The sequence below is a fragment of the Eulemur rufifrons genome, chromosome 1 (genome assembly GCF_041146395.1).
Source record: "Eulemur rufifrons isolate Redbay chromosome 1, OSU_ERuf_1, whole genome shotgun sequence".
NCBI classification, from domain to species: Eukaryota; Metazoa; Chordata; class Mammalia; order Primates; family Lemuridae; genus Eulemur; species Eulemur rufifrons.
Window position 1 is genome coordinate 39,856,555 of NC_090983.1, and position 276,469 is coordinate 40,133,023.

General features: G+C 38.9%; 3 protein-coding genes across 6 annotated transcripts; 1 reads left to right on the forward strand and 2 right to left on the reverse strand.

Annotated features, from left to right (window-relative positions):
- Nucleotides 1-13,881: 13,881 nt before the first annotated feature.
- On the reverse strand, nt 13,882-130,627 carry NAB1 (NGFI-A binding protein 1). Of its 4 annotated transcripts, XM_069469249.1 has the most exons (9): nt 55,604-55,864; nt 54,959-55,093; nt 44,040-44,877; nt 33,689-33,822; nt 30,832-30,883; nt 21,448-21,537; nt 19,593-19,755; nt 17,841-17,957; nt 13,882-16,429 (listed from the first exon to the last, which is right to left on the reverse strand). In XM_069469249.1, exons 2-9 carry the CDS (start codon nt 54,964-54,966, stop codon nt 16,329-16,331), a joined length of 1,503 nt encoding a protein of 500 aa, XP_069325350.1. In that variant the 5' UTR covers nt 54,967-55,093; nt 55,604-55,864; the 3' UTR covers nt 13,882-16,328. The 4 variants fall into 4 exon arrangements, with proteins under 4 accessions (XP_069325350.1, XP_069325344.1, XP_069325369.1 ...); XM_069469243.1 differs by lacking the exons at nt 54,959-55,093; nt 55,604-55,864 and adding an exon at nt 130,605-130,627 and having other exon boundaries at nt 13,882-16,404; XM_069469268.1 differs by lacking the exon at nt 54,959-55,093 and having other exon boundaries at nt 13,882-16,404; nt 55,604-55,876.
- Nucleotides 130,628-144,805: 14,178 nt separating this feature from the next.
- On the forward strand, nt 144,806-168,003 carry NEMP2 (nuclear envelope integral membrane protein 2). Its single transcript, XM_069469281.1, has 9 exons — nt 144,806-144,911; nt 152,851-152,966; nt 158,796-159,027; nt 159,159-159,231; nt 160,351-160,444; nt 160,936-161,050; nt 162,668-162,893; nt 166,060-166,236; nt 166,986-168,003. Exons 1-9 carry the CDS (start codon nt 144,806-144,808, stop codon nt 167,122-167,124), a joined length of 1,278 nt encoding a protein of 425 aa, XP_069325382.1. The 3' UTR covers nt 167,125-168,003.
- Nucleotides 168,004-176,234: 8,231 nt separating this feature from the next.
- MFSD6 (major facilitator superfamily domain containing 6) lies at nt 176,235-224,791 on the reverse strand. The gene is made up of 6 exons (XM_069469293.1): nt 223,236-224,791; nt 196,047-196,144; nt 182,794-182,955; nt 181,787-181,885; nt 179,099-179,379; nt 176,235-176,435 (listed from the first exon to the last, which is right to left on the reverse strand). The coding sequence occupies exons 1-6, from the start codon at nt 224,789-224,791 to the stop codon at nt 176,235-176,237; spliced, it is 2,397 nt and encodes a 798-aa protein (XP_069325394.1).
- Nucleotides 224,792-276,469: the final 51,678 nt, after the last annotated feature.

A 276,469-nucleotide genomic window follows, 5' to 3' on the forward strand; every position in this document is an offset into this window, starting at 1 on the left:
CACAATATTCCCAATTTGTTCCAGTGTGTCCATGAATTCTTACAGACTGGAGGCACAAGAGAGTCAAGGAGTTATTTACCTTTTAAACCAGCTCTGAGTTTAAAATAATTTCTTTTGTGGGACATGCTATAGGATTCAAAAGTTAAACAGTTGGTTCATTTCAGAGAACTTTGCGGCCACTGCACTATCTGTGAGGCCATTGGTCACCAGCTGGGCTGAAGGTGTAGCTTTCTCTTCTGTTCTGTAGCTTTGCGTGGATAATATCAATGTCTTCTCTCTGTTCCTACAAAACTAAGATTGTATCTCAGTGACTTTTAGTCCCTGATATTAGGAAAGCCATACAATGCAGAGGTCAAGAAAGTTCCTTGAGAAAACAATGTTCTGGTGTATTAGTTTGCTACGACTGCTATAACAAAGAACCACAGGCTGGGTGAGTTAGGCAACAGAAATTTATTCTCTCACAGTTCTAGAGGCTAGAAGCCTGAGATCAAGGTGTCAGCGAGGCTGGTTCCTCCCGAGAGCTGTGAGGGAAGGCTCTGGTCCAGGCCTCTTTCCTTGGCTTGTAGATGGGCATTTTCTCCCTGCGTCTTCACATCGTCTCTCTGCATGTGTCTGTGTCCAAATTGCCTCTTCTTATAAGGACACCCGTCATTGGATTAGGGCCCATCCTAATGATCTCATTTTAAATTGATCACCCCTTTAAAGGCCCTATCTCCAAATACAGTTGCAGTCTGAGGCACTAGGGGTTAGTACTTCAGTATATGAATTTGGAATGGGGGCACAATTCAGTCTATAACATCTGAAGACAAAGTTTGGTGGATCTTAAAGATCAACTAACTTTTAGCCCTTATTTGAGTTACTGTAGACCTTGGCCTGTAGGGCAAAGTGAATCCCTAATGTGTCCCCAGACCACACTAGCACTGCCCAAGCAGAACCCTGGCCTTTCTTTCGCCTACCTGTGTCACTGCAACTCCAGCTCTGCCCCATCTGCTCCTCACAAGGCTGCTGGGAGAAGGCTCACCACAGCCCTCTGCCTCCCAGGCCTCCAGGGTGTGGGTCCTTGTCCAGGGTGTGGGGTCTGCTCCCATGGCTGCCGGTGCTGGGGGTGTCACCACCATGCTCCCAACCACACTTGGCACCTGGGCGCCTGAAGCAGCTCTGCCTAGCCTCAAACCTCACAAAGTTCAACTCATCCAGCCCCAGCTTCCAACCCCTCGCTGCATAGGGAACCCCAAATCTGCCTGAGAGATTTGGAGCAGAGACTTCCTTCTGCCTTGTCCGGCCTCCTCCTTCCATCATAGCCTGTCCATCCTACAGAACATTCTCTCTCCTCTCAAGTTCCAGACAGGGACTTTAATCCTGAACAGTGGAAAAAAGCAACCCCTGGCGTGTGAATGTTTCTGGGGTCGGGAGGTGGGCAGTGTGGGTGGGTGGGGCACGCTGTTGCATAGGGAGGAAGCATGGGTGTGTTTGTGTGTACAGAAGATATTGGTTCTTTTAGAACAGAATTTGATTTTTCAATACCAACTCTGTGGACGATCAGCATAGAGCCATGGTAGGGGAGGGAGGCTCTTCTTCAGGGTTGCTTTGTGGCTGGGCCTGAGAATTACATTGACATAAGACAGATCAATTGGAGAAAAGCATGCAATTGTATTTAATACAAGATTTATGTGGCGTGGGGGCCTTTATAAAGAAGACCCAAGGAAACAGAGTCAATCACTTATATACTGAATTGAACGAAGAATAGCAAGTTGTGAAGAAGCAACTAGTTTTGTGGGGAGGCTTAAAAAATAAGAGTTATTCCAACAAATTCTGTGCAGAGTTCCCTCAGTCTCAGCTTCTCATCCTTGATGCTAAGAATGCTGCTTTTCCTTCTCGTACAGGGAGGGTGTCTTTCACAGGGGAATTTCATCCCTTGCTTTTAAAAAACAGAAGTCGGAATGATCTTCTTGCACCTGCTGATTTTTAAGTGCCTTTAATTTAAAATAGCCAATGTGCCAGAGTGGTATATTTTTAACTCCTTCACCATCTACAGATATGCTAAGATAAAGAGAATCATAGAATTTCAGAGTTACAAGAAATCTTAGAGATACTTTTCCCAGTATCTTTACAGTTTAAGTACAGAAACTGGGGCACAGAAATAGTGTGTCCAGGTTTACATAATAGCTCATAAAAGATTAAATTTTATAAATTTAAAAGCTACGACGTGCAATGATCTGATACTATGAATCAGAAGAGCTCCATATGAAACCGCGTGGGGTGTCTGCCCAGTTCACAGCACCCTTCTTAAAATCTCTCCCCTCCCCACACCTCAAGTGGATGAATCTCCACCTGGATTTCCACAGTTGGTTGGACTGGAGTGGACACCTGACCCAGGCTCAGCCAATCAGAGTCTCCTCCTTGGGAATTTGGAATCGGACTTGGAGATAGCAGCAATCTGTGCAGCTAGACCCCGGGACGAGGTCAGGCTCCCCACTGTCCAGCAGCGCCAAGTATGGGGCAGTGGCATCCTTTCCCCACTGTTGGTACCACTTCCTTGGTCTGGGATCAGGGGCCACCCTTTGTGGTGGAAGCTTAGGACGTGCTGCTCTGTTGAAAAGGCTGATTGTCCTCGAGGGCCGATCAGAGAGAGATCCTCAAGTTCCTGAGCCCAGGAAGCCCCCTTGTGATGAATGGACCAAGGGGATGTGCTGGCTGTTGTCAGTGAAAGGGCTTCTGTGGGTCACAGAGCAACAAGATTCAGCTAATTGTGGCTCCTCGGCACAAAGGACCAGAGGATCCAATGGTGATCCTTGATCTGCGGGCTGGCCGGGGCTCCCCATGTGGCCTCCAGCCTTGGCGGCACGGTACTCACAGTCTCTCGGCGCCAACTCTGCCTCCGTCCATACATCTCCCCCAGCCTCCTGTTCCCTCACCCCCGGGCTCCACTGACCTCGCTTCCCCTACCTCAGCATCCTCTTCCAACCTCTTCCCAACATAATGTTGTTAAGATACAAATTGCATGCCCTGTTTCCTTCTAGGCCTTTCCTTTCAACTCTCACCATGCTTTTTTTCCTTTTGACAAAACCTACCTCATTCTTCAAATCAAAAGCTTTGGCTTTCAGAACTATTGTTTCTGATAGGCTCTCACAAAAGAGCCTTTCTATTTTGTAAATCCAAAAAAGAAAAAGCATTGACTGATGGATTCTTTATCTTTGTATACCAGCTGGAACCATCCCAATTCTCTTTAAGTCAATGTGGATGGCTCTGGGTGAGCAAAAGGAAATACAAAACAGAAACACACACACAAATTAATATTTCAAGGAATCACCTCGGTGAGGGGGGAAACTCACACTATTGTCAGCAGTCAGGTTCCCCTTGTCAATCAGGGAGCAGATAAAAGGCAGTTTGCCGGATGATAATGGAGCTGACTCACAAAGACACGCAGAGGAGACAATGGAAAAGGACTGTCTGGTTTCCTGATACTTTTCAGGTTCCCAGTTTTAGTCCAGCTAGAGCTGCCCTTTATCCTCATATCCTTAAACACCACTGTATTCTTAAAATAAATTTAAAATTTTTCTTAAGCTAACTCAAGTGAGCTTATACTTTTAGCAACCAGAACAGTGCTTATTAATAATACAGTTTTACAGTTGCTAAGCGAGGCTACGTTTTCCCAAAAGTTTTTAAAAAACGCTACCCAGATTAATATTCATAGGCAGTTAAATGGTCCTACAACTTTTGTTATGAAAGTCTGTATTATTTATTGCAACTCTGTAGTTAACATTACCTGATGAAGACTTCAGAAGGTGGTTGCAACTTAGTCTTAAGTGTTGGTATCCATCTGGGAAGAGATATGACCAAGATCTTGGACTAGCTCCACTGTCCATGTTAAATGGTAGCTGTTAGGCTATGGACGTCTTCTCCAGATAACAGCTTCCTTTCTCTGTGTGCTGAGGAACAGCAAGAAGAGACTGGATGGTGGGAGTCTCAGAGCTCCATGCTTGGCCGGCCACCACCACACTCCTGGTGCTGTTGGGTCCCTTGCCTTGAATCGAGGTCTGCCACATGCCAAAGAGGAAAGTAATTTCCTTCCCTATTATTTTCACTCCGCATGACACTCTTTTTCTTTGGGAACGAGTGCAAGCCCCCTGCTTGGGAATTTTGCTCCCATGGCTCCTACTAAGCAGGCATTGATGTGATCTAATGTCTCCTGGGTCACTGGAACATGTTCTTGCCTTAACCTGGAGCGAGCAGATTTTCCCCAAGGGGAATTTGGAATTGGGTTTTGGAGACCCTGTTCAGTCTTGGTTGGGGTCTGGACAGAAAGTCGTTGTCAGACTGAGCTGAGCAGCCGCGAGCATCTAGCAGCAGACAGTGCTGGTCTGAGAAAGACAAAGCAGAGGCACAGAGCCTCTCCGAGAGACAAGGAGAGAACAACCTTTGCTCCTGAATTCCCCAGCCTCTTGGGCTCCAGTTCCTCCTGAGGCTGGGCTGTGCTTCCTGCCCCTGGGGTTGCTTGAGATATCCTTGTACTCTTCTGGAAAACCTCCCTTTGTGCTTAAACTAATTGAATAGGGTCTACTCTAGTCAACCACACAGTCTGGCCTATGGGTCAATCATTACATAGTTGACAGAGGATATAGCCTGTCACCCATTCACCTGATTCTCAAGACAGGTAATGTCACAGAAAATCTAAGTTTATGTCTTCCCTTTCCGTGTATCTTATGTATCTTGTATCTTTTCAGAGCACAAAGGGGAATTTCAATTTCTTGAATTTGTTTTTTTGGGTATTTGGGTTTTTTTTTTTTGAGATGGGGTTTCTCTCTGTTGCCCAGGCTGGTTGTGAACTCCTGGGCTTAAGTGATCCTCCTGCCTCAGCCTCCCAAGTAGCTGAGACTACAGGCTTAACTTTGCTTTTTAATATGAACAGAGATTTTAGAATATGTTTTACAAAGTAGCATTATATTTCAGTTATAAGGCCTAAGTGAGAGAATCAAAAAATTGCCAATGCTTAAGATATGAGATGACAAATTCAGCAGTTCCCATTTTAAATAATATTGAGGACATCAGATCATTTTTCTCACAAATTTCAACTATTTGTGGAGTGACTTTGTGCTTAGACAGTGCCAGAAAGCTCTTGACATCTGTAGAATTTGGGTTGAACTTTAATGAATAAAAAAGCTAACTGAAAATGGAATGCCATCTTTGGCATAGACATAGACAGCTTGGTTGTAGCTTTCCTAGAGGATTAAAGCTGGAAGAGATCAAATAGGTTTAGGGCTTCTTAAACTGTAGTCTATCATAATTTGGGTAAGGCTGTGAACCCATTGAAATTTATGTAAAAGTTGAGGCCTATATGCATTGTTATAAGGAGATGATTGTTATAATCTGCTTCATCAGATTAACAATAGGGCACATGACAACAAAGAGTTAACAACCAGTGGAAGCCCAACCCTCTTTTAACATATGAGAAACTGAGGCACAACAAAGATATGACTTGATAAGTGACACATATAAACAATGGCAGAGCCAAGGACTCTGTGTCAGGAACCTTACCCAATGTTCTTTCCCTGCATGATAGCGCCTCCTTGGAGCTCAAATAAAAGCCCCTTTAAAGTGGGATTGTAAACAAATAAGCAATTGTTCTTTAATGGCAAGAGAAAGGTTGCAGACTCCAAGAGTTTTTTTCTTCAGTAAATATTAGCAATAACTTAAACATTTCTTAGACTAGCCTGATGGGATTCATGGGGCTATGCATGGAATCAGGTCAAAAAGTATCTGCACCCGCTAAAAGACTGTGACAATTTTAGAGCATCTTTACATCTTTTAGATGCCATGATGCCACCACAATCCCAGGACTCAGAGAGCATCTTTTATGATTCACATCTCACAAATGAGGAAACCGAAGGTCAAAAAGCTTTAATGACTAGCTTACAGGTCTTATCACTTGAAGATGGGACTAGCTGTAAAACAGAGGTTCTTTGGTCCCTGGTCCTTTGATCTGTAGCTCATGGCTTTGAACTTTCAAAGTGCACCTCTTTGAATAAGGAAAAACAGCTATAGACACAGAGATATAAAATGACTCGATGGCAACCAAATAAATGAGCCAGGACTCAACTCCAAGTTTCCTAACCACTAATAGGAAAAAGTCTGAGGTTTTGTTGTGGTTGTTATTTGTTTTTTGTTGAGTAATGAAAATCTCAGCTAGCAGAAAGAAAGGGTGTTGCAGGAGAACAAGCATTAGACTAGGGAGACAGGGACCTGGGGGCTTTGGCTCTGTCACTTGTTGGCTGTAAGACCTTTAACGAGTCACTGCACAACAAGGCCTGGCTTCCTTTTGGGAACTGGGCAGGTGATGGCTCTTTCAGTAGGAAAGGCTCCTTAGGTTCCTCCGTGTGTGCGTGTGTGTGTGTGTGTGTGTGTGTGTGTGTGTCATAGCCCATGTGATAACATCTACCTCATTAGAATTCTGGTGCCGTATCTGCAGTCAAACAAACAAAACGGACATGTTGTGAGAGATTTTGAGAGAATGAAATGAATTTTAAAAGCCATTTTTCTTAAGTAAAAAACAGCAATCTACAAAGGATGAAAACAATGAATCTAATTTCCTTAACTCAGAAGTCTTTATAAGGGTTAATTACCTGGTACTTTAGCTCAAGAATAGTGGATTGTAGACTACTAAAATTTTAAAATTCAATAGCCCTTTACTACAATTCCGAGGTTCTTTGAGTTTGTGCAGGTCTTAACTTCCCTGAATATGTGGTGGGACACATACTCCTTTTTAAGCGTGGTCTTGTATACATTAACTCTCTTCGGTGGCAGAAGCTAGGAGCAGATGTAGTAAGTTTACTTTCATAGAATTAAAGTCATCAAAATTCATCATTTATTTCTGTGAGATCAGGAAGAATATATTTAGGTTGAACTACAGCTATTAGAGTGTTCTGGTCATAAGTCAAACCTGCCCTTACCACGAGAAAAACAAGTACACTTGAGAGGTTTAAACATAGTTCAAGTCTTTAAAAAAAAATTCATTGGCAAATTGTTAGTGTTGTCTTCTAAAAATTCTCTTCATGCTTTGATTTTTCTTCCTATTTTTGAAGCCATAACAACTGCAGATAATCAGTGATAAAAAAATAATATGCTTTAAGCAAAAGAAACAGGGGATTATTATAAATAGCCAGATGTCTATGAGGGTGGCCTGATATCATGGGTCAAGAATTATTAGTATTTTGCAGTTAAAAGGTCATTTTACTGAAATGTATGGGAAAAACACAGAAAACAAAAAACAAAATTTTTTTTTTTTTTTTTTACATCAATTTGCTCTCCTATAAAGTTTAGGTGTTCCCTAATCAGTTCTTTTTTAACCTTTTTAGATACAGACTGTGACAGGGACGGGGAGGAGGAACTCAAGGGTTCTAGGTTCACTGAATTCTGGCTTGCATGGTGAGCCTGGATGTGTCAAATCACTCAAAGAAAATATTTCTAACCATCTGTGAATGAAGGAGAGATGTGGTGTTTATCAAGGAGGATTTGAATAAACCCTCAGATTTGAATAAAAGACACCTTATATCAAGTCCGTTGCTAATTTTCATACTCTTTCTGTTTACTTTGATCACTATGTTAAATTTTACTTTAGCAGATTACACTAAATAATTGCATCAACGATTTTCCCCAATTACCCTGTTTCGTAGCACGCTTTTAAAGTTGAAAATGACCTCCTTTTAAATCCACTCCAACAGCCTGTTCCCATCCCACCTGACTCTTACCTAATTTGACCTTCCTGACGACCTCTTCCAGGATGTTACTCTCTCTCACTGTCCTCCCATTTCTCAGACTGCTCTTTCTTAGTATCCTTGGGGGCTCTTATTCCTCTTCCTACTCCATTTAACATTTCCCAGGGTTCTATCCTTAACCACCTTCTCTTTTATTTCTGTGCTCTCTCATTCACTCCCATGGTTTCAAATGCCATTTATGAGACTCCAATGACCCCCAAATCTAAGATTCCGGTTTTAACTTGAGCTCCAGCTTTCCTGATTTCTAGACTTTTGTTTCCAAGTAAATTCTAAATTGCTCCAGTTAGGTAAACTGAAAGCCACTCAAACTCATCATGTTCCAAACAGAGCTCACCCACACTGTGGAAGGCAGTCTCCAAGATGGCCCCCAATGGTAGCCATCTTCTGGGGCGTATTCATGAAGGCAGAGAATGGGTCTGGGTAGTGGACACAGTTTCTAATTCTGTCTCTTAATTTTGCATTTGTTCAGAATAATGCTTTTTAGGTTATAAATGTTTCAAGAATCACATCTTTATTTGTTCTTAGGGTCACCTTGTCCTTAGGTGTGCCTAAAAAATGTTGATAATTTTTTGTAATGTTTAAGAAACCCTTGAGTTTTCACAAATATTTTCATAAAATAATACAGTATTTCTGCATCTTTAAAAAAGGCCTTCAATCTAAGAAATAGGTAAAACACAATATTTATAATTGATTTTGAATTTATCTGAAGTCATCAGTATTTATGCTGCTTCTTCCTCAACCCTCGCATAATTATCTCATTGGAGCTCTCACATTGGCCCACAGGAAGGAGCTGGATGCAACCTATATTTTTTAAATGTACAGTCTGATTTCCCCTCTACATTACAGACAGACACCAGAGCGAAAATAATATTTATCACCTGGAAACTAATTCCTTCACTAGGTAACAATGAGATCCTAAATCTCTCTGTGTACTTTTTCCTTTTAAAAAATGAACGTAATAGTGCCAAATTTGCTGTTTTTGAAAAAGGATCAATTAGGCCACAATTGTAATGATAAAGATAGCCTTGCAAGCTTTAAGTAAAAGTGTTGTTTCTAGAATTTTCTCAGTGTAGGAAAGGAGAATAGAGTTCACAATTGCAAAATTGACTTTTCCCATTTGTAATTAATAATTTATGGGTGAAATTTGGAGATGCAAATGAAGTTAAATAAACCACAGTTTGAAACCTAGCTAAGAGCAAGGATGATGTCTCATGATCTCTGTATCCCCAGTCCCTACCACTGTGCACCTGGATATTTTTAAGCAGGTGGCACAACAAATGTTTACTGTATGAATGAGTAATTGAATAATTGCATATCCCTCACGCTTGTTCCCCTTGGTCCTTATTCTCACTGCTCAGCTCGAATTCCTTTTTGCCACCTGAAGGCTGGACAACTGCAACAGCATCCTAGTTACTGCCTCCACACATCGGAGCCAGAATCAAGCCCTTTGGAGGCTTCCTGGAACGCTGAATATTAAGGATCCAATTCGTATTGCTTTGTCATTAGGTTCCAAACATTTTTAGGCCGTTTTACTCCCCTCTTCAAAAACTTCTAATTGGTTACCCCCAAAATGAGAACTTTCTAGAGGTTCAGAGGATTTCATTTGGTAGGCACTCTTCTAGACGTTTCATCTCTAATTAAATTTTTATTTGAACCCTCTGCTCTAGCCCATTACATTTTTCCGGTAGTATCTGAATGTGACTTTTCTGCTCCCCTACCTGGGCCTTTCAGACAGGCCAGTTCCAAAGCAGGGCAATGCCCTTTCACTTTTCTGCTTCAATACCTGCCTTTAGAATGGCTTGATGTTTACTTCCTTTAGGGAGCCTCTGCTGAAATCTAGACACCACTAACAGTTAACCAGCTGATCAAACAATACTCGTATATGGCCTAGTTGTTTCCATGTGTGCATATTTAAACTTCATCTGTATTTTAAAGTGCATCTTGTGTAAAATGTTCAAACACAGTGCAGGCCATGTGGTTCAAAGGATATTTGACAGGATAGGGTGCACGTGGACTTTGGTATCAGACAAGTGGACTGGCCCAAGCTCCTCCTTACTAGCTGTGTAATAACTAATTATCTAATCTCTTGAGACATCTATTTTTCTCATCTGCAAAATGGGGGTGATAATAACCACCTCCAGGAGTTGCAGAGATTAAATGTGAAGCAGTGGGCCCAGTGCTAGTAAATGGTGGATTTGTTGTATTGCAATATACAACTACTACTAGATTAAGAATATAAGCCTGTTTTAGATCATTTTCTTTACAAGGCAGAACTAGTTCCTGTCTTTGTAATAAGAGACCTTAGAAAAAAGTGACTATTTTTCATGTAAGCCAACTATTATATACATGCTTAAAGTCTTGGGAAATGATCTCTACTCACTTTAAATACTACAATATATTAAAATTGTTCTTCTCTTCAAATTAGGTAAACTATTTCACCTTCAATGTTAATTTTTTTAAAAGTGGAACTAGCCTTTTATTACCTTAAGAATTGGAGTTAGTTAACTGGCTATATCTGTTATATCATTATCTATTTCGTTAAACAAGCTTATTGCCTTCTCATCAATAAAATTCAGAAAGATGTGCTCCAATTTGAGAATTAGCCAACATATGCAAAAGAAATCCACACAATCAATATATGGGCATGTTCTGATGATAGAAACATTGGTTGAATTCGGAAAGGAAAAGAATGACCCTGTCCATTTTAACTGTTGATGAAAAGATCCTTACATTTTGTTATCAGGGTCCTGAGGGTGGAAAGTATGTATTTCTTGAGGAAACATAACTAAAATGATGAGACTCTGCAGAGCCCACAGTGTGACAACATGCTACCAAAGAGATCACTTTTGTCTTCTGGGAAGGATAATAGCAGGGTATGGTGCTAGACCACAGATGTTTGGTTTAACAGTTCACAGTTGAAGACAGTAGGTAGCCTCAGAAAATTACAAAATGCCTCTGCTGAGCCAGTTACCAGTAAGATTCCACCTACGTATGCACTACTTAAGTATCTTCCTACATACTTGAGCCTAAGTGACCTACCAGTATAGGGTGTCTGTGACAGTTATAAGAGAATGGCCTGCTTGCTTAGGATCATGTGTGGGTGTTGAACATGGCACTTTAAATTTATGAGGTGCAAATTTTTAATGCAAAGATGACTCATAAGGTTTCAGAATGTGTAAATATGAAGCACATTCTAATTTGTATCACCCCTGGTGCTCACCCACAGAAAAGCTAGGCTGGGTTGATTACCAAATTGTTTGGACTACCAGGAAATTCACAAAATGTGCCAGTCTTAATAAGTTAATGAGAAAAAAATCTTGGGCTCATGATTTTAACATTTGCATCACTACCCTTGAACCAACATTTTGTACTCAATCTGTGTTTCACAACATTATGTTTTGATGGCAACATTCAACTATGACTACTTCTCTGAGATTGTGAAGCAGCAAGCCAGTTCTTTTGAGAAGTTACAATGGAAAATGTAAATAGAGGGCAATTGTATAATAAAGTAGAAAGATTAAAAAGAAAATTCTGGAACTTACAACTGTAGGTCTTTAGGTAGGTTTTTTTCATTTTATATCAATGTAGAATAATGCTCTGTGCAGAAATATTTTAAAACATATTATACTGAAAAGACATTTAATGATAGTAAACTAACGTGCATTAAATGTAAAGTCATCAAAAATTAGGAGAAGCAATTTCTCACCGAAGTGTCATAATTTGACCATGGTAATCAGTATATGACGTATATGTTTATCAAACCATCACGTTGTACACTTTAATAATATATACAATTTTTGTCAATTAAGTATCTTAAAAAGACAATAAAATGGAAAAATCATGGTAACTATGCATTTCATATGGATGCTGAACTAAAAACTAAGATTAGTACTTTATGTGATTCATTTCTGAAATTCCTTGTTTGAGGGTTTTATACAATTGCTACAAAAAGGTCATAAAAATTCCCTTTAAGATGAACTGGTAGAAATTAGACCTTTAATATTACTGGAGCAATACTTGGGAAATAAATCACTTAGCTGTCAGAGGAATAACTTTGGAAATGGTATTGAAATAGTCAGACACAGCCAGGAGACCTAGAATTCAACAAGATATTGTTTTAATACTTAAGAATTGTGCGGCCCTAGGAGATGGGAAGAATATGAAAAGAACAAAGGAACTTAACCAATTTTGTAAATGGAACCAATCATTATTCATAGTTTCCTTACAAGTGATTAAAATTTGCTAAACTTATAGATAGAAAAGATTTGTAAGATGAACCTAAAACAAGCACAGTAAGTTTTTGGATTCTAACTTGAATGATTATGAACTTAAAAAATAAATTTCTGGTTAGTCTTTTCTGCACAAAACCTAAAAACACCGTTGAGGTGATCTTTAAAAAAATAATTTTCATAGGTCAGTAGAAACAGATGCCAAAGAAGTTTTAAAGGTTTAGCTGTTGCATATTCAGAAAGTAAGAAAAATCCTAGCTCCAGCATTTAGCTTTTGATCACTTCTATGTGAAATAAAAATCATTTTACAGGGTCACCAAGGAAATAGTTAACAGCAAGGTTTTTGAGATCAAATTGTATTTACAATAAAAATAAATGTCAGGACATTGTATCATTCTTTTATTAATGTTGGAGGCCCACTTGAGAATCGCATTTATGAAGACACCCACAGATAATAACAAATAAATAAGCTTAGATTCACTGAAACGCCACCCATGCACAGCTGGACCATAAGGTAGTTTTTTAGTTAAATAGCAACAATCGTATTTGGTCACATTCTTCAAGCTGTTACAAATGTAAGATGTTTGCTCATTCCTAACTTCAGCTATTTGCTAATTGAATTTATTTTCTAAAAGAGACAGAGCTCTTGGTTTCATTAGGTTAATATCTTGGTTTTCTTTTGAAGACTTAATGTAGTATATTAAGTGAAGTTACAAACAAAATGGGTATTGTGTTAATAATACTTAACCATTTGAATAGCCAAGTGAGCAGACCATATGCTAGGAAATTCCCCGCACATTTACTTAGGTTTTCAGCTTTAAATACTGTTAACTGTAATTACTACACTAGGTGCTAGTAACCTCATAATTACCAAATCCTAAATGTTTACCCAAGTGGTTTTATTAATTAAGGACAGATGAAAAAGCACCCTTTCCCCCTGCCTTTTGACAGGTTCAATGGGATTGTCGAAAGAATTATTATCCTGCCAAGGAGATCTAACTGGCATTCAGCTTCAAAATAAAATTGCAATAATTTTACCAAAAAAAAAAAAAAAAAGTGGCCTCAAAGTGAAACGTACTACCTTTCTTTTTATCAAATCTCACCTCTTAAATGTTAACTATTTTAGTCCTGGCTGATCTTTTCTGATTTTCACTCATTAAATGTGCTTGCTTTCACCTGTAAAGTGTCTACTACCCCCACCACCATAACATCTACGTAATGTAGAATGCACTTAAATGTCAGCTCCTAATTCATCCCACATATATAACGCACTAAAATTTGTATTTTGTATGAGGATTAGTTCCCATACAGCTAGGTTCCCAAAGAACAAGAATCTTATATTTCATCTGCAGCCTTCACCCCCATGCTGGCACCTAGCATAGTACTTGACACATTGAAGCTCTTTATTAAAGATTAATCTGTAGAACTCAACAATTAAAACTTTGTTGCAAGGCTTTGTCCCAGTTCTTCACTATAGGTTAACTCAATTTCATATAATTAGCCTGTAATACTGAGGCTAAGTCACATTAACGTGTTACAAATATGTAATATATTATAAATGTTAAATCCTAACGTTCTTCCTTTTATTAATTTAGTTGGTTAGAAGTAGGGGTTTTTTTAAAATGTTTTTATAAACTTCTATTTAATGAGAACAACATAAATTAACCTCTCTCTCTCCAACAGAACAGAGTCAACTGGGAACCTGTTTACCAAATAACTTTTTCGAAACCAAGGTGGCTGACAGTAACATTTAGCAAAAGCTCCTGTCTCCTGATATCCAAGCCCAGCCCAAACAATCCAATGGCGGGGGAGGAGGACAGAGTGGGTTAACATGACCCACTGTGGAAAGTGTTATGCAGAAAGTGCTATAAACATAAACATGTGAGGCACAGAAAATCTTTATTGCCACAGGAAGCAAGTGCACTCATCCCACCTCACCAACAACTTCAAGAGTCACAAAAACGTAGACTTAGCACAGTAAAGTGTAACACAGACTTGGGCAGAAATGGTCCCTTGGACTAGATTGGCTGTAATACTGAGGTAACCAATTGATTTTGTTCAGTGAAAATACCTCTAACAAAATGAAAAAAATCTACTAGTTATAACATCCAATTCATATATACAATTCAAATAAAAATATATATTATTTGCTTTAATGTATAGCAAGTTTAATACATTAGTGTTTACAAAATAAAAACTGTATTCTGCTGAAGTTTTTCTTGTGCTTCCCCCTTATCACTAAGCTTGAAAGACTGGAACAGTATGATATGATACTTAAGGAAACTTATTTATGGATTTAAGGATGTAATTTGTGGGTCCATGAAAGATGGATAAATATTAGCTGGAAGATTACTGTGTTGTTAAAAATTGTCACTTATTAAAATCTACAAACTTGAACTGTCAGACACAATTTAAAAAAAAAAAAACCACGAAATTTCTCAAAATAGATTAGAATACAGGAAACGTTTCATGAAACTACTGAGATACTAACCAGTGCTATGGCTAATATTAAAAACTGAACAGTCTATTTAAATTGTACTCACACTATTTCTACACACAGTGAACAATACACAACCACGATAATCAACCTCAAGGTAGCAACAAAGTTGCAAGGTCCATAAGAAGCTTCTTCAGTGAGCAAAACACTATGTTACAATTAAAACATTTAGGAAGGGAAAAAAGCCTTTTAATAGTATAAAAGTTGTTTACTGGTGTTTCTACTGTAAAACTCTTCTACAAACCAAAACAAAAAAGCAGTTATATGTGTGACAGTGATCTGAGACTACAGTGCAGACATTTCATCTAACATTTGGCTGACAAATTTTAGTATAACAGATTATGACTTAATATTTTTTACACAGTTATGATCTAGAGCTGAACTGAAAACAAAAAACACATACTCCATGTCAATACACTCTTCTTGGCAATGTCTGGGTTTAGATGATTCTGTAGGATGTAGGTAAAGTTGTCAAATGTCTTCTCTTAAACCAACAGAAAAAACGTATATCGGCAGATGTTGTATTTTTTTTTTTTTTTTTTTTTTACCATTGTGGAGTTCAATGTGAAATTCTTGTAAGTACGCAAGTGTATTGTTAACATTTAAACACACCCCCACACATATATATGCACACAGTCCATTAATTAAATAGAGGGAATTAAAAACATACTGTCAAGATGAATTTTAACAAAAAACTACATTCACAAATCTGAAAGGTGTACAAAAATGAAATTATAAAGTAAATAATCAATATAGGTGTCAACTGAACTTCCACAGAAATATGCTTGCAAATGTGGATGTAGCGATTGCCCACATCGTGGTGGCTGGGTGGGAAGACATTCCCCAGTGTAAGCATCTAGTCTCTCTGACTCCTGTATATAGAGAAGAATCTCTGGATATAAAATGGTACTTAATCTATTACAGCCTTAGTTAACAGGCACCATCTTTATCACATGTAAGGTTAATTTACCATGTCTTAATCTATTAAACACATTCTGACATATCAATATTTAAGTCAAGGCTCTTACACATTGGTCCACTTGTTTTAAGCTGTCTGTCCAAGAAATAGCTTCCTATCTTTGATACCATCTTAAGTAGCTATTACTATAATTTATGTCAACCAGTTAAATTTTCTACTCTATTGCTCATCTTTTTAACTTTCCTCCAGTATTTATTGTGTAAATGTACACTAATAACCAGATATTACATGAATAAATGCTATACATTTCCTGTTAAACAAAAATCAGTTTTATCAAATATTAAATCCACAATATTTTCCTTGGTTTAAACTGAGTATTTGCTTTCCATTTTTCCACAGTCATTGCAACCTTGCCAATAACTACATCACTTAAGCTTTCTTTTTTCATAGTTGCAAAGATTCTAAACTCTGACGTATAATATTTATGCTAAATACACAAAGTAGACAAAATTTCAAGTAAAATAAACTGTATCCATGTCTATTGGACCACACAGGTCTCAACACCTAGATTTTACTTCTATAAATTACACAAATACATTGTACATTCTTAAATAATGAATGCTTACAATATTAATTTGTAAGCCTTTCACATAAACAACTTACACAGGAATGTGAACGCATCAGCATTTCTGTTACAGATTGCCACACTCTCGATTTTCTTCTGTGGCTGTTGTTTTTTCCTCCTGGTTTCCACAGACTACTACATCAGTCCTTATGCTTTGGCTATGAAATCTGTTTGAGCTGAATGAGGCAACACTGGTTATTAAGGCTTATTTCTATGATGGAGTATTATCCTTAAATCTGATGCCATTTTCAGAGAACAGTGAGAGAATCACAGCTATCTTGAATCTTCAGGCTCTGTTTTGATGACTTTCTTTTCTAAGGTAAAAGCTGAGTGAGGATAGTCTTTTAAAATCCCAAGGCTCTCTGTATAAAAATGGAAACACAAAGTCTGTTGATTTTTTTTTAAATCAATGGACTACAAAAATAAACAAAGTTATAAAATAACCCCCCAAACTCCATAGCAAATACTATCAATTATTCATGATTCTTCAATTCCATATACAATTTTTGTTTACAGAATTGCAAGTAACAGCCCAGATTCTGGATTTAAATTCCAACTCTGCCAATTACTAGCTGTATACATATCTGGGCAAGTTGCACACCTCTTTAACCCTCAGCTATAAAATGGGGATGATACCTACAATAAAGTGGCATGAAAGTTGAATAATGAAATGTACTAAAACACTTAGCATATAGAGCATATCAATTTTTATTTAATGCTTGGTCCAACATGATAAATATATAAAATAGAGTTTGGAGCGGTGGCTCATGCCTGTAATCCCAGCAATTCGGAGGCTGAGGCAGGAGGATAGCTTGAGGCCAGGAGTTTGAGGCCAGCCTGGGAAACATAGTGAGACCCCCATCTCTAAAAAAAAAATTAGCTGAGTGTGGTAGCTACTTGGGAAGCTGAGATGGGAGGATCCCTTGAGGCCAGGAGTTCAAGACCAGCCTGAGCAACATAGTGAGAAAAACGCCTCTAAAAAAAAATAATAATAATAACAATTTTTTTTTTTTCAAATTAACTGAGTACAGTGGCATGTGTCTGCAAACCCAGCTACTCCAGAGGCTGAGGCAAAAATATTTCAACATGTAACTATAATGAGGAACTGCTTATCCTGTTATAGAATTCAGTTTACTTCTGAAATATAATTATCACCCCCAAAGTGCATGAAAAGTTTAGATTTTGGTGCAGAAGGTTTTCTTAGTATGAGAGCAAACAGGGAGTCCATCATTTTCATATTATGTTATTGCCAGAAAAACACAATAACATAACTCAAACCAGCCATCTACTATTCAGTTTGAATTTTTGTATAAAAGTCACCACTCATGTAATAGCTAATAAAAATAATCTCAACCTTCATGAGTTTTCCCTGACATTCTTTGGAATATTAAGTTCTCAAAGAAGACTAGCTAGTGTTATGGCAATCTTATCATTTCCAAGGGGATAAAAACTGATGGTTGAGCACCCCTTATGCAAAATGCTTGGGACCAGAAGTGCTTTGATTTTGGATTTTTCAAATTTTGGAATATTTGCACTATACTTACTGGTTCAGCATTTCAAATCTGAAAATCTGAAATCCAAAACATTCCAATGAGCATTTCCTTTAAGTGTCATTTCAGTGCTCAAAAAGTTTTGGATTTTGAAGCATTTTGGATTTCAGATTTTCTGATTAGGGATACTCAACCTGTAGTAACATTGTTAGTAATGACATTTTCTGCTAGGGGAAGGGACAGTGGGAGTAGAATTTAAAGATGCTTCTATTCAAGTTTTACTCTCTAATCCCATACCACATTCTCACCTGATGAGTGGGATTTTGTCTCACTGGAGTAAAGTCTACTCAGCTCCCCATCTACCACAAAATGATGGGGTTGTCTGTTCTGTAAATTAGGCATTCGGAGATTCAAAGGTCTTTCTCCTAATGAAAAGAAAAAAAAAAAAAAAGAAATAGGGATAATATTAAAAACACACCATGCTTTTTCTTAAAAATAAATTTTCACAAACTGCCTGAACATTCCTTAGGAAAGGAGTGAGGAAAGTCAGCAGGCACTGAAGGATTTAAATAATAGTTGGAAAAAAACATTTTAAATAATTATTCAGGGGGAAAAAATGGCCAATTATTTCATACTGGTCCCAAGGTTTACAATTCTGCCAGGACATCTTTAAGAGCTAAACATGAACTAAACAAAAGGCTGAGAATTCCAGTAAGCATTCCAATTTTGGCATATAATACATCTTCTTTGTAAGGCATTTTCTTACTAGTGCAACCATTTTACCAATGCATATCATTAATCACATAATAACAAATACTAGAGAAACAGAGATGACTTTAGGCCAATTGCCGATTATTAAAAAAAACTACAGCAAAAAAACAGAATTAGCACAGATATGGTTAATAATTCTTTATATACCAAGTCATATTCTACCATAAACTGAAATCTATCACATTAGCAAATTGTCACCCCACACTGAATTATCCTGGTGTCACAAATTAGAATCATAAAATCTTTCATAATTGCCTTTGCTTCTTAACTGTTCAGGATAATTGGGGAAGTTAAATGAGACCTCAACTAAAAAGTTTCTGTCATATTTTTAAAAAGGAAGAACTATCTTCTCCTCCAGTACTCTGATCTCCTGACACATGTAATATTTTATTCCATGGTTGGAGAATGCCTGTTAAGATGATATTCTTACTTAGAAATCTTATTTTTTTGACAACAGTAACCACTCTTTAGAAGTGTTTTTTTATATATATACAAGTATATATATAAAAAGCCATAACATATAAAAGGAAGGTACTAAAAAATTATTTTTCTTCTAACACTTATTATTAGTTGAAACTAAAGGATATATTTAGATACTGTACATCTCCCTCCACTAGAGTATAAGCTCCGAGGGAACAGGGTCTTGTCTTGTTCACTGTTGCATCTTCAGTGCCTATGGGCGTGCCTGGCACATAGAAAACACTAAAAAAAATAAAAATCTGTTGAATGAGTAAATAACAATGACTTGGGATTTTCTTCATGTGAGGACATGAAATAAAATAATTTTTTGAATGGTAAAAATACTCATGAATCACACAGCTTTCTAAAGCTAAGAGTTATACTCTGTCATAATACTTTCAAAGCAGTTACCATATTCTCCCGAACAACCAAATGTTATAAATTTCACAAATCTGTTTTTGAAGTCTAAAAAAAATGAAGTTTTGATCATTTTAAAAAGGATAAACATCTCCCATGGAATCTGCTTGTTTGGGAAAAATGATCAGTACTGTTTACATCTCCCAATCTCACCCACCCTTTACAAAATAATACATCAATCACATGGGCAACTATTGTTTAGAAATAATGAAGTTTAAAAAAACAAATTAAAATTTGCAGGATAAATTCTTCCTTTTTAGAAAAAGAGACAATTTAAAAATTAATTTTGACGAAGAATTTATAAAATAACCTTAACAAAATATCATAATTTAAAACTCAGCCATTATTTTCAGTCTCATTTTGAAGTATACATAGCAGTGGCTCTAAAAGCACAGGACACTCTAAAGATGTACCTTGTCCATCTGAGTTATCAGAAGTCAAGCCATTAGGACTGTGCTCTTCTGAGCTCTGCCTATAAAGTCCTGCAGACAATCTTCTCTCAGCATGCTGTAGTCTCTCATAGCCAGCTTGGGTGCAGAGGAACTCCATCTGCTTTGCCATCACCTTTTCAGGCTGCTAGTAAGTAAAGCAAAAATAAAATCAGTAACTAAAACATTCTAGATTTTTTAATGGTTTAAAGATGCCAATTTCAGACTCCAGCAAATATATTTAGTATTCATTAAAATTAGTTCACACTTCATGTGGTATACACGTTCCATAAATATGCATAGATGTCTGTATCATCATGTTAAAACATAAAATGCTGGATTTTGTACAAAAGAGAAAAGGTTTCTTCTCAATTCCATAAAGAGAATTTCATTTTAGCTTAAAAGCAACATAACCTTAGCTTTGTTTTCCAAGGTACTGAGTCCTTTAAAAGATTTTTAAAAAAAGAAACCTAAGAGCAACAGCAACATCTGCTATAAACTGCTTCTAACACATAGGGTGAAATCCTGGCATTTTTATTTTAGGATTTGGCACTACACAGACTCTGATATGATGACAGTATGTTTGGGGGAGAAAAGGTGTAAAACGGCTGTCTAGAAGAACAAGACAAACACACCTCCCACTAAAATTAAACAATGCAAATTATGCAGAAAAACATCAGTGCCAACCTTCATCATGGAATGAAACTGCAGTATTTCCCAACCAATCATAAAAAGGGGTGTTTTAAGATGTACAATTAGTGAGCTGACATATAAATTTATCTCCACATGTGTTTCATAAGTTACTTGTCTATGCACTGCTCTAAATTATTTACATGTGATTTTCAAAGCAGTACACTTGTGATATTTTGCCAAGGAGGTAATAGTCAAAATGTACAGATATGAATCACTACCATGCCATATAAAATAGTACAAGAAATCTTCTATATGAAACTGGTTATAAAAAGTCCTGATTCACAGTATTATTAAAAAAATCAATAGGTGGATTCTTACCATTAAGTATCCCACCTACTACTTTTTTCAATGTTTTTTGAAAATAAATAAATGTAAATAAATAGGTGGAATATCTAATTTATACTTATACTATTTATACTATTTTTCTGAATGCACGTAAACAAGATCAAAATTAACCAAAACTTCATTTCATCTAAACTTGTTACTAATTAACTGAAAAAGCTTCAATAAGCATTTCTGAGGGGAAAAACGTATTTTTCATCCTATCATGAAAAAACAAAACTTGGCAGTACTAAATGTGACCAAAAGCAAGTTACTAGGAAGAAGCTCAAAAGGAATAAAAACTTATAGTGCTTTCTAAAAGGTGATGTTTACAGAAAGAACTTTTTAAAATATTAATTTTAGTGTACATACACAAATAACTTAATGGCAAAAGCACCTAACGCCACATACTAATTTAACAATATTTCAATATCTATGAATATTAATAATTTAATGATTACAACATTGACTATTAATATTTTATTGAAAACTAGTACTATTTTTCTGAGTTGTACTGCACACAGCCATAGCCAACATGACTGGTTTTCCTGATATCATATTGCTTCTTTTAAGTTTTCTTGACAATCTGTCTCAGTTCCTACAAAACTACAAAGAATAAATAAGCAGCACTATATCAGATTCTGTTCATAAACCAAATCAAATCAAGTTGTTATTGCTATCTTGTTGATACAGCTGTGGATCAGATGATGTCATAAAAAGAACCACAAATAAATTCAGTTCTCAGACATTTAAAACCGAAGCTAGCTGGAGCAATCATTTATTTTTTAACCTACAGACACTATTATGAAATAATAACTGTAGTTACCTGTGAAGTAAGAGCTGCGAGTTCTTCACTCTTAGCTCTAGCCTGCTGGAAGAGAGTTTGTACGGAGTCCTGGAAATCTGGAAACCCATCCTGTGGGTAAAAGAATAAGTCCTATATATTTAAAGTTTATAAAAGTAATAAAATAACCATATTATCAAAAATTCAGAAAATAAGGCAAAAAACCCACACCTTAATCCCATTACCTGAATAATAATGATTAAGATTTTAATCCAGAAAATGAGGATAACAGAACCTATCTATTAATATAAAGGCTGGTTGCAATGATTAAATGAGAGAAAGCAAATGAAATAATGCCTTTACCATGTAATAACTACTAAATAAGTATAGCAATGTATACTAAATTCTTTATTAAATAGGGTCTATTTGGGGGCACCATATTCATGGACAATACCTCAACTTCAATTATTTCCATTTTATACTTTAAATATATGTATCCCACCTACTACTTTTTTCAATGTTTTTTGCTTTGCTTATTGCTCCACATGAACGTTATCACTATAAAACATCCTTATAGCATGGTTTTAGTAATCTCAGGGAAAGCTACTAAAAGACTCCTCACAGAAATTATCATTAACAATTAAACTCCTAAACATGTATTTCCTTCCTTGTCTGATAAACTCTATATTTGTAGCAGAGGGTGAATCATTAAAAACCAAAGTTCTTAAAATACACAATAAAAAAGATGTAATAATGACAAAATGTTTTACCTTGTTTGAGATAAAAAATAGTTCAATGGTTCAAAAACTTTTCCCGGAAAAATTTATTTCTCCACTGCAGCTATGTTTTCAAGTATTTTATCTACCAAAATTCATTTCCTAAGTATAATTAATTTGCTATTTTTAAAATTCAAAGTCATGAAATAATAGGAGTCAAGAGCAAATAAGCTTCACATCTCGAGATAGTCTTATATAGTTTTATGATAGGTCAATATACAAAAAGCAGCACTTTTAAAGTATTGAAAAAGCTGCCCTTCTAGGTCTCTACATTGGCTTACAGGAATAATCATTAAGTGAGCTAGAATAAGATAAATGAAAAGAGTACTTTTTCTTAGCCATTCCATTTCTCTTCTAAGAATTTATTTAGACCTAAAAATCCAACTTTCTCTTTAGCATAGCCTCCTGTAAGTTCTAAAGTGCAATGAGGTATGCCAGTAGAAGACTTAGAGCAACGACGACAGTAAGAGCAGCCTACAGTGTGCGAGTCCCTAGGTTCTACATTTTATGCCCATTATCTCATTTAATCTTCACCACAAACAACACTAGATTTCCCTCATTTTATGGCTACAGACACTGGCTTCAAAGCCTATGCTCAATCCATAAATTCCTAGGGTTAACACCTTTGTGAAACTCACAATAAATATAGGCATTTCTCCTACAGCTGTTTTTCATAAGCTGAAATGGCTTTAGCTCTGTGACTTGCACTGAGTTCAAAACCCAATTCTACTTATTTGCTGTGATACTGGGCAGATTATTTCATCTCTCTGTGTCTGCTTCCTCATCTATAAAATGAGGATAACAAGTGTGCCTGGCTAACTTATAGAATCATTTTAAGAAAGCAAAAATTTCCTGAAAAATACTTAGCACAGTGCATCACACAAAGGAATTAATAAATGTTTGTAACTGGTATTTATTAAGTTCATCCAAAAAGCCACCAGATTTAATCAGAGTAGAGCAGATCACATGCTGTAAGAAGTGACTGACTGTATCTCTATGATACAGGGAGAAAAGGATAAATTTTATAGATATTTACATAGTATGGACATCTTAGAAAATGAGGAACTAGACATAACCAGCCATGTAATATTGATTATATTGATACAGAACTGTCTACTGAAAAGAACATTGGAAATCTAGAAACACATATTTCAATGTTCAACAAAAATGTCTTGTTCACCTAGCTGGCTCCTATACTGTATTCAATATGGGGATACAGAGGCAAACAAGACAGGCATGCCTCCCGCCCGCCTTATAAGTACAGCCTAGAGAGGGAAATGGACGGAGGTACAGAGCACAGCAGAGGGCCCTGTGGCACAGAAGGCTTCCCAGAGGGCTGTCTAGGCTAAGGCTTGAAGGAAAAGATTCTCTAGGAAGAGAGAGCTCCTTGTATAAAGGCCTGAAGGCAAAAGAAGAGGATACACTGTAGAAGCTGAAAGTACCTAATATAGCTGAAATAGGGAATATATTGAGAAAGAGTGGTGAGAGAAGTTGGAACGCAAGACCAGATAATGTGAGGCCTTGTAAATTATGTTAAGAATTTTAGATTTTATCTTAAAACGCAGAGAAACCACTGAAGGTCTTAGAGAAGAGACTGCTCAGATCTTCAATTTAGAAAGCCCAGTCTGAATGCCACGGGGTGCATGTAGGGGGGTTCAGGATGGTGGCAGGGAGGCTGGTTAGAGGACTGTGAAGACAGAACAATGGCCCAGCCCAGGGCAGTGGTAGATGTGACACAGAAATAAGGCAACTGGGAGTCTGGCGGTGACATTCACTAGAATAAGGAACTTGTGACCAGAAGGTTTGGGAGGGGCCAGAAAGTCGACGAATTTAGTTGGGGACATGTTGAGCTCATCCGCCAGTGAACCTCCCTGAAGAGAAACCAGGTAAACAGGGGCCCTGAGTTTGGATTTGGGGTGAAATCAGGGCTGGAGATTAGAGAGTCATCAGCACCCAATCAGGATCCCCAGGAGCCGTACTATCTCAATACTGCTTCTGAAGGAGCTTGCAGAAGGAGAAAGGAACGGTCTAGTCTTTTCATATTAGGAACCAGATGAGTAACCTCAGGCAAGAAAGTTAACCTCACTGTTTACAGAGTTCCAAATGTTTGAATGGGGATTACATCACCTGCTTTGTCTGCCCAGTGGCGATTTCTGGGGATTAAATGAAGTAACACAAATTGGTAAATCTTGGGAAAGTACACATTGCCATACAAATACATGGTGACACTACTGTCAGGACTATTCCACCAGGCGGATATTGAAAAGCTGGAAGGGGGAACTTCTAACTCTGCATGTATGAGTTTATGAAAAATGGACACTGTTCTATCATTAATAAAGAGAAATAAAAGCCTATAAGTAATAAATAACAATATCCAAAAAAATCAGTGATCTCTCTGCAACTGAGTACATCAGTCATTTTTTCCTGCAGTCTTGACAGTTCATTGTGGATGGGAAAACTACAGTAGCTATTACTGCATGTCACACAAAGTAGGTTTAAGGTACCCAAAATATACAACTTAGAAATAAAAGGGAGAATATTCCCAAGAAAGTTGTCTCTTTCACAGTATGTTTGGTACAGAACTTTTGCTTCCCAGGCTCCAGCTGCACCGTGCTGTGAGCTATCTATCTCCACATCATACTTTTGGTGGCTGCCATTAATCACAGTGTTCCCGTGCTGATGAGACTCTGGGTCTGAGCACTGAGAAAATAAAATATAGAAGGCGGGATGCTGTTCATGACCTAAATTACTCTCATCCCATTGGTCTCCACCCCCATTCCTCCTCATCCTTCCTGCCAAACACTAGCAAGCTGCTTTAAGCTGCTTAACTGTCTCTAAATGACTTGCTACAGCAGATGTTCTCAGCCCCACATGTGCATTTTCCTTTTTTCTACTCACACTTTCTGTATGAATAGCATATTGTAATGCTTCTGTTTTTCTGATCCAGAGGGGAAGAGTCTACACCAAATTAGACCAGCCTTCTTTTCAACAAGCTTAGGAACAGCGTAGGTGGATATTCTGATACCCGCCCCCCCCCACCCCCAACTGCTAGCAGATGTTTCCTCCAGGTCTTTCTCTTCAAGCCCAATTCTCCGACTTCCTGGGCTCTATTAACAACCTCAATTCTTTTATCCAGTTATCTCAGACTGCTTTGCACCCTGACACCCACAGGGTCAAGAATGCTGTCACCTCCCATTTCTGCCTAGTCTCCACTAATTTCAGTGAAGGAAGAAAACACAGATGAGATATGAGCACTCATAGTGCCTTTAGTCAGCTGCCACCACCGGCCCTGAGACCGGCAGCTTTACATACCCTTCCTCCCTTCTGAGATGTTACTTGTAACACTGGAGTTAATGACAGAGTTTCTTCCTCGAAATCAATGTGTTCTTAATGAAAAAGAAAAGATATCAACTGAATCCACTTTTAACTGACACTTTAAAAATTTAGAGGACAAGAGAGCAGGGACTTTGGTCTTGATTTTTCATCTCCCTGAACGAGCTGTCAAGCCATCTTAAATACATCTGTCATAGGCAGGGCACAGGAAATCAATTAATTTTTCTTGATTTACTGTTTATTTTTCCAACACACTGTTTTTACTCATTCTAAAGCATCAGCATATCAAATGGTAATCTCTTATAAATATTTTGCTGCTAAATGCCATATTTTCCTGAGCTGTGCATGAAGGTTTGGGCAGAATGAAGTTTTAAAATATTTGTCCAATGTTTTCTATCTGCAAAGCTCTTATTATATAGTAGTTCCCTCTTAAAGGATAGTTAATTGCTTGATTTTTTTAAAAAAAAATACCAGTATACCCATTGCATAGAAGTACTTAACATAATCTGTTGTCCTTAAATAATGTTTCTTCTTACAGGGTATGCTAAACATTAAAAAACATAGAAATTTTGAACTTTATTTCTTTAATTCCTAGAATATATGAGATAGACACAGAGAAAAAGACTGCTAGCTTGGGTCAGTTAACATTTACATTGTTAAATTTTCTACTCAAAAATTATTGTTTACTAGAATAAACTTCCTTGGATTAGAACATAATAACTGCTGCTATTCGCCCTTTTCAAAGACTACCAGTCTTGTGCACATTTTGCCCTTCAAACCATCCTAGCAGGAGGACAGGTATAACACCAATCGTGTTTTTCACACTCAAGGTGCTTTGGGAATGTTCATTACCACCTGGGGAGGTGGTATCGCTTTGGTGTTTAGGAGTCAGATACAGATTGGAAGCTGCGCCTCTCCCACTGGACCCTTTGTAGGGTCTCTCCTTGGCTGTGAAGTGGAAATCATAAAGTCTCCATATAGGCCACACAAGACCATCTGTGATAATGAATTCCAAATGCCTAGCAGGGGCGGATGCATAACAGAGTCAATAAAAAGTAGTTAGTTTCACAACTGCCCGGGCCTAGAAGATTTGAGATTTCTGATGAAAATGAACAGTAAGAATAAATATAATCCATTTTCATTTCAGCTGAGTGGATTCAGATGAATCCACTCAGATGGTTGTATTCCAGGTAGACAAGCTATTCATCCAGTCTGGGCAAAAGAAATACTCCCAAACCTCACTTACTAACACATGGAGTTGAAGAGGTGCTTTCCCTAGAGGTTTCATTCCAAATGGTGGGTTCCCTAAGGCCAACCTAAGCTGGCAGTCTTTTTCTCTGTGTCTATCTCATATATTCTAGGAATTAAAGAAATAAAGTTCAAAATTTCTATGTTTTTTAATGTTTAGCATACCCTGGAAGAAGGAACATTATTTAAGGACAATAGATTATCTTAAGTACTTCTACACAATGGATATACTGGTATTTTTTTAAAAAAATCAAATGAGTAATTAACTATCCTTTAAGAGAGAACTATTATATAATAAGAGCTTTGCAGGTAGAAAAAAATTAGACAAATATTTTAAAACTTCATTCTGCCCAAACCTTCATGTACAACTCAGGAAAATAATGGCATTTAGCAGCAAAGAAAAGATCTTCCTGAGCTTGAAGAAAGCACTACTTTTATTAGTGCACACTAATGCACTGATAATAGCAGGCAAGAAAATGTTTCCCTTTCCCTTCAATGTCAATGTCACTTTTATTTTATCTGTTGGACATTGCATTTCTTTCTGTTCATTATAAAAATTATCTTTTCAAGATGGAAAAAAGTCAGCAACTTGGCATGTATGCTTATTGGTTATCGTAAAGGATTTTGGAAAACTAAAGATAAAAAGAAAAAGAAAATACTGTCTCATTAATTTGAGCCTTGTAATCAGGAATCTGTCATACTTTACAATAGGCTAAACTTAAGCCTATCTCTGTATTATTTTCTTTAAGTAGAGAATAATAAGCTGAGAATCACAAGAGAAACATTCAAATGAAATAAGAGAAAAATTATGTTCAAAGAATTCTAAAAATCTTACTAGTTTTATTTATGAAGTCCTTCGTGTCAGTCACACTCTAGACAAACTGGTCTACTTATCGTTCTCTAAACATGCCTAGTATTTTCTTACCTCCGTGTCTTTGTCCATGCTAGTCTATTTTTATAATGCCACACACAGCCCTCACCCGCATCCCTATCTTCTGAAATTCTACCCTTCTTTTAAAAACCCATCTTAAATGATATCTCCACAATATAGCCTCCCCTAATTTCTTCTCATGCCAGAAATTCTCTCTCTCCCCAGTAGCCACATACAAGATAGTTATGAACAAAGCATTAATACCTGGTGAAGAGTTTTAAGGGAGTAGTAACCCTATGCAGCCAATACTAACCACCTCAGTATCAGCTTTAAAACAGCTCCAGTATCTCAAATCTGACTTGAAGTACAACAAACAGGATTCAGACAAAGATTTATACCAATACTATATATTTTACAAAGGATTACACTATCTACATGCCTAGGTATGCACACACACACAATTTGAAGAGGCCTGCAATATACAAGTGCTTAAGAAAAAAAAAAAAAACTAAGCAAAAACAGAACAAAATTAAAAACATACAAACCAAGAACAACAACAACAAAAATGAACCAGTATCCTAAATTCAAAGCTATAGTTTCTACTTATTTCTAGAAAACAAAATCAAGAGTTTAGTGTCCCTAAAAGCATTTAAGAAAATTTGGTACTGATTAGGTCACTTGTCTTATTTGGGAAGGATCAGAATAGTTATTCACAGGAAAAAGAAACACTGATTATCTTAATCCTGAATCCAGAACTGTTCCAAGTGGCTTTGTGAACTCTAGTAAATCAACAAAATAACCATGTAGAATTATACTTTAATTATCTCTAGTGGGATATATTTAAAGGAACAGAAGAGTCACATCTAATGCTATAACCCTACACTATGGGCTTCAAATAAGAAACTCAAACATTGTAACTGAATACAAGAAACAGTTTGCTTAAATTTCAGATCAGGGTCATTGAGAGGGTCAGAAAGACTTACCAAGACAGCCTAATGAGAAACAACTACAGCTCAAACAGTCTACGAGATTCACGATCACAAATTTCAATGCTCAGTATCTCTCAAGCTATACAAAACAGACAAGTGGAGATTAAATGTGAGAGCAGCCTGAATCATGATCACACTGAGGGCCAATGGTGAAACAGAGATGTGGAATTATTACTAGCCTAGTAGCTGGCTTCTTTTCCTGGTCACTGGGTAGGTTTTGTACCTTCTTTCCTTTAAATCCTCCAATGGCACATGCCTTCTTAACTAACAGTTTCTATGTTTACTTGCCTTCCCTTTCAGTGGCAGTGAGTCACTGACTGTGGATTTAGTCAGTCAGTAACTACATCCATAAGGATCCTCTGTTACCTGGGGGTGCAATGGGATAAAACCATCTCATTAGTTAGACCTCCATAGAAAAATTATCTTCCATGAAACTTAGGAAGTGAGCGAAGGAAGCTTCATCTGTATTTACAGCCGCTCCCCATTGCTCACATCACTGCCTGAGCTCCAATTACCCTCCCACCCCCAACCCCGTGGAAAATTGTCTTCCATGAAACTGCTCCCTAACGCCAAAAAGGTTGAGGACTGCTAAGTTAGACCACCTTTCACTGTAGCCTTTTATATAATTTTAACAAATTTTCTAACTGGTACCTGAGGCTAACTATCTTAAACGTTACTCAGAGCTAACAGTGAGGTAGATTACAAATATAAGCACAATTTTTTAAAGACACACCCTTTCTTAGATAAAATACTTTTGAGAACCACTGCTTTAGGATAAAGCATTTAGAAGTTAAAGATGCTTATTCACAGCCATTCATTATTTCATCTAACACATTTTATTAAGTGCCTATTAAGTAGAAGGCACTGTTATAAACCCTGAGTATATAGTAGTAGATACACAGATAAGAGCTCTATTCTTAACTAATGGGGTACACTGATAATAAATTTAAAACAAACATACAATAGTTTCAGGTAGCAGCAAGTGCTATGAAAACAGAGCAAACCAGGAGAACGAGCCTGAGTGTGAGCGTAGGGTGAGGGTACCCTTCTAAAGAAAGGGAGGCAGGGAAGTGGGGAAACTCAGCTGTGACCTGAAGCCATCTAGAAACGTATAAGTCTAGGTAGAGGGGACAGTGAGTGCCGAGGCGCAAGTGAGTGTGGCGTGTTCCAGGGACAGCAAGTTGGCCAGTGTAGGTGGAACACTGTAAAAATGGAGAGTGTGGCAGCAGACGAAGCAGGAGATGCAAGCTGGAGTCAGGTCACGTAGGGTCAGGAAAAGGCTTACAGTTTATTCTAGGTACAGTAGAAAGCCACTGGAAATATTTCAGTAAGAAAGGGATTTAGGTTTTTACAGGATAACTCTGGCTTTGGTATGAGTAAAGGATTATTGCCATACAAATTTTAGATACTTAGTAAGTATAATTTGATGATGAAAATGTAGGGTAGTCAAGCATAAGTTATTTGCTTTAACTTGAAATTAAATAATGGGATAGCTAAGAGAACACTGACCCCCCATCCCCTGCCCAAGGGAAAAAGGAAGAAAGGAAGGAGCTGCCTGACTTCAGATTTCCACTCTGCTGCACACTGGACTTTTAAAAAAATATTAAATCCAAATTAAGGAACCATTCAGAAGTAGTTCTGAAACCATTCTATGGTTCTGAACGCCCTAAGACAAGTACATTTTTCTTGTTCAACTCCCACCTTACCACTTCCAAGTCTAAAATCAGAAGAACAGTCTCAATCATGATCCTCTAAAGGAGGTTTTAGTTATAGTAAAGTCTCTAATTTACAGCTACTAAATCATCATTTCCTTCATACAGTTAATATAAAGAAACTAAAAGTTCTCTGCATGTATACAAGATGACTAACGATGTAAATAAGATTATAAAAGGAATAGTTTATCCAGCAAAGAGTTTTAAATCTGTAAGAAACACCAATCTGCAAATCAACCTTTGATAAACTGGACATCAATCTACCCACCACAGGTTCCTTTTAAGAATTTCTTTGCTCAGCTAACCCAAATTTTCACAGATATTGTACTTCAAAGTAACAAAATTCTATATTGTTTTTAAGATTCTGTAATTCGTATTTTACTAGTTTATGGGACTATCTTTTTTTGTCTGAACTAGTAATATTTCACTTTATTTTTAATGATCTTCAAACAGAAGTAGACATTCTTAGCATAAGAAAATGTAATACATAACCATACCTCCACTTTAATTCTCTTTGGGGATAATTCATCTCTTTCTCCACACTTTGACCTAAAGAGAAGGGGAGAAAGAGAAAAACTTGAGAAAGGAACAAATTTTATTCCAAAGGCATCTCAATCAATAACCTTCCACCAAAAACATATAGCCCTGAAACCAACACCAGAAATGACATATTCATAATGAACATTAAATAGTGAAAGAGATTTTTCATCATTTCCAAATTAATATTAGGGCAATATGTAGATACAATTACACATTTTAAAAGGCTACTACCTACGAACTCCCCACACAGACAGCACTCAATAAGTATTTAATAATTATCACATAACGAAAATGAAAAAAAATCAGGGAGGGTATCCCTTTATGGTTCAGTAGGAACAACTGATAAAATGACTAAAATGATCTTTTTTTTGTTGTTGTTGTTGAGACAGAGTCTCGCTCTGTTGCCCGGGCGAGTGCGGTGGCATCAGCCCAGCTCACAGCAACCTCAAACTCCTGGGCTCAAGCGATCCTCCTGCCTCAGCCTCCTAAGTAGCTGGGACTACAGGCACGCGCCATCATGCCCAGCTAATTTTTCATATATATTTTTAGTTGTCCAGCTAATTTCTTTATATTTTTAGTTGAGATGGGGTCTCGCTCTTGCTCAGGCTGGTCTCGAACTCCTGAGCTCAAAGGATCCACCCGCCTCGGCCTCCCAGAGTGCTAGGATTACAGGTGTGAGCCACTGTGCCCGGCCTAAAATGATCACTTAAGATGAACGCTTAAGGCTACATGAGATTAAAATGCATTTTGTCTATCTATCAAAACTACAGATGTATTTACCCTTAACCCAGAAATCTCTCTGCTGGGAATCTATCCCAGAGGTATCTACACATATATAAAATGGCACTCCATCAATTCTAAGGCACATAATTATTTCATGTACCACTATGAAATATTATTGCCAACTATGACAAGCCGTCAACTATAAGTTATACACATCAATATAAAAGATGTTAAAATGTGAAAAAAGTACCTCTCAGAATCAACAAAATATGGTATGTATGATGTTATTTATTGTGGTATTATTTACAATGACAAAAGACTAGAAACAATTCAAGTATCCATTTACAGGAGACTGAACCAAATGCATCAGGTATATTCACACAAATCAATACCATGCAGCTACAAAAAAATGACAAGGAAGATGTGTATGTACTAATATACAAAGCTCTCCAAAATATGTTAAGTAAAATAAAAGCAAAATATAGAAAAATGTCAATGTATGCTACCTTTTGTTTTTTGAAACAAAGGTGAAAATGAAAGTATATATTTGTATTTGTTTGCATAAGCATAAACAAACACACAGGAAGGATAAAAAAGAAACTATTAAAGCTACCTATAATGGGGAGGGGAACAGGGTAAAAGAGGCAGAAATGGGAGTATAACTTTTCTGTATTACCTTTTTACTTAGTTTTAGCTTCTAAATTGTATAAAAGTGTCAACATATTTTTAAATATATTTAACTTAAAAAATATATAAATGTAAATACTATAAGAAACAGCTAAATTTGTTGAAGGCAGATGCCTCTGGGGCATGGAACTGAGAAGGGGGAATGGAGAAATAGGAAGGGGGCAGAGCGTAGGAACTGCTGAGTTTTATTATGAGCCTCATGTACTATATGACTTCTTAAATCATGGACATGTACTATTTTGATTAAAGAAAATTATTTCAACAAAATACTCAAAAAATGTTGTATGATACAATGAAGAAAATGAAAAACCACTGAATCAGCTCGATTACCTAGCTCAAAAAAAAAAAACAAAAAAAAAAACCTTGTAAACAATCCTATAAGGTTGCTGTATATCCTTGTGCTGTTCATTTAGTCTACATACTTTTACTTATTGTCAGTTTGTGAATATGTAGGCATGAGGTAGGGCAGAAAATGAAACTGCTATGATTTAGGAAAAATAATGGTGATGACAACAAATACCTGCAGCAGCGATTTTCAAACTGCAGTACTCACAAGAATCTTCTGGGATGCTTGTGAAAGTTCAGATTCCAAGGTTCCATCCCCAAAGATTGTGATTTATTAGGGCTGGGGAGGATGCTTAGAATGCGAATTTTCAACAAAAACTCAAGAGTCACTCTAATGCAAGTGATCATCTGCATCCACTCAGAGAAACAGTGGCTTGCGCAACAGACGGAAGGCTGGAAATCAGGCTCCATGTGGAACCGAGTGAACAAAATCAAAATGGTCCTGTACCTGCAGACAATGCCTAAGGTTCAAGTAAGAGTACGATGAAGAAGGATAAGGTGTGTTTACATTAAATTCTGAAACTACTATTGCTTTTCAACATTACATTTTTTTTATTTCAAACTCATGTTCTATAATCCATTTGCTAGAAGTATCTTCCAACTTTCCCTTAAACACTGGTCAATATAGTCTTTTTACATATTCAGCAATCTTGCAAACATCTTGCAAAAGGAACTACTCTTTTTCCTCAGAGAGTTCAACAGTTCATGTAGCTAGGAGGTGTACAAATAAGACTATAAATGCTGTCTGACTAAATCCCATCATCACACTCAAAACCAAAGTGTGTGAGAGAAGAATGTCTAAAACCACTACCAGAACAATGCTATAGTACTAGGGAACTATGTCTTTCAAAAGTAAGAAAGACAGAGGAGAATTAAACAAAACAACAAACATCACTTTAGTAATAATGTTTTAAAAAGGCACTGCACTGTTTAATTTTACAGAACTATAATTATGCTTCTACATTTTCAGAAATGTTTATATTCTATTCAACGGATGGTGTTTCAAACTCTATTTTCATCAAGCAAAACAAAAAAATATTGCCAATTAGTTATACTTACTTGGTGGTTCTATAAGTATATTTATAGGTGACTTCTCGAGAAATTTGCCTAGCCAGAGCAAAAAGTTCATCTCTTCTCGTCAGCAGAGCATTATCCTTCACACAGAGTTGAGCAGCTGCTTCATTAACAGTGAGCTAGATACCCAAAACAACGTTTTAAAAATTAAAAACATTTCTATTTTATCAAAATGTAAAAGGTTTCACTTAAGAAGATAACAATGTCATACCATTACATAATGAAATCGTAATTCATAAAAAGCAGGATGGTGTTTATTCCCAATTATTCTTAAGGCCAAATTTCAGAAGAAAATCAACTCATTTACCATCTCACAGAGCCCAAACTAATCAAAATAGTCATCTTGGTTTTACTTATTTATATGCTTTCTTTACTTTTGGTTAAGTAAGAGCATTTACAGACCTCAAGAAAAATAAAAAGTAAAAAATATTCTACATCTCACTTTTCTTATAAAAAACCCAAAAAATTTGACTATGTGACATGAGAAAAATATTTCCCTAGCTGAAAGTCAATATACATGGTCGATGGATTTTTTTAATGTGAACTGATATGAAAATTCTTAAGGAATCAAAATTAAGTGATTTTAGTTAAACATTTATCAAATCACTTAGTAAAAAATAGTTCTCTTGGCCGGGCGCGGTGGCTCACGCCTGTAATCCTAGCACTCTGGGAGGCCGAGGTGGGCGGATCGTTTGAGCTCAGGAGTTCGAGACCAGCCTGAGCAAGAGCGAGACCCCACCTCTACTAAAAATAGAAAGAAATTATATGGACAGCTAAAAATATATATAGAAAAAATTAGCCGGGCATGGTGGCGCATGCCTGTAGTCCCAGCTACTCGGGAGGCTGAGGCAGTAGGATCGCTTGAGCCCAGGAGTTTGAGGTTGCTGTGAGCTAGGCTGACGCCACAGCACTCACTCTAGCCTGGGCAACAGAGTGAGACTCTGTCTCAAAAAAAAAAAAAAAAAAAAAAAAAAAAAAATAGTTCTCAGATATTAGGGCTATACTGGAAAATTAAGGTCTTGGAGACCAATCTCTAAGATCTAATTCTACCCTTTCATGATTCAACATTTGCTAAATATTTCCAATACAGAGTTGGCAATTGTCCAAACACCTTGAACTAAAATTTAAAATAGTAAATGGTATCCTAAACTCAAAACCTGTAACTGTTTAATAAACTGGCAAATATATTTTTTCATGTAATTTTATCAAAGTAAATAGATGGAATTGTTAAGAGGTAAATCAGACTTTTTTTAAAAAGTAAAAAACGTACTCAATCAATAGCAAAAAGAAAAACGGATGTGATGGCCAACAGATCAGAGATAAGTTCTGCTCTACCATTTACCAGCTGTGACTTTGGATATGCAAAAATTTCTCCAAAACTTGGTTTTCTGAAGGCAAAATAGGATAATATCACTATCCCAGGGGCTCTAACAAGAAATAAATGAGGAGATACACTGGCACACAGCTCTTGCTGGTGTTAGTTTCTTGTTTTCTTTCCCTAAAAAATCAGGTACAGTTGCCCTCCTTATCTGTAGTTTCATTTTCCACAATTTCAGTTACCTGTGGTCAACCACAGTCTGAAAATATTCAATGGAAAGTTCCAGAAATAAAAACAATTCATACGTATTAAATTGTGTGCCATCCTGCTCCATTCTGCCCAGGACGCGGATTATTCCATTGTTTAGTGTATCCACACTGTCTACGCTCCCATCAGTCACTTAGGAGCCACCTTGGTTATCGGATGGACCGTGGCAGGATCACAGTGCCTGTGTTCCAGTAAGCCACATTTGACTCAATGATGGCCCCAAACTGCAAGAGTAGTGATGCTGGCATATTGTTATAATTGTCCTATTTTATTATTATTGTTGTTAATCTCTTACTGTGCCTAATTTATAAGTTAAACTTTACCATAGGTATGCATGTATGGGAACAAACAGCAAATACAGGGTTAGGTACCATCCGCAGTTTCAGGCATTCAACCGGGGCTCTCGCAATGCATCCCCTGCAGAGAAGGGGGGGCCACTGTATTCACCCTTTCTCTCTACCCAGGTATCCCACCTTTATTTATAATAATTTTTCTTTTTCTTTTTTTTTTTTAATTTTTTCGTGTCCCTCAGCAGTTCTAATAATAATTTTTCTTATTTAAATTTTTTGAAAACACAGAGACAAATGAAAATAAATGCAGTGTACAATCCTTCCATCCAAAATGACAATGTTTTAACATACATTATTCCAGTATTTCTCTGTGTACATATAAATGTAAGTATATATGTACAGATTTATAATCTACTTTTTTAAACTTATGCATGCTATGTTGTTTATTTTTGCCATGTATCAAGGCAGAGACTTGGCTTGTTTACATCAGCATCTGGCATGGGTTGTATGCACAAATAAATCTGTTAACTGACGAAATAATTTAAATATCCTTTATAATATTATTTTTACTACCTACGCATATAATACTCCACTGTAGAAAGAGCAATACATTATTTAAAGCAACCTCACTCTGGGTGTTAAAGTACCTCTAGTTTTCCATGAACTATTAATATAAATAAAGCTGCAAAAACCATTCTTAAATGTGCATCTTTGCACATATATCCAATTATTTCTTTGGAATAAATTCCACAAATAGATTTGTTAGGTCACAGAATATACTACATTTTAAGACACTTATACATTCCACCAAATTACCATTGAGAAAAGTTGATCCAACTCATAATGCTACCAACAATTATATGAAGAGTCATTTTCTAGAATCGTGACCAACACTGGTCATTATCTTTTAAAAACTTTACCAATAATATATATTTTAAATAGCATTTGGTTATAATTTGCACTTTTTGACAATGAAATTGAACCTTTTTCTTATGTTTTATTTTAAAATCTGCTTGTGGCATTTGCTTATTACAATGCTTCATTTTCTTATGGATTTCAGGAATTCTTTATATATTAAGAGCATTAACTCTTCATCATATGTAGTGGGGTTTTTTTTTTAAGTTCGGAATTAGTCTCATAGCTTTTGCCTTGGGTGCCTTGCATAATAATAACCTTCTCACCCTAATAATATATAACTGTTCTCCTATAATTTAATCTAATAGTTTTACTTTTTCCACTTAAGTATTTAATCCATCTAGAGTGTGTTATGGTTTACTGCAAAGTCAATTAGCAAAAAACAAAAAGAATGTATTATGGAATATGGTGTGATATAGATATCAAAGCACTACACATCCAATGTGAGGTTACATTAGAAATATACCTGTATCCCCAGGAGAATGCAAGGAAAACTACCTGTCTTGAATCTTGGTACTGACTAGGAGAGAATGGAAGATACTTTCTTGAGATTTATTAACCCCAAATCGGCCTCACATAGATCGTCAGCCCTAATTCACACTAAGTGGGCTGAGAATTTATTTTCACAGGGTCCCAGACTGTAGTATCCCCAGATGCCTGGCAGAAGCAAAAGCAAAAAACCTCTTCCCAAGCCTCTAAAAATTCCCATAAATTTCCAAAAAATATGAATTCAGAGAGAGAAGTCATAAAACATCCAAAGAAACAAGATATCAAAAGTGAAAATTAGAGGCCGGGCGTGGTGGCTCACGCCTGTAATCCTAGCACTCTGGGAGGCCGAGGTGGGCGGATCGTTTGAGCTCAGGAGTTCGAGACCAGCCTGAGCAAGAGCGAGACCCCATCTCTACTAAAAATAGAAAGAAATTATATGGACAGCTAAAAAAATATATATAGAAAAAATTAGCCGGGCATGGTGGTGTATGCCTGTAGTCCCAACTACTCGGGAGGCTGAGACAGGAGGATCGCTTGAGCTCAGGAGTTTGAGGTTGCTGTGAGCTAGGCTGACACCACGGCACTCACTCTAGCCTGGGCAACAAAGTGAGACTCTGTCTCAAAAAAAAAAAAAAAAAAAAAAAGTCAAAAAAAAAAGAAACAAAAGTGAAAATTAGTAGGAACAACAGACAACAGAATCAGATCCTCAAAGACTTTATTTAAATAAATAAAAGAAGTTGAACATATGATTAAAAATCAATACAGTAAAAATGGCCAAGAAAAATCGAGAACAGGAGAAGAGAAAGAAACTGGGGCAGAAACAAACAGAAGTTTTAAAAGCACATAATAAATAACAGAATAACCACTAATTTCTAAACATAAAAATGAAAGCCAAAAAAATGGCATTTTCAACTACTCCGGGAAAACCACTAACAATATAGAATTTAATACCCAAAAATAATTAAGAATAAGAACAAAATAAAGACATTTTCTTGTAGTATGGGGAAGGACAGAAAGTTTGCCACCAGTAGGCCTTCATTAACAAAATTCTAAATGATGCGTTTCAGATAGAAGGAAACTAATCCCAGATAATAAATCTGCAATACAAAGTATGGAGGGGATACAAACAAAATAATGGAAAAATCCAAAATATTAGCCATTACAATATATGTAAATGGACCAAATGTTCCAGTTAAAGACAAAGAATATCAGACTGGGTTCTTTAAAATCCAACAATTGGTATTTACAAGAGATATATATAAAAACATGGATTTAGAAAGGCTGAAAATAAAAAGATGATAAAAAGATGTAACAGGCAATTACTAATAAAAAGAGAGCTCATGTATTAATACCAAACAAAATAAGTTTTTAAAGCAGAATGTATTATTGTTAAAGATTAATAAGATTATTGCAAAAAGAAATAGACAACTCTACAATTAGAGTACGAGATTTTAGCATACAACTGTTTTTTACTGATACAGCAAGCAGACCAAAAAAAGAGAAAGAAAACCCAAAACAGTAAGAATATGAGATTTGAATAACAGCTAATAAGCTTGTTAAAACAGACACAGAACAGCCCACCACCAACTGCCCAAGATACTGTTTCTAAGCACATAAAAAAAACACTGACCACAAACTAGACCCTAACTAAAATCTCAACAAATTTTAAAGGACTGGTATCACGCAAACCATATCCTCTGGACCAAAATGTAATTCAGTTAGAAATCATTAGGAAAAATAACTAAGGAAAAAAATCACTCATATTTGGAAATGAAGAAATACCTCTAAATAATTCATGGGTCAGAAATCATAAACCAAAAAAAATCAGAATTGGAAAAAAAAACCTCCCACCAAAATTTTGGGAATAACACTAAATCAATAACATAGTGAGAATTCATTGCTTTAATTGCTTATATTAGAAAAAGAATGAACATTAATGAACTAAGAACCCAAATTAAGTTAGAACAATAAACTGTAAGAAAGGAAAGAAACATCAACACACACATACACAGCACAAGCAAGAATATCAACTAAGGCAAAAGTTATTTCTTTAAAAAGATCAGGGGTTGGCAAGCTTTCATTATAAAATAAGGCCAGAGAGTAAATAAATATTTTAGGCTTCACAGGCCAAACAGTCTATGTCACAACTAGTCAACTCTGCCACTGTGGCTCAAAAGCAGCCAAAGACAACAGATAAACAACTAGGCATGGCTGTCTTCCAATAGAAGTTTATTTACAAAAACAAGAGGTGGGCCACATTGGGCCCATGGACCCTAGCTTGCATATCTCTGAAAAAGTAAAACAGACAAACCTCTGGCAAGGTTGATCAGTGAATAAAAAAGAGAAAAATGTACAAACATTAGGTCTTAAAAACTATAAACTGTATGTTAGTAAGTTTGAAAACTTAGATGAAATAGGCATATTCTTAGATAAATGTAACTTGTCTAAAGTGACTTAAGAAGAAGCAGACTACTTTAATAGACATATAATCCATTTTTTAAAATCATCAGAAGAAAATGTCCCATATTTCTTCTCAAGTGTAAAATGCTGAAATCAAGCTGAGAGTTAAGAATAAAGTAACATAATCTATTAACAATGTGCCCAAGTTTATGGCATTTCAATATTCAGCATTTCTCCTCTCTCAAAGCTGAAACTGTGGGACTCCTCTGAAACACTCAGCCCTGACTTTGCTACACTACAATAGCAATCGATCTAAGCTTGGTTTCATTGTTTATTCTGCAGGCCTGGTTCCTTGTCTTGGTAACCTGCTCAGCACCCCAGTCCCTGTAAAATTTCCACTCTGTCTACAGTTACCCGTTGACTATGTTCCCCTCTTCCCCTTCCTATCTTTCTAGAGGTCATTGGCAGGAAGTCGCCATCTGCTGACAGATATTCTGTAATGCCAAATTGTCTACCTGCACATATTTCTGAGTAAGTTCCTACATTCTCTACTTCCTAGTTATTCCCAACTCTTATCTTAGTTTATCTCTCCTCACCCATTTATTGATTTAAGAACCGAGGTACACTACTGTCTGCTAACACCCCTTTGGATAGATGGAACATTCTGCCTGTCTGTGCTTGTTTCTAGTATTGCTTCGGGTTTATCCTTTAGCACCTGCCCCACCCCAACAACTTGAATGGTTCTAAGCCTCAGTCCCTCATACTATCTTTATGGTCTGACTCCTACAAACCAGACCACACCTAGCCAGGTCCTAAAACTATGATCGATTCTTTACCTTACAAAAAGTGGGCTAACAATGATTCATTCCTAATTCTTATAAACATATAAAAATGCTTAAAAGAAAAAGAATCTTATGTGCTTGTGAGAGCAGAAAAACTTTCAGGTATAGAAAAACTTCCTGATTTTCAGCCACTAGTGACCTATATGCAGCTCTAGGTCTTAAAAGATTAGAAGACCAGTATCCACAGGGTTTATATGAAGAAACTCTCAGAACAGCTAGATTAAGCCAAATGAATTACAAATAAGTCATATATTTTCTTATTTAGAAACTGAGAACAAACTAGAAACGTTTTTCAATCTCAGGAAATCAGAAAAACTAAAAAAAAATTTTTTTCTCTCATTTTAAAAAAATCAAGGAAAAAAATGCAAAATTCTCATAATTACCTAAAAGGTACACTTAATAGTATTTTCTTTCTTTTAATTACCTCAAGATTTCATAATTTCCTCCAAGGTCTTGGATGGTTAGTGGTTTGAAGAAAGCTTCCTGATGCATAAACTTTTATCCTAAACTATATTATTGGACCAGATTCACATACTTGAGTTATAAGTAACAAGTGGCCTAAGTTAAGTTTCCAAAACACCAGCCACATCTTCCAAAGCCCCCACCCCCACATCTCAGCCTACTGGCATAAGTATCTTTCATTTTGAGTATTTCCTTATTTTGGGAAACCCACCATTATTTAAATACCATCTGTACCTACCTACCTAGAGAACCAAAGAGCCCCTTAGCAAAAGCGAAGTATAAAATAATTCTCTTTGGATTTTTATTAAATAGGGTAGAATTTGTTTTAAAAAGAAAAAAAAAAGGTTGACTGGGTTTATTAAAATAATCTTTTAAAAAACTTTTACTTTGATAAAAATACAGGTCCTTTAACACAACTTTGCGTTTCATCTGTATTTTGAAAATTATATGAAAACTAAATTAAAACATGAAACTAAAATTGCTAACACGCTTTGCCTTCTATTTTTCTGTTAATGACAGCCATATAGACTTTTAAGTGGATTCCTCTATTGGTTCATAGGTAAAAAAAAAAAGTATCAAAGTGTAACTGAATTATAATTGCTAAGTGTGGCTTTCTAGATTTACTCACAGGTTCTTGTGAGGCAGTTATTGTAGGGCAATAATAATACTTAAGAATTACAAAAGGATACTCCCCAAATAGATCAAGTCACAGATTTACTGTGACTTAAACTGTTCTGTTAACCAATGCTCTGACCTAAAGCTCCAGTATTCACATCTAAAATCATTTATTTAAAAAGATCAAATGATGAAATTGCTGAAAACAAGATTAATATACAAAAATCAGCCAGTGGTGGCCATTATATAGTGAGGGAAAAAAACTCATTTACAATTATATCCCTTTTATATCTCATATATTTGTATATCTTATTTAAATCAAATAAATTTAAATATATAGGTAATATAGACATTTAACATACATAGTATTTGACATAACAGGAATAAAAGCTATGTGAACAAAAGAACTGTAAAATTACTGAGGAATATAAAAGATCTAAATAAATAAATACAGACATTACATTCCTGTATAAAAGGTCTCATTATTATAACTATGTCAATTTTTTCCAAATTAACCTATACATTTATGGCGTTTCTAATCAAAATAACAATAGAAATTTTGGGGAAACTTGACAAATACATTTAAAATTTCATTTGGGAGGAAAAATACATAAGATTAGCTAAAAAAATGGAAAAGCTGCAAAACAAGACTAATGAAGGAGTACTTGCCTTTCCAGACAAAGAGTTAATACCCTTAACACGGTAACTGCCATGTAAGCTTATTTAACTCATGCTAATTTTCAGCTTGGGGCCTCGTGAAACATATGCAAGTTACATGTCTCTTTACCTTGGGAACCAGAAGAACTATTTTCAAGTTGTATATAACTCACATACAGAAAACAATAAAAAATAACAAAATTTTCATTAAATTAGAAAGGATCATTTTGTGTTCAAAGTTTTTATTTTTATTTTTTTGTAATAAAACACCGTGGCCCCAAGGAAATAATTTTTTTCCTAGTGTGGTAGTCAATGTGTTAAAATATAGTAAGTCCTTACCAATCAATTTTTTAAAAAACAAACACTACCACCATTAAAACAAAGGACATGAACATAAAACAAGATGTCTGCTAAACATATGAAAAGATACTCAGCCTCACTTAGGAAAACAAATTTAAGCAATGAAATTTTTTCATCTATTAGACTGGATTAAAATAAATGTAAAATGCACTATTAACAAGAGTGTAGAGAAATGCCCATGTGCATAATAATGACAGAAGTGTAAATTGCTTTTTTAGAAAGCAATTTAGCAGTATCTATTGATATAGTAAATCCACATATTTCTTGAACTCATAATTTTACACATTGGAATCCATTCGATAGAAAAACATGCAAAAGTCTATAAAGGTGTATATGTATGATAATGTTCATGTACTACTGTATGTAATACTAAAAACCTGCAAAAAATCTATATATCAAAAAGTGAATGGCTAAGATAAATAATGGCACATTCACATGGAATACAATGCAACCCAGAAACGAAGAAGGCAGTGCTATGTGTACTGTACTGACTTGAAAAGATACTTAACAGAACACTGCGCTGTGAGTGTACTATTCCATTTTTAAAAAAAAGAAAAAAAAGGAATTTGGAGAACAGTGTGCAAAATATGATCCCATATTTGTATAGGTAAAGAAAAGTATTTAGTTTACAGACTCAATTACTTTGCATCCTTTTATAATGATTGAATACTTTCACAATGAGTATATATTCTTTTTCATGTTAAAGTACAATTCTGGGGAAAAAGATGTGATGCTGAACATGAAATACTGCGGTCAACCTGAACTTTTTTCAGAGGATTTATTTCTTTCTTCTAAAGGGCACACAGCTTATAAAAGTTTAAAAAGACACATGAAATACTCTTTTTAACTTTCAAAAATGAATTTATTTTCCAAGCATTTATTGGGTGTATTAGACTCTGGGGATATAAAGATGAATGTGATATTATCATCTCTGCCTTAAAGAAACTCAAAGTACACCGCGAGGGACAGACCAGTATACAAATAAGCACAATAAAGTGTTGGAGTTACTGTGACAGAAGTGTATGTAGGAATAAAAATGAAAAGGAAAGGATAGATTTACTATACTTGAAGGAAAAGATAATAGAAAAGACTTAAGCTTATGCTGAGCTAAATTTTAAAGGTGATGTGTTGGCCAGACAGACAAGAGGAGAAAGGGAGTCAATATAAAAGTTTACACACACACACACACACACACACACACACACGTACTTCAGCAAAATATTTCTGGATAGAGTGCCATAAGGATAAAATGAGAATTTTTAATGCTAAACATCAAACCAAAACAATGTCCAAAGCTATAATAATTCTTCCAACATTCACCTAATATAATTTTGTTTTCTGTGCTACCTGAACATTGCTTTAAATTTTGGCTATTTTTACAAAACGTTTCTTCCTTAAAAAAGTCTACAAAAAATTTTTAAATGAAGGGTTACATTTAAAATCCTATTTTATTTCTTAAAAAGCAAACTGCTTTACAAAGACTTTATACTCTCACTGCTTAAATTCTGACATTTTTCTAAAAGTCACCAGACACTGTAGTTCCAAAGTTCGAACACGTTATGAGTTCAAAACAAATAATTCCCCTAACAGAATAGTCTATTTTCATAAGTTTTTAATACCGCTATTAGAGAGTGTTATCTCCTTTGCTGCAACTATTACCAAACTTATCTCTAAAGATCAGCAACAAGCCACATACAGACAGGAAAACATGCGCTTTTTACCTCATGAAGCGTGAGATGTTTCCCATCCTTTCTCTTCGAGTCAAATCTGCCATATATTGCACTGTATTTCCGAATTTCCTCCTCTTTGTGTGGATCATCATCACTCATCTCAAAGATGTGACCAATCATTTTGGCCAACTTCTTGTTGGTTTTTAGCAGCTCTTTCACTTCATTCAAGTCACTTTTGGGTAGTGTGGGGGCCATTCGTTCCACACACTCAGCCACAGAGAGCGCGGCAGCAGCATCCAGCGCCTCGCTGCTTTCCTTTGGGGAGGCTGGGGAGCCCAGGTCTGCTGGGGAGAGGCTGTGCTCGCTCTCAGTGGCATGGGGGCCTTGCCAGAGTCTGGACTCACCAACGCCCGGCAGCGCCAAGCTCCCCATCACATCTGATTTCCCCTGTCCCAAGCTCTGCACACAGGTGGTGGCAGCACATTTGGGGATTTTTAAATGAGGTTCCCGGGCATTGCTACTCCTTTCATAACTACTGCAGGATATTCCCAGCCACGTTGGTGATCCCTCTGGTAATTTATAGATGGGTATGCTACTGACAGGAAGGGAAGTCAGAGGCTGATTGAAAAGGCCGGGGTTTGTAACCCAGTCTCTCAAAGCCTTTTGTAGCCTTCTAACATGAAGGGGCTTGCTAGCCATGCCCACGAGTGCCATGATTTCCAAAAATTCCTCTTCTCCAGCTTCACAGAGTTGCTGGACATCATCACCACCTTGTTGGATAAAGGCATCAAAATAAGAAAGTAGATTGGCTTTTTGTAATATTCTATACAGCTGCAACTCCCCCAAGGTCCTGGGCAAGGCCGCAGCCATCACTATGGATGGGTTTAACCTGCAAAAAAAAAAAAAAGAGGAAAAACTCATCATACTTGCTTCAAACTTCTTAAACCAAATAGGTTAGACATTACAGGATTTAAGAATGCCACATAGGAAAAAACAAAAACAAGGAGCATTTGCATAGCAGCTGATGTTAAGGAAGTATTCTCTCTCTATACTTTCTCATTTTGCACTCCTAACAACCCTAAAGGTCAAGAACTAAACTGATCTATTCCCTTAAAAGAGAATTACTCATAAGCAGGAGTCTAGGGACTCAAACTAAGGCTCATCACAGGACTCTATATCCCATCCTTTTGGCCATCCACTTTGTTGCTCCCATGGTGTGGACACAAGAGGTGGAGGGAAGGACAATCAGATTTAGCAGGAGGTAGAAGTAGAGTATGCTACCATTTGCTGAATACTTACTTTGTGCCAGGCAATATGATAAACACTTCACATTACATATGTCTAATCCTCACAACAGCCCTGTGAGATAGGTATAGTTATTCCCATTTTACAAGGAAAAATGAGCAAGATTAGTCTGGCAGGCAAAGGAAGATAGATTTCAGTATGAATTGGAGATGAGAAAATAAAAAGTGGTATATTTAGGAACAAAGAAAAAAGAGGCAACAAAAATTCAAACAGGTAAGTGATAAAACTTGGTGATCACGTGGAGTAAGTGATGAAGAAAAGGAAACAGTTACCATTTATTGACACTTTCTATGGTTTGAGGAGGAGAAGAGTTATAGGTGACTGTGATTACATATCTGACAGTCCAGAATTTTGACAGACATTGAGGATACAGAAAAATCAGGATGGGATTCCCTTTCAAACGCATGGCACTTGAACATGGCACAGGGCAGAAGGCTTGTGCAGAACTGCCTTGCATGGAAAATAACAGACCAGAGTCTAAGTATGTATCAGGGATAGAGAAGTACGATGAAAGGAGGAGGGTGGGTAAGCCCTCCAAAGCAGCAGCAGAAACCCTAAGACAGAGTCAAGGAAGAAACATACTTGTAGAGTCCAAGCAAGCCAGAGAAGCTTCTTCTTAAAGAGACAGAACAAGATCCAGCAAAGTACTTCCTGCCCTTTCAGCAGCCTTTAAAAGTTGTTCACAGTTACCCAGAGACCTCCAACATACAAAGAGGAGCTGACTGAGTACTTCCATTTAAGAGAAACAAATAAACTTGTAATCAATGCACCCCTAAGATTAAAAGGACTCTGTGGCCCTCTATGGAGAAAATTACAGAAGGCATGCATCAGAGAAAAAGGGAAGACCTACTCTCAACTCAAATAGTATGGAGCAATAGTTAACTGGGAGGTAATAGAAGCAGAGGGACATTAGGAACATCCTTGAAAGCCAGGAAGTCACCAAACCTGGGACTTTTGTTTTATGCCATTAGCCAGGATGTCACCCAAATTCTAGTTTCAGTCACTCCAAGGAGCATGGGCCTGCCTCCCTACCATTATAAGGACTGATTACTGGGAAGCCCCACTTCTTCTGTGCCATTCACAATCTGTTTTGATCAACTAGTGAATTCCACAAATTTTATGGTTCTTTATTTGCGAGGGTCAGTACAAGCATAACCAGGTGACCTGATGACTTCCCAAGAGATCAAAAAAGACTGAATTAGGGCCCAGTAGCTTCTGCTAACAACCGGGAAATCACCTGGGGTGCTTTTGAAAATACAGTTTCCCAGGTCGCTAAGCTGCATCTCAGGAGACTTCCATGATTTGGCACATTTGGCAAGCTGCATGAAAAGATCCCTACTTAATAAATCCTCTGGGCATCACAAACTCCTACAGGTTCTGTGATCATCCAGGTTCTTTAGGTCCACCTTCACATTCACACCACCTCAGTCCTTTGGATAAAAACATTCCTGCATCTTCTAAATCACCTAAAGGAAGATCTACTTGTCCTCCCACTCCAGGGAAAGTCTATCATCCAGTTAGACACTAATCCACAAAAACACAGCTCTCCGGAATTACAGACTCAAGTTTAAGTCTATATTAAACCACACTATAACAAATAGAAGGGCTTCCAGAAAGTGTCTTGAGGTGGAAGAATGGAAATTTACTTTCCCTTCATACAACTAATGCAATTGCTCCATAGGCTTTCAACTCAAGTATTTAAAAAAATACATTTACACACAATGTGTGTACACAATCTTTGTCAAAAGAGGGTTGTAACTGTGCAAAGTTTATGGAATGATCAATTAATCATCATATGTACTCCCCAGATTATGGAATAGAGGAACAATTACATGAGAAAATCTAGAAAAAAAGAGTTTTTAATCTTTTTATGAGCAATAAGAAAAAAAAAGAATATGTTGGACAAATATAAAAGAGAACCCTAAGAAAAAGAGAACTAAAAGACCCAAACTTAGGTTTTATTCTTCTGAGATAAGGCAGTGATTTTAGAAAACGATAATTTTCAAGTTTTATCCTTTCTCGTCTTTACCCATAAGAAAAGGAAAGTCCCTAACTCCTAAAAGAAAGCCCTTATGTACAGGTAAGAAAGTAGTTATGAATATACTATTGGCCATAAGGATTGACCGGACCAAGTGCGCCTTTCCAAAGTCAAGATAACAGATGAAACATAACTAAGCAAATCATTCGGAGTCCCAGGAGGCTTTCTAAAAGCCCACACTTACTGCTGGGAAAGGAGTTTTCTCCTTAAGCTTGTGCTTTAGGAGAATGTTTCAGTTTCCTTTCAAACCCTGCTGTGATAGTTTAAACACCCACCCCTTCATATATTATTAACTGGATTTGATTTAAAAAAAAAACTTTTATAAGATTTTCTGTTTTCATGAAATCTGTAACCATTCATGGTTCAACACGAAGGTCAAATATGTCAAAAGCAAGCTTCTACCTGCAACTCCCCAATCTGAAGTAAATATAAAAGGGGTCCCCAACACACTAAACACAGGTAGCTTATATAATAGTATAGTAAATCCACTCAGCTGAACACTGTTACCTGGCCTTTTCAAGATATCCTGGAACTACCATGCTGAGTCTGACCTTTCTATGATTTCCACAGTTAAGAGAAACCAGTTACTCATTCTTATTGAATTCAAAAGCTAAATCTGAGCCCTTGCTGCAAGTGTACAGCAAACTTCCACTTAGATCAGCTTAAATGTTCCTCACCCTGCCCAGTCCAGTAAAAAGAACCCCAGTATTAGGGAAGAGGAATTAAACAACAAAGGATTAGTTTAAGACCATTTGTTGTTATTCACTCACCCATTTTAAACGGTAAAGATTTGTTCCAAAACTTTTTAAAAAAAAATCTTACTTTGACTCCTTATAGAGTAGCATCAGTCATTTGCCAGATTCAAACTATGCTAAGTGAAATGAGGAACTAGTCTGGTCCAGAAAACTTTACTGGTCAACCCCCTTTTCCCTACGGGAAACAAAATTTCCCTGACATTCTCCACACTGGGATATGCGGATTTAGGATAGGAGAGAGGTCTTTAATGGCCACTAGGGAAAAGCAGAACCATTCCTTCAACCCTGCCTCTCAGTACAGCTTGCTTTCTGGCCTCGCCAGTCTCTCAAAATTCTTGAGGAACTACTGAGTCATCCCCTGGGCCTCTCTCCCATCAACCTCTCTGCTGCACAACATCATTCCTTGAATGCCCTTCACCTGACTTTGATAATGCTGTATTGTTTTCCTTATCTTCCCTTACTGCATTCTAAGTACAAGAATTCCTCAAAGTTTTATATTAGATCTCTTCCTATATTCTGTCCATATTCTCCCTTGATGATCTCATCCACTTCCAGGCTTCAATTATCACTACTGGAAGATGACCTCCAAATCTGTATCTGTAGCTTGGACCAGTGGTTCCTGGGCCAGGGTCATGGAGTTACTGCAAAGTGTTCTCAAGTCCAAATGCACACCAAGCACTGACTATTGAGAGAAAAAGAAGCTCTCACCACACATCTTCTTTGCAAACGAAGTTAAATAGATACTTCTGTGATTTAGTAAAATACAAACTCATTTAAAAGTGTAACTAAATTTATTTTTGTCATTATATGTATTCTCAATACTAAAAGTTATCATGAATACTGACTTTTTTTAATTTAAAAAGTGATCTTCATCCCTGAAAAGTTTACAACCATCAGCCCAAATTGTTCCTCCAAACTATAATTTGGCATTCCATCTGGGAATTGTCAAAATCTCAAATCTGATACATCCAAAAGCAAGTACATTATCTCATTTTCCTCCCTTCTTCCAGATTCCCAAACCTGCTCTTCCCAACTCTCATTAGTTGTACCACTACTCTTTAGGTTGCCTGGAATAATAAACGTTTGGATTCCATCTTTGTTTTTTCCTCTTCCTTCCTCAAATCTACATGTCCTTAGGCCACACCACACCCTTTTCTTTCTCTGCCTCAAAAGCACCTAATTCTAGTGTTCATTGCTTCTTGCCCTAACTTTGAAAACAGCTTCTTCACCTTCAATAGACACCACATTGCACTGCCAACTATACCTTCCTAAAGGACAGGTGTGGCTCTTAACGCACCTGTGCAAATTTTTCCACTGCATAAAGAAATCCAAACTACTCATATAGGCATCCCAGACCCAAATCCACCTTTCCTGCCTTCTCTCTGTTCCTTAACATGCCCCTATGCTCATGCCAAACAGATACACTGGGCATTCCTCAAATGTGTCTCCCACTTCCCTGCCCTGTGCCAGGCATCCTCCCTCCCTTCAACCTCCATAACCTTTTCCAAAAAGCCTTCCCTCTGGCTGTAGGCGTCCTTTCCCTTCTCTGAACCAAACACTTTCTCTCAGTCTCATTTTTTGCACTTATTCAAATATACCAAGCACTGAACCAGTTCTGGGGATACAAAGGAAAGATGGTCCTTCATGGAGAATCAGTTAAGAGGAGATAGACAACAAGCAGACTATTAAACTATGGTAAATGCTATGCAATGCGTTAAGGAGCCAGAGAACCAGGGAAATGACTTACCTGTCTCTGCAGAACAAGTTACTGCTAGGTTATAAGCACCCTGAGGACAGGAATTAGGTCCTATTAATCTTTTTGTATGTGTGTGTAATATTTAAACTTTTATTATTTCCTTCAAGTACAAATATACAAATACATATTTGTGTGTACATATACACACATATACATGCATACGTATATATAATTATCTTCAATAATTTCCTAAACTACTTCTACTCTATCTTTAATAATGCAATAAGAATTATAGCTTGAGACTTTATTTGGGAGGTACCTGTCCATAGTGGGGAGGCTGTGAGAAAAAAGTACCTGAGGCACAAAATAACGTGGGTCAATGTGGTGAGATGTGTTATTGTGTTGGCTACAGCTTTAAAAAAGACTGCAGAGAGTGCTCTCAGGGGTCTGTTAGTTTGACGTCATATAACATCTTTGAGAAGGCTAAAAAATGGAACTATTTCCTGGAGAAGTTTACCAAAGAAAAAAAGGAGAAGAAATATAACTGACTGGCTTCCTTCCACCTTCTATATATTTTTGTTGGCTAAGGTGAAGCCACTGGCAGCTCACTAACTCTACCGGGGGCTCACCATCACGCTGTTGCATCTAAACCTGAAAGCAGCAGGGCACCTTGCGGGTGCTGACCTTCACGGAGAGGGCAGGAGGCAATGCAGCATATCTGAGAAGGTGTAATGGGTTTGCGCCCAATATGTAACTTTTGTCACCACTGTAAATAAAATCTTTATATTAACACCATTTCTTCGATCAATGTTTTGCCAATGAAAATCTCTTGAAATTATACACAAATATTATCAATTTCCAAAATCAAAGCAAAACAATTGTTTCTCTAGTAAAATATTCTTTCCATTTTTATCAAAATAACTAGTTTAATCACATTAAAAATACATAAACCGATAGCATTTTATACTCAATTGTATAAATTCTGACTGAAAAGCATTTAATATAAATGTGAATCGAAAAAGCAAATTTTAAATTTTATTAGAAAATTTTGCTTTTAGGATAAAATTTTATAAATTTTTTTATATCACTATTTTCTCTTTTAATTAATCTTTTATCCCCCTTTATTCCAAGTGTTCTTTTAAGAATAACATCTCTCCAAACGTTGCTGTTGAATGAAACCCAATGTGTGAGTCAGAATCTGACCAGCAACCTTCTTTCACATTCCAAAATGGATGTATTCTGTGTAAATTGGTGCCCCAATGAATTGCCAGTCTAATAACAGGACATCTGTTACTTTACCTACAATCCTTATCATTCTCTTATCCTTAATATTTCCTCTTTCTTAGAAGGCTATATGGTAGAGTCTCATAACACAACTATTTTTCCAAGAGATCAAAAGATACTCTCCCAAATATAGGAACTATACATTGTGAGTCCAGCCCCAACACTTGCATTTTAAAAATTAAAGCTCAGTCATGAGACATTCTAGGTCTTTTTCTTTCCTGTTCCTATAAATTAAATACGATGTACGTTATCCCCAAATAACAAATATCTATCCTATTGTTATATTGAAATGGAGTCATAATCACTATTCTTGAATGTTCTCCCCTCAATCCTATAGGAATCATTGTTATACACATGCAAACATAAATATATATATTATATATACACACACACACACACACACACACACACACAGAGCAATACTCATAAACACACACAATGAAGTCTATGGCAGACCAAGGAAAAGAGACTCTTTCAGAAGTAGAAAGAAACCAAGGGCTAAATCCCAATAAAGCCTGACTTATTTATGCAGAGGACTAGCAATTCCTTCCCCGCAACATAACCTTAAATTTTTACTTTAAAATTACCTGAGTTAATATTAATAGAAACTCTTACAGACTTACAAAAAATGTGAAAAGCCCTGGGAAGTTAAGAGCTCATGAGTCATTTACAGATTAAGGTGAATTAGTTCTACCAGATTGTTTTCTTCTTAACATCTAGACAAGATCTGCTGCGCACTAAGGAAATGAAAGATTAAGATGGGAAATGGGGATGAAGAAAATAGGCAATCTGAGGACACAGACTACACTTAAAGCCTCTGAAGTGTCGCCAAATTTAGGAGAGTGTAGCTTGAAGGTACAGGGGCCTGGAAGAAGGCTGCAATGGCTGAAACTGAAAAGGTTTATAAAAAGCCAGAATTTGGCTTAGGGAAGAATGATCCTCTAGGAAGTAAATTCTTCTCACTTTTATCCTCATCCTAAAACCCAGAACTCAAGCTTAAATGATTAAATATAGTTCAGTCACATTTCATAAGTTACTTAAGATTGCAGGGTTGCCCCAGGTATTATACTAACTCCCGTAACATGTGTTTTAAGTTCCAAACTATTTACCTAGGCACATTTATTAGTAAGCATTCAGTGCTATATCTTAAGTCAAGACGCTTTTGGATCTTATTACTGTCATAACTATGAATTAAACATACAGCATCTAATGAATTAATGGTAATTTGGGAAACTTAAAATGTTCTCCCCTATTCTTTTCTGAATTCTGAATGAAACTGGAAAAATATTTGTGAGACTCCTTAAAATTTTACTGAAAGTATTCAATGTGTAAGTTTAAATTTATCAAATTTTAAAAAAGGAAATCAGATTTATTTTACTATTAAACAATAACTATCTGCAATTTAACTATGATAACAAGCAAATACTAGCATTCATATAATGGCTGGAAATTCAACCAACCAATGGTCGAGTCATTCAACAAAATATTAAGTGCCCTCTGAGCACAGAGTATGTAAGTAATATATATAAATTTTATCATCTTTTCAGAAGTTTCTCTATAAAAATTAAATTAACATACCATGCAAATTAATGTGCCACTGCCTGAATACAATGTATTGAGAAATGACAAACTATTTGAAAGCTTAATGGTATGTTGTAGCTGTGTGAATTCGCACAAGATGAGGATTACCATTTTTTCCCAGCATCAACTTTTCAAATTTCCCACTTGTTCCATTATGAAGTTTAAGGAGTATATTCTACTATTGTATGAGTTATTGAACGTGTCAGATCACAAAGGGAATTTGCATTTAATATAACTGTACTATTCTTCATTCTACTACTCAAAAGAATGAAAGAAGCAGGTAAGATAAAAATAAATCCAAAGGAACTAGCAACCTTATATTATGCTTGAGTGGCTATTATTTATTCTGTAATGTATTTAATAAATTCCACAATATACATAAAATTGATTATACATTAGTATGATCTTAAATTGTTCAAAACATGTTATAAAATAGTCACTTCCATCCAGAACACAGCTTCACATTTAAAGGTAAATTTTACAGAGAATTCATTTCCAAAAATGCTCATAATAGCATCAACAAGAAGTGACTACAGGCTTGTTATAATGGAATAGAGGACGCCTAAGCCTTAGGTCAACAGATACAAAAATCTGACATAACTTGGGAGGCTGAAGCAGGAGGATCACTTGAGCCCAGGAGTTTGAGGCCAGCCTGGACAACATAGCAAGACCCTGTCTCTACATTAAAAAAAAAAAAATTGACATACTTGGTTTCCATCCAACCATCTTTTATTTCAAATAATTAAAGTTCATGCAACAAATTCTTCAATGAGACCCCCACTTTATAATTTCTTCTTTCAAAGAAGCACCCATAGTGCAATCCCCCAAAATCTTTAATAATAAACCAGTATGTTCTTAAAACATAATTAAAAGAAAGTATGTAATGCTTTAACTGATTCTATAACAAGGAAAATGAAAATCTATTAACTCTCCTATACAACAGTAGATGTTATTTACTGGTCACAAAAAAGGAAAACTTTTATTTAGCTGCGATTATTCAGTTGAATTAATTTTGAAACAAGATGAGAAAAATTATTTATTAGCTATATCAAATTATTTACTAGACATACAAGCCCATTAAATGTCCTTGTATCAGCTATAGTTAATCTAAGAATTTTCATCATTTGAATTACATCCACAATCAGCAGGCAGAATAAGATAAAAATCTACAGTGCCTCAATGTTTTTACTATTATTATTATTATTACTAATGATATATTCACATGTAACAAGAAACCACCAAAGCCAGGAAAAACAAAATATTTCGAACATCAGGGTGGCATATTAACTTTAGGGAAAAATGGTAAAGACAATAAAATTAAAACAAGAAACCTTCCAACAGTTCCTTGAAATAATTTTCTTTCAAGACCTAATGTTCCAATATATAATACCCCAAACAAGGATAAAGAAGGCTGACCTTGCCAGCCATCTGCAAAGTCTCAACAGAACCTTTGTTTGCATGTTAATACCTACAAGGACAAAATAATCTTTTAATCTTAATGAAAGGACAATATTAAATGTCTCAAGTAATGCAAATATGGAAGAAAAATGAATACTCTTGCATCTAAAGGCTACTTTTACTTGCACTTAGATTAGATTAGAAGCAGCTCTTTCAAGTCTTCAGGAAGAGATCAATCTCCACCCAAAAACACAGAAATCAATTCCCATGCATCCTCTCTTCCAATACTTCCGAAAACCCGCAAATAAATTATGAAATGTCATAACTGGGTAACTTGTTTGGGGAAAAAATTTCAAAAAAGTGAAAATCTAAGAGGGTAAGCCACTGCGTGCACACTCTTCTAACAAAACAGCGAAGCATTTCCTACGTGACTAATCTATTTTAAATTCGGTTCCTCTGTTCCTATGCAATCTAATATTATCTATTAAAACTGCCAAAACATTTTTAAACAAGATCTGAGAATTTCCCTCTCAGCTTCTGATCTTTGCACTCCTTAAGTTGGCAGACACGTCACTGGCAAACCAATTGGTAGTGACAAGTTACTCCAAATCGTCTCTTTCGGATGAAATTTTAAATTAACAGCCACCTAAAAATTTTCCATGTCTCCCGAATCTCAAGGAGCGAAGGGTAAGTATATTCAAATCTCCGATTCCTTCCGATCACCTGCTGCAAAACTTGATCTGCAGAATCTATAAATGCATATTCCAACTCAACTATCCTTTTCCCCAAGATCCTGCAACATTTAGGCTTACTAGAATTGTCATTTCATATCTCAAGCTTTGTGAACTCTGAGCTTGCAGACCACAAACATCTAACAGCACTTTCAATGCTTCTCCAAGATAAGGTCACACACCTCTGCATCCAAGGCTTGTATGTCCCACATGTGTTTGCAAATTCCTCACTCGGCCTTAGAGGCACAAAGAGTCTCTCGCTTCCCAGCACCCCGGTGCCAAGTTTCTGTAAGCCACTTCCAAGCAAAACTCTCCTTCTGCTTTTAAAAAGAAAACTACATTCAGAAGGGGAGGATACCCAGGAAGAAAATTGAGACGGTAAGTGCAGCACTTTTATGAAGTAAACAAACAAAAAGACTGCCCCTGACGAAGGCTGCAAAACTCGGGCCGGCGCGCACGACCCACAGCGTACACCCACACACCACCCCACGGTTCCTCCCGGTGCCGCCTGACGACCCCTGCCCGGTTAGGAGAATGGACTTAGCACCCCGGCTTTACTCGGAGGGAAACCCACAAGTCAGGGCCGCTGCCGCGCTCCCCTCCTTCCAGCGCCCCCGCACACCGAATTTCTCCGGGAATCGCCCACACGGGCCCGAGGCCGCCCTCTGCTTCCGGCGGCGGCCGTGCGAAGCCCGCTTCCTTGGACGCCCGCCCCCGAAGTGCCCGCGCGGCCCGGCGACTCCGCCGCCCCAAGTTTGCCCGCGGCAGCGCGAACGCGTCCCGCACTTGGCCAACCGGGAGCGGCGAATGTCCGCTGTGGTACGTACTCGGCCAGCGGCTGCAGCGGTCTTGGCGCGCTCTCCCCAAGGACTGCTCAGCCCCAACTCTGAAGTGACGGCCCCCGGCTCTCCCTCCTCTGGCGGCTGCGGGAGCCGGGACGCCCCCGCTCCCATCGAAGGGGGAAGGGAAGGTGGTGGGTGCACTCTCCCTGCTCCCCCCCTCCAGCTCAGGCCCGCCCGCCCCGACGGCGCTCGCTTGGCCGCGGTGGCGGTGGCGGCGGCGGCGGCTCCTCCGCGCTCGGGCGCGCGGGCGGCGGCGGCGGCGCCTCCCCCGTCGCGCCCTCCCCTCCCCTCTTCTCCCCCCCCCCAGCCGGGCGCGCTGCACCCTCCCCCGCCTCCGCCGCCGCCGCCGCCGCCGCCGCCTCCACCCTCCGGCCGCTGTCACATTGGGAGATTCCGCTCTTGCTACATTCGCCGCTCAGGCTCCCGCCCACGCGCGGCCGAGTGACGCAGATCCCGGCGTGGGCCGCCGCGGGGCGGGGGCGGGGGCGGCCTCCGGGGCCGGGGCTCGGCCTCTTCCCGCCGCCCCCTCCGCGGAATCCGGAGGACGGCCCATTCACACGGCAGCTGGGAGGAACCAAGTGGGCGCCCGGGAGGGGGCGGCTCCCGCGAGTCCCACTCCGGGCGGGGAGGGGGCGAGAAGGAGGGAAGCGGGCGGGGGACGGCGCCTCGGGCCTGCTCTCCAGCTGCGGAGCGAACTGGGAAGGTTTGCAATTAAAAAAAAAAATTATGTGTGAGGTTCCCAATATAGTATTTCAAAGAGCACACCCCACCAGATCCAACATCCCCCGGGAGGCTGACTTAAAAAAAATAGCGCGCCGGGCCCACTAATCTAGGCGCCGGGCTCGCCCCCGCTCCCGCAGGCTCCTGGCGGAGGTGGGCGAGCAGGTGGACCAGGTGCGCCCCTGCCCCGAAGGCGAGGCGTCCAGCGGGAAGTTGGCTGCGACCGCACGGAGGAGGAGGGGCGGCAGGTGCGCGGCGCGGCGAGGACCCGCGGTTCGGAGAATGTCTGCCTTGCCCATCTTGCCCCCTCCCCATCACCTCCCTGGCGTTGGGACGGGAGGAGGAGGGGAGGAATGGGAACAGACAAACCCGAAGTGCAGCTTTGACAACTGTCTCGCTGGCTGGGTAACTTAATTCCAACCTTTTCAACCTCCTGAAAACCTGCCAGTTAATGTTTTCTATTTACATGGTACAGAAAAACGGCACTAATACAGTGCTGGAGTGTATATGTTAACATAGAGGTCCCAAGGTACAATATACAGTTTTTGAGTTTGGTTTGCATAAACTTTTCTAATCAAAGAAAGTATTAAAGCACCTTCAAAAGTGTACTTACTCTACTTTAAAATCTATTATTCTTTTGTTTGCAAAAAAAAATGGAAAAAATAACTCCGAATTTTAGCATTATGTTCTTGAAGGGTAGAGAGCATTCGTTAATTTAAAAGTACTGCAAATACAGGTAGAATCCCGTTTTAACATACGTACAATAATCCAGTTTTATAGCAGGCCATTCCCACACCCTGGCTGGCCTCCCAGAGTGTGCCTACTTTGCTGATAGGGATACAAGGCATTCTTTGAGATGGGAAATTCTTCCAACTGCATCTTTATGTTGCAGCAATGGATAGGATGATGATAGTATTGAAAGAAAAAGACCAGTAAAATGCAGGACCTTTTTTTTCTTTCTTCAAAAGCACATTATAGAAATGAGTGATACCACAATGGAATATATATATATATATATATTTAAAAAATCTATTTCTTCATGGTTAGTAACAAGTTCTGTCTGGAGTAGTTGAGTTGTTATTTCAAATGAATAAGCATGTTTAATTCCTCAAAGTCTTCAACTGAAGAAATCAGTGCTGGAAATTTCTCTTAGCCTCTGTAATTGTCACGGTTTTTGCAGCTGTGGATGCTGTCCTGCTAAAGAGAAAGTTAACTTAGGTTGTTACAGTAAAACAAAGACTATTGAGGCAATTTCTTGGCTGGCTGGGAATGGTAGAAGTTAATGAATGTTCAGGCAACAAAATCTGCAAAATTCTCTTCTAATTCCTCTCTGGAATTCTGATGTTTTGCAAACACTGTTGGTTCTGAACAGCTAGAGAAAAAGAACTTTCTTCCACAGCGATGTACAATCACAGATTCATGAGTCACAAAATGAGTAGTCTTACCTGAACTATTGAGCCTTCAAGTGGAATTGTTTCCAGAGTTGGAGGAAACAACTTTTAATCCTCTTCCCAAGCTCGTCTATGTCTGGCTGAACATGATGCTGAAAAGGAAATGTGTCAAGGCAGATACTTTTTATTCTGACTTGTAACTGGTTGTTTCTACAGTTAAACATTAAAATCTCTCCTTGTTTGTTTTCCGGGCACATTTAGATAGTGTATTCTTCCCACGTGAAGAATGGCATTTTTGGCCCACTTTGCTTTGCCTTAAACGCCCTATGGTGGTGGGGGAAGTGGTGGGAGGAAGGAAAATGAAGGAAAGATAAAATTTTAAGCTTTTAGGCATCCAATTCTGTATGTCTGTATTACAACACTGTAGTCAATATGGTTGCTAAAAAATTGAGTCATTCACCTGTATCTGAGACAATGAAGAAGCATTGAATATCATTTTTCACCTTCCACTTTTTATCATTCATGCCATCCCTAAACACCACCTCCTCCCCTCCAGCACACAAAGTCTTCTCCTACTCCCAGACCGTGGGGATTTGTTAAGGGAGAGAGAAGAGATGCACATTCCATCCTGGAAGGTAACAATTACGATGTCTGATTATTTCTGAAGGCCCTCTGGTAGAGATCAAACAGTTTCAGGGTTTTAAAGTTTTCTTGGAGGCAATCCCAGGTAGGCATAAGAGAATGTAGTGACACAAATAGTTCCCATTCAGACTGCTTTGAATATCTTTTGTTAACCATCCATGCAATAGTTTTGGTTTCTCTGGCTTGATTTTACTATAAATACCTATATATTGAAGTTACTCATTTATTCAGTACAGCTTGTTGTGCACTAATTATGTGCCAGGTTTGGGGCTGTGTGCTTGGGACACAGACAAGTCATGTTGCCCTGCCCTCAGGACTTTTCTATAAAACAGTGAAAAGAAGGAGAGCAAAGGAAATCTAAAGGCAAAGGAATATGTTTTGTGTTTCTTTTTACAGTTTTTATTGTTTTTTCATGCATTCTAAAAGATGAATATAAAAACTACTAAGGAATAAGATAATGATATTCTTTTCATAACACTCTGTTGAACCCAAATCACAATAAAATAAAAATAATTTTCTTAAAAGTGGAAACATCATGTTTCATGCTGTATTTCAATAAGAGCCTAAAGGACACTGGAGTGTAATTTCCAAGAGGGTAGAAGTTTTTGTCTGTCGTGGTCTTTTATTCATTACTGTATATTCAGTGCCTAGAACAGTAGCTGACGTACTACATAAATATTTGTTGATTGAATGAAATGGAAAATATGAACTGAGTAGGAAATAGAGTTTTTGTATTTTGTAGATGTTCTTAGTATGAATATTTCCTAATAGAAGTATCTAAAATGTGATATCTACTTCTGATTAAATATATAACATTTCCAACAAAATATTAACATTAAGAATATATGTAAAAGTACCATGTAAACTGCAAAGTAATTTTAGAATCTTACTAAAGTAATTCATGTTAAATTTGCAGGAACAAATTTCTTTTAGCAAAGAGTGAATGAATATACCAATTCTGAATTTTAACACCATTTGAAAAGTGCCCTGAGGAATATATCAAATTCTGGTTTTTACCCATTATTCATTTGTGCTCATTCTTAGGAACATCACTTGCAAATATCATCCCAGGCCTAATTTCTTATCTATAAGAGCAAGGGTAATGCAGAACTGCTTCTGATGGCTTCAATAAATACTACTTGTACAGTTTTAAATTTTGAAAACACTTTTTAAAAATTTTGAAAGCTTTCTTCCAGATTGTTCACTTAGTTTTTATTTTTACCTGATAGGAGTAGATTTGGGAGAAACTTATTTTACAGGTCTATTCATACTTTTAACACAAAATGTGGAATGTGTCACAGTAGACAGCCAAATATGGTATGTATTTCCCCTCTCGGAAAACCAAATTTTCCCTCTTGAGTTTAAAAATTAGAGATAAAGAATCATTTTTTTCTGGTTCTGAATGGGAGTTGAAATTGATAGAAAATAGAATATAATGTGTACCATTGAAAATATACAATCAGTGCACATAATACACCTTTGAAAACAAGACTGGTCAATAGTAAATGAACAGTTCTCCTTCCCTTTATTTTCTAATGGCCCTGTCAAAGCATGGGAAGTGTGCAGAGATGATTCGTGATGGAAAGTGCACAGTGGCATTAAGTTATTCCCTTTTCAATTCTCTTTCAGTCCTTCCGAAGGGAGAATCTAAGTTGGTGCCAGTATCTCTCTAATCTCTCTAATGTTTGCTAAATCTGTTTTTTTACAAAGAGAAAACAGGCTTTAGCTCAAAGCCTTTGAGAGGCCTCAGTATATAACTAAAATTTAATAGCATTGTTTTCCTTGTATTTGTTTTTATGGTTATCTTCTATAGAGGCAAATGAGATTCATTATCCACTTAGTATAATCAAAATATCTTTTAAATATACTTACTTGAGTAAAAAAAAAAAACCAAAAACCCTGAATGTCCAAAAGAAAACTATTAAGTAAATACTATTATAATGGTGCAAGAAAATAATAGCAAACATGTATTGAGAACCTAGTATGTGCTGTACCATTTTATTAATTCATTAGATCCTTGAAACAACACTATGAAGTATGTACTATTATTCACACCATCATTCTGTTGTAGAGATGAGGAAATCAAGATGTGTAGTTCTGTGTCTAAGGTCACTTGGGAGAGCTAGGCTCTAAGGCAAAAAACTCTGTCCCAGAGCCCATGTCCAGACCATTACACTAATGGCCCCAAGATGCCAAGTCAGTGCCAGAGGTTTCAGAAACACTATCTAACACATTTCTCCCATTTTTAAAGGTCCTGCCACTTCTTCCCTGAAGAGCACCCGGACCACCACGTCCCTCAGTATCTTCTATTTTCCCTAACTTCCATTACACTTACCTTTTTTGCCATGTGGAAGGCTCCTATTTATTTATGCATCTTTTGTTGCTTCATTTGTGTTCATCCTAAATATGGTATAATCCCCCTTGGGGACAGGAACTGTCTATTATACTTCTCTTTAATTCAGTAAATATATATTTAACAGGATTTTTAAAAAATTCTTGTCAAAACTGCTTAATGATTAGTGCATTTGCAAGAATAAGGAATTCTTTTGACCACAAAAAAACCATTTCTCCATTATAAAACTAAAAAATAGTTTTTAGTAAAAAAAATGTAGAAAGGTAGTAGTGGTTCTGACATTTGAGTGAAAATTTCACTGAAAGAGCATTAATTTATTACTTTCAGAAAGATTTCTTTAAAATGCTTCAGTGATTCAAAATAAAAGAAAGTATAATAGATTTAAAATGTTCTTAGAGGAGAGAAAGAATAATTTTATGGCCTATGACCTACAAGATCTGAGATACAATATAATTCTCTCCTAGTGTTATCCTGTTGTTGCTTCAGAACAATTCTATACTTATCAAATTTTCCACTCTATGTGGTGGTGGCCTTGCAATTAACTGAGTCATATACAGTGTTCATACTGCCAGAAATATAATTAAAATTTCCCTTATTTTGCAATATGAAATTTAAAACTTTGGAAGTATATTGTAGATTAAAATAGATTTTTAAATGTATGAAGATTTGAATATTTTTAAATATATGGAGATTATAAACAAGTTTCTTAGAGACAATAGGTATATACAATAACTGATAATTTCAAGATAGTTCCTCTTCTAAAAAATAAGCAAATCTTTAAGCATTACATTTTGTTATACTACAAAATTTTAAAGTGAAAAGGATTATAGAGTTCACCTAGTTCAACCTCCTTTATATATTCAAAGTATATTCAAATACTTTGCAGAAATTCAACATACAACTGATTTAGTTTCCAATTATTTATTTCTTTTTAAGTTGGTTATTTTGAACTTATAATGCAATCCTTGTTGGTAGAAACAAATGAGATGATTAGGTTCGCAGATTGGATGGGCTACCAATGTTTATAAAATGCAAGTGAAAATATTATATTATAGACTTTTAGGAGACTGGGTGGGATTTTAGAAATCATCTAATTCAGTTGCCTTCTACAGATAAGGAAATTTATACCATACATTGCTATAAAGATCAAAAAATATAATATTAGGCAGTAAATACAACAGTCAATTGAATGAAGAATAAATGGTTTTATTTTACAAGTTTGTGTTTAAGACAAAAGAGAATGGAAATTTTTGAAGACTTTCTAAAGAGAGTTTCTGGACATTTTTTGAGGATTAGAGTCGTGTTTTTCTTTTTCCTCTATCCTTTCTCTTTGGCAACAGTGATTACAAATCAGCTACTCTCTCTTCTCTTACCAACCCTTTCCTTTTCTCTGTGCAGGACTTGTATAGTTTACTGTTCCGTAACACTGTTTTAGGTCTCAATCACAAGGCTACTGTCAACTCATTCCTGACAATTAATAATTCTTGACTAATTACCCAAGCCAAGGTGGAGAGTAGGTAAAAAATGCTCTGCTCACCATCTCTGGAATTTATTCAAACCATCTTCCATTTGCACACTTCATTTTAGCTTTCTTGTTCCTCACACTTCCATGTTTGGCTTTGCCTTTCTTTCCCCCATTTGCTAAGACCGACATCGAGTCTTTCACTTTACCAGCTCAGTCTCTGAGCTTGTCTCTTTTTCCAGGTGTACCGTCTGCAGCCAAGGGACCCACCAGCTGGAGTACCCCTTATAAGCACTCCACATAGGGTGGATGGAGAATTTCTTTATTTCTTTGACAGAGGTGTGTGACATGTCAGCCAAGATGTGGGACTTTTTCTAGTTCATAAAAGTCTCAAGGAAGTAGGAAGAGAGCTTGTAAAGGAAGAGAGCCCTTCTTGAAATAAATGGGCAAGAATTGGAAGAAAGTGGGGAGAGAGGAAGGAGATTAAAGAAGATACCTGTATGTTTGTGAGACACTGATTAAAGTGGACATAACTATTCTGGGAGAAGTGGAAAACCAAAGAAAAAGTACCAAGCACATGACTCACCTGAAGAAGAAGAAAGGCAGAGGAGGCAGAGAAGAGATCATCCTCACATAAACTCCCCCAAGCTAGCCACAAATTCATGTTCTTGGCCTGTGACAGATGGGGGTGATAGGATGGAGGAGCTGGGACAGATTTGCAGGGAAAGGGAACAAACAGTAGTCAATCTTCTCTCTTCACTTATCTTTTAGTTAGATTGGGAGAGGTAGTATGTGTATCAGGTACAGGTGTGTATCAGAAAAAGGAAAGAAAAACAGAATAGGTTCAAAAACTACTCCACCACACCTAGTGTTCTCATCATGCTTGTTCAAATATTTTCCTGAGTTGCCTTATCACCCAACCAGCTACAAAGAAATTGAATGTGTTAATGTTGATGAGTCGGGCTAATTGTCACAACAAATTACTCAACACTGACTACCTTCTAGGAACAGACACTTAGAAAGGACAATGCACAATGCATGTATTTTACAATAAGAGATTTTTAAACTACTGCAACAAAGATAAATCAAACATAGTTGTGTTCATGTATAATTGCAAAGTTACATCTTAACAGTTTGAATTATGTTGTTGTGCTTACCCAGACTTACACATCCTGACTCATCAGCCTACCCAGGACTGGCAATAATATGTGGTAGTCAAAAAGTTTAAGGACTCTATTGCTGTATTTTTTCATTTCCTATTCTAACAACTATTTCTAATAGTGGCAGAGTGAGAGTTTTCTCCATCTATAGAATATATTCCTTCAATAAAATGTTCTAAATCATCCTGGTGTTGGTGAGGTTAGGGGCTCTTAATTGCTAGTAAAAAGATAAACATTCAGAAGGGCAGTTTGGCAAATTGAACCAAGAGTTTCAGAGTGTTCACATAATTTCATCCAAAAGATTCACTTCCAGAATATTATCTTATGTTTATAAACATTTAAGGAGAATATTTATCACAACATTATTTATAAAATTGGAAAACAAACATCAAAAATAATGTATTAGTTAAATAAGTTTTATCATATCTATATGGTAGAATATATTCAGGTAATAATGGGAACTGCTCATATATTAATATTACAGGTAAAAATAGAACAATCTATAATCTCTCTACCAAAATAAACATGGAAGGAAATTTACTAAATGTTAGCAATAGTTATCTCTGGGTGGGTATCATAGATAATTTTTATTTTCTTCTTTATACTTTCAGGTTTTAGAAATTTCAACAATAAACGTATTATTTTGAAAATCAGAAAAAATTTAAATGTTACTTTGAAAAAAGATCTTGCTTCAAAAACAATTTACAATGAAATGAAAATGAAAATAAAATTGTACTATGTTCATCCACGTGGTTGAAGATGGCAATAAAAATCAGGAGCTTATTCAGCAAGTATGTATTGAGCGCTTAATTCATAATCTGTCCTGCAGAACTACATGTCTTGAGAGTCTACGATGTGTCAGATATATACACACACACACACATACTGCTTGCTTGAACTGCTTTAATCTGATATCACAAATACATTCTCTTTATTTCTGATAAATCATTCAAGCATGTATCTACTTGTATGTTCTTCTTGAGGATCCTCCAACTGCAGGGACCTGTGTCTTCCCAGGGCTTTTGCAGTTCAAAATGTGACATTCTCTGAGCTTCCACACCCAAACAATGACAGAACTGACATCTGGGCTGTCTCTGATGCCCATTTAGTGCTGTCTCTGTTTAGCTGCAGAAAACTGGGCCCACCAGGTGCAGCACAGTTGTGCTGGTTGAGACCCCTCCACGGGCTGCTATGGTTCTTTAGGGGAGAACAGTGGAGCCCACTATCTCTAAGACTGACACTTTCAGGCTCAGCTTTTTCTTCATTTCAGAAACCATCTCCCAGGAGTGCTGGCTCCAAACCCAAAGGTGCCCCCACTTCCCATCCAGGCACCAAACCACCAGCAACAGCTCTCTTTCAGACTTGTACATTAGAAGTAGTTTGAATTTATTGACTTCTTTTTGATAGATTTTAATTTTGTCTTGCAGTATATTTTCTGACTTCAATTGATTTTGAGCCACTCTTCTCATTCCTGTCCTTCCAGTCTCTCCGTTTGCCCAACTGTTGAGGTTAATTTTCCTTGAGACTATTGACATTGCTGTGAAGTGTCCCATGGCAGGCTGCCCAGATGCTTACGATCCAGACCCTCTGAGCACCAGGCAAGAATGGACATTCAGAGAAGCAGATGGACGGTGTGAGGACAATCAGACACAGGAAAAGATGTTGTAAAGAAATTTGGAACAGTCCAGGCTTCCCACACAGCAGAGTGGGCTGACAACTGGGACTCCTCTCTGAGAAAGAAGGGCAGCTCAGTGCTACCAGAAATCGGATTGCTCCTTACTCCGTTGGGCACTTGCAGGCCTTCAGGCAACATCGCTAGCTCCCCACCTCCCCCTTCCTTCCCTTTCACCTCCCTCTCAAGCACCCAGTGTGCTACTGATGTTTGAGTTTGTTCCCTGACAAGGAAGAACGTGATCTGATCCTGGAGGTGTTAAGGTTGCAGTGTGCTACTTTTCCAAAGATGTTTATACCTGGAGATTATTCGATTGTTCAACAATTAAGCAGCAGCTAAGACACACTAAGCCTGTATGCACAAGAAAATTGTTTTTAAAAATCTCTGCCCTAATTCCTGGTCTAGAAAGGAGAATAGACATGTCAATGAGCACATTATAAGATGTTCTTAGTCACACAAAGAAAGATCGAAGGTTCTATCTTGGGTGGGGCAGAGGGGTGAAAGTCAGGAGGCCTTATAAGCCAGCAACAATTGGGCAGGTCTGGAAGGATGACTTTAATAGAAAGACTCAGCAAGTGCAGAAGGCAGTGAAACATTATGAGCATGAGCAGTGACTTAGGGAAATAATTGTAAAATGAAACATAACTGGTTCCAAATGACTTGAGAATGAGATGTGAAGAGGGCAGAGACAGAAGACGAAGGTGCAGGGACTGAGTTATGCAGGGGTCTCATCTGACATGCTAAGCAGCCTGGACTTTATCCTGTAGCTGTGGTTCTCGCCTTCAGTGAGTGCAAGGATCAAGCTGGGAATGTCAGACATCGGAATAGTACATACAAGTAAGGGAAGAGAGAAGTGATTGGAAGGGGAGCAAGGGAGCTTCTGAAGTGCTGGCAAGCTTTCTTGTTCTGGGCCATGGTTATATGGATGTTCACTTTGTTATAATGCATTGAACTGCACATTTATTTTTCTGTATTTTTCTTATTGTATGCCATACCTCTCAATTGTTAAAAAAGTTTTTAAAAAAATCAAGCAGCATTATTTGTTGAAAACATGGATTGCATGTCTCACCCTCAGACATACTGATTGAGCAGGCCTGGGCTGGGACTCAGGAATCTGCGTTTTTAAAACAATTACCTTAGGGTATCTGAAGCCAGAAGGGACCCCAAGACCACACTTCGAGAACCCTGTTAGGGCTGTTGGGGAGCCATTCAAAAGATTTAATGTGTATATTAAGAACAAAGATTTGCCTGTGCTGGATAAAGGGAGAGGAAGAAGTCAAAATGGCCTCCATCTGATACCCTGTTACCACTTGAGGGTCCTGTGTCCTGTTCCTTTTGTGCTTTTGAAAGAGATGTGACCAATAAGGTGCTAATGACTTACCAGTACTAAATATAGCTTTTGAGATGTGTTTTCTTTTGAAGTTTACTTAAATATGAAACTTTTTACCCCAGCACATTAATAGTCAGGTTTTAGACATGGACCAAGCGCCCCTGGAGTAGACATTCTAGGGTAGGGAACAACTTTGTAGAATTTTTTAAAAGAGTGCATTCTCAGCCTGTGAGTAATAGTCGTTCTGCTACTGACCCACCACCATCTTTACAACATATGCTTAGTGAGGGTTGATTTGCATGGATGCAGCTAAATTCTTATTCTTGTGCCGCTGTATAATCAGAGGGATATTTTTGTGACATAAAGCATCCAACATGGTATTCTTCCAAACTCTAATCCTTATGGGAAAAATATGACAAATTTTGTTGCAAAGTTGTTTTTCCTTTGGTGCTGACAGTGTTGGAAATAGAAAGAGGAAACCTTACTTGGCCGTATACAGAGACTGAGAAAGTCCAAAAATCTGACACAAAATTTGCACAGGCTTTTTCCTTGTAATTGAAATGCTGAGGAAATGCCATAAGATTTTTTCCGTTGCCATGATTATTCTTTGTGAGCAGAATGCATCCATTTCAGATCAGCAAAAGTTTTAGTCTGACAACACAATGTGTTGGCTAGGATTAAGAATCTAAGAACTTATATATTTCTGGTAAGAGTATAAATTGGTACAACCACTTTGGAGAGCAATTTGGCAATGCTTAGTCAAGTTAAATGTGTGCAGACTCTTTGACCCAGAAATTGCACTCTTAGGTATATTCACAGGGAAGTTCTCTTTTCTGTGCCCAGGAGATGTTGTAAAAGAATATTTACAGCAACATTGATTGCAATAGTAAAAAATTGGAAACAACTTACATTAAATCAACAGAAGAATTCATGGATAAGTTGTGAATATTCATACAATGGATACAGCTGTGAAAATGAATGAAATAGATCTACATATCTCCCATGGGAGAATCTCAGAAATATGATGTTGATCAAGTTGATCAAACATCAAGTTGGAGATGAATGTGTAGAATGTATTTATATCCAGGTTAAAAACTTGTAAATACTATTGTTGCATGAGAAATTACCTTGCTGTAAGGATAGCTTGTAAGTACACTAACAGGCAAGCTGTTCAAGAGATCACAGCACAGAAAGGCTCATGGACCAAAACAAGACACTCAAATCGCATGGCTTATTAAGTCAATTCCAAACACACTATAAGAAGCAAGGTGAAGGAGATGAGATAGCTTAACACAGTTAACGTGTGGTGTAGGCAGGGTAGAAGGATGACTCTAGTTGAATCCTTTCTCCTTCTCTCTTTCTCTGACATATCAGCCTTCCTGGCCAAGGGTATGTTTGCAAGAATCAGAGTTGAGATTTGAGCAAAGCAGCCCAATACACAGAAGGCACTTGGGGTCAAAACACACACTTGCTCGACAGTCTTGGGGGCAAGTGTGTCTGGCTGACAAGTGTGCCTTGCCAGGTAGCCTCATGAGCAGCCATGGGTTTTATTCAAATTCGTTTTGTAGAGGATGCGAGGAGCCAAAGGATGGCCAAATTAAAACCTTGCAAACAGCAAATGCCTCATATGCCTTAAGTATCTTCTGTGCATCATGAAAATTGGATGACTCAGGGCCTCATGTATATTTTGTATATCATGACTATTAGGTATTTCTTGTTCTTTCCATTCCTTTCTAATTATGTTCATTGCACAAATGCTCTATATATGTCTAATATGCCTCACAGGTTACTTATTATTTAACATATTTTATGAATTTTGTCTGTCTCATAAGCTACTTGCTTAGATTCTTAGTTTCATTTTTCTCCCTATGTATTTATTTCTTTTGTTTTCTGTAGCAGAATTGAATATTATTAAATAATTCAGCAAACATTATAAATATATGTATAATATGGTTAAAATAAAAATAAATGTTTCAAAAGAGTAATCTCCCAGTTCAGGATTTAGCTAACTATGGTAGAAAGGGAAAGAGATGTGTTTAGGATGGGGTTCACAGGACTTTAATTATGTTCATAGTGTTTTATTTATTAATATGGATGGTGAGTATATGGTTATTTATTAAATTATTCTTTATAATTATTGTGCATCTGAACTTTTTAAAAACAAGTTAAAGTTTGAAATAGTAAATACTTGGAGTCTTACATGTAATAGGCCCTTGATACTTATTTTTATTTTAATAAAGTTAAAGAATTTGACTTGGCTAACTCAACTGATATGTCATCTTTCTATTGCTGGTGCATACATATATTTTTCAACAAATATTTGCTGAATACATATTATTTGCAAGGAAGGCATTGTACCGTTTGACATGGGGGATGAAAAGTTTAATAAAATTCTGTCAAGTAGGAATTACTCTAAAGTTTGCAGTTTAGTCATGGAGTTGAGACTGCTGGAAAAACTAGTATAATTCAAGGGCATAATATAAGTGACTCAAGAGAAGTACAGATTGTGGCAGGTCAGAGTAGGTGGACCTTCCACCAGAGGGTGAGATCAGAACACTTTTAAGAGGGAGGTGACATTCGACCTGAGCCTTGAAAGTAGATTTCAACAGGTAAAAATAGTAAGGAAAGCATTGCAGTACAAGGAAATACAATGGGCAGAGAAGTAAAGTATGGAGTGCTCAGAGAGTATCAGCTCTTCCCAATTGTCATGTCAGGGAAGAGTAAGGGTATTGCATTAGGGAAGTGAGAAGGTAAATTATGGCAAGAATCCTTTTATACAACATTAACAGAGGTTAGCTATGGATGGGATTATGGGTGATTTTGATTTTAATCTTTGTAATATTCTGTATATTCAATGAGCATATATTACTATTTGGTTATGAATTTTTTTAATTGAAATAAGATGATTTTATTTTTAGCCTGTCAATCCAGGCTACCCCCTTGGTTATGGAATTGTTAGGTATAGAGTTTACCCATCCTTCTGGTATTATGCCAGTCTCTGAAGCCCAGGGTAAACAAAATTGATCTCTGATGAAGTGGTTAGACAATCTGAATACGGAGCTCTGACCATCTGGAAAGGCAAGGAAGGACAAACACTCTACTGTGCTCTTCTCAAGATTTATCAGCATAGCCTGGCCAAAGCCCATTATCAGAGAAGAGTCATGAGGACCTGAAATAAAATTATCATTTGGAATGGGCAAACCAAAGTTGATGTCCTGGGATAAACCTAAGGGCCTAGACATTCTTGGTGGAAGCACGGCACATGTCTAAGCTAGAAGCTCCTTGGGACCCAGCCATTTGGGCCCTGTGCTGAGGATTAGGGCAAAATGATGACTATCAGTGAGTGTGAGGGCCTCCTAGAGACCTGTAACTGTAGGGCCTCAGGTTGAGACCTCACCATGGCCAGGCAGGGGCCAGACCCTGCAAGTGCATTGCCACAGCATGGACCATACAGGACCACACTTCCAGAGAGTCCAGTGAGGCAGTTAAGAAGGAGAACACTAGTGAAACGGTCAAGCTTCCCACTTCCCTCTAGACTTGGCATTGGAAACAACTTACCCTTGTCACCCTTGGGACTGAGTGAGCCCCTGGAGTCTTTAGACAATTCAGGGGAGAGTCCATATTAGAATTTCTGCTGATAGGGCAAGTAAGGATCTGAGAAATTAATTATAAAAATAAAATTTATGACTATAACAATAAAAAAGTTTTGTGGATTAGGTCATACACAATTGATCTATATTATCCAAATATTCTGAAATCAGTAAGTCTAATTTATAAGCATCAGATAAAAGTTCCTTTTGTAAGTCCTATTCTGAATACCAAATTAACTTTAAAACACAACATATGGAAAGAATATACCCTGGGGACAAGAATCCCTATTCAACAAATGGTGCTGGGAGAATTGGTTAGCCACTTGTAGAAGACTGAAACAGGACCCACAGCTTTCACCTCTCACAAAAATCAAATCACGGTGGATAACAGACTTAAACCTTAGGCGTGATACAATCAGAATTCTAGAAGAAAATGTAGGAAAGACTCTTACAGACATTGGCCTAGGCAAAGAATTTATGAAGAAGACCCCCAAGGCAATCACAGCAGCAACAAAAATAAATGAATGGGACATGATTAAATTAAAAAGCTTCTGCACAGCCAAAGAAACAGTCCAGAGAATAAACAGACCACCTACAGAATGGGAAAAAATTTTTGCATACTACACATCAGATAAAGGACTGATAACAAGAATCTATTTAGAACCCAGGAAAATCAGCAAGAAAAAATCAAGCAACCCTATCAAAAAGTGGGCAAAGGACATGAATAGAAATTTTTCAAAAGAAGATATAAAAATGGCTAACAAACATATGAAAAAGTGTTCAGCATCTCTAATCATCAGGGAAATGCAAATCAAAACCACAATGAGATATCACTTAACCCCAGTAAGAATGGCCTTTATCAAAAAAACCCAAAACAACACATGTTGGCGTGGATGTGGAGAGACAGGAACACTCATACACTGCTGGTGGGACTGCAAACTAGTGCAACCTCTGTGGAAAGCATTATGGAGGTATCTTAAACAGATTCAAGTAGACCTGCCATTTGACCCAGCAATCCCATTACTGGGCATATACCCAAAGGAAAAAAGGTCATTCTGTAACAAAGGCACGTGTACCCAAATGTTTATAGCAGCACAATTCACAATAGCAAAGATGTGGAAACAACCCAAATGCCCATCAATACATGATTGGATTAGTAAACTGTGGTATATGTATACCATGGAATACTACTCAGCTATAAGGAATGATGAAGATACAACATCTCTATGGTTCTCCTGGAGAGAGTTGGAACCCATTATATTAAGTGAAGTATCCCAAGAATGGAAAAACAAGCATCACATGTACTCACCAGAAAATTGGTTTCCTTGATCATCACCTAAATACACATCTGGGAACGACACCAATTGGACATCAGACTGAGGTGGGGGGTGGGGGAGGGGATGGGGGTCTGCCTACACAATGAGTGCATTGCGCACCGTTTGGGGAGTGGTAACACTTGAAGGTGCTGACTCGGGAAAGGGGGGGTGGGGAAAAAATATGAAACTATTGTTTTTAACTTGCACTGTTCACTTAATAATTTATCATGAATATTTCCCATATTATTTCATATCATTGTACAAGAAATAATGTATACATTATGAGGACATACTGTATCTAACAAGATATACTGTTAGACTCTTTGATTCTGTAAAATTAAATAAAAAAAAAAAAAGAAAACATGGAATAAGGAGAAAAAAAATAAAAAAAAAATAAAAAAAAAAAACCACAACATATGATCTTTGGTACATAATATAAAAGTAATAAAAATATTAAAATGTGTACACATTAATCTTATAAAATCACTTCATCTTATAACTGGTCTGTGACAGTGTCTAAGTAAGTTTCGTTTCTTTGACAGAAAGGACTTGCTATACTGTCAACTTAGACAAGCTGGTTAAAAATTCAACACACCCCATTCACACAACCAGCAGAATGAGGTTAGGTTGTCTGATAGGCCCACGGTATTCTAATCTGCTGCTTCTGGTTGGATGTGTAAGTGTCTTGAAAGGCACTGTTTCTTTCTCATCTAGAACTCTGCAACTCTCATCCAGCATATTCAAAAGAGTTTAAGCTCGTCATATCTTTAAAATTCTTGAGATTTTTGTAGTTGATGCTCATGCTTGGCCTCTTGAAACATTAAACAAATAAAATCTGCAAAGTAGTATTATTACGTCTTGAACAACACTGAGGTTTAAACTGAGAGTGACATTAAGGAAGACAGTTCACTCACCAGTTCAAAAAGTTCATGAAAAAATGGAATTAAAAGATAAAAAATTTCAACTTTATTTCTCAACATAAGCTCCATCAAGTTCAAGACACTTTTGTAAGTAATCATACCAGCCATTTAGTCCATCCCTAAAGAACTGAGGGTCCTGGGGATTTAACCATGTCAATTCAGTCTTTTTACATTATTAACTGAAGAAAATGAGTGCTCTTTAAAAATTTTTAAGATTAGAAAACAAAAGAAAGTCAGAAGGAGCCAAATCAGGACTGTAAGGTGAATGCTTAATGATTTCCCATCGAAACTCTCACAAAATTGCCCTTGTTTGATGAGAAGAATGAGCAGGACCATTGTGGTGGAGAAGGACTGTCTGGTGAAGATTTCCTGGGTGTTTTTCTGCTAAAGATTTGGCTTTCTCAAAACACTTTCATGATAAGCAGATGTTACCGTTCTTTGGCTTTTCACAAAGTCAGCAAGCAAAATGCCTTGAGCATCCCCCAAAACTGTTGCCATGACCTTTGCTTTTGTCCAGTTTGCTTTTACTTTGACTGGACCACTTCCACCTCTTGGTAGCCATGGCATCGATTGTGCTCTGTCTTCAGGATCATACTGGTAAAGCCATGTTTCATCTCCTGTTACAATTCTTTGAAGACATGCTTCAGGATCTTGATCCCACTTGTTCAGAATTTCCATTGAAAGCTCTCCTCTTGTCAGCAGCTGATCTGGGCACAACAATTTTAACAAACCCATAGAGTAGAAAGTTTGCTCAACTTTAACTTTTCAGTCAGAATTGCATAAGCTGAACCGATTAAGACTGCTATGATGTTGGCTATTGTTTGTGTTGTTAATCGTTGGTCTTCTTCAATTAGGGCACCAACAAGATCATTTTTTTTCCTTGAGAATTGATATGGATGGTCGGCCGCTGTTGGCTTCTTCTTCAACATTGTCTCGTCCCTTCTTAAAGCAAGTTATCTGTTTGTAAACTGCTGATTTCACTGGGGCATTGTGCCCATAAGCTTTTCATAAAGCATCGACGATTTCACCCTTCTTTCACCCAAGCTTCCCCATAAATTTGATGCTTGTCTTGCTTCAACTTTAGCAGAAGTCATTGCTGTGATAAGGGGCCCTTTTCAAACTGATGTCTTTCTTATCCTTCTTTGTGTCTCAAACCAGATCCTGCTCAGACATGTTATAACAACTTGATACAAATTTATTTTGGTGCAACAAAGTTTTGAAATCCATGCATAGTTTTTTTCATAATATACCTTTTCCATGAACTTTTTGAAGACCCCTCACATGACACACTACTTGTCTAACTTTCCCACTAGTTTAAAAGCTTATAGGAGGCAGGGGCTGTGTCATGATGGCTTTCAAAACTTCAGTGTTTGACCTGGTGCAGAGCATGTAGTAGCTGCTAGATAGATACCTGGTGAATTATTGTTTTCTCAGGAGGTGATAATGAGCAGGGTCAGGCACAGTTAGGAGTGACACTTTGCACCATTCTGGGCCAAAATCATAGCTTCCACTATTTGGATATATGATTTGATTACTTCTGGGTTCTTCATTGTAGTTCAGAGCCTTGAGATTTTGGATAATTAAAGTCGATAAAAGAATGACGATTGTGTTTTGTGGTCAGAAACTTTGTGAAGTCCTTGTCTTAGGAAAAGAATTTTCGTTGCATGTAAGAGAAACCAACTTTAGGCCAGGGATAGGAAGCAGCCCAGTCTCCTGAGAGATGAGAGCCAAGAGCCAGGAAGCCTCTAGGAAGCCAGGAAGCTCTATCTCTCTTTCTCGCCTCTATTTTTCTCACCGTAGATTTATTTTTTTTCCCTCTCATTTTCACTGCCTCGAGGCACACAGCCCCAAACACTGCTCATCCACAGCTCCCCATGCACGTCTTTCCAGTGGGAGAAACCAGGACAGACTGAGATGAGCATTTCTGTCTCAATCCCAAATTCCCGGAGAGGCTCTGATCAGCCCAGCTTAGGCTGGGAGATACTCTTTACTCAATCATTTGTGTGATAACAGAGACTGGAGTAACAGGCATTGCAGAATTGATTTTATACTTTCAAAGGAGGAACGTGCACCATTACAAACTGCTAGTTAAACCCTGCCATGCTGTTGCGTTCCATACCCTCAGACGTCTGGAGGTTTCCTTCCTTGAAGGGTGAAGAAGTAGTATCAGACAGGTGTCCTCCCTCAGGCCTCTCTCTCTGGGCACCTAGAACACGTCCTATTGACCCGGGCTTCAACAGAAGGTCACTAAATGTGCCCAAGATAACACAGCAGACACCCTGCTAGTCTCAGCCCCCTCTCCAAGCCCTTCCAGATGGTGAAGTGTTGCGAGTTTAAAACAGAGTGAATGATCTGCATAAATTCGGTGGTGTCAAAGGTGCCGGTCCAAAGTCACTCAGCTCTAAAACGCTGCGATTCTATGATTCTGATGACACCCAGAAACACGAAGTGGCACGACTACCCCAGAGGCGAGCGTGCAGCTGCCAGGGAGTAGCTGGCGGGGCTCCACGGGGGGCTGCTGGCCGCGCTGGCCCGGGTCGCAGGGAGGTGGTGCGGAGGAGGAGCAGCGCAAGGACGGAGCCCCGTGGCTCCGCGCCCCGCGCCCCGCGCCCGGCAGTCTGTTGCACTGCGCTTATTAGCTGGGCACGCAGATTGAGAAATGTACGTCTGAATCTATTTCTGGCTTTCGAATGTGTGAAGGAAACACATAACTTTATTATTTTATTTTTGTAAAGTTAAAGACAGAGACAGATGCCCCTAAAGCGCATGCATTCTATAACAAGTTCCTATTCTTTGGTGACACATATTTGGAAGCAAAAATCAAGGACAAATAGGCCATCTCTAAGTTTTCTGGAGGAATATTGACAATAAAAAGAATAGAGTCAGTGCTGGTTACTAATGGAGATGAAGGAAATAAAATCAGGGAAAATGTTCCTTTTTTTTTTTTTTTTAAAGAACTTTTAAAGAAAAACAATGAAGCCTTGATGTAATATGAATGTTGTGATTTGTTAAATGCCAAAATTACTGCAGATACAAATAACTCTTTAATATTTCATCAAGAAACATGTGAACACTTATAGAAATTCCCTCCCCACAGGTATTTGGAAATCTTCAAAGCTTAATATCATTTTGTGAGTGGTCAGAGTAAATAGGGAATGAAAGAAATATGGAAAAATGAAAACACATTACCAATACAACAAATACATTCCTGGGAAGGGTGGTTATGATAAATTGAACTTTGTAGTGCCATACAGTCACAGAAAAATCATATAAAACAGAATACTATGAGATTCATTCTTTCAAAAAGTATTTTTGAGCACATGCTATGTGCCAGGCACTGTGCTACATATGGAGATATACTGGCAAATAAAATGAATGTTGTCCCTACATGCATGTCCCCTCCCCAAGCTTTGAAAAGATCACAATCACCAAATTAATTAAATAGCTAGATGAGGCCTAAGATACCAGTTAGTCCAAACTTTTATTTTACAAATGAAGAAACCGATGCCCATAATGTTGTATTCATCAAACTGGCTGTGCTCTTGGCCTATTTTTGCTCTCTAAAACAAGTAAGCATTTCTCGTCTTATAGGTCCTTTTAAAATTTTCAAATTGTATGACTTATAATAAATATAGATGTCAGTCCATCTCAAAATGCTCTTTACAAACTTTCGATATTCCTCTGATTTTCTGGAAATGAAACAGGAAACCAAATAATATTTTTTAAAAAGCTGAGGTCCTGGCCGGGCGCGGTGGCTCACACCTGTAATCCTAGCACTCTGGGAGGCCGAGGCGGGTGGATCGCTCAAGATCAGGAGTTCGAGACCAGCCTGAGCAAGAGCGAGACCCTGTCTCTACTAAAAAAATAGAAAGAAATTATCTGGCCAACTAAAATATATATAGAAAAAATTAGCCGGGCATTGTGGCACATGCCTGTAGTCCCAGCTACTCGGGAGGCTGAGGCAGTAGGATCGCTTAAGTCCAGGAGTTTGAGGTTGCTGTGAGCTAGACTGACGCCACGGCACTCACTCTAGCCAGGGCAACAAAGCGACACTCTGTCCCGAAAAAAAAAAGCTGAGGTCCAATTTTCACTATCTAACCTAGTTTTTTTCAGGAAGTGTTAGCCATGTGATTCCTATTACCATTAAAAACAGTCATATTGTGTAATACTGCCCATCTGTTTAAGATATGGTAGACATACTTGGAAAATCCAGAATCACGGGAACTCAAAACTGTTACTCGTTCAAGAGGTTATCAGCCCAAGAAGATACCACTTCCATTAGGTGTGGATAAGGCATTATTAGGTGGACCATCTGGTTTCCACACCTACCTGTGCTCTAGACTGTTCATGTGACAACTGTGTGTCCCTTTGTTGTCTGACCTACAGTTGTACTGTACTGTTAGCACAACGGCTGCCACCTACAAAGGACAAGGGGGTGTTGTGACAATTGTGAAAGTAGATGCTGTAAAGCATTGTAAGCAATTCAAAAGAAGGGTGGTGCTTAACTACCCAAAATCATTATACTCCCACAGGTATAGCATTCTCTCTTTCTTTCTTTTATTTTTTGACATTCTTAATATGGTAATATAAAAGGGCATTCCTCAGAGTACATTTAAATTTCTGTGTGTTTCATTCCATTTGTTATTCATTCTAACTTTTAAATGAATTATTATTTTCAGAATATTAACTTGGCACTAAAGGAAAACTATCATCATTTTAATAATTATATGTCGCTGCTATAGACTGAATGTGTCCCCCCCAAAATTCATATATTGAAATCCTTACCGCCAATGTGATGGTTTTGGGAGGTGATTAGGTCATGAGGGCAGAGCCTCATGGATGGGATTAGTGCCCTTATAAAAAAGACCCCAGAGAGCTCTCTCACCCCTTTCCACCATGTAGGGACATAGTGAGAAGACCATGGTCTATGAACTAGTAAGCAGGCCACCACAGACATCAGATCTGTCTGTGCCTTGATCTTGGACTTCCCAGCCTCCAGAACTATGAGAAATAAATCTTTTTTAAGCCACCCAGTCTATAGTATTTTTGGTATAGCTGCCTAAAAGGACTAAGACAATCACCGTGTTTGAAAAAGAGACATATTTATGCCTCTCCCCAGTCTGTTAATTTATGACTAAAATGAATTGGGTCATGATTTCCTATCTGAATCCAGATCATTTGGCTACGGAATCAGATATGTCAGAAACACATGTTTGGGAATCTATTTGGCTAGATGACTTGGATTGAAGCCTCAACATTTTAAAAAAAGAAAAAAGCACAACTAAACAAGCTAATCAATGCAAATACCTGACAGCATTGAAGCAGCCAGGGATGACGGGTGGCCTAAACCATCATAGAATAATTTCTGTATAGCTCTTTTTTTCTTTTTCACTTTTAGAATAACAGCATTATTGAGGTGTACAAAAAGTGCACCTTTTCAAATTGTGCAATTCTGTGTTTTTAGTATATTCACAATGTTGTGTAACCATCAACACTAACCAGAACATTTTCATCACCCAAAAAGCAACCTCATACCCAGTAGCAATCAATCCCTGCCCTTCTTCCCTGGAGCCCCTGGCAACCACTAGTCTACTTTCTGTCTCTATGGATTTGCCTATTTCTGGACAGTTTATATAAATGGACAGTAGATTCTTTCATTCTACACAACTCTCTCAGGTTCTATCCATCTTCACAGATATGCCACACTGTTTGTCCATTCATCAGTTAATGGACATTTGGGTTGTTTCCACAATTTAGCTACTATGAATCATGTTGCTATGAACATTACTGTACAAGTTTTTGTGTAGACATGTTTTCAGTGCTCCTGGTTGTACAGCTAGAACTAGCATTGCTATATCATAGCAATGTTTAAGTCAATATCTAACCTTCTGAAGAACTGCCAAACTGTTTTTCAAAGTGACTGTATCATTTGACATTCTCACCAACAATGAATGAGAGTTCAAATTTCTTCACATCCTTGTCAACACTTGTTATTGTCCATCTTTTTGATGATAGCCTTTCTAATGGATGTGAAGTGGTATTTCATGGTTTGGTTTGCATTTCCTTAATGACTAATTCTGTTGAGTATCTTTTCACATCATTATTGGCCATTTGTGTATCTTCTTTGAAGAAATTTCTATTCAAGTCCTTTGCCCATTTTTTAATTTATACATAATAGTTGTACATATTTGGGGGGTATATATGATATTTTGATACATGCATATGATGTGTAATGATCAAAGCAGAGTAATTGGGATATCCATCACCTCAAACATTTATCTTTTCTTTATGTTGGGAACATTCCAGTTCTTTTCTAGCTATTTTGAACTATACAATACATTGTTAACTATATTCACCCTACTGTACTATCAAACACTAGATCTTATTCTATCTAACTATATTTTTGTATATGCATTACCCAACCTCTCTTTATCTCCACATTCCCTCTATCCTTCCCAGCCTCTGGTAACCCCCAATCAACTCTACCTCCATGAGATCCCCTTTTTTAGCTCGCACATATGAGTGAGAACATGTGGTATTTGTCTTTCTGTGGGAATTCTTCCCCTCCATGAGCATGGAATATCTTTCCATTTTTTTGTGTCCTCTTCAATTTTTTTCATCAGTGCTTTATAGTTTTTATTGTAGAGATCTTTCATTTCAATGGTTAAATTTATTCCTAGGTATTTTATATTATAAATGGGATTGATTTCTTTTTCAAATTGTTTGCTGTTGGTATATATAAATGCTACAGATTTTTATATGTTGGTTTTATTTCCTGCAATTTTGTTGAATTGGTTTATCAGTACTAACAGTTTTTTTGGAGGAGTCTTTAGGTTTTTCTAAATAACATATCATGTCATCTGTGAACAAGATAATCTGACATCTTCCTTTCCAATTTGGACGCCCTTTATTTTTTATCTCTTGCCTAATTGTTCTGGCTAGAACTTCCAGAACTATGTTGAATAAAAGTCTTTGCCCATTTTTAAATTGTTTTATTTTCTTTTTATCTTTGATTTATAAGAATTCTTTATATATTCTGATATAAGTTCATTATTAGATATACAGTTTACAAATATTTTGTCCCATTTTGTAGTCTATCTTTTCACTTTATTGAGGGAAGCACAAAAGTTTTTAATGTGGATGATGTTCAGTTTTTGTTGTTGTCGCCTGTGCTTTGATGTCATCTCTAAGAAACTATTGCCCAATCCAAGGTGACAAAGATTTACTCTAATGTTTTCTTCTAAGAGTTTTATAATTTTCACTCTTACATTTAGGTCTTTGATTCATTTTGAGTTAATTGTTCTATAAGATGCAAGATCAGGATCCAACCTTCTTTCTTTCGCATGCAAATATCTAGGTGTTTCAGCACTATTTGTTAAAAAGACTACTCTTCCCCTTGAATTGTCTTGACTGGCTCCCTTGTAGAATATTAGTTGACCATAAATTTGAAAGTTTATTTCTGGTCTCTCAAATCTATTCTATTGATCTATATGTCTATCGTTATGCCACTACCACACTGTCTTGATTGCTGTAGATTTTTAGTAAGTTTTGAAATAGTTTCTACAAAAAAGTCATCTGGAATCTTGATATGTATTGCATTGAATCTGTAGGTCAATTTGGGGAGTATTGCCATCTTCACAATATTAAGTCTTTCAATCCATGAACATAGGGTGCCTTTCCTTTTACAGTCATGTGCCATACAATGACATTTTGGTCAATGAAGGATCGCATAAACAACGGTGGTACCATAAGATTCTAATACTGTATTTTTACTGTTCATTTTCTATGTTTAGATACACAAATACTTAACATTGTGTTACAATTGCCTATAGTATTCAGTACAGTCACATGTTGTACAGGTTTGGACCCTAGGAGCAATAGGCTATAGGCATGGCCTAGGTGTGTAGTATGCTATACCATCTTGTTTAAGTACGCATGATGTGTACTTGTGTTATGTTTGCATGATGATGAAATCATCTACATCTAATGATACATTTCTCAGGACATATACCCATAATTAAGCAACACATGGCTGTATTTAGATCTTCTTTAATTTCTCTCAATGATATTTTGTAGTTTTCAGTGTTCAAATCTGTCACTTATTTTGTTAAATTTATTTCTATTTTATCCTTTTGATGCTACTGTAAGTGCAATTGTTTGTTTAATTTCATTTCACATCATTCATTGCCAATGTACAGAAGTGCATTGATATTTGTATATTGATCTTTTATCTTGCAACCTTTCTGAATTTATTAGTTCTAATAGTTTTTTTAATGGATTTGTCATGATTTTCTATATGTAATATATCATCTTCAAATAGAGATAGTTTTATTTTTTTCTCTTCAATCTGGATGCCTTTTTTTTTTTTTTTTTTTTTTTTTTTTGAGACAGAGTCTCACTCTGTTGCCCAGGCTAGAGTGAGTGCCGTGGCGTTAGCCTAGCTCACAGCAACCTCAAACTCCTGAGCTCAAGCGATCCTCCTGTCTCAGCCTCCCGAGTAGCTGGGACTACAGGCATGCACCACCATGCCCGGCTAATTTTTTCTATATATATATTTTTAGCTGTCCATATAATTTCTTTCTATTTTTAGTAGAGATGGGGTCTCGCTCTTGCTCAGGCTGGTCTCGAACTCCTGAGCTCAAACGATCCGCCCACCTCGGCCTCCCAGAGTGCTAGGATTACAGGCGTGAGCCACCGCGCCCGGCCTGGATGCCTTTTTTGTTGTCGTTGTGCCTACTTGCCTGTCTAGAGTCTCCAATACAGTATTGGATAAAAATGGCAAGAGTGGATTTTTTTTTCTTTTTCCTGAAAAAGAAAAGCATCCAGTCTTTCACTATTGTGTATGGTGCTACTTGTGGTTTTTTTAAAGATGACCTTTATCAGTTAAGGAAGTTCCCCTATATAGCTCTCTTTAAATGCCATTGGTGAGCAGGGCTGAATTGTTAAAACAAATGAATCTGAAAGTCATTTGGGACTTTATATTCTTTTCATTGTTTATAATAAAGTATGGAAACAATGCTCACTAGAGACAGAGACAGGTTTTCTTTCTTTTTTCTTTTTTCCTGGAAAAGGATGGATGTTGCAAGAGGGAAGTTTTCTCTTTCTCTTTTCCTATCCCCTAGGCACTCTCCCTTATCTCCCCCATATGAGAGCAAAGAACTGATTGTGGTAGGGGAATATAATAGCTTTTTTTCATTCTATCCTTATGCTTGTAGGATGTAGTACATTTGCACATGAATTTTGATAGTACATATGCCATGCATGTTATATAAAATAGCTGCAGGAAATCAGTAAAGGTGTCAACTTCAGAAAACCATCTCAACAAACTTCTAAGAGGAAAAGACATTATCAAATTCAATGGAGAGTGTAGTTCCCAGGAGATCTGGCAAATGAGAACTTGGTCTGCATCCTGGAAGAAAGAATTGCTGATTTGATGCTAATGCTGATGCAGCATCAATTTACAGAGTAAGTGCTACCAGGGCTAAGCGGTACCTTTAAGAAGCCGAGACTCAGGAGCCAATGCAGGACTGGCCAACTAGTTAAAAACTGTCCCAGCCAAGGAAAACACAGTGTGGCAGAATTGAATGGCTTTGGTGAGTATTCTCCAACTTCCTGTTGCCTGTCAGCTTGCCATTTTTCCCAGTGGCGTATATTTATCTTTCATTCTCAACTTTTAGCACTTTGGCTTTAGCTCTATGTAATGTCTAGAAATCAAGAAGTACTGCCATTGGCTGCCCCAAGAACCTCTCCCTTAGATGGCAGAATAAAAAAACCATGCCTCCTATTTTTTGGAATGACCCTGCACACATCCCAGGTCAACTCTGTTCAACCATGCATTATTTGTGTATGACAGTCACAGTCTGAAAAGCAAACCACAACATTTTTTTTTAATCTTTAAAGTTCATTTTTAAAGAATTTATAGAGCTAAGTGACAAACATGTTGCTGTAAGTCTAATAGAAGCCTAATTCTGTTTTTTGAATTGAGAACTAGCTTTGCTGTCTCTGATAGAAGAGAGATTATCCTTTGCTTATCTCCATTTCACCAACTCCAACATTTTAGGCAAGAATCATAGGGTTAAAAAATAACTTCAAAAGAGCAAAGAATCTTCTTTCTTTTCAGATGAAACTATAAACCCAATCACAGAGTAAGTTAAGAGGTAGGTAACTGCGAATTATCTCCTTTGTCCAAAGATGACATCATTTATCCCTAGCTAATAATTTCTGCTTGGTGGAAGGGAGGGGAAGTGGGATGGGTGAAGCAGAAGGGATTGGGATACATGAAAATGCACAAAAGTAGTATACCTTTTCCAGGTCTTAGTCAGGGAGTGTATTTGTTCATTTGTGTTGCTACAAAGGAATACCTGAGGTGGGGTAATTTATAAGGAAACAAAGTTTATTTGAATCTTGGCTCTGGAGGCTATACATGAGCATGGTGTCAGCATCTGCTTCTGATGAGAGCCTCAGGAAGCTTCCATTCATGGCGGAAGGAAAAGGGGAGCTGATGTATCACATGGCAAGAGAGGGAGCAAGAGAGAGGGAAGGAGGTGCCAGGCTCTTTTTAATTATCAGATCTCTTGGTAACTAATAGAGCAAGGGCACCAAGCCTATTATGAGGGATCCACTCCCATGGCCTAAGGACCTCCCTCCAGGCCCCACCTTCGACATTGGAGATCAGATTTCAACATAAGATTTGAAGGGGACAAATATCCAAACTATATCAGGGAGTTGGGTGTTTCTCATAAAGTGTCATTGATCCCTGTGAGAAATGCACTGTAGTGCTCTATGCTTGCCTGGAGAGTCCAGGAACTGCTAGAAACTGATGGTAAGAAGTAAGGAACTGCCTAGAACCGCAGTCCCCAACCCCTGGGGCCACTGCCCGGTATCAGTTGAGGGCCTGTTAGGAACCTGGCCATGCATCACCACCTGAGCTTTGCCCCCATTTCCCCCTCTCCCCTAGTGGAAAAATTGTCTTCCATGAAACCAGTCCCTGGTTCCAAAAAAGTTGGCAACTGCTGGCCCTAGAACACCTGGCAAAGTGGAAGAACTGACAGACAAAGGGAGATAAGACATCATTTGTAACTTGGCCTGTACTAAACAAACAATGAGACAGAATAGTCAAATGGCAGGCTGATTTTGTTAAGGCCTTGGTAAGTTATTACACTGATAAACTGTAAGCTAAAGTAGAGAAACTGCTCAGGTCTTGGGCCCCTGAGCCAGCTCTATGATGACATAGTGTATCCTCAGGGGCCTCTCCTGTGGCCCCCACTAGAATGCTAGGAGAGGGGTTTTCCATTTAGCTACTTTATAATAAAATTCAAGTCCTAATTTTCAGGCAGTTTAAAGAATGGGCAGTAAATGGAAACAATTAAGGAAGCGATCATGAAACTCTAAAAACCATTTCCAAGACTGAATCATAAAAATGTGGCTAAATACTGAATAGCGATAATCATGGTGATGAGAATAAAGAAGACAACTGCAACAAAGAAAGTTCAATTCCCACATGGATGCCCTAAGAGACATGAAGCTGCAGCCTAAAAGAAATATCAAAAACTTGTTTTCTTTTTTTAAATATAATCTTGTTATTTTCCAGAGAATTTGCATTTGTGGGTTTATTCTGAGTAAATTTCCCCAGAGAAATGTCTGGGGATGTAGAGAATATAAATAGGGTCAGAACAAGAAATGAAAATGACACTCAAATTAAATCAGGGTCAAATGGAAATTCTGTGCAGGTGAGGTGCTGTTTAATCTGGGGAGTATTCCTAATCTCTCTGAAAGGGGCAGTTTAATTTGGGTGCAGAGATAGGAGTGGGAAGTGGTAGAGTAGGGGTAAGGGGAAATTCTGGTATTCTTAAAATAATGAGACTAGAAGGGAAAGGAAGAATACAAAATCAACCTTTTCTTCCTCTTCTAGATTGTCCTAAACCATTTCCAAAAAGATAATACTTTTCCAGGAATACTTCTCCCAAAAAGATTATTCAGTATCCAAATACAGCCTCACTTTAGATGACACAAAGGCCTTGGGAAGACCTTTGGGGAGCGGACTTGAACTAAAGCTGTAGTGGGTTGCCTAAGGGCTGGGAATGGAAATGTTCCTAAGTCCAGTTGTTTAAATATTTTATTTTTTAGGAAAATAAATTCAATATTTCAAACATCCAATTTTGGGGGGAAACATTTTTAGGAAAAACTGTCACAAAACATGGTTACAGGATACCAATAAGATTATTAAAGAAAGATTTTGATGAGAAACAAGTCTCAGAGTTTAGGATTAGAATCTCAGCAGGTATCTGTGAGCTCCAAGGGAGGTCAAGAGGGATCCAAAAGTATAGTTTCCTTCTGTTTAAAAGAGGATACATTGGAATGAGCATTCCGTCCAATGTTTTGGGGCTGTGAGATCTCCATGCTGTGTGAGGCACAATTTATGAAGCTCAGTGTTTGTTATGGAAGGGTTTACTGTTCTAACCAAATACAACTTGAGAAAATTGTGCATTAACACATTTAATACAAAAGTTTTAATACATTTTTAATATACAGACTTATACTGCATCATAATTACAAAAATATTAACTCAATGTTTTTTCTTCTTATTTTGTCATTTCTTCAACATCTAAAACCAAAGTCAGTGTTTATTATGTCCTTAACGCTAAGTACCATTTAACCATCATCCCCATCATCCTTTTTTTCTTAACTTTCTCATCATCTACGTGCTTATGTTATTTAGGATCTGCCCCTCATACCCAAACCCATGCCGCAGGGCCAGGGTTCTCTGTGTCTTAAGTGTTTTATCCCAACATCCGTGGGCTCTGCCCTCGCCCCATACTTGAAGATTTGAGCAGCTGCTTTCTGCCCCCATTCCAACCCCCTGTGTCTCCAGTGGTGCAAGTCTTGAGGTTGTAAGAACTCTGGGGTGTGAAATTAAACTGCAGATTTCAATAGAAGGGCAGCAGCAACATTACCATGTTGTGGGGAAGAGAGAGACCAGGAAGGAGAAATGAAAGATGAGGAGAGAAGGGAGGGAGTGGACCTGGCGAGAATAGGCTGGGGATTCCCAGAGACCTTAGATCCCTCTCTAAATTATATTAAAGTACCAGTGGCGCCCCAGCCCCAGGAGACCAAAGCAAGTGAGAGGAGATATAACAAGACATATATATTTGGTCTCTGTCCTGTTTCTTGGTACACAATTCCTAAAGCCTTTGAAATCTCGAAAGCAATTAGTGTTTTTGTGTGTTAATGAGATGACTGGTGGCTAGGGGGTCTTGAGTAGTTTCAGGATGGAAGCTGGTTGCCACTGAACCAACCTTGCGATTAGAGGGTTGGAACTTTCCTCCCCACCCCCTGATCTCCAGAGAAGGTAGAAGATAGGGGCTGAAGGTTGAGTTAATCACTAATGGCCAGTGATTTGATCACTCATGCCTATGTAATGAAGCCTCCATAAAAACCCCAGGGGACACGGTTCAGGAAGCCTCCAGGTTGCTGAACACGTGGAGATGCCTGGCAGGTGGCACACCAGCACCTCCTCCATGGCTTGCCCTACTCATCTCTTTCATCTGGGTGTTCATCTGTAACCTTTGTAATATACTTTATAATAAGTTGGTAAATGAAGTGTTAACCTGGTAAACTGGTAAGCATAAGTACAATTTTCCCTAAGTTCAGTGAGCTATTCTAGCAAATGATCACACCTGAGAAGGGTGTGTGGGAGCTCCTGATTTATAGCTGATTGGTCAGAAGCACAAGTGACAACCTGAGGCTTGTGCTTGGCGTCTGAAGTAGCGGGAAGTCTTGTGGGACTGAGCTCTTAACGTATAGGATCTTTATTGACTCAGTGTCAGAACTGAATTAAATGGTAGGACACCCAGCTGGTGTTGGAGAATTGGTCAATGTGGAAAAAAACCACACACACACTTTGGTGACTGAAAGTGTTCTGTGTTGAAAGTATAATAGGAGAAAAGAATTAGTTTGTTTTCCTCTTCTACAGGAGACCTCTTTGGAACTGTAATGGATAATGCGATGTGTCACCCAGATCCCCTTTCAGGAATAAAAACCTTATTCCCTTCAGATGCCAGGAGTGCTACCAGCCGACAGCCCTCACCTGTCAGCCCTTTTTGGAATTGCCTGAGCTAAAGAGAGTTGCTTTGCTTTTGGTCACACTCCCTTTTTGTGGCACCCTGTATCCAATGACTGACTGGTCAATATAAAGGCCTTCCCCTTCACCCCAACAAGGGACATCCATCTAAGCTTCAGATTTCTCCATGGGGGTCAGCTGAGGCTTTCTCGAGACTTCATCACAGCCCAACTTCTCCCTCTGCCCACGCTTCCTTCCCTTCCTTCCCTTCCCTCCCACAGGTGGTGATGCTGGGAGCACTCCCTAGCACCCTCTGTGCAGTGGGCCCCCCTTATCCACAGGGGATGCCTTCCAGCAACCCCCGTGGATGCCTGAAACCACAGACAGTACAGAACCCTATATGTACCATGTTTTGTCCTATACATTCATACCTGTGATAAAGTTTGTTATAAATTAGACACAGTAAGAGATTAACACTAATAATTTATAATAAAATAGTACAATTATAACAATATGCTGTAATAAAATTTACGTGAATGTGGTCTCTCTCTGTCTCTCAAAATATCTTACTGTGCTATACTCATGTGGCAGCAACTTCATTGGCAGATGCAGCCTTTCCAGTAATTTTTATGGTTTTCAGTTCAAACCTTTTTCTGAATCTGTGTAAGCATTTCTCACTGGCACAAAATGGCTTGGTGTCACTCATGTCCAGGGATCCTTTGCTAAAATCTTCGTATGGGCTCAATGCTTTCTGGTGCAACACATTGCTAGTCGGAACATGTTTCTGTTCATGTCATCCACCCACAAATTTAATGACTTTTCCATCATAACTAAGCACTTATCATGGACTGTGGCTGTGACTCTTACAGTTTTAGGTGCAATAGGAAAACTAGAATAAATTTCTTTCTCCTTCTTAACAACTTCATGGATAGAAGATTTGTTCTTATTGTAGATCTTAGCAATCTCAGCATACAATTTTTTTTTCTTTCCCTATTAAGTGCAGAACTTTTACCTTTTCACTTAAAGGAAGATCTTTACAGCTTCTTTTTGGCATATTCAAAGTGCTAGCATCACTACTCACAAGCACTATGATACCATGATAGTCAATCTGATAATGGAGATGGCTACTAAGTGGCTAACAGGCAAGGAATGTAGACAGCGTGGATATCCTGGACAAAAGGATGATTCATGTCCCAGGCAGAACAGAGCAGGATAGCTTGAGATTTCATCACACTACTCAGAATGGCATGCAATTTAAAACTCATGAATTGTTTATTTCTGGAATTTTCCATTTAATATTTTCAGACACAGTTGACCATAGGTGACTGAAACTGCAGAAAACAAAGCTGAAAATAAAGGGGGGACTACTGTATACCAATCTCCATCTCAGGAGTCTGTTTTCCAGGGAGCCCAACCTGGGGGAGTGAGTGTGCACATCTATAAAATACAGAGGTTATTATATGAAAAGCACAAGCAATGAAAGAAAAATAGATAAATTGGACTTCAAAATGAAAAACCTTTGTGTATCAAAGAACATTATCAACAGAATGAAAAGGCAACCCATGGAATGGAAGAAGATATTTGCAAGCCATATGTCTGATATAGGTTAATATCTAGAATATATGAAGAACTCCTATGACTCTACAACAAAAAAACCAAATAACCCGATTTAAAAATGGGCAAAGGACTGTAATAGGCATTTCTCTAAAGAAGATATATAGATGGCAATAAGCACATAAAAAGATGCTCAACTACACTGATCATTAGAGAAATAGAAATCAAAACCACAATGAGATACCACTTCACACTCATTAGGATGGCTATTACAAAAACAAAACAAAAACAGAAAATAACAAGTGTTGGTGAGGATTTAGAGAAATTGGAACTCTTGTGCACTGCTGGTGGGAATGTAAAATGGTGCGGCCACTGTATAAAACAGTATGAAATGCCCTCCAAAATTAGAATAGAATTATTATATGATCCAACAATTCCACTTCTAGGTACATATACCCAAAAGAATTTAAAACAGTGACTCAAACAGATATTTGTATACCAATTTGACAGCAGAATTGTTCACTATAGCCAAAAGGTGGGAACAAATCAAATGTCCATTGACAGATGAATAGTTAAAAAAATATGATATATAGACAAAAGTGGAATATTGTTCAGCCTTTAAAAGGAAGGAAATTCTGACACATGCTACAACATTGATGAACCTTAAGGACATTATGCTAAGTGAAATAAGCCTGTCACAAAAGGACAAATACTTTGTGATTCCACCTGTATAAGGGACTCAGAATAGTCAGATCCATAGAGACAGAAAGAAGAAGGATGCTCAAAGGGGCTGGGGGGAGGGAGGAATGGGAAATCAGTGTTTAATGGGTACAGAGTTTCAGTTTGGGATGATGAAAAGTTCTGGAAATGGATAGAGGTGACGGTTGGACAACAAGTGAGTGTACTTAATGCCACTGAATTATACACTTGAAAATAGTTAAAATGGTAAATTTTATACTATGTATATTTTACCACAATAAAAAAATCAATTAATTAATTTAAAACATATAGGGGTAGGATCAGATGTGCTTTAAGTTTCCTCTCCATTCTGAGTTACCTTCACACCCTGGTCTCACGTGGTGTGATTTCACCAGCTAGATAATAGCAGTTCTCAATCTTGGCTGCATCTTAGAATCACTTTGGAAGCCTTAAAACAAAAATGATACTTCCATCCATACTGAGTCATATGTAATTGACCAGAGGCCTTGGCTTTGGTATTTTTAAAAGCTCTTGGTGATACCAATAGGGAAACACAGTTGAGATTTCCTGGGCTAAAAGAACCATAGCCCACCCCTTCCCCACCCACTTGCTGTTGCCCCTGAGATTTGGACACCTGCTTATCTTCCTAGCCTCATCTTTCTGACTCTCTCCTACACAATACCCACACTACAGCTGAATGAAATGACTTGTCACTTCTCCTCTCCCATCAAACTCTGACTTTTGTCCCTTTGCTCATGTTTCCTCTGACAAGATTGCCCTCCTCTGACTGCAGCCCTAGTGGACTCCTTCTTGGGAGACTTGCCCCCAGCATCCCTCATGGGCTATGCTAGGTGCCTCTGCTCTGAACTCTGGGAAAGCTTCACGTGTCAGCCCCTGTACTGAAGATTCTGTGGATCTGCACACATCCCAGTGCTGGGATTGAGTCTTCCTCCTTGCATTCCCAGTACAAGGTAGGAAGCCTGTCAATAGATATTAGTTGAACAAATCAGTTTCTTAATAAGAGATCATTCATTCCACAATTAAACAGCCATTTTCAAAGTAAATGCATTGGGAAGAATTAGCATATCAGTTTTAAAAGGGGACAGTTTTTTAAAAACATTAACTGAGCCATTATTACGTGCCTGGGATTGTGCTAATGCATCGAGTTTCTTGTTGGATCCCCACAGCAACCCTAGGATAATGCAGATATTACAATCTCCATGTCAGGAGTGAGAAAATAATTTTAGACAGGTGAAGAACTTACCCAGGATCACAGCCAGTGTGCAGCAGAGCTGGGAGTGCCAGCTGGTATACAAGTGAGGCTTCCAGAGCCTTCCTGACTTGGCGAAAGGGACAGAGCAAAAATGTAGCTGGTCACTGGGAGTCTAACAGGAGGAGAGGGGCTGTAGGCAAGGGGCTAGGAAAAAGCAACTTAAAAAAACAAAAACAAAAACAACACACGAAGCCACAGGCAGAAAAGACAAACTTTGCAGTCTTCCCTATTTTGGTCAGGCCTCACCTTAAATTTGAGTAGGTATCTAATCACAAGACTGGGGGGTGACACTATGAAATTCTTGTTCCTCAGATACACTTCAATTAAATTCAACCCAACAGTATTTATTGAAGATCTATGGTGTGTCAGAAACAGTGCAAGATGTCTGAGTTCCAAGTACAGATAACACTAGATCTTTACCCCTAAGGAGTTTGCACTCTAATGGGGCCACTGTTGACAGACACTCCAAGTACAATGGTGTGTATTCTTATAATCAAGGTGTGTATTCAGAGCTGTGGAAGTACAGAGAAGCTAACAGAGAAATCAGGGAGAGTTTTACAGCAGAACTGACATTTGAACTTAGCCTTGATATTTGAATAGAAGATGGCCACAAGGAACAAGAAAATGAAAGTTTAGCAGTTGCAAAAGCAACTCAAAGGACATGGTAGGTTGGGAACCAGCCAGGGAGTCAGGGTCATGGCAGGGAACAGTGGGGTGGAGATGGGGACAGATTGGGGGGGATCTTCTATGCCATGCTAAGGAAATATGACCTTATTCTTATAAACAAGAGAATGACATAATTAAATGTGTATTTTAGAAAAAAATGCTTTGATGGCAACATGGAGGTTTTCAATGAGAGAACAGTTTAGGACTCTTGCAAAATGAAAAATGAGAGTCCAGGGGTATCTACACTGTATATGTGTATATGTATGTGGATATATATATATGTTTGTGTATATGTATGTGTGAGAAAGAATCTGTAGAACTTGGTGACCAATTGAACAAGGAGAGTGAGAAAAAGGGAAAAACCAAAAGTCCCAGGTTTCTAGTTTAAGCAACTAAGTGACTTAATTGAATTAACAAAACTGAGAACATAGTAGCAGTTTTACATTCAATGTTGATCACATGGCATGTAAAGTGCCCAGGGCACATTCTTGTAGAGGCAGAAATAATATAGCAAGTATGATGATGTGATCCAAGAGGTCAGGTTAGGGAGAGAACAGAGTAACAATATTACCATTTTTTAAAAAAATGAAGGCCAGATTGCCAGAAGACATTAAAACACACCTGGGAGGCAGGTTCAGTGGACATGAGCTTAGGAGCTGAAGAGACCCAAGCTCCTTGATATGGCTACTTAGTGCTGTGACTTTGAGGATGTGACCCAGCCTCTCTGAATCTTACATGTGAAATGGAAACAATATTAACCTATCTTCGGGTTGTGTTCAGATTAGCAACGAGGTATGCAAACTACTAACAGCACTGGGCTGAGTTGGCACATTGTAGTTTTTGCTGTTTAAGCACGTGGATGGAAAGTGTTGGGTTAAAGCGGAGGGAGGGGACTGAGCTGTGTTCAGAAGAAAGAAAAAGAGGCAAAGGAAGAGACTATTTGCCTGAAGTGTCTGGGTAAGGCAAGGTGGACTTACCATCCCCACAGACAGGGATCTTCTGGTCCCAGAAGCAGGAAAAAACCCATACCACCTTTTCTATTTTATCCCTTCAAGTCACCTTCAAAGAATTAAAATCATTGTACTGTTAGGGTTGGTCTTCAGGGTAACCTTATCCATGCCCTTTTCCCACTCACTCCCCAAGAGAGAAAGAATAAAGGAAGGAGGCACCTCTAGACTGGACAGACAGACTATCCCTATCTGCCTATTCATACCTGGATTTCCTTTCAGGTGTGACACATTCTTTCATTTTATAATCGAGAAAAATGTAAATGAAATTAATTCTAAATGATAATCAGTTGATTAAGTAAAAATGATTCAAATGAGGTCCTTTCCTATTTTGATAAAAGGAAGGAATGAAAAGGGTAGGGGAGATTTGAACATTGAAAACAGACGGACGATTGAGAGGATTATTTAAAAAAGAAAAAAGGTGAAGAGTGAGGACATAGAAAACGCACTTCAGAGTTTGCCCAGAGTTCGTTTCCAATATTTGACAGACATTAGCTGCATGTAAGATTCTTGTACGTGGCTGCCAACAATGGCAGCTGTGCAGTCTAGAAATTTGTGAAGCTGTTGTTGTTGTAAAAGTTGTTGACTTCGTTCTAAAGGAGCTTTGTTCTCAGAGATTTACAGAACCATCCTAGCACTCTCTACCTTCCTGAATGCTGGAGCTCCCCAGGCATCAAAGTTCAGTGCAATTCAGCACACACCAATGCATTGTACTCTGGCTTCCAGAACCACACTGGGGAGGAGGGTGAATAAAAGGTAGCCCCTGCCCTCCAGGAGCTTCCAGAGCAGTGGAGGTAGCTGTGGGGGTGGAAGGAGAACAAGGGGTGGGGGAAGATGAACAATGGCCACATAAACAAATACATTTATTAATTTCCCTAAATGACTAGGGCCTTGACCCATTTGCAACCATTACATAATCATTGAAACAAATCCAGCTAAATTATTCAAAAATCTCCAAATGCCAATTCCATTTAATTTTAAATAACAAGCATCCCTGAGAGGGATGATTTTCAGAACGATGACTAAGGGAAAATATTTTTCTAGCAGGGTTTTTGCACAGGAAAAAAAATTCATTGCTTCCATCCCCACATCCCACACCCCACATTCCACACCCCTTGGTGTAAAAATATTTGTATTTAAATAATTTTAAATGTCATGCATTTATAATTAAAAGCAATTCTGTGTTCAGAGGAACAGAAATTACTGACTTTAAATCAATGAGAAAAACTGAATTGTTCTAAAAAAAAAAAATTCATGAGATTCAAACATTTTTAATAATTTAAAACAAGGCTAATGGATATAAGCTCATAGGTTACATATGGTCTCTGGTGACCACTGATGTAGCTGCCTACCTCCAGCGGCAGAAGTATACAACATTCCAGCAAGAAGTCTTCATTTCCTCCAGATGGTTTCTCCCTTTTCCTTACCCCCTTTGAGGGCCCAAGGACTGGTTTTGCACAATATGTTTTCATTTCCTTCAAATCTGCACTCCCTGCCCCTTACCTCTGGTTGGTGGGCTCCTTGTAAGGAACAGCTCTTGATTTTTGTTGCCCAACATCACTTCTTCTAATACAGGAGCCTCTCTCCCCATTTTCTGCCCCAGCCAGAAAATGCCACTCTCTTGGCCACAATGATTGGTTCAGGCTTGGGCATGTACCCAAAGATGGGTTAGTCCAAGCCTTCACTAAGGAAGAAGCAGAGTAGAAAGATGGGTTGAGGTAGGTCCCTGATGACTTTAGGGCACTCCCTGAATTCCACTCTCCCTGTGGTGGTTAATTCTATGCAGGTCCAGTTGTTTGGTGAAACACCAGTTAAGATGTTGCTGTGAAAGTACTTTTTAAAGATATGGTTAACATTTAAATCAGTAGATTTGGGGTGAAGCAGATTACCCTCCATAATGTAGGTGGGCCTCATCCAATCTATTGAAGGCCTTAAGTGCAAAGACTGAGGTTTCTGGAAGAAGGAATTCTCCGCCAAACTGCAGTATAGAAACACTGTCTAAGTTTCCAGCCAGCTACCCTGCAAAATTTGGACTCAAGACCATATCAACTTTTACCTGAATTTCTAGCCTGCCAGCCTGCCCTACAAATTGCCCCCATAATCACCTGAGCAGTTTTCTTAAAATAAATCTTTCTTTCCCTCTCTCTCTTTTTCCTTCTCTCCCTCCCTCCTCATCTCCCAATCTTTCTCTCTCCCTCCCTGGCTCTCTCCTACTGATTCTGTTTCTCTTGAAGACCCTGACTAATACACTAACTGAAATCATATTTTCATTTTTGAATTACCCAGGGTTTTATTTGTATGTTTGTTGTAACCATCTTTAGTTTTGTTTCCATCACCTGTAACTAAAAGAGTCTCGAACAGTTCTGGGTGTAAGTGGATGGAATTCCCTGTAGGTTAATAATTGAAATTACTCCAGAATTCAGCCTTCCTTATTAGTTACTGTCCAACAAGCTACTTCAGGGAAGGGGTTGTGCCTGATGGTTTGCTTTTTTCTGCTGCCATTGCTTAGAATTCTTGGCACTTGGTCAGGTTAATAAATGTTGGTTGAATGGAATTATATTAAAAGGAGGTGGCCTGGAGTGCTTAGCTCTTGGGATTGCTGTACTACCTGGAGATACAGATCCTTTGACATTTAAGAAAACCAATAGTAACCACAGTCTTTATCATTTGGGTTAAGTACCACAGCAAGTAGGCTCAGCAATCAAATATTTTCATGGAATTACTCAGAAATTGTTACAATGTATGTTTATTTATGTCCTTACATGTATATGTCTATTATCAATATATACTGGTCTTGGTCAGGCACAGTGGCTCACACTTGTAATCCTAGCACTCTGGGAGGCCAAGGTGGGAGGATTGCTTGAGCTCAGGAGTTCAATACTAGCTTGAGCAAAAGCAAGACCCCGTCTCTCCTAAAAATAGAAAAATTAGTCGGACATCTTGGTGCCCCTGTAGTCCCAGCTACTTGGAAGGCTGAGGCAGGAGGTTCACTTGAGCCCAGGAGTTTGAGGTTGCTGTGAGCTAGGCTGATGCCACGGCACTCTAGCTGGGACAACAGAGTGAGACTCTGTCTCAAAAAATATATATATATATGTGTGTGTGTGTGTGTGTGTGTGTGTGTGTGTATGTATATATATGCCAGTCTCATTCTAGATGTTTGGATTGGCTTGTGCACGCTTTTTAGTTCCATCAAACCAGCACCCTTCCAGGGAGATTCTATTCAAGACCAGCATAGGGTGACCACTGCCACATTGTTGTACAATATTAGTTTTATAGGGCCCTCATAACAGGGTACCACAAACTGAGTGGCTTAAACAACAGAAATCTATTGTCTCATAGTTCTGGATGTTAGAAATCCAGGATCAAGGCGTAGGCAGGGCATGCTTTTTCTGAAGGCACTAGAGAAGGACCATTCTGGGCCTTTCTCCTAGCTTCTGATGGCTCCTTGGCTTATGGCAGCATAACTTCAATTTTGCATGGCATCCTCTCTGTGTACGTGATGTCTCCAAATACCCCCTTTTATAAGCATACCAATCGTATTGGCTGACACACCCACTCCGCTCCAGTATGACCTCATCTTAGCTAATTACACTTGCAATGACCCTATTTCCACGTAAGGTCACTTTCTGAGGTACTAGGGGTTACGACTTCAACATGAATTTTAGAGAGACACAATTCAACCTACAACAATTGTTTTTGCTTCCTCAACTTTCTCAGCACCCTTCTCAGGAAGGAACTAGCACTAGCCTGTGTGAGTGATGGGAGGGCCTGGATGCTGGCCGCCAGGGCTGGGAATACACTGTTGAGACTCCGACCACGTGTTGGTCCCATGGCTGCTGCCACACATTTCTGTGCTGAGTCCATTCTGTGTTGCTATAACAGCATACCCGAGGCTGGGTAATTTATAAAGAAAAGAGGTTTATTTGGCTCAAGATTTTGGTGGCTGGAAGGTTCAAAATTGTGCAGCTATATCTGGTGAAGGCCTCAGGCTGCTTCAACTCATGGCAGATGAAGGGGAGCTAGAGAGCACGAAGAGATCACATGGCGAGGAAAGGAACCAAGAGGGACAGACCAAGGAAGCCAGACTCTTTAACAACCCTCTCTCACAGAACTGATGCATTCCCGTGGATGAGAGAACTCACTCATCCCCAGGAGGGCATTAATCTATTCATGAGGGATCTGCCCCATGACCCAAACACCTCCCACTAGGCCCCCCTCCCAACTCTGCCACATTGAGGATCAAGTTTCAACATGAATTTTGGTGGGGGACAAACCACATAGCATATGCCGAGGAATCATTTCCGTTCTGTCAGCACCAGCCTTGTTCTAAGACTAGTGCTGGTCACTCTCCCATTGTACCCTACTCTAGTGAGTCCTCTTCTTTTCTCCAATATCTTCTAATTGGCTTTGAACCTATTTCTTTCTCCTCCTTAGAGAGCAAATAATCAAGAAACAAGAATTAGAAATAATAGGAAAAGAATGTGAGGAAGAATAGGAGAGAATGTTTTCAAAATCACAGTTTGTTAAAGATGGCAAATGTGTTGTTTCCTGTGACATATAGAGCTAAGATAAGAAACCTCTGAAAAGTAGTTTTCTAAGGTTCTAGTGGCTTTGGAACACCCAGACCAGCTAGAGGTGTGGGAGGTGACACACACAGGAGCTGCCAGTATGGCACTGCACAGCGGGGGAGCATGAAGGCCCTTATGCTCCCACTTAACCTTTCACAGCAGCACAGAAAGAGGCCATTGGATCTGACAGTTCTCCCAGGTGATGGGGAGAGGGAACATGATTGGGAGGGGGTGGGCAATAGGGTGCTGCCAGGAGTTCGGAGAGTTGGCGGAGGCATCTTGCTTAAGGGACAGAGAAAATAGACCCACATGCCATTTTTGTCATGCTTGCTATAGGTCACAGACACCTACTCTTAGAGAGCTTCCAGTGTAGTCCCTGATACAGAGAGAGCTGTGAACACCTGGCTTAGAACAGTTGGAAAATTTCACATAACTCCTACACAGCTGAGCAAATCAATACTGGATTAGGGGCCCAGCACCTAACGTAAAAGACAGAATCTAAAAGCAAGTAAGAATTAAAGTTAAAATTAAAATTTTTAAATGCATTGGCAATATTAATGCTATTCCCACAGCCTGATACTTAACATCTTACGAATAAATCAGTAGCAAATATGGAAAAATATGGTGAACAATTTATAGGCCAGAAGGTATATATTTTGTCAAGAACTCATCTGAAATTCCAGACATTTCAAAAGTTTTCTCGTGATATTCTTCTAGGCCTGCCGTCCATCCAGGTGAAAATAAAAGTTTAGCCCAAGATCTTCAGCTTTTTTTCATCTACTTGATGCCAAATAGTAAAATGTTAGGAAACAGAATTCTCACCACAGCTTTGAATCGTATAAGCTACATGTTTGGCTTTACCAAAATACAGCCTGACGTTTGTACTTCCCTCTCCTATTTCTTGATTTCTGTCTTGCATTTATAGATGAAGAAACTGATAACTTTTGTAATAATCTTCATTAATATCAAAATAATGGAGAAAAGATGAATTACAGCATAATTTTTAAAGAAATACATCTGATTTTACCACTAAAATAAAAATCTGTTTAAAATTGGCACAAGCTAGGACCCATAGTCAGTGTTCAATTAATGTTGGTTGAAATAAATTACAGAAGGAGAGGACTAAAGAACCATTGAAACAAAACAAAACTCACCCTTTGTAGTGTTTTTCTGTTCTTTGAGAGCAAAATACAAGTCAAGATAACATGTAAACCCTGAGTAAGAGTGTATCAAGCTTCAGATTAAGGTATATTAATTTTAGTCCCTCTTTCAGGTAGGTTTGGTCATAGGTTATTTGGTAAGGTCAGTATTGTATGCAAAGTACAATTTTGCTGGTAGTAAGATTTTAATCTTGTGTGGTAATATGGCAAAATGGATGTAGGTAACTATTACATTCCAATTAAAATGGTTGCTCTTCTAGCTAGTAGACAAAATGGGTTCTTAAATTTGAGAGTCACAGTAAAACATAACTTATTCTGTTAATGTATTTTCAGCAGTGCATCAAAGTGGTTTGCAAGGTTTTAAGGAGGAAAGCAAAATACCACTTGGTGCTATTCCAAGTGGAAGGCCGGCAGTGCCACAAGTTATGAAAACAATGAAAGAATCAATAGCATTCTTCAAGACAAAACTTGCATCCATTAAGATATTCTGTAGAAAAGCAGTTATAAGTTACAGTCTAAAATAATACTTGTAATATTGGCTTGCCTTGGAATAAGATCAATTTCCTGAAAATACTTGTAAGCCTCTTTGAATAACTTCCATAAATAGAATAATTTGGAGAATAAATATCTGAATTCTGGAAAAAGCCCTCATTTTCCTCACTCTGTCTTAGTCTTCTCTCTTACTAAAAGTCCTCATCTCAGCCTAAAACAGTGGTTTTCCACCGGGGGTGATTTTTGTTCCCCAAGAGACATTTGGTAATGTCTAGAAATATTTTTGGTTGTTGCATGGGCACTGCAGTGGAGGGGAGAGGGAAGATGCTACTGGTATCTAGTGGGTAGAGGCCAGGGATGCTGCTAAACGTCCTAAATGCACAGGCCAGTCCCACAGCAAAGAATTATCTGTCCCAAAATATCAGTTCAGAGACAAGGAAACACTGGTCTAGAGGTATAAATGGGGCGGGGGTGTGTGTGTGGTACTGGCACACAAACAAGTAGAATATTTTCATAATTGAACTCTAAAAGCCTTTTGAAACCCACATAAACTTACAGATCAGCAGTTCCAGTAGAGAAATTCTACTTTCAAATGGGATGTGCGAGGAATGCTCAGAAAGGACTTTTTTTATTCTTTGCCCCACCCCCCCTCCTCAAGTAAAAGTTCTAAAGAAAGCATTGTGGAAAATAATTGGAGGGATTGTTTATTTTATTCAATCAAGGTTTCAAAAGTTTTAGAAGTATGACTGTGTCTTAGCCTGGGATTCCTGACTACTGTATTGGGTACCTCCATGAGGTTTTGTTTTTGTTTAGCCTGTCCTAGAGGATATTACTGTATATTTTAACAGTGACTACTACATGGACATTCCCTATTCCACCTCTTTCCATTGGCTGTTGTTTTTTTCTTCTCATTCTCCAAGGCCTGGTCACGACAGCAAGTAATTTTCAGGTAACATGTTTTCTTTCAAGAAAGTTGTTTTGTGGATAGTAATGGAGTATCATTAATAATCTCAAGGGAACTTCAACCAAAAACACAGACTGATATTTATATGCATACTTTTGCAATTTTTTCTCCCAGTGTTTTTTTTTCTCCTCTTTATCTCTTAGCCCAAATTCCCAACTCCTTACACAGACTATTTTAGAAATTGGAAAACTTTTTTAATGCAAATAATGCCTTTTTTAAAAGTTGTAAACACCTACAACATTTTTATGCTTAGTGACTTGATGCCAACTATATATATTTGTGGCTGGATGGGTATGTTGGGATCTATAAATGTCATTTGTATATTCATATGTATTTGTATACCAGCATTTCCAAATCTGGTTGTTTTCCCTTACCTCCCAGAAAGACAACAGTGCCCCTGACATTTTGATAGCATAGCCATCACCATATAATTTCATTGGGAGAGTTTGGATTCTATACAAATTTATGGTAAAGGTAAAAATACTGTATCTTGATAGTTTCCTTCCAGTAATATTCACCATCTTTTGTTAGAAAAGATGAAAAGACAAGCAACTAATGTTTTTTTTGTAGAATGGAAGAAGATTTAGATCTAAATAAAATAAGCAGAGAATTCTTTTTCCTCTGCTCTGCAGAGGGCCCTCGGAAAGGCGCATAGGTCCAGCTGCTGATAGATAAATCTATGCAAACCTTATTCCTGTGCTTTCTATAATTACCACCTAAAATATATAAGTAAAGCACACAACCTAATTTATTTTCATGTTCATCTCCATACTTTAAGCATTATTTCTTGGCAAGTATACTTGGCAAGCTTTCTATTTAAACTGCATATATGATATGATACCAATTTTTAGAAATTGTATGCGTGTGCATGCATATAGGAAAAGGGTCTATACAAATGCTTATCAAGATGTTATTATAACAATGGTTTTCTTTCAGTGGGGAGACTTTACACTCACCTGTATTTTTTACAAAGCTTATTTACTTTTTTAACATTCAGAAAAAGTGTTAATTAAGCACAAAATGTTTATGTAAAGACTTCTCAAATGGCACTCCTTATCCCTCTCATGCACTGGAATTTGCAGCTAATTCCATTCATTCAATAAGTATTTATTGACTACCTACCATGTGCAAGTCCATCGGCAGATAAATAGATTTACTATTATTAATACAAAGATCAAGCCTATCATTTAACAGATATTCACAGAGTGCCTGTTTTGTGTTTATAGCTGCTAGGAGCTCTGGATACAGTGGTGAACAAGACAATGTCCCTGTCTCCAGAAGCTTATGTACTATAAAAATGTAGAAGACCCCTTTGGGTGATGTCTCATATAATGACTGGGAGGAGTGGCTGCCTTACTTGGGGTAGGCAGCTCGAGCAGAAGGAGCAGCAAGAGGGAAAGACTGGAGATGAGAATAAGCTCACTATATTCAAGGAACAAAAACAAAAGAACAAACAAATGACAGTGACAGAGAACAGAGAAGGCAGAGCCTTCAGGCAGCAGGAAAAGTTTAGATTTGATTCTCTTGGCGATGAGAAGTCATTGGTGGGTTATAAGTAGAAAAGTGATGTTGTCTAGTTTACATTTGATAAAAGTCTTACTGGCTTCTGAGTTAATAGATTTGGAAGAGACAAGAGTACAGGCAGATCCTGTGGAAGATGCAGCTAGAAGCTGCCACATAAAAAGGATGACAGTGGGGGAGAGAATTAAAATCTTTAAATTGGGAAAATACCTCCTGATTGGGGATAAGAAAGCAATGAGGAAGTTCTGTCTTTCCATTATATAGCTACTGTTCTCTTTCAACTTTTGTCTTATGGAGTACAGCTGAGATTGCCAACTCTCAATATCCCTTCTCCCTTTGTTTTTGTCATAGAATTCTTTGAGTTCTAGCCAGACACATGGCCATTTGGTTATAAACTATATCTCCCAACTTTCCTTGCAACAAGGAGTGATCTTGGGCCTAAGTTCAGACCACTGGGAAATGAACAGAAGTAATGTGTGCAGCTTCTTGGTCATCTCCTAAAGGACACAGCCACAAGAGTGAAGATTCTTCACTCTTCCCCTGGGCTGGAAGTCAGACATGGCATCAACCTAGCTTTGGCCAGAACATCACCCTGGGGAATGGTGCAGAACAAGCTGCAGGGGACTGCTCCCCTGAATGACCTCATGGGTCAGAGCCCTGTGGCTGGCCTCCAATGCTCACCTTCAATCTATGCCATACTTTCTTTTTACAGTCATGCTGTATTCTGGGTCATTTGTTTAGAACCACTTATCCTATACCCTAAGTAATATGGGGAAGCCAACAGAGCATTTAAGCAGGGAAGCTACGGTATGGCAGTCTTTGCAGCTGATTAGGGGTTTTAAAAACATAAACAAACAAGTCTTCTTTTCAATACCCTCTTGCCTGATACTGGAAGAAGGCATAGCCAACTGAGGGAAGAGCTGTCTTGATATCAATCTAGTCAGAAGCCCTGAGGCCACATCCAAACCTTGGGAGAGTTCTGGCCTCCAGCTAAGAATCAGGGTGAGGAATAAAGGATCATTCCACTTATGGACTCTCAATAACATTAAGTTAGTGATATGCTTATAAAAAAGAAACTGAAAGGTAACATTTATTTTCTTTTACCAGTTACTTTTAAGAAATTTTACATTTTGAATTAATTACTCTAAATGAAGAAGTATGCCTTCACTATACAAATATGGAAAATATATCAAGCTCTAAGTCAATCAAGCACATTCATCAAGCTTTCTTACTCCATCTGTATTGGGTGGTTTTAGCCAACTGTTCTCATCTGGTTGCAGTAGACCTAAACTTGGAAGCTTTACTCAGAAAAAAAAAAAAAAAACCTGTCTCGAGGTTCTGAAAGGCAACACACACAAACACACACACACACACACACACTAAAATGACTGATAAAGTCATACTATTAATAAATAATTACAGTAGGTAAGAAAATCATCATGAAATATGGGGAAAACACTACCTCCCTTATAGAATTTTTGTGAGGATTTAAAAAGAGAACATATGTAAAACAACAAACCAGCAAAAATTATTGTTGTTGTTACTGTTAGTTTCTCCTTTACCTATATTCAGTTAATTATTTGGCTTTCAAATCCCAAAACAGTCTGAAATCTGCCTTGACTCCCTGAGAGAATGATCAAATGATCATACAAACATGAAACTTGACTTTCCTACATCACTCAATATTGGGATGGGAGTGAAGGGTGGAGGGGAAGGAGGACTAACACTTATGGAGCAGCTGCTACAGGTAAACTTCAGATTGATTGTCTTCTGTGATCCTCATAACTCAAGGAGACAATACCATCACTCCTAGTTTAATGGTAAAGACACTGGATTTCAACAGAGGTTAAATTCCTCTCAGTCACCAAACGAAGTGGTTGTTAATGGCAAAGCTGAAATTCAACCCCAAAACTTACCTTACTGCCTGCACCTCTAGGCAGGTCTGAGCCTCATGGTGCACAGAACATAGGGTTATATACAACACTTATGAACATGGCAGTGGACCTCAAAACCACTTTCCACTCTCAAGTTTCTTTTTAAATTCAAAGCAGAATTAATCATTTCCTTCTCTGTATTCAATTTAACATTTTGCATACATACCCACATGTAGAGTAATTGTTGGTTTATATGCCAATCTATGGTTGCCCCCACTAGACTGCTAGCTTTTCACGGGCAAACATTTAAGCATCTGTGTATTCTTAGTGTCCAGCACAGATAGTAGACACTTAACAAATATTTATTGAATAATCCACAAATTTCCCAACAATAGTAATGTGTCATAGTCCAGTTGCTGAGCTGTTGGCCTTGACAATTTCCAGGTCTATCTTTGAGCTTTCTTTAGTCTCCAGGCCCTAAGTCTCACAAGGCTTCCATGAGCAATAATTGTCACACATATGTAAAAACATTAAGAACTGTATGTCAGAACTGTCACACATTGGCTAATATAAACAATGACCTTTGGAGGTCACGCTTTATAGTGATCACAGAAACTCTTGTTAGTAAATGAGAAAACAGCTCTTTCACTCTGACTGGGTTTGAGTGCATGAAAAGGTTCTGAAGGGCAGCACATGTGCACATGTGCACACGTATGCACACACACATACACACACACAATGCAAGCTAACATTATACCTACAGTACCAGGAACCTCCTGAACTGTAATCTCCCTGCATGGAGGCGGAATCACAATAGTAAACATGAGAGGAGCTTTCACAACAAATTCTTTACACATATTCATAGCTATCAGCAATGATATTATATTCAATTAGGCAACCTGATTTGAGCTGCAACAATCTTTACTGTAATTAGTTTCTTTGTGGTACACATTGTGTCATTAAGAGGCACAATCTCCAAGGTAATCATACCCTGGATCCTATAAGTATGGTGGCAACTGGCAAAGAAAATACAAAATTTTTTCCCCTGCATGGTAACACAAGGGGAAACAAATAGTGCCCAAGTCCTACTCATTTCCATTTTTTGTCGAAACATTCTTGGTATAATCTTGCTGAGTCCATAAGAGCATCTAACAGAGTTCTCACTATCCGTTTGGGCAGTACCGGGCAGAAAGGTAAAACAAAAAACAAGCATCATTGTGTAGAGCTCTATGCTGTGCTTGTTTTACAGTCCAGGCTATTCTTTTAGTGTGGGGACAGTGTCAAGAACTATGAAGACTATTCTATTTTGACCTACTTGTGAGCTAGCAAGTTAGCCCCCCATAGTTTTATGAATTCTGGTAGAAGAAATAAGAAAATAGGAAGAAATCAGAGACAAAGGACAGTTTATTACTCCAGCAGTAGCAGGTGAACCAACCAGACTGGCCTTAGATTGCCATTAGGAGAAAAATAAAAGCCTCATGGTCAGGAATGGTTTGGGCAGAGTACTGAATTTCCAAAATAGGACTAAATAACTCCCTACTCCTTTCATCCTAATCATTACCCAGGAAGCAACTAAGAGAAAATTATTCCTTTCTGGGGAGAGTTGCATTTAATGATCCAACTGTTTTGCTAAGGTGTATAGATCAGGAGAAGGTGAAGGAGGAAAAATAGAAAAATTGTTAAGGAGACCATTCCAATGTTCCACAATACCAGATGCCTGTGGATGGCAGGGAGCATGGAAGGTTCATGACATACCTTGACTAGGAGCCCATTGTTGAGTGGCTTTTGTGTGATAAAAGGCACACTATTGTCAGACTACAAATGGCTCAGACAGCCCAAAACATGGCATGGATTAGTTTCAAGGGCAATAATGGTGTGGCCAGAGTTGGCTGATTGAACTGGAACAGAAACACCTTGACCTGGAAAGGGTCAATAGCAGTGAGGTTCCAGGATATCCCTGAGAGGGAATAAAATGTCAAATGTTGTCAATCTGCCATTACACATTGTGATATGTCCTCCCTCACTGTAAGACAAACAGGTCAACTTTTGGCAGGAGTTCCAAGTCTGGCACGCAGCAGACTTGTGCCCAGCCTGTGACAGTGGATGTGTTTCCGTGCCCAGTATATGGAGAGACCCAGGCAGCAATGGTGGCAATCTGGGCAGTGCAGCCTTAAATGAGTCAGGCAATCTCATCAGAGAATGGACTCTTGCCCTCCCTTGATCTGGACAGTCCCATCATCAGCCACAATCTATTTCCACAGTTTGTAGCCCTAGATAGGAGTGTCTGACTCTGCCAGTCTTTAGTTTCTAAGCGGCAGACCAAATAGATAGGTCATGGGTAACAGCCCAAGAGTCAGTAAAAAACGTAACAAGGTTCTTCAAGGATAGTGCTGGCCAGAGCTATGAGAACAGTCTTGAGTTCTGCCCACAAGTGGAGCAACCTCATTCATTTTGGTTTTGCATTGCTGGCACTGAGGTTGAACAGCCACAGCAGGCCAGTGACCACCACCAGGTTTCAGCTTAACCTAACAATCAGCCCCTGGATATTAGGGAAACTGCTGTGAATTGAGGACCCTGTGAAGCCAGTGACTTTGCTTCAGTTGGCATAGTGGGGATAGAGTTTTTCCCCAAAGAAGTAGATACCACTCTTACGTGCAAAGCTTTGATGCTACTGAGGCCAAGCTGGTTGTGTTCTTGAATATACCATTTTCATTTGAGCAGTGAAGCTTGCTGGGCCCTTCCATGCTTGTTAGGCATTGAATCCAAGTTGACTGACCCCCAAATAGGAGTATCACACCAGAAAGTCACAAGGCTTCCGTGGGTCAGGCATTCAGTTTTGACAAGAACACAATAGCAAGTTAATAGCTACTTTTTCAAAAGGGTTGTTCCTGGAAGCTGTATCAGAGAGGTAATGAGTCCAAAACCCCAAGGGGGAATATCTGGGTGGAGATTGCCTCCCTTTGCTAGAGGCTCCAATCGACAAAATCATCACAGAGACTTGTAGCCCAGAAGGGACATTAGGGTTATAGGGCCCCAAAGTAGAGAGTGTGTTATAACTTGCAGTACAGCTTCCAATGAAACCTGTTGGTTTGGGTCCCATTCAAAGGATTCTGATTTGCAAGTTAGCCCATATAAAGAGCCAAGAATCCCCAAGTGAAGCACACACTATCCCTAACACTCAAAGTGTCCAACATGGGCCTCCTTTTTGGTGGTAGAGATCAAGAGACAGCAGTTTTTCTTTGACTGCCAAAGAAATTGAGTGTTATAACTCCAACCACATAGTTCCAAGAAACTTTATTTGGCCAACAGAGCCTTGAAATTTGTCAGGGTTTATCACCCATCTCTAAAAATGGAGGTATGATAACATTGCCATCAAGGTGATTGATCTGAAGCTTCTAATTTGCCAATCAACAAGATATCTATATAGTGAAAGCTTTGGACAGCTCTTCTCAATTGGGATAATCTATTTTCTGGCACTTGTGGGAAAGGCAAGTATAAGCATCAATTCCTATTTACATTAAGATGTAGAAGCAGCAACAATAGCACATTGAATTGGCTGAAAGGGCCCCATCCATAAGGTCAGGCTAGCTTCCCTTCCACACTGCGAACCCTTCCTAAACCTACTAGCTGAATCTGCATGCCTTTTCCTTCCACACGTCCAGGTAGGTTCTGTATCCAATAGGGTCATAAAAGTTTGATTTCCTTTCTCTCGCCAAGATTCCCCAACATACTGAGATGGATGTGTTTGGTCTTCAATCCCCCTTGGGGATAGGAAGACTTGGCCCCATTTCTAATAATTTTTCCTTAACATGGTTGAGGTCAGAGAAGGGGAGAAAGAGAGAGAGAGAGAGAGATCATTTTCTCATTCTCATCCACCAACATTAGAAACCCAATCCAGACCATTAAAAGCCTGGATTCTAGTCAATGCCTCATTTATGGTTTCCCACAGCAGTTTTTCTCTTTCAGGAAAATCACCCCCAAGAAGGCCAAAGCTCCCTATAGCAGCCAGGACCCACTACAAAAAGGTTTTGAGACCTTTTACTGTCATCTTCAAATGGATCTAAGGTTAGCATTATAGATTGTAGGAGGGTGTGAGCAGTAAAAAAGCCCAGTTGTTGCCATTCTTCCTTAATAAGCATTCTATACCCACCCCCTCATTTTTAAGCAAACCAGCCAAAGTTCTAATGATTAGTCTGTTTTTTGCCCACAGTGGTAGCAAATTTTCCTCCTTTCATGCTCATTATAGATGTGTCTCTGTAACTTGTCTGAAAGAGAATGGAACCTTCTGCCACCCAGGATCAACCTTAGTACTGGCTGTTAGAATGCGACAGATTTGAGGTTGATTCCTTGTTTGGTGAGGAAGTTCCCCCACCAAGAGGAGAATTAGCAACAAGCAGGGCACTGTTCAGACAACTCTCTCCAAACCTACTTTCTGATACTCAAATCTGCAATTCCTACAATTCACATTCCCAGTTCCTTCTCATTTGCAGGCAATAAAGTAGAGGACAACTTCTTCCCCAGTGGGCCAAAATTTGATCAATTTACTACTGATTTCCAAATGTACTTCCCCAAATCCTGTTAATAGGCTTGTGAGGCACTCTTCCTTTCTCTTCCAGAGAGCCCTGTCTCTATCAATATCTCACCATCACTGCCAAACTGTCAGGAACTGTAAAGAGTCTGGCATTTTACCCTGCTTGCAAACCAAGAAGTTAGCCTTCCATAGTTTCATGGACGCTGGTAGAAAAACCAAGATTCCTAGATTAGAGATGAAGAAATGTTTATTATTCAAAGCAATAGCAATCATCAGAATATCTGTATTTTTGCATCTAGTCCTCATTCTCAATTCCAACAGGGTGACACAGAGCATCGGTGACATCTGCCCAGGCAGTAGGTTAGGGTACAGGAGGAGAACCTGAGCTTAGGGAACCCAAGTCTTGTGTAATGGTTAGTAAGAATGCCTGCCCTTTGCTCCAGAGTGAGACCCTACCTCTAACTTTCAAAACTCTCTACTATACAAAGATCCTTTTAAAGGAACAAAGGGCAAGTTGGGGCTTTGCTCATGAGGTGTGCATAAATATGAGAGACCCATGGAGAAGTGTCTCCATTAGGATGGAGAACTACCTAGCGATACCATAGGTATGGCACTCAAACAGCAAGTGACTTGGAGTTGAATCAGGATCTCATATCATTATGCGTATAATATACATGGAAGTGGTAAGAGCTTATGATTGCATAAATCAATTTTCAACCTTCCACAAGAGGTTAAAATAAAAATCCCCACAAGAGTAAGAAGAAGCTGAGAATATCAGCCTCAAAGGGGCAACAGAAGTCAAGGCATGTTAAAAAATAATAGATTAAATTCAAGAGATGTTGATAATTGTTGAACCAGTATGCTAGGTATCCGAGGGTTCCTTTTACTATTTTTCACTCTAATTTTATGTATTTAAAATGTTTTATAATAAAATTTTAAAACATTTTTAAAATTAATTTGAAATAGCAGAATTCTCCATTGAAGAGAAGGTGCTTGAGATAAAAGCTTTTATTAGTTGGGTTTGGTACAGAACATTTCTCCCTCCAGTAACCTCTACGATACCAGAGGGAAGAAAAAGATGCAAGTATTTCTTTCCATAAATATAACTGAATTTGAAATTTTAGTTTTAGACATACTTGGTATATTTTAAATATGGTGCCAAAGACCTGGAATGAAAGAAAGTTGGATAATCACATTAAATTTCCCTGGATAACTAACTGTTGTGTCCAACATGCTGGAAGGACATAATCTGCACATCACTAAAGTTCATCGTTCACTGGGAGAACAGGGAGAATGCAGGTCTTGCACATGTTTACAGCAGACTGCCTATATATAACAACAAACAGAACCAAAACAAAACTGACTTTGAGGGGATCAAGCCATTCATTCTTTTGGTGAGTATCAATCATGTGTCAGACATTGTGCTAGGTGAGTGTATGTATCTAAAAAGAGAACAGGATTAGACTTTAAAAAAAAAATCATGATCTTCAGTATATATATATATTTTTTTACAGACAGGGTCTAGCTCTGTTGCTAAGCCTGGAGTGCAGTACTGCAATCATAGCTCACTGCAGCCTCAAACTCCTGTGCTCAGGTGATCCTTCTGCCTCGGCCTCCCAAAGTGCTACGATTACAGGAATGAACCACCATGCCTGGCCTTCAGTATTTTCCATAAGTTGTATTGTCCTTATATTAATGCTAGTTCTTATATTATTTAGGCTTGAACATATTTTTGGAAAGGAAGTGCAGAATGAAGTCTGAAAGGTGACAGATACAGTTGGTACAGTTCTGAACTGATGAAGATAAAAATGAAGGAAGACCTCATGGATAGAAAAGTTTGCGACAATTACCTACATGGGCAAAAAGTGGACAGTGAGTCTAGGGAAAATTAACCTAAGCTGTAATTATATGATCATCTCTAGATTATCCACTTGAAACCCTAGAAATGGAACCCGTGATTGACTCATTCCTGTGGCTCCCGTTTTGTATGTAGCTGCCCACAGAGCCCAACGGCCTGTTGACTGCCACTGGGGGGCAGGGGGTCCCATGGAGAGTACAGAGAGTGCCTGGGCTGCCTTCAGCCTGAGCTCCACATCTCAAGAAGGGCAGAGAAGGGTCAATGGCTCTAAATGAGGAATTAACAGAAAGACTAAGATCCCTTATGAAGATGATACCCGAGAGAGGATATTATGAAATCTGTAAAATCTTTGAAAGGCTTACATGGTGAGGCCCAGAGCTACTGTACATCTTTGTACCAGTTGTATCTTGCAAGGGCACCCAGCCAAGGACATGAGGTGGGGACAGCAGGCTGAGGTTGAAATTTAGCCCATGTTCCACTCACTGAGCCATACACCTGGCACAGGGTTATATCTGTCCAAAAGAGGGAATGCCCATTGCTAAATTGAGGGCCCAGAGTGGGTGCTGTTTCTTTATCTGCATAAAGGCCTACATGGACTAGCTACAGCTGAAGTGAGAACATCCTCAAATCCTGGAATGCTAGAACTCAGGGGCACCCATTGAAATTCTATGAAAGTAGTTTAAAGATAAATAAAAGATGGCATTACTTTATACAGTGGGTAGTAAACATATGGAACTCATTATCCGCAAGATGTTGCATAGTCCACAAATATAAATAGGATAAAGAAAGAGTTAGATAAATCCATGCTTGTTAGATTCATATGAGCTGCTAGAGCATTGTTAGAAACACACAGGGAACATCTCCAAATGTTTTCAGGGAAAATACCATGTTTGTCTCCAAAATGTCCTGCGGTGCCCAGGCCATGAACTGAACACAGCAAATCTCAGGCTATCCAGGTTTCTCAGGGAAGTCAACATCCATAATAACCAAGTTTTCCAAGTAACTGGGGGCTAAACTACTATACCGATTTTCTTTATATTTAACAAATTGTATAAAAATCTTTCTCAATGATGGTATGACTGTTATATGATCTTAAACCGAGTTTACTGAACATAACCTTTTCTTGAGGACTTGGAGCTGTCATTATGAACACCCGTCATTGTACTGGCCTGTAAGAGAGTGATTTCTTGGGACCAGGGCATCAACTGAGATGTGTGGCACTATTTGTCTATGACCTGGTCCCAGGGAGCTATGGTGGATATTTCCTTTCATTTCTTTCAGTGTTTGTGCTTACTTCAAATAAAATGCTTTGTTTCCCCTGTTCTTCAGGCTTCCGTATTCCCTATTGTGAATTGGCTTACAGGAAAAACCTTTTATTCCCACTGCTCCCACTTCTTTGATCTTAGAGTAAAGCATCCTACTCCCTTCTTTGTCATGTCATCTCAACATGAAACAGACCTTCCCTTACTTCATTCTGGCTCCCAGAGACAGTTGTACTTTTAACACTCATAAGTGAAAGTTGAAGAATAACAGAAGAGAAGCACATTTTGGTACTACTGCTGGGTTGGCAGCAGATGAGCCTACCCTGGAACTCAGGGGGGCTCAGACCCATTCTGTTTGGTTCCCATCCCTGTCTAGCTCAGTCCAATCTCAGAAGCAAACCAAAGATATCGATGATTCCAAGCCCACAGCCAGGGTCCAGAGATAGGAAGCCCACTTCTCCAATCATCATTTATTGCTACCAGCATCTTATTACTTCTCCTAAGATGACAGACCAGCAGAATCATGAATTTGTCCCATAGTGCCCAGTAGAACAATATATCAAAACACAATAGTCTAACATCAACACACTGTAGATTATTCAATCTGATACAGCCCACAGATGACAATCCAAGCCTGGTTCAGCTCTACTAAGTCCAGTTCTGTTCCTTTGTGTGGTCTGTCTGCTAGCATGAGATGCAAATCTTGCTTGTTCATCCTTCATGAAATCTCCAGATTTTGCTTCTAAACAAGAATGTACACAAATCTCCAAATGAGTAAGTGATACTTTAAGTCCCAGTATAGTCTAAATTTACTCTTTGAAGAAAATTAGTATTCATCTAAAGAAAACACGCATGCAGAGATATAATCCCATAGATTATAAAACAGGCATTTGTTGTTGAGTTATAATATAGTTGTTTAACAACTTAAAGTCACCTGATTGAAAATCACAATTGAGAACAAGGCCTTCGCTGATGTTTGCATACCTAAATGACTCATTCTGATCATTTCCCCAAAATGAAAGAATAATCTTCCCTAAAAGTGACTACCAGCTGTGATCTCCAGGGAATTAAAAAAAAAAAATTGCCTATAGCTTTTAAATCACAGGGTTTTCCCCCTCGTTCTGCCCATCAAGTTTTAAAAGATTTTTAAGGCTCAGTTTCAGTCCAAACTCCCCCTTAAGTAAGCATGATATTTAATAGATTCTAAAACACAATTTATTTTATTTATTTTTACATTTTAACATCTCTGAATTCAGGCTATGTCTTATAGTCCATGGCTTCTCACAAGCACACTCATCCAAGCAACATTCATGACAGAATTGTCTCATAGTTACATGAGAACTTGGTCCATTAAAGAATAATCTTGGGGCCGGGCACGGTGGCTCACGCCTGTAATACTACCATTCTGGGAGGCTGAGGTGAGAAGATCACTTGAGGTCAGGAGTTTGAGACCAGCCTGAACAAGACCAATACCCCATCTCTACTAAAAGAAAAAAAAAAAAAAAAAACAAGCTTGCTGAAAATGTAGTGACTTGGTGGTTACTGTCAGGGCCTGACTGGACAGCTGCAAAACTCCAGACAACAAATCATTTGAGGCCAATTGAGGAAAGAGTGAGAATCTGTTATTGTTTGAAACCTTTCCATGAACACCTTCCAGTAGGATCAACAAATCTCCATGATCAAAACTTGCATGATGGGGGTTCACAGTTTGGACAAAAGCTTTAGAGACTATAATGGAGCCATGCTCTTGGTGGCACAGAGTCTGAAACTCTGCAGAAAAACACAGATACCAGTGACTCTGACTCCAAACTTGATTCAGAAGAGTCAGCCTTCAAATGTGCAGCAGTTTTAGAGAACACTTTAACCAATTTATTTTGATTAATTTACCTTATTTGGTATATAAAAGTAATAAAAAATGATTTTAAAAAAATTAATGTCCAAATATGTCATTCTAAGTTATAAAAAAGCCTTCAGTGATAGTTTAATTGATAGTGGGTTTTTTTTCCTTAGTGGCATATATGATCAAGATGTATGGGTAACAGGAACAGTGGTGCTCACCCAATATTCCATCTGTTTCCCCATATGTCTCAATGCTCTTATAGGTGGGTTGTGCCTGTGACTAGTTACGGCCAGAGGGATATGGATGGAAAGTGATTTGTGTTATTTCTGGATCAGAGCATAGAAAAAGTAGCTCTTGACTCTACATGCCTTTTCTCATGCCATGGGAAAACCTGAAGCCTCTTATAGAGATGATGGAGCCTCCATCAGCATTGGTTCCTGCATGATTAGGTAGAGCAGAAATCCTAGCTGACTCTCACTGCAGCATGACATAAACTTTTATTGTGAAAGCCACTGGGGTTTGGAGGTTCTTTTTATATAACACAATTCTAGCATATCCTTACTATCATATCGTCCATCCAACAACCCATGACATCTTATGTTTGATGAGATAAAGTATAGGCATACTCAGTAGTGCTGGTAAATGCGTAACAACCAGCTTTCGTGGAGGTGGGAGGAGTCCCTGATTTATAGAATTTCCTATTTTTGTGGTGCAAATACTCCCACCATGGCCAATTTCAAGTTACCAGTGTGACTTTAGCCAGCTTGCAAAAGTCCAAAAAATTTAACTGGTTCTTGTGAACCGGTACAAATGGGCCCCAGCACAGCACTAGACATACACTGCAAGTATCTCCCCAGTTAACAGTTTTCTCATAGAACATTTCTTGGTTTTTAATACCCAATTTCATAGAATATATATGTCTCTCAATATATCATTTTTGACTATGTTTTTATAGGAAAATGTATATTTACATACTCAAAACTCAATAGAACATTTTTAATAAAACAATACATGACAAAAGAAATATAATTAATAGAAAGTCAGAATCATGTGCACACACTTTAAAAAGTGTGCATTGTCAACAAAGGTAAGTTTCTGTTACTGGTCCTTAAAGAGACACCACAGCATACAAAACAGCTGTTACTAACTGTATCAATTCTTTGTTAATCAGCAAGCATTGTTTAGACATTTTATATGATAACATGATAGTTTGTTACTTACAGATATGGCATTTTACTGTGATTTATTTACTTTTTAAGAAATTTGTTGGTGGTTTAAGGCTGATGTGTAACACATTATAATTTTTCCCATTTAACTAATGGGAAATAAGCTTCTATCAGCTTTTTTTTTAATGTAGAACATCTGATTTTCAGTAATGGATTACTGACATTAAGTGGGAAATGTTGATTATATAAATTCTAAGACCTTAAGCTCTTATGAGCTTTAGTGCATGAGCTTAATGACATCTATTTTGCCTACTCAGGGATCTTTTTGCATAATTCTTGGTTTCTAGTTATGTTCCAGATGGACAACACTGCTGGCGAGCTGAATTGTGGATGGTTAAAGCAAGTAATTCTTATATTCTTAGTATAGTTTAAAATATATGGTACAACATTAGTTACTATCTGTTCTGAAGTGAGAAACAGGGTGGAATCCAATTATTTCTGAGTCACTGAGGCAAAATAAATAAGTAACCATTTGGAGAAAGGTTAATAACCTTAGCTATTCCATGTCCTCAAATGTCCTTCCTTTGGACCAAGATTTTCATCCTGCAACCTTCTCAATCCTGATCAGTTAGCATGAGGCTGAGACCCTTCTTAGGCCCCTCCCCAACACTGACGGTTTTCCCTACTCCTGTTATCCTGGGTAAGGTCAGTCTGTGAAGGAATCAGAGGGCCATTTAAGCCAAGTCTTCCAACCAGAGTATTCTTTTCTACTTATCACAGTCTGACATTTCACTGATAGAGCTTTATCCTGTAGCATCTTGAAAATCTGAAGTCTTAAAGAGTTCCCTGGGAAAGGTCACACCTTAAATTCTTTACCATCTGATTCCTTAGGGGAGATTAAGACAATTAGTTGAGGTCAAAGTCTTCAAAGTAAAGATCAAAGTTCTCTCTTAGGAAAAGGCATGTTTTAAGAAGTGTGAGACAAGCAGGGAAGAGGGGACCAAAACAAACTTTATCTGCTTGACAGTGTAGCCTGGAATTCCCAAGAAGTCCCTGACATTTACCCTAAGACACCATATTATCACCACCCTAAGGAGGCCCCGGTCCAGCCCACACAGATCTCTTACTCCCTCACCTACGCCACTGAAAAGAACCAAATGATGGTTTTTAGATGGCATCACAAGGCTTCTCTCCTTCTACACTATTAATTTTGTGACTCTGGCCAGGTGCAGTGGCTCATACGTATAATGGGAGGCTGAGAGAGGAGGATTGCTTGAGGCCAGGAGTTGGAGACCAGCAACATAATGAGACCTTGTCTCTACAAAAAATTTAAAAATTAGCCAGGTGTGGTGGTGTACCTGTAGTCCCAGCTACTTGGGAGTCTGAAGTGGGAGGACTGCTTGAGCCCAGGAGTTTGAGGCTATGATGAGTTATGAGCCCACCACTACATTCCAGCCTAGGCAACCGAGCGAGATCTCATCTCTAAAAAAATAAATAAATGTTGTGATTCCATGGATGGGATTGCATTGAATCTGATTCCCCTGATGTGTTGTGTGCCTTTGCCCAGGAAAAGAGGTGAGCTCCTAGAGTTTCCTCACTGCTTTCATCTAGCCTTGCTTCTTTGAGTGGCCTGTGGACAAGTTTCATCAGCATCTCTTAGAAATACAGAATCTTCTTAGGCAACACCCCAGGCCTACTGAATGAAAATCTGCATTTTAATAGAGCCCTGAGTCACTCAAGTGCACATAAAATTTTGAGAGGTCTTATCAACAGTCTTGGAAAGCTAAGGAAGTTCTGAGACCTTCAGAACTCAAACAAGCACCTGGTATGTGTCTGAACGGGGTGGTCAACAAGCATCTGAAAGTTTTTAATCACTGAAGAGAAAGCGTAGCATTCTTCAATGCTACACAGAATTGGACTGGATCTCTCACAAATGGACGCTATTCCAGAATGACTGGTAAGAGTTCCAGCCTGTTTTTACTGAATACTTCTCCCTGTTACATGGCATAGCCTTCTTTCTCTGAATTTAGTTTGTTTGGGGGTTCTATGGAAAACTTGGACCTCAAGTTCTCTCTGCATTTATATGCTGTACATACAGCCTGTCCAATAACAGTGCTAATCACTCAGTGGACATTTTATTGGTTGATCATTTAATATATTGATTATTTCATACCTAAGATACTGTAATGTTCAAAATAATTCTATATTGCTTAAAGCACCTAGAATCATAACATCTTGGAGTTTTTGCATAATTCTTTAGGATATCTTAAGTACACCTTTATTTGCCCCTTAACATCCAACAACTGGTCATCCCCACTCCATTTGGATATGTATAATAAAGTGACACATACTACCTCCTGTGTTAATCTCTTCTAGTTTTGAACAATTCTAATTAGCAGAAGTTCTTTGTCATAGCGAATTAAAATTTGTCACCCATGGATCTTTATAATTATTTATTCATTGCAATTATTAATTCTATACTATATTTCCTTTAGCTGGCTGATGTATTCTTTCTTGTTACTAGAAAAATTGGGAACCAAGGCACAGAAATATTACAGTAGGGTTTCAAAGGCCATCAAAAAGTACATGAAGAAACCAAGACTGGAAAGTATTTATTTCTAATTTACAGTTCTATTCACTAGACTGTTGCCAAGAATTGCTGCTCTGTGACCAGCACTATGATAATACGTAAGCAAAAACATCAGTCCCTGGGAAAGATCATGGATCAGGGTGTGGTAAAAATCCAGAAACCGTGTCCCTCCCTTCCTAGGTCAAACATCTGGCAAACATCCTGGGGTCAGATCGGAGGCCAGAATCCACCGTGGGGAGCTGATTTGTTCCCACAAAGGAGATCTGAGTCTGGCAGCTGGCAATTTTTCTTTGTGAAATGGGTGTTCCTGGCACCATAAAAGTCCTCCCTCCCTCCACTCTCTTTTTTCTCTCCACCCCCGCACTCCACACCCTACTGCACACACCCTCCCACTCCTCCACCCATAAAACCCCTCCCTAACATACATTCTGTGCACACACATGCCCCCACAACTTCCTCTACAAACACACCCACGTATCTCTCAGACACACACCCAGGGAGCACAGGGCTTTGCAGCTCAGGCCGTCAGCCTCTCACCTCTAACAGCCCTTTACCACTGCATCTACCACCCCATGCTTCCTCTTCTACTCATTATCTCCCCTACTTATTTCCTCTCACTTTAATTTTCCTTCACCTCATCCCAGCCCACCCCTCTTTGCTCCTTGGGCCTGGGAATGCTGGCGTTGTAGTCTTGTTCTGCACATTTGTAATCTGGAGCTGTCACAAGCAGGAAAGTTGTCAGCCTGCATGTGCCTGCCTGTTCTTCTCCTGCAGCTAGGCTAAGAGGGAGGATGGAAGGAAGCTGGCAGGCAGTTTATTTCTGGAAACTACAAAAATTCTTGTTTTCCCTCCTTAAATTCCTAAGGGAACCATTCCAGGCTTTGCAATAGTCACCATCATTCCTCCTTCCCTCTAACTCTGTTGCAAGTTTTCCTCTGTCCAGTCTTCAGATTTACAATATGGTGTCTGTCTGTGGTGACAACTTTCACATCCTGTCTGGTACGACAAGTTACTCAAGTTGAGGAGACCCCCCCCCCCTTCGGAGGATATAAAGGTCAATGAACGAGGGAGCTATGATTGTTGGTTTAACTGAACTTTAAATAATTTAAATATATGTTAATCCCCTGGAATCTATCCATAGACATAACACTGAAAAAAATGCTGAATTGATAAAATACAGAACATATCGATTTATAGCATTTTCATACTTCATAGTACCTGATAACTTCCGCTAGCATTTAAAAGTGATCTTTTTGGGCAAATGATTTGCCACAGTTGCCTGGATTTCTTGTTATTCTGTGATGAGGTGGATGATAGTTTAGCTAAATAAATATTAAGAACAATGAAAGTCCTTTATGCCTTCCACACTAAGAACACAGGAATTTTTAGTAACAGCTACTATTTACATGAACTAAATATTAGTCATATTCTACAACATTGCATTGGACATTAAGCAAGATACATACTGTTTTTGTTCACTGAAAACTTACCATCTAAAAAAAGATATCAATGAGGCCAAAAAATGTGAATAGATAGCCCAAACCAGCTTTGATCACTTTCTTTTAATGTTAAAAAATTCTGTGGGTCCCTACTTTCCAAATAATAAAGTCCTAACATATAAATTTGGTATTCAAGAACCTAACAATCTGGTTCTAATACACCTTTCAACTCTCCCATTTTCCCCACTAACATCGTGGTCTACATAATGGGCTCGTGAATCCCAAACACAATCTAATCTGTGCTGTTGAAAACAACAGAATCTTGAGGCCAGGGGTCCTGCCATTTCTACATTCTATCACTCACAGTTCCTAGCCCAGAGCACAGTGCATGAAATCCTAGTTCCTGAATAAACATTTGCTGAAAGTAAGCTTCACGAGAACAAAGCAGTTATAATTTGGGCAGAGTTAGAATTTGCAAAGCTCAGTGAATAAAGAACAGGCATGTCCTCTTTGCCTATAAAGTGCCTGCTTGTAACATATATTAAGCCATCGCCCTTTAAGCATTCTTGTTCATTAACACTGTTTTTCCGTTGCCATAACTGCCCAACAATGTTAATATATTTCATGGCTCTAGGATGTGCTTATTCAGCCTCACATGTCCAGGCCTCACATATCTTTGGACTGGGTTTTACCAGAGACTAACAGGTTGCTATCACCATACGTATCCAAAACACACAGGAAACAAGTCAGCACAGCACAAGTAGAGACTAGAACCAGACCCCTCATAAACTAGTTAATTCACTCTCAATTCAACGTGCTGTAGAAACACCATCTTCAGTGTTTCATTCAAAGATTCATGTTTCATTAATTTTTTTTTCTGTCCTAAGGAATAATTTCTCTCTCCCATCCTTTCAATGCTTAGCTGCAGTTTGTTGCTTCCTGTTTTATTTAACATGAATAAAATTTATTAGCTTAAAAACTCCCTTCCATCAACAAACCTTGAAAGCTGGTGCTAGTTCTAGAAATTATTATTTCCAACCATATGATTCAGATAATTTGAGTCTCATAATAACAAATACAACCTTATTCAACAAGTTGTCAATTTCCATGGCAATGAACATTATTAAAAGTAAACCAGAAATTCTTCATAGTAATTGTGAATATGGGTCACTAAAATTCACAAATGATTCTTAAACCTTTTCTTTTAGGCACAGGGTCTTGCTGCATTGCCCAGGCTGGTCTCTAACTCCCGGCTTCAAGTGATCTTCCCGTCTGGGCCTCCCAAAGCGCTGGGATTACAGGTGTGATCCACCACCCCCAGCCATCCTTACTCTTTTTTAACCATTAATTTCAATTCCTGCCTTTCCCCTAACCAACACTTTTTAAAACCCAGAGTTAGATATAAGAGAGCAATTTAATTTAATCTCATCTATTTGACCACTTTATATTGTCAGTTAGAGGTACTAACAAGCTGTGAAATGGCTCATAAGAGAACAATGAAAGAGAAGAAAAGATTTTGAAAACTTCATAAACTGGATAATCAGAGCATGAACAGATCAGAGCTTTAAAAAAAATTGTACTTTTTTTAACCTTTAGTATTATACTACAAGGAAATTTTAAGTTAAGTAAAAAAAAAAAAAAAAAATTTAGAAAAAAAATTAGTCTATTGTACCGGATACTTTAGAATTTGAGCTTTGAATGAAAAATAATTGAGCAAAGCTTTGCAGAGTTGGGGGTGGGACTGGGGTGGGAAGGAGGAAGAACCATTTGTTGGGCATGGTGGGAAACCGGCATTCTGGGCGCCACTGTAAAAAGAGACAGACTCCAGAAAGTAGATCAGTAGTTGCCTAGGGCTGGGGGTGAGTGGAGTGGGTGGGGCAGTTGGGGGTGATGGCTAAGATGCATGGAGTTTTCTTTTTGGGGTAATAAAAATGTTCTAAAATTGATTGTGGTGATGGATACACAACTCTGTGAATATACTAAAAGCCATTGAATTATACACTTTAAATGGGTGAATTGCATGGTACATGAACACCCCATAAAGCTGTTACAAGAAAGAGGGAGAGAGTGTAAATATGCAGGTTTGAGGATTTACTGAATCTAATCTAACTCATTCTAGTCTGACTCACTCTACTCCAATTTTGAAACAATTTTTTCCTTTCATAAGCATGTAAATCTTAACTGCTCTCAGGCATATTCAAGCCAAGAAAAAATGAAAAAGGTACTTGAGTTCATGAGCTTTCTGAAGAACAAGCAGGCACTTGATATAGCAAGCTACTGTATATTTAACTCAATTTATTTCTGTTTATCTTGCAACATGTTCAAGAAAGTAGAGATTTTGTTACAAGAATAAATGTGAATTTCATAAACAAATGTTGTAAAGAAATTCACACCATGATGTAAATAACAATAAAATAAAATAAGGCCATAAAGTTCCAAAGACAAGGAAAAGAGATAAAAAATGAGGAGAAACACACCAGATTTGAATCCCACCTCTACAACTTCCTAGCTGGATACTTTAGGCAGAACACTAACCATCCCAAGATTTGTTTTTCTCCTTTATAAAGTGGAAGTTTTTATAATATGCAAGATTTTTCTGAAGATTAGAGATAATGTATACAAATGCCTGACACATAGAAAGCACTGAATGATTGGTAGTTATTATTACCACAAAGGACAAACATTAATGCTTTACCATTGGTCCAACATCCTATGCATACTATCTCATTAATAATGCTAGGGTTGTGTTGCAATAACAGACAACACCAAAGTCTCAGCTCCTTCAAAAAACCCGAAGATTTATTTCTAGCTCAATTTACACAACCATCACAGGTTGGCTTGGAGCTCCACTCTGTGCCGTCTTTACTCTAGGACTCAGGTTTCAAGAGCTGGCAATATCTGGAACATTTCCAGTCATATGGAAAAGGGAAAAAAAGAGTAGAAAGTCACACGCAGACTTTTAAAACATGCCTAGAAATAACTCATGTTACTTCTGCTTCCATTTCATTGGCTAAAACAAGTCACAAGGTCTTATCTACCTTCAACAAGGCAGGGAATTGCATTTCTAACATGTGCATAGAAGATGGGAAAACAATATTTGTCAACAGCCTTAATAATTACTCATAACCATATGAAGGAAATATTTGTTTCTTCAATTTTAAAATAAGGAATGTGAGGTACAAGGAGAATAAATATTAATACTTGCCTACAGCTATACAGCTAGGAAGTGGCAGAATAAGGGATTTAGACCCAAGTCCTATGTCGTCCTGTGTTGCTTCCTGCCAGACCCTGAAAACTAAAAATATTCTACCTACAAGAGTATGTGAATGTGTCTCCCACTCCGGTATTTATAGAAAAATGTGCATATTTCCTTTGGGAACAAACTGGTAACTGCCTTCTCAGAAACCAATTTGGAACAAAAACATTAAGAATCATAAAATGTTCACACACCCTTTGACCTAGTAAGCCTAGTTCTGGGAATTCATCCTAAGGGAATCATCCCCAAAAGATTTTTTAAAAATATACCCATGAAAAGATCTATTATGATATTGTTTATAATAGTGAAGAACTGTAAAGAATCTACACTTTCAAAAACAATAGGAAGAATTAAATAATTTATTGATTATACACTCAATGCATTATTATAAAGCCAGTACTTTATAATTATGAAGACTATGTAGTAACATGGCAAAAAAAGCTCTTGACATAACCTTAAGTAAAAAGCAAAATAAAATTGCTTTACTATATTGCAACTGTGTGATACATTTGTCTGGAAAGACTGCTAACAATCTCCATATTTGCTCCCCCCTTTCTCCTTTTAGCCATAGAATCCCCACCTCCAGCTTTAGCTGGTCACAGCGATGGGAGCTATGGACTACATTTCCCAGTCTCCCTTGTATCTGGGTATTGCCATATGACTAAGTTCTTGCCTATAGAATATGAGCAGAAGGGATGAGTGTAACTTCTCAGCTTTGCCCAGAAAAATGATGAGGCACATGTTCTATGCTTTATTTACTCCCTCATCCCCGAAAAGAAATAGCAGTAAATAACTGAAGCTGTTGCCTTAAGTCAAAAGAGGAAAGCCACACGTGAATGGAAATAAGAACTTTCTTTTTTCTAAAACTTCCTTGATCCAATTTTTATTATTTTAAAAAAGCTGAGAAAGTAAGGTAGCTATAGTTTTAATGCAATTAATCATCAAAATTTATCTTAAATATTGCTTTTCTAGAAGAAAAACAGACCATCTCTATTTGTGGAGATGTTTGAAGAAAACAAAACAAAAAATCCCAGAAAATAATAGGGAAGCACATGGAAATGGCATTTTTGCCCCAATCTGGGCAATTTTATCATTTTGAACAGCCAGAAATGATTAGGGAGCAGGACTGAGAAGGGCTAAAGGCAAGGCACCGTGCAGTGGGGGTTGAAGAGAACAAACCTGTGCAGCCCTGGAGCAACAGGAGGCTGAGAGACTGTGTGTGTGGAGGGCAGGGAGGTGATCTCCTCAGTACAGTCTATTAAAAGGAAGAAGTGGGAGAAAGGGAGCAAAAAGAGACAAATCAGTTATTGTTCAATTTTACCAATGCCAACTCCTTTCCTTTTCATAATGCTACTATAGAACATAACATTTATTAGTGCAAGTAAAGCCCTGTGATTTGACTCCAGGGATCAGCATTTCTAAGTGTCTACAAATGCAAAACCAGGAAAATATTGCATACCTGGAAATTCTTAACAGAGAATCAGATTGTTATGGGTACCTGTGATTCTAATGAAAAAGGTTTTAATTCAAGAGAAAGATATAGTAATAGCTAACACTATTTTAAGTACTTTACATGTACTGTATTAACTCATTTAATCCTCTAAAATCCTATTACATGGATACAATTATTTTATCTCCATCTTATAAAAAAGAAAAGTAAGGCACAGAGCATTTAAGTAACTTTCCCAAGATCACACAGCTAATAAATGGAAGCCAGGCAGAATCTACCTACACTGCCTTAATCATTAATTATTAAATTAAATCCAACAAAAGTATGTAATCAGAACCCCAAACAATGAATTTGCTAATTGATCTTCCTTAATGCTCATGTTAACCTTTCTAGCAGTATATATAAAATAACTAATTGACAGATTGTTTTTGTTTGAAATGAATTCCATGGCAGTTACTAAACATATGAAGATTTCTGGTTGCCTACCAAACATCCCTTCTCTCCTCTCTTAAATTAATACTCCTATTCTAACATAGACATGTTGCTACCCAGCTAAAAGACCACATTTTGCACACCATGCTTGCAACGATGTGTGGTCACGTGACTAGGTTCCACACAATGAGACCTAAACGGAAATTGAATGGTGACTTCTGGGAAGTCTCCCTGGAAAGGAAAGAGCACACTGTTCTCCTGCATCCTACTCTTTCGGGTGTGGGTGTGCTGGCTCTCGCTCCCTGAGGAGGAGACTCACATGTAGCATGTAAGAGCAAATGCTAAAAGTAACTGGGATCTCTGATGACAATGAGCCCGCCAAGCTATCCTTGGACTTGCTTTCTCCAGAATTTTTTTCACAGGATAGAATAATGATCTGATTGTTTAAATTACTATCTTGGGGTCTCTAATTAAGTTACTTATAGCTGAACTTAACCCAAACATTCATAAACCTAACATTACATGATTTTCATTCAGATTTGGAAACATGAAAAAAATCTATTCAAAACATGCAAATTTAACTACTTTTCTTATAAATTTTATAAGTAAACAACTAAACAAGACTTTACCTAAATGACTATCAGCCCCTATAAGGGATTTTTATGGCACCCATTTAAGGCAGTGCTTCCCAACCTTTGTCACAACCTGGTACCCAAAGAAAATCATATTAATTGTACAATGCTCGGTAAAACAGTTTGGCTGCTCTTAGCCAGAGGCTTCTGATTCAGGGGGCTGCCTACCTCAAGAGCTATGGAGATCAATTTTTCAATTCCTCACTCCTAACCCATTAACCCCAGCCCAGCTCTGGTGGCATTCCACAATGAGTAGATTGGTTCTAATTACGATCAGATAGAAGTTGAATCTGGAACTCATTTTAAGAATCATTAACACTTGAGAAAAGTCAAGTGAGTAAACTATTTATTGTACTTTATTGTTGGGAAAAGGGTCTCATTGCGAGGCTAGTAGAATTACACACAGGGCTTTTCTTATTTCACATAGGGCATTTTTTAAAATGACTTCATTATTCACAGGTACATTGCATTAAGTACTCCTTTTTTATCTAAGGTGTAATAGAAGGGTCCTTGTGAGTCACAAGAAAGAGAGGGGTTTTTCAAAGGTTGAGTTTATAGTACTGAAAACCAAGGCCCTGGTTTTATCTGTAAAAGGAAAGAAGGGACTCTTCCTTGATCCTTTTCAGTCTACCAAGAGTTGCCAAATGTGTTCTCTCATTTACTCCTTACCCCCATAAAGGAAGTCGTTATGCTTTTAAAGATTAGGAAAACTTCAAGCAACAGAGCTAAAATTCAAAGCTCGGCCTAAACATCCACATGCCTGAATTCATTCCTGTAATTTCTTGTTTTAAAATTTTTCTCCAATGTAATGTCCTGACAACTCTACAAAATAAAATGGTTTAATAATGGTTACAGTGAAGATCAACTCCTGTCCTGCTCCCCAAAGGAAACCCCTATCAAGCTTTTCTCTTTTTAGCTCTTAGGATGTTTGCCTCCATGTCTTGAAAATAAGTATACTGTCATTTTTCTTTCTAAAATTGTTTATATTTTCATCTAAGTTGTAAATGCGTAGAGTTTAAAAAGCCAAATAGCTCTTCAAAGCCTAAAAGGAAAGGAGCAGCCCCATTTCCTATGCAACCTGCAAGTCTAGTTCTATTTTCATACTCAAAAGTGAACATGCTCAACTGTTTCAGCTGTTTTGTTTTGTTTTGGTTTTTTGGTATTTATCTCCACATTTCAAGCTGCTATTTCTTGATTTTTCACTTCCAGATATTATCTAGGACTCCCTTCAGTGGAAGAACTGGATTTAGTCTGTTACATTCTCCTCTTATTCTTTCAATAGTTATATTATGTTTTTCTCTAATCATTATTTGGTTTTTACATAATTAAGATGACATAAGTATTATTCAAAGCTGAGGCACATACTATAGTATGATTATACTGCTGTTCTTGGTACAAATTTCTATTTTCCCTTGAATTGGTGATTATCTTAATTTGTTTGCTTAATTTTCTGTGTACCTATCACAAATTCATTTCCTATTCTCCACCAGAAATGTAAATCTCCTATCACTACATTCAGATCCATGAAGTTTCTTGCTTTTGCACGTAGCTTGCACCATTTTATATGAGGAGATTTTATGTGAGAACCATTGCTTTAGGTGAGGATATAAAATTAAATCATACAGAGATCTGCCTTCAAAGTCCTTAAAAACCATTTAAGAGTTTTAAAATTGAATATGATACAAGAGAGAAAGTGATAAAATACATAAGAGAGCAGATCAAATTTTGTGGAAATTTAAAGGAAAGGGTAGTTACATTCAAAATAAAGAGTAAAAGACTGGTACATATAAAATGAAATAAAATTGGGCCCAAAGCTTAGTGCTGGCAAGAGAAATTTCCAGGGATATGAAGCAATTTTCCAGTCATAGATTGAGTGCTATGACCTGTCAGGCACAGTGCTACACCTTGGAGAGATAAAAGAGCAGGAGAAATGGTCCCTGCCTTCTATCAAGTTCACATCAATTATGATATTGAGAAAGCAAAACAACAAAACCAAAAAACATATAAACACAAGATCATTTTCATACTCCTTAAAATCCACTCTTATGCTATTTCCTCTTAGAGATTGGATTCGTAATATTGAGAATAGATCCTGTTCACACCGTTGTGGCATATGATCTGAACTCCTTGAAAAGATAAAAATAGTGGCCATGAATGGGAAGAAACTCCAGCAATATCCTTCTAATTCTCTATACTTTAAATACTGAGAGGGTTCAGGAATTACTTTAATTATGGAACGTCAGGCATAGCAACATGAAGGCGATTTGAGGAAGGCCTTTCTAGTGTCCTTAAAAACAAACACAAGTAGTAGAGGCTGGTGTCCCCTGAGGCCAGTCCCACAGAGTAGGCCGGCCTTGGCCGGGCTTTGATGAGTGGGCTGGCCCTTGTTTCTGGTGTTGGCTCTGGAATTGCTCCTGCATAATTCAGAGCCAATTAATCTTGCCATGGGGCCTGTTGATTCCAGCTATAGCTCAGACACCATCATTAGAAATAACCTTCCCAATGAGCCATTATCTCATTGGTGCACCCATTCACTTCAAAATGTGAGTAAAATATTTCAATTTGAACAAAAGATTGGACATCTGTTTTCACTGAAAAAAAGCTGCAATGCTCAAAGTGTATATATCTATATACACACACACATTTTGGCAGAGTTTTCAAAAATAGAAAATCCAATTCTTGTGTATGAGGAAGTTTTAAAAAAATAAACTAAGAATAAAATAACTGTTTATCAACTACTCATTTGTGGATGAAGCTTGTTAATTAAAGAGAAAAACAAAATGGTCATTAGAAAAAAATTATTTTTCCCCCTAGCCCATTTCTTATGCTTAGTCTGCTGAGCAGTGGGAGTGTGAATATGTCTACCTGTGTGAACAAGAGGAGATGAGTGGGTGGGTTTGTGGGAGGACAAAGGAGAGGGTGGCCGAGTAGGTGCCAGGTCACCGATTATGGGAGGGGGCTGGGCCGCTGAGTCAGCAGGGAGCAGGAGGGCAGGTGTGTGGGGGGGATGAGTGGGTGGGAGGAGAAAACAGTACAAAGCCACCTGCAAATATGAACGTCTCAAGAAAATATTCCACAAGCTGTACAAAAGAGGATTAGAAAACAATTAATTAGCAATTCTAGTCAAAAAAGGAAAAGCAAACGTTTGCTTATAGATAGTCATTTTGAATTTGTAAAATTAGGCTTTTCAGAATTACACATGTGTTTTACATTCTGATTATTGGAGGTAAACCCGGCAGTGTCTCTGATAAAGAGTGTTTCAGCTGATACATGTTTTACAGTGATCTCCAAGTTACTTCTATCAACGAGAGTGGCCCAAGGCAGAGCTGGGGAATGACTTGAAGACTCAGGCTTGTAGCGAGCTTAGATTTTCCATCTAAAATAAACCTTAAAACCCTACAAAGAGCTGGGCACGGTGGTGAGTGCCTGTAATTCCAGATACTCTGGAGGCTGGGGAAGGAGGATCACTTCAGCCCTGGAGTTCAAGACCAGCCTGAGCAACATAGTGAAACTGTCTTAAAAAAAACAAACAGAAAACCCTAGGAAGAAAGGGGTACTTTTCTTTTTCTATCTCTTACCCAAAGGCATTTATGTTTCTCTTCTGTAACTATAAATGGGATTTTTAAAAATCTGCATTAAAATTTGAAATTGTAGTATAAGCACATATAACATTAGGGCAAAAAGGAATCATAGAGCTCATCTTGATGTACTCCCTCATTTTGCAGAATGAATTCACTGAGGCTCAGACAGCTTAAAAGGACCTGGCCAAGGGATGGAGGGGGAGTCTATAAAGTTTGATCAATCAATCAATAAGCAAACATGGCTGGGATGCAAGGGCATCAGCCCCAACCCATGGCAGCTTCCTGGGATAAATGTGCTGTGGGAAACTTGGAGGCAGTAGCTGGGGAGTGCTCATGAGTCCACGGAGAAACAAAGCACTCATGGGCCGGCACAGCTGTGTGCAGAAGAGAAAGAGCCGTGCTGGGGTGCTCTTGCATATACCTATGGACAGGTGCCGGGGCCTGGGGACACCTAGTCCACTGTGTAACAGTGTGAGCTTCCTGGCTAGGAAGTGACCTTATCAGACCAGGGCTTAGCTAAGGAGTCACATCCCATTTCCAGTGGTCTCGGTCTGCATTTTCCCTTTGAGCTAATTCAGATAGGCTGAGCTTGCTTCTTGCCTAACTACTCAAAGAGGGAAAAGACTATTTGGATTTCTTCTTTTCAGCCAGCCAAGTAATCCTAAATCAAAGACTTCTTGTCTTCCCTCTTACCAAAGTCCTTTAATTACCCTTTTAATATTAGCTTTTCATGCAAATGTTTCTTATGTATTGGGAACATCCAGCCAAGGGCAAGATGAAGCAACTGGGCAACGGTAACTACACAGCAAAATAAAAACTAAGATTCTCTTATGTAAAAAAAAGAAAAAAAAAGTAGGTAGCCTCTGAGACTCTTCCAGGGGTCACTAAAATAGGAAAATCTATCTGCCCACGATAGTACCTCTGAATGGGACTGTATTTGGAGATAGGGCTTTTATAGAGGTAATTGAAGCAAATGAAGTCATTAGGGTGGGCCATAATCCAAACTGACTTAAGAGAAGGTTAGGACACAGACTCCCATAGAAGACAGAGGGAGAAGACAAGCCAAAGAGAGAGGTCTCAGAAGAAACCAAATCTGCCTACACCTTGATCTTGGACGTCTGGCATCCAGAACTGAGAGGAAATTAACTTCTGTTGTTAAAGCCACCCAGTGTGTGGTCCTGTGTTATGGCAGCCCTAGCAAACTAATAGACACGGTCTTCGTTATTTGCTCACTTTGCCTGCAGGTGTTCTCTATCTGAGAGCAGGTTAAGGTCCAACAGAGGTGTCTCTTCTTGAATCTTCTTGAGTAGGATGATTGGAGAAGGTCTTGTTTGAAATAAATTTGTACTAGGAGAGAGTGGGCAGGCCACAAGGGAATAAATAGTTTTGAGGGAAGCAGGAAAGGAGCCGCCCGAGTGGAAAGGTGGTGATGGGGCCTGGGAACCTCCCTCCTCCTGGCTGCCCAATCTCTCCTACACCTCTGCTCCATTGGAAATGTGAATGCAGGGTATAAATTATCTCGGTACCTCTCAAAACATGTATGATTTTGATTTCTGATTTTTTAGAAATACTAAACTAATGATATTATACCAACAAATACAGTATTTTCAGTACTTAAAAATAGCCTGGGTTATAAAAGCTGATATTTGTATTCCAAATTCTACCCAGAACTCAACCCATTAAGCTTACAGTTCACAGCCAAGTGTTATAGCTCACACTTGCAATTACAGTGATTTGGGAGGCTGAGGAAGAAGGATTGCTTGAGGCCAGGAATTTGACACCAGGCTTGGCAACATAGCAAGACCCTCGACTCTAAAAAAAATTAGCCCGGCAGGGTGGCACATGCCTGTAGTCCCAGCTACTTGAGAGGCTAAGGTGGAAAGATCCCTTGAGCCCAGGAGTTCAAGGTTATACTGAGCTGTGATCGGGCCACTGCACTCTGATGAGACCCTGTCTCTAAAAATATTTTTTTCTAAAAAACTTACAGTTTATAGGATTAAGTCAAAGTGATTAAACTTCCTATACACCTTGGAGATCAGTTATATGAGTGAACCAAATTCACAATAAGTCTATGGCACTATTATTAAACAACAGACAATTTAATATTCTTTTTTGTCAGAAGAGGTACAAACTCCTTACCCAGAGTAGGATCTCAATAAATATTTGTTAAAGTAAAGAGAAGATATCACCTAAAATCAAGTGGCATATTTGTCCAGAAGTTCAAAGATTCAATCCAGATGTTCAGTTTGTTTTGAAAAGTAGGCAATCCATAATGATTAGGGAAAATGTCATATTTTCTTTAATTTTGGATTACATATACTGCTAAGAGTATAGTTTTCAAAAAGAAAAAATGACTAAATGCAAATAGTAATGAATATGGATAAAAATGTTTTCAACACATTGAAAATAGGAGAACAATAAGAAGTTAAAACCAGTTCAATGAGCATTTGAGAAGCTAATTATACAGGCAGTTTAATAAAGGAATGGAGAAGTGTGATCCAGTGGTGGCCACTAGCCTGCAGACCATGGCATTTGTTATTTGCCTCTGCCTACGGCCTACTGCTTCCAACCCTCTGAGGCATTCCTGACCAGCAGCAAGAACTGCTTGACTCTCACCTGCAGGCTCATACCATAAATCAATACTCCTTCCAGGCTGGAGAAATCGGAGCACTTTTTATCTGAAGACTCTGGGACTCAGCAATTAAGCCCCCCAACTTCTCATTTTGCCCTGAACCTGTGCATCAGTACTTACAAGTGGCTGTCTGCCTTATGTCCTGAGTCTGGCCTGCTCAGTGTACACTAGAGCTGGTACCTGCCTTAATCCCTATTACCTCAATCACAGGCATGGAGACCTGGTTCAAACAGCTACCGCTTTAGAACTAAGCTCCTGCCTCACTCACACTATCCTCCTTTTCAAAAACTGCCGACCTCCTTTTGAATCCCAGAGCAAAGGTTGCAGTTCTGCAATGGCTGACAGATTTCTTGGGTGCCAGCTACCTCCTTGGAGCAGCCACACCTCCCCTACTTCTGAACTCTCTGTCAGGGGTCAGGGTACTCCTCTCCACCCACCTCCCAGGACATACCTGTTATTTTTCACAACCCTTCTTTCCACAACTGCTTGCCTAAACCACCACCTCTTTTTGTTGCTAACTGTTAGGATATCATATTGCTAAATCTTATCTTTCTAGACTTTCCTCCAGCACTGGACACTATTGACTGCTCTCTCCTTGAAAAGTTCTCTTCCTTTTGTTCCTGTGACACTACTCTCCTGGTTTGCTTTTCAGTTTCTGTTGTCAGCTCTTTTTCTGCCTCCTCTTAAGTGAAGGTGTTCTTTGGTTCTCTCCTTAGCCTTCTTCTCCGTTGACACTCTGCATCCACCCTGGCAATCTCACTCCCATTCCCTGGGCTTTAATTTGGACGCATGTGCTCACATCTTCTTCATGAGCTCCAACTCTCCTGTCCAGCTACCTATTAGATGTCTTGTATATGTATATACTGCAAAATCACGTACAAATGGAATTCAGTTATCTATCTTTCCAAACTTGTATTTTCTGCTTTCCTAGTCTCTGTGAACAGAATGGCCATTTACTCCATCCAGAAACCCACAATCATCTTCCTGGGCAATTGGTAACCAATTTCTGTGGATTTTAGCTCCACCCTATTGCCACTGCCTTGCTTTATATTCTAATTATTCTGGCCTATGTGCACTTTGAATTGTCTTGCTGTCTCCTTTCTACCATCCTTCTTCCATACTGCCACCAAAGTCATAAAACATTGTAAGGTGCAACCCATTAGGGGTTGGTTGTGCAACCAATTTAGTAAATTGCATTAACTTTTCTAGATGAAATAGATTACAATGGAAAATATAAAGGTAAATAAAGTTTCATCATATGAAACTTTTATTTCATACAAAAGTTTTATTTCACATATATTTATTTCATATATACACATATATGCATTCATATATACACATATACATATGCATATATATAATGTGTGTATAATTGCTGTATATAATGTATTTCTTAATAATAGATGATGATCAAGGAAGTTCAAAAGCCATTCATCTATTATTAAAGCATATAACAAATCTGCTTACTTGTTTTCTTGAAATACTTCATTGGCTCCTCAGTTTCTACAGAATAAAGTGCAAATGTTGAGCAAAACCTTCAAATACCCATGATGGGGCTGCAGCTTGTTCCTCTCCACTTCCTGTCATGCTTTCACACTGGAGAACACTTTAGGGTTACTTGGTGCTATTTCAGAAAGTAGTAAGGGCCCCTGGATAAACATTCTACCTCTCCCTATAAGAACAATTTTGCCTGCTGGCAAGTAGTGTAAAATATTCTCTTTGTATTCAAATAGCACAGATATGCTACAAAACATAATTTAAAACTTGCATGAATTTTAAGACAAAATACTAGAATGTAATATGAGTCCCTAGAGATAATAGGACAAGGTCCTCCTCTTTGCTGCCCAGAGCACTCAGCAGTAAGCATTTAAGAAACACTGCCACAATCACCAGAAATGCGCTGACATGGTTCTCTCACACTTACCATGAATAGAAGCCACTCATGTCCAGCAACACACCAGCATAGTGATGCCGCCTGGAGCTACTCCGGCTCACTGATGAGGTGCACTTTAGCTAGGAAGAAAAAGCAAACCATAAGATCTAGAGTCAGAAAACGTAAGTTCAAATGCCACTTCTGTCACAGGCTTTAAGGTGCTGGACAAAGCTGAGACTGATCCACCTGCACCACGAGTCACCCCATAGACCCTCAGGGAATTTGTGACTGATGAAGCTGGCTAGGCAGGTTTCCATTTCCTCCCACATGCTACACCGGGATCTCAAGAAAGCTGAGCCCTGGGTGGAAGAGTAAGCACTACAAAATAGAGGCAGTAAGAGTCCTCCCTGCTACAATCTTAAATCAAGTCATTCAAGTCCTCTAAGCTCAATTTCTTCTCTGAAGAATGGGACTTAAAATAAAAATACCTCCCTAAGCGGGTTATTTTGAAGACTAAGTGAGGTAATATATAACACTGTCTGAATAGACCTCCTCATATACAATAATAAGAATTATTATTTTTATAATATTCAGCGTATGAACTGCTTTGTAACAAAGTTTTATATAAAGTTGCTTTCTATTAATATCTGGAACACCTGATTTTTTTTTTAACTGGTTCTAGGACATGGAAATTTTCTCTCTTTAATTGTACCAGAAGTAGACTGAAAAAAAAATACAATGCTATACAGGTTTTAGAGGATCTTATAACATTGAGAATATATTTCTCAAACCCTGCTGAAGTTATAATAAAATTATCAAAGTTTAGGAAGTTAACAGCAATTTACCATTTCCAATTCTTGTGAAAATGGAGATTCTACATAGAGAAGAAAATATTTTAAATCTGTTCAGTGGAAGTCAGCAAAAATTAACAGAATGTGTCAAAAGGGCTCAGAAGCCAACTTGCTGAGAATCCTACCGGTCAATTTGAGCTTCAAAAAAAAGTAATAATCGTTACTGACTGAAACCTTATTAAATACGTCAAAATTCGTGAGTTCATGATAATATTTTTTTAAAAAACAAAGAACTGTTCAGCTTCAGAGGAGGTTAAGGAACCAATTCATTATCTTGAAAGTGGTAAATTGGGGGAAAGAACCAATCACTTATCCTGCTTTTTCTACCTGACCTATACCACTGGTTAGCCCAATGGTAGATGAGGAAGTGCATCTCCTTATAAAAATATTCCAACTAATATAAGTGAAACAGAAATAACAGAATTTGAGTACCACCATTTGGCAACCCCCAGTGAAGTTATGGATCTAGATATCGACAGTTACTAATGTCACAAAAAGAGAGTCAGCCAGATGTTATATGCCTTCTGATGAAAGAACGTACACAACCTATAGTCTCACCGAAAGGGGTAAGACCCAGGTCTGATGAAGCATCTGAATCCAGTTGCCAGTATGCAGGAAACACAGAGGACACAGGAACATGCCAAACTGCACTGGAAGTATGAAAACAGTGATATCCAAGTGTAGGAAACTCTACAAATCAAACAACTCCAGTTTTTCAGTAGATAAATCACAAGGACAAGAAACAGTAGAAGGGTGAACATGTAGATTGTGAGAGACTTAAAAGACATCCATAAAAATTTTTAATGGGCAAAAAATAGTGTCTATGGATATACACATGGGTCATGCAACTATAAGAGGTACATGGAAGGGATTACTAGGAAAATAAGGATGGTGGGTACTTTTAGCGAAGGGAGAGGTTTGCGATTGTGACAAGGCATATGCAGAACTTCTGGAGCAGCTAAAAATTCTATTTCTTGATTTGGGTGATGGCTACAAGAATGTTTGCCCTATAATAACTCATTAGAGCATACATTTATTCTATATGGGTTTCTAAGTGGGTTTTATTTCACTATACATAAAGATTAAAAGTAATAAAAATCTATTTAACATAAAAGATAGCTATCACAACAAAGATTCTGTCATGTGTATTACTCAAGATTGAAAATATTGAAAAGTACCTATAATATTTCCAGTGATTATTATATCTGGCAAAAAGTAGAAAGAGGGAAAAATAGGAAAGGGCAAGAAGCAGGTGAAATAGTGAAATAAACAGCTGGAAAAGTAATCTCTAACTCCTAAAACAAATCCAAGAAATAGAGCAAACAGCTCAAAAGTGGGCTTAGATTTTACAAAGAGGAATAAATCTTTACAAAGCCCCCATGACTTGGAAAATCTGGTCCTTTGGAACTCAGGGTAGAAAAAAATTCCTTGGCATATTCTATCCTTGCTGTAATTATTGCTGAGACAAGTTAAGAGCCTTAAAATTCAAATGGATTGTTTTAAACATCGTTGTTAAGCAAATTATCTTTAAGTGAAAAAAAGAAAGGAGTGCCATCAGAATCCTAATGCCAAGCTATATGAACACACATTTCCAGGGACACACCCAAAATGTGGTTAGGAGAGACAAATTCTAACCTGCAGATGCATACTTGAAAAAGGAGTCTGCTTCCTCCCCCTTTCCTGCTATGTGCTCCAGTGTCTGCATGGCTTATCCTGTCTGTCATCCCAGAGGCAAGTGACCTAGTTAACTGAACTCTCTCACATTGGACCATCCAGATTAGTCACTCCTCATTGTACTCCACCTCTCTTTTATTTACTTATTTAGCTTTTTTCTACTGTTCCTATTATCTTTCCCTTACTTTCCTCGTTAGAACCCATCCTCCTTTGCCTAATTTCTCTTCTCTTTCATTAAAAGAATAAAAAATATTTGCTATTTAGGAAATTGAATGATTTAGAATAAAGATGTTATATCAATCTACTAAATAAAATCAAGAGGAAAAATACATAATTGGCATAGAAGCATCTCCCATTTTGAGTCAATGTGTCTATTTTAAGACAGAAAACACATTTGTCAAAGTTTAGAATAATGAATAAAACTCATTTATTGAGTCACTATAAAATTTCAGATTACCATTTTCACACATTTATGAAGGCTTTTGGGAGCTGTCAAAAATATCGCCAGTGATTTTTCCCCTGTCTATTGCTATTCCAATTTTTGTCTTCTATGAAACCACCTCCCACTATAGAGGGTTAAAATGCCAGACACTCACTCCACCACTTTTAGGAAGGGTATGGGCTTGTAACTTGCCATTGGTACCAGCAACGGAGTCTGCTGAGAGGGTAAAGAGGGGAGCTTCCAAGGAAGGCACTGTCTCCCTATTCAAGAGATGGAGGGGAGATAGTCCCCTTTACATTTGGTCCTGGTTATCTGAGGATCCATGTCAGCAGCAAGGACAGTCCTTTTCACTTATGCAGAGAAAAGCTTAAGGACAAAATCCAATAAGCTGAGAGTGGTGGAGTAGAAAGCTGAATGCCTGAGTCCTTGATAGCATGCTTAACTTCCGAACCAGCCTGCCTTAGGACTTACTTCCATGTGACATAATCAATGATTCCCTGTTTTTAACACACTTTTAGTTGTTATAAATTCTGTTACTTGTGGTTGTAAACATCCTAGCTAATACACATCTTGATAATACAGGTTGACTTCTTCACTCTGTTGATAAGGAAGGGCCTTAAATCAAGCAAATATAATAGAGTCGGGGGAGGGGAAGTAACTGAAATGTACTGAATAATAGTAATTATTCTTTTTCATCTAATTTTAAAGACTTTGCTTAGTATAAGCAAAAATGTATCTAATTTCAGATAGATGGATTTTATAAGCAAAAATGTGATTAATAACATTAGCAAAAATTAGAAGTACAGTCATCCCTCAGTATCTGTGGAAGGCTGATTCCAGGCCCCCTGAGAATATCAAAATCTGTCATGCTCAAGTCCCTTAGATAAAATGTAGCATTTGAGTTCATCCTATGCACATCCTCCCGTATACTTTAAATCATCTCTAGATTTCTTATAATACTTAATACAATGTAAATGCTATGTAAGTAGTTGTTACACTGTATTGTTTAGGGAATAAGAAATAAAGTTTGTACATGTTCAGTACAGATGCAACCATCTTTTTTTTTTTTTTTTTTTTTTTTTTTTTTTTTGAGAAGGGTCTCACTCTGTCATCCCAGGTAAAGTGCAGTGGCATCATCATAGCTTACTGCAACCTTAAACTCCTGGGCTCAAGTGATCCTCTTGCCTCAGCCTCCCAAGTAGCTGGGACTACAGACTTGCGCCACCATGCCCTGCACATTTTTCTTTTTTTTTGTATGGGGGGTGGGAGTCTCACTCTTGCTCAGGCTGGCCTCAAACTCCTGGCCTCAAGCAGTCCTCCTGCCTCAGCTTCCCAGAGTGCTAGGATTACAGGTGCAAGCCACCATGCCTGGTCATTCTTTCTTTCTTTTTTTTTTTTTTTTTTTTTAAATATTTTGTGTCCATGGTTGGTTGAATCCACAGATGTGGAAACCAGGGGTACAAAGGGCCTACTGTATATTAGTAGACTTATATATACCTTCCACTTTTGATGATCTCTTTTGAAACATGACTGATCTAGAAATTATGATTTCTGTTACAGAAACGGTCAGAATAGATATATTATCTTATGTCTGTTTTCTTCCTAAAACAAAATACTAGGAGTACCTAGATTATAAATTTCTTTCCAACACTTGTTTGCATTTTCTTTGACATCCCACTCTTATGACCAGCAATACATGCTAGAAAAATGAGTGAAAAATCTGCAAAAATAACTCCATAATACACTTGAATCTAGCCAGATATAGAATACAAAGAGACAACAATATTGAAAATAGAGGCTATACAGATCTGACTCAAAAAAAGAAAAGAAAAGGCAGGGGGGAGGGAGAGAGAGAGAACATACAAACAGAAGAACAAAATCTGAGGCTGTTATATTTATCTTCGTTCTCCAACCTCCGCCCACTCCTTTTTAAAAATATTTGAGCTTGTTCCAAAAACACATGAAAGAAAACAGACTAAAGAATTTTCTGGATAGACTGTGATTGCTGCTGATGTTCTGAAGAGCATGATCAGGAACTGAAAGCTAGAGGAGAAAATCCCTGTTTAAAATGAATTGAAGGGCTCCTGAATTATACACAAATCTTTTTCATTATCAAAAACAACTAATAAAGTCAGCTAAAGGACTTAAACAAAAAAGTTATCTGCTGTATGTAACTTTCCATGAAATAAAAAAGTTGATATATAATTTACCTTCTCTCACTATAAATCATTTAAAAAGAAATTACCTCAGTTGGAAAAAAAAAGAAAGTGCTAGATTGTAGGGAATGGCTGATTAAGAAAAATGCTTCCTAAGGGTGTGGATTGCAAAGAAAACTTTGGCAGAGCTCCTTAGGAATCAAGTGAAGTGGAGTGGTAGGATTGGACGGTGTCCAGGCAAAAAATAAACTAGGATCCCAATGCTGGGAAAATTTATTTATAATGCAATCCTAAACATATTAACTGCAATTTAAACCTTCTTCTTTTTCACTCTTTAAAAAAAATATAACAAATATTATAATTTATTACTAGTTTCCTGTATCTTCATTCCCTTAAATGAAATCTTAGAAAGCTGTAACTATTCAACTTTTCTTTTTTCAGATTAACCAATTACACTATTTTCTCCCATAGATATTCTCCAGCTGTCATTCACTAATCAGCATTCACTCTTGATGTTTTCCGACCATTAATACAGTATATTCAAAAGACTATTTGCCTCAGAATCATACATGCCGATTCCCAGGCTCTACATCAGACCTACTGAACAAGAATATTTGGAAATAGGACTCTCATTCACACCATAATTTGAGAACCACTACTTTAAAGAATTTCATGTCTCTCAATTTACAGAAATTTAACCAATTATTTTTTTACCAAGGGCTTTAGCAATTTATTATAGAGGACATAGTACCTATTCCTTAATAAATAGTATTTATTCTAATCCTTCCCAGTGTCATTTATTTGTGCTGAAAATACTACCTCTTAGTTTTGACATGATTGAATTATTATTAAAATTACTGAATTAGTATATGGCAAGTCAATTTCAAAATTTTCCTAAATGAAATATGCTAAGAAAAACATAATCCAACAAGTCAACTTCTATTTTTATTCTTTTTTTGTATGGAGAAGACTTGGACAGTCTGTTTTTTCTTTTAATGTGTAAAATTCTAAAAGTGAGTATTTTCTTTTAAAGGAATACATAATGACATGTAGCCCCTGTAATCTTTAAGGCATTGACAGGTATGATTGCAGTAATAGATTAAATTGTTCTTTATGAAAGAACACAAAGTAGTAAAACTTTGCCTATTTTCTTCTAACTTGTTTAATGAAATGTTCTACCTAGAAATCAAGTGAAAACTCCTAAATAATTTCTGACATGAGCTGAATTTTACTTCTGATTCATAGTGACTGATTATAGCCCTATGACAGTTATGGAAAATTAATTAGTTATAAAGAACAAGAACTCTAGAAATAAAAATGCAGAGGCTGAAAATTGAATTGTCATCTTTTTCACACCACATGGAAATAGTCTAACAGAATTAAAGAACTTAGGAGACTTCCGGTTCCAAAATGGCAGCATAGAAACAAGCTGGCTTTACTCCCCTACCACTGAAAACCAAAAACAAATATACACTATGGAGATTATCACCAGCAATATTCCAGAAGTCAAATATAAGGATGAGACAGTTCCCAGGGCCACAGAAAAGTGAAAAAACTCTGAGCAGATGGTATGAGAATTGGACATCTATATCTGCAATGCCCCTCCCTGTAATCTGCCTGGCACCAAGTGTGCAGAAAATTTTCCTGACTCATGGTTTCTACACTGCAAAAAGTGAGACTGAAGTGGACACCAGCTTCCCCATCATCTTGAGTTCTCTGGCAGAAAAATCTGTCCCTGCCTCAAACTATGGGAAACATCAGGAGTTCCTCAAGGGAGAAATATCCCTGAGGACAGCCAGAGAAAAAGTGAGGAGGCTGGACTACCATCCCAGCCCTGGAAACTCTGCTCTGTAATTTGGCCAAAGGAGACACCAAATCCCAGTGGCTGTTCCTCAGCACTATGCTGTAGGAAGTTCCTTGCATGGGTTCCCTGGGCACAAACCCCTAGCCAGCCTTCCCACACTACCCCTTTGGGACCTCCGCCATTTGGAACAGGTGGCACTCTGATTGATTACTGAGGTAAACCTAAGCTTTTGGCGCCATCTAGTGCCAAAAAGGAAGCAGCAACATAGCAGGGAAAAAAAAAGAAAGAAAGAAAATCAATAGGTAAATAACAGAATCTCTAAGCAAGCACATCCAATAAAAACCCAAACAAGCCAAACAGAGAAGAATGGAATAAGTAACTAATCCTTCAGTTCAAAGACATAAATATATATCCACAAGAAACAACAGCAAACAGGGAACCATGACCTCTCCAAACAGACAAAGCAAGAATACAGTGATTCACCCTAATAAGACAATATGTGAACTCTCTGACCAAGAATTCAAAATAGCAGTTTTAAGGAAACTCAGTGATCTCTAAGATAACACAGAAAAAGCAATTTATAAATTTATCAGAGAAATTAATAAAGTGATTGAAATAATTTAAAAAATCAAACAGAAATTTTGGAACTGAGAAACACATTTGCTGAACTGAAAATTCCATTAGAGGCTCTCAACAGTGAAATGAATCAAGCAGAGGAAAGAATCAGAAGCTCAAGGACAGGCTATTTGAAAATATGCAAAGGAGAAAAAAGAATGAAAAGAAATTAAGATTGCCTACAAGATATAGAAAATTATTTGAAAAGCCCAAATCTAGGAATTATTGGTATTCAAGAGGGAGTTGAGCCAGAGCAAGGGGCAGAAAGCTTATTCAAAGAAATAATAACAGAAAACTTTCCAAAACTTGAGGAAGGGACAAATACTCAGGTACAGGAAGGTCAGAGAACACCAAAGAGTTTTGACCCAAATAAGACTACCCCAAGGCATATGATAAACTCTCAGAAGTCAAGGACAAAGAAAGGATACTAAGCAGTAAGATAAAAGAAGGAAATAACATATAAAGGAGCTCCAATTTGTCTGGCAACAGACTTCTTAACAGAAACCATACAGGTCAGGAGGGATTGGAATGACATTTTCAAATCGCTGAAAGAAAAAAAACTGCCATCAATGAATACGATCCAGCAAAGCTATCCTTCAAATATAAAGGAAAGATAGAGTCTTTGCCAGACAAACAAAAGCTGAGAGAATTCACCACCACCAGACCCCATGTTACAAGAAATGCTAAAGGGATTTATTCAGTCTGAAAGAAAACAACACCAACATGCAAAAACAAAACATTTGAAGGTATGAACCCAATGGTAAAATTAAGTACGTGGACAAACCTAGAATACGCTAATATTGTGATTGTGATATGCAGTCCACTCATTAGTATGAAGCCCAAAAAGCAAATCTATAAAAATCAATAATACCTACAACAACCTATAAAGAGATAGGCAATATAAAAATATATAAATAATAAAGATCAGAGCAGAAACAAATGAAAACATGAGTTAAAAAAAATACAGGCTGGGTATGATGGCTCACAATCGTAATCCTAGCACTTCGGGAGTCTGAAGCAGGAGGATGGCTTGAGACCAGGAGTTCAAGACCAGCCTGGGCAATGTAATAATACCCTGTCTCTACAAAAAAAATTAAAAATCCGCTGAGCATATCATGGTGCATGCCTGTAGTACTAGCTACTTAGGAGGCTGAAGTGAGAGGATTGTATGAGCCCAGGAGTTCAAGCCTGCAGTGAGCTCTAATTGTACCACTCCACTCCAGCCTGGGTGACCGAGTGAGACCCTCTCTCTAAATAAATAAAAATTTTAAAAAATACAGAAGACCAATGAAAGGAAAAGTTGCTTTTATGAAAAGATAAAAAAATCAACAAACCTTTAGCTAGGCTCAGAAAAAAGAGAAGACACAAATAGATAAAATCAGAAATGAAAAAGGAGGCATAACAACTAAGACTACAGAAATACAAAGACTCATTAGAGACTATTATGAACAAATATACACCAACAAATTTGAAATCCTAGAAGAAATAGATAAATTCCTGGACACACATCACCTACTAAGATTGAATCATGAAGAAATATAAAACCTTAACAAACCAATGATGAGTAATGAGATCAAAGCCATAATAAAAGGTCTCCCATCAAAGAAAAGCCTAGAACCTGATAGCTTCACTACTGAATTCTACCAAAAATTTAAGGAATTATTACCAATTCTACTCAAACTCTTCAAAAATATTGAAGAGGAGGGAATACTTCCAAACTCATTCTACAAGGTCTGTATTACCCTGATACCAAAACCAGACAAGGACACACACAGAAAAAAAGAAAACTACAAGCCAATATTGCAGATGAACATAGATTCAAAGATCCTCAACAAAATACTAGCAAATTGAATTCAACAAGACATTAAAAAGACTCATCCCAGGGATGCAAGGGTGGCTCAACATATGCAAATCAATAAACATGATATATTACTAACAGATGTAATGATACATCATTAACAGAACTAAAAACAACAACTATATGATCATCTCAATAGATGCTGAAAAAGCATTTGATAAATTCAACATTCCCCTCATTCATGTGAATTTCTCTGCAGGGATCCCTTGCAACATGGTAACTAGCTTCCCCTAGGGCAAGTGATCCAAGAGAGAGAAAGAGCAACCAAGTTGGAAGCCATAGCCTTTTTATAACCTAGTCTTGAAGGTGACATCTCACCACTTCTGCCAAATACCAATCAGAAGAAATGAGCCAGTATTTCCAGCCCATATTCAAGGGGAGGGGATTACACAAGGGCATGAGTACCAGAAGGTAGAGGGGATCATTGAGGGCCATCTAGGAGTTGCCCACTACATGTTTCTTCACTGCAGGAATTTTAAAGTATTTAATATGCTATTCATCATTTTGAACATTGAAGAGGGATAATATTGTAAAGCTGTATTTTCCAAACTATTTGATCTTGGAATCCTTCCATCCGCTTTCATTCTGCCAATTTATACATGTGCCTAGTGTTCTAAGAAAACTTGCTGCTCAAGGTGGTTCTTGGACCAGGCAGTTTGTTAGAAACACAGAATCTCAGGCCCCACCCTGACCCACTGAATTTCTGGCAGTATTCCTTGTTCTGGAATTTACTTTGTCCTATATCAATGTAGCCACTCAGCTTTCTTTTGATTCGTATTTGTATGGCATGTCTTTTTCCATCCTTTCCTTTTTAATCTGTCTATATCTGTATATTTAAGGTAGGTTTCTTGTACATCATATATAAATAAAAGTTTATTTATAGAATCTGACAATATCTGCCTTTTAATTAGAGTGTTAAGGCCATTTATATTTAATGTAATCATTGATATAGTTGGATTTAAATCTACCATCTTTTTGTTTTCTGTTTGTCAATTTTTTATCCTTTTTTCCTTATATTATTGCCTTCTTTTAGATTATTTTATTATTCCATCTCCACTATTAGTTTATTAGCTATACCTCTTTTTAAAAGATTTTAGTGGTTGCTCTAAAGTTTATAATATACATCTTTAACTTATCACAGTCTAATTTCAAGTACTATTAAATCACTTCATGCATGATGTAAGAACCTTAGGATAGCACATTTCCATTTCTTTCCTCTCATCTTTTGTAGTACTGTTGTCATACATTTTAATTCTAAATATGACGTAAACCTCACTATGCATTGCAATTATTTTTGCTTTAGATGATTATTTTTAAAGTGATCAAAATAATTTTAAATTTATTTTCATTTTTATCATTTCTAGAGCTATTTATTTCTGTGTATAGATCCAAATTTCTCTCTGCTGTCATATTCCATGTGAGAACTTCTTTTAACATTTCTTTTAGTGAAAGTCTGTAGAAATATAAAAAAAAAAAAAAATCCCTACATTTGCTTCTATTTTTGAAAGATATTGTAGCTGGGTATAGATTTCTGGATTGACAGTATTTTTTAATTCCACTACTTCAAAGATATTACTCCATTCTCTTCTGGCTTACATAGTTTCTGACAAGAAGTATGCTGTAATTTTTTATCTCTGTCCTTCTATATGCAACATGCCATTTTTCTCTCACTGCCTTCAAGATTTTTTCACCTTTTGTTTTCATTAAGTTGGGGAAATTCTCAGCTTTATATCTTCAAATATTTTTCCTGCCTCATTCTTCCCTCCTTCTGGGATTCCCATGTCGATTAAACCTCTTGATATTTTGTCACAGCTCTTAGATGCACTGTTCTTTTTTTTTTTTTTAACTCTTTTTTCTTTGTGTTTTAGTTTGGATAATTTTTATTCACCTATATTCAAGTTCACTGATTGTTTCCTCAGCTATGTCCAGTCTGCTGATGAGCCCACTGAAGGAATTCTTCATCTCTGAAAATGTGTTTTTAATTTCTAGCATTTCCATTTCACTTTTTAAATAATTTTCATCTCTTTACTGAAATTCCCTACATATTCATGCATGTTGTCCACCTTTTCCACTAGCTCCTTTAATATATTAATTATAGCCCAACATATGAGTCATAGCTGAATCTAGTTCTGTTTTACCTCTTAATGGATTCGTTGGTTTGGTTTTTATTTTCCTGCTTTTTTGGGTGGCTTGTAATTTTTGATTGAATGATGGAGATCATATATGGGAGAACAGTAGAGACTAACATAAATAATATTTATGCCCATAAATGAACATGCTTCTTCTCCAGTCAGGTTGATAGTATAGGCAGTTTGTCAATCTAGTTAGGAGTTGAGTTGAGTTTGAATTTTATTTTTGTTATCATTACCTTCATTGTACCACAGGCTTCATTTAATTTCTCCAGCAGGGAATTGTTCTTATGTTGTCTTAGGGTAGGGCCTGGAGTGCTGGGGAGTTTTTCCTCAGTGTCCCTCAGCTTTCAGCAGTCCTTGCACACCTATGTTACAGGTGGGGCGTCCCTCCCACATTCTTTTTCCTCTTCACTAGCAGACTGGTGTTGTTACTGGTGCTTGGCTTGTGGTGGGACAAGGGGTTCTCCATATTCCTGGTCCTGCCTTGGGCTTAGGCAGGCTCTGTGCACCTGACCCTTAGATGTGGGGCTTTCTCAGTATTGCTGCCTCTTTCTTCCCTATTGCAGCCAAATCCTTCTTTGTATCTATGGTGTGTCTTGAGTGAGACAGGGTTTCCCAACAGCAGCCAACCCTCTACTTTGAATTAGTTCAGGACACTGAGCCCTAGTATTTTCTTCTGCTCTCTGAGGGGCTGAGGGTTTGTGCTTCTATAGCTTCTCCAGAAGCAGGGGATCTTGCCAGAACCCTATTGGTGGCAATGTTTCCTGCCCTTCTCCTAGTGGCCAAGGTTGGTTTTCACACAAGAGGAAGATTTGGGGAAGTGGGGCGGAGTTTCATAATTGTTCCCTAGTGACAGAACTATTATCTCCTAATATTCTTATCTCTGGAAAAAACTTATTTCAATTTTATAAAAAGGATTTTTTTTTTTTTCTTTTTGAGACAGAGTCTCACTGTGCTGCTGGGGCTAGAGTGCCCTGGTGTCAGACTAGCTTACAGAAACCTCAAACTCCTGGGGTCAAGTGAGCCTCCCTGCCTCAGCCTCCCGAGTAGCTGGGACTATAGGCATGCACCACCACATCAGGCTAAGTTTTTTCATGCCTGGATAATTTTTTCTATTTTTAGTAGAGACGGGGTTCTCATTCTTGCTCAGGCTGGTCTTAAACTCCTGACCCCAAGCAATCCTCCCACCTCGGCCTCCCAGAGTGCTAGGATTACAGGCGTGAGCCACTGCACCCGGCCTATTAGAAAGGAATGTGTGTTTCGATATAGCCTCTTTACAGATATTTACTAAGGATCTACCACATTAAGTATTTTAAGTATTCAGTACATTGCTGCTTGCTCTTTTATTTCTCTACCAGATACTTACGCAGGAAAACACATTCGTCATTCAACGATCCACCTGTTTCTTTTTGCCACTTTCCATAGTGCCATCCAAAATTAAATCAAATTGAAATGCACGTGGTTAGGACAAAAAGCTGTCTTGCATGAGGCAAGTGCACATTTCACCTGAGAACATAGGGGAGAACTGGATCAGGGCCTCTGCTCTTCCTCTAGAGCAGCCTTCGGAGTGAGACATGGTCGGAGCTCAAGCAATGATGGCTTATTTTTAAAAATCATCCACTTGAAGAGTCTCTTACAAGGAAATTTCTGAACTTTTTAAAAGCTACATATGGTGTACGCATGGTGCCAAGGATTTAAGGGCAGTTGGTTAAATCTCACTTTGAGGCCAGGGAAAGCCTAGTCCACCCTACTCAGACTTATAGGAGAAATGAGGCTGAACTATTTTTAAAAGGATGATTTCTGTCACATTGAGTTCTCTAAGGTTTCTCAGCTAAAGACTAGAATTAGAGAAGAGAAAAAGACTTTTTGTCTTAGTTAAGTGTTAAGTATGGAATATTAAATCAAATTAATGGGTTTCCAGGGCCTGAGGAGGGTATGTTTTTTTATAAAAAACTATCCTAATTATCAACATTAAGACCACTCAAGATATGTCTTTATCCATGTATTTTCTTTAATACAAGCTAATTTTAAGAGATACCAGATTATTACATTGGTAACATTTACAGTCCCTCCGTACTCTGGAATATGGTATGTTTATGAGCTTAGACATACAAGTCAATGTTATTTACGTAACCAAATTTGTTATTGCTTGTTACCAAAAAAAGAAAAAAAAGAAAGAAAGAAAAACATAGAAAGGTAAAATAAAGAAACTGGCGCTTATTTATCTTACCTATAAAATAGGGGCTTGCAGAAGGGGCTTTCCATTACTGTGTTGTCACTCACAGGAGCTCAGAGAACTTAGCCCTTAAACCCCACAGGTCACAGGTCAGGCATGTTTTAAGAAAAACTCACAGGTGAGTGGCCCCGTCCTCTCCGCAGCCCCGACCCCCGCGCCCAGAGCTGCGGCACGCTGCCGAGTGGCTCCAGGGCAGGCCGAGGCCCGGGACGCGCGGCGGGCGCGGGGGCCGGGGGCCGGGGGCCCGGGAGGGGCCGCGAGAGCGCCTCGGGAGCTCCCGGGCCTGGGCCGCCGCGGCGGGCTGAGGTGGGAGCGTCGGCCGGACTCCCCCCGCCCCGGGGAGGCGGGGCCGCCCCCTTTCCCGCGCTCGGGCCTCACCGCCCCCTCCGCCTCCTCCGAGACCGCGCGCCATTTCCGTTCCTCTCGGCCGAGCCAACCCCCACGGGCTTGGGTTTGGGTGGCACGGAGCTGAGCCCCGGGCGGGATGCGGCCGCGCCCGGGGCGGTGGTGGCTGCTGCTCTGGCTGCCGCCCCTGGCCACGCTGCCCGCGGGCGCCATGTGCAGGGAGGAGGCGGCGGCGGCGCTGTCAGGTAATGCGGACGCCCGGTGGCGGCGGCGGGCTCGCTCCCCTTCCTGGCTTCGGGGTCACCCCGCGGGTGCGGCCTGCTCCGGGGCAGGCCCCGCCGGCCCTCCCCGCCTTCTTGGGCTTCCCTAGCTCCTCTGCTGGCATTTGGATATTTTGTGATTTTTAGGACTAGAAGCAGCGGCACAATTCAGTCTGGCCCAATTCCCTCGTTTTACTGAAGCCGAAACTCAGATGTGTTTTGATTTGTCTAAGGTCCCACGCTTACTGGCACAGCCGACCCTAGTCTCCAGACTTTCGGTACAGGGCATCAGTTTATGTTGAAAACCTTGTTATTTCTCTGTCTAGCTATTCCTCTGGACTCAGTGGAGAAGTTAAGAGCTTCTTATTTAGAATCGGACCGAAATTCTCCTACCCCTGACTGACTGTTGTGACCCTGAGTGAGTAACATGACTGGTCTCAAGTGAGACGCAGACGGTGCAGCCTCACGGGACTGTTGTGGTGTTTAACGTGTGCATGATGCCTGGTTCATAGGAAACAAATGGTAGCTGCTCACGGGCTACCTGTGGAGTGTTCTCAAGATCCTGGCACACTGGAGAAGGATCTGGGAATGACAGGGAAGTCAGAAAACTGAGTTCTCACTCCAGAACTGGTACCAATGTAACTCGAGCTTAACATTTCTGTTTCATTTCTCCCCCCCTCCACCACCACCATAAAATCCTTTAAAAGATTTCCTGGATGCACTCTCCATCAATTGGCCACCCGTGATTGCAGAGGAGGCTGTCAAGTGTGTGATTTTAGCTGGGCATGGCCCTCCCTCCAATGAAATCAGGGTTCCTTGTCTAAAGATGAAGGAGAGAATGAATGTTGAGTAGGCGGGCATCAAATTCTGCCACAGCTGCAGGGAGTTGTATCTTGAGGAACAGTTCTGTATCAGTTTTCATTGAACAGACGTTTGTTGAGTGTTTACTATGTACTAGGCAGCGTTACAAGTGCTTTAACTGCATTATCTATCGTATTTAATACTCATAGAAGTCCTACAGGGGAACCTACCATTTATATACCCATTTTACAGATGAAGGAATAAAGGCGTAGGCAGTAAGAAATGTAACAAGTATATGTTGGTAAAAAAATAAAACATAAATCTGTGTAAGGAGGAGGGTTTCTGGGCATGGCAGCAGCTGGAAAATTAGACATAGCCCTAGATCAATACCGGGAACCTTGGATTCTAGTTCAGTCATTATGGTTAGACACAACTTGTGGTTTAACCTTGGTCCAGGCCCATAATCTTTATGGACCATAGTTTTCTCATCAGTAAAATGAGGATGTTTTATTGCTGAATAGTTTCCAATATTTTCCTCATCTTTTTTTTTTGTTTGTTTGCCTCAGTGAACCCAATGTTTTTCAAGTTTTTGTGTTGACCACATTTAGTGGTAATAGCTCACTTCTCTATTTTGTTAAAGATATCCATAAATGCTTCTTGGAGACATGCAGGATACCATTGAATGATGAAATTCTAGTTCACAGCTAAGAAACATGGCAATTTCTGTAGCCTTATAGAGGTGCTTGCAATTCCAAATAGGCTTTACAATACAGACTGTGAAGCATCCGGGATCCTGTGGTGTGCCAGTGCCACTGTTGGAAGCTCTGGATTAGACTAGGTCTGAGAACCATTGCTGCTCCAAAAGGCAGTGATTTTTATGAAGAACCCTGAGATGAAAGAGCTGGTGTTTCTATTCATTATATAAGGATCTTCCTTAATGTGAGATTAGATGATAATTGGATTCGGTGATATTAATACTTAAGGTCTCTTTCTAGTCTAAAATTTTGTCTTGAGTACACACACCCTTCTGTGGAATGGAAAATATCCAAACCAAGGCCAGCTTTCTGTCATCATATTTGGAGGAATGTCAGAGGCAGTTGACACAGGAGGGGCAGGTAGTTGTCTGGCTGAAAGAAGAAAAACTTCAAGCCAAGAGTTGCCCATAATTTGCAAACAGTGGGTGAGTTCCCTAGAAACCATGTCTTGCCCTGAGATGAAGTTCAGGCCCTGGAAATGGCTTCCCAGGCCTAAACTATAAGAATAGGTCATTTGAAACCACAGCTTTCAAATTCATCTGTTGGAGAAGAAAAATCTGTGCTTGAAGTTAAAATCAGATTTGAATATGCATTAGCATGTACTCGTTCCAGTTTCATTCTCGCATTCTTGGAGAAATTAAAATTGAGATTGATATTCAGATTAAAAAAATACTGGGATTAATAGAGAATAGTTACCACCTTTGTAACTTTGGTACCACTTGTTAACTCCTTTGAAAATGTGAATTTACAAAAAACACTAAGAAAAATCCTAACTCTATTTGAACTCTCCCCAATTAAGGTTTGTTGGAATCTTGCTTCTTATTTTTCCTGCTCTTCTCTCTCCCCTTCCTTGTCTCAAAAGAAAAGCAGCTATAGGTCAAACGGAGAATAAGTCTTATATTATTATTCTGTTATAGTTTTATCTGAAGATAGTTTTTTCCCACATCGGGGCCCTGTAAGGTTAAGTTTTCAGGAGGAACATTGTGCAATATTTTTATGCTGAGGTTAGGGTCTAAGACTTGAGAGGTGTTTGTGCTTTTTATTTTTGGCATGTTCCATAGGTAGGTTTAAGTACTACCTGCTCTTTTCTGAAGTTTTGAGTGAATATATTTCCTGTATTTATGACTAAACTCTTTAACTTAAATATATACTTACACATTTAGGAAAACTAATAAGTGACAAAAAGTACTACAAAAGGAGATATTTTAAATTGAATTTATTAATTCAAGTAGGTGATATGCAGCTCTCCCTTTTTATTTATAAGATATGTAATCCTAAAATTAGATTAATTGAATATTTATAAATTGGGTGGTATTTAAGTGAACTAAGGGATCTATTTCATTGGTTAAGGTAACCTTGACTTGAATCTTTAATGTAAATAATTAATGCCTCATGTACTTGTTTTAGTGCTTTGAGCATACTGTCCAGAAATAGACTGTTCTGCAGAAGTCAGATAAGTTGAAAGGATCAAGAGAGCCTGACGAGGACTGCAGGGCGTTAAGGGAGGCAATGCTCAGTCCAGGGCTTAGAGACCAGCTAATTGTAGTAAGCTTCAGGGCTTAATCAGGGATGGAGTCCAAATAAGCAGTCAAACTGGTTATGTTTTCTATTTCTTACCCTCAGTTGGATATAAGGAGATGGAAACTTAACAGTAGAATGTCTAGAAGAAGATTGCTAAGAGGAAGAGAGTCCTAGGAAAGACATAACCTTTATAATCAATCTAAGATTAAAAGATTTGGTCTCTCTAGGAAGGCAGTGAGCCGGCCACAAAAGCAATCTTGTCACATGTCACTGCCTTATACCTAGTCCATTTAGCCCATGGCTTAAGGTTCACATGAACTCATTTGGAGCTAGGCTTGTGGCTCGTGACTTCTTGTGGCTGGTCCCTTAGGTAGGAATTCTTTTTTTAAGGAGTTCTTGTGTGGGTTGATTGGGATACATTCCCCTCAGGAGAGAGGTGATAAGAACAAAGTGCAATCAGAGAACACCACAAAATGCTGACTGCTTGTCTGTGTCATCCCATGTATTGTGTAATTGCACATCAGCTTCACCTCAAAAGCCAGAGGCCACTCTGGAGAATTCCAAGGGAAACACTTTGCAACATGCTTTTAGTAGCATGTCTATAGGTACCAACAGTCAGGACAACCTACCTCCATCTGCGCTTTCCTTAATCTGGTTGAAGACTGGGGAAATTCAGAACAAGTTCATTTCTTCTAACTGGGAGGTCCCTTGCACAGAATACCCTGATGTGTGGTATGTGAGTCAAACAAAAACAAGCTTATTGTCACTTCTTGCTTCCCCCTGCCCTCCTCTGTCGGCGAGAAGATGGTCTCTAGTCCAGGGGATATTAAGGGTTACAGTGCTCAACTCTCTAATTAAGGGTACATTGATGATAGGGTAGAGTAAGGGGAGGTGTAGCCTGTGCCTTCCAGAATGGCCCTCATGTTGTGTGGGTTCTGAAGATGGTATGGCAACAGCACAGGCTGCAGAGGGTGTCCTATTTCATCAGGTGGTTTCAAGGGGAGTGCACTCCCTTTTATGGTGCTGACTGGCCCTGGCTAGGCTCTTGCAAAGATTGGGCTTTCACTGGCTAGGCCATACACGCCCAAATAACCCACTGATCCTCTCAAATTACAAGCCACACACAAAAGGCAAATATTTAAGTGCGGGGGGTTACAGCAATGAACATGCAATGTCCCTGACTTCATGCGGAGACAGTATAAGCTAACAAATACATATGTAATAAGAAGAAGGAAGAAAGCAGAGTAAGAAGAAGGCAGGTGAAAGTGATTGGGGTGTGCTGGTTTAGACAGTGGGGTCAAAGAAGGGCTTCCTGAGAAGGAGACATTTGAGCAAACACATCAGTTGTTGGAAGGCACAGGCCCTGCCAAGATCTGGGGGAAGAAGGTTGCAGGCTGAGGAAACTTGAGATAGCTGTGTGTCGGCAACTTGAGGACAGGAGAGTCAGTGAGGCTGGAGCAGCCAAGTGGGAGGGAAGGTGGAGGAGGGAAGGTCACAGAGGCACTCACGTCCTTGGAAGGGAGGGGGATTTTATTATGGTGTGATAGGAAGTCATTGGACGGTTTCAAGCAGGTAAATATGTGCTCTGATGGATGTTTTTAAAAAGATCTGTATGATGATTGGAGAATAGATTGTGGAGGGAATTGTGGGGCAATTTTGGAAGCAGGGAGACCAGCTAGAAGGCTGTTACAGTCATCCAAGTGCAACATGAATGTGGCTTGGGTAACAGAAGCAATTACTCCTAAATTCAAATTACAGTGTTATACTGTACTTAAATTGCATCATCTTGCTCTTGAGAGCAACAGGTATTAATGATTTAGGAGACAGACTTAGGACCAAATGGAAAAAGCCTCATTTGAAGGTAGCATTTGTTTGTAAATCTCAGGCCCCACAAAGAGGATATTTTCTCAGATCACTACTGTTCTGTGGGAGTTGATTTAGTCTTTGATGTAGCGGAGATCACTAGGAGTTGCAGGAGGGACCCTGGAGGCACTCATGAGAAAAGTCTTCTGAACATTGAGCACATGTGTGGTGAAGAAAGAACTGTCTGGAGGTAAACATTCTTGTAATAGTCTGGAGCTTCTGGGACTGTGTACCTGAGACCTTATCATCCTCTTCACCTCCCCTGCCAGAATGCACTCCCTTTCCAAGCATAGGTGGGAATTCCTCCCTCTCAGTGAGGACTTCCAGTATAAAGTTCTTACCTGTAGCCTTAGTTCCTGCTCAGAGACTCCCGTGGGAGGATGTGCAGAGGCAGAACATGGGATACGGGAAGGCGAGTCCAGAGACCAGATCTCACCTCAGCTGCTCACTAACTGGGGGCGTTTAGTGTTTTCTCATCGTCGTTGCTCAAGTTCTTCCAGGTTCTACACTGCCTTCCTGACATACATCCTGTCTACAGTAGCTGCCAGCCCTTTGACATCCAGGGGCTAACATTTCCTTGTGCTGCTCTTGGCCAGGAGTCATTTCCGTCTCAGATATACCCAAGAACACGCCTCGGCATTGGTTGCTTTGTGTGTTTATAGCACTGGTTCTGCATACTCCTTTGCATAGACAGACCATGCAGCAGCACATTTTTAATTTTTAGTATCTTGCATTTAACAAAAAACCTCTAGAGCTTTCTTCTCATGCTTTTTTGAAACCTGGCTGTTAACCTGGATTCTTATGTTTGCATTTCAAATTCTTAAACTCTGCAAATTTGTTGATATATTTAAAAACATATGCATTGCATCACAGTGTAAAGAGTGAAGATGAAATGATTTGGCTGTCACAATGAAATACGCTAGGTCCTCACATAACTTTCCTGCTTGGTGTAGCCACCTGAGAACCCTGACTTTTATCCAGTTGTGGTTCAGGAGGTGGTGGGCATTACTAGCATCCTTTTCCCAAGTCTGTCTGCACTTTTCTCCAATTTAGCACTAAGTATATTTCAAGCCAGGACAGGGACCTATCTGAGCTTATTCAATATTCCCTAACTGGATGTAATTGTTGACTAGTTATTACTGGTTACCCAGTTCTTCCCCAGCTTTGGTGTAGCACTTGTTCTAGCTTCATTTCAGGTTTTTCTGGAGAAAACAGCTGACCACACTTTTCTTAGAGGAGTCGGGGATTGAGTATAAGGCCCATTTCTGTGTATAGTCATAAGTGTTCCTTGTTCCTGTTTCCTATTTGACAGATGTGATGGTGACACCTCATCTTGGATTCAGAATAATTTATGACTTTCATCTCACTTCATTTCAAATTCAAATACAGCAGTAGCCACAGAAGAAAATGAACCCTAATTTTCTTGTGGCATTTACATTGAACCTCTGTAATATAGCACTTCTCTCTCTCAATTGTGTTGTGTTGTATTGTATTCTATATTTAATTATACATCACACACACACACACACACACACACACGTATCTACATTTGTCTCTAGCCAGATTTCTCCTGTGCTGCAGACCTGTCCATCTTCATGTAGTCCTACCAGCGAAAACTCAGTATGTCCAAAATTGAACTCATCCCTTTTCCCTGCACAAACTTGCTGCTTCTCCAGTATTTCTTAGCCAAGTGAAGGGCCTCACTATCTCTTCAGTCACCAGGAACTTCACATCATTTTCTTGTTCTCCTTCATCAAACAAATCTCCAAAGTCTGTTGATTTCACTTCCTAAGTGCTCTTAGTCTGTTTTTTTTTTTCCCTCCTCTCTTAGTCCTTTTCTTGCTTAGATTGCTTCAGTAGCCTCCTTTGTGGTTCTTCTGGCTTCAGTCTTCTTGTCTAATATTCCACACTGCTAATAGAATGTGTTTTCCAAAATACAAATATGTTCCTGTCACTTCCTTATTGAGCTGGTCATTCCCTGGTTGTTCCTGCAGATCCATGCTGAGCCCTTCTCTGCCCTGCTCAGTGCCTGGAAGCTGATCTCTATGGACTGTACCGTCTGGGCTTCTTTGTCCTCTTGTCTTCCTGTCAGGTTTGGTCAATTCAAGGCACTGACGCGAGGGCAGGAGAGACGGGTTGTGGTGCCCTCACTCCACCATTCCATGGAAGCTCTGGCAGTGACTGCATTCCATGAGACAGCTGTCCCTTCAGCTTCAATGGCTCCAGTAGCATAGGGTCCTCCCCTTGCCATTTCAGAACTAGGCTGTTAAAAGCTTCCTGCTGTTGTTGATGCCTGGGAACGTCACAGTACCTTGTTGTTAGCACCTTAACCCTGTCCACATCTTTACTGAACTCTTTTCAGTTAAACCCTTTTGAGTGTCAGTAGTTTCTTGCTGAGACTCTGATACTTAACCTAAAATCCTTTGGTGCTTTGCTTTCAGGATGAAGTTCACATTCCTTAGTGTACTGGTAACCACGATTGACCTCTCCAGCTGCAGGTGGTTTATTCCTATACTCTATCCTTGTTCCCTCATCAGTATAATAATCAGATATCACGAAACTGAGCTACTTTCATGATTTCTCTCATCTTCTTCATCTTCTCTCATCTGTATACACTTGCTATACACCCCCTGTCCCCATGCCCCGCCTCCTGACTTCTGTCTTAGTTACCGTTTAGTCTTCCACTCGTGTTTCATCTTTCCTGGGAAGCTGCCCTTAATTCTTGCCCTCTACTCCAGGACTGAAGCAGTGCTTGTCCTCTGCTCTTACAGTGCCCTCCATATGTCATAGCAGTATTAACACTGGCCTGTAGTATTTTCTGTCTCCTGCTAGGTTGCAAAGACTGAAGGACTATAATTACCATGTAGAAGAATTTATGGGTCACAGAATGTTAAAACTGCTACCTTTATCTCCGTGTGTGGTGGGGGGAAAAGATGCTGGGCAATTAAAGATTTAGAAAATATATTTCCTTTTCTGTCTTTCAGGTCAAAGATGTAAAGCTTTGAAGGAAATGGATTTAATTAAAACTTCTCAGTCAGACTGTTACTGCCTCAATCAAAATTCCCAAATGAAGTGGAAATACATGTGGTCAACTGTGCAGGTAAAGACCTACTTTTAAATCATGTCATAAGAACACAGAATTAAAATGTACCATTTTGAGAATAGAAAGTACTTTTTGTGTGACATATAGCTGTGAATCAGTATGAAAGCTGTCTTGGGGTTCAAGGGAAGGGCAATGTGACAGGGGACATTAGTTACTCCATTAATTACTCTGTTTGAGGTTGCTGTGAGCTAGGCTGACGCCACAGCACTCTAGCCAGGGTGACAGAGCGGTACTCTGCCTCAAAAAAAAAAAAAAAATTACTCCATACTCTTCATCAGCTCCTCCCGACACCACTCCAAATGAATATACCATCTAAATGAATACAGGCCGGGCGCGGTGGCTCACGCCTGTAATCCTAGCACTCTGGGAGGCTGAGGCGGGTGGATCGCTCAAGGTCAGGAGTTCGAGACCAGCCTGAGCAAGAGTGAGACCCCGTCTCTACTAAAAATAGAAAGAAATTATCTGGCCAACTAAAATATATATAGAAAAAATTAGCCGGGCATTGTGGCTCATGCCTGTAGTCCCAGCTACTCGGGAGGCTGAGGCAGTAGGATCGCTTAAGCCCAGGAGTTTGAGGTTGCTGTGAGCTAGGCTGACGCCACGGCACTCACTCTAGTCCCGGCAACAAAGCGAGACTCTGTCTCAAAAAAATAAATAAATAAATAAAAAATAAATGAATACGGTGTGCTTGCTATTCAGACACATCTCAAGATAACACCCACCCTTTCCAAAATTGCTATCCCAAGCCTCTCTACATAGAAAATCTGGAGTAACCTCTGATCCCAAATATGGCCAAGATAGCAGTTGCTCTCGATTGCCTAGTACTTTCCTTCAGTCAACATTTAACAAATATTTATTGAGTACCTATTAAGTGCCAAGAATTATTTCTAGGCTCCTAAAATACACTGGTGAACAAAACAGATCCTGGTTGTTTTGTGAAAATCCTGGGACAGTGTAGAAAAACCACCCCCCAAACTGAGAGAGAACCGAGAAACCAAAGAATGACTCAAACAAGGCCAGCTTGATGAGTTAGATGAGTTTAATTAGAGATTTCTTTCTAGAGCACTTGCTCCTGTGCAGTACAGGAATTTCTTCCACAGGAGCTTTCTTGCCTGCAAAATCTGCATCTGCCCACCCTGTGATATTGCCTTAAATCCCTTCCCAATGGGTAATACAAAGTTTTTATATGATATCTTTGCTTGTTCACAGTGAAACATATCATGCAGGTACAGTACCACATCATGCGCTGTCATGCAACCCATGTTATTTATGTTAATGATATTATAATTTTTCACTAGATGGTGATTTTAAGTATTACAGTTAGCTAAACGTCACTATAGGACAGCCAAAGCAGCTCTAAATCAGTCAGGGCTGGTTTGAGCTGGCCACTTCAAGACAAGAAAGTGCTGAGACACTCAAGTAAGTGCTGGGCACCTTTCTTGGGCCCAGTAGTTATCTTGGTACCTGTTTCATCTATTTTGTAACAACTTTGCTGAGCACTCCAGGCTAGCACAGCACAGTGTTTTGTTATGTAATGGGAAACCCACATTTTTCCTTCACCTGTCCATGTGGATATTTACATTTTCAGGGATGGGGAACAGTAAACAACAAATGTAATAGAGAAGAAAGCGCTGAAACTAGTAAACACTATGAAAAAAAAATGTAGAGGAAGATAAGTAGGATGAAGGGAGTGGGGGCCAATCACTGTATTTAAAAGAGTGGTCAAGGTAGTTCTCCTTGAGAAGGTAACATTTGAGAAAGATTTCAGTGAAGTGAATGAGTGCCCCAAGGGGGTATCTGGGGAAAGAGTTTTCCAGGCTGAGGGAATAGCTTGAACATTGTATCAGGGGCACATGATGTTGATTGGTACCATGACTGATAATATGCACCACTTTGATCACAAGGTAAAGGTGGCATCTGTCAGGTTCTTCCACGATAAAATTACTATTTTCCCTCTTTAATGAATGAGTATTTTGAGGAGATAATTTAAGACTATGTAGATATCCTATTCCTCATCAGACTTTCACCCCCTAGTTTTATTATCCATTGGTGATGCTTGTCTGAATCAATTAGCGTGACAATGTTTATTAAATAGTGATTTTCTAACCATTATTCCTTTTACATTCATTGGTATTCTACGAGGAAGAGTTTTTCCTCCTCTTGTTTATTTATTTATTTATACCCATATAGTGTCATGAATTGTTAGTTCCTTCAGTAGACTACAATCCATTCCTCTCATTATTCATTTTGATACTCAAATTGTCCTAGATTTGGCTAGTAGGAGCCCCTTCAAACTAGCTTCTGTGTCCTTTTAATTCATGTCTGTCATTTTTGAGCTCTACTTTACTTTCAAACAAACAAGATGTTCCAGGCTCATTTGTAATTTTCTAGACCCAGCTCTTAAATCATACATTTTCCCAAGGAACATTCAGCATTAGGTACATTCATTGGTACTGGGATATCATGGTCCTATGTGTATACACACACACACACACACACACTCATACACTGGCTCACACATCTGTATCTACCTTTTAAAACACATGAGTTCTGATATCTCTAATACACAGGGTTCATTCTAGTCTTCTAATTTCCATATTTGTAACTCCTTTTTCTGATAGTGAGAAACCTGTCCCATTGTCCTCAAATATATTTACTTATTTGCCTAATCCTAGAATATACTGAATATAGTTTCAGAATTGCTAAGTCACACCATTGTAAAAAGTAAACCTAATAACAGGAGTTCAGTATTTGTTTATAGTGTTTTTTATCTTGTGTGTGAGGGTATGTAGTCTAAATACTGTGCTCAAAAGTTACTTAGACTGGGCATGGTGGCTCACACCTGTAATCCTTGCACTTTTGGAGGCTGAGGCAGGAGGATTGCTTGAGCCCAGGAAGGAGTTCAAGGTTATAGTGAGCTATGATCATACCACTGTTCTCCATACAGCCTGGGCAACATAGGGAGACCCTATCTAAAGAAAAGTTACTTAGGTTAATTCATTCCTATCCACCCCCCTTTAGTATGGATATATTACTCATTCAAAATGTAGTTTGTTTTTATTTGTTTCCATTTCAGGAGTTTCCCCATCCTAGTTGATTTTATTATCATTATTTTTGAGTGCATACAATATTAATATTGCTTAAAAGTCAAAACTCTGCACAAAGGTACTCTCAGGGAAGTCTCACTCTCCTACTTCCCTTCTATTCATTCCTACCCAATCCTTGTAGGCAATTAGTCTGATTGGTTTTTGAAGTATCTTTCCTGTGTTTCTTTTTGCGGATGTAAGTAGTGATGCATATTTGTATAGATGATACCTAAAGCCATGAGACTAAGGAGTGAGTTCAGATGGATAAGAGAAAAGGACCAATGACTGAGCCTGAGTCAGTCTTATATTAAGAGGTCAAGGAGAAGGAAGGAGCCGGCAGAAGAGAGAGAGGAACAACAGTAAAGAAGAAGACATCTGAAAGCCCTGGGGAGAAATTGTGACAAGGAGAAAGGAAGTGCCAAATGCTGTGACTCAGGATTAATTGTTTAATATAGCAACATGGAGGCACCAGTAGCCTTGTGGGGTCACTGGCAGCCTGTTGGAGATGGAAGCCTGATTGAAGTGTGTTAAAGAAAGAATGGGAGGAAAGGAACTGGAGACTGCAAGACAGGCAACTTTTTAAAGGAATTTTATTGCAATGAGAAGCAAAGAAATGGCAGGTAGCTGAAGGGGAACAGTGGAGTCCATAGAAGGTTGTTTTTTTCTTTTTAAATGGGAAAAAATATCATCATGTCATATGCTGATAGGAATGATCTGGTAGAGAAGGAAGAAGTGCTGGTGGGATGTCCTTGAGTAGGCAAAGGTGGATCCAGTGGACAAGTCTGGGCCTTTCCTTTAATAGAACATGTAAATTTCTTTGGCAGACATTTCCTCCTCACAGGCAGGAAGCAGAGCATGTGCCTGCAGATGCTAACAGATAGGTGGATGTGGGGATAGGAGCTGGTGGACTTTCACTTCTGAGTTCTTCCATTTTCAGTGAAGTAGGAAGGATCAACAGCTGGGAATGAGGATGGGGAGGAGGTGTTGGAATATGGAGGAAGGAGAAGTTGTGAAATCATTTGTTGATTTCAGCAAAAATTGAAGAATCAATAATAAGAATGTGTCGTATGAGTGACTGTAGCTTTTAGGTCCCTTTTCATGTTCGCAGTCATGGATTTGAAAAGAGACCACTGTGCATTTCTCCAGCACATTTGGTGGTGCAGATGCAAGAGTGGAATAGGTGAAGAGTTGGATTTTGCAAGTGAGTATGACAAAGCAAGAGGGGTGCAGAGGATTCAAGGGTACATGCCAGGGAATGGTGTATAATAATAGATCATGGGATTTAACTGGGTAAGAAGGGACTAGGTGAGGAGCAGGGGAAGAATGTTCAGATCCTTGGTGAGGTTGGAGTGCTAGAGGGGGCACACTGGAAAGATAGAACGTGGCAATCACCCAGTGGGTTGCATTAAGCACTGTGTATGGAGGGCTGCAGTCTGGTACTGACAAGATCCATGTTGTGGCCACGGGAGGGATTAGCTGAAGTGGGATGGAAGAAAAAGCATAAGAGGAAAGGAGTTCCAGGAACTGAGAAGCCAAGGTACTAGAAGGAGTTTTGATTGTGTATATTGAAATCCCCAAGAAGAATGACAGGAAGTATTAATAGTATTGGAGAGAGGGCAACAATGAGCTGGAAGCCAAAGTCAAAGAGAAATGAGGGAGTTGGTAGGTAGTGAGTGATAAAACTTGATGCCTGAGATTCAAAGCTGGTACACTCACTTCTTTTTACAGGCTTGCCCTACTCTTGGACAAAGAAGAGAAATAGAGAGACAAACTAAGGCAGCGGGGGAATTGTCACTTAATGACCACTGGGTTGTCACCATCTGCTTGTAGCTAGTGCTTTGTTGTGCAATTTGAATAGGACCTGAGGTTGGGCTCTCTGCAGGCAGGCGAGGTGAGAGAACCCTGAATTACATATGCTTAGCTGACCGGAGAAAGGAAGTGCTTTTTCTGAGTCACAGTAGAAAATGGTGGAGATATAAACCCTATTTTTATTATGTTTATAACCAAATAGTTCGCTACCCATGACAGGTATACCTTGGAGATCTTGTGGATTTGGTTAAAGACCACTGCAGTACAGTGAATATTGCAATAAAGTGAGTCACACAAATTTTTAGGTTTCTCAGTGCATATAAAAGTTATGTTTACATTGTACTGTAGTCTATTAATTGTGCAATAGCATTATGTCTAAAAAAAAGTACATACCTTAATTTTAAAAATACTTCATTTCCAAAAAAATTCTGATGCCAGAGACACAAAGTGAGCACATGCCGTTAGAAAAATGGCACTAATAGACTTACTTGGTCTATTGGCAAGGGTTAGATATGTAGGGTTGCCACGAACCTTCAATCTGTAAAAGACACAGCATCTGCAAAGCACAATAAAGCAGCATGCAATAAAACTAGATATGCCTGTACTTTTTATGTCATCCTTTTTAATATGTCTCTTGGACACAATAACTTGCTAGAAGAAGGAGTTAAATCAACCACAACTTGATGGAAGAAGCCTTCACTTCCTTTTTTTTTTCCTCAGTCCTCTAGCTGAAAGAAACCTTCACTTTCAAAAGTGTCTGTGGTCCAGTGTGTGTCTGGACTAAACATAGATGTCAGGTCAGCCCCTAGGATCAAAACACTACCGTGCACATTCTTTACTCAGCCAATCTGGGGTTCCTTTTACTTCTCTGCACATGTTTTTAAGAAGTTTTTACTCTGTGTTTATGGATTTGTTTGTTCTTGTTTTTTAGGTGAAAATTACCAGTCCAGGCCTGCTCAGTATTATATATATAACAGAAAGGTATAATTGCCAGTATCCGGAAACCATTCTATCTTTTATCAAATGTGTGATGAATAACTTCTGGACACCAAAGGAGTCTAATGAAATAACTATAATAATCAATCCTTATGGGGAGACTATATGCTTCTCTGTGGAGCATGTCAAGAAGATATTTAGCTATACAATAAGCGTGACTCGAAATAGTAAGTCTGTTTTTATTATACTTTCTGGATTCAGTTTTTCTGGAGTAATATTTCAATAAATTGACTTTTTTTCTTCATTCACTAACACTACATTGACACAAAATGTTTGTTGCATGTCTTTTTTACTCCAGTCGTGGATTTCAAACTCTTCCTTGTGTTTGTGGCAGGCATTTTCCTTTTCTTTTATGCAAAGACCCTGAGTCAGTAAGTATTCACTTTTACTTTTACATTCTATACCTAAAAACAGGTGTAGGTCATTTTTTGAATGTATGCTCAATATTTTCACACTACTATGTGGTTGTAGTTCTTGTTTTAGGTTTTGTAAACAATAGATCTGAAAATAGAGCTTGAAAGACCTTTAAAAAACATTAAGTTTTTTGCATAGCATGATATGTATATGTTACAAAGTGCTTTCACATATTTTATTTTATGCATTAATATCTTATTTTCTTAGATCCTCATAACAACTACATGAGCTCTGTATTACTGTTCTGACTTTATAGATGAGAAAACCAACATCCATCATCACACAACTAGTTCTCGTCAGGGTGGAGATTTATACTCAGGTTTTCTGGTACCAGATTCCTTGCTCTCTATTCCATTAGAGCTGCCTCCTACATTTGTGGAGGCAGAAGGTTGAATATAACAAATATCTGACTCTTGGATAAACATATTATTCTGATATTTTGTTTCTTACAGTTTCTCTTATGAAAAAGGAATCTCTTTTGAATATCTTGCTGATGCTAGTCAGTACCCAACATTGGTCAACTATTCTTAACATTGTTCATTTTGAGCTTTTCCTTATAGTTTTATCAACTGTGTTTAATGTCATCCATGAGCTTTACAAAGCAGAAGATACATACGTAGCATGAAGGGTAAAGCCTGGACTCAGAGATGCTGGGCTATAATCCTGAATCCTCCGGTTAGCACATACTGACTTGGAGAAGGTCTTTTAACTTCTTGGTGCCTTAGTTTCCTCCTCTGTATAACTTGGACATGGATAGCTGTTCCTAGGCTGATGTGAATGCGTGTAAAACTCTCAGACAGGTGCCTGCTGCATGATAGATACTCAATAATTATTGTCACATCAGATTCTGAATATAGAAGATAACTCAAGACATTTCCTTTTTAGTTAGTGGCCAGCTATTTACTATAAATTTCAAGTACCAATTTCATTTTTTAAAATTATAAGATACAATTAGAGCTGCCATCTGAGTTTTTCTTTCTCGGTGTTCTTTATGGCTACTGTTGACAGGTTAAACGGTTTTCATACTGAAAGTACTTCTTGGCATTTAAATGACTTTTATCTCCTTGTCTTAACAGAAACTCTATTTTCTATTACGCTTCGGGGACCATGCTAGGTCTTCTAATGACATTAGTCTTTGTCCTGCTGTTGGTGAAAAGATATATTCCAAAGGTAGGTATACTATGTGCAAATGAATAAAAAATGGAAACCATGATCTCATAGACATGAAAAACTAATAAAATAATACCCTGAACTTAGTTGAGGATAAATAAATACTAATTCATCATGGTAATATTGCAGCTATTCTAATTAGGGCTTGCAACACTAGCACTATTTTAAGATAAACTTATTCTTTATAACAGTGTTTCTCCAACTTTAATATCCATGCAAGCCACCTGGGAATCTTGTTGAAACGCAGGTTCTGATTCAGCAGTCTGCAGGAGGGCCTGAGAGTTCACCATCCCAGTAAGCTCCCACGTGATGCTGATGCTGCTATTTCACGGACCATACCCTGAGTGGGAAGACTGTAGAGAGTATCTTAAACTGACCTGAATTCACTTTGACGTAGAAGTTTCTAATACAAAGGGTTTGTTTGCTTCTATTTTTTATGAGAGTGAATGAACCAAAAAAAAAATGTGTCATTTATTTTCTTCCACAAACAGTATAGCACCTTTTGGGCTCTAATGGTTGGTTGTTGGTTTGCTTCAGTGTATGTTTTGTGCCAGTTGATGGAAGAGCTGAAGCGGCTGTGGTATGAAAACAGAATATATATATTAGGTAGGTAAATGTAAAAAAAAGTTCTATTATTGATAAAACTGAAAAGTACAACTAGAGGTCCTCTTTTGACAGATATTTCTCTCTAACATCTAAATTTTCTTTTTGAACTAAGGAGAGGTACTATTGAAAGTAATATTTTATTTTATTCCCATAGTTGGTGATTTCAGTTCATTTAGATCTCATTTTGTATGATTCCCCTATGACATTCTTCTTTGTTTTCTACGCTAATGATCAAAAGAGCAAAAAGAAGTATTTGTCCCTTTTGACTACACATGCTTCTGAATTGTGGTTAAGCTCTAACGACAACTAACTTATAATGTAAAAGTTTCTCTAAAATGTGACTCTTTATTTCTTTCTGTTAATGTTTTCAGTTGGAAAAGTGAGAAATCCTAACTATATATGACTAATGAAAATTTGGCTTTTCAAAAACAGAGAAGCTAAGAAACTATTGACTTTCCTTGTTTTATGTTTAAAAAAGTATTTCTTATTGTTTGTTTTAATTAGGAAATAATGAAGAATAAGATCATTGATTTTTCTCCTCGTAGCACCATATTTTTTCATGTAAATCCACCTCCCCCCAAACAAAAGCAATTCCTTTTTATTTTACTTGAAAATTCTATGTTTTTAGATCATTTTTTTTTTTTGCTAAAGCATTTTTGAAGTAAATTGCAAATATCATGGTATGCTCTCCTAAATGTTTCACTATTCATCTCTGAAAAACAAGAGCATTTTTCTATATAATCAATTAACTATTAAATCTAAAAAAGTAATAATTACATAAAATCATCTATTACCCAGGCCATGTTAAAATTTCTTAATCATCCTCAATGGCATGTATAAACTAGGATCTGGTCCAGAACCACATTTTGCATTTGTTTTGTCCTGTAAATCTCTTTTAATCCACAACAGTTCCTTTTTTCATCATAGAGATAGGCTGAAGAGACCAAGCTAGTTGTCCCATAGAATGTCCACTTTCTGGATTTATCTGATGACTCCTTTATGGTATAATTTAACATGTTCTTCACTCTCCTGTATTTCCTGTAAACTGAAAATTAGATCTTGAGATTTAGTTAGATACAAATTAAACATGTTTGTTGGAATACATAAGACGCAATGTGTTTCATCTTGGATCACAACTGGAAACAGAATATTTTATAGTCCTACCATTCGTAATGATGAGACTGAACACTGGATTCAGAGGGTGACTGCCTGATCCCTCCACCGTAAAATTCCATTTTGTTTTTATGACTAGGAGGTAAAAATAAAAAATAGTGTTTGTAGCAGACTGTGACATACAACTATGCTTATTCCTGACCAAAGCAACCGTGATACCATTTGCCTAGCTAAGACACTGGACTGAAAAACAGACATGCTTATATATCACAATAATTATTATATATTAATTCTGTAATATAATTATTACAGAAGTCAGCCTGGTGTCTCATATGGGAGGAATAACTGGCCCTATATGCATTTTTCAACCTTACTTCATTGGGAAAAGAAAACAAACATTAAGGTTTTCCAATGTGTTCTTTCCTGAAGTCAAGGCTCTGCCAGGTTTTTCACATAATTTTTCAATTTCAGATTTACATTATTTTACCTCTTCTGCTTTTCCAGGCTACGTTCTGATAGTTGGATTTTTCAGCTTTGCTGCCTGTTACAAACATGGGCCCCTTGTGGACGACAAGAGCAGATGTCTTCTGATGTGGACGCTGCGGCTCCTCTCCCTGGCCCTGGTCTATGCTGGTGTGGCTGTGCCTCAGTTTGCCTGTGTGGCCGTGATCCTCCTTGTGTCCTACAGGAGCCTGTGCTACCCGCTGAAAGCATTCGGTTATGTGAGGTGGTGCGTGTCATTTTTTTTCCTAGTCAATTTGACATTTTGAGCTGTGGTTTTATTTATTGCATTGGGGGATTTTTTGGACATGTCATATTTGATCTCATAATTACATTTAATCTGGAGATTTCACTCTGAGAAAGGGGAAAGGAGAGCTCTAAGTATCTGATCCCATCTCCATTCCTAGGCTCACCCAGAATTTACTAAAATCAGTGACAAAATTACTTGGGCTCTATGTGGGTTACCTAAAATTTCTACTTTTAGTTGACATTTCGTTTCATTAGAGCCAAGGACTGCTTTAGTGGAATTAGTTGTGCTTATGAGGTAAGAGCAAACAGAAATGAATCATAAATGAGTGAAAGGTCTTATTTATATTTAGGACCTTCTTTTCTCTTAGGTTTTAAGTTAAAGCTTAAGCCGTTTGAAGTACAGAAAGAAAGGTCAGGTAACCTCTATTATCACAGCTTTGTTACGTCTCTCTTCAGTCATTGAGTCTGAGCGCCTGTTTTTGTATCAGGTGCACAGATGGAGATGGTCCTTATCCTTGAGGTATACTTGCTGAGACATAGGCATACATTTCTGTCTCCTTTTAAGTGTTAAAATGAAAATGGAAGCTTGCCCAGGAACTAAGGGGGTATAGAAAAAGTTCAGGAAAACTTGTCTGGAAGATATATTACTAGGCAGAATCTTAAAGAATGAATCAAAATAACCAGATGGATAAATGTGGAGGGCCTTCCTGCCAGAGAGAAAGCCCCGTTTGGTACCATCATGTGGCCGGCAGTGCTTGATGCAGCAAGTGAGGTGCACATGGGGCGGACAGTGGAGGCATGGCAGGTCATGCTGAGGACCCTCGTCTGATCCTGTATGTGGTGGGGGTTAACATTATGCATTTTAGCTAGTGCTGTCTGACTGCTGCCTAGACAGGAGTTGTCAATCCAGATGCTCGGGGCCCAGGCAGATACTTGGTAAGTGATGCCAAGCAGGAGTGAGGTGGGGGGTGACTGGGAGGGCTGTGGGAAATTCTGCAGTGCAGCCTCATTGAAGAGGGGGCAGTGACCACTCAGCCTGGGCTGATTGTTGCCATGTGGGAATATAGGTCCTGCATTGTCAGATCTGCTGGTTTTCTAGCAAAATTGGAAATGGAAATTAGGATTAGAATGTAGATTCTTACGATTTTTAAATGATGGCAGCTAATCTAATTAAAAATAAAAATACATTCAACAATCAAAAATCAAATCAGACACTGTAAATACTCATTGGCTGGTGAGATGTGTCCCATCTGTCTTCTGGCAGAGAGTGGATGTAAGAGGGAGGCCCTATGGCAGGAGACCAGTTATCAGACATCACAGTGGTCCAGGTGAGAGATGATGAGGGCCTGGGGTGGGACAGTGAGTGAGACCAGGGCTGAAAGAGGGAGAGAATAAATGTTTGAGGCATAAAATTGTGAGGAAGGAGACTCAGATCTGGTGCCTGGGTGTGTGCCAGTATCACAGGGTTTTAAATGCACCAGGGGCAGGACAGAGGCTGCACAGAGGCTGAAAGGCAGGGCAGGGTTGGCGGGGTTGATGTTGACTGGTTCTGTCTTTGTGCCCCTTGCCTGAGGCAGACAATGACTAGGATTACCAGAGGTCTCTCTGTCAGGAGGAGGCTGGCCACTCCACATCCTCCAGGCCCCTGGCCCTTTGCCAGGCTTGTGGCCTAAAGAACCCAGCATAGAATTCCTCCTTCCTTCCCTTTAACCATCCAGCTGCCATGCCAAGAGCAAAGTGTGTTCTGCACAGTGATTCTTTTATGCACTTGCTGTGTGTTCTGTAATAATCAAAATGTGCTATAACTTCCTCAACTTTAAATTTTGCTAGTGAATAAATTATATGAAGAACTGGGGAATAAAACAGGAACTTGTAGGTTAGATAATAAACCAGAGAAATAATACCTTGATTTGGTACAGTACTTTCTAGTTTGTAAAGAGCTATTTATGCATATTTTAATAATATATGGTAGCTACTCTTTTGATTATCCTTATTGAAGACTTACTATAGCCCACTCACTGTGCTATAAGCACCTTACACAAAATATCTCAGCTAATCGGTACAGTGACCTCATGAGGTAGATTATTATTGCTTTCATTTTTTTCATATGAGCAAAGTGAGACTCAGAACCGTTAGGGAATTCCCCAAGTTCACACAGTGAGTAAACCTCCAAGCCAGGACTGTGTCTAGGTCTTCTGGCCCAGAGTCCAGGGTTTTCCCTCTAGAGAAACCATAACTATTCAGAAAAGGGAAAGGAAATAATGTCAGTACTTCCTTAATCTAGCTTGTCAACCATAAGATCTTCAAAAGATAATAGATTTTTTAGGTCTCAATCTTCAAGAAAATGCATGTTTTTAAAACCTCCTGGTAATTCTGATGCTCATTCAGATTTGGAAATTTCTGGTTAAATTAAATTTAAAACCACCAAAACATTTTGAAAGACTCATTGATAAATAAAACATAAATGTTTTTAAAACCTTATCATTATTGTTTTTATGAGATTCTTAGATTCCTAAATTTTTAGATTCCCACATTTTATGAGATTTAGGACTTTCCTGGTTCGAAAAAGAAAATTGCAATCATGAGCCCCTCAGTAAGTGGTGAAGGAAGAATTATAAATTACTGTATATAAAAGACTTTTATACAATATTTACTCTTTTTCTCTAGGATTAGTCAGAATCACCACCACTAGGTGGAAGTGATACCCCACAAATCCTCCCAGCTTCTTGGTCTAGACAGTAAGTCATGTGTGTTTTACTGGGTCTCCATAAAAGGACATCTCTAAAGCTTGCTTCTGTTAGTGCCCAAGAAAATCAGCAGGCCAAGCATAAAGAAGCCAGACTTTTAATTGTCTGATTGTGTGATTAGAAATCACCAAGGAAGAAAAATGCAATTAACATCTCTGTCAGAGATTGATTCCAAATGCCTTAGGACATTATTTATGATAGCCCAGAAAGTGGGGGAAAATGTACTATTCGGCCCACACTGTGTGTTCTCTATATTTCAGTCATGATAACAATAATGGAAAAGTACAGGTATGATATAAAGGAAGTTAAGTATTACTGTTACTGTCTAAGAAATGTATTTTTTAAGTCTTAAGGATTGAATTGGGCAGGAATGTAGCAACCAAATGCCAAATGTTTTAGGAAAATGAAGCAGTGGTTTACATCACGAAAGCTGGTGGTTACTTACCTTACGGAAGATGAATACAGGGAACAGGCTGACGCTGAAACCACCAGCGCTCTGGAGGAACTGCGCCAAGCCTGCCGCAGACCCGACTTCCCATCGTGGCTGGTGGTCTCCAAACTCCAGGCTCCTAGAAAGTAAGCCGCGCTCAGCCGCTCAGGCCATAGCTTGGGTTAGAATGATTTTGGAGATCGTATGATGGTTTGGTATAGGCACTTGAGCTTAAAAATAGATTACATCCCTAGATAACCGGTGATGCGGAAATTGTCAGAGGTTCTTTTTCTTCAGTACTATGACTTTGCACGGTAGAACTGCTAATGTTAGAATAAATATTGACCTGATGTTTTATAGGGAATGCCATAAAGATAACTTCCATTTGGGAATGGAAAGGTGGAATGGGATGTGTGACATGCTTCTCATTCTACTGGTGTGGAAAATCATTTCTAAAGTTCACCGAGAAAGACATGTCTGCCCCAACATCTTTCCCTGCTGCTTTCTCTTCCTCATTGCTTTATCCAAATAAGAATTCCCTCAAATTAAAGACTGAAGAGAGAAAGTATTTGACACTAAAATAATGAATAAATAATAAATCTAAACTAATAAAAGAATAGAAAAGAGAAGGAACTAAAAAGCAGTGGGTACATTTGGCTGCACTTGGTGCTTATAAGTCTGCCTACTTCTCTACTCTTTCCCTGAATAGTTATCTCTAGAAGGATCACATAAGCCATTCTCATTTTTACACCCACTGTGTAAATGCCATCTTCTATTGATACAAAGTCAGATTTAATTAAAGGGATAAGTAGCAAGGGAACATGTTATCTTCCAAATAAACCTTTCTGTGATAACATTAACTTTATTTAACCCCTCCCCCCAAAAAACTGATTAGATTTGCAGATTTTGTTCTTGGAGGAAGCCACTTGTCACCTGAAGAAATCAGTCTGCATGAAGAACAATATGGCCTTGGGGGTGTCTTCCTGGAAGAGCAGCTCTTTAACCTGAGGACTGACACTCTACCTGCAAGTTGACTTCATTGTGGACAAGGAAGTGGGTAAAGGGCAGGGATCCTATTAAAGTTGGGCAGAAATGTCTTTTCTAGTGAACAATGGCAAAAGCATTTGCTGTGGAGAAAAATAAGTCACGATGGAAAGGAAAACTAACCTATATTGAAAACAATTTATCATTCTTGGTGAATTCTGTTACTTTTGTACTGTAGGTGGGCACCAAGATTCTGTGACAGAGTCATTACCACTTTCCTTAAATGAAGACTTTCATTAGGAACAAGGGAATCCTGTTAAGGGGCCAGTAAACATGAACAGGTGCCTTGTCAACACCAGGAAACGAAATCGTCTCTTAATCCCCTGAACCTGTGTCATAAGACTCTGCATTACTCTTCCTATATTTCATCAATATAAGTGCTTGAGGACACCTGGAATATACTGGACCAGTGTTTTCTGAAGTGTAGTCCACAGTATACCACTGTGAGTCGGTAAGGGGATCCTAAGATTAACTAAATTGATACAAAGTTAAACAAATTTACTTCAGGACTTCTCAGTGCTTTTACTGATGCTAATGCACATTGTGAATCTCCTAAAGGGGAGAAGTTGTGTGCAGTGGTTTCTGACTTAATTTGACCACAGAACCCTTTTTCCATATCATTAATATTTCTTGGAACACATGTTTGGGAAATGCTAATGATGGTGGAATTGAGGTTTGAGAGGTTGAATAACTGGTGCAACACCACCAAGCTATTATATTTAGAGGCAGCACTGGTAGAACTCCAGCCTAGCGTGTCCTCTGACTCAGGTTGAAGAAGAGATCTCTAGATGCAAGCTGAGGAGCTGACTCCCTACAGCTTTGGGTCTCATGATGTTGGTGACTTATTTTTTATTTTTTAATAATGGCCAACTAGCCATTTAATAACTGTGATACAGAGAAACATTTTTTAAGATTATAAAGTTTTGATAAGATTTTTATATACATACGTCTTTTTTTGTATTTTGAAATTGAAGGTATTTAACCTCTTATGACATTTTGAGAGTTGATCCATTTTTAAATCCATTTTTAAAAATTGTTTAGCTATACATGTTTTCAACAATTTTTACAAAACAGATTTGTGATCTTTTTTACAGAGAGCAAATATTTTTTTCTTGATTCGTGATGTTAAACTCTGGAGTGAAATGAGGGACTAACTGAGCTGTGACCCTGAGGAGAGGAGGCCAAAACATAGATCTGAGGAAAGATTTGGACCTGGCAAAACAATTGAAGGGTTAAGAAGTTGCTAAATTGATTCTTTTTGACAGTCAAACTCAGGCTTTTTTGCTGTGATGGGATCATAAAGAATGAGGAATCCTAGCACTCTGAGCTGCCAATGTGGGAGGATCACTTGAGCTCAGGAGCTTGAGGTTGCAGTGAGCTGTGATGATGCCACTGCACTCTACCCAGGGTGACAGAGCAAGACTATGTCTCAAAAAAAAAAAAAAAAAAAACCAATGAGGAATCCACATTTACCAGAAGAGTTATGGGAGAGGGACATATAGAGATTTTATCACTGTTGCTGTCCTGAGCCAAAGTTAGTAAAGTTTTTCTATATTGTTAAATAAGAGCCTGGCCATTTGGAACTTTCTAGATTGAATTTCAAATGCTACTTCCTCTTGGAAGCTATATGTCATTGTTTTTGCCAGACATCTTTTAATATTTGGAACTTTGGGTTTTTTTGGTAAAATTCACTAAATTCAATCTGTGCCTTTACATAGACTTTCACTTAAAATCAAAGAACACATCTTTCATTCAGATTTATTATGATAACTATTTTACAAGTGTAAACAGAAGTTCTAACATCATTTATGTTATAGTTTAATCTGATTTTTATTGGTACTATATTATAAACATATCAGATGTATCCATGCTTGTGCTCACCAAATTCATCTGCAAAGAGGCAGTTTGTGTAGCACAAAACTCGTGTATGAGTAACACATGAACAGTCTGCTGGAGTAGCCGGGGACATCCCAATCAGGACAGCCACTGGGCTTTACTGAGCCAGGGTAAAGACGTGCTGCAGGTGGAAGTAAACAACTCCTCGTGGGCCAGCTAGCCAGTGTAACCATCACGATAAAAACAACTAAAGAGAGAAAAAGAACAACAGACTTCCACGACATTGTTTTTCATGTTTATTTTTAGAGGAAATCGTGGATTTGTCAGTTTCTGTCATGTGAGTACTGTGAGAAGCTGAATAATTAAAAGCATTACTTGTGATATTTTTGGTGTATTCATGTTGTTTTCATTTGATTCAGGGTAATCTTCATCAAGAAATCTGCAGATAACTCTTATAGAGATTTTTCCCTCCTTCCTCCCTTCCTTTTTCTCTTTCTCCCTCTTCTCCCTTTCCCTTCTCTCCCTCCTCCCTTTCTCGTTTTAAAGGCCGTTAAGCAGTTTAAAGGACCACTGAGTAAAACTGCTCTGCCCTTCACAGGTGGCTGAAAATTGGCTTTGTGCTTCACACTGCCATGGGTGTGCAATTGTAGAGCATAACAAAGCCCTTTGCTGTGTTATTGCTTATGCTAGGTGCCGACAAAAGCTTACTGTTGTTAGCAAGTTGGACTGTTTGACACCAAATGTGTGGGTGAGATTTAGTGCTGTAGGTCACCATGCTTAAACAATTGTATCATTCAAGTGTTATTTTTAAAAGACTTTAAAATACATTTTACATATCACAAAAAATGCTTTGTGAATTAGTTACATAGTTTGCCAATAATACTTAGGGCTGAATTATAGGGGAGTGTCCATCTGACATTTAGGACAATATTTGAATTTATGACTTTTTTTAAATTTGGAAATTTCAGAGATTTTAAGAGGGTTGGAATAGATGATGGATTACATCAATATATCTAAACATGTGGATGAATTAGGACCCTGAAATGATGTCAAGAAAAGAAATAGGATCTTGTATTATTCCATATGTGATTATTCCCCAGAGTTAGAGATGTACAATTGTATAAATTAGCTTTTTTGTCTAACTGAAAGCAGGGTCCTATGCACAGATAAGAAAATGGATATGGAATTTTGAAGAAGGCTGCAGTAGGACAGGTATTTTTAGTTGACCCAGGAGCAAGCTGCCATCTGAGAGACCTTACTGGGTGGCATGTCACTGATGAGTTAACCACTTGGATGTGACTCTTGGCTTATTGACTCAGAACACTGATTTTTGTTACTGTACCATAAGACAACCTGTCTCCCATTAGCTGTTTCATATAGTCAGTCAACAAAGTGATTCACAGCCAGAAATATAACTGGCAATAAGGATAAAAACACTTGAATTGATACAACCAGCAGATTCTCTCTCAGAAGACAGATTTAGGAGGGGTCAAATGCTTGGTGAACAGAAACAAAGGGAGTTTGTTATATAATTCACATGTTTAATATCATGAGGCCAAAGGGTCTAATGCAAACACCCCTTTCTTTATGCAGGCCCTGCCAACTTTTTCCTGTGACTGCTGTTTTTCCAGTCTATTCTTATTGATCAATATCCTACCCCCTTTGATGGGCATGTTTTTGCTCAGGTATATTAAAATCTTCCATCTTTCTCTGGCCTGGGAGTCAAGTTGTCCTTTAAGGTAACTTTGCATATTTTTGTTCTGATGCCTGAATGTGATACCTTAATAGGTCACCAGAGATTTGGGATGAGTATCATGTATTTACTAGGATAACTCTTGGAAGACACATTCAGTGAGATAGCTGCTTTTTTGTTTATTCTTTAAATAATTTGAGGGATCTATTTTTTAGATTTGGTCTATTTTCCAAAAAAAGGCAGTGATCAAAGGAGAAAGGGAGAGAGTACCAACATTTATTAGAGATCCATCAGGCACTATACTAAGCACCTCTTGTGCCTCTTCATTTGAAGCTCATAACCAGTTTGTGACATGTTTTATTATTATTTCCATTTTACAGCTGAGGAAAGACTCAGAGAAAGAGAAGGTTACTGAAGGACATATAAAGTGGTACAATCAAGAATTTGAGAGCTCCAGTGTGTCTGCTCCCAGGGCCTGTGTTCTTTCTACTTACATTATTGCCATCTTTTTAAAAAAGTCAGTTAAGGAAACAGCCCCGTGGATAAGGCATTCACAAGATGACTATATCTGCCGATGCTGTGCACACGCCAATCCTATGTGCTCTGTATCTGTGTACACTGCAGACTATGGTCCAGGTCATTGCTTCTTAGGCTGGGTGATGGACTAGTTTCCCCCCAGTTCATCACAAGTAATACTTTTATAAGATACATTAACAATAAATTAGAAAAATGAAATAAGTTTTTAAAAGATATACAAAATATAAGCCCAGTGACCATGACGTCAAGGCAATGTCACATTGCCGCACACATTTTGAAATGCTTAATTTCTATTTTGTCACACACCAGCAACAGTTTACGGACAGCACCAGGCCACGACTGCACTTCGAGTAGCACTGGTCTAGATGTTATTTTTCTGAGACTCCATTGATCTTTTCAGGGAACAAAAAAATTCCCAACCTTTGTCAAATATAAGTTTACAGTTTAAAAGAAAAGCATCCTCAGCTGACTATTTGGGGGAGTATGGTATATAATTTGTTAAATAATTATAGAGTTCTTCAGTTTACTTTTGTTGACACTTATAAGGAGAAAAAGAAAAATGAAACTTACGGAACTTATCACCTTTTATAACCTCTCCCTCTGCAGAGTTTTCACATTATGGAATAGTCATTATTTGTCATTTTTTTCCATCCTCTTCAACTTATGTTTTGCTTAATTTTATCTCTTAACTAATTCATATCTCTAACCAGTTAATGTTTACAATGCATGTTGGACTGAATGCTTGGTTGTACAGATTACTAGATATAGGTAATTATATATAGCATGGCACTGTAGACTGGAAGAATGTAATATGATTATAGGTTTAAATGTTAACAAAATACTAAGAGCTAGGCCCTGGAAAATGAGAAAGCACTATTCCTGCCTTGGGCTTTCTGCCACACAATGGCAGTATTTATGGAGGGTGCACTATGTGTCAGGTATCTCATTTAAACATCAAACCAACCTGTAAAGCAGATACCATCATCACCTCAGTTTTACAGAGGTGGGCCCTGAGGCCCAGAGAGGTTATGTTAATATGTACATGTAAGTTCTCACTGGCAGAGCTGGGACTCAAATCCAAACATGCTGACTCCAGAGCCCACATTCTTAACCCGAGCACTAGAAGGTCCCTGGGTTGCCCTCTAAAAACTGGGACCTTCTTGGAGCCACAGTGGGGCAAGAGGTCCTATATTAGCTGTCCAAAGCAGATGGGAGCTGGGTGAGAGTTAGGTACCCACCTGGGCTAGCTCACTTTTCCCCCATGCTAGACATCTGTAAGTTTCCAGTTACTCCTTTATCAGAAGCCAGTTTGTCCTGGCATAATGTAAATTACCTTCTGACCTGAGAAACCATTCCCCCTTTCTCCTACCCCTGTATTCTGTCCCCATATAGGTGCCAGTCTCTCTCCCAACTGCCTGATGGTCTGGAGTTCTTAAGCCGGGTATTCTTAAAGCTTTGATAAAAAAGCACAGGCATGATACCTGGTTGATCCTGCCAGTAAGAAAAAAAAAAAGCAAAAGCACAGGCATGGTTTGGGGCTTCAGAAGTAGCCTTTGTCTTGCCCTCATGCACTAAAGAGCTGAAGAACTTCTGAATGGAAAATCACCGTTTGCTTTCCTACAGTCAGCTCTGTCATAAGCCTGCCATCTTCTTCACAGAGTAACAGTTTCAGACTCCACCCTGTCATGCTGACGATGAGGAAAGTGAGGCCCAGCAATCTCCCAAAGGTGATCTCTTCTTCCATACCTGTGTTGTCCAGTATGGCAGTCATAAGCACAAGTGGCTGTTTAAAATTAGAACTCTAATGCCTCAGACACACTAGCCACATTTCAGGTGCCTAAGAACCACATGTGGCTCGTGGCTACCACAATGGACAGTGCAAAGAGAGAACTTTCCATCTTCCCAGTAAGTTCTATCGGACAGTGCTGTTCTACAATGCCACTGCCTTGTGGTACCGAGCTGTGGGTGTGTCTGCTTGCCCTTCCTGACTCTAACGGCTCTGAGAGTAACCAAACCATCAAGTCACTTGCAGAGTGTAAAGGGTCTGCTATTCTCACAATTAATGAGAGTTTGGAGTTTGAAAGTGCTAGATGTCTAGGAATCTGGAAATATCTAGAAATCCTAAATGGGAATACAACTACACATGCATCAGGCATGTCCATTAGTGGTTCAGGTCAGGGCTGCTTTATGGCTTGCTCTCCCACAACAGAAGCAGGGAACGGCCTCCCCTCCTCCTGGGGTGGGGGAAGGTGCTGGGCACACTGAGGCTTTGGCATCAGGACTTGAACTTGAATCCTGGCTTTGTGACCTTGATCCCATAACTTAAAACTGTTAGCTTCAGAATCCTCATGGTTAAAATTGGTACAGTGACATGTACCACCTACAGTTTTTGTAACAACAAAATCATAGTCTCATTAGCACATAGCAAGCACCCAGTATCCATGGATGTGGTTCCCCTTTTCCCTGATTCACTACAGAATTCCAGATCGTCTGGGAGAAATACTGCTTACGTAATGGTCCCCAGCACCACCAGCAGCCCCCACCCTAGCAGTACTGGAAGGAACTGCAGGCACAGGGAAGTTTCTAGCCAACTATCTGCTTCATGGGGCCGGTGGCAGGATTAACTAGCCAGTAAAGCAGGATTGCTCTTCCTGTGAATTTCCTAGGCTTTTTATGAGGTTTACTGCCTGTTGGACAATATATGTATTATAGTCTACTATTCTTCTTAAGGACTTGAGGAATAGTTTAATAATTAGCAACTAATCTCTTTGGATCCATACAAACTTAGCACTCTAGGGTAATTTCTGTTTCTATAATCACAGGGGAAAGAGTAGGAAATGAGTCCTTAAGGCAGTGATTACCAGCCTGGGCTTCATGACACACCTGGGTATTTCCAGAGATCTCAAGAGGGGTTATAAAATTCTCAAATCAAAATTTAATTTGAATGCACTTTAATATTTTTTAAAGTAGCATATGGCACTTTGAGGACAGGAAGAAAGTCACAAAGTCCACAAACCCATGAAGGTGTCAGCTTAAAAGGCTGGAAATTACTGCAATATTGAATCTGCTGTCACAGTAAATGTTCCATAACAAAGGTGTGTTGAATTCGGCCTCATTCATTACAGAGTAAAGGACTTTTATTTGTTTGGTCACATCTTTATCATTTAAGAAATATTTAAAAATGGTATTTATTTTTATTTCAACATGTCAACTGTGCATTTCCAAAACAGCAGGCTTTTCAAAGAAATAAATCAGAACTGTAAACACAAGATACAGTATAAGTTTTTGACTTCCTACAGTCAGTTTCACAATTCCACATACTGTACATTCATAGGTGAGGTTCAGCCTGTCACCCATTTCTTTATTTCTATAATTATACAAGCATAATAAATACATCTGATTTTAAAGGTCACTTAAAATGAGTCATGATAATTTACAGTACAGTACTTTTCAGTTCAAGTGCAAAAAATAACTATTTTTGCTTAATTCCATTTCTTTCAGTTTTTTTATTTTTAAGCTGTGTTTTGCGGTGAGGCTAGACATCCAAGTGTAGAATTTCTTCTCCCAGATGCAGTATTTAGGCAGAACCATGGGCTCATGGGGAAGCCCTCACTTTACAACTGATCCTGCCTGATCAGGGACACAGGGGAAGGTGAGTTGCTCCTTTCTAACTCTGTTCTTTCCTTTCCCCTCCTGTGTTCATCCACTGCTATCATACACAGTATAACTCACCTTCACTCAGCTAACGCCACGTTCCCTTTTCCACAGCCCTCCCCCTAGGCTTCCTAGGAACCTCGCTTTCATTTTCAGCAGCAAGCGTTATGTGTGATTCACACAGCCATTGTTCTGACTGTAGTTGTAGTATTTACAGGTGCACACCCATATCTGAATTGTCCAGTGTCTGACTATGTCTTCATGGGAAAGAATACACTGAGATTTCTTTCTTTAGTTGTTGGAAAGTACAGTTACTTCTTATTGCCATCCTTCCCATCCCTGGTTTCCTATTTAACCACCTTTTCCTCACCAAAACCAAAACAAAACTGACCCATATGTAATTTTTTAAAATTATATCCCTCCCCCAGGCACTTAAATCTTATACTGTTATTTGTAAATAGTACTGCTTAATTAAAGGAACTCTTAGGAATTCAGAGATGTTTTTATTTTATTCCATCAGCTAATTAGAGCCCAGATCACTATAAAACAGTAAATAGCACTAGAGGCTATTTACAGTGTCAATATATTTAGTAAATCCTTGTCTATCAAGCCACAGGATACTGAGTTGGTTGGTTTATTTGAGATATTCCCTCATTTCTGGTCTTTCTCAAAGCCCATTTAAAAACAAAAGGCATTTTAAAGCTCAGCTTAGCTTGTAGTAGTCAATAACAGCTTTTGTTGCTCAAAGAATTGACTATTTTCATTGTATACCATACACATATAAAAATATATTTGCTAGAGATATGCAAAGTTTCTGATGAAACTTTTTTCAACAGAAAGCATATGTGATACTAACTTTTATCTGATTGCTTTTTAAATATGTCTTATAACTCTTCAAATGGTCCTCTCCAAGAAAAACAAAATTGTGTTTTTGTGAAACAGATGTATTCTATTTCTTCCCAATTTGCATTAAGAACCAAATAATTAGAATAAATAATCAGAAGAGGGAAACCGTATCAACATTCACCTTGAAACACTTTCGCTCCCTCTGCTCACTTAGTGTAACTGCTGGTTTCAACTCTAACTGCACTGGCAGAGCAGTCCTGCTGTCCTTAACCTAACCAACCAAGAACTGGAAGTCCTCGTTGAACTCCATTTCCCTGTTGTAATTCCAATGGGATTATAGAAGTTTACCTTTTCCCACCAGTGTGTACTGTAGCTCCTGTGTATGTGTGTTTCCATGTTAATGAGCTTGGGTATTTAGAAGCGTATGCAGTGCTGTGCTCCTCCCAGGGAAAGTGTATCCTCACTGGGGGCCTGGCCCTGTGTCCTGGCTGAGGAGCCCAATTCCATGCAGGGTGTGAGATGAGCAGGATGTCCTCAGTGTCCTCCCGCAGCCGGCTGAGCCTGCTGCTCCTCACTCTCCACGCACGGGTCCACACTGGGGTGAGGGGGGCTAGTCTGTATCTGAGATGCTGCTGCGTCAGGGGATGGCTGGTTTCTGGATAGGTCAGAGTGAGACTCACATGGGACAGGCCGGGCTCTACTAGCTGGAGAAACTTCCCGATTCTCACTGGTCCCCTGGAGGGAAAAAAAATAGGAGATGCCCCATGGTCAGTGATAGCAATTAAATCCAAATTTTTTATATGCTTTCAAGTAAAATATAGGAAACATCGAGAGATCATCCTGAAATGCCCATTTCAGGGACCAAGTAATAGAAGAATAAGGATAGAATGTCTTACCTTTCATCTCCTTTCCTATGTGCAACTGCCAGAGCCGCATGAAAAACACAAACACTATAAGCAGACTTATCTTGTGGACAAAAGAACATTACTGCCAAAATGCCTGTTACTACTAGGCAAACAATTTACATCAGCAAATATCTACTGAGCAGCCCCAGCCATGCGGCAAGTCACTGAGCAAGCACCACAGAATAAATGAAACTCAGGTCCGCTGCTCAGACAGCAGAGGTCAAGAGCTGGAAGACACTTCATCTAATAGCAAGGAAATAAGGGATTCTAGCATTGGAGGCAGAGCCAGGCAATGAATGTCCTGTAATTAAGAGTCCTAATATACATTTGGGATTTCAAAATATGCACTAAAAATTAAATAAGTCAGAACATCCATGTAATAAAGGGAATATAAATAAGCACTTATGTAACCAGCTGTGAATAACCATGAATATACACATTCACTCTAGCGCATTACCAGCAGCAATTTCTATAAAGTACCATATTGGTTTTATAAGTCAGGAAACATGTTTTTTTTTTTTTTTTTTGAGACAGAGTCTCACTCTGTTGCCCGGGCTAGAGTGAGTGCCGTGGCGTCAGCCTAGCTCACAGCAACCTCAAACTCCTGAGCTCAAGTGATCCTCCTGTCTCAGCCTCCCGAGTAGCTGGGACTACAGGCATGCGCCACCATGCCCGGCTAATTTTTTCTATATATATTTTTAGCTGTCCATATGATTTCTTTCTATTTTTAGTAGAGGTGGGGTCTCGCTCTTGCTCAGGCTGGTCTCGAACTCCTGAGCTCAAACGATCCGCCCACCTCGGCCTCCCAGAGTGCTAGGATTACAGGCGTGAGCCACCGCGCCCGGCCTAGGAAACATGTTTTTTTTTTTTTAAATGACTTTTCCTTTAAGTTTGTACCCATCACTTCTAATAGCTGAACACCAAAAAGAAAGTTTCATTTCAGTGACTGATTCTAAAATGTGAAAAAAAAAAACTTAGAATAATGACTTCTTCTTAGGAATAACTACCTGACAGTTTTTGTTAGTCTCAATATACCAGAAAAAAAATTTTTTAATGCTGTTAAGCCTAACAGGCTTCAGTGAAAATGAGGATGAGTACACAAAGTTATGAAAACATTGCTACTCAAGCAGCAATCATCCTCTCATCAAATTCATGTCAATTTATTATCTTGATAAATTAATAAATAGAATCATGCATGGACCCACATGCATATGGTTCTCAGTGAAGAACTAGATTTGGTTAAAATTATACAAAGATTTTATGTTAGCTTACAAAGTCAAGATAAATTTAATTAAGGTAGTTCAACAAATTTCCTAAAAGGGAAATTACTCGAATTACTTTTTTTTTTTTTTTTAAAGAGAGGAGCATCTCATTCTGTTGCCCAGGCTGGAGTGCAGTGGCGTGATCATAGCTCACTGCAACCTTGAACTCCAGGGCTGAAGCAATTCTCCCTCCTCAGCCTTCCCAGTAGATGGGACTACAGGCGTGTGCCACCACACCTGGCTAAGTTTTTATTTTTTATTTGTTGTAGATATGGGGTCTCACTATGTTGCCCAGGATGGTCTTGAACTCCTGGGCTCAAGCGATCCTTCCACCTCGGCCTCCCAAAGTGCTATGATTATAGGCATGAGCCACTGCACCCAGCTTACTTTTTATTTTGAAGTCTTTCCCCTTTATTTTTTTCTTATGTGTACTCTGAAGCCACCCTAGATATAGAGCTGACAGGACTTATCAAGTAAAAGGGAGTGATTAATATAAAAAGGGCGAGCTGGATTTATTACTTTGCTGAAACTATTCATAGAAGTCACTCTCATTTTTCCAAAGTCAGCATACAGCATTAGTTATATAATTATCCATGCTATTTTATCAGTATGATTTGACTTTACTCAGGAGAGACCACTTCTCTAGGGACAAAAAAGAAAAAATCACACTTTTTATTTTTCATGTGAGGCCACCTGTACAACCATATTTCCACTGAGTTAAGTGTCCTACCAGGCCCATACTGTGGCTGAGATTATTAATTAATTAATTCAACAAATATTTACCGTGGTCCTGTTATAATGCCCCCACTAGAATTTTGGAATTGCAGAGATGAATGAATATAGTCCCCAAAGGCAAGAACCATATATTCTCACTGCAACTGGTATTCCATCAACGCTGAAATTTTAAAGAAATACTATCAACACTGAAATTTTAATGAAACATACAAGATCACAAGGGATTTACATCTTTCTTTCAAGAAATAAAAGAATCATGTCCTCTGTGAAGCCTTCCTCAACTCTGTAAGGCAGAATTTTCCCTCCATGGGACTTTGTATACACCTCTATAATGCATTTCTCACAGAGTACTGAAATTATTTGTTTACATGTCTATTTCCCCCACCAGACTTTCCATAAATCTTGTTGAATGAAAGATGAGTAATTAAATCAACTGAGCCTACTTAAGGTATCTTCAGTGACAGGTAGTGCTGCTGACCCAGCAGAGGAACTTTACCTGTAAAGGCTGTATCTCAGAAGCATGGTTGTCTCTTGTCAGTTGCATCATCTCTTTGATTTGGTAGAGTGCGTAGACAAATGTCACCCAGGGAGAAGAGCTGACCCCCCAGGCTGGTTTGTTCACATCTTCCTGTTCTTCCTGGTGCTTGGTTTTCTTGGGTGGAAGTCTGGGCTCAATGCGTGGCATGACATCCTCTGTCTGCTGCTGCACCAAGTCGATAGTTGCTATGGGAACGGGACTAGAGGGAACAGGAATCCTTTCTGCCAACATTGTCTTGTCTGGAAAGAAAACAATATTTAAATCATTTTTCAGAGTTTTCTACATATTTAAACAAAGGTAAAAAAATAAAATAAACCAATAATCCCATAAGTCCATGCTAGTGTGCTTGGCAATATTAATAAATTGCTGTTTACCAAGGACTTCTTTACTTGGTGCAAATACTGAGTAAATGAACATGATGTTTATCTTTGAGGGTCTCCTTATAGAACTTAATGGAAATTAACTTATGTTTACTTAGGAACTCTATTTTTCATTTAACTTAGATATAACATCTGCGGGGCACAGTTTACAGTGAGTGTTGCCTTAGGCCCAGTCACAGGATTACAATTTTAAAGATAAGCATCAATACAGGAAAAGCCATGTGATAGCTATTTTTATTGGCCTTTTACAGAAGGCAGGGACCGAGGATGTGTAAGGGATAGGATCCAGTTGGGGTTATAAAAGAACAAAAGGGAGAAAAACCAGTATTGGTCTATCTCTGAGGTTTCTATAACAAGCTAGTTTTTCTCTTAACGGAAGCACTTCAGGTAACTGAGGCCAAAGCTCCTCAAAGGATAGGGGCATCCAAAGACGACGAGCCCTATTTTGGGAACCAAGAGCTGAGTAAGAATATTTTCATTCTACTGGTTGGCCTTTTTATTAAAAAGTTGAATCAACCTGTTCTCATCTACACATTATATTTGCTATAAACTCCTTCTTATATAACAATTTTGTTAGGTTATTAACTATGAAATGTCCAATTTCCTTAAATACTAAGTTTGACAGTTGGTATCTCTGACATTTCACTTTAACACTTCTTGTTTTATTTTTATTGTGAAGGTACATCCTCATTCTTTCAAACCCATGGTTTGGCTTGTGATTATCTTTCAAATTTAGAGCAATTTTTGTGAAACCATGGATAAGAATCTGTTATTTTCTAACATGAGTTCTGCCGTGAAACCAATGCTGCACAGACAGCCCAGAATATCCACAAAGTGGGAAGGATGTGGCTAATGAACGCACGGTACATCAGTGGTTTGAGAAGTTCCATTCTACTGATTTTAATCTTGAAAATGAGCCACTTGGGCAACCTGAGACCAAGGTGGATAATGATGAGCTGAAAGCTATAGTGGAAGTGAATCCATCTCAACCTAAGTGTGAATTAGCAGTGAGGTTTGACATCACTATTCCAATAATATTGGACCATTTGAAACAAATCATAAGGTATAGAAGCTGGATAGATGGGTTCTGCATGAATTAAACAAGCGTCAGAAGAGAAATCGTCTGGAAGCTTGCCTTTCTTTGCTGTCACAACATAAAGGTGAACCACTTCTACCTGTCACAACATAAAGGTGAACCATTTCTACACCATATTGTTGTATGTGATGAAAAATGGATTCTTTTTGACCAACGCAAGTGTTCGGCACAATGGTTGGATAAAGGTGAAGTGCCGAAACACAGTCTAAAAATGAATATTCATCAAAAAAATCTAATGGTGTCTGGTGGTAAGCACTGGTAATACAGCTTCAGAAACCTGGTCAATCAATTACAGCAGATGGCTGCTGCAACCAACTGGACAAAATGATGAGGATGCCTGTGATTAAGCAGCTGAGATTGGTCAACAGAGACAGGCCAATGCTCTCATAAGATAACACTTGACCACATGTCACACAAACAATGCTGCTCAATCTACAGAGGCTGGACTCAGAAACTCTGTCATCCACCGTATGCACCAGACCTTGCACGGACTACCACTTCTTCCAGGTTTTGGACCACTCCTTGCAAGGGAAAATACTCAGTTCTCAACAAGCTGTGGAAAACACCTTTCACAATTTCACCACCACTTGCTCTCCAGGCTTCTTCGCTGCTGGCATAAACAAGCTATCATTAAGATGGTCAAAACCACATGGAGGTGCATACTTTGACTAATTGTACTGCTTCTTGTTTGAGATATAATAAATTTTTGATTTGAAATGGGACATTTCATATTTAATGATCTAAATAATAAAGGCCATGCCTGGTTCAGGGAAAACGTCAACTTTCAGGTTTAGACTTTTTTCCCAAATGAAGGTAAAGGCATAGAGATGAATATCACTCCCTATCCCTAGTGGTAAAACTACTATACAGCCTTGTACGTATTTGACTAAAATTTGAAATAACATTTAAAATACCAGGGAAATTTAAAACCAATACTTTCCTAGTACCTTGTACCATAAAAGAAAACAAGAAAACCTCAAGCTACTTAAAACAACCAATATTCTCTTCAGCATAGTAGATGGCTTCTTTCTAACAAAGGTACACATGAAGTCATCAATACGCCACTCAGAAAATCTAGACAAGTAAGCCCATTGTATACTTCGTAACCACTTCTGGGTTTCTGAGGGACATGTGTAGACTTCCCCATCAAGAAAGAATGGGAACAGTCACCTTCTTCCTCATCTGGCACTGCCAGCCACTGGATCAGGGCAAAGAGCAGGAGGATCACCAGGCAGGCCATGCCAATTCCTCGGAAGGTTGCAGCAGCCCCTGTGGAAACAAACAGAGCTCTCTATAGAGGAATTCCAGGAAATGCAGAGAGCCCTCATCCAAAACTGTCACCATTCTAAAGTTTTCAGGGCAAAGGAAGCACAGATTGGGCTGAACCAGAGAAAAGTGGCTGGCCCTTATCTGCATATAATGGAAAAAACACAGGACTGGGTAGGTATCAGGAGACCCAGGTGCTGGTATTGGATCTGTTATTCATCAGTTATAAAACTGCATTTATAAAGGATTTTCTCTGAGTGCCTTTCACTTACAATGGTGCTCTCCTCTTCATAAAGACCATTTACCCAACTATTAACAAACAGCTTCATTAATCTGTAATTGGAATGGCAGAGCTCAAATAGTGCTATAATTCACATATCCCTGGGCCCACCTTAAATAGGTGACTGAGCAGTTAAGATCCCTGGAGCAGAATAATCTCATTTCCACCCCAGCCCCTATATTTCCAATAAGGGAGATCTGACAAGACAGAAAGACATCGTTATAGATGTACTGACATTACCAAAGCCAGTATATAGTTAGATTCCTCTGGTTCAGAATCTCCTGATGGAGGGACAATGATGGATTTTCTTTCCTTTAGCATTATTATCAGCAGGTTTAGATACCTTACTTTAAGCCAAAAGTACATGTGCTTATTCATTGTTCGGCTCCTTTGAAGTATCTGTGTAACATCCCATTAAGCTGTTTGTCAGAGGAGTGTGCACAGTTACAGACTAAATAACCTAAGCACACTGTTTTACAATCATGACTACCGTGAAATCTAGAAAGAGAGTATGAATACTGGAGTTTAGCTTCTGGTAATCTTCAGTACTAATTGGAGTGCTTATTGAGGTGTTGCTGAAAAATCATGTTTTCATCAAAGAAAAAAGGCATAAAGAGAAAGCCATTCTTACCAAAATAATTTACTAACACGCCTCCGATCATGGCGCCGCAGCCTCTCCCCAAACCCAGGTGAAGGCCCTGCAGGATGCCCTGAGCAGACGTCCTCAGCTCAGGGGGAACAGCTGCACTTAGGTAAGAGATGCAAGCTGCCCAGATGGCCGCGTGTGTCACTCCTGGGAGGAGGGAGAGCAGGAAGGGTTGACTGGTCAGCACTTTTCAGGTTACTCTTCTTTGAAATATGAATTATTTATTGAAGGAGGCACCTATTTTTTAAATATGTTTTCTGTAGTAAAATATACATAACAAAATTTACCATTTTAACCACTTTTAAGTGTCCAGTTCAGTGACATTGAGTACACTATGTTTTGTAACCATTACAATCATCCACCTCCAGAACATTTTCATCATCCCCAACACAAACTCTGTACCCATTAAACAATAACTTCCATTCACCCCTTGCCCAGCCTTCTGGCAACCACCACTCTACTTTCTGTCTTTATGAATGTGACTAGTCTAGGTACCTCACAGAAGTGGAATCATATAGCATTTGTCTTTTTGTGTCTGTCTTATTTCACTTAGCCTAATGTCTTCAAGGTACATCCATGTTATAGCTTGTGTCAGAATGTCATTGCTTTTTAAGGCTGAATAATATTCCATTGTATGTATATGCCACATTTTGTTCATCCATTCATCTGTGGATGGGCCTTTGGGTTGTTTCTACCTTCTAGCTATTGTGAATAATGTTGCTATGAACACTGGTATGCCAGCATCTGTTTGAGTCTCTGATTTCAATTCTTCTGGGTATATACCTAGAAATGGAGTTGCTAGGTCATATAGTCATTGCATGTCTAATACTTTGAGAAACCACCTGTTTTCCACAGTAGCTGCACCATTTTACAGTCCCACCAGAAATGCATAAGAGATCTAATTTCTCCACATCCTCTCCAAAACTTATTTTCTGTTTTTTTTTTTTTAATAGTAGCAATCCTAATGAGTGTGAACTAGTATCTCATTCTCCTAATGGTTAGTGATGTTGAGCCTCTTTTAGGTTGTTTATTGGCCATTTTCATATCTTTGGAGAAATGTCTATTAAGTTCTTTGCCTATTTTTGAATTGGGTTGGGTTTCTGTTGTTGAGTTGTAGCAGTTCTTTATATATTGTGGGTGTTCATCCCTTATTGGGCACCTTCTTTAACACTATGATTATTTCCACTTTTTTCTATTATAATTAGCACCATGATTAACATTTTGGGGCATACAGACTTTTACATAGCTTAGATTATTTACACTGGCTATAATTCTATAAGTAGGGTTATTATTCAAAGATATAATGATTTTTATGCTTTTTAATATGTAGTTCAAAAATTAAATAAGAGTATAGAGATAATTTACAATGCCTCATTACCAGTTTCATTATGTATCTTCACCATTTGTTGGGAAGATGGAGATAACAGGTAGGAAAATGGTCATTATTTTAATATACAGCAACTGCACCTTCTCTAAATTAAAATCTTCATTAAGACACTGCTTTAAGCCAGGCACGGTGGCTCATGTCTGTAATCCTAGCACTTTGGGAGCCCAAAGTGGGAGGACTGCTGGAAGCCAGGAGTTTGAGACCAGCTGGGGCAATAGTAAGATCCCATCTCTCCAAAAAAAAAAAAAAATAAAATAAAATAAATTCGCTGGGCGTGGTAGTATGCACCTGTAGTCCCAGTTACTTGGGAGGCTGAGACAAGAGGATTGCTTGAGCCCAGGAGTTTAAGGTTGAAGTGAGCTATGATCGCGCCACTGCATTCTAGCCCAGATGACAGAGTAAGACCCAATCTCAAAAACAAACAAACAAACAAACAAAAAGAAGCAGAAGCATTTATTTTTCCTAGTTTATGATATATTTTATCCCCTAAATTTTATAGGAAAGTTGTTTTAGGTAGCACAATTGCTAAGACTTCCTTAATCTTGTCTTATAAATATGGAAAATGGTGAAGGTTTTTAGATTCCTAGGTTGCTTTTTCATTATTTTAAAACTGGAGGACCAGAACACAACTGTAGTAAAAATATTGGCAAGATTTCAGATTACTAATAAGGTTACTAGAAAGCTGCATATTCAAGTTTAAGAAAAAGAACTACAACTCCACAACTGTCTTTTGTAGACATGGATGATGTTACCAACCCAATCTCTTCTTACAGACTGCTCAGTTTTACTAGTTTCTTTTCTAAGCAGTGGGATGAATTTAATTGGTTCTTCCATATAAATGATATTTTGAATTAAGTTATTTTAGGGAAGTTAATTTTAATCCTACATCTTCCCTGGAAAATGTTAGAGCCTATAGGCAGAGTAGAGTGGCTTTCATTCTTCTGCTTTTAGTACCAGAGAATTTTTTTTTTTCACTATGTGCTTTACTATTTTTTCCTCCAGTTAATGCCCTGAGTTACTTTAAAGAAGGGAGAACTTAATTATCTAATCAGTCTCAAAATGCGATAAGGAAATCTAGAAATCTGTAGGAAATATTTTACAACTGCCACTTAATACCAGCCAACAAATTCTAAGAATAGTTTAAAAGCATCCTGACTTAAGTCTTCCTGCTAGAATGCTTTAATTATCCCAGAACACTCAGAGTTTTAGAAAATGCTCAGAATTCTGAAGGAAAAAAAAGGAGACAAATTCTATTGTTGGAAGATTTTGTGCATGTCCAAGCCTTCACACTTAAGAAAATAACTGCTAGAATTATATTTGATCTCAAATTATAACAAAAATATATACTAATATTTTAATGTTTTGATCACATACATACATAAGCCCATTTTTGTCTGCTTGTAAATCCTGCAATTAATTGCTCAGACAGACATAACAATAGCTTTTGTGTCACCATTAAAGTTAATTTTGATATGGTTTCAGATCTTTGGTGATTCATCTTTAAGAAATGATTTCCAAACCTATGTAGAATTTTACTATTGAATCTAGTTAATTTTGAATAAATCAATTTTATTTCTTGGAATATTTTAGAGTTTTTTCCTAGTGTTAATGAAAAAGTGTATCTGAAAAGAAATGGAGTTAGCATCACCTTTAATACTATAAATGAAAATATTTTAAAATATTCCTATTGTGTACCACTATGTCAACATTCATAATTAAGACTCTATCTAGGCATTATTCAATTCTGAGAAAGCTGGCATTATCTAGGGTATTGCAATTGTTTAGCCAGATAAAGCAAACACTTTATTTGATTTCTGTGGAAATTAGTTAAGTATGCATACTACTGTTACTGAAAGCTCGGCACTTGTCCTGGAGGCCTCATCAGAAGAACAAGGATGAGTAGTGTGAGGAGAAGGAAAGAGAAGTTTATTACTTTGCTGGCAAAAGAGGAAAATGGTAGGCTCTTGTCTCAAAAAATGCCATCATCCTAATCATAAGCAGAAATACAAGCTTTTAAAGGGTGAGTTCTCAGTCTAGACTACTGTGTTAATGATTCTAATTATCTCTGCCAAAGACAAAGCCTGTGATCTCCGCCCACCTGGGCCCACCTGGGGGGCTGAGCTATCTCCTGTAACACAAAGAACAAAAGACCTTCTCCCTGCAGGCCAGGCCGCAGTTCCCAAAAAGAGTGGGTGGGGAAAGTTTTAAAGAGACAGAAAATATTTTTGCTGTTTTTTCAGGCCACTCCCTCTGTTACACTACCACTAATCATCTAGTCTATCTTTTAAGTCAAAAAATAACCCAGTTGAAATGATAACTGAAACATACATAAGGCCTAAGGTTATTTTGATGTTTCTCAGTCAACTATGATGCATATGACCTAAAGCACCCAGTAAAAATAGTGTTTATTCCATTATGGTTCTACTTAAGATCATCCATGGTAATTTTTTATTGTATGCCAGACATTGTGAATTTTACCTTTTTGGGTGCTGGATATTTTTGTATTCCTATAGATATTCTTTTTTCCCCTCTAAATATGCCTTCAGGGTAGTACAGCTATAAATATTCTTGAGCTTTGTTCTGGGATGCAGCTAAGTCACTTGGAAATGGTATGATCCTTTTGGATCTTGCTTTTAAGAGTTCCTAGATGACACCAGAGGAGTGTTTAGTCTAGGGCTAATTATTTCATAGTACTCACACAAGACCATTTTGAGTACTCTACCAATCCTAGGAATCACGAGTTTTCCAGTTTGGCTGACTGGAACAAGTACTATTCCCAGTCTCGCATAGGTTCTGAATACTGTTCTCCATAATGCTTTTCGGTAGTTCCTTCCCTAGCTTTGGATAGTTTCTATGATGTTATACTGATCAATGCTCTACTGAATACTTTAGGGGAACTCTCTGTAGATCTCTAGAGTTTTCTCTGGTATTCTGCCTTTAACCTCTGGCTAGAGTCCTCAATTCGGTGGTTCTCCTCTATGCCTTGCAGCTTTCCAACTCTCACCAGGCAGTAAACTGATGCTCCTTATTTGGTTCCCATCTCTCAGGGATCAATGTCCTTGCTGCTGATGTCCAGTGCCTTGGGAACCATTGTTTTGTGTATTTTGACCAGATTTTTAGTTAATTCAAAAAGGAGAATAAATCTAGTCCCTGTTATTCCCTTCTGGTCAGAAGCAGACTATTGTCAAATCAAATCTTGAAAGAATATTGATCTTTTAATTTTCCAAAATAACATGATTATTCTCTGTGTGATGAAATAAGCAAATTTATTTAGTGGCACAGGTAAATGTATTTATTCTAGAGTTATAAATTTTTAAAGCTACAAGTATGAGGTAACTAAGTTGGTAGATCACACAATAAAAATAAAAAGATGTTACTCCTGACTGATAATAGTGCCAAGGGCATACACATGACTCTCCTTGCAATATGTGTTAACATTTCCTTGGCTACTTGAAGGTATAACTACTGATACAACTTCAGTGGCAATTCAACACCAACTCACATAATAGGTGCTTAATAAATAGATTGACTGGCAATGAATGACCCTCAGAGACCAAACAGGTCACATAAACTTAGCATCTCAGTCCTTCCTGACCTTTACTGGGATCCCTCAGGATTAGCTATGAGGCCTAATGAAAACAAAGACATATCCTCCATACTAACTACTGCCAAGACCTCAACTACTTGAGGATACATCTGAATAACCTAGAATCACTGAAAATAATAATGATTAACATTAAATTTTTTCATTAATAATATTATAGCAGCTTACTCTACAAGGAATTGTGCTAGGTGCATTACATAGATTATTTCATCTATTCTTCCCCATAATAGGTACAGTAGTATTTTTTCTTCATTTTCCAAAAAGGAAACTAAGGCACAGGGCAATGAGAATGCCTTGTCCAAGGTCACACAGACTACTGAGCAGTGAAACAGGATTTGAATCCAAGGTGTCTAAGGTCAGAACTTGAGTGCCTAAATATTAATACTATACTATATATGCTTATAACAATTATTAGAAGTATTCTATAGTAAATGTAACCATCTACTTTAAGAAGTTTTATTGGTAATATCAAACATGCCCAACAGCACACCAATTTAAAAATTGGATATTCTTACTACCTTCTTCCCCATCCTTCATAAGAGCTGATATATCATATATATAATCATATATATAAAATCATATATATGCCCCAAATACCTCTTCACCTTATAATACTCCACACTGATATCTGATTCTGCAACATGCATTTCAAAATTGTTCAGTTTTGTCAAACAAGAATGCTCTATTGTAATAAATAGTACATATGAGCAAGGGGGAAAAATCCTTTCTTCTCAAGTAGACAGTGCTCTCTGTCAAATGCTGTTTGGCTTCAGGAAATCACATCATAGTGGCTGGGAGGAGCGAGAACTGACAGTATTGGAGAACTAGCATTGTTTTATTTTTTCTTGCTTCTGCCACTGACTTATGCTCACTGAACAAAACATAAGTATCCCTGCAGCACTGGTACACAAAATCAGCTGTAACAAACCTTTTCCATTCACAGATCAAAGAATACATTTCGATTAGTTCAGTGTACTTCTCAAATGCTTTGATTTAAAAAAAGCTTCTGAAAGATCAAGCTGGTGAAAATCAATAAGCACCTAAGAAAAGGTCTCCACTGGGCAGTCAATAAAAGAAAAAGTCTGTATTGGTTAAGGTAATACTAAGCTTTTGTAACAGATAAACCTCCAAATCTTAGTGGTTTCACACATTACTTATTTTCTTTTCTTGCTCACATAAAGTCCCATGAGCAGGAGACAAGAAGGAACAGCAGCTCTGCTCCACGAAGGCATTCAGGGACTCAAGCTGCAGAAGCTCTGCCATTTTCAACACATGGTTACCCTAAGTATCAATGTCTACCTGATGGAGGAGGGAGGGGATGATAGCACATGGGAAATTTTATGGGTCAGGTTTAGAAGGTGACACACATCATTTCTGCTCATATTACACTGGCCAGAATCAATCACATGGTCATAACTAATTGCAAGGGAGGCAGGGAAATAAAAGTCTCACTGTATGTCCATGAAGAAAAGGAAACAGAGCAGATGAACAGCAAGCCAGTCTCTCTGCCAGAATTGGGGCTACCAACAGGACCCTGCAAGGAGCAATGCTCTTAGCAGCAGCAGCAGCAGCATGAAACTTCTATGTGTTGCATGAAAGACATACAATTATTTATATAACTTATATATATTTATATAAGACATACAACAATTATTGTTAAAGGCCAACATTCCTACATCTGTCAATATACAGCACTGCAAGAATCCTCTTCATGCATCCTTTCAACAGGATTTATTGAGCATCTATACTATGTGTCAGATACCCTGCTAGGCTTTGAGAATATGATGATATATATAAAATGTCCCCAGCTACCATGGAACTTACAGTCTGGTGGGTGAAAAAGGGCAGGATTTATCTGGAGGAGGAGCAGACTGTTCTCCTTGAGAACAGACATATCCAGCACCCAGCACAGGGCTTGACATGTAACAGCAGCTGAACAAAAGGATGTTAAACTGAACCCTGATAGACAGTGGGCTGCATGCTGCGATATGATGAAGAAAACATTTAAGGATAAAAGGTACCCTGGGTAAGCTGGAGAAAACTTCCAAATCCCATATATGAGTAAAAGTGGACAGAAGAAATAAAACAGTCTCTTCTATACGTTTTAGTTTGCAAGTTAAAAAAATTTGAGTTGCTTTAAAATAAAAAAAAGCCTGTAACTGATGCAACAATGTTTTGTGGGGGCCTCATGAATTTTACATGCTGGTATTATGCCTTCGGCATACCTTAGCAGCGGTCCCCAACCTTTTTGGCACCAGGGACCAGTTTCATGGAAGACAGTTTTTCCACTGGGGGCGGGGCAGAGCTCAGGTGGTGATGCCAGTGATGGGGAGCAGCTATAAATACAGATGAAGCTTCCCTCACTAGCCTACGGCTCACCTCCTGCTGTGTGCCTCCCCCCACTTCCTAAGTTTCATGGAAGACAATTTTTTCATGGGTAGGAGGGAGTGAGAGGAGGCGGGTGGCAGAGCTCTGAGGCCCAGTCCTTAACAGGCCACAGGCCAGTACCAGTCTGAGGCCCAGGGGTTGGGGAACCACACCCTTAAAGCATATTCTAGGAGACTACCATCCCAAACTGAGCACATTTAATGTCAAGACTTGGCAACACTGTATACTACATGCTCAGTGTTTGCCCACATGAAGCCAACACATAAGAACTGCTTTTATATCAAAGCCAGTAGAAATTTCACTTCCCCACTGAGAACTTTAAGAACAGTGTACACTGATTAGGAATGTTTGCCTTACACTTTAGTTACCTGGCCTTAGCCTAATTTATGGCCAGGCTTTGATGCATAGTTACAGTTTAACCTCCTAGAATAGAATCTTTTAAATTACATTTTCCCAGTCCTGATTTTCATTTATTTATAATTTATTTTACTTTTGTGTTATTGTATATTATCTAACATTTATTAGAGGCTAACTATGTGTCAGGTACTGTGCTAAATACTTCACTTGAGTCAGTTTATTTAATACTAATGTCTACCTCTTCTATAGCTCTAGAGCCTGAGGCTTAGCGAGATTAAGCATCTTGCCCAAGGACACAGAGTTTATAGGTTGGGGAGCTGGAATTCAAACTCAGTCTAATTCATGCCTAAGCAACTTTATGATTTCTAGATTATTGCATATTTTGGTAAGCTGCCTCAACTAACTTGTAGAATGAGGGGGGAGTATGAGTAATGATTAGAATACACCAATGTTTTTACAGATGTGTCATGGATAGTAAGATGTCATCTTAGAAAGAGTTATATTGAAGGTTTAGCTTTTAAATTTAGTTTTCAATTTTCTTCAGATAATTTATAAGTTTTTGAGATAGACATTTCTGTATTAAGAGATTTAAAAATTAAAAAATACCAACTCTAGCACATGACACAAGGGACTGTAAAATGGATCAAAAAAATAAGCATTTATACTGTATCTTCCTAAATGTATGTCTCTTTGGAGAATTCAAAAGGTATTAGGCATGGTCTTTGCATTCAAGGGTTTAAACTTAAGTTAGGAAATAAAATAAATATTTGTAAAATAATTGGGGAGCAGTTAAATACTAAACTGTGTAACACGGTACTTAAGTCTGAGAACAGTTCAGCAAAGGGAGATCTAATATGGGCTGCAACTGCCGGAAAAAGATTCTTGGGCCAGAGGGCATTTCAAATGAATCCTAAATGGACAAAATAATTTCTGTTTTGAAGAACTCTTAGTAACTGTAAAACAGGGGGTGACAAAGAATAAAGTTATTCTATTACAATTTATAAGACTATTCTGATTAAAAATTAATTTTAACAGTAACACCAAGGATTTTTATATGCCAAGTAATCAGTTGAAATGTTCAAATTAAAACATTTGTCTATTTTAAATATTCATGTGGCAGACTATTTGTGTTTCATGGCTTATGCCAGACAAAATTTCCAATATGAATGATAACAGACTGGAATCATGTGTAGAATTTCCACTGTCAGATAAGGGCTGCATAGTAATCCTCTTATAATTTCTCCATGCTCTTCCAGAACATAAGAGGAAGGAAAATACGGTTCTTACTCAGCTGAACAGACATGCTAAGTAAGATAAACAGACTAAAGCTTCATAAATGTCAGCTCAAGCTTTCCTAACTGGTGATATTAAAAAGCCATCTTTAATCAAAACCTTCACCTGGCTCGTGCCGATAGAGCATCCTACAGAGAGGGAGCTGACCCAGACGGCATTTTCACCCCTCAGTGCTACAGCCATCAACTCAAATAACTCACAAGGACCTCTTTAGTTACAACAGCCTCTAGGTGGGCTTTACTGTCCTCAAATACATTTTAATAATAAGAATAATTTTGATCACATTCATCTTTGAGTTTTGCAAGGATTCACAACCAATACTCACATAAAAGGAGCCTAACTAATTTGGGTTTGATTTCAATCAAATGTTTATATTCTTGATCATAAGCATGAATGTATAAATGGTTTTTGTATAAAAGAAAAGGAGAAAATTCCTATGGGTTTTTAAAATGAGAACTTGAGAAATAAAAATAAACTAATCCCCTGCCCCACCACCACCACCACCCAGCAATGCTTTTAGGCCCTTAGACCCACTGTGTCTTTTTACAATAAATTGCAGATGCCTTATGGGCAGAAAGTACATCTTCTGCTTCTTTATGCGGTGCCACCAATGGACTACCAAACATGTCTGCTGCAAATGGTGGCTGAATTGCTAAAAGGATAAGGCTGCAAGAGAATTATTGGCTACTAAATATGAGAACAGTCATGGGAAAGAAACAACCTCACAATACCAAACAACATCCAGTGGTCTTACCTTGATTCCCAAATAAACACCTACATATCCTCCTTCCTACAGGTCTAGAGAGGAGGAAATTTGCTTCTTCCCAAACCCATATGCTAATTATTACCAGCATGGCCTGAGGAGACAGAATGCTGAGAGGATGATCAAGAAACTCCAGGGAAGGAAGGATAACAAGGAATCCTCCACCCTTGGTTACATGCAACTCAAAAGAGGAAGGGGGATAAGGAATAAAGCACATCTTTTGTTTCTTCCCCTTCAGCTGCCCACTAGGTAGTACTAGTTCTCCCAGTGTTTTGGGGATGAGGCAAGGGTGATAGCATGAGAAATAGACTCTGCTTATATCTTTTAAGAAGACCCTCTTGTGTGACACTGGTTGGAAACCAAAGAATGGAAGTGCTGATGTTCAGTGTCAAGATTGTCAGTAATGAGAGACAACATCCCACTCCCCAACCCTTCCTAAAACCAGGTCTTTGATAATCATCAGGAAGCGTTTCCGGTCAAGGAATTAAGGGGTAGATATCATAACAGTATGCTTGTCCTGTAATTAAATAATTCAGTGTTTTGTTATAATAATTTCCTGCCTTATTGCATCCTAAGGAGAGTCTTCTCTGAGCACAGGGACTTTAAATTCTTTTGGACAAAGGCTTGTAAAAGGTAGAAGAATCCAGACAAGCAAAACAAAGTTTTTCAGTCAGAAGTATATTCCTGTGACACAAGATTTATTCCACGTGGAGGATCCACTATTTTCTGTGGGGTGGGCATGGGTCAAACAAAGGCAGGGCATTTTGTTTTTGTTGTGCAGTCAAAGTACTCAGCACTCACTTCTGCCAGAGAATAAAACTATCTCCTCCAGCTTTAGAAACAAAGAGCTTTGTACAAACTGGTCACAGAGCCCTCTGTTGGATTAGGAGACTATTAGCAGATCCTCTTTTCTTACTTGCTTCAGATCAGTAACTAGGTTTCTACTGGCACAGGGTAGACTAAAATGAAACATAGAAGTATAAATTGTAGCCTGGCATGGGAAGTTGAATTTATTTAGATTCAGAACACGGCCAGCTCCCTAAATCCTGGGATAATACACCCTGAGGTGCATATCGTATTATAAAAATATGTCCTGGCTTGGCAGCCTGAGATGATAAATCCATCAAGCCCTAAGCACAGCACACCACATTATGTTCCCTGAAGATGCCACTCTGCTTTCCACTTTTGTGCTCGGCACATGGCTCTTCTCTACGCCAGAATGTCTGCTCTCCTTAAGCCTCCTGGTGGATTCCTACTTGCCCTTCAAAAGCCAGCTCATGTGATTTCCTTTGGGAATTTTTCAATAAAGTCTTCATCCTCCCACTCCCTGCTTCAAAAAGTTAATTATTTCTTCCAGAGAGCTCCTTGTCTGTTACCCAGCACATTTTCCTATGATTCCATCTAATACACTGTGCAGTTAATTATGTGCTTTACACATCTGGCTTCTAGAATAGACAGTGAGACCTTGGGGCATGAGTTAATATATATATATTTTTTTTTTTTTTTTTTAATTACATTCCCTGAACTCAACATGCTTTCTGGCTCTTAACCATCTTTGATAAATTAATAGTAAAAAAGAATTTTTAAATTCACAACAGCATTGTTTTCCCCTCTTATAAAATTCTTCTGTTGTTCCTCTATCCATTTCATGGGTGCTCTCTTTTCTTGAGTCACTTATGAAAACTGTCCTGTACCACATAATTCATATTAAAAGGAGAAAAAAGGTATACGCATATATTGTTACAATATGTATACTTTCTTTTCTGTAGGTATACAGATCTCTATAGAGTCAGCACATTGTGGCACACCAATAAATAAAGCAATTAAACCAGGCAAGGACAGAACAGAAACTAAAGGTGGGAGATCCTAAGAATTATGTTGCAAATGTTGTTATTGCATGATTCTTTCCTGCAGTTCATGTTTATTGCTTTGTTATTCTTAAGTGACACAGTGCTGAGATGTGTGCCTCCTCTCAAGACCCTTCCAGAGTTCTAATTATTACAAACAATAATTTCTTGTAAGACCAAATTTCCATTCTCTATATATTTGTAAACAAAATCTCCTTTCACCAATTATATGATTGTATCAGACCTGAGAAAAATCACCTTCAAAGTGTATATATATTTGAATTTTATAATTATAATGTGAATATAAATTATATCTCCTTTCAATTAGGATAAGTTCTTTTTTTCATTGCCATGAGGGAATATGATAAATAAGCTTGCATTTTGTACATTCTGTTTAGAGGTATAATTGTGAATTCTTCATCTGAAAAGATTGAAATCTTCAATCTTTCATCATCACAAGTAATTAATTATGTTGATTGTACTGCATTTGCATCCTCAGGGTAAGAGAAAACATAATGGCAAGATACAAAGCTAATGAAATTATATATAATCACAGACTGTTTAGTGCAATTAATGATTTAGTAGCATGGGCTGTCACTGAAGACCTCAATTCCAGTGATCTTGCCCTGAACCTGTATGTTAATCATGATGCCAGTTACTAAATGGTTTAGCGAAGCTGCTAACAGGGCTCTTCAGCATATAGTCAGGATTATAGGAGCTCACATGGGCAATAATCTTTGAATAAAAATCCACATTTTCAGTGCTATTAAGCCACATGGCAAGAGCCTCCTAGGAATTTTTTCAGAGTTATATCTCTATGGGAAACAGTACACTGAAGAAAAAAGAAGACCTCATATCAGGATATTTGAGCAAAGATTTAAAAGGTTTATGAGAAAACAACAGTGTGAATATAATGCTTTAGTTATAAATCAACAGATGTTATAAAAATGACAATCTTTTTTCAGTAAGTATAGTGAACGTACAAAAACAAAAAACCCAGCCTGAGCAAGAGCGAGACCCCGTCTCTACTAAAAATAGAAAGAAATTATATGGACAACTAAAAATATATACAGAAAAAATTAGCCGGGCATGGTGGCACATGCCTGTAGTCCCAGCTACTCGGGAGGCTGAGGCAGGAGGATCGCTTGAGCCCAGGAGTTTGAGGTTGCTGTGAGCGAGGCTGATGCCACGGCACTCTAGCCTGGGCAACAGAGTGAGACGCTGTCTCAAAAAAAAAAAAAAAAAAAAAAAATCCAAGACCTTTAAAAGAGAAATCCTTTTATGTTTTAAAGCCACCTTTGGATGTCTGTATCTAACAGCTGTATTTGGGAGTTTATTCTAGAGTTCCTCTTCCTTTGTTTAATCACAAGGGTGTGGGTCCAATCCAGCTCTGTTTGGCGCAACTGCAGAACAGCCCTCAGGGTAACTGCGGACCCAGCCCCGCTGACGTCATCTCTTCCTTAACAACCACTTCAAAATTATATACAACAGTGGGTCCGCCCTTCCTTTATTGAATCAGATGCTGAAAGCCACTGGACTTCTACATAGTCATACCTTAGGCGGGTAGAGAAATAATTTTAATTCCATCTGTTAACTTACCTTGAAGAACTTCCATGGGGAGAACAGTCCAGGCATTTTCCAGGTAGGAAATATAAATATAGCGAGCCGTATTGCAGGCCAGGCCAATGTACAGAACCCTAAAAAAAAAAAAAAAAAAAGCAAAGGAAAATAAATTGAGGCCCTGGTATGAAATTCAAAATGCAAATATTACCTACTTTTTTCCCCTCCTCAAACCATTTCTGATCCAGCAGACAGTGTTCCAAACTCAAGAGTGGGAAAGCTGAGGGACAATTAAGTTTAAGCATGAATTTAGGAATAAGATTGCTTCTAACATATCTGCCCTCAGCCTTTCAAAATGCTTGTTAATATAAAAGCAAATATCACCCTTTCCGAAACTTAATTAGTAGCAGAGATGATGCTTTTTTAAGATAGTCTGGGCACACTGCCATCTGTAATGACATTATTGGCTTCCTTCCAGGTGGCTGCAGGGGAAATATGCCTGGGATTGCAGCCACTTCACTATGATGGGGGAAGGACAGGATCAAAATGAGAACATGTAAACATGAATGTGGCCTTGCTTGCAATACCCAAGACACCAAGCAGTTTCACAAGGAGACTCTCAAGATCATCAAAAACTATCACCCAATGATTACTATAAGCTATTTGGAAATCAAATACTTTTTCCTATCAGTTCAATTGATACTTGTTCATCATTTTTTTAAATCCATGGTATCATACGCTTACAAAGCTGATAAATACATATCAACCTCTTACTTCGTCTCACCTTCAACCATTACCACCACCAAAAATATAAGTAAAAACAAAATAAGCAAAGGCCTAAAGTGCTGCACCCAAGCATAAGGTTACGATCTCTCTTATTCTAAACTGGATGGGCTGGTTTGGAAGCAAATAGTGGCTACATCTCTACACAAAACACAGCCTAACCACAGGGATTTGTCTTTCTCAGTTGTTTTCCATTTACTGTTAACTTTCTTAACTTTCTTGTTTTCTGAATCCAAGTGGATGAAAAGTAGAAGGTAGAAGTAAACGAACATGACCATCAGTGGTGTTTTCCTAATCTTGTTCAACTACATTTTTATATTAGAATTTCCAGCATTGAATCAAGGAAAGCAAATTGTCTCAGGCACCAGCTGCCATTAATCTCAAACATGGAACAGAAGGATGGGGGAAAGATCAAAAAAAAAGAAAAGGATTGAGGAGGTGAGGATGAAATAGGAAAAGGATATTAGAAGGGATTTAGAAGATCCTCAGTAAAGTATTAAAAAGGTCTGGTTCATCTCGTTCTTTGCATGTTATGTTCTTTGTACTTTTGTGTTTTGAGGAAAAAAGTATATGTTGCCATCATCTTTGATAACAATTTTGTTGATCAAACTTGCTACAGATTCATCAATTTCCCACTGCTAGCAAAAAAAATAAATAAATAAACAGGAAAATAAAATCCAAAATACGCTACACAAACACACAAGTTACACAAACCTATGCCTCTTTTTAAGTTCCAAATCAGCTCTGTGGATGACCTCTACTTAGCCTAACTCAGGGGTCAGCAAACATTTGTCTATAAAGGGACATACAGTAAACAGTTTAGGCTTCATGGGCAACATGGTCTTTGTTACAACTACTCAACTCTGCTGCTGTGGCGTGAAAGCAGCCATAGATGATATGTAAATGAATGAGTGTGGCTGTGTTCCAATGAAATTTGAATTGTGAACACTGGAATTTAAATTTCATATAATTTTCACATGTCACAAAATATTATTATTGTGATTTTTAAAAACATTTAAAAATGCAGAAACTATTCTTAGTTTATGGGCTACACAGAAACAGTCAGCAGGCCAGATTTGGTCGATTGGCCACAGCTTGCCATCCCCTGGCCTTGCTCATTAAACTTACTCTGATAACTGTTTAAAACTACAGACGTCCAGGCCCACACTCATCTCAATAAAGAGCTCTATGGGTGAAACCCAGGTATTCTGAAAGCTCCCTAGGTTGCTCCGATACTGAGCCAGGGTGCAGAACCACTGATCTGTAGCTCATTCCAAGCTGTCCCCAGTGATACTGTCCTACAATCCCAAAATAAAACGAATTTGGTCATCTACCTTCCTGCATTCACATTGCCTATTCTGAAGCTTTCTTTTGAGTCCACCTCTGAATCAGAGTTGCCATGACAACCGTAATTCAATCCAGGCCATAGTCTAAAGCTTCTGGCCTAAAATAACCCAGAGTCAATCGACCCAGTTTAAGGGGTAGATTGTGCTACACCTTCAACTCTCTACCTGTGTGGAATTCAGTCACTGGGGTTACTGGTCCGTAGCTCCATGTTAACCCTTAAGTCTCAGGTTGCCACCAACAAGCTGAGTGGCTATAAATGTGATATGTCCTTCACTTCTTTCCCACATTTCTAATCTCACTACTGATAGTTCTTTAGAACCAAACAGGTGTCCTAAGAAAGAAAATGCAAAAGTAGTAGTATCCAGGGCAAGGTTACTGCAGATTTGTTGTGATAATTATAGCACAATGACTGGCCCAAAATAAGCACTCAATAAATGGTAGCATTATTATTATAATTATTGTTACTATCTTAAAGAAAATTATCCTTTTGTTTTCTGATTAAAATTTTACCCCAGAATTCCAATAGAGAGAGGAGCACTAGTATTTCCTTCTCACCAACCATTTCGGGGAAAATAGTCGCCTCCAGAAATAAACAAGGGTAAAATTATGAGCAGAAAGGAAAGCAGCATTTGGATCTATGAAAAGGCAAAAAAGCAGACATATATTTATTGACTAGTCACCAAAAAGTATTTCAGCAACCTAAGAATCTCTTTAGTATCTTTTTTTTTTTTTTTTTTTTTTTTTTTTGAGACAGAGTCTCACTCTGTTGCCCAGGCTAGAGTGAGTGCCGTGGCATCAGCCTAGCTCACAGCAACCTCAAACTCCTGAGCTCAAGCGATCCTCCTGTCTCAGCCTTCCGAGTAGCTGGAACTACAGGCATGCGCCACCATGCCCGGCTAATTTTTTCTATATATATTTTTAGCTGTCCATATAATTTCTTTCTATTTTTAGTAGAGATGGGGTCTCGCTCTTGCTCAGGCTGGTCTCGAACTTCTGAGCTCAAACGATCCGCCCACCTCGGCCTCCCAGAGTGCTAGGATTACAGGCGTGAGCCACCGCGCCCGGCCGTCTTTAGTATCTGAATGGAATATTTAAACTGCCATATTATTAACTGTTATGGGCTGAATTGTGTGTCCCCCCCACAAATTCCCCCAGATTCATAGGCTGGAGTCATATGATAACTCCCAGTATCTCGGAATATTACCGTATTTGGAAATAGGGCCTTCGAAGAGGTAATTAAGGCAAAATGAAGTCATATGGGTAGGTCCTAATCCTATATGATTGGTGTCTTTTTAAGAAGAGATTAGGACACAGGCACAGGAGAAAGACCCAGCGAAGACACTGGAAGAAGATCTAAGCCAAGGAGAGACGCCCTCAGGAGAAAAAAACCCCGCTGATGTCTTGGTCTTGGACTTGTAGCCCCCAGAACTATAAGGAAATAAATTTCTGTTTCTTTAAGTCACCCGGTCTGTGGTACCTTGTTATGGTCGCCCTAGCAAACTAATACATTCACTCTCATGAAATTAAGGATTTGCTGACCGAAAGGAATTTATGTTTTACTCTATGATCTTCCATACAATAAAATTCTTCTTTATGCTGAATATAGAGCACATGTTCAGGGTCCTAGAATTGTTGTGGGCACTGAGGTCTGGAAATACAGAAGAATAGTCTGAAAAATGCCCTCAGTGAGATACAGATACCTACAGAACATCTATAACAATAAAGCTCAGAAACAACATTGCTTTCCTGTTTCATAACAGGAAGTCAGTAAGCAGAAAAGAAACAAAGGCAATTTTAGAACAGGTGGCTGGTATAAGTGGAACTACCTATAAAGAGGAACACCACTGATAAGGAGCAAATGATTCAGCAGAAAACACGACACTGTGGGAAACCCAATCACTTGGCAAACATCTTTATTCTGCATTTAAGCAAAATACAAGAGTAGGAGAAAAAAATACTTATTATAATTTCTTATACAACAACAATTCCCAGTATTAGCAGTTTAAGTTGATTGGTGGTTATCTTATAATAAAACTGGTATTTTTTCCACGAGTGTTCAAGATATAGATACAATTATGAGTCATTCTGCAATTCCTAATAGTGTACTTATGATGCCTTACTTTTCTAAATTTAGCCAACTATATGACTGAATGCCCCCTGAGAACCACTTAAAACCCCAATGAACATGAATTTTGCTCAATAAACACTTATTGAGATACCACTATGTACCACATGCTATGCTGGACTTGAGGGCAGTAGCAATGAAGAGGAAATCTTACTTGCCTTCAAGGGACTTACAGTCTAGGGGGGAGACAAATACATAAACAAGTTAAATATAATATAATACATTAAGAGATATCCACAAAGTGTTATGAGACCACAAAGGAGAGACCCTTAGCTACCTGGGGGTTCAGGGACACCTGGGTTAGAAATAGCTGGACACAGAAGGCAGGAAGAGCATCATAGAAGGAGGGGTTAACCGCAGACTCTCACCCTGTGGCCAGACAGGGTGATTGAAAGACACAAGAAGGGTCACAGTCTAAGAATTTTTGAAGAGAGAAGTGAACTTTTCCAGTCCAGATTCCATCTGGAAATTATTCCAGAGACGACAACAGAGCGTGAGCAGCAAAGAAAGACCTAAGCAGGATTATCCTACACTGCTCAGATCTGAGAGACAAAAGAGCAGCGCCACCAGAGAACTCATCCTCAGCCTAACAAGCAATTGGCAACAAGCATTTTGCAAAACCTCTAATAGAGAAATAAAAGTTCTCAAAAAAAAAAAAAAAAAGTACACTGGATAAAAACAAAATACCCTGGGTAAAGATTGGTTTTTCTGCTTTCCCTTCAGATCTCACTTAGCTCCACCTCACGCCAGGTCCAGTCTTTTTTACATGTGATCACTGCATCACATGCCTCTGCTCACAACACTTACTTCAGCTGTCGCCGCACACTACAGACTGACTGTATTCTCCACGGAGGACAAGGACTTTTCACATTATGTTAGCTCAGTTTTATCCCCAATGGCTGACACATAGCAGGCACTCAGTAAATATTCACAAACTAGTGGGAAAATATAAATGCTTTAAATATCAATTAACAAATACTTACTGAACATACTCTATGCTAAGTGCTAGGGATACAGTGATGAACAGGATATAAATATACACTATGCACATATTACAATTATTTATGTGTGTGTATACATACATATGTGTGTTTATTTTAAGATATCTGCTTATGGTATAGGAATAAGTGATGAGTATGTGAAAGAATGAATTGACTTACAGAAGAGGCCTAGAAATAAGATAAAAAAAAATAGGTGTCCATATGTGACAGCGCTTTTGACTAATGTTAATTAACTATGGTTAATGAAGATAAATATTGTCATTTGTGTGGACAAGCAATCGTACAAGGGATAGCTGCCCGTAGTTTGTTTATCCAGGATGTGTGGGGACATCCTGAGGCACATGTGTTGGAACCTCAGCACATGTGCATGAGCAGATAACAGGGCTCTGCTCACCACAAGCCTGTCTCACCAGAAGAGCAGGCGCTGGTATACAAGCCACAAAGCTCAAAGAGTCAGCGGTATTCCCGTAGCATAGATGAAGGGGTCACAGAGAGAGATCCTGAACTGCCAAGCAAGTATATCTGGCCACTGACCCATCTTTGTAGAATAGAATGTAAGAACCATGTTCTATGTCAGAAGAGGGAATGAGGGAGAAACAATATTCATTTAGCTGCGTACATTTTGTGCAGCTAGTGATACTTCCTTCTATTGTTTCTGCTAGAAAACGAAAAGGTAAAAGTGAAGTCTGAGCCTCTGCTGGTCTTAATCATTCTTTATTTTGCTGCCTTCAGATCTTTACTCTGTAATGACTGATAGGCTAAGCTAAGAGTCCACTTACTGTCACCATCAGCAGGGTCACTGTGCTGGTTCCTGGCCACATTTACATCTCTCCATTGTTTTTTTAGTTTGTCTACTTTTTCTTAGGTTGTATATATCTCCAGGTAGAAAATAAGGATGTTCAAAACAAAATAGAACCTTGATTAATGGAACCCAACCACTTGGAAGACACAATATGCTGTTTTGTTGCTATATTTTCCATTTAGGTAAAAATCGAATGACGGAACACACACACACTGAGATTTTGGTCAAAATTTTTCCAGGATACGGCCTGAGGTATACCTACAGCACAAAAACTACAATTTCCACAGAAGAATCACTGACATTTGGCATAGCAATTAATTTGAAAGAAGCCTCAAGAGTTTTAGTTGATCCTAAGCTAAATTTGAGAAGACTAAACAAGTTCATCAAAATTCAGGCCGGGCGCGGTGGCTCACGCCTGTAATCCTAGCACTCTGGGAGGCCGAGGCGGGTGGATTGCTCAAGGTCAGGAGTTCGAGACCAGCCTGAGCGAGACCCCGTCTCTACTAAAAATAGAAAGACATTATATGGACACCTAAAAAATCTATATAGAAAAAATTAGCCGGGCATAGTGGCGCATGCCTGTAGTCCCAGCTACTCGGGAGGCTGAGGCAGTAGGATCGCTTGAGCCCAGGAGTTTGAGGTTGCTGTGAGCTAAGCTGACGCCACGGCACTCACTCTAGCCTGGGCAACAAAGTGAGACTCTGTCTCAACAAAAAAAAAAAAAAAAAAAAAATTCAGGCTGAAGGAATATCATGACCAAATCAAAAGGAGATAATAATCCTGCCGTTCTTGACTATGGCCAGACCACATGGGTACAATTAAGGGCACCACTTTTAAGAGATCGGTGAGAAAGAGAGAAAGGAGCCAGAATAGGGAAAGGAAAGAAAATCGTGGGGAGTCCTGGATAAGATGTCCTGGGAGAAACCCCTCAGGGAAGCGGAGAAGCAAAGTTGCAGGAGGGTCATTCGAGGATGTGAAGGACTTTCTGCTGAAGAGGGAGTGGGCTCACTCCCTGTAAGTCCAAAGTTAGAGCCGTGGGCAGGTGACGTTGTTCTGGCTGCTAAGCACCGTGCCACGGAACCTCAACACTTGTGCACAAGCAGGTACCAGGCTTCTGTTCCCCACGTAGTGTGAGACCGGGTTAAAGCTAGACCTAAGGCCATTTGCTGGAATTTTAAATTAGATAACACATTTTCTGTTTTGTTTAAGCCACTGTAGGTAAGGTTTTCTGCCACTTCAAGTGAAAGAGTCCCAAGTGACACAAAATCTTAGCTGCCTTCTGAGGCAGCAAGTTCCACATCTCCAGAAGCAGCCAAGCGAAGGCTAAGTAGTAACCATTTATCAGGAATTGGAGGAAAGGGACTCTAAACTGAGACGAAGCGAGGCCTATTGATACATGGCTGTATTAGTTTGCTAGAGCTGCCGTAACAAATACTACAGACTGGGTGGCTTGAACAGCAGAAACTTATTTTCTCACAATTCTGGAGGCCAGGGTCCAAAATCAAGTTGTTGGCAGTGGTGATTTCTTCTGAGGCCTCTCTCCTTGTCTTGTAGACAGCCCTCTTCTCCCGGAGTCCTCATCTAGTCTTCCCTCATGCCTGTCTGTGTCCTAATCTCCTCTCCTTATGAGGACAGAAGTCAAAATGGATCAGGGTCCACCCTAATGACCTCCTTAAAGACCCTAACTCCAGATGAGATACTGTGGGTTAGGACCTTAACATATGAATTTTTAGGGGACAAAATTCAGTCCATAGAAATGCCCTCCAAAGTGACTTACAGCTCCAGCATAAAGCAAAACTTTATAGAAAAAGCCAGCGTTTCCTCCACAGACCAGCAGCTGAGTACTGACGCTAGTGGCAGCTTCCCCAGGCCTCTACAGTCAGCGTGAGGCCACAGCCTTAGAAAAGGATTCTCAGCATTGTGTACAACCGAATCAGACTATGTTTACTCATTTACTTTATCTAAGGGATTGCTATTTACTTTCCCAGTGGTTGATGTAAATTAAACACTCTTACAAACAGTGTAAATTAATGCAATTTTATAGTGGGCAGCACGGTGGGGCACAGGCTGAGCCCTGACTGAGGCGGTGGAACCCACGGCACAGGCACACCTGAAGTGGGCTTTTCTCAGGCGTGGTCATAACTGTCTTGGTTGTACTGGAAGGGTTTTGAAAAGATCAAATAAACATGTGAAGAAAAACTGCAAAACACCGCATAAATGGGTAAGCTACCGTTAAATAAAATGCAAATATTTCAGCAAGAGCAGCCACATCTTTTACAAATTCTGCCTGAGCCAGTACCTGGAGAAGGGTCTAAGATCTTGAGTCCCAACTTCCATTCAGGTCAGTTGGCTTTGAGGAAAGAAAATTCTCTATATAGATCCCAGCAACTAAATAAATCCCATCCCCATCACTGGTGAGCTGGTCTGTTGTCACGGCATGGCCTGGATGAGCCTGCACGAAAGGCTTTGTACACACTTTTGACTTGTCAGCAAAAACCTGAGGCCTGGTGGGGGCTGGGAGACAGGCAGGGAGGGGTGAGGTCTGACATGTGGTTTTTCACATACTAAAAGCAACCAAAGTGGAAAGTTAGATCACTGGAGTCAGAACTAAGAGGAGCCACAGTGGACACTCCAACCCTCTCATTTCACAGAGACGAGGAAAGAGAGGTCCAGAGAGCTGGGATGGGGCCACAAAGTTGGCTGGCCAATGGAAAGTCCAGGTCCCTGTCCCCCTGACCTACGTGCTATTGTCCTACTCCAAGGTCCCTACATGAACTCAAACCTAGACAAGGGCTTGAAGAAACACCTTTGGATTGGACCAGAAGCAGCAGGGACTGTCAGTGTTAGTGTGGTTATACTTATGGACACAGCTGTGCATCTGGATTAGGAAAGCTGGGTGTGTGTTTGTGTTGGATTTAGAAGACGGTTGACATTTTAAACTCTGACGAATCACTAGGACGACTGGAGTAAGAGAAAAGCCATAAAGCAAATGCCAACCACTGCCTAATATCCTGGATCACAGAAGAAGGGCTCACCCAGAAGCAAAATTCTGTGTCATGAGATGAAACGGGCCAAAAGATCATTTCTGCTGAGGTAGCTGCAGAAACCTCAGGTGTCAATGCTGAGGCAGGACGAAGGGCGAGCCAGGATCTCCACTCCCACCTGCGGCTGGAGGTGGGCTGCAGCAAGCAGGCAGGCTTTGAAATCAAATAATCAGAAGCTGCCTGCTTGGCTGGGAGGCAGGAACAGAAACTAGGGAGGGGCACCACACACACTCACGCACACACAGCAAACAGGATTGTGAGGGGACAGCGACGGGAACAGGCCACAGAGAGAATGGCAGGGACAGGGGCTGTCCAGAGTCTCCACCTCGAGTGTGATCCAACCATAGGACAGGCTGTGTCATCAACCCTGCAGGTCACCAGAGCAGCCGGGAAGTTCCCCAAGCTGAGCTCATCCCACCAGGGGGCTGAAAGGGGCCCTGATCTTTTCCATTGCTGATCCCCGTGGGCTCCAGAGAACCCACTGTGAAGAGTGAAGCCCCCAGAGGCCATCTGTCTAGGCTTCTGCCCTCCTTGAACATTCACTAGCTGTCAGAATTAATTCAATGTCATTCCCACTCACAATGATAAACACTTTCTGTCTGGAGTGCAATTTAAGTCATGGAATTGTCAAGTAAGGAACAAATGGAGTAGATACAATTACAATAAACTCCTACCCCAAACCCATCAACTAATAAACTTTTATGACTAGAATTTTGCTCTGTTATTTTTTTAAATAGGAAACTCTAACTGAATATACTTCGTTCAAACCACTCCTACTCATCTTTTTGTGACATTGAGGAAGAAAGAACATTAGTTTCTGTGATCTCTGAGACCTCCACTGGATACAGGGCCCACCTCAGGCCCACCCCCCCAACACTAACATTTCTGTACTGTTCTCCAGTTTTGCAGCATTTTTTTCAACTTAGCATCTCATGTATTCCTGCCAATAATCTTCTAAAAAAGGAAGGACAAGGGTTACTATTGATCCTATTTTACAGTTGAGGAAAACAAGGCCCTGAAAGGTTAACCAAGTTGCCAGGGTCATGCAGCTAAACAAGCTGCAGAACCAAGACTCGACCAGGTCTCTGCTGTCAGATCCTGCGCCTCCCCCGCAGTCGGCAGAGCCTCCCCACCGGGATCATAAACCTTTTCGGGAAATTTAAAAGGTGCTCTTTTTCACACACGCAAAAATTAATAACACTTCACCTTAAAATCTTGTTTCACAAGATTTGTTGTAATATTCTACCTGCATTTGAAACATGTAAGATTTCTAATAAAATTTCATTGACAGAGCCAAAAATAAATGAATAGTGATAATAGTAATAAAAGTCATAGTAATTAATAGTAACTTGATTAATATTAACAAAATAGTAATGATACCGGTCTTTACTTTGATGACACTAGCATTAGTGTCTGAAATATATAAAAGAGCATGGGATTTATAAGCTAGAGAACCTGGACTGAAGTCCCCAACTGCACCACTCAGAAGGATAGACTTTGGGCAAATCATGGCAAATTTGTTCCTTTCTTGGCTTGCATGGCAGATCTGGCCACTCAATGTACATGCAGAAAAATACATGGACATACACATGCAGAAAAATAAAAGTTTGCCACTGCTGGGCTCAGTCCTACCATCATCCCACTATGTTAAGCCAGAGGACCCTATGCTAGGTCCTTGCCCTCTGACTCTTAGAATCTTTGGGAATCCAAGCCCTCTATACCCACCTCAGGCTCTCTTTGCTCTGACTATCTATTTAGACATGTGTATCAGTCTGCTCAGGCTGTCAGCAATATGCCATAAACTGGGTGGCTTAAACAGACATTTATTTCTCACAGGTCTGGAACCTAGAAATCTGAGAGTAGGGGGCCAGCATTGTTGGGTCTGGTAAGGGCTCTCTTCCTGGCTTGCAGATGACCACTTCTTGCAGTGTCGCCACATGGTTGAAAGAGAGAGAAAGAGAGAGAACAAGCTCTTTGGTATCTCATCTTTTTTTCTGTCTTTCTTTCTTTTTTTTGGAGACAGGGTCTTGCTCTGTCACCCAAACTGAAGTGCAGTGGTATGATCACTGTAACTTTGAACTCCTGGGCTCAAGCAATCCTCCCACCGTAGCCTCCCAAGCAGGTAGGACTACAGGTGCATGCCACCATGCCCGGCTAATTTATTTTAAAATTTTTTTGTAGAGATGGGGTCTTGCCATGTTTCCCAGGCTAGTCTCAAACTCCTAACTTCAAGCGATCCTCCTGCCTTGGCCTCTCAAAGTGCTGGGATTATAGGCATGAGAGTATCTCATCTTATAAGGGTACTAATCCCAGCATGTGGGCCCCACTCTCATGTTCTCACCTAAACCTAATTACCTCCCCAAAGGCCCCATCTCCAAACATCATCACATTGGGGGTTAGGGCTTGAATATATGAAGGGGAAGGGTACAATTCAGTCCATAGTAACATGCTTTTCATCTCTAAGACCTGCATTCTCTAACCAATTAGGAAGCTACCCTGAGGCTCCCTGAACTCTGGCTATAAGCTCTCAGGTACTCTACTCCAGGCCCCCAAGGAGTTAACTTGATCTTTCCACCAATGGAAGGTATCAGGCTTTCATTAAGCCACTGTAAAATGACTATAATAAAATAACTGTTTTGCAAGGCTATGACAACAATAAAAATATTTTTGAAAAGTATAAATTGTAAAGTCTATAATAATTATTTTTATGGGTGATCTAGAAATTAAAACAAAGACTAATTGATTTAGCCTAATTGGGAAATTCAACATAAAATTTTTCCCTATAAAAGATGGAAGAATCTTCTCTGTAGAATACAGTACATTCCAGCTATGAGTTGCGTTTCTGTTTGCTGGTCTGGTCTTACTTTGTTTTCTTTCTCAATTTACATTGCACTTACCAGACAAGACTTAGGCAAAGAAAATCATAAGTCATTAGGCTACTTTAGGCATCCTGTTCCCTCCAGTCCTGTGCTTTTGCAGTCCCATGGCAACACAGAAGGGCTTTAGTTCTAGCTACCAGTGAATACCATCAAGAGAACGTTAGAGATACATTCATCCAGCCGTCATGTTCTCACATTAGGATGTCATTTTCATCCCTATCATAGAAACACTGAACTTGTCTCTTCCCAACAGTCCTGCTATAGGGCACTGCTTCCAGAAGTAACACTGATGGTAACATGTTCCTTCTCAGAGAAAGATTTCTCAGAATGGACTGACCAGCTGATGGGAAGGAAAGGGAACAGAGAGGAGGAAGAAGGTAGTTACAGAAAACCTCAAATCATGGCATGGAGCCAACTGTTCTCTATGTGCCAATGTTTCCTAAAAGACATCTCCAACTTGATCCTTTCTTCCAAGACCTGGACTTATCAATACAACTTATCTAATGGGCACCTCCCCCATCCCGTAGGAACTGCACAAGTTCCAAACTCGAGTATCCTCTTCCCCCACCCAGAACCCATACTTTTCTCCCTGGTTCTCCTCCTCAGCGAGTGGCATCCACCTGGTGACCGCTCAATAAAACAACTCCTCTTCCTCACCCACCTACACCAGGTCCCATCCAAAAGAACTCTCAATTTTATTCACTTTACCCCCACTCCCAATGCCTTAGGCACCTAACCTTTCTGTAGCACCTGACATTTTCTTTTGTGTTTTACTGTCTCCCACCCCCTACCAGAATGTGAGCTCCGTGAAAAAGGGGCCTCATCTGTCTTGTTCAACGCTGCATCCCTAGAACAGAAACTTTTCCTTTAAGGAAATATTGAATGGACACAATATTTAATTGTGAATAAACTTTCTATACGATACATGGTCATCATGTGTCATACAGCGGAAACAGTTTTCGCTACTTATATTCAGTACGAATTAATTACATTACTTTCATCCTAACAGTGCTAAGGAGAGCTAACAGGAGAAATAAGAGTAACTCTGATTTCTTTGCCTAGGGGTAAAGGGAATAATTTGGGGCAATGGGGTACTTTAGAGGAATGTAGACCTTACCAGGAAGAGACACAAGAGGGTATGTGAAACAACTGAAAAAGCTGTACCAGACATTGGTCACTCAAAGCAGAAAAGAGGAAGACTAAGAGGTGAGATGGGGTTGCATAAAGGAACAAAAGACTCGCTCCACCAATATAACTCTGGGCCTATGAATCTATAGGCAGAGAACATGGGCTTTGGAGTCTGACTGGTGTGGGTTTAAATCCTAATTCTCTTATTTGGGCAACTTACTTAACCATTCTAAAGTTCTCATCTCTAAAATGGACACAACAATGCCTAACGCATAAGACTGTTAAAAGGATTAAATAAGGGCATATAGATAAAGCATTTAGCACAGTGTGTTTGTAAATATTTTAAATGTAATAAAGCACTCAAATGGTAGTATAAAATGGTAGTATAAAAAATTACTCTTTTTACAATATTATCCCATAATTATATTTTGTTAAGGTTGGAGATTTTTTTACTTTTTTTTGTTAAAGAAATGGGGTCTCACTCTGTTGCCCAGGAGTGCAGTGGTGTGTGATCACAGCTCACTGCAGCCTCAAACTCCTGGGCTCAAGTGATCCTCCTCCCTCAGCCTCCCAAGTTGCTGAAACTACAAACATGAGCCACTGCACCCAGCACTTATTTTTATTTTTGGCTTATCAATTATTTGGCTATTCTGAAATTTTGAACTTGCTTAAAAAAAAGCAACAAAAAAAAGACTTCCACCTGGATTGGTACAAGGCATTAAATCAACAGAGGTAGTAGAAAAATCACCAGCTTATAATTCAAGAAAAAGGAACTTACAATTTCTCTGAAACTTCTTCAGAGAATGAAGTTAAAATAAACCTTTCTAAAGTAGGGCAAGATAAATGATGATAATAAATTCTCAAGTAATTATCTGTAAAATAAATAAAAGCAGAAATCAGTTTATGTCAATTGCTCAAACTCAACTCCCCTTAGAAAAACATCCTAACTCTTAGTGTAATGCTCAGGATCCCTGCCCACCTCTCTGGCATTATTATTCCCCACGCTCAGGCCATTCACACTTGTGGTTTCCTGTGTCCTCCAGATCTTCCTGGGGGCGGGGGAGGTTTCTATTCAAGACTGTGCTCACATTCCCAGCCCTGCTCCCAGGGCTGGGCCAGCACCAGTCCGTGTCCTGTTAGGAAAACAGGGCCACGTGTCACCACCTGAGCTTCGTCTCCCCCAGACCCGCCATTCCCCCCCGCCCCACCTCCTCGTGGAAAAATTTTCTTCCATGAAACCAGTCCCTGGTGCCAAAAAGGTTGGGGTCCGCTGTAAACCTGTCCATGCTAAAACAACCGCATCTCCTCCATCACTCTGGAACCCGTCGCCCTGCTTTATTTTTGCCTTGTATCACTCATCATTATCAGAAATAAAATCACCTGTTTACTGCACAAGGTCTACCCCAACAGAATGTTAGTCGCACGGGGGCTGGTCTTTGTCTATCTCATTATACACTCCATCTAGCCCCACGGTGGAGAAATGTTCCTGTCACCCAGTGTGTGCTTAATAAATGCTTGTTGAAGGAGTGAATTGGTGACAATAGTAATAATTCTGCCCACTGTTCGTAGTTGAGCACTTAACTTATGTGCTGTGCATTATCTCAATTTATCTTATTAACAATGCTATGAAGTTAGATATAATTATTACCCCCATTTTATTAATGCAGAACCTGAGGCTCAACAAAGCTAAATTACTGATTTATCCAAGGTCAGACATGTAGTAAGTATGGGCTTTGAATTTAAGTCAAATGCATGCACATACATATGTGCACATACACACTTTTTATAGGTAAACTAAAAAAAAAAAAGAAGAATAAAAGGTAACAGGACAGCTACTCACACTACCCAACAATCCTCCTAGGGCTTAGAAACAGGACTGGAGTGAAGCCTAGACCAATTTGCTTTCTCTCTCTCATTCTCCTAAATGGAGCAACATGCCTGGCCCACAGTTAGAGCCAAGGCCCACCCACCAACACCCCATCACTGAGGATTCCTCACTGTACTCAGGAGTTAAGCACAATGCACAGGAACAGGGTCCAAAGATGAAGTACCTAGACAAATGCAACTGAAAATGTATTCTTTTTAATAATGTCAGAGCTCCAATCTGTATGTTAACTTTGTAAAGGAAAGAAAAAGTTAGCAAGTTACTGGTTTTTTATAGATTACTATTTGAAGATGTTTTCAGCAGAAAAAAAGGCAAAGAAGAGTTGCTTAACATTTCAGAAATAAGAATGGAATGGTTACGTCCTTCAAGTTGCAAAGGCTGTGGAGAGGTGTGCTATGAAGTAACCTCCTTTCTTTTCTAATCCACTCTCCCAAAGTATCCTACAAAATTATATAACTGCAGTCTACCAAATATTTCATGGATATGGAGAAATGTAATTAGCCGAATTACTTAGAGTTTTGACTTGTAGAATAAAAAGGCAGTAAATTGACACTCTATGACTCAAGATAATTAAACAGCTGGTACAAACACCCAAACTTGGACCCACTGCCAGTAATAAACTTAATGATCTTTGGGATATCACTTGGCTTTTTGGCATCTTGATTTCTTTTTATATATAAAGAAATGTTATAATTACTACTCAAATAAGAGCTGCTGGGCACAGATTGATATTAATTCTTAATGAGATGCTATGAATTGCACCTGATCTCATTGTAAAGCAAAGAAAACAGGACCTGAGGCCATGGTAATTCTATAAAGTAGATGTGTAATCATTTATGTTTATGCCATTTAGGGAAAATATATAGGCAATGTGCATATTAGGGACACAAAATCGTAATGTTTACCTGATACATTTGGATAAATATGTCTCTTTAAAACATATACAGCTATAATTATACACACACACATCTATTTGGTTTTCTACAGGAGGATGATTATATTGATCCACTCTAAGTAGACATGGGCTTCAAGCTATTTTCCAATAGAAAATATTTTAAAAAGTAGAAAATATCTAGCACCAAGAATGGAAAATTATGACTATTTTGCCATATTTCTTTAAAGAAAAAAAATGTTACAGATAAAACAGAGGTCTTCATTGTCCCCTATCCAAGTCCTCTTCTCTTTTTGTCCTGTCCAGAAAGCCAGGGCTAATGTGAATTTAGAATGTGTTCTTCTCCAAATTTAAATGTCTTTCTATATGTATAGGTATATCCATGAAAATATGCTTAACTTTTAAAATTTGTTAAATTTTGCATAAATGTACTAAACTGTGCATCATTCAGAAATTTGCTGTTTTCCCATTCAACATCATAGTTTTGAAAGCTTTACCATGTTGATTCAGTTCATTTCTTTCAACTCCTACATAATGTTCCATCTTGTGACTCTACCATATTGAATGTATCCATTCCTCACTTGATGGCTATTCAGACTATTTCTCTTTTTCACTTTAAGAAAGCCACAGTAAGTAAGTAAGCATCTTTGTACATGTCTTTCTGCATGTATGTACGAGTTTCTCTAGGCAGGTATTTACCTTAAAATGTAATTTTCAGACTATAGGAAATGTCCAACTTGAGCCTTGGCACAGATTGCTAAATTGGTCTTCACAGTGGTTGCCTAGGTAATGAATTTGTAGGAGCTGCCTTTACTCTTGTCTGATGCACACCTCGACCACAACCTCAGCCTGTTAGATGGTGGCAGTCTGCAACCACAAGAGATACTGCACAGATGGAGTCAGTCCTGCTCTCTTTAACTCACTGAGTACCTCAATCAACCCAGCCACTCAAGGTGAAAGAGAAAGCAAACCAAAAGTGACACCAATGACTAAAAGCCCTGGCTTCATTTACACTAGCTTGTGACAATGGCCTTTTGTTCTGAACTATGAATAGCTCAATTATAAGTAATGATATTATTAATAAGTCAGCCTGGTAGCTATGATATAATATGGTAATATATTTCTTTGCAAAGATGTTCTTTTCAAGGGACTATAAAAACCAAATTACTCCCTTTCAACTCCTGATCATAAATTCTTCTATTTTTGAAACTCTACAGCCTACAGTTTAATAATGAGAATCTACATTTGAAATAGCTCTAAGGGACTTTTCCTATAAAAATGGGTATCAACATCCTTGAAGGTAAAATGGCAAGGGAATAGGAAAATAGAAATCTACCACATACAAATAATAGCTGCAATTACAACTATTTAATATGCCAGTTATTACAGAGATGGTAGCTTATAGCCATCAAGCCCTAAAATACAGCATTAAGGAGTATACGAACTCTTAATATCACTAGACAGTTCATTTTTTTCATAAGTGCTATGACATGAACTATATGTATAGGACATGATCTACGTGTCCTCCATATATTAACAGAGTACTTAGCAGGACAGGAATAATCCAGAATTGCTCATATTTTAACAATTCCAATGCTCTCCAGTTTGCATAAAATGAAAAACAAAATCCAGTAGCGATGAGCTTGCACTGACCTATCCTCACAGTCTTACCCAATCGCTCGTGTCTAAGAGAACACTGCCAGTTACACTTTTGGCTAAAACCAAACCCAACAAAAGAATCTGAAATCACTAACTTTGTGTTCTCTGATTAGAAAAGCTCTAATTAGCTCCACTCTCTAATCCTCACTGTGTCAAACTAATAATGCCATCTCAGATCCCCCAACTGCACTAACATTTTCGGGTTTTGTGTGCCAAGACAGCACGTTATTTTTTTTATTGTACCTATGAATCAGAGACTGAGTGAGCACATCTGTTTATTTTTCTCCGAAACATTTAGGATTGTGTTAAACGTGAAATCTCTTATTAAACGTCTGTGCTGATGGCTCATGACCATCCAGGCCTGCCGGATTTTCAGAGCAGTGCACTGAGAGATCCTTAGAGTCTTTAAATCCCTCACCTGCTAAAATTTGGCCCATTTAAAAACAGAATCAGTCTTAGATGACTCTCCAGGTGGTTAACATTTAAGATCAGCTTTAAAGCCAGAATATAAATGCCAGAGAGACTGGAACCAAGTATTTAATCTCTTATATTCCCACCAGTATGTAGTTTTGGGTTGGGCAGACCCAGAACAAACACCAATAAATGTCTACTACTAGAGATTTCCTATTTTGGCCAACTTGTAATTTCTAGTTCATGGTCCATGTTTCATTAGCTTCTTTTTAAATGGAATGTGCCCTCACAGCTTTTCTCCCCTCTCCCCAATTTTAGAAACTTCATGACACTGTCAAATACTTTTCTTTCCAACTCAGATCCCAGTGAGTCGTCAGGCAGATTTTACTCCTGATGCATACCCCTCCCAGTCAGAACTACTTTTCAACTGGGTTTACTTTTCACAAAGCTAGAGAGCTGTAGCAGTTGGAACTGTAGCATTTAGCAGAGGAAACTGTGCCTTTCTTTTGGATAGAATGCTCCGCCAGGGAGTCAGGAGATCTGGGGGACTTCCCAAGCTGCGCAGCCTTGAATACACCCTGCCTCAGCCTGGCCTCCTTGTTGATAAAACAGTATTCTCTTATAATCTCAAGATTCCTTCAGAGTTTGTAAAAATTCTGTGATGATTAAAACTCAGATAAAGTTCAGCAAGTCTAAATCTCAGCTTATTCTCAGGGAAATAAACCTCATCACAGAACAAGGGTGAATCCTGAAGATAATTTGATGGTGGCAAAAGTAACATCATTTTTGGGAAGTACTACTGTGAGGGTGGGATTTTTTTTTAACTTAATTCACAAAGAAATTCTTTAAATATTAAAATTCATACCCTTTGATCAAGGAGATAGGATAACATATTTCTCTCTGGCAGCAGGGTTTAGTACATGCTGTATCTCTTTTGGCAAATCACCTATCCACATAAAAAAAGAAGACTGATTTCAAATCTCAGCTCTTTAATCCTTAGAGCTTAAAGGGAAAGGGGGAAAATGACCTTCCTTTTGCCCATTACTCAGTCAATTACGGGAAGCATTACTCTTTCCATATTACCATGGTATGAATTTGGTTTCAAAGTAATTATTCAAATGAGAGAAGCATTTATCATTTTTTCCAACTGACGCTGCAAATGAAATTGCTAAACCAAGGTACCAGAGAGGAATATGACCTTATGTTCTGAGGCACCCATTATATGAAATGAATTACTTTCTCTTCTATGCATATAGAATGGTGCTAGTTATGTACCATCCTTGGGAGAACTGAAGAAACAGTCACTCAAATCATTCTCTATGTTCTGTGGTTCTGAGGAGCGCCAGTTGAGAAAGGCTTGCAGAAACAAACAAAAAATAAAATTCTGGTCCTTCAAACAGGGTACGCTGTGTTTTGAATTTTCTTAGAAGAGAGATATTCTGGAAAAGAAGATATACTTGAGTCCTGCTTTTTAACATGTGAAATAGCTAGACTCTACCTCTTCTTAAATACTGCGATGAGTTAACTAACACTCAGGTGTCATAGAATAGCACCACCACCAACAGTAACACTAACAGCAGCTCCTACTGCTTCCTGCACCTTTGCCATCTGTCTGACTTCATACAACAGTTCTCATGTAATTCTAATACCCCTATGAGGTAAGTATTGCCATTCAGATTTACAGAAGAATAAAACTAAGACTCAGCTCATGAAGCATGCCCAAGATTGCCCAATTAAGTAAGGAGCAGAGGCAGGATGGAAGCCAGGCCAGTCAACTCAAAAGGCTTCACTCAGCAAGCACCAAGGCCAACCCTGAGGATGGAAGACTGCAGGCGTGAAGCCATAAAATGAGGGGCCTGGGCTATTTCATCTCTAAATCTATCTCAGATTAGCATGCTAATTTATCAAAATGCATAGGATAAAAAAGAAAAAACATAGATGTCACTTCTTTTCACTATGTAATTTTGTATAAAAGGATCAGAATTTAAAATAGGACAAAAAACATTGTCTTTATGAAACAACTGCTTTTGAATGAAATAGGGGCTGATTTTAACACCTCAATACTCACTTTCAAAGTTGTAACAATAAAATTACACATGATATAATTGCTAACCCCTGTAGAAATGTTTGATTGATGACCCAATTTCAGGAGTTACATTGTGGCTTTCTATTTGTTTTCTTTCTTGCTTCACCATACTTTATTATAAATTTTAAAAAATAATGAAACTGAGTTGTATAAAATGATGACTTCAACAGAACCATAAAATCTCCCTTACAGTAAAAAGCAAAGAACCCAGTCACTTTAAGTCTGCAATCTACCTTCCTCAGATCTTATGAGTAAACTCCTAATCCACTGCAACAGAAGACTCATTTATTTCACATTTTTAAAACTGACACTGTTACAGATGTTATAGCAGAACTGATGTTGTGGCTAAACCATATTCTGTAATGCCTATAGGTGGGTCGACAGGTTTCCACTGGAATCTTCCTATCTCTGTGAAAAACTGATGTTGTGACCAAGAACAATCATACAGCCACAATCGATTATGTGTACTGCTCTTGTTAGGTCTGGGTGGAGGGCAAACAGGTGGCAAGGCAGGTAGAGGAAGTGGCTAAAGGTGGAGGGTGGGAACCAATCAGAATGCAGAAAAGAAACCACAGTATCACATATTTGTGGCCAGAGACTTTTCCTTAGACGAAGCATGCCTGCGCAGTGAGGAGTTCCTAGTGACCTTAACTGATCTGGGGCTTATTACCATCTAATTAGCATTATGGTTTTGACATTCCAACCGCCATAGGGTTTTCATGAAGGATTCTGGGAAGACACATGGATAAAAAGGAAACTGTTGTACAACCCCTACCTGTTATATAACCCAACCTGCCAATCACCCAAAGGTGGGAAATGGCAACCAATCCCACCCAGGAGAGAGGCGGGACAAGCTAGTGAGTATATAAAAGATGGTGTGCAGTAAGACTATGGGGTCTTCTCCACTAGCTAAGAATGACCCGTCTCTTCCTCTGAGACATACTTTCATTTTACAATAAACGCTGTGTGTTCATGAGATTGCTTTGTATTTGTGATCGTCGGCTCCACTCAGTACCAATACTCATTCCTGACACTGGGAATTCAGGACCAGGGAACATCAGGGCAGACCTGACAGTCTGGCAGAGAAAACACAGGCCAAACGGGCCTCATTTTACCAGTGCTAAGAAAAGTCGTTACATTTTATTTCATTAACTAGCCAGACTATGTCAAATCACCAGTTTTTTACACATACCCTACAAAATTTAAAAGCTAAAAATACTTCATTTTCTAGTACTGATTAACTAGACTAAGCCAATCTTTAAGAGGACAACCTTATGGTTTATAAAAACAAAACGTTCAAATATATAAAGGCTTCATCAGGTAGTGCACTTCCAATTTAATTTAATCCCATTTTATTTGACAATTTATAGTCATCATAAATTGAAGGGAAAAAAAATCTCAATTTGACCAAGATGTTTTTGAGAGGGGATGTTAGTTGTTTTGAAAACAACAAACATCTTGACCTTGAAGGCTTAATAATCTGTATACTTCTGATATTATACTATCACCTGTATTTTTATAAGATTCAATGGGGTCTTGTAGTTATGAACAATATAATATATCAGAAGACTGACAAAGTAATAATTTTAAAAATGAGCTGAACTCCCATAAGCCAGTGACTGTTCTAAACAATTGCCATGTTTTATCTCATTTGGTCTTCATTTAAAAACCTGAAGAGATAGGTACTAATAGTACCCCTATTTACAGATGACAAAACAGAGATACAGAAAGTTCGATGACTTGTCCAGGGCCATATGGTTCCAAGTGGCAGAGCCAGGCTCTGACCCAGGTCCCCTGACTCAGCCCGTGCTTGTAACCACTACATAATACTGCCTTTCATAAATAAAAACAGGAAGAAATCTACCTCTGGGAAAAGCAGCTATTTCCTTTCTCTTTTATTTCCCTCTCTCTTCCTTATAGTTCTGGTCCCTTTATTTTTTCTCTCCCTTGCCTATGTCTTAGGCCCACTTTTAAACACCCACAGAGGGTGCCTGCCTCAGGCAATGACATTGGGGAATACTCAGAAAGTCAATTCTGAAGCAAGACGTGGAAATAGGTTACAGTAAATACCACAAACACAAAATATTCTCAAGCATAAGCATGCTTACTTTAAGCAATAAAGCACAGACCAACATTTCAGTAAGATCAGAAACTTGGAATACTATCTTGGAGACAACTATAATTGGTCTTCCTCAGCTCATTTCTCTTAGACCACATGACTTCCTTGTTAGTTCTCTCCATGTTCATGGTTTTAACTGTCTCAAAGCTGTATCACCAATCCTAACCTCTCCATTAAGTTTCAGGCCTACAATAGTCAACTGTCTGCTAGACATCCCCATCTAGGTATTTCAAGTTTAAACTAAACAATCACCCCCTTCCCAATTCTACATCTCCTTTCTGAATTTCCTATTAGATTTAGTGGGACTTCCACACCACGTTGGAAATGGGAGAGTCTCTACCTCACTTCTAACATCCAAACCATTCTGTCAATTTTACTGCCCCAATCTATCCCTTCCCTCAATTTCTGTTGCCACTGCTTCCTGTACCATCTCTCACTTGGACTATCTTAAGAACCTTCTCGGTGGGCTCCCAGCTACAAAGTTACCCTGCCTATTGCAAATGAGAGTGAACATCCATATGAAAATCTATGGCCCTCCTCTGCTTGGAATCTTGCTATGGCTCCTTACTGCCTTCAGATGATAAGTTCAGGTTCCTGACCCCTGCATCCATCTGGGCTTCAACCTCCCCTGTTTTTTCCAACCCCCTTCTTTTTAGTGCTCAGCCCCTGGATCCTACTAATCTGGGATTCTCTAGGCATAAATAATTATTCAACTAAATTGAACAAATATGCAGGGTTTTGGTTTTTAAATAATACAGAGTAATACTTGCTCCTGTAAAGCATGTATAAACTATAATTTCAAATTTACTATGAAAATTAAGTCTTTTAAAACACTTTAATTACAGTGAAAATCATTTTTAAAGAAGAAATCATCATTCCTGAAGAAATTAGAAGGAGAAAAAATTATTTATGCCCCAGCACTTCTTGCTTTTTATTCAAGAATCGAGTTATTCTATTTCTGTTCTATGTCTTCACTGTGGCAACTGCCATGAGAAGTCTTCCTAAGCAGTGAAGGATGGAGTGTGAGTCAGGATCTAATCAGGGAAATAGGCACCACCCTGTCATAATTCAGGGATTTGGTCAGGTAGGTGATACAAGAGCTGAGAAGCCGCAGCACCATGAGAGAGCCGCAGGCAGCCTACCTGGCCCAGCTTAGAAGGATGAGGGGAAGAGATGCTGCTGCCTGAGCTCAGGGTCCCCCACAGTGGGTGGAGCCGTGGTAGAGATGCAGCAGTTCACAGAGACACTGTTGACAGGGCACGGAGGTCTCCCGAGCTGATGAGACAGGCTAAGGGTTGGGGAGCAGGACCGGGTGCAAGAGTAGAGAGAACTACAAAGAGAGAGCTGCAGAGACCTGCAGGGGGTTCCCCTGAGTCTTCAGCTCATTTCTGATCAGCACATGCATATTAAAAAAAAAAAAAACTACCAGAGGCCAGAGAAAGAACCACCTGAAAGGATTAGAGGGAACAGTCTCCAAAGCTTACAAGAATATGCTGCATGAACTGGAAAGAGAGAAAGAAATGCCCTGGTTTTTTCCTGTCTCCCTCCCTCTAATCCTCCTCTCATCTGTGCCTCTCTTTAGCTTGGTGGTCTCACCTTGGCTGCACACTGGAATCAAATGGGGAGCTTTAAAAAGTTTGAATGCCTGGGTACATCCCTAGAGAGTCTGCATTAACTGGTTTGGGTGCAGCCTGGGCATTATGAGCTTTGAAAGATCTCCTGGTGAGTCTCACGGTTGAGAACCAATACATCAGCTGAACCCAGGCAGAGGAGAGCAGATCCTGGGAAACACTCCCTCCAGAAATCAGTGCCCTTCCATGCAGGGCAAGGAGAGGATCTGAGAGCCTGCAGGTCCAGGATCGGCAAAGATGCACAAAGAGGTGGGTAGAAACAAGGGAGAGGATGAGAAGCAAAATAATCATAGACATGATCTTCTCTAAATTCCTCAGTGGCCAGCTCAAATTGATCGTCCCAGCTGCAGAGTTTCCTCCCTCTTATAATACTTATTGTTGTTCCTTCAACGATAAGACAAGACGTTTACCACGTGTCCTCAGCTGAGCGTCTTGCTATCTGCTTTGGCTCTTCCTGCAGCACCCCACCAGGAAAGCCTGGTGTTTCTCCTCTGGCTATTGGTATCACTGTTTTCTTCTTTCCCAAACTGGCTCATTCAGATACTTAGCTATTATTAACTAGTAATTAATGGCTAATAATAGATAATGCATTATCTCCTCTGGATATTTGCATGGCCTTGAATGTAAGAATTTCAGGGCAAAGTCACAGATCAATTGAGTATCTTTTTTGTATGTTCCTTAAAATGTAAATAAATTTAAATCAAATAACGCAGGTGATGACCTAACACTGGAAAGTAACAATTCACCAATTTTAATATTTATTGCAATTTGTTTTATTAATAATTACAATCCTACTCATGGCTGTTAAAACATTCTGCAAGGTGAAGATACCTTAAGATATATTTGTATCTTATTAATCATCTTTATATAAATGAGCCTAAAAACATACTTGCTGTAAATTCCAAAGCCTTGTGATTTCAAATCAAAAGGAATTTACTTTATATTTACTAATATTTAGTGGAAATATTAAACATTATCCTATTTGCCTGAGAACGTCATTTTCCAGAGAAGGACAAAATCCAAAGTCAAAAATCAGAAATCATCTACTCGTGTGTGTGTGTGTGTGCGTGTGTGTTTGGACTGATAAGTTATTTCCTTAAAAACTAGGCCCAAATAGTGAAACTGTTAAAATATTAAGTGGTTCAAAACTGGACATTTTTAACATTGTTTTCTGGTGTGAATTTTTCTTATTATGACTCTATGTGAAGAATTTGTGAGAATCCACTTTCAACTACATTAAGATATTTATAATTTTAACAGTAGTGCTGACTCTTAAAAACAAACTCCCAATAGAACAGTCACAAAATACTGAAGAAATACACATATATTCATAACGACCACAGACAAATCTACCTTTGTGATCCAACAAGAAATATATAAAGACCAATAATTCAGAGAGAGATAATTTCTTTCCACCAACCACGTAACATATGATATTCTTCCAATGGAAATTTAAGCTAACAACACTGTACTTTTAAACCCCAAAATCTCAACCACCACCACCTGATTGGGCTCCCCAAATTCTCACCAAGAGAAATATATCCATTCTGAGTTATGTGGATATAATCTCATTTTTGTTACCAGATTCCTTTGAAAGTATTTAAAATGATGAATACATTTTGATGGACAGAATTAAAATTCAAAAGAGGTGAATGATCACATATTGATGGAATTCCAGCAGGCTCCTGGGAACAACAATGCGACCACAAGAGCCATCTTCTTCTATCAAATCATTAAATAAGAAAAGGGAGATAGATGCTTTTTGTACATAAAACCAGAAAATTAAGATTAAGTGAACTGTAGGTATTTATATAATGAGTAACTAATATTACTTAGGAAAGATAAACACAAGTATAAGCTCATGTAATTACCAAAAGCAATAATAAATCCACTAGGATTTTATGATGAAAATACTGTAATATGCCTTTTCTTAGCATGTGAAATGGACCTAACATTTTCTTTGAAAATAGAACCTGAACACATACTGTGTATGGAGTCAGTGTTCAACTAATGTTGTTGACTTATTAAATAATGATGTCTAGGAACTTCACTTATGTATAAGACCTAACTGCCTTTTTGGGAATAAATGATGATAATTTTAAAGATACTATTAACTGCGGTGAGATTCGCTCATACAGTCAAGCTGAAGAGAAGTGTCTAATTCATCTTGGTCAAGTCACACAGCTCAGATAATGCAAACATGGCCTCAACAAGGTTACGAGACAGCCCACGTCCTTAATATTATATGGCTCTTTTTCAGAATGCTCCCCCTTAATGTGCCTCAGGCGAACCATCTACACAGTGCCTGACTTTGTTTAGTGACAACAAAGGGGTCAAAGACTGAGAAAGAGAAGGAACAGGACATAACCTCCCAAAGCAAAACCAAACCAAACAAGAAAAAATATTCATAATTGTTTAAGGAAAAAATTGATTCTAGGTTGAAACTTTAAATTGGAAAATATTTTCCTCAGTAGAAAGCAAATAAAAAATAAAGATCAATGTTTCTCAAATCTTATTGTCTATTTCTACTTTTTAATTTTGTATAGAAACAGCAGATTCAAAGATTACCACATACACATAAACACACACGGTTGCTTTCTTTCAGTTATGACACTTCAAATTTTAGGGACAAACTTTTCTATGAGGCAAGAATGCTTCATCAAGCGTAGCTGGCTCCAGATTTTAGAGCCCACAATGAAACAGAAAGATCTATAAAGAACAAGATACTGTTCAATCAACTTCAGGCAAACATTAATGGTGAGAAACATTATACAAGAAACACTGGGCATTTCTTTTGACTAAAAAAATGACATGGGAAGTTTTAGGTGGAAGAAAGATTTTTAAGCATCTCATAAATGCAGAGAATCACGTAACAATCAGAAAAAAATTAAGAACCTCCTCCATGTAATATCATGGATTAGGGATTATGTTGGGTTATAGTACAGCTTTGTTAAATATAACAGACATCTTCATTGCTATATATTCAAGCTCTATCTGTGTCACCAAGTGGCTGAGAATAAACAAAGGCTAAAAAAACATAATCCGCTTTATCCACTTACGTTCCCCTTCATAAATGCCTGAGACGGGTGGCCCCTTCAAGATCCATGGAGTAATGCATTCTTTAAATTGGTGTTCTCATCCCTGAAAACATTTACTGTAAGAGTCTCTTAGCCCACTGCTCAAGTCACCTACAGATCTTTTCTGAGGGGTGAGAGAGAGGAGGCTGCCATTCTTTGTTTGTTTTGGATAATCCAACTAGTTTCTTGACTTCCTTCCTTTTGTTTCTATTTTAAGGAGCAACAGAAAGCCCCATTCCCACCCCAACCCTACCCCCAATACAAATTATAATATCTCTAAATGTGCTAAAAGGAGGTATGAACTATAGAAAAATTAAAGTTCAATTACTCAGGTACAGGAACAGTAAACATTTTCTTACCTGATGTGGCCAATCAACTCAATAAGCTTGTGACTAAAGAAATAAGCTGTCAGCTCAGACACATGACTCAGGACCGAACAGACCCCAAAGAGGGTTGTAGTTCCATTCAGGTCTTCCAAATGCCAGTAGAGAAAGGTGAACACGAAGCCGTACCCGAAACCCATAAACCAAGCCACAAACAACACGGAGCCGTACTGCACGCTGCAGAGCAGTTTGATTAAGTCCCAAAAGTTGAAGGCCTGCGAGTGGCTTGTGGTGGTCGGGGTCTCCTCGGAGGACTCCGTGGAGGCGTTCCGCTCCACCTGCGGGATCTCCACCTCTTTCCCTTTATCATCATCGTTTTTGAAGTGGTTGTAGCGGAACCGGAACTGAGTAGCCACGATCAAGGCCATGGTCATGAGAACTCCGAAGACGATGAAGACGATCTGGTAGTTCCGGTACTCGGGGGGCTTACACCCCTTTCCATCGATGAGCACATCTACGTGCATGTAGTCAATCCCGATGCCCACGGACAGCATCGCCAGGCCCCAGCCCAAGGAGCCCCACATGCGCTGCAATCCATAGCGGTCTCTGTGTTTTCCCAGATACTGGAGCGTTACCGTATCTACAATCGTGACAGAAGACGCACTGAAAAATTCTCCTATGATGACAACTACCAAGATCACCAAGAATATAGCTTCAACTTCTTGCTGATCATACACAAGAGTGACTTGGTCAGAAGGTAAAGATTTGGTGGTAGTGACGATAGCAGTGGTTGTCTCCCTGGTTGCATTTCCTGGCGGGGTAGGAGTAGCTGTGCTTGAGTTCAAGGTCAAGTCCATAATAGGGTGAGTAATTTCATGTGTCTGGGGCTGCAGAGTGGGTTCACTGGTCTTGTTTGCAGCTGCTGAAACAATAACAGCATCTGAGACGCTGGGCCCTGTTTCTAACAGTGATGGCAACGTAGGAGACAGTTCCCGTTTCTCGCGCATTTTTGGTGATACGGTAAGGAAAGAGGTAAGGGAAGAACTGGTTGGCAGGAGGGTTAACTGTTGACTTGCGTTGGTGGGGCGAGCTGTCGGGGGAATCTTTGGTACACATCTCAAGGTAGCAGGTTTGACAAATCCAATGCCCAGGTTGAATAATACCCAACATAAAAGAGAAAAGAGCAGGACAATTTTGCCTTTTTTAAAGCGATCTGCAACTACACCCCAAAAGGGGGCACTGCAGAATTCAATGAAGTATCGAATACCTACTAGCAGTCCACTCTGGCTGGGTGACATTCCCAGCTGTTTATAGTACACAGGCAAAAGCGGGTAGAGAGAGCCATAGGCAGAGTAAAAGAAAAAATAAAAGACCTTGGAAATTAGAAGATCATTGTTTATTTTAACACAATGTTTCTCTATCCAGTCTATTTCTTCCTCAGGAATAGCAGCTGTTTCTGTGGAGGACGGTGTTTCATTTGAAGGTGGTTCTGCTTCCCTGGAAATGCCATTAAAGGGATCAGCGAGCACGTATTTTCTCTTCTGTTCCTCTTCATCATCCGTTAAGATAGCAACTTTATCATCTGCCGCCATGGCTTACCACGACCATCAGAAAGTTTATGACCTTCAGAATTTTGACTGTTGATCTGTAAAGTAAAATTTAAAAGATGGCTTAGTAATGACAGTCATAACATGTAAACATAGAACTTCATCTTGCAGAAAACTAAGGAGTTACAAACTGTAGCTAAAATAATAATTGTGAGAGAGGATTCTCATCATTTATCACTTGCAGCCACACAATACTGGTAAAGAAAAATAGCTTTTAAAAAAATCGAATACTTTTTGTGGCTCCTGACTGGCTAATTACATCTTCCAATGTCAGGTTTATAGCTCAGATTCATTCCCAATCTTTTCATTGATTCCCAAGGAAAATGTACAAATGATAGGGATTATGTCTAAACCAAATACAGGGAGCTGAAAATAAACACTTTTCACAGTTTCTTAGTTTTACTGTTCAAACAAATGCACGGCATTATGAAGTCTAGAATTCTTTAGAAAACAAAAGAAGCTAAAACCATTCAGTTTCTGAGGAAAAATAGATTACACTTTAACCACAACCACAAATGTAATGAGAAAGAAGGAGCTGACTGCACTTCTGCATCTGGAGTTGGTCACTAGTGCCATAACAAAGACATTCTGGTAAGGAAGTAGTCTTCACATTCCTAATACTATGTACATTTCTCCAGATGTGCTTTAATAGATTACAATTTAGGAAAATATCAGAAAACAGTAGCAGATAACATTTACTGAGCACTTACTCTGTGCCAGGTAACATTTAAAGATCTTTACATGTATTGATTCATATCCATAACAGTATCCTATGATCTTGTCCATTTTACAGATGAGTAAAATGAGGCAATGTAAGTTTAATTAAGTGGTACAACCAGGATGTGAACCCTGATATTATGGCTTCATGACACATGCTCTAATACACAACACGAAAATGACAAACACCACATATTGGATAGTAAAATACCATTAAACCTTTTTAAGAGACGGGGTGTTTCATATAAGAGATTAGCAATATAGCAATGGATAAATTTATAAGAACTGTGCCATATTCCATCAGAATTTCCATTCTATTAAAGATTAAATTGAGGCCGGGCGCGGTGGCTCACGCCTGTAATCCTAGCACTCTGGGAGGCCGAGGTGGGCGGATCCTTTGAGCTCAGGAGTTCGAGACCAGCCTGAGCAAGAGCGAGACCCCATCTCTACTAAAAATAGAAAGAAATTATATGGACAGCTAAAAATATATATAGAAAAAATTAGCCGGGCATGGTGGTGCATGCCTGTAGTCCCAACTACTCGGGAGGCTGAGACAGGAGGATCCCTTGAGCTCAGGAGTTTGAGGTTGCTGTGAGCTAGGCTGACGCCACGGCACTCACTCTAGCCTGGGCAACAAAGTGAGACTCTGTCTCAAAAAAAAAAAAAAAAAAAGATTAAATTGAATAAAGAGTCAAAAGGTCTTACTTATACCAAGATTTATTATGTCATTGCAATGAACATATTCTGATGGTAGGAGCCATATACATTAAATACTTGTTAATTCCTTTCACCTTCTCTACCAGAGAAACATATCCACTCCACTTGCCATCCATTTTCCCAAAATGAAGAACAACATTCTGAAAACCTCCCGGAATTATGCTTGTAAACATTTTTATCTCTACAAAGCTAGGCAGCCAGTAGAAACAGAGCTTAATGAGGCCTATGTAATAAGTCAATCTATCCCCCAAAGCCAGGTGTCAATTTCACTATAAGCTTTGAAAATGTTCATGTGTTGGTTTTTTAGGTTAAAAATTTTTTTAACTGAGGTAAAATTCACATAACACAAAATTAACCATTTTACAGTGAACAATTCAGTGGCATTTAGTATATTCACAATGTTGTACGACCAGCACTCTATCCAGTTCCCAAATCATGTTTTTCTTAACGGTGAAAGGAAAACATTTTTTTTCTCTAAGAAAACTTGAAGGAAAAGCAAAATATAATCGTTTCTGGCTAGTTATGAAAGACTTTCTTCAGTATTCTACACATACTTTCCCTTCACCAGTAGTGCCTTCACCTATCCCACTCACACATTCCATCACCTGAGAAGAGCAAATAATTCCCCTGTGGACTTATTTTCTAAATTCATTTAATTCCTAAGCTCAAAATTTTAAAAATATTCATTTGTGTTTAAAATGTATAGAATTGTATGACACTTTTTGGGTGAAGGGGGTAGACTGAACACATCTAGTTTGAATCCTTCCCTAAATCCCACTAAAATGACAATAAACACACTCTCACTCACACACACACTTACTTTTAAAGTCGTAATTCAAACTAGAAAGAGTTAAAGGGCATATAATAGCAATAAAATAAAATTCTGGAAGCCAGAAAGTAGTAAGTAGCTAAACAATTGGTGAATTACCTAGCAGCCCTGAGGAAACTAAAACTTTGGTTGATAATGAAGAAAGCCAAGAACTAATACAATTGACTACTCAGAATCCCTCAAAGGCCTCATGAGTTGGCCATATTAGGTTTATCTGCAAGTTGTGGAGGGAGGGTGCTGCTAAAATAGAGTTGACTGAAAGTTTAAACCCCAACTTGGAATGTCTAATCCCCTTCTCCACTCCACAGAGCTGGCCAAACAACTATAGGTTTTTCCCTCTAAAAAGGATAAAACAGAGGTTCTTTAGCCATAGAGCACTAGGCTGAGTTGCAAGTAGCCATGTCATGCTGACAACAAGACATCAAGCGAACATATACATCTTGGATTCTAAGCCTTGGCACCTTCCCCAGCCCCCAATCCACTTTCCTCATTAGATTCTCAGAGGCTGGAAACACTTTCATCTACAAGACAGGAAACTTGAAGCCTCTTCTCTGAAGAATCTGATTAGCTCAAGAAGAATGGCCGCTAGACGCTAATACTAAAGCCGCCCCAACTAAACAACCCAATCAAATCACTCTATAAAGGAGTTCAGCGTTCTCAAACCCTTCCACTAAACATGAGTGGTTACCAAGGATTGTAAGACATTTGAGGAAAGTCTGTTACATGAAAGATAGAACCAAAACAAACGGGAAAAAAATCAATTTGGAGAAAACAGAAGCTAGGTAAGGAAGAAAATATTTTTAAATATATTATTAATATCTTCAGAAATAAAAATGCAAATAAAAAATTAAGAGGTAATATGAGAAAAATTTGAGGCAACTTCTTAGGAAAATGAAGAAAAAGAACAACAATAAACAGATGCTTGTATCTCACATCATAAACAGAAATCAATTCCAGATCAATTGTAGATCTAAAAGTAAAAGATAAAATAACATAGCTCTTAGAAGAAAACATAGAAAAATATATTAAAGACCTAGGAAAAGAAAAAGATGTATTAAATAAGACACAAAATGTATTAAGCATTAAGGAAGAAACAATTATTGGACTTCATTAAAATTGAGAACTATTCATAAAAAGCCAACATTAAAGATTGAAATGGCAAGTCAAAGCGTAGGAGAAGATATTTTGGTAGGGGTGTTTTTTTATATATTTTTTTCTTTTTTTTTTACACACACACACACACACACACACACGAATGTATCCAGACATAATAAAGAATTCCTCAATAAAAATCAATAGAGAAAAAAAAATCAATAGGAAAAGTTCAGGTAACCCAATAGAAAAAATGAGTAAAAGACTTGAGCAGGCACTTTACAAAAGACCTTATGCAAATGCCAATAAATATATAAAAAAGATGCTCAACTTGATTAATCACCAGTGAAAGCAAATTAAAACCAGAATGCAATGCAGCATACTCCAAAGATCGCTAAAAAAAGACAGATACAGGTTAAGTATCCCTAATCTGAAAATCTAAAAAACAAAATGCCCCAAAACCTGAAAATTCTTTAACACTGGCATGATACTCAAAGGAAATGTTCACTGCAGCATTTTGGATTTCACATTTTTAGAATTGGGATGTTGAACTGGTAAGTATAATGCAAATATTCCAAAATTTGAAAAAATCCTAAATCTGAAACACTTCTGGTCCCAAGCATTTCACATAAGATATCCTCAACCTGCAATCCAATGTTGAGGAGGATGTGGAGCAACTGGAACTCTAATGGATTGCTGGTGGGGGTGTACATTGATATACTAATACTACACATTTGAAAACTATTTGGGAATAGCTACTAATCTTGAGTGTATACACTATGACAACTACTATATATGTATCAAATAGTAATATAGTCACCAAAATACATCTACAAATGTGTTCACAGCAGAACAACTTTAATAACTCAAGACTGGGAACAACCTGTCTACAGCAGATGCATGAATTGTAGTAGATCCATTCAACGAAATACTGTACAACAGTAAAAATGAACAAAATACAACTGCATGTGATGACGAGGATGACCCTCACAAACATAACACAGACAGAGAGAAGAAACATAATATCACATACCATATGACTCCATTTATGGGAAAAAATAAGCAGACAAAACTCATGATAGACTTCTCTTCCAGAAGATGGAATAGACATAGTTTTCCCTACTGCTCTGCTGAGTACAATCAAAAATGTGGACAATACATATAATATAAACATAGAAGACTGAAAGGTACACAAAATAAGACAGACTGGCTAGAGACTTTGGTACAACACAGAGATGAACAGAGCTGAAGAACCCAGAAATACCAATGGGTGTAGATGGGTACAAACAAAAAAGCCCCAACAAATGCCTGCTCTCTCCAGCCAAAGCACCAGGAAAGAGACAACTAGAAAGACAGAAAACTTTAGATAATCACTGCTCTACTCCAGCCAAATACCACAGAAAAATATTAATAACTGTGGCTCTACTCCCATTCCTACGCACGCCAGCAAAGGCTGAGTGGGGAGCCTAGAATTCCACCCTCACCAGGCTACCATGGAGTACCCCAACCCCTCAGCTGAGGTGGGGTCAGAAAAGGTGAGGTGGGGACCTGGTACTTTCATCCCTGCAGGGCAGTAATAAGGCCACAGTATCAGTGGAGACAACCTAGGGAGCCTGGAATGCCATCCCACCTTTAGCAACAAGGTACCTTTCCCCACTGGGGATTTGTCAGAGGCAGTGCAGTGGAAAATCAGGACTTTCACCACTGCCTCCACCCCCACTGGGTGTCGGTGAAGGCCATGTGGGCACCCCTAATGGGGAGCTGCTACACCCATCTCCACCTCTCAGTAATGAAAACCCTCCACCCTCAGCTGTCAACAGAGGCTGAGTGGGGAGCCTGGACTTCTCCCTCCAGCAGGCAGTAATGAAGCAGCATCCCACATGCCCTTACCAGAGCAGTTTCAGAAAAAGTCAGCCAAAACAGAAGCTTAAATAAGGTCCAGGGTCTCATAACATAATACCCCAAACGTCCAGCTTTCAATCAAAAATCATGCATCGGCCGGGCGTGGTGGCTCATGCCTGTAATCCTAGCACTCTGGGAGGCCGAGGTGGGCGGATCGTTTGAGCTCAGGAGTTCGAGACCAGCCTGAGCAAGAGCGAGACCCCATCTCTACTAAAAATAGAAAAGAAATTATATGGACAGCTAAAAATATATATAGAAAAAAATTAGCCGGGCATGGTGGCTCATGCCTGTAGTCCCAGCTACTCGGGAGGCTGAGACAGGAGGATCGCTTGAGCTCAGGAGTCTGAGGTTGCTGTGAGCTAAGCTGACGCCACGGCACTCACTCTAGCCTGGGCAACAGAGTGAGACTCTGTCTCAAAAAAAAATAAATAAATAAATAAAATCATGCATCATACCAAGAACCAGGAAGACCTCAAACTGAACGAAGAAAGACAATCAATGGATGCAAACACTGACAAAACAGGAATGTTAGAATAGCTTGATGACAATTTTAAAACAGCTATAATATTATAAAAATGCTTAAATAAACAATTACAAACATGCTTGAAACAAAAAAAAATAGCAAGTCTCAGCAAAGAAATATGTAAGAAAAAAATGGAAATTTTAGAACTGGAAAATATAATAACAAGAATGTTAAAAAGCTCAATGGATGAACTCAATAGCAGAATGGAAGGACAGAGGGAAGAATCAGTGAATTGTAATACAGAATAGAAATTACACAATCTGAACAGAGAGAAAATAGATTGAAAAAAAAATTAACAGAGCTTTAAGGACCTGTGGGACTGCAACAAAAGATCTAACACTGATGTCATCAGAGTCCTGGGAGGTGAGGAGAAAAACGCCAGGGGTGAAAAAGTACTCCAAGAAGTAAAGACTAAAAACTCAAATTGGAAAAAAGACATAAACCTACAGATTCAGGAAGCTGTGCACCTCCAGTAGGATAAACCTAAAAAAGCCCACACCAAGACCTATCATACTCAAACTTCTGAAAACAAAAGACAAAGAAAAAAATCTTGAAAGCAGAGAGACAGAAATCACAATTACCAATAGAAGAAAAACAATTCAAATGATAGTGAATTTCTCAGGAACCATGGACACCAGAAGGAAGTAGTACAACATTTTTTAAGTGTTGCAAGAAAAGAATTGTCAACCCAGAATTCTATAGCCAGAAAAAAAGGCAATCCAAAAACCAGAAAACTACTGACCAATATCCCTCATAAAACTAGACACAAAAATCCTTAATATTAGAAAAGAGAGTTTAGTAATATATAAAACGAATTATTTACCATAACCAAGTGTGATTTATTCCAGAGATATAAGGCTGATGCAATATTTGAAAATCAATCAATGCATTCTACCATATTAACAAACTAAAGAAGAAAAACTACTTGATCCTATCAATCAATGCAGAAAAAGCATCTGACAAAATTAAATACTCATTCATGATAAAAAGTCTCAGAAAAATAGGAATAGAAGGGAATTTCCTCAGCTTAATAAAGATCACCTATGGAGGGGCCGGGCGAGGTGGCTCACACCTGTAATCCTAGCACTCTGGGAGGCCGAGGTGGGCGGATCCTTTGAGCTCAGGAGTTCGAGACCAGCCTGAGCAAGAGCGAGACCCCATCTCTACTAAAAATAGAAAGAAATTATATGGACAGCTAAAAATATATATAGAAAAAATTAGCCGGGCATGGTGGTGCATGCCTGTAGTCCCAGCTACTTGGGAGGCAGAGGCAGGAGGATCGCTTGAGCCTGGGAGTTTGAGGTTGCTGTGAGCTAGGCTGACGCCACGGCACTCACTCTAGCCTGGGCAACAGAGTTAGACTCTGTCTCAAAAAAAAAAAAAAAAAAAAAAGATCACCTACGGAAACCTTCAGGTAACATTACACTTGGTGATGGAAGACTGAACACTTTTTCTCTAAGATAGAGAACAAGGGAAGACTGCTCTCGCCACTCTTATGCAACATAGTACTGGAAGTTCTAGCCAATGCAACAGGAAAGAAAAGAAAACAAAAGGCATACAGATCAAAAAGGAAGAAATAAACTGTCCCTATTCTAGCTGGCATGATTGTCTATGTAGAAATCCCAAGAAATCTCCCAAAATCTTCTAGAACTAATAAGTGAGTTCAGCAAGTTCACAGGATACAAGATAAACATACAATAATCAATTGTATTTCTATATACGAGCAATGAACACACGGACACCAAAATTATAAACCTACCATTTACAATCGCATTAAAAAATACTTAGGTATAAATTAACAAAGCCTGTACAAGACTGTATGTTTAAAACTACAAAACACTGATGAAAGACCTAAATAAATGGAGAGAGACACCATGTTTATGGATTGGAACTTCTAATGAAGTAAAGATTTCAATTCTCTTCAAATTGATATAAAGGTTTACCACAATCCTTATCAAAATCTCAGCAAGATATTGTTGTAGATATAGACAAGATTATTCTAAAATTTATACATGAACAGAAAGAAACTAGACAGGCTAAAGCAATTTTGAAAAAGAATATTGATTATATAGCTACACAGTATCAGGACTGTGTCCTATTATCAGAAGGATAGACACAGATCAATGGAATAGGGAACCCAAAATAAATTCACACAAATAACACTAATTGGATTTTGACAAAAGATGCAAGAGCAATTCAATGGGAGAAAGGTAACCTTTCAACAAACGGTGCTGGAGCAATTTAGACGTTCACAGGCAAAAAGTGAACTTCAACCTAGTAAGTCTCATATCTTATATGAATATTAATTCAAAATGGATCATTGCTTTAACTGTAAAATTTAAAACTATAAAACTTTTAGAAAAAAACCTAGGAGAAAATCTTCAGCCTTTAGTGCTAGGCAAAGTTCTTAAACTTGACACCAAAAGCAGGATCCATAAAAGAAAAATAGATGTTAGACTTCATCAAAATTTAAAACTTTTGCTCCACTTAAAAGACCCTTGTAAGAGGATGAAAAGACAAGCTACAGATTGGAAGAAAATACTTACAGGCCACATAGCCAACAAAGGACTAGTTAGTATATAAACAATTCTCAGAACTCAAAAAAACAATTAGAAAATGGACAAAAGACATGAAGAGATATTTCACTGAGAGGATACACAGGATATACAGATGCAAATAAACACATGAAAAGATGTTCAACATCATTAACCATTAGGCCGGGCGCGGTGGCTCACGCCTGTAATCCTAGCACTCTGGGAGGCCGAGGTGGGCGGATCCTTTGAGCTCAGGAGTTCGAGACCAGCCTGAGCAAGAGCGAGACCCCACCTCTACTAAAAAATAGAAAGAAATCATATGGACAGCTAAAAATATATATAGAAAAAATTAGCCGGGCATGGTGGCGCATGCCTGTAGTCCCAGCTACTCGGGAGGCTGAGACAGGAGGATCGCTTGAGCTCAGGAGTTTGAGGTTGCTGTGAGCTAGGCTGACGCCACGGCACTCACTCTAGCCTGGGCAACAGAGTGAGACTCTGTCTCAAAAAAAAAAAAAAAAAAAAAAAAAAAAAAAAAACCATGATGACATATCACTACACATCTATAAGAATGGATAAAATAAAAATAGTGGCAACACCAAATTCTGATAAGGATGCAGAACTACTAGATTACTTACACATTGCTGGTAGGGATGTAAAATGGTACAGACACTCTAGAAAGCAGTTTGGCAGTTTCTTATTAACTAAATATGTGATTACCAGCAATTGCATTTCTGGGCATTTATCCCACAGAAATGAAAACTTATTTTCATACAAAAACGTGTACACAAATGTTTACAGCAGCTTTTAGTATTAATAACAGCCAAAAAATGGAAACAACCCCAAAGTCCTTCAACAGATGAATGTTTAAACAAACTGTAGTACAGCTACACTATGGGATATTATGCAGCAAAAAAAAGGAACAAACTACATATTGATACATGCAATAACTGGGATATTTATAAAAAGTGAAAAAATCCAATTTCAAAAGATTACATACTGTATGATTCTATTCATATAACATTCTTGAAATGACAAAATCATTGAAATGGAGAACAGATAAGTGATTGCCAGGGATTCAGTAGGGAGGCGGACAGGAGGGAAGTCGAGGTGGGCAACACAAGAGATCCTGGTGCTAACAGATAAAAATGTTCTGTATCTTGGCTGGGCACAGTGGCTCACACATGTAATGCCGGCACTTTCGGAGGCAGAGGTGGGAGGATCAATTGAGGCCAAGAGTTTGAGATCAGTCTGGGCAACAAAGCAAGACCCCTCCAACCTGCCCCCAAACCCCATCTCTATAAAAAAAAAAATTTAAAAATTAGCCAAGTGTGGTGGTGCATGCCTATAGTCCCAGCTACTCAGGAGGCTGAGGCAGGAGGATCGCTTGAGCCCAGGAGTTCAGGGCTGCAGTGAGCTATGATCATGCCACCGCATTCCACCCTAGGAGACAAAGCAAGACCTTGTCTCAAAAAAAAAAAAAAAAAGAAAAAGAAATGTTCTGTATCTTGACTGCATCAATGTCAGTTGTGCTATGCAACCTGTTACCATTGGGAGAAAATGGGTACAAAATACATGGGATATTGCTACATTATTATTTCTTACAACTACATGTGAATCTACAATTATCTCCAAATAAAGTTTAACTGAAAAAAAAGTTAGGGTGGTAGTTCCCCTTAGGAGAGGTGGTAACTATTAAGGATGCCGATAATACTACGTTTTTTGACCTGTATCTTTATTTTACCAATATATTCACTTTGCAAAAAGTCACAGAACTATGTTATTCTACCCCCCCCCAAAAAAAAACACCCCTCAAAATTAAGAAAAAAGTAGTAAAGAAAAAGGTGAAATTAGAAAAGAGAATACAAATACAGGATAATCTGGGAAGTCAAACATCTAGAAAATAATAACTGTGAGAGAATAGAAAAAAATTAAGGGAAGGAAATTTTAAAATCTCTAGAAAATTTCTTAGAACTGAAAAATAAGAGTTATCTGAGTGAAATGACCCACCTAGTACTTAACACAACTGGTAAAAATAGACACAAGCTAAAGCACATCATCAAAATTTCAGAACACGGGGACAAATGACCCTATAAGCTTCCAGAGAATAAAATAATTCACACAACAACCAGGAACCAGAATGGCTTCATATATCTCAACAACAACATTGCAAGCTACACCCAGCAAAATTATTACTCAAGTTTATGGGTGAAATAAAGATATTTCACATATGCAATTTCTCGGCCGGGCGCGGTGGCTCACGCCTGTAATCCTAGCACTCTGGGAGGCCGAGGTGGGCGGATCCTTTGAGCTCAGGAGTTCGAGACCAGCCTGAGCAAGAGCGAGACCCCATCTCTACTAAAAATAGAAAGAAATTATATGGACAGCTAAAAATGTATATAGAAAAAATTAGCCGGGCATGGTGGTGCATGCCTGTAGTCCCAACTACTCGGGAGGCTGAGACAGGAGGATCCCTTGAGCTCGGGAGTTTGAGGTTGCTGTGAGCTAGGCTGACACCACGGCACTCACTCTAGCCTGGGCAACAAAGTGAGACTGTCTCAAAAAAAAAAAAAAAAAAAAAAAAATATTTCACATATGCAATTTCTCAAAAATTATATTTTATGTGCCCATTCTCAGGCTGTGCTTTGCCAAACCTAAGTGATACAATCGAGTGAGAGTAAGACATGGGATATGGGAAATATTAATGAGACCTAACATGGGAGAGGAGCAAACGGAATACAAGGATGATGGGACTGGAGATCCCAGGATGACAGCTGTGCACCAGACACAAAGGGAACAGGTCTGAAGGCTCCAGGAGAGACTCTGTCAGCAACATGGCACTGGTACCAGCACATCGGAATCTCCTAGGAGAGAAATTTAGGCAATTGGTGAAGAGTTCAGGGATGAATAAGTGGTAAGTACAGAGAAATTAAGAAAACAAAACACTATAAGAAAACAAAAAGTTGCACAGAAGGAAAAATAATCAGTTTACTACATGTCACTGCTATGATTACACTACGCAAATAGTGAATACTGACCTAACCAAAACTGCCACATAACTGCACTGGGAAGATAAGAGCAATGAGAAAGTCGAGCAGGTGTGGAGAGTCACAGACAGGAAAGAGAGTTAACTCTGTATCTTTCATAGTGGGAAGACAATAGGTAATATCTATATTTTATCCCATCTGTAAAATGTGAGTGATTAAAAAAACAAAAAAAAGATAATATCTATATTTTAAAGTCAAGAAATAAGAATACAAGCATTTTATTTAAGGGCATACAGGTGAATATCAAAACAATGACAAAAAGTAGTAATAGTTGCCTCTGGGAGGAAAAATGAGGACAGAGCACAGAAGTCTGTTTTTTGTTTTGTTTTGTTAAAAACCTTGTAAACATGGGAGGTTTGGGGGGAAGTTGGTTTTTTTGGTTTTTTGTTTGTTTTTGAGACAAGGTCTCGCTCTGTTGACCAGGCTAGAGTACAATGGTATGATCATGGCTTACCGCAACCTCAAACTCCAGGGCTCAAGCCATCCTCCTGCCTCAGCCTCCTGAGGAGCTAGGACTACCATGCTTAGCTAATGTTTTAAGTTTTTTATAGAGGAGGGGTCTCACTACGTTGCCCAGGCTGGTCTCAAACTCCTGGGCTCAAGCGATCTTCCTGCTTCGTCCTCCTAAAGTACTAAGATTACAGGTGTGAGCCACCATACCCACCCAATTCTTTCAAACTTCAAACATGCATAACTCTCATTTAAAAAATAAAAAGCAAAACTAAAAAAGAAATATACAATCATATGAGCTTTGTTTTTACAAAAGACAATCTAAAACCAGCTACTAATACTCCTCTATCACTGACTAAAAATTTTTCAGAATTATACAGAATGTCTGACTGCATGAATTCTAATCAGGTGCCCTACAGTGACCTTTAATTCATTATCCTACATAAATCAACTCCCAAGTTTTTACCACCTAGGTCAGAGAAGGACACAAAGTCATCTTAAACTGGCATAATTCCCTGAATTATCCAAGTGATGAGGGAGAATTGATACCCGGATGCTAATTCAAAGATGTAAAATATCTTACATTAAGATGTTGATTTAAACCTTGATGAGTGGCTTTTTCCTGACCCAAACCATTCTCTCCTCTCTATCTTATTCAGATGATTTTTGATTACACAAGGTTACACAAGGTTTCTCTTGTTACATAAGTCCAGATGTTAAGTAGTTCTCTAAATATCAACAAATGCAAAGTAGTAATGAAATGTTCCCCTAATGTAACATTCAGTACCTTTTATATAAATGTCACACTCAGTAACTTTTACATGAATTTCAAATCTAAAAATACAAACAAAAACTTTTAGCTTAAATTCACAACATTAGTTTTTAGACTCAATATTTTTAGGTCATATTTATATTTTGATGAAAAGGAACCAGAACATGGAGAAATAACACTATACACACAGTAATGAAATAAAGCATAACTACAGTCATGAAATCACAGGATCAGGGACAAAAAGAAACAAACCAAAAACAAATATGTCCCAAAGTAGGGCATCTCTGACTGAATTAAATTATATTTAACTTGTCATAAGTAATGGTAGAGAAAGTGTAAAGAGCAGTAAAAATATCTATATGCTGGATGAGGCACTTAACCTGCTTACAAAGTGAGAGGAGATTTCGTTCATTAAGAGGTTGATATGGGCTGAATGCTTGTGTTCACCCCAAAATTGAAAAGTTGGCACCCTAACACTCATCATGATAGTATTTGGAGGTAGGGCCTTTTGGATGTAATTTGGTTGAGGAGAGGTCATAGGGTGGGACCCTCATGATGGGATTAGTGCCTTTATGAGAACAGGAAGACACAGGTATCTTTCTTTCTCTCTCTCTCTTTCTCTCTCTCTCTCTCTCTCCCTCTCTCCCTCTCTCTCTTTCTCTGCACACACAGCAAGAAGACAGATGTCTGCAAGCTGGGAAAAGGGCCCTCACCACGAACCAAGTCTACTGGCACCTTGATCTTAGGCTTCTCAGTATGCAGAACTGTGAGAAGTAAGCTGTTGTTTAAGCCCCCAGTCTACATACGGTATTTTGTTACAGCAGTCTGAGCAGAGCAAGACAGAGGTCAACCAACAAGAATTCATTCAGCTAATATTTTGGTTTAAACTTCGGAGTCTTAAAGCTTTTTTTAAAAAAGAAACCAGAAAAAAAGGGAGACAAGACATTTCGAATTATATGCAGAATTAAATTTATGAACTTCTCTGAGAAATTTTCTCTTCTGCAAGTTTGAAATTAATCCTAGATAAGGAGGGCTTTTGTTTATTCTTTAGAAAAGCAGAAAAGGTTTCTCATCTAGCATACTCTAATGATATTAATCAATACCACTACTGTGAAAATATAACATACCCTTTTAAAACCTGGACAGACATCCTACCAGCACCTACACTGAGGCATTCAAATAGCAGATATTTCTGAATTATTGATGAGAGACAATGAAATCATTCTTGTTAAAATTGATAGCTTTCTTCATGAAGTATTTAAATTAAAACTGCTCAAACATAAAGTCATCCATAAGTATACAAGTGTAGAACTGGATTTAATTTTTAAAGAAAAAAAAAAAACTGAGACCAGAATACATTTTTTGAAATAATTGTCAAAGGTCAGATTTATAAACATGATGATAATATATGCTATGATGTAACAATGACATAATTATCAATGATGGAGAATAAACAATCCCTAGGTACCACAGAAGGGACACTGTTCCTTGTGCCATTGTCATCATAACTCAGTGTTGCCCAGAGACCAGGACTGAAGCTACAAAACAGGGAAATCGACTTCTCAAACCCTTGGAGCTAGCCCTACCTTGTCAACTGCTACTGACCATTCTCGATGCCTTTGAGCAACGTGAGTCCCAGAGCGAAACTCGTAACTACTACCGTAATTTATTATCAGTACAGACATAAAGAAACCACTGTAAATGAGCCTCGGAGCCCTGGTGTTCACACACTGCATTCTTGAACATTCAGTCCAACCCCCAGCATCTTCCAGAATAGAGCTTTTTTTCAGAGGCACAGCACGCAATGTCAATTCCAACAGATCTTTTTTTTCAATCAGGATTGCTTTAGCATCTGCTAGACATTTAGCCAATGTCATGAAAAAGAAATCTAAAGTTGGTTTTATAACAGTCACAGAGGCTACAAGGGCATTAGAGTGTGCAAAGGTGAATGACTGTTTTGAAATTTTCCTCTTCGTTTGGGGCATTTTAACACGGTTCCTTTACGGCTAAGCCAAGTCATGGAAGAGTCAAAACTGGTCCTGTTCCCGTCCGCCCAGTCTCCAGCCTGAGCCCTCCAGGCACACAGGCTCCCCAGAGCTGCTCCCAGCAGCATTCCACTGGGATTGCAACTCCTCCCAGACACCAGAACCCGCCACCCTTGTCATTCTTGGTGGATTTGTCTGCTAGATGACAAACTGATCCTTAACCTGTGGTTGCCCCATTTTAACAACATATCTGTACTTTAATACGGGCTCAGTGGGCTATATTACTATTATTATTGATATTATCAACTGCAACATAACACTTAAGTAACACTTGCTATGGGCCTAGCATCTATTAACTCATTTAATCCTCACAACAGTTCTCTGGGGCAGATGTGATTACTTTCCCTATTTTATTGATGAGGAAACTAAGGCACAGAGAAGGCAAATAACTAGACCGATGTCACACAAGGAGCGAATAGAAGAGCTGGGATTCAAACCCAGACGATGTGTGCTCTCAGCATATATACTGCCTCTCAACGCATTGTGCAGTTATTCGACAAGGATGCCAAAAACTCGGTCTTGGGCCTCAAAGATTTGCATTACACTTGAGAAGATGAGCCCAAAACACAGGGAAACATTAAATAATTTGGAAGAGTTAAATGTCAAGTCTGAAGAATAATGAAAGAGAAGCCACATAGCACTGATAACTAATTAACACAAAATGTTACAGACAACAGATGTACTTCTAGAGTTCCGAGTATACTGCCCATACTAAAGACAGGGGTTGTCAAGAGAATGAGGGGCTTAAATTGAACCCTAAAAGATGAGCAGGATTTGCCTTAGGCAAGGAGGAGTGGAAAACTATTCCAGGATGTGGGAAAGAAAAGGCAGCAAGGGACCGTTAAAAGATTTTACACTACGGCTAAAGGGCCTAAGAGGCTACCAGACAGCAATAGGTTGCAGAAGGCCCTGAGGATCAAGGTAAGGGATGATAGGACACAGAATACACTGTTAGAAAGTTATACCGAAAATAAAGACATTCATTAAAAAAAAAAAAACTTTACAACTATAAATTTAGCACCAACCATTAAATGGGACACATGCAGGGTGACCCACAATTCACATGGTGAAGGCAACACAGTCTCTGCCACCAAGCCCAGTGGCAGGAAGGACAGGTGTAAACACAATCACAACACACAGTGCTAAATGTTAACGGGAGCAAGCACAGCTGATGTGGAAGCCTCTGTCGTGGGGCCTTGAAGAGTCTTAAAGAATGCTCAGGAGGGTCCCAGAAGAGGAACGGGTGTGGTCCTGATCCTGAAGGGCTTTGTACATGAAAATAAGGGGCTGCCGAGTAGCCGATGAGAGCCTGGGAGAGATGGGAATCCCAGCTCTGTCACTGATGAGGTTCACGGCCTTGGAAAAGCTTTTAACTTCTCAAAGTCTTAGTCTCCTCATCTACAAAATGAGGAATATAAAAATGCTTCTTCCATTAGGGTAGCTGTGAGGATAAAAAAGCATAATGCATGTTGAACTCGTAGCATAGTTCGTAGCATAGATACTACGAACTTACAGATATTATCTACTTTGAGAGCAATAGTGAGCCACTAAAGGCAATTAAGCAGGACAGTAGAATAGCCACATCTGTATTTTACAAAGATAGTTCTAGCTGCAATGTTGGAAAAATATTGGCTGGGTTTTGCTACTACAAATCCTAATGAGGATTTGAACTTTTAGTGTATTGATCTTATCACTAATGGCAAGTACTAAGGTCCTGTTATGGTATCATTTCAGAACAAACAGTACTTTATGAATTGGATCTAATACAACCTTTTACAACATCTGGAAATAGAATAAATTTGTAACATTTTCCTGACTCCTTCCTCTACTTCTGGAGATGCTCTCACACCTGAGTTATTTTAGGATTTATAGATAATTTTATTGCTTTTTATAGACATGTCCTGTCTGCCCAACAAGATTATAAACCCCTTGAAGGAGGAATCAAGTACTTAGCATATTGCCCTTTACTCCTGTAAGCTCTCAAAAAATATTGGTTATTTTTGACAAGCATCTCATGACAATATACACATAAGATTTTATCAAAGTTTAATGTGATCAGGAATTAATTTTAAGAAGTAGAGCAGAGAGAAGTTCCAGTTGCTCTCCTAGCTTTGGCAAATCAGTGCCTCTTTGAGCCTCCTTTTCTGCATCATAAAATGGGGACAAAAATACAAACATAATTAATTTCTAGAAGGGTTCTAGGACTTAAATGAAATATGTATGAAAAAGCATTTTGTTTCTCCAAACGCAACATATGAACATTTGGTGGTGGTGGTTGTAGTTTTATTCCAGTGTATAATATTTCATTAAAACACCAGGTCCCAAAAGCATCTTTCTCAAGTGAGTGTCCCATCTTTTGCAAAGGGTGAATCCTTTGGTACCACCCCTGAGTTAGGCTAGCATTTTATCCATCGATGCTCATAAATGTATGTGTGTGTCTATTTCCATGTCCACAGACTGATAGGGGGTGTGAGGCCCAGGCTCACTGGAGAACACGCTGTTGTAATATGGACTAGAATGATAATTAAGTATCTCCAGGCCAGAAACAACTAATAACTATTCATTAAAATAAAGTCCTCTGTATAAACATTTTACTTATATTTGTAACACCATGAATCAGAAAGGAGCTGAGATCTCTCTAACATTTCCTTTCAACCTGCTAACATGGTAAAAGGAACAAATTATTTTGATCTCTTAAGGGAAATAGTTTGTGACCATAAAGGTAGCTTTAGTAATAAAAACCAAGTGGATTTTCACTTCTACTTTGCGGAAAAAAACAAATGTCATTAAAAAATATAATTTAGGTTCTTCAGACCTTATCAGCCATCATGGAGGCAGATTCCTATTTATCAGTTTTAGAGTTTTGATTAAATATTGTGCCAATACAGCATAGTTTACAATATAAATTTGAAGCAGGCCCCAGAACCTATTTCCTTCTACCTTTCAAATAAACTTCCTGTCTTAAAACAAGCCCAGAGGGAGGAACAAGTAACAGTTCATATTACAACACATGAAAAAAATTTTTTTAGAAAAGATATTTATATCTTGGGAGTTTCTTCAACAACAACAAAAAATTTCAATAGACGTTCAACATAGGAAGTGAAATTAATTGAATTTGCTATTGATATTCTACATTTAGTTTTTAAGAAGGAATACAACGCAAGGATTTAAGGGGGTCACAGAAGCTCTGTGAAAGAAGTAATGTATATTTACCTCCTCATAGACAAAGATCAAGAGCCAGGTGGGGGAATGAAATTCTTTGTTGAGCATAACCAAACTAACGGAAAGGCAAGGTTTCCAATATTCACTGTACTTCAATTGCCAAAGCTTAGAAACTATTTCGCCACTGAAATAATACTGCAAATAGTGGGAGTACCCAAATTACTGAACTAACAGTCCTAAGAACCTAAGCGCTACACAGTGCATGATTATTAAGGAGAAATTCTACCTTTCAATCTGGGGTGCCAGCAGCACATCTCACCAAGGCATCCCACCCAGAGCTTCAGCATCCCACCTACTCCCCTCCAGCCGTGAGCCACAGCAGAGGGCCTGGGATCGCCAACCTCACTGGCTTCCTTCAGGGCAATGGTTCCAATGCGTGAGAACCATGGAGTTATCGACCTGGTCTTTCAATGCCCTAAATAAATGTGCCACACTTAGGCACATACATTCTACTCATTTTCAAATGTATATTGAGGCTACCATCACACATTTATTTCTCTAAAAAATGTTAATGCAATTCTTACTAGCTTTCTATCATCATGCGTTTTCTCGGATAGGAGCTCTTAAAAGCACAACTATGATCATATGAGCACCTGGGAAAGCCATAGCATTAAAATGCTGTCTTCAAACTCCTTCAAGTGATAGGACAGGTAACAGGTTAGAAGAGGAGAGAAAGAGAAAGGACTGAATCTGATCAGCACCACCACAGGCCACAGCGAAACCACAGGTCACAAATAACAAGTTAATACTTATTATTTGAAAGCTGTCTCTAGTATCAAATTATTTACGATTTTAATAAACATAAATTTGTTTCTTTGTCAGGAAACTAACATGGAAAATCTTAGACTTATCTTTTCAGAGCATAAAACAAAGGATTTTTAAAAGGTTGGTAGTGATAGCAGTTATTTGCCTAAGGTTTTACAGAAAGATTTTCTTCAATAAATTATTGCTTGTCATACTTTAGAAGCAATTTATACGGAATATTTATCAGTTAAAATAAAAGGGCAAATTACAATTCAATTTGAATGGTTTTGGTTTGTTTTTACATCTACTTATGCGAATCCTTCTTTTAGACACACACAATTTTTTCCCCAAATCTTTTCAGAAAAGAACTGACTCTAGTAAATGCAATTGGTATAGGACTATGAGTCCAAGATCTAAGAATACTAGGAACACAGAAAACTCAAGACTGTGAAAAAATAAAAATTATAATGTGAAATAAAAGCACAACTCTAGGTATTAGTAATATGACATTAAGTTACAGTGCTAGCATAGGTATCATATTAATACTATTAACGGGTTCTTGTTCAAGAAAAGACTGGTGTTATCATCTGGCTATTCTAACACTATTAGACACTGAGGAAGTTAAGAAGGTGAAAAAGCATAATCAATTCATGTAACAAGGTGTTTTAAACAGAAATTTATAGGTGCTTCTTTCTCAGACAAATCTTTTGAGTTCACAATTTATACCAGAATACAGACCTCAAGGTTTAAAATACATTTTTCTATAGACATGTAGCAACCATCAATGATTTTAATTTATATCCCCTAAATGCACTACAGCCCAAAAGAATAATTTATATCCTTAGCACATTCCAGTATACATAATCTAAAATTGCTTTATTTTGTTGTTGGGGTTCTGATAAATTGATAGTTACCATGTACTATCAATTCTAATGATATAATTACTTTGAGAAAAAGGTTTATTACCTAGCCCATTAAAGAAAAAAGATACTTTAACATACAGGCCATACCAGTACTTTTTTTTTTTTTTTTTTTTTGAGACAGTCTCCCTCTGTTGCCCAGGCTAAAGAGCAGTGGCGTCATCATAGCTCACTGCAGCCTCAAATTCCTGGGCTCCAGTGATCCTACTGCCTCAGCCTCCCAAGTAGCTGGGAGTACAGGCATGTGCCACCACGCCCAGCTAATTTTTCTATTGTTTATAGAGTTGGGGTCTCTTGCTCAAGCTGGACTCTAACTCCTGACCTCAAGCAATCCTCCAGAGTGCTAGGATTACAGGCATAAGTCACCGCACCCAGACTATACCAATACTTTTTTAAATAAAAATAATTCCATTCTGGTACAGATAAGAATTGATAGCGACTCTCATTCACTGAGAATAGTAATATAAACTTTCTAGAAAGCAAAGATTTAAGTGTAAAGATGTTTATTGAACAGTTTTCATAACAATCAAAATTGAAACAAAGTAATCAATAATAAGGGCAGTTAAATAAATTATGGTATATCCATACTAGAGAAGAATAGAATCTTATATCCATATGATGGGAAAATAGAACTTAATTACATGGGAAAATGCATCATGTTAAGTGAAAAAAGCAGGACACAAACCTCTATGTATAGTAAGAGTTTATATTGGTAAATCTATATACTTTCCACAAAATATATTTTAGAAAAAGACTTGAAAAAATGACACCAAAATATTACTAGGGGTTATCTTTGAGTAGTGAAGTTAGGACTTATTTTAATTTTTTTCTTATACTTGGCTAGATTTTTCTTTAATTAGCATTTATCACTTTTAAAATGCAAATTTAAAAAGGCATTGTTTTAAATACAAAACATTTGAGTGACAACTGGGATACCCTTAATCCTGGAGTTCCAAAAGATCATAGAGAGTTACTAAACTGAATGCTGATTATCCACCTAAAGCCTTATGCTTCCCAGTAGAAACAACTGAAAGGTCCTGGTCCAAGGACTTTGAGACACTCAAAGGATATTACCCCTGTAACAGGGAGCCTCATCATATAGAAAATTAAAATGTGTGTCAGTCTACCTTTTTTAAATGATAATAAAGTCTTTTATTTAAATTCCCTTATAAAGGTGAGTTCGAGGCATATTTTTGGTTAAACACAATTAAAATAGAATTAGAAATGCACCCCATAATACTGAAAGAAGCTTGACTCGCTGCTAGATCAGATCATGTGCATCAAGAACCCAGCACTTCTTAAAAGTATGGTTCTGTGTTTAGTGTGGGGGCTTCAGGTTTTACCCTGTAGGACTGAAACCTTGTTTACCCCGTGCCCAAGTGTGTTCCACCTTAACCTTGTCCCTGAAAGTGCCCAGAAGAGTTCTGAGAATTCTCAGCATGACTCACAGGTGCCCACCGTTCCAGGACTCAGAGTTTGCTGGGAATCCTGGACCCTGCTGGCCGTGTGTCCCCTCTTCACCCACGGCGTGGCAGGGCTCGGCTGGCCAACGGAGAAAGCGGAGGGCACCTGACTGTGGAGTGAAGGTCTCTCTGCATAACCCCACACAGGCAGCTAACCACCAGTCCAGACTCGTTACGCACTTTCCCTTGGCACGGTTACCCCACAAATCAGGCTTGTTCAGGTAGCACCAGTTCCTCTTTTTAGTTCTCCTTTTCATCCTCTGCAAAGCCACGGCCGAGATCCCTCTGCCCACTGCGGGTTCATGGTGTCCCCGTCTCCCCCTCTCTCTCCCCAGTCCCATTCTTGGTCTCAGATCAAAATGCTTCTAAAAGTTTCCTCATTTGGAAGCCATTCAAAGTTGGGCTTTCCTGTTTTCTACTTGCAGAATGTTTCCTGAATTTGTCTCCTGTTCTCAAACTTACCAAGAACAAATGTCAAAGAAGAGCGTCTCTCCCCTCCTTAATTTGATCCTTTTTCACGCCTCTTGAATATGGTTTTTCCAAGGGCCTGAATTTCTTCCCATTTTTGCCCTATTCTCACCCATTCCACCTTCCACATCCTAGAATGCAGCAGAACCACCAGCTCACAAGGTAATACACAGCTCTCACATTTCCAAACTTTAACATACCTTCAACACAATCATCAGCACATTCATGGTTCAGCTACATTCTACTGGACCAATGGACATCCAGGCTACTTTAAATACACAACAACACTGGGGCGTAGTTCCTGTTGGTGCTGAGGTAGGGATGTATTTGTGTGCTTTTCAGAGCCACAAAGTTTCAACCAGAGTCGCAATATCTATAGCAGACACATATTAATATATGAGCTCAAGGTCTAGATGTTTCACACTTGTTATTGTTTTTTGTTATTTGTTTTGGTTTTCCAATTTACCCTCTGCACCAATAAATCAAACATCACTTGTCTTAGCAAATGACTCTGGTAGTTTTCAAAAGTTGCCCAGCCAACTAACTGGAGACAATGCCATTTTACAAAAACAGTAAATAAATATCTTCCAAATATAGAGAACCAAAAACAGCTACAAAGCAAATGTTACTGAATCTAACAATGGGGCTAAGTACTGGATAATGTGTCATAAAGAATGTAAGAAAACAAATCAGGCTGACACAAGCCCTTCTCACCCTCTAAAATGCCGGTAAAGTATAGTGAATGGCCACAAATAGCTAATGTTGGATAATTAACCATAGAGTTATTATAAACCCAAACGGAACATTCCTGAAGGAGGTATTTAGGTGTTTTCATTGCCCCATAGAGAATTCATATCAGACGCGTATGTTTGCTTTTCCCCAGAATCCAAAATGCTGTGCCCTGAGAAATGCCATGTTAGTTTGCTTTGAGGAAGAAACTTTTACCCAAACTGGCTTTCTATTAGTGTAAGATTTTGCACTTGATTTCTGCTTTAAAGAGAATCTATTGAACACCAGAGCTTCATAAATCAAAGGATTGAGATTTCCTCTGCCTAAATCATAATTAGAACCTAAAACGAACTGCTGGATAAAATTGTCAGAATATCTTTTCTGCAAAAGAATTTTACAATTACCTCGTCTCAGGATTACCTACATTTATAATGAACCAAATTTATTCAGATTTCCTTCATGTATGAAACACAAGAAGCATGTGTTTTACTGATTTTGAAAAGTCTAAACATATTTGGCTCTGGATTTCTAAGTCTGAGGAGGGAAATGTCTTTATTTTAAGGATTCTAAGCAGTGATTTTTGTTCATTTTACATAGAACTTGGCAGAATTATGGGACTGTATTTAATAAATACATGTGCATCAGACTGGATTAATTTCACAATAACTTGCTACTCCTGAAATTGTTACCCAAAAAAATTATATAAAAAAATTTTAAAAAGAATTATACCTGAAGCCATATAGAGGGCCATAATTTTGTGAGATGACACAGCAGGTCAATTGATTTCTCCTATTCCTACCTTCTACCAGATTGTTCTGTAGAGAACAATTATGCTTCCAAAGACAGCTTCCACTATCAAGACCAGAAGGAAAGAAATTCTTATCACTCTAGTCTAGCAGATAAATTCTGGTATGTACCAAAGCATTTTTATTGAGGAAGAACATTAGGCAGCTGTAGAACATGCTTTAGTTACTATCAGAAAAAGTAAAATTCAGTCATCTAAGACTTTTTACCCTTTGTCCCACACCTGCAATTCCCAGAGTAACACCTTTCTCTTTGATCTCCTGAGTCTCATTTCATTTCCCTAACATCATCACAGAGTTTAGGGACATACAATTTTTTCTTATTTTGGATTTTTATAAAGTGAATTAATTCTATTCTTTTGTTTTCCTTTTTAGTTTATATAATAAAAGAACACATGCTTGTTCCAAAATTTCTTTTTAAGCCCAAACATAACTTTATAAGGTAAAAAGTAAAAACATCCTCTTTTCTCCACCTCATATGACTTCCTTAAGGTTTGAGAACAAGGAGTTATATGTATGCCTGTAGGCAGGTTTAAATATATGTATACAAATCTCTTCTGCAACTTGCTTTTTTCACTTAATATGTGGGATCTTGATTTTTCAACCAATGTACAAAGCAGCTAGCAGACACACATTTATTGCATTTCTCCCTTGCCTTACAATGAGACTGCCAGATCAAGATTTACTATCAAAAGAAGTAAAACAAAAATCCTATTAGCCTAATACTAAATTTATCTTTGGTTATATTAATTTTTATATTATCTTCAACCTAAAAATGGATAGGGCAAATGGGTTTGTAAATATATAATCCTACATGGATAAATGTTAACATGTAATATATAGATGTTGAAATGAAGTTAATTTTCAAAGGTAAGAAGCAAAGAAAGGCATCTGTGTAGGTGGTGAGGCTTAATGGGTTCTGAAGAGGGAGGGACACCATGTGGAAATTTCCTGTGCTTGGAACAAGAGACACGAGGTCAAATCTAACTCCACCTCTTACTGATTATGTGGTCTGTGTGAGTTGCTTAACCCTTCTTAACTTCCTTTTCATCATGCTCAAAATTAGGGAAAAGACTTACTTTACAGAGATTTAGAAATTAAGTGTATCAGATGTTGTTTTGAACACAGCAAGTGTTCAAAAAATGCCTTATTCATGTTAATACAGAAACTGTTTATGATGGAATCGGTGATCCAATACCCATACCACCAAATACCTACAAACTTTGCGGTTTTGTCTTTGTGCTTTAGTTTGCCTTCTTGTTTTTATATTTACCTTATTTGTATAGACACAGAGCATGCCTTAGAAATAAAATGCTATAAACATGCTTAGTAGCTTTAATGCATTATTGAAGTATGATCCTCTCTCCTCCTGCTTGCCCAGAGTGTCTTCCACTCATTAACAAAGTCTCAACCTTCTCTTAAGCAATTCTAAATTTTACTTAGAACTCGTGATAAATACAAGCCATCTAACTACCACGAAATAACTGAAAATGTCCTCCATGTCTGCTAATGACCAGCAGCTTAAAGTGTCAAAAACCAAGCTTCCCCATGAAGAAGATTCTATTCTCTCCTTTTACTTAACAAGGACATCAATGATGGATACACCTTGAGCTGGCCAGTGCCCGCATCTTGGGGAAGGGGCCTCCCAAACGTTCATCTCCTTTTGTTACATATTTTGGTCAACTGTATGTCCACCCACCCTTGACATTCATCTGTATTGAAAAGGTTAGATTTCCCCCAAATCATGGACTTCTAGCACGGTTAGGGAAAACTTGGCCCCTCTACTATCCAACCATCTCCTTTTTTCACGTAAGAAAATTTGGGCTCAGGAAGATGTGACACGCCCAAAGAAACACAACTATTTAGACACCAGTTGGGATTAGAATCTCAACTTTTTAATTTAAGGTTCTTTCATACTACTAATAGGCAAGGTATTATATGTTCCAGTAGCTCTGTGAGGTGCTTATTAAATATTTTTTGGATGAAAAGAAATGTTTGCGGTTGGGAATGTGTGTGGGAGACGCAAAATGCTCTGTGTGCTGGCCTTAAGGATAATTAATTCACCTGTCTGTCCACATAGGGATGAGATAAATGAGGGAGAAAGCTGCGTTTGGAATCTTTCACCGTCCTACCTAAATTTACAGGGAAATTACTATATAGGAACTAGGACCCAGAAGGACCAGCATCCCCCATTACTATCTCAAAGGGCTCCAGAGACATGTTAGATTAAGTTGAAGGAAAAAAAAAAAAAAAAAAAAGCACGAGGTGGGGTTTTTCTCCTAGGATGGTAGTAGGCAGGGCAGAGATATTTATTCAATGCACCTGGGGAGGCAGACGTTGTCAATTTCCTCCTCTTGCCACGCAAGTGGCCTCGTCCGCGTCCTGGGGCTGTGTGGAGGTTCTCACCTCCCCCTTTCTACAGGGGATGTTTATCGCAAGGGCGAGAGTGGGGCCGGGCCGAGAAGGGCCTGGACATTGGGGCCCACCCCTCATCCCCCACCCCGGGCAGCAGCTGCGGGCGCCCGGCTAGGGCTCCCTGGGCAGCGCCTTTGTTTTCCCGACTCCAATTACGTTTGCGGAAGTGCTGCCCGCGCCGGGGCGCCAGGGGCGCCGGCTGCAGCCTCCCCCAGCACCCCACAAAGATGACAGCCTACACAGAAGCCGAGGGGAGGGAGAGCGCGGCGGGCGAGCGAGGCCGGGAGCCGAGACACCCACGCACGCCCTCCCTCCGGGCCCCTTCCCCGAAGCCCCTTTCCCGACAGCAGGTGTGCGCGGCGGAGGGGGCTCCCCGCCCTCCGGCCGAGCCGGTCCCCGGCGGGGGAGGCCAGGGTGGGGTTGCCGGGCCGCCCCCGCCGAGAGGGCCTCTTCCCCGCGCCGGTCCCGACTCACCTGCTGCGGCGGCGGCGCTCAGCTGCGCGGGGCGCGGGCAGACCTCTCCCCGGAGCGCGGAGCGGCGGCTCGGGGCGCCCGGGCGGCGGCTGTCGGGGCGGCGCGCACCATCTCGGGCGGGTCGCTCGCTCTTCGGGGGCTGCGGCGGGCGGGGCGGGGCGCGGCGGCGGGATGCGGCCCGGGTGGGGCGATGGCGAGCGGCTGGCCCAGCGCCCCCGCCGGCGCGACCTTCTCTCCTGCTCCTCCTCCTCCTCCTCGGGTCGAGGCCTCACCGTCGCCGCCGCGGGTCACTACCGGCTGGACCCGTTTCAGGGCTGAGCGCCGAGGACGGGCCGCCAGGTGCAGCGCTCCGCCTCCTGCGGCGGCGGCGGATGCGTCGGCTCCCGGCCTCCGCCCGCCCCGGCGGCCCCGAGGGACCCCTGGACCCAGCCCTGCTGGGGAAGCGCGCTGAGAAGGCGAAAGCACGCGGCCCGGTCCCATCCCTGCCCATCTCTCCACCCACACCCACCCAACCCCCACGGCTCCCCGCCGAGCCCTTGCACCCCCAGGCAAATCCTGCCGACCAGGCACCGGGCGGGGTAGATGACCGCCTGGGCTGGGGATTGTAATAGTGGCCATCATTTATTGAGCACTTACTAAGTGCCAGACACAATGCTAAGGCTACTGATGCGTTATCTCAGTGTCTCTAGCCTCTGCCTTGATAGGCTGTCCTCAGTCGACCCGGGAGAGAGGAACGCGGTGAGTTCCAGGACTCGCCAGGAAAGGGCTACACCGAAACTAAAGCACCCTTTCTTAGGAAGGTGCTACTGGCGCCTTGCTGAACCGTGTGTGTCGCACTAAAAATATAATGAAGGTTGTATTTCTCGTTAAACACGCAGACACGGTGGGAAGAGTAGAGTTGATTGTAAAAAGTATTCATTGAGCAAGTATTTTTGTGTGGCTGTGATGGGCCCTGGGAGATGCCAGATCCTGTTCTCGGGGAGTTTATGGTCTTGTTCTGGCAACAAGAATAGTAATAATGCTGAATAACATTTATTATATATAAAGCACTGTTTAAGTACTATTTAAGCCTTGTCATAATCCTATGGGTATAGGTAATGTTATTCCCATTTTACAACTGAGGAAACCGAGGCTGAAAGTTAACATAACCTATCCAAAGTTACTAAAGGGAGAACAGGCTTCTTTTATCTCCAGGCTTTAGCTATTAACCATGAAATCATACTGTTGAGAATTTTATGGGCCCTGAAGCTTCGGAATTTAGAGTCTCTCTTTAGAAAAAATAAAACAATTACAAATACTAAAGTTTCTAGGGCCCGTCCCAGAGCCTATGAAGAGTCCCTGAAGCTTAAGTTACATTATAAATCCACTTGCAATAATGACACTTAAAAACAAAACTATTAAAGGCAGCGAATGCTAGAGTTTCAAATGAAAGAGATTAAGGTGCTTGTTGGATTCAGAGAACAGCAGATTCTAGTCTGGTGTGGCTTGGAGACAGCTGCTTCCTCCTGCATTATTTGAACTGAATGGCTCATAAAGTACTCAGTTGCTAGCTGCTATTATTTACTTATCATTCTTCTTATCTGTCCAGCTAGTAAAGCAGCAACTTTTAAAAAAAAAAAAAAAGGAAAAAAGTGAACAGATTCCAGGTCTAACATGGTTCAGGTTCTCTCCCGCATGTGGAAAGAGAGGGAAAAGAGCAGAAAGAACTTAGGGAAAGACGGGGTAGTTCTTGACCTGCAAAGGCAGCTCCATGTTGAAAGTGAAGGCAGATCCACCGGAGAGATGAAAGCTGTCAGTTCGGTTTCAGACAGAACAGGGTAGCCTCAAGGGTCAGCATAGAAGAAAATGTTTTAACTGAACTTGGTAGGGCAGGAATTTTTCCCTGGCAGCCACATCCCTTTTAATATGTTCAGGGGCTTTTTGTCATTGTTTCAACTCATATACATACTAAATATTATCGTGTTCAAATTTCTCTTAATTTTTAAAATACAAGAGAAATCAATGTAAATAAGGAAATGATACAAATATACATAAAGTGATGGGCCACTCCTCCCCCACCTTCTACCCGCTGTGAGCTAACCAGTGGGCGTAGTGTGAGAAATTAGCCTCCAAGTACACAGACAAAATTAAGATGTTGAAATCACATGGCTTATTGAAGCAATTCAAAATGCACAGTAAGAAACTAGGGAAAAGGGCAGATTAACACACTTAGAATAGGGTACAAACAGGTTATATATTTTGTAAAATATGCATAGGTCTCCTCACCACCACCACCCCCTTCCCCCTTAACCCCTGCTCTGGGTTGCGTCATTCTTTCCTGCTGATGGTATAGTTACAAGGACTAGAGTTGAGATTGAAGGGGTGTGGAGGGGTTGGCAGACAGAAGGTGCCTGGAGCCAGAGCCAACTTGCTCACGCTATCAGGAGACACAGGAGCAAGTAGGCCTGGCTACTGTTCTAGCTCATCAATTAGCCAGATGAATAGCTGCGGATTATATCGCATTTCTCAGGTAGAGAACAAATGCAGCCTGCATGGGTATCGCCAGTGGGTGGTCATTGTAAGACTTCCTGAATATTGAATGCCTCGTGTGCCTCATGAATATTTACTGTATCACGAACATTTGGTGCCTTCTGGGTCCTTCCAAGCCTTCCTCTCTATGTTCAGCTCATAGATGCACTACTAACTTTATCTCACAAACTACTCACTTCTGCTTTATCTTCCTTACAATATTTGTTTCTCTTATTTTCTTTGGCAGAACTGATTATTCTTAAATAAGAAAACAAAATAAATTGCAGTGGGTAGTAATAATAACAACAATAGCAAACACTTGTATAAGACTTACCATGTGCCAGACACGGCTCAAAGCACTTTCAATATATTTATTTATATATATAAACATACATATATATAAATAATCCTCACAACGTCACATACAGGCTGGGCATGGGGGTTTAACACCTGTAATCCTAGCCCTCTGGGAGGCTGAGGCAGGAGGATTGCTTGAGGTCAGGAGTTCTAGACCAGCCTGAGCAAGAGTGAGACCGCAGCTCTACTAAAAATATAAAAATTAGCCAGATGTCGTGGTGTGCACCTGTAGTCCCAGCTACTCGGGAGGCTGAGGCAAGAGGATGGCTTGAGCCCAGGAGTTTGAGTTTGCTGTGAGCTAGGCTGATGCCACAGCACTCTATGCAGGGCAATGGACTAAGACTCTGTCTCAAAAAAACAAAACAAAACAAAAAAACAATCACATACAGGTAGGTAGTGTTATTATTCCTTTACAAATGAGGAAGCTGGTGCATATAGAGGTGAAGCAACTGGACCAAGGTTACACCACTAGAAAATGATAGAATCTGCATTTGAGCCTGGGTTGTCCGGCTTCAGAATGGGTCACTGTTACTTAACCATTCCTTCCTCCCTGCCCATTTAAATACTTATAAGCATGTATGTTCACATATGGAGGGTTGGGAGTTTTATTTTTATGCAAATAGCGTCAGCCACTTCTTCACCTATCAGCAACATGGGACACTGTTGACATCCCCTCCTTGAAACTCTGCCCTCCTCTGACTTCTGTGACCCACAAGTCTTGGGTTTTCCTCTTCCTCTCTGGCCACTCTACTTTGTATGCTCCACTTGGATTTTAGTTTTCCTTGGGTTTTGTTCCTTTCTTCTGACTCTCTTTTTCCTGTGAATGCTCCCTCTTACTCCTTGGATTCAATCACAGAATAGTTGAGGATGCCCCCAAATCCCTCTCCTGGGGTCAGCTTCTCCCCTGAGTGCCAGATCAGTATTGCCAATTGTCCAGGGATGTGTCACAGACACCCCAGCCTCCTTAAGTCCTATGTCGATGCGTCATTATCTTCCACCCTTCCCCACTCTTTCTCTGGGGTTCCAAACCACCATCCATTCAGTTGTACAAGGCCCTTATACTCAATGCTCCCTCATCCCTACCCACATGTATTAGTTTCCTGTTGCTAACAAGTCACCACAGACTTAGTGGATTAAAACAACACACATCATCTTACAATTCTGGAAATCAGAAATCCAGAATGGGTTTTAGTGAAGTAACACCAAGGCAACTACAGGGCTGCCTTCCTTCTGTAGACTACAGAGGGGAATCCATGTCCTTGACCTTTCCTCCTTCTAGAGACGTCTCACATTGCTTGGCTCACAGCCCCTTCCTCCATCCTCATATCACACCTTTCTCACCTCTACTGCAGGCCTCACATTGCCTTTTCTGACTCTGCACCTCCTGTCTTCCTCATATAAAGACCCTCATCATTACGCTGGGCCCACCCTGATAACCCAGGATAATCTCCTCCTCTCAAGAACCTTAATTTAATCACATCCGCAAAGTCCCTTTTGCCATGGAAGGCAGCATATTCACAGGCTTCTGGGATTAGGACATGGACACCTAAAGGGGACCATGACTCTATTACAACCGGTCAAATGCCAACTCTCTTGAGTCCACCTTTTTAAATATCTCTGGAGTTCATCCCCTTCTCTCCATCCCTGTGCTACCCTAATCCATGAGGTTCTCTCTCCTTTGTGGTGTAACAACCATTTCTCTGGCTTCTCTGCCTCCTGGCCTCTCTGCCTCATTCTCTCATACAATCAATTTTCCATTTTGCAACCAAAGTCATCTTTATTTGTTTATTTATTCATTTATTTTTCAGCATGTTATGGAGGTACAAATGTTTAGGTTACACATATTGCCTTTGCCCCACCAAAGTAATCTTTAAAAACTTCTTACCATGTAATTTCTTTGCAGTCCCATAGGGTTGTACAACCCCACAGAGCACCCTTAGCAATATATTGTGCTTTCCAGGTGTGCTACCAGCAGACCTTGCTCCTCTTTTTAAAACCCATCCAAGGCCCCCTTAACTGTAACAAAGGGATTCAAAAGTCCAGTAGTTAAATAGGATTATAATTTTTTTCCCTCATGTAACAGTCTGCAAGTAGGCTGATAGCGTAGCCAAGCATTCACACAACTCATGGATTCCGCCTCTGGTCCAGGCTCACTGCTTCAAATCTCACCATTCTCAGCACATGGGGCATAGAAAGTATAAACCCGGTGATTTAAGGGAAGCCCTAGCATTTGCACACATCCCATCCATTCACATCCCATTGTCTGGAACTTAGTCGCATGTCCACACCTGAGTGCAAAGGAGGGAAACATAGCCTCTAGCTGAGTGGCCATATGCCCAGTGAAATTCTGTTATGGAAGAGGAAGAAAGAATGGATTTGGGGAATCAACTAGCAGTCTTCAACAGAGAGAAAAGCAAGGTGCTATGCAGGAGAACATGGAGGCATGTAATTTAGACTGGAGGGTAAGGAAGGCCTCTAGGAGGAGGTAACATTAAACTGAGACCTGAAGCATAAGTGGGAGATGACCAGGCAGAGTTCTGAGCAGACCTTTACCCACAGAAGGAACAGCTTTGAGGCAAAAAAGGGCTGGGCTCTTCTGACTGGAGCAGAATGAAAAGTGAGCTAAGGGGAAATGTCAACAACAGGTGTGGTGGAGAAGTAGGCATGAGTTAGGTCAGGCAGAAACCCATGCGTCCTATTAAACATTTTGAATTTTTAACTTAAATTCAATGCAATCCACTGAAGGATGTTTAAGAGGAAAGGGCACTTTGGCTGCTGTGTGGAGAATGGCAGGGACAGGGCAGAAGTGTACATGAGGCTCAGTTGGAAAGTAAGCAGCAGGGAAGGGCATGGTTACCAGTGGGTGGAGCACAGGGGTGGCAGTGGGGATGGAGAGAAGTGGATGGATCTGAGAGAATTTCTGGAAGTGCATGAACATACTTGGGGATGTGTTGGATGTGGGAGGCAAGGGAAAGGAGGTGTTAAGAATGACTCACAGGTTTCTGGCTCGAGCAGCTGGGGAGATTGTGATAACCTCTCCTGAGAGGGAGGGGACCGTGGGAGGAGCAGGATGGAGGGAAGAAAGGAGGAGGTTACATTGACTCAGTAAGTTTGAGGTGCCTGTGAGACTCGCAGGTGGAGCTGTGAAGTAGGCAATTAAATATGAGTCCAAAGCTCAGAAGAAAGGGCTGGACTTGGCAATCATTGAGTGCTGTTAACAGTCATGGGAATGAATGGGGGATCACTTAGGGAGAGCATATATTGAGAGAGCCCTGCGAAGGGCCAATAGTTACCAGCTGGTGTACGGGGAGAAACCAAGAGGATCAGTCAGAGCAGGAGGAGGAAACACAGGAGGACGTTGTCACTGAAGCCTAGAGAGGAGTTTCTTCAAGCAGGAGGGAGTGGTTTACGCTTTTCCCTCCTTCAGATCCCATAGAGAATATTATGTCCTCCACAGACTGGTCTTGTTGCCCCTCGATGGATTCATTTACCATGTGCCTTCTCTATCATGGCACTTATCACATACTATTGTAATGATTTGTTTGACTTCCGTGCTAGATTGTGAGCTCCTTTAAAGATAGGGAACAACTCTGTGTTGTTCCACATTTGTATTAGGTAGAACAAACAGTAAGTAGTCCCTTGTAACAGCCCCTACACAGTGGTTTAAACAAGGTAAAAGTATGTTTCTCCTTTATATAAAAGTTTAGGTAAATAGATGGCTCAATGGCACTGGGGCTCAGGGAATTTATGCTCTTTTGATCTTATTGCTTTGTCGTCTTCAATGTAAAGCTTCCATCTCAAAATCCAACATGGCTGCTCCAGCTCTAACCATCACGTGCGCATTCCAGTCATTGGGAAAGGGAAAAGGAGAAGGGGAAGGCATGTGCCTTCCTTTTAAGAACATGACCTGAAGGTGCACATAGTACTTGCTTAAATTCCAATGGCAAAACTTGGGCATATGACCACCTCTAACTGCAAGGAAGGTTGAGAAATACAGTTTTTAACTGAGCAGCTGTGTACATGGATAAAAATTCTATTACTATGAAAGGAGAAAAGAACAGATGCTGGGTGCAACTAGCAGCCCTGATAGTTGCCACTGTAACTATCACAAAGCCTGACGGGTGGAATGTGCTTATATAAACATAGAAAAAGGCATGGAAGAAAAAAACATGAACACCAAGCTCTTAATATCAATTACCTCAGGTGGAAGGAAATGGAAGGGGCATGGGAGGGAGAGTTATAAATATTTGTTGACTAAATGGGTAATAATAAATGGATACATCCAATGGTGACAATAGTAATGAGGTTGGCTCCATTCTGCTCCCCCTACCAGGCCCCCTTCTTTCCTCAGTATTGGCTTAGGGTGAAAAGGTGACTTACACCAGACTTAAAAGATGACTTAAGATGTAAATAGAAGGAAAGAAGGCTAACTGATTTAAATCTAATAATAGATGTTTTAATATAATTTCCTTCATGTGTTTTCTAAGATTTTTTCTCTTGTCCATTCCCAATCTAATTCCACATCATATGATGTTTATTGTGTTCTAATTATGGTCATCTTAAATGACAATAAGTCTACTGTCATGAGACACTGCTACCAATACCCTAACAAAACCCCAGTATAGACCCTATTTGTATTTCCCCAGTCTTTCCACCAACATCCTTTGTCTGTTCCAGGAGATGAGGCCTTTAGGAGGTGATTAGGCCATAAAGACTCCACCCTCATGGATGGGATTAGCACCTTATAAAGGGATTTGAGGGAGGAAGTTTTGCCCTTCTATCCCTCTGCCATGTGAGGACACAGCATTTGTCCCCTCCACAGAATGCAAGAACAAAACACCATCTTGGAAACAGAAAGCAGCACTCATCAGACACTGAACGCTGGTGCCTGGATCTTGGACTTCCCAGCGTCCAGAACTGTCAGAAGTAAATTTCTATTATTTATAAATTACTCAGTCTCAAGTATTTAGGTTGGTCATTAAATATGAAATGTTTGATTTCGAATCAAAAGTTTAATTTATTATATCTCAAACAAGAAGCAGTACAGTTAATCAACTATGTGCCTAAACTATCGACACGGTTTTGCCATCTTAACGGTAGCTTGTTTATGCCAGCAGCGAAGAAGCCTGGAGAGCAAGTGGTGATGAAATCATGAAAGGCGTTTTCCACAGCTTGTTGAGAATTGAATATTTTTCCTTGTAAGAAGTGGTCCAAAGCCTGGAAGAAGTGATAGTTGGTGCAAGGTCTGGTGAATATGGTGGATGACAAGAGCTTCCAAGTCCAACTTCTGTAGTTTGAGCCGTGTTGTTTTTTGCAACGTGTGGTCTTCCAAGAAGATTGGCCTGTCTCTATTGACCAATCTTGGCTGCTTAATCTCAAACATTCTCATTATTTCTTCTAACTGGTTGCAGTAGACATCTGCTGTAATTGATTGACCAGGTTTCATGAAGCTGTAGTGGATAATGCCAGCACTGGACCACCAAACAGACACCATTAGCTTTTTTGGGTGAATATTCGGTTTTGGACTGTGTTTTGGCACTTCATCTTATCCAACCATTGTACCGAATGCTTGTGATTATCAAAAAGAATTCATTTTTCATCACACGTAACAATATGGTATAGAAATGGTTCACCTTTATGTTGTGACAGCAAAGAAAGGCAAGCTTTGAGATGATTTTTCTTCTAATGCTTGTTTAATTCATGTAGGACCCATCTATCCAACTTCTTCACCTTGGTCCAATATTGTTGGAATAGTAACGTCAAACCTTGCTGCTAATGCACGCATAGGTTGAGATGGATTCACTTCCACTATAGCTTTCAGCTCATCCCTATCTACCTTGGTCTCAGGTCCCCCGCATGGCTCATTTTTCAAGAGGAAAATCACGCTATTGGGAGTAGGGTAAGGAGGGGAGAGAGAAGAATTACAAAGGTGTTTAGAGAAACTTTGGAGGATGAAGTGCATGTTCGTTATCTTGATTGTAGTAATGGCATCAGGGTAGAACTTATCAAATTGTAAACTTTATGTGAAGTTTATGGTATGTCAATTGTAATTTAATAAAGCTGGGTGAGTGGGTGGGCTGTGGCTCACATTCTGTGTTAGTGAGTTCTTTCTCTCCTGGCCACTACTGACTGGAACACATTTTATTTTATAAGCCACACACAACTCTAGTACTGGACTGAAAGGAAGTTAGTGCCTCAAAAGATTCTTGACTTAAACCAGTCTAGCAGGAGTGCTACATATTGCATGCTACCAAAGGACCCAAGATATCGTACAGCAAATTAGGAAATTTTTCTTCCTTGCTATATTAAAGTTGCTGTTTATTTTTTATGATAAACTCTCATTATTAAAGATACTCTGTGCATGTTAAGGAGCCAGAAAAATATTGCTACTTAAACTCATCTTCCATACTCTTGCTGAAGCATTCTTCCAGCACTTCTAGCCAATGCAATATGAAAATAAAATATGAGTTTTAAATGTTGGAAAGGAAGCAACAAAATTATATTATTTTTACTGTTCAATTACATACCTAGAAAATCAGGACAATCAAACTGAGGTTATTAAAATTAATAGGTTTTAATAATATGGCAAGGTACCAAATTAATATACAGAATTCAGTATTTCCCAAATAGTATTAAAAAACAAACACCATAGCGTGGACAAAAATGACACCATTCAGAATAACAAGAAAATCCTCACTATTCTGATCACTTCCTCTTAATATTTTCTAGTTTTTCTCTATCATCAGTGTTATCTTGGTAATCAACTAAAATGTATTTATGACCATTATTTCTTTCTGGAGAACCTATTACTGTGATATCCAAAGTGTCATCATTTCCTGCTGATTCAGTGTAATTAATGCCCTGGTTTCTACTTCATTCAGCAGATCAGTTGAAAACAACATTCTATATGCTACAAGCTATGATGGCTTGATCTATTTTAACATTCAGTTGTCTGGGAATTTACTAATGAGTTAATTTACACTTGAATGATCCATCTTTAAACTGGATATTTTTCCATTATTTAATTCAGGAGGAGCTGTGTAGATAAAACAATATCTTTATAATTGTGGAGTTAAGATAAAAACAATAAAGAAGTAAATATTTGTATACTCACTGACTTGTATAACAAATAGAACTTAATTCTTTTGCAGTATGGTATTTTAAAATATATCTCAAAAATATGTAACAATTAAAAATGTTTTGATTATTTAAAGCCAAATAGCATTTATTATTGAAAACATTCTGACTGCTTATTGTGAGATTCTGAGTCCTGGGGGCACTGAGTCCCCTCATTCTGCACAGATTACTGAAACTTCCTAGGTCTAAGAGTCTCATACAAAATGAATGAATGGGGAATTGGTATCTGTAAGTTCTCGTAACCTAAAAAGTCTTAAGATTCTCTATAACCTGTATATAAGTGTTTTCATCTTCTTTTTGTTTTTAAAATATTATGCAGTAAATATGTTTCCCTTTAAAGCAAAAAGCCCTGAGGGGTAAACATAAGTTCTTGTGTTGCTATTACTGAAAATTTGTAATATCAATATTCTTCTATGTATCCTATTATTAAAAATATTATGATATGGCACCTAGAGACTATAAAAGGAACCATAATTCTATCTTTACTCAGCTTGATTGAAAGTGGACTCTCTACTAAGTTTAATATTGCTAAAATACAATAGAAACAAAGTTTCCATTCTTAAATACTGTTATCATTTTTATCATTGGTAATAAATAAATAATGAAATATCAATAATTGAGCAATTATTCAGTTAATATTTATTAGGCACTCAAAGTTCTGGCACAGTGCTTATTGAAATGGAGTGAGACAGAGCACAGAGAGAATAGGCTATGATATTAAGGGGCTTGCAGTCTCAGCAGAGAAATATGTATGTACATATTTAAACATATTTCAGGAGTGTATGTTATTTGGCAGAAAGTGCATGTTTATATTCAAGTGATCTCCTTTAAAATATTCTTCCATAATACCACATGCAATACTCCTTTGGCAATAACTAGATATAGGAAACTAACTCCAGTGTCTTAACATTCATGCCAAATAATTTTGGGCATATTCATTTATTCATTCATCTATCCATTCATTCATTCAACTAATATTTACCAAGTGTTTACTTTGTGACTCACACTGTTCCAGGTGCTGGAAATACAGCCCTGTATGAAGCAAAGTCTCTGCTCTCATCAAGTTTGTATTCCAGAGGATGTACGTAACTTATAGCCCAAATGTTACTTTTTTCTTAATGAAATGTTGTATCAACTTTTATGTCACTGTTTTCCCTAGTTATAAAAGTACTTATTGGAAACAAACCACAACCATAATAGAGAAAATGAACTTTTTAAAACGCTCCCCCCTCCAGCCAATATACCATTGCATAGTTTGGTATATATACTTAGATTTTAAAAAAGTATTTTTAAAATTTACAAACTGGATCATTCTTCTATACATTGCTTTTTTCACTTAGCAACACAGTATACCACGTCTATCTTTTCACACCAATGCATCGAGATCTAATTCTTCTTTTTTATTGGTTGCATAATATAGCATTATATATAGACTACAATTTATCTCAACCATTCTTCTATTGAAGATCATTGAAGTTATTTCCTGTTTCTCCATTATAATTAGTGCTTTCAGCATTTTGTTGAAAAATGTTTTTGCCTAGCCCAAGGTATTTTCTAATTCACTTTATGGGGCTTAGAGACAGAGAAAGAGAACTGCTTGCAGCTGTCTCATTGGCCTGGGGGGACAGAAATAGGAGTTTAGGGACAGTGGGCAGATAATATCTGAGGGCTTAAGGTCTCAGAAAAGAGGAATGTAGAGCAGTGAGCTTGGTGCTCTGCATTGCAATTTCTTTTCAAAGCTTTTCTAATTCCTAAGATGTACGTGCTGAGAGTAAAAGGCTGAGAAACCCAGCAAACGCAGGCTCAAAATCCAAGGAGAGATTTTGACAGCCTCACCTGTTTTTCTTTCTTCATTTCCTTTTCCGCAGCGGGGAGGGGCAGGAAGAAAGCCTTGAATGCCAAGCTAAGGACTAGGAGCCAGTGGAATGAGGGCCTAGCTAAATCAGTCACACAATGCTGACATTGGAAGGGCCTCTTGTGACTTTCTCACTGATGCAGAGACTGCAGCTCTGGGAGTTGTGCTGCACCCACCATCGCGTAGCATCTCCCACAGCAGAGCCAAGACCACTGGCCCCTACTGCAGGCTCTGTTACAATACTGCAGATGCCTCAAAGCCCTTTGGCTGTGCGTGTGTGTGTGTGTGTGTGTGTGTGTGTGTCTTAGTCCGTGCTGCTATAACAAAATACCTGAGACTAGGTAATTTATAAAGAGTAAAACTTTATTTCTCACAGTTCTGAAGGCTGAGAAGTCCGAGATCAAGGTATCAGCAGATTTGGTGTCTGGAGAAGGCTGTTCTCTTCTTCCAAGATGGCGCTTTGTTGCTGTGTCCTTATACTGCAAAGGTGGAAGGCAAAAGGGCAAAAGTTGCCTAACTAATTTCCTTGAGCTCTTTTATATCGTCACTAACCCATTTTAATCACCTCTCAAAAACTCTACCTTTTAATACCACTGGTTCAGGTTTTAGGTTCTAACATAGGAATTTTGGAGGGACACATACATTTAAACCACAATAGCGTGCGAAGATGGGTCAGAGGCAAGGAGAGGTCTTACCAAAGTGGTGACTTGGAAGTTGAAAGGAAGAAAGGATGTTGGAAGCCAGGAAATGGGGAGAGAGTGAGGAGAAACTCCCCAAGAATGAAAACAGGACCCCAGGGTTTTTTCTCAGGGAAGTATATGGAAGAGAGAGCCCAAGACCAGAAAATTACATATTAATGCTATAGTAGTCTAACTGCAGGGAGTGGGTGAATATGGAACAATAGGAAAGATGATTACTTTGAGATCTGTTGAATTTCATGGACCAGCAAGACATGAGGTTGGAAATGCCCAGCAGGCAATTGAAAATGTGGGTCTGGAATTTAAAAGAGAGATTAGGGGTTTCCTCTATTTCAATTCATGCCTTCCTTCATTCCTTCTGTTTATGAATTTGGGGATCAAACATATAGTCATAGTCGAAGCTATAGAAATAGATGATATCTTTAAGTTAAAAAATGTATAAAGAAAATAATTTTATGTAAGTATATATATTATAACTTTATAATTAAAAAATACCCCAATATAATCATCATGATATGATAATTATATATGATATATAATATGATTCATCATGAAAACTAGATGTCATGACTGGAATCCCAGAAAGGGGGTCATATACATTTTACTTGAATCTGTCTGATGTCTGTAGGATTGACAGTAGTTAGTATGCGATTCATTCCATGGCTACACATCACAAATCCTTCAAAAGCTTCTTATATATACTGAGTTCAAACTTACTTGTCTGTAATTTTTCTCTTTGATTATATAACATAAATATTTAAACTTTTTTGTACTTTCCACAATAAAATGGTACAATTTAAGGATCTTACAATTGGCCAACTAATTTCATCAGAGTATAATTAGCACTAAAGAAGAGCAATAGAATATTAAAAGAACCTGATCTTTTTTTCCCATATTAGATTTGAAAGACTGATGCCATCTAGTGTTGGCAAGGATGTGGGACATGAGCATTCATCCTCTGTTGAGGAGGTGTCAACTGGTACACCTTTTCTGGAGGACCCCTTGTCAACAGGGACTCCAATTTAAGATGTTCATTTTTTGATCTAGCAATTTCACTTCTAAACATCTATCTTAATAAAACAGAAAAAATATTCAAACATGCACATTCATCAAATATATTCCTTGGCTCTTTTTTTCTTGTAAACTTTTAAATTGAAGTATAATATACTTACAGGAAAATATACAACTTTTATGTATATAGATCAATCTTTACAAAATGAACACTCCTGTATATCTGTCATCGAGGCGTAGAACATTACTGGTACCCCAAAACCGGCTTTCCTGCCTTTCTTAATCATTACCTTCCTAGAGGTAACTACTCTTCTGACTTTGAAAATTGGGTTCCTAGGGAAGCTGGTTCTGATATTGCTGCGCAGCTGGGACCAATACTTGTGGTAGAAGAGAAGAGGAGAGAAGGGGAAGAGGGAAGGGAAAGGATGGAAACAGAGGCTAAGAAGCATGATTTGCAATTTCAACAGTCTTGCGGTAACTGTGCAGGGAGCTCCGAAGCTGGGATGGCCCTTCAGGAGCAGACAAAAAAAAAAAAGTTTTCCTAAATTGGAGTGAGGCCCTTTACACTCAGCCCGAGGAACAGGGATACGGTCTTGGACCCTGCAGCTCTCTTCAGGTGAGGCACCTCCTGAAGACCTTCTGAAGGGGAATCTTGATGGTGCATCCCCCCAGTTCTGCTTGGTTTTGAACATCATGTAAACGGTATCATATAGTATGTCCTCTTTTGTGTGTTGCTTCTTTCATTCAACATTATGTATGTGAGATTAACCCATATTATTTTACTCCATTTTAGTATACTATAGTATATTTATTCATTCTACCATAGTTAAGCATTTGCTTAGTTTTCAGATGTTGGCTAGTTTGAATAGTGCTGCTCTGGAAATGCTTGTACATGCCTTTTGATACATATTTACATGCGTTTCTTTTGGGGATACACTGAGAAAACATTCATAAAATAAGCATATGTTCAGCTTTATTGAACACTACCAAACATTTTTTCTAAAATAGTTGTATGAATTTACACTCACACCAGCAACGTAAGAGAATTTCAGTTGTTCCAAACTCTCAACAATACTTGATATTGATTGTTAAGTTTTAGCTATTCTGGTAGGTGTAGTGGCATCTCCCTGTAGTTTTGGTGCATTTTTCTGATGATTAGTGTTGTCAAACACCTTTTCATATGCTTACTGCCACTTGAAGACTCTCCTTTGTAAAGGGCCTTGTAGCCATTTTTAAATTGGGCTTTATGTCTTGTTCTACTTGATTTGCAGGAGTTCTTTATTTCTTCTACATACAAGTCCTTTGTCAGATATGCATTACAAATATCTCCGCTCACTTTGTGGCTTGAATCTTTATTCTTTTATGCATAGAAGAAAAACTGCAGGGAAATTGACAAAATGTTAACAGTAGTGTCTGGATGTTGGATTTTCCTCCTTTTTACTTCTCCATATTTTCCAGTTCTTTAAGGAGCATATAAAGAAAAATTAAAACACAATGAAAGGAATGAGTTGTTTAAGCAAGATGGTTTATTTAAAACATGATGATGCAGTTAAAAAGTGACCCAGAAGAAGTTAGCCAAGACAAGATCCTTGCCACAATTTGCCTTTTATGTGCCTGCTAAAATCTGCTAGAGACACCTGGTGGAGAGTGTTGGTAAGTTTACAGCAAATGTTAGCATGTGCTGGATGGGCCAGCTTACTCACCAAGTGAGAAAATAAATCACACCCGGGTTCCCTTATCATCTCAATTTTCAAAAAACTAGAAAGAAACTTCAGTTGGGATAAATCTGGTTTGGGTTTGGGCCTGGGTAACAAATATGGCAAAAATGTAGATAGAACAAAAGACGGTGAGGTTAGAAATAGAAATGGGACTGATTCAGGGCTGGCTACATAATTTGTGGGACTTAGCGCAAAATGAAAATGTGGGATCCCTTGTTCAAAAGCAGGGAGAAAAGTGGCATTAAAGGTACTGAAGGAAAAAGATTTTTCCTTTCTTCCACAGTCTGTCTTTCAACTTGTCATGGTTTTTTGTTCTGTTTTTTGCTATTTAATGTCATTAGAGGTAAAGAAAAATAAAAAATTTTAGTTATTAGCCTGAATTGTACCATTTATTTTCATCTTGTTCAATGCCGATTTTAAATGCAGGTATAAGAGTAATTAATTCACTTGTGGAATCACCAAAATTACACAACTCATTTTTTATAGCTTGTTGATGGATATATGTATTTTGTTCTTACCAGAACAGTGGAAACTCTGCAGGAAACTAACTCAACTGTTTTTATTTCACTTCTTGGTGCCCACACAGCCCTCTCTACCTTGAGCTTACCGGCAAGGAAGGACTAAAAAGAAAAGGAACTATGGGTGGCCCCCTCTTTCCATTGCCTTTCATGCCATAATTTTCAGCATATGTGATTGACTAAAACAGAAAAATAACACAAATAAGAAAGGATATTATACATTTCCTTGGTCCTTCGTGTTTCTCAGAATGGTTTTACCTTCTTTTGCATTGGAAGCAAGTTCTGGTTTCAGGAGCTGTCAGTGCCCCCACTTAGCCATGAATGTAATATATTATACCTACCATGCACTTGCTGTGAAAGAGACAGAATCCTGTGCTCACAGGTGCCGTGAACACTATGTGAGTAGAACTGCAAGAGGAGGAGGTGCACGTATATTGTACATCTCTCCTCCTGTTTTGTATGGTTATAATAAGGAGATGATCAAAGTATGATTTCATGAATCACATGGTTTGTTGCCATACAAAGAGATTCTTTTTTTCAACACTCAAAGAGCAGAAAAATAACGAGAAGAAATCTCACAGAGAGTATACTCAATAGATGAGGTACATTAACCACATAGTGAGCGAGCCCCAACTTCATTGAGAGTCCAATTGTAAGAGTCTAGTTGCTCAATTAGGATGGAAGTGGCCCCTGTGGATATAAAGGAGAGCCGACGACATGCAAGCTCCCTGGATGCTAGGAAGCAGTGCCGGTGCCGCGTGCGCTGACCAGGCTTTGCAGACCTGCTCAAAGGCTGATGGAGATTAGCACTGCCCCAGCCTGAGCTCTCCACGTCTGTCAAAATATTGGGTTTATATGTGTTTTGGAGTCCAGTTGTTGACTCCAATAACTCACACAAATGGCCTGATAAGGTGTGATATAATATTCTAACGGGGAGGGGGATTATATTCCATGTTCTTATCATAGCAAAATATATGGTGCTCACATAGTGTTTGAAATCATCTCAAAGCTAACACTACTGTTCATGCACAAGCTCATTGCCCCTTTGACTTAACTTACAAAACACAAGTTTGAAGGTAGAATGTTTAAGAATTTCAATATGGCAATAGCAGATCATTAAAACAAGTGTGTGCCCTTCTGAGGGGAGAGCCTTGTGCAATGTCACAGGTCACAAGCCCATGAAGCCAGCCCAGGACTGGTTTGCTTTTTTTTTAATGGGGAAAGGGAGAAAGCTCTTAACCCTGCATGATCACAGCTTCTTTAGGATTGATTAGGAACATTGAAAATACAATCTAGAAAAGAAAAATCATATTTAGAACTGAAGGCATTTTGTTGGAGCCAGAATTTTGGCTAGCTTGAATATCAGATAGAAACTATAAGCAAATAAAACCCTTTAAGAAAGATGTCTGTGTTCAAAACAGCTACTCCACCAGACCAGTTTCAAATGTCTATTTGCATGCATACCAGGCTTTGAGTTTCCTGCCACTCTAAGGGGACATTTGCGTCACTTAGGTTTGCTTTATAAACATGTTTTTCAAACTAACTACCAAGCCAGATACAATTAGAGGTGTTAGCCAACTATGGATGAGAAAGGCTACCACTTGCTATTTCTACTTTCTGTCTGCATTTAGCACTTAAAAAAACCTAAAAACAAAACTGAGAGTCAAGAAGGAAATTGTAGGAAACTTTTGTTTGCTTTTTTCTCCTTTTGGGCAAACAGCAAATGTGCCCATCTGTACTTTACCTTTTCTGCCATGGAATGGGTGGTGCCATTTTTGGTACAGCAGCATGTTTAAGGCTGGTTTAAGTAAAAACATGCTCTGGGCCATGGATGCTGGCCAAGCAGTTGTGACCACTTTCTGGGGACTGGGATGAGCAAACAGTCTCCTCAGGTGGAATGACTAAGCAAGGTGCACAAAGCAGAGACTTAGCAGAAGTTTGTCTGCATTCTGAGCACTCAACAGAGGAGAAAGTTGTGGTTTGCTAGGAGGGTCCAGCAGGCCTCAAGGACAGTTGCCAGGGTCAAGAATCTCAGAGATTTCTCACAGGTCTCAAGAGAGAAATAACTGTACTTGAATTTGTCTTTTATTTCCATTATGCTTTTGTTGCCAGGAAGTTCCCTTTCCTTGTCATATTGATGAATGCCACTTTTAATTCTTTGGGAGATGATGGATAAATCACCATAAGTAGATAAGTGAGTGTGGCTAAGGATTGGAATATGTGGCTAGGAATGTCATGAGACTTCAGTGATAAGACCAAGGGATGTGTGATCAGAGGTCAGGCTGAGGCCAAAGCTGGGATAGCTCAATGGCACTGAGTGATCATCCTCCAATGCCTGTTTCCCATCTCCCAGGGGAATAAAACTCCTGAGTTTTGCCTGGGCACATGGCTGCTCAGAATGGGGCCTACCTTTTCCAGCCTCCCTTATCAGCTGGGTGTAGTCACGTGGCTAGGTTCTGGCCAGTGGGATGAAAAATCACCTACCCTTTCCTTCTTCTTTGTCTTTTCCTCTCTCTGGTTGACTGAAATGTAGATGCTGTTGTCACAGTCTGGGGATGGGGGGAGCAGTGAGCTGGAAGGAGCACGAGTCCCCGAGGACCTTAGAGGAGAGCTGCCTGTCAGCTCTGGACCACGCTGACCACTCCACTTCACTTGTGTGAGAGAGAGATCACTTCTATCTTGCTAAGCTACTGCTATTTTGGTATTTCTGCTACTCCTAGTTAAATCTAATGCTTACTGATATAGAGTATTACTGTAAAATTATTCTGGCTGGACTTCCTCCAGACCCAAGGACTATCTCAGAGACTTGACATCTAGTGCAATTGTCTCCTTTTTATACTCCTATCATTATAACACAGCAAAAAGCCCTTTGCAGAATATTCATTACTTGGTGCTTCAAAACCTCATGAAGGGAGCCAATAACAAAGGAGCCCAAAGCCAGAGCAAAAGACTGACAACATACAAAGTGCATTAAAAGGCAACGATCTTCAGGCTCTTACTCAACGTAGGAACCAATCCTTAAGTACAGTTGGGCTGAGTCAGAGGCCAGGGTAAGTGGAAGCAGGTGGCTGGTGTAAACAGTAACACAGGAAAGGAAAGTGTAGAAAATGTATTAAAAAGCAGATCTTGAGAAGCTAGCTATTAATTAATTTAGATTTTTAAAAATGTAAGTAAAACATCTAGTCAGGTAAAAAAGACAGTGTTATGTCACGACAGGTGGGGATACACAAATTTTGCTCATTATTTTAAATAATATAATGCAAGTTTACATGTCTAACACAGCACTTGGCATTTAGGCTCAATATGTGTTAGCTGTTAATATAATATGTTATTGTTTTATAATAAAATAATTAGGAGTATTAATAAATTATTTGAATTACTGACTAAGTTGAGATCTTTTACTTATTTCATGATGTTTTTGTTTCCTGATAATTTTTTATTTTATACATGACTTTTTTTTTTTTTTTTTTTTTGAGACAGAGTCTCACTCTGTTGCCCGGGCTAGAGTGAGTGCCGTGGCGTCAGCCTAACTCACAGCAACCTCAAACTCCTGGGCTTAAGCGATCCTACTGCCTCAGCCTCCCGAGTAGCTGGGACTACAGGCATGCGCCACTATGCCCGGCTAATTTTTTATATATATATATTTTAGTTGTCTATATAATTTCTTTCTATTTTTTAGTAGAGACGGGGTCTCTCTCTTGCTCAGGCTGGTCTCGAACTCCTGACCTCGAGCGATCCACCCACCTCGGCCTCCCAGAGTGCTAGGATTACAGGCGTGAGCCACCGTGCCCGGCCTTTTTTTTTTTTTTTTTTTGAGACAGAGTCTCACTCTGTTGCCCAGGCTAGAGTGAGTGCCGTGGCGTCAGCCTAGCTCACAGCAACCTCAAACTCCTGAGCTCAAGCGATCCTCCTGTCTCAGCCTCCCGAGTAGCTGGGACTACAGGCATGCGCCACCATGCCCGGCTAATTTTTTCTATATATATTTTTAGCTGTCCATATAATTTCTTTCTATTTTTTTAGTAGAGGTGGGGGTCTCGCTCTTGCTCAGGCTGGTCTCGAACTCCTGAGCTCAAAGGATCCGCCCACCTCGGCCTCCCAGAGTGCTAGGATTACAGGCGTGAGCCACCGCGCCCGGCCTATACATGACTTTTTAATTATATGTGAATGCTGTATTAGTAGTATACTAATAGTAATAGTATAAGTATTAGTAGCTATGTGTCATTGAGCATGTTAGAGGTGTTTTTTATATACATTACTTCATTTGCTTCTTACAGATATTCCCAGGAGATGGCATAAATCATTTTACCAGATGAAGAAACTGGAATTCAAAGAGGTTACATGGCTTAGTAACTAACAAGATCACACAGTAGGTAGCGGTGAGTCCAGATCCGCTTAACTTCAAAACACATGCTGTTGCCTTTATACCAATTCTTACTCTTTTCTTGGTAGCAAGATCTATATCATATTTCATCTGTGGTTCACTTTGATCTATTGAAGCAAAGTGGTGGACAAGAATTATCCCATAATCATATATTTTTAGCAGATTTTAAATCAGTGAAAGTACAGTAATATATGATTGCATGGAAGAAGGAATAAATTGATAGTTATAACATGGGAAACGCAAGAAACAAAAGAGCAAAATATAAATGAGTGACTTACAGATAAGACCTAGAACAAAACTATTAAATATTTACTAATTACTTATATTAGTGAGCTTAGTCCCTTCACGAACTACTGCTTTATAATATTCATCAAGTTGCAAGTTAAGCTATTTTATTCCAAAATTTGAAACTATAGTTCATTACAAAAATTGAGTTATAGAGATGCCTAACAGTGCAACTCAATACTGGACAATGTTTATGTGAAACAGCTGATTGGCCTGTGACTGAGTACCTTGCCCCGTTGCTAGGCAACAGTTCTTTGACCCTTATTTCTGTTACTTGTTACCTGTTACCTGTTTTAGGCTGTATCTCTTAGTTCAAAGCTTTGCACCCTCATGTCTGCTCAAGTCTGAAGACAACAAGGATTCTTACAATTGTATATCAGCCACCAGAGTAATTTATTAAGTACTTTTTTTCTAGGCAGTACTTACCAAATATCAAGGAAGGTGGCCTGGCCTCCTCAGACCAGGTGGTCCTTATATTGTAACTCACTGCCCACCTAACATATGGCTATGTGTTTAGCTAAAACAAAAGGTTCATGAATCAGCCTTTGCCTTTACTAAAAATGTTTATTTGGCTTGTGAACTAAAATAAGATTTTAAGGCTCACCCCCCCACCGGCTGACTGAATGGACCCCCTCATGGCCAAAGGAATATCCTAAAACTAAATTGCCTGTCAGGAGGAGGGAAATCAGGCATGCCTCATCATGCCCCCCTCCCTTCTTGGGGACATCCTTTGTAACCCATTAACAGGCCTAAGGTATGCAAGGCAAACCTACAGGTCCTCAGTTTACACAACAAATATATGTCCAGTGGCTTATCTCTGACAAACAGCAACTATATTAAAACACTCCAAGCCTTTAGACAAAGCTTCATGTCTTTAACCAATTACGAGCCAAAGAAGCTTTAAACCCACCTATAACCTGTAGGCCGCCCCCCACCCCACCCCACCCACCTTTTCGGGCCAAACCAATGTATGCCTCCCATGTATTGATTTATGACTTTACCTGTAACCCCTGTCTCCCTGAAATGTATAAAACCAAACTGTAACCCAGCCACAGTGAGTTGAACTCATGGTGGAAGGCAAAGCCTAGCGAGAGAGGAGGAAAAATAGAGGAGGAGGGCCAGGCTTTTTGTTAACAACCAGCTCTCCAGGAGCTAATGCATTCCCCGGAGAACCAATCCAGTCTTGTGAGAGTGAGAACTCACGACTACCTGGAGAACGGCATCAAGCCATTCATGAGGGATCTGCTCTTGTGACTCAGATACCTCCCAGTGCCGCCACACTGGGGATCAAATTGCAACATGAGTTGCTAGGGACAAAATAACATAGCAAACCATAGCACGTGACATATGAAAATCCCTGCCGTTGTGGAACTAACATTCTGGAGAGGGAGACAGATGAAATGAATGGTAACTCCTATTAGAAGGCAGTAGGTGCTATGGGGAAAAGCAGGGAAGGAGACACGATGTGCAGGATGGGGTGGAGAGAATGTTGGTTGCAACAAAGTGGTAAGTGAGGATCATACTGACGCAGCGACATTTGAGCAAAGTTTTGATGGAGCTGAGGGAGGGAACCACGTCCACATCTGGAGAGAGCTTTGCAGTTAGAAAGAATAGCAAGTGCAAAGTCCTGAGGAGAAGAGAGAATGCTCGGCAAGTTCAGGGCACAGCAAGAAAGGCAGTGTGGCTGGAACAGTGTGAGCAAGACGGAGACTGTCTTGGTTCATTGGGCTGCCATAACAAAACACCATAAACAGTGTAGCTTATAAATGACAGAAATTTATTTCTCACAGTCCAGGAGGCTGGGAAGTCCAAGATCAAGGTAGATTCAGTGTCTGGTAAGGGCCTGCTTGCTGTGTCCTGACATGGTGAAAGGCGTGAGGGGTCTCTCTCGGGCCTCATTTATATGGGCACTAATCCCACTTATAAGGGCTCCACCTTCATGACATGATCAGCTCTCCTAACACCATCACCTTGGGGGTTAGGATTTCAACATATAAATTTGGTGGGGGAGGGACACAAACATTTAGACCATAGCAGAGAGTAACAGCAGATGACTTCCTGCTCCATGGGTGAGTATGAAGGGTGTATGGTGGGCCTTATAGGCTATGTAAGGATTTTGACTTCTACCCTGAGAGAGTTGAGGAACCATTTGGAGGGTTTTGAACAAAACAGAGACATGATCTGATGTATGTTTGAAAAGGACCACTCTGGCTTCTGTGTTGAGAATGAACAGAATGGAGGCAAGGTAGGAGTTTATTGTAATAATCCAGGTGAGGCATGAAGAGGGCCTGGGGCAGGGTGAGGGGTAGGAGAGTGATGAGGAATGATTCAATTCTGGATATGTTTTGAAAGTGGAGCCAAGAGGGTTTCTTGAATGATTGAATGTGGGTTGTGAGAGCAAGAGAGGAATAGACGTTGACTTGGATTCCCAGAGACTGCTTTTATTGATGTGCAGTTGAAGCTCTCTTTTTACCACTCTCCATCTAAGTGACCTGGCAGATGAATCCCTCTGTCTATCATCCTCTAAAACTAAACAAAAGACACCTGAACTTCACGGCCAAGAGGCTCCTCTCTAGAACACTCCTCCATTACTACCTGCAACTCCTGGTCCCAACAAATGAGTGGTCTGTGTACCAACAGTTGTTGACTTCTTTCCAAAACTCTACATTACAATTTTACTTTTAATAACTAAACTGATTAATTAAATATAATGTTAAATAATTGAACATGAGTTTGAAAACAAAGAATTGGAGGCTTTGGTAAGTGTTGGTAAAGAAGAGTCCTCAAAAAGCATTATTGAATAAGAGACAACTATAATAATAGAGGGAAAAATTATAAAATCCACAATGATGATTATGTCCTTGGATTGCTTTGCAATTTTTTTTTTTTTTTTTTTGAGGCAGGATCTTGCTCTGTTGCCCAGGCTAGAGTGCAGTGGTGTCACCATAGCTCACAGCAGCCTCAAACTCCTGAGCTCAAGCAGTTCTCCTGACTCAACCTTCAGAGTGGCTGGGACTACAGGCATATGCCACCACACCTGGGCTAATTTTTCTATTTTTTTGTAGTGACAGGGTCTGGCTATATTGCTCAGGCTGGTCTCAAACTCCTGGGCTCAAGCCATTGATCCTCCTGCCTCAGCCTCCAAAGTGCTAGGATTACAGGCGAGAGCCACCATACCTGGGCTGCAAATATTTTTAAGTTCTTCCTTTAAAGAAATTAAAACTAGAAATCATACCATTTGGTTGTGGGTTAGGCAAGAAAAACAATGCAGACCTATCAACAGACAGATGCTTAAAGAAAGGGCCTTGGCTTTTCTGCAGAGATTGACACTGAGCGTATAGATGTTCACAGAATATATTTGATTCCCTTTTCTCTCCAGCTTTTTTCCCCTCCAATTGAGAAACTGTTCGGATCACCTTGAAGGCGACTGATTTCATTGCATGTTATTCATAATCTACATAGGCTAAAAATGTTCATACTGATAGCAAATACTTTTCCTTGAACCATATCCTATTTCTGCATTCTGGTGCATATATGGGAGCGAGGGTCCTGGGTTTTCGTTTCTAATGTGTTTGTGAAGAATGAATTCACCTTGGCTTAACCTTTACAATTAGACTGTGATAAGAATACACAGCTTGAGAGCCCACTATCACAAAGCACAATGTAGACTTTTAAAAACCTGTCACTAAACAAATTAATGAATCTTCTGAATGCAACAAAATACTATTAAAAAAGATTGACTAAGAAAATGAAATCAGTATGCAGGAGAGAGATCTGCACTCCCATGTTCACTGCAGCATTGCTCACAATGGCCAAGATATGGAATCAACCTAAGCATCCACCAGTGGACGAATGGATAAAGAAATTATGGCATATACACACAATGAGATACTATTCAGCCATAAAAAAAGAACAAAATCCTGTCATTTGAAAAAGCATGGATAAAAGGACATTATGTTAAATGAAATAAGCCAGGCACAGAAAGACAAATACCACACGATCTCACTTATATGTGGAATCTAAAAATGTCGAACTCATAGAAGCAGACGGTAGAATGGTGGTTTCTAGGGGCTGAGGGATTGGGGGAGTTTTGCAGATTTTGGTCAAAGAACACAAAATTTTAGTTAGACAGGAGGAATAAATTCAAAAGATCTATTGCACAACATGGTGATCTTCCACAGTGAGCAGGTCTATGCAAACCGACACCCAAATGGTGAGGGAGCTGAGAGGCCCAAGGAGGCTGACAAATCCAGTTTCTCAGGAAGAAACTTTTAATAAGGACTTAAGAACAGAAGCCATGTCTCGGGTGGTCAAGAGATTGTGGATCCCTGCCCTGTTACCCATCATACGTGGGGCTTATATACCATAGAGAAAGGGTATACGTGCTCCAGAGGGAATGTGTAGGGCAACTGATAACATCTTGTCCTGACCTAAAGGGCCAACTAGATAAAATACAAATCTTAGAGGCATTCCTGGAACTGGGATCAATCACAAGTCAGCATGGTGGATTAGCATCCATGATCGATTTGATTTAGGCTCCGCTATAGTTAATAGTGACTGTAGTTAATAACAATGTATGATATACCTGAAAATTGCTAACAGATTTTACATATTCTAACTACACAAAAAATGAAGTAATGCATATGTTAATTAGCTTGATTTAGCCATTTCACAATGTATACATATTTCAAAACATCATAAATGTACAATTTTGATTTGTCAATTAAAATTTTGTTTAAAATTTAAGGACATTGGGAAAAAAAAGAGTTTAATTTACTTTCATTCATTTGTAATTGTAGAAAAAGTACCTGTAGAAACATCCTTTGGCCCCCAGAGGGCGCAGGGTGGAAAGAAGTCAGAGCCGAGGGTTTGTGCCCTCCAGTTGGCCCAACCTGGTTACCAGGCTGCTACGGAGAATAGAAAAAGTGGTCGGTGTTCTCCTCAGAGAACATTCACTACGGGATGTTGGTAGACACAAGGGTCATATTAATATATATCTAAACCCTACCTCTTGTTTTTGGTGAAATGTAGTAAATATGCAAAAAATTGCATCACCTTCTGTCTCACCTACAGAAATGGAGTGTCTGTGTCTGTCTCTTTGTCTGTATGTTTGTGTCTGTGTCTCACTCTGTGCGTGTATCTCTGTGTTTCTCTCACTCTGTGTCCCTGTCCTTCTCCCTCCGTGTGTGGGTGCCCCTATCTCTCCCTCCCTGTCTCTGCAAAGCGGGGAGCCCACAGTGTTCCAAGCTTTCCTTCCTATAAGAAACACAGAATACTGTTGAAAGTACATGAACGTGGCTAAATTATGCAAATTTGCAGTTCTAAATGTTCT

What these genes read in the sequence shown, in the direction of transcription:
- NAB1 (XM_069469243.1), bottom strand. Translation starts at nt 130,624, where the DNA reads ATGAGTGGCTTCTATTCATG. An exon ending in ATGAGTGGCTTCTATTCATG is followed by an intron (nt 44,878 to 130,604) that starts GTAAGTGTGAGA and finishes TTTTTTTTGCAG; the next exon opens with GTTAAACCCATCCATAGTGA. An exon ending in TCGCAGCTCTTACTTCACAG is followed by an intron (nt 19,756 to 21,447) that starts GTAACTACAGTT and finishes TTTACTTACTAG; the next exon opens with CAGCCTGAAAAGGTGATGGC.
- NEMP2 (XM_069469281.1), top strand. Translation starts at nt 144,806, where the DNA reads ATGCGGCCGCGCCCGGGGCGGTGGTGGCTGCTGCTCTGGCTGCCGCCC. An exon ending in GGCGGCGGCGGCGCTGTCAG is followed by an intron (nt 144,912 to 152,850) that starts GTAATGCGGACG and finishes TCTGTCTTTCAG; the next exon opens with GTCAAAGATGTAAAGCTTTG. An exon ending in AATAAGCGTGACTCGAAATA is followed by an intron (nt 159,028 to 159,158) that starts GTAAGTCTGTTT and finishes TTTTTACTCCAG; the next exon opens with TCGTGGATTTCAAACTCTTC.
- MFSD6 (XM_069469293.1), bottom strand. Translation starts at nt 224,791, where the DNA reads ATGGCGGCAGATGATAAAGTTGCTATCTTAACGGATGATGAAGAGGAA. An exon ending in CGTGTTAGTAAATTATTTTG is followed by an intron (nt 181,886 to 182,793) that starts GTAAGAATGGCT and finishes TTGTTTCCACAG; the next exon opens with GGGCTGCTGCAACCTTCCGA. An exon ending in CTGAGATACAGCCTTTACAG is followed by an intron (nt 176,436 to 179,098) that starts GTAAAGTTCCTC and finishes TTTTCCCTCCAG; the next exon opens with GGGACCAGTGAGAATCGGGA.